General features: G+C 41.9%; 2 protein-coding genes and 2 long non-coding RNA genes across 9 annotated transcripts; 2 read left to right on the forward strand and 2 right to left on the reverse strand.

The window, feature by feature from the left end:
- The first annotated feature begins 28807 nt into the window (after positions 1–28807).
- LOC131496097 (uncharacterized) lies at positions 28808–32125 on the forward strand. The gene is made up of 3 exons (XR_009254312.1): positions 28808–28945; positions 29592–29738; positions 31583–32125. It is a non-coding gene; the product is annotated as an uncharacterized LOC131496097 (long non-coding RNA).
- Positions 32126–34406: 2281 nt separating this feature from the next.
- Positions 34407–36432, forward strand: LOC131496081 (uncharacterized). The gene is made up of 3 exons (XR_009254301.1): positions 34407–35178; positions 35540–35672; positions 36119–36432. It is a non-coding gene; the product is annotated as an uncharacterized LOC131496081 (long non-coding RNA).
- An 86503-nt stretch (positions 36433–122935) lies between these two features.
- On the reverse strand, positions 122936–168155 carry SLC30A10 (solute carrier family 30 member 10). 4 transcript variants are annotated; one of them, XM_058701762.1, is made up of 5 exons: positions 166285–168155; positions 161287–161488; positions 134845–134922; positions 130355–130594; positions 122936–127270 (listed from the first exon to the last, which is right to left on the reverse strand). In XM_058701762.1, the coding sequence occupies exons 3-5, from the start codon at positions 134882–134884 to the stop codon at positions 126771–126773; spliced, it is 780 nt and encodes a 259-aa protein (XP_058557745.1). In that variant the 5' UTR covers positions 134885–134922; positions 161287–161488; positions 166285–168155; the 3' UTR covers positions 122936–126770. The 4 variants fall into 4 exon arrangements, with proteins under 4 accessions (XP_058557745.1, XP_058557744.1, XP_058557743.1 ...); XM_058701761.1 differs by lacking the exons at positions 161287–161488; positions 166285–168155 and adding an exon at positions 160669–161239; XM_058701760.1 differs by lacking the exons at positions 161287–161488; positions 166285–168155 and adding an exon at positions 135629–136336.
- Positions 168156–169734: 1579 nt separating this feature from the next.
- On the reverse strand, positions 169735–242393 carry EPRS1 (glutamyl-prolyl-tRNA synthetase 1). Of its 3 annotated transcripts, XM_058701757.1 has the most exons (33): positions 242215–242393; positions 238201–238285; positions 234014–234113; positions 232975–233131; positions 231318–231457; positions 229924–230018; positions 225758–225884; positions 224864–225056; positions 222928–223099; positions 220953–221186; positions 219579–219663; positions 219106–219165; positions 218785–218805; positions 212833–212943; positions 210673–210809; positions 209720–209927; positions 209029–209141; positions 205129–205246; positions 199551–199907; positions 191681–191914; positions 190378–190640; positions 188254–188305; positions 187137–187346; positions 186685–186757; positions 185095–185174; positions 184760–184861; positions 183570–183725; positions 182888–183085; positions 182225–182398; positions 177434–177594; positions 174983–175061; positions 170196–170260; positions 169735–170098 (listed from the first exon to the last, which is right to left on the reverse strand). In XM_058701757.1, the coding sequence occupies exons 1-33, from the start codon at positions 242258–242260 to the stop codon at positions 169948–169950; spliced, it is 4557 nt and encodes a 1518-aa protein (XP_058557740.1). In that variant the 5' UTR covers positions 242261–242393; the 3' UTR covers positions 169735–169947. The 3 variants fall into 3 exon arrangements, with proteins under 3 accessions (XP_058557740.1, XP_058557741.1, XP_058557742.1); XM_058701758.1 differs by lacking the exon at positions 218785–218805; XM_058701759.1 differs by lacking the exons at positions 225758–225884; positions 231318–231457; positions 232975–233131; ... (1 more) ...; positions 238201–238285; positions 242215–242393.
- Positions 242394–243793: the final 1400 nt, after the last annotated feature.

The raw sequence follows: 243793 nt of genomic DNA on the forward strand, positions 1-243793 counted from the left end.
ATAAAGTACTTCGGAAGATCACAAATTATGTGCAAGACTTGAAATAAACACTGAAGAGAAATTAAATCACATTTAAACCAGCGATGAGATACAATACGTTCATGGGTTGAAAGGCTCAATATCGTTAAAATGTCGGTCCTCCCTCAATTGGTCCGTAGATTCAATACAACGCCAATCAAAATCCCAACAGGTGTTTTTTTATTTATGGAAACCAGCAACCTGATTTTAAAGGTTATCTAGAAAAATGATCTATAACACCCAAAACAATTTTGAACAAAATAAAAGAACAAATTTGAGAACTAACACTATCTGATTTCAAGCCCTGTTATAAAGCTGCAGTAATCAAGACAATGTGATATTGGCCTCAACAGAGGCAAACAGCAATGGAACAAAGGTAAGGCCCATACATGTCTCAGATATATGGACAACTGATTTGACAAAAGGAAAAACAAAACAATTCAATCAGCAAAGAACAGTATTTTTAACAAATGGTGCAGGAACAATTGGCTACTCGTATATAGAAAAATAAAATTTCACCCAGACCTTATACCAAAAATTAACTCAAATTATAGGCCCACATGCAAACCCAAAGCCATAAAACGTAGAAAAAAATCCTCGGGACTTTGGGTTAGGCAAAGATTCCTTTGACTTCTTCGACACAACACCAAAAGCATGATCCATAAAAGAAAAACAAATAATTTGGACCTTATCAAAATGTGAAAGTTTTTGAAAAACTACTTAGAAAATGCAAAACAAATCACAGAGTTGGACAAAATATTTTCAGATCATGTGTCTGATAAAGGACTTGCATCCAAAATATACAAAGAACCCTCAAAACTAAATACCAGATTTTTTAAGTAGGCAAAAGATCTGAAGAGACACTTCACCGAAGTTATACAGAAGGCAAATGAGCGTATGAATACATTCAACATCATTACATCATTAGATAAATCCCACTTACAACCACAATAAAATATGACTACATGCATATTAAAACGGCTGAATTTAAAAGGACTAACTATAGCAAGTGTCGGTGAGGATGTGGAGGAACTGGTAGGACTATAAAATGATTCAACCATTCTGGAAAACACTTTGGCAGTTTCTTTAAAAAGCATTCAGTTTCTTAAAAGGTTAAGTCTTTCACTATGATCCAGCCACTCCACGCCCGAGTACTGACCTACGAGAAGTAAAACCATATGTCCATGGATAGGAATGTTCACAGCACTTAGTATGTTCATAACAGAATGCAATGACCCAAATCTGGAAACAACCCAAACACCTATCAACAGGTGAACAGATGAACACATTGGGGCATATTGCTATAATAAAAATGAATGAAATATTGATATATGCATAACATGAATGAATGTCAAAATAGCTATTCTGAGTGAAAGAAGCCAGGCAGAAAAAAAAAAAAAAAAGTATCCATACAAAATGTTAGAACATGCACACTAAAAGCTATAGTGACAGAACATAGATCGGTGTAATGGTGGGGGGATTCAGAGAGGGGTGGGAGGGAGAGATTACAAAGGGACATGAGGAAATTTAGGGGGCTGATAGGTCCATTATTTTTATCATGGTGATGGTTTCCCAGGCATATACATATGTCAAGGCTGATCAAATTGTACACTTCAAATATGTGTAAGTTACTGTATATAAATTATATCTCCATAAATCTGGGGGAGGGGAGGGTATTTCAAGCAAATATTTCTTAAAAAAGAATGTTCTCAAAAGATGCCAAATATCCCTAAGCCTTAAGATGTGATCTCTTTTATTAGCTAGTACCTTAGAGGGGGAAAGACAATGAGTGATTATCAAGGACAAAACTCCTAACTTTTCTAAGAACTTACCCTAAGGACACTTACTAGGTAACCCGAAATTCTGACAAAAGTTTTAATGGTGACGCGTCATACTGAATCCACTCAGGGACACTCAAAGGTGCCGTTCCACTCATGCCACATACTGTCTCTCCTCTCTCCACCCAGATCCCCAAAGAATCAGTCAATTAAAAAACAGAAGAGGAATTTCCTGGATCCAAATTAGTCATCTTAACCTCGAAATGCTTCCCCAAGGCCAGGAGAGGGGAAACTTACATCGTTAGGACCTCCGCACGCCATGTGGACGTGGTCTCATCTTTATAATATCACCCTCAGCTTATTGAGCTACAAAGAGGACATTTGGTCCCCCCTGAAATTCCTGGGCTTGAGAAAGTTCAGCTTTACGGCTCAAGTCAACTAGAGGAAGTACGGCTGCTGCTAAGTGAAGAAAGACTGGGAAAATAGACATGTGTAACGTCCCATAGTATCCCAAATAGTCTTCTAAAGATTCCCCATCCCATGAGCTTCCTAGTACCTGATGCTCATCCCACACGGGTGCCCCGCGCTGGCACCCGGCCAACTCGAGCGTCCCAAACACCAAGCTGAGTGAGGGAAGGGAAGGACACCGAACCTCTGTGCTCTTTTCATTAAAAAGGCGAAGGGTGTCTGGACAGGAATCATCAATTTACCCAGCAGAGACCATTTCAAATCCTGCTTCCTGTCAGAGAGCATCCTAACACACGACGAGATTGAAGGCAAGCTCCGAAGCTACAGTTCCAGTCGGCAACTTGGCCGCCGGTGACGAAGGGGCAGCCCTCAGCAACTTTGACCTCCTTGCACTGAAATGAGAGGAAACTGTGATCCGGGGCTGACATTTCCGCAGAGCATCGCCCAACTTTCCCAAGAGGGGGACAACAACTCACTGATAATGGGGCTTTGAAGTGTCTGGCCCGGGGCCAGGAAACATTGGAAGTGTCCTCTGGAGAGTATCTGTTTTAGATTACTCCCAGTTTATAGGAAGCCACACATGCTAACTTTAGCCTTTCTCCTGCCTTCAGAAGGCAGGGGCTTTAGAAGATTGATCGCAAGCCTCCTCTTTTGGCTCCGACTTAAATGGCAGGCCTACTGGGTTTGGGTGGTTTTGTTTGGATTTTTCCCCCCTCCTGTGCTGCTTTCTAACCCTACATACAGTTCCTGTCTTCAGTTCTTCCTTCCAATTGTCTGCATTCTCACATCATGGGGGACTTTCTATTTCTCCTTGTGAGACATTCATTCAAAAGGTGGTTCCACAACAGAAACCTAGATCTCCCCAACAATTAAATGCTATCTTAAAGTGTCTTCTAATCCTACTTCGGTTGTGGGATGCTTCCAATGATGTGCCCCAAAATGTGAAGCAGCTCTCTCATTATAACTTAAAAAGCCTGATCCACATTATAATGGGATTCTGCCACTCAGGGAAAACCATCAGAAATTGTTTCTGCTAAAAATGCATGCTGTTAATTCTACCAACACACCCAAACTGATTTGGCCTGGATTACTTCCCTCTGTAGCAATTCCTTCTGATAAATAAATATAAGTTCTAATCTAAACCCTTATCCCCCAGAAGTGTGGTCTTTGAGCTGGTAACAATGCCATCACCCCAGGAGCTGTGAGAAACTCCCACTGCTCTGTTCTACCTGAGCAAATTAGAATTTGCTCCTAGTCTATGCTAATCTCCGGACCTTAAACTAATTCTCTTATCTGCCCATCAGGAAAACAGCCTTCCCATTAGGTTAACACTTCTAAACCCAGCCCAGCCCCTTCCCAGATTCCTTACTAGCTTTACTGCCCATGCCACTGAAATCCCAGTAAACTTTTAGTCAAGCCTCGCTGTTATAAGGGAGGTTGCCAGGGGCTATGGTCCTGGCCACCCATTGGCTTAGCCAACTCCTGGTGCATTACACACAATATGTGGCATGAAAATTAGTACATAAATGTAGGAGACTAAGGGCCAGAGTCCCTCTCTTGGAGCCCGGACACTGGTCCCTGCTAGATCATTATGCACTCACCCCGACAGCGGTGGGCAACAGAGCACCCGCATTTGTTCGTTCATAGATTCAACAAATGTTTACTTAAAATGCGAATACCCAACGCTTATATGTGCTATTGTATGCCAGGTACTATTCGAAGGGTTTTACCTTAATTGCCGTATATGATCCTCACAGCCGCACTGCAAGGTAGGTATTAATACTCTTGTCGCCCACATGAGGAAACCGAAGCATGGCTCCAGAACCTGTGCTCCTTACCAGTATTACCTTATTCCTTCTACCAAGGAGGATGGTAAAGGCCTGAACTGGCAAAAGAGGAAGGGAAAGACAGAGGGGATAAGAAAGTCAAGTGAGGAGAGCCAGAAGACTAATTGCATATGGCACCAGGAGGAGGGGAGGAAAAGGGTTGGGTCTCAGGTGTCTGGCCTGAGGCAGCACATGGCAAATGAATCCCCAGGTAGGATTCAATGGTGGCAATGAAACGTATTAACCCAAAATAAAGAGCTAAAGATTGCGTGATTTTATTAGTGACTTATTTATAATAAAAACTCCAAAGTCTAAAGTAAGTGGGGGAACTGGAGGCATATTGCAGTAAAAACTCCAAACACGTTCAGCAAAGTGTTACCAGCAGAAGTCAGAAAGATGAAAAATAATCTAAGATAAAAGGAGAGATGTAATTCAATAAGAGCTATAAAGACCGTTGATTCCTGCTGTGAACATGAGAGGAGACTACAGCACATTGGCAGCTGAGGCAAGAGAGGGAAAGCCAGAGGGTTCTGTAACAGACAGCTGGCGGGTCCAACCTGGTAGAGAACACACAGGCTTTGGAGTCTGAGGGACCGGAGTTTGAATCCCAAATTAACTGTACGCTGCATGACCTAAGATTCCTGGCTTATGTATTCCGGGCCTCCCTTCCCTCTTATGAAAAAGAAAGACAATCTTCTCTGTACTGAAGATGGAAAGCATCTTGCCCACCACAGGCCCTCAAGAGACTACCCTTGTTGTTATTTGTCCTCAGAAAACAAGCCTTTTGCTGGCATACATTCTCAGAGGAACTGATGCTTGCTCAGCACAGAGACAGAGAGATGCACATTTCTGCAAACGTTAGGTCAGCCAAGCAAATGACAGAATAGACAGAGCCTGAGGAGGCCAAGAACAGGAAGCTCCCTAAACCTTGGAAATCTTTCTTCTTTCAGGGAGGTCTCAGTTGGATGGAACCAAACGTTTGCAAACCTCCTGTTAGACAGAAGATGGAGAAATCTCAGCGACGTATCCTCCAGGCTGAGAAGGCACTTTCAGACTGAAAACGAAGCAAGCCATTGCATACAGTTTACAGCACCACCCAAAGTAACTTCCGGGCAGGGAGAAACGAGCCACGACCCAAGCTACACAACCATCCTCCACGAAGTCTGAGCCTTAATCCCCAGCTTTTATAGCCTGAGGGGTATTGCGGGAAGGTCAAAGGTTAGTCGCCTAAAGTGGCACCAGCTGTTCATCGGTCAACTCTACTAGTTACATAAAGTGGCACCTTCTGAGTGCCTGCCATCTCTAATTATCTAAAGTGGGGCCTTCTTTGCCCATGCTCTCTACTAGTTAGCTAAAGTGGCGCCTTCTGTGTATCTCTTTAGGCAGGATCAGAACAAGCCTTCCCTCATTCAGTCACGCCATACATTAAGCTCAAGAGGCCTGCAACGAGCGGCCCAGAGGGAGGTCATCGCACTGGCTCGAGTAAGACGGAGGACCAAAGATGGAGTCGGTGTTGTCTGCACTCTAACACCCGCTTACAGACGACCCATGCGTTTTTCTCGGTTTAGGGTCCCGCGGGTAACGTCAGTGCAACAGTGGGAAAGTGTCTGGCAGGCGAATGCGTCCACCCCAGAAGCCTTCCTGGGGCTTCACTGATGCATGCAGCCCGCATGTCAACCCCAGCAGAACTAGGAAAGGTAGAAGTTTCTCACTCAAACCCCTTCCTAAGTTAGAAAACCCTCTCCTCTTGGGGTGCCTGGGTGACTCAGTCGGTTAAGCGTCCAACTTTGGCTCAGGTCATCATCTCACGGTTTGTGAGTTGGAGCCCCACATCGGGCTCTGTGCTGACAGCTGGGAGCCTGGAGCCTGCTTCAGATTGTGTCTCCCTCTCTCTCTGCCCCTCCCCTGCTCATATTCTGTCTGTCTCTCTCTCAAAAATAAGTAAACATTTAAAAAAAAAAAATTGAAAACCCTCTCCTCCAGTAGAACTTTGGTCCAGGAGAGTTTTCAGGAAGACGTGCCAATACTGATCTTGAAGTCATCCTGCCTCCTCACCGACCTTTACTGCTTCTCCTGTTACCAGATCACCTTACAGACACACAGACATGTGTCTCCCTAGAGACAGAGCTATGTGTCTCTAAAGGGAAGAGGGCCATGCTCTACCCTCTCTCTTCAGAAAGGAAAGTGTGGCTAGAAAAGGAAGCCATGGTTTTAGAGGAAGTTGGAGACCCGGGGGAAGTGAGAAAATTAAATATGGCCTTTTAGTCAGAAGCTGAAACACACCGCACCCGGGCTCCACAACCAGCTCCCCAATATAATCGTTACCACCGTGGAGTAGCAGGCCCAAAAAACCCTTGCAAACCCTAAGTCTGTTGGGAATAAAAAAATAAAAAAATTTTTTTAATTAAAAAAGAAAATGGAAGGATGAGAAGGAGAGAGGGAGGTAAGAGATGCCGAGTGAAAAAGGAGAACAATAATTAAAATTTGAGTTCAGAATGAGTGTGCCAACAATTCAAGAACAGATTGGAGACATGCCCTGCTGAGAAAGACAACAAACAAAATCAGTAAACAGAACGTGAATTAAGTCCAAATGATATTAATTAGGCAAAAGTCTGAAAAAAATTCATGTGTGAGGGTTTGAAGGAGATCAAAAGAGCATAGTATTCACTTTGTTTTAATTTTTTTAACACTAATTTATTTAATTATCATGCTCAGCATGCAGCCTGCCTAAGATTCTCTCTCTCCCTCTTCCCCTCTCCCCTGCTCATGCACTCTCTCTCTCTTTAAAAAATTACAAATAAATAAATAAATAAATAGGAATAAAATAATGTAAATAATAAGCACCCAACTCACAAAGCTAGAAAAAAAGAGAATAAATCTAAAAACCAAAACAATAGAAGAAAAGAAACTCTGAAATAATAAATGATGAAGTAGAACATAAGTAATAAATGAGTAAACATGAAAAGTAAAAATTTGAAAGTAATAAATAAAACAAAGAAAAGAAGTGCAAAACTAAAGCTCACACTTCCGAATAGACAATAAAAGAGATGTGATTTAGCACAGTGGAGCAAAAACAGTAGATAAAAATTATAATTAAACATTATTAAGAGGAAAAAAAGGATATATCCATACATAGAGCAGAGATTTCAAAACTCAAGGGAATTTATGCATAGCTTTATGCCAGTATATTTTTAAAATTTAGCTTAAATATAAGTGTATAAATACATAATATGATAAATACGTATAAGTGACGTATCATATATAATAAATAATCTATATTATCTCCAAAATGTGCTTAATAGAAAACCTGAATAAGCCAAAAAACACATGAAAGAGATGGAACTGGTCTCTGAAGTACTTCCCTTCAGTAGACACGTTCAAGGGTTTTTATGAGATAAAGCTACTGAAGCTACGAGGAAGGGAAGGTTTTATATGTTGGGTTTTACAAAATAAACGGAGGTCTAAAATATCACCTTCCTTTGTGATGAAGCCCATTAGTGGCTTTGATCTGCTCCTACAATGTTTTCATGAAGCCAACCTCCCACATTTAAACTCACCCACTAATTATGGGCACAGCTGAACAACTTCAGAGAGTCGAAAATGTGTTCAGTTAGCAGGAGAGAGGTGTTCGAGATGTCTCAGCAGATAAGTGTCATGACCGGTAAGATTAACTTGGCACCAACGTACAGGACGAGCTCGAAGTCGTAAATACCAACGGCAGGAAAAACTCTTTAACGAGAGATAAGGGCATAAGTAAAAGCAATAAAAACGCAAGGGATTAAACGCAAGAGACTTCACGGAGAGAAGCAACAGAATTTAGCAATTGGTACAGTGTTTTTCAACAGAGGAAGGGCGCCTGGGTGGCTCAGTCGCTTAAGATCCCACTTTGGCTCACGTCATGATCTGGCGTCTTGTGAGTTCGAGGCCCGCATCGGACTCTGTGCTGACAGCTCAGAGCCTGGAGCCTGCATTTGTCTCCCTCTCTGTCTGCCGCACCCCCCCCCACCCCCCACCCATGCTCTTTCTCTCTCTCTCTCTCTCAAATGGTAAACAAACATTTTTTTTTAATTTTTAATAAAATAAATAAAAAGGGAAAGAAAAGAGGATGGAGAGGAAAAGGATTTCACTATAAGGCAGTGGTTCTCAACTGGGGGTGCTTTTGTCCCCTCGGGAATATTTTTCAATGTCTGCAATTATTTTAGATTTTCACAACTGGATTGGTCGAGGTGCTTCTGGTATCTAGTGGGTGGGGGCCAGGGATGCTGCTCAACATCCTCCAATGGGCAGGACAGCCCCCTTCAACGAGGTATCCAGCCCCAAACGCCAACGGTACCCGGGTTGAGAAACCCCGCCTTAGAGGGATAGGAAGAAAAGTCGTACCTTTGACCAAATTAGGAAAGTGAAAAGGAGAGAAAGAATTTTTGAAAGAATGGGATGAGCTCTGTGTTCTACACATTGCGTTCCAGGAGTTCAGAATACATATAGGCTGGAATGTGCAACGACCAGTAATGCAAAAAGTATGTAAACATGAGCTTCTCGACTTGGCTGGCTACGGCACTGTATTTTGGTGCTACGGCACCTCGGATTTCGAAACCTTAACTGAACGCCAAGCGCGGCTCAAAACTTGGCTCTGCTGGTGGAGGTATTTCCGGAAAACACTGCAGATCCTCTGATCCTTGCCCTCCTCAGCACATTAAAATTCTTCTCATGTAGTTCTAGTGAGGAGTAGATGAAACATACACGCAGCCTTCAACACAATGTTGGGCACAAACTTGCTGTTCAATAAATATTATTTTTCATTACTGTTTTTGAAATTAGTGTGACATATTTGTTTCACAGTATATATTTATTGAGTGCCTAGTATGTGCCAGACAGACTAGGTTCCTATTAGAAAAGAAAGGAAAAGACTATAGAAGGAGTTCTGCTAATTAGCTAAAGACCGAGCAGATTCAACATTCAAGCTGGGAACGTTAAGCGAAAAGCACTTCCCGGACAACCACTCCAACATACTTTTCCAGTCTAGGTCAGCTCTGGAGATACCGCCCCAAATCGATACCAGATCAGCAAGTGGGGGGCAGCGGGGTGAGGTCAGAAAGACACCAAAGGGATTCCTGAGGGGGCAGAGCTCCCCATGCCTTTCACTCTCCTGAACTGGAGCTAGAGCCGTCAGAAAGCCGGTTTTGCACGATCCTAGACCCAGAGCAATCCAGAGGTGGGGAGTGTCCTGAAATGCGGACAATAACACCGAGGGGCCTTATACTTACAACTGCTGTTATCAAGAGAAAATGAGTAGTCAGGGTATCCCTCATTAGAAAATGAATCACCAAATTTAGGGGAAAGAGAAAGGCAATAATGATTAACTGTATATTCTTCAATTTCAGGTCTTGCTTTATGGCCTTCCTGGGCAATTGCGAACCCTTGGGTATCCGGCAGCTGCTAGACATGGCCCTGGGAATAAAAAGAGGAGACGAGGTCCCTGCCGCCGAGAAGCTGAGAACAGATTCAGGGAGCTGTGACGTCAGAAAAGCAAAAGACGCACAAAACCACGTAGGTCATACGAAGTGTTGGGTAGTACGTATGTCCTTCCCCTTCCACCCACCCTCATGCCCCAGCCAGCTTTCCCTGCGTCACCACCGCCTTCAGCCTCTGCTGTGACCTTGGGGCCTCTACCCCGCAAGCCCCTCGTTCATCAAACCCACCAAGCACTGGGTTCTCTCTGCACAAAAATGGTTGAGGAAGAAAGACTAGAGATGATCTCCTGGGCACAGAGAGTTTTCAATGTTGGGACTAAAAAAGATAGAAGACCATGCACAGAGAAACACACGACGGTCGTGACTTGGCTGAGCTCCGCGAGCGAACACATGGGCAGCAGAACAAAAGCCTCTGTGCCTTCTTCATGCTCTGCCTAATTGATTCTTCCCCCAATAATCAAGGAGCTTCTTTGATATCATGTTGGATTCACGGCCGAGCAATTCAAAATCACTAAGTAAAAACGGTAGCAAAAACAGCCGCTTCCAAGGCACATAAACAGGGCTTTTCTAGCAAATATATCCTCCGATTCTATGTATTTCATCCCATGAACTAAGTGCAAGCATGTCTCCTGCCTACTGGTCCAAGAAAGAAGAGTCTTCTTGGAGGATTTGGACTCACCTCCAAGTAAGGCTCTGCGTGTTGGCCAGCCTCATCTTTTTTTTTTTTTTTTTTTTTCCCCGAGACTTTTCTATTTTTATTGATTTTTTTTCTTTTTCTTTTTTTGCGAATATAATGTATTGCCAAACTGGCTTACGTACAACACCCAGAGCTCATCCCAAGTGCCCTCCTCAATGCCCATCACCCATTTTCCCCTCTCCCCCACGCCCCCATCCACCCTCAGTTTGTTCTCTGTATTTAAGACTCTCTTGTGGTTTGCCTCCCTCCCTCTCTGTTTGTAACTATTTTTTTTCCCTGTCCCCATGGTCTTCTGTTAATCTTCTCAAGATCCACATATGAGTGAAAACATATGATATCTGTCCTTCTCTGACTTATTTCACTCTTTAATGAAGAGCGTGACTGCCCTGGCAGGCACCCCCTCGAGACTCCCTCACCAAGAAACTGTTTGGCTTGGCTGATCCTCACCAGTGGCTTAGCCACTGCAAATCACCCACTGTTCGTGTCAGCACTGGGCTAGGCTAACTGTTTTACATGCTGAGTCATTTGGGGCAGCCAACTCATTGTCTCCCGTACCTGCCATGGACATCTACAAGGCGACTCTCCCACATCTGCTTCTTATTCCTGGCCGATGCTAAGTGTGCTGTGTGATGTTTTGCCAACCTAGAACCTCCCCGAACTTCTACATTATCACCAATTAAAGGGTAAAAGTATTTCCCTCTTCGTAATGTCAGGGTCTAGCACTTCCTTAGTGATAAAGATTACCATTTGACTAAGGATTTTCAGACTGGTGGCAAAGATCTCTATGACGAGATAATCTATCAGTTGTGGTATGAAGTGCTTTCAAATCAAGCCGGCCCAGCAGTCTGTCCTGACATGGTATGCACCTGGTTTAGTCGCTTTACGGTTCCTATCAGTTAGAAGGTTCCTATGCTTTCAAGCACCAGTCCTAAATCATGAAGTGACTTAGGTGTTGGACTTTGAGTTACTGTTCTCCACTGGTTTGTTGCTTTCATCAGTTTTTTTTCTCTTTTGCATGTTTTTTTTGTATATGTCTCAGTTAAAAATGCCTTTTATTGCTTGTTTATATTACACAGGAGGATTAGAGATTCAGTCAGTGTTTCATTGGGTCAAGTGACTGAAACAAGACCAGAACAAGACCTAGGAAAAAAGGAAGTCATTGGAGAAGATTACAGAGTTGAGCCAGAACCACTTCTGTGCATGTATTTCTGAATTTGAAATCAAGTTTGTCTTTATGTGAGTTTAAATTTCGGATTTTAAATCACTTGACCCGGACAACGTAAAAAGAGAGATACTAGTAGTCATGCGTCTGTCCCTTTGTCCAGTCTTTTCTGGAATGGTTCCTTCCATTAGTTCCCAAGAAACTTGCTACGTGTTTTTATAAATGCAGAGCACATATTCCAATGAAGAAGGGTCCAATGGCACCTGCTTCCCATCAACACAACGGGGAGTGGATGGCCAAAATTTTCTTGGAGACAGTTCAGTTGGGGGTCCAGGAAAGCCTCGGATGTCAAGGATTGTCTGGCCTGCCTATTTCTCCAGCCTCATCTCACACCACTTGCCCGCACGTCCTTTTCTCTCCAGCCACACTGCCCTGTCTCCAGTTTCAGCCATCGGCTGTTCTTTCATATCCCTGAACCACTCTACCCATACCACTGTCCAAAATGCCTTCCCCAGAGTCCCTTTCTCTGCCTGGTTAAGTCCTACTTGTCTCTTATCTGTAATGATGGAGATAATATTCACACATACTTCAGAGAAATGTTGTGAGAATCCAAAGAAACCATCCATGATCCTCATAATGGTATCTGGCCTATTGTGAGGATTAGGTGCACTTTCGCCGTTATCATTACTGTTCTTTCTAGACTCAGTTCGGGTGCCACCACTTATGGGACAACTTCCATGAATCCTTTCCTGCCTATTCCTGTGTGTGCTCCCTGTGCACCGAACGTGCCTCTATTACAATGAAACAATAACAAGAATAAGGAGTGCTATTAGACACCACCCGAAGTTCTTACAACATTAATCGCCACCATAACACTCTGAGGGGGTTGTACTATTAGTCTCATTTTAGCAAACAGCAAATAGGTTGAGCTATTTTTTCCAAGGACTAACAGCCAGAAGATGACTGAGTCAAAACCTTGAATTCCCTGGCTTGGCAGCCCTCTTCTACTTTATCGCACCGAATTTTATGGGCTATTTTTTTGTCGTGCTGTCATTTCTCCCCATCAGATGGTAAGTTCTTCAAGGACAGAGATTTGTTTGTCGTTACTGTTGTTTTTGCCAGACCCTGGCTTTCTGCCTAGTGCAAAGCACTTGTTCAATAAACGTTTGATAAATTAATACGTATCCAAATTCCCACCATACAAAGAAGAAATGAAGAGTAGAGAGTCTTATCAAATTAAGCTGAGCCAGGAGAGCCGGGAACTTGTAGTTCTCACTTCCTGCCTATACTTTATGGTTAAGACCAAGCTCTGGTCAGAGATTCTGTCTGACTAAACTTCAGCTGCACACACAGCCTTATCCCCCCATAAACAAGGTACCGTGTGGTCCACTGCTGCATAAATCCAACAGAGGAAAGTAGTTGGATGGGAGATGGCTCTTCCCTGTGAAAAATCTACTTAGCAAGGAAACCAACCAGAGCATGACTCATGCCTGGATTGCCTTCCCTCTCCCTGCTGCCAATATGTGTATACTACTCCCCTCAACTCCAAGCGGCCCTCCAGGTTGCCCCCTGACACCCCACACCCACATGAGAACACAACATGTTCTGCCTCCGTGTTCCCGCAATTCTCAGGTGGACTATTTAGACTATGTTACTGTGTTCCTCTTCATACATTAGTTGCAATCTTCCCTCTCTGTTTCGTGGTTGTAGTTTGTCTCCCAGATTAGATTTAAAACCACAAAAACCCAGTTCCCTAGCCCAGACACATGATGGACCCTCAGCAGATCCTGGATGATTGATTGACTGGGTAAGTGGATGACTGAATGAGAACAAAAGAATAGAACTAATTCAACAAAACTCTCTCGTTCTGTTTCCATCCTACCCAGATGCTGGCCCATCAGGAGCCTGCCAATAAATCCTGGGATCTACACCCATCCTAGCACAGTTACATCCACTGTAACTATTCAGTATCTTGTAATATAAACATAATTGTGTCTTAGTCTTCATTTTGTCCACCACAACTAACATAGAGCTGGGTACACAGAGATTCTGAATGAAGGGTAAGTGAAATCAATCATTCAACAAATATTGATTGTTCCAAGCTTTGTGCTAGAATACTGCAAGACCTACAATGACATTTTTGATCTCTCTAAACCCCCCAAAGTCTTAGCTATGAGTTCCCCTTCTGCTCCCCCGCCCCAGAAGGAAAGGCTCCCCACCTTCTAGGTCCTCTAGCTGGACCAGCTGCATTCTACCTAGTCCTCAACTGAATTGGTTTCACCTTCCTGCCAGCCCACAAAGTATTCAAGCAAGCCAGTCCCACATCCTCCGGGGGAAAACAAGGGTCACTTCACCTGCTTGTCTCTACAAAGCCTGCCTCCCGTAGACCCTGCTGGTTCCCCTTCCTGAGTGTAATCCCCACATGGCCCTGCGCAGCATGCAGTGTCCTGTCCCCCCACAGTGTGAATACGTGTAACTAATAAGCTGCCGTCAATCTCACCTGAACAGTGTCAGGGGTTGAGTGTATGACTATCTCATACTATTTACAGCAGGCGATCACTCCTTTCCCAGTTGAGGTGAATGAGATGTGATGAAAATGATTTTAGCCATGATCTAGAGAACCGAGTCCCTGCCTCACTGAAAACTAGGATTCCTATTCCAACCAGAGGCCAAATGTACTGGCTCCTTCTCCTGAGATGAACCCTGAATTCCTAAGAGGGAAGCTATCGGCGTGAGTGAGGAAGGTGAATAAACCTTTGGAGAAAGAGGGCTCTGGGGAGTGGGCAAGGCCTGCAGGGGAGGGAGGTACCGCTAGCCTGGAGAGTCAGCCAGGCAGACTTCTAGGCATTAATGATGGAGTTCCTGCTCCCAAGGTGACGGTGTTCTCACAGAGGAAAACAAAGGAACAAATAAGATCATTGCCAGCACTGTGAAGTTGAAGGATGGAAATATACTAGAGCTGCAGTTAGCTCATTACAGCCATCGGGCCAAGACCTATTTGGGTGCAGCCCACAAATAACCTTTTAAACGATCGCAAAAAATCAAAAGAAGATTAATATTCCACGACATGTAAAAATTGTACAAAAGTCCAATTTTGGCATCCATAAATAAAGCTTTATTGGAACAGAGCCATGCACATTCACGTATGAATTGTCTATGACTTCTTCCACGATATCACAGCAGCGGTGGGTGGACAGACGCTGCAGGGATTACAAAGATGTAGATAGCTACTATCTGACACTGTACAGAGAAGGTTTGCCTCCCTCTGTGTTAGAGCCACGGGTGGGGACAGGGAGCGGAAGACTGGCAGGAACAGGCCACTCTGAGGAAGTGGCTCGAATTAAAGCTGAAGGATGATAAAGGGTGGCCAAGTGGAGGTCTGGAGGAAGAACATTCCAAATAGAAGAGAAGCAAACACAAGGATCGCGATATGGAAGCTAGGCTGGTGAGCCCATTCATTCGACAAAGCAGTTCTGAGGCCAACATCATGCCCGGCACTGTTCTAGCTATGGAGGATAAAACAGAGACTAAATAGAAGTTCCCGGCCCCCGTGGCCTAAATTCTAGAGGAAATGAATGAATGTATAATTAATTTCAGGGAGTGATAAGAGTTCATAAGAAAAGGAGACAACCGGTTATAGAGTGAAAGGAAGAGGTATCTGTTTATTGACAAAGGCCTGTTAAAAGCAGTGCGCTTGACATGAGGTGGAGGTAAAGAGGTGGGGAAAGACACGTCATGATCCACCGAAGTGTCCCAGGCAGTAGCCACAACAAAGTTCAGGGGTCCAGAGGCAGGGATGGGTTTGGCATGCTTGAGGAACAGCATGATCGGGGGCACCCGTGTGACAACAGCAGTGGGGAGAGGGCACCATAAGAAGCCGGAGAGAAACAAAAGCCAGACCTAGATGTTCTGTGCATCACAGTCATGTAATCTGATTTACATGTCTAAAAGAATGTGGGAAACTGGTGAGTGAGCCGTGGGAGGGCAAGAGTGGGGGTCGAGAGATCAGAGAGGAGGCTGGTGAGTCTGTGAAGAAATGACGCCATTTACTGGAGTGAGAACATGGCGGCAGTGGTGAGTAGTGGGTGGATTGTTCCAACGTAGAACCAACAGGGCCTGATGCGAGACCAAGTTTTAGTCTTCAGTTGCTGCATAACAAATGGTCATACACCCAGCAGCCTACGAGCAACATACATATTTATGATCTCACAGTTTCTATAGGTCAGGAGTTCAAGCACAGCTGAGCTCGGTCCTGTGCTTAGGTTGTCACAGACCTGCAAAGTACCAAACTGGCGTTCTCTTTTCTGGAGTTCAGAGTCCTCTTCTAAGCTCCTGTGACTGTTGACAGAATTCACTGCCTTGCAGGCGTAGGCTTGAGACCCCTGATTTCCTGCTGGCTGTCCAGCACTTACCACCCTAAACTCATAGCGGTTTTTGCAGTTCCATCACATGGCCCTCTCGCAATACCACAGTTGACTTACTCAAGACCAGCAGGAGAATCTCTAGCTTCCGTCTGGTAAGTCAGAGAGAGATACATAAAATGTAAAGAGATCACAGGCATGACTATCACCTTTGCTGGATTTCTTTGGCTAGAAGTAAGCCATAGGCTCCACCAGCACTCACGGAGGAGGGGATTACAGAAGGATGTGTTTCACTGGGACTCATCTTACAATTCCTCCTACCACAGATTCCACCTAGAGGGTGACTCCAAGGTCTCATATGCTGGAGCATTTGGGTGGAAAGCGAGTTCATTTATGGAAGTGAAATAGGCTTAAGTATGGGAGAACAGATTTGGTGGGGATAGGGAACGGCAGGGTAAATAGGTTGTTCAGTTTGGATATATTAAGTTTAAGGTGCTTACTGGACACCCATTAAATATGTCAGCTAGGCTTTTGGATATATAAACCGGAGCTCAGACAGGAGATCATCCTGGATATTTCAGTTTGAGGATGATCAGCAAACGTAGATGGCATTCAGAGCCACACCCACACACATAAACTGGATCGTCCTGGTGATTAGGGGATGATAGGTGGATAAATAGAGAAGAGAAACAGAATAAGCAAGACCCCAAGAATCTCCAATTCAATAAAGATCTCCTTTTAATAAAAGGTCAGAAAGAAGAAGAGTGTTTTAAGGGCACCAGGGATTTATTTTAGTCAAGTATGATAAGACATATAGACATGGTAATGACTGTCAGGAAGAAAGAGGTTTGTTACACTCACAGATCCCTAGAAACAGGAGGTGTGGTGCACCATGCAGGACCACACAAGGAAGTACCAGTGTCAGTCAGAGGCAGAGGAAGTGAGAAGGAAAATGTAGATAGGCAAGAGTTTTCCTATGGTTTCCATGGGAAAGAATGGGCAAGGCAGAGTAAACCGGTTTAGGATTGGCTAGTTTGAATAGGTTCAGTAGGCTCTGGGGTATACGAGGGGTCCCTAGTGGTCTGGCACATGGCCCTAGGTGATTACATCAGGGGAACATTGCCCTGAAGTGTAAGAGCTCTGTGAGACCCCAGTAAAGAAGTTGATTGGGGGTTATGGGCTTTGGATTGGTTGGTTTACATTTGAAAGGTACACTCAGGGCTGAGTTGTTTATTATCTAACCCCAGAAGGAAGAGTCCCTTCATTCTCAGCAAAACCCTGAATGTCAAAGCATCAATATAAAAAGACATGGTTAATACACGGGATCATCCAAGGAGATGAGAAGTAACCAACAATGTGGGAGGAAGAGGGGAAGTGTGTGATGCCTAGAAGACTAAGGAAGAACATGTTTTCAAGAGAAAGTAAACAACTACACTCTAAGCGAGGGATAAGCAAAGTAAGGTCAAAACAGAAAATCAACTACTGGATTTAGCCAGATGGAGTCATTTGTGGCTTTACCCAGTATCATGCATGGTGGGAGATAGAATCTATTTAGAATGGGTCGAGGGGAGAATAGGCAGATGGCAAGACAATGGTTTCAAGAGGAGCTCTTAAGAGTAGCAAAGACATGAGGCGGTAATAAGAGGTGGGTGCTGGGAAATGGGAAGGCTTCTAAAAGATGGATCTTATTAAGACCAGCTTATGTGCTGATTGGAATGACACAGAAGAGAGACACAACGGATGGTGTAGAGGAAGAAGGGGTAAAGGAGAAGCCAAGTCTTTCAGAAGGCAAGAGACAATGGGATCCCAGAGGGAATGGAGGGAATATTACCTGTAATAAGAGACCCATTCTTATGCAATGATCTGCATCACTGTGTAAATACAGACGCAGGTACACAGGGGGAATTGAAGTAATTCTCACCTGGTTCCCCCTATACTGTCTGTGAAGTGTGAGATGAGATAACCACAAGAATGGGAAAAAGAACTTACCAGATGTTTGGTAGGATGATCAAGCAGAAAGAAGTGCCCTTCAGAGATTTGTCATCATCACAGGTTAGAAGTATAATGGGTAGACTACGACCCAGCAATTGAACTACTAGGCATTTATCCAAGCGATACAAGTGTGCTGTTTCCAAGGGATGCATGCACCCCCATGTTTATAGCAGCACTATCAACAATAGCCAAAGTATGGAAAGAGCCCAAATGTCCATCGATGGATGAATGGATAAAGAAGATGTGGTATATAAATACCATGAAATATTACTCAGCCATGAAAAAGAATGAAATCTTGCCATTTGCAACTATGTGGATGGAACTGGAGGGTCTTATGCTAAGTGAAATTAGTCAGTCAGAGAAAGACAAAAATCATATGACTTCACTCATGTGAGGACTTTAAGAGACAAAACAGAGGAACATAAGGGAAGGGAAACAAAAATAATATAAAAACAGGGAAGGGGACAAAACAGAAGAGACTCATAAATATGGAGAACAAACTGAGGGTTGCTGGAGGGGTTGTGGGAGGGGGGATGGGCTAAATGGGTAAGGGGCACTAAGGAATCTACTCCTGAAATCATTGTTGCGCTATATGCTAGCTAACTTGGATGTAAATTTTAAAAAAAGATAAAAAATAAAATAAGTTAAAAAAAAGAAGTATAACGGGTAGAAATTTTTTTTTTAAAAAAAGGAGCTTTGGCTTCAAATTTTATAGCAAATCATTTTAAAAAACGAACAGACGACATCTTCTAGCATCTGGTTTAGGGGTCTGTGAACTTTGTGTCTCAAGGGCCAGATAGTAAATATTTAAGGCTTTGCAGGTCGCATAGTCTCTGTTCCAAGCGCTCATCTCTGCCACTGCAACGTGAAAGCAGGCTTGGGGGGGTATAGAAGTGAATGAGTGTGATTATACCCTGATAAAACTTAATGCATCCACACTAGAGTTTCAATTTCGTGGCATTTTCATATGTCATGAAATGTTTGTCTTCTTTTGATTTTTATTCAACAATTTTAAAAATGTGAAACACATTCTCAGCCTGCAAGCTGTAGAAAAGCTGGTGGAGGGGCGCCTGGGTGGCTCAGTCGGTTAAGCGTCCGACTTCGGCTCAGGTCGTGATCTCGCAATCTGTGGGTTCGAGCCCCGCGTCGGGCTCGGTGCTGACTGCTCAGAGCCTGGAGCCTGTTTCATATTCTGTGTCTCCCTCTCTCTCTGACCCTCCCCCGTTCATGTTCTGTCTCTCTCTGTCTCAAAAATAAATAAACATTAAAAAATATTTTAAAAAATTATTAAAAAAAAAAAAAGAAAGAAAAGAAAGAAAAGCTGGTGGCAAGCTGGATTTGGTCCGTGGGCTAATCAGGTACTCAGAGCTGGAGGGGAAACTTATAGCCAAACGAAAACAAGCATGTTCAGTTCACGTCAGCTCAGCAATTATTGAGCACCTGATATGTACACAGGCAGTACGCCCAAGGATTCTAAGTTATTTGGAGCTCATGTGAATTCACCGGATAAGAGCGGAAAAGGCAACGCAACTGGATTCCCGTGTGACTTATAAAATGATCTCACATTTGCATCAGTTGAGTATATGCTATTAAATTCTCCCACCCATGAAAGTTACCAGCTTCACAATATAGAGCGTGTTTTCAAAGGCAAAGGAAAATAACACACAGTGTCTGCTCAGTGCAGTGTTTTTAAACATCCATGACTTTGTTATTTCAAAACCAAATTTCTTCAAACAAGGCAAAGCACACGTCCCTTACTCAGGGTTATGCACCAGAGATGCCAAGTTTGAAATTTCCAAACAAAGCTGCTTTTGAGTAATCCAAAGACAAAAAAGTATTTGAAAAATCTCTGAACTGCTGGACAAATAGCATTTTTTTCACCTTTCGGTAATTCTGAAATGGGTAAATGGACTTTCATTTACTTTCCAAAGTAAATCCATTTGGGAATGAAACTGAGAAAGAAAAGCCAGAGAAATCTTCCATGGATTCCATTAATTGCTATTGATGCCCAGGGCTTTAGAGGAGGAAGAAAAAAAAAAAAGTACTAGGAATCAAAAGATTTGGATTTCTAACTCTTAGTTGGCTGCAGCCCCTTCTCAATATCACACATTCCCTATAAAAATGGGCTCCCAAAAGATTCCTGGTAGGATATAGGAACATCGCCATGAAATATCTTTAATAATGCAATGTCCCCATCAACCTAGGGTGGGAAGTCGGAGCTTAAGCAGTGAGGAAGGTGATTTGGCATCTGTTGGAGGCCAAGCAGAGTGGGGAGATTACCCACATGGGAAGGGGTGTGAGATAGGACTGATGAGCCAAGTAAATATATTGGGATGAGAGCCAGTGCTCTAGTGCAAGAGAGAGGATTTATAAATACAGAAAGAGAGAAAGCAACATATACTCTGTGGTGTTGAATTGGAATTGGAGATACCAAAGTAAACTCATAGTTTTCTGTGTACATAATAGACACAGATACAAATAAAGACATGTGTGTCTGTGTATGTGTACATTCACACATGCATCCTGTAGCTCTGACCACCGAGAGGGTTTGGGAGCAGCCACACACCCAAAGCAAACAGCACACCAAGTACTCTAGCCTTCTAAATACCATTCTCCACTAAGAACAGTTAGGGTCCCTTGGAGAACTGGTGGATTCTATGGCTAGAGCGGGAACAAGGAAAGCTTAAGATGAGCCTTGAGCCAGAGGCAAGGAAATACTCAAAGAATGCCAGGGACATGGTAAACAGACATGGAAGCCAGATCGAGGGGGTTGCCACTGGTCAAATCTGGGACAATTTGAGTGTCAAAATAATTATAACAATGAATGATAACTCATTGGATAAATAGAAAACCATGAGTTGCTTCAGATCTTAATTAATTACAAGTCTAATGAAGAATGGGATGTTTACATAGTTTCAAAGTAACTCCCTACAATATATCTATCAATTACAAAGCGGGGGAGAAGTTGACAGTGGAGAAGTCTGGCCGATGCCAAGATGTTCATCAAGTTGTCAAAATGACTGCCATCAGTAAAGGACAAAATGAAATTGTGCCCCACCTGATAGGGTGCAGTGAAAAGAACAAATAGTCTTCCTCCTTCCCAGCACACAGTACGATTGTTCTTCCTCAGTTTCTTGGTTAGGCATGACCCTACGACTTGGCCAATGAAATGGGAGCTGAAGGTACATGAAGCATTTCTAGACAGAAGATTTAGGAGCCAGATTCATTATTCCCACCCTCCCCCCCTCCTTTTTTTTTGAACTCGGTCTTGGTAGGTGGGAGCATGTGTTAAGATAGAACCTCTATTGGCCTCAGTCCACCGATTACAATGAGAAGAGCTCTGTGCTTCCCCCAATCTACCCCACCCTGTCTGCTTCAGACATGTAACAGGACAGAAAAAATAAATCCTTGCTGTATTAAAACACTGTTGTGGTGGTTGTTTGTCAGCTCAGCATAATTTACTGACCAGTACATGCTTGGTTGATAAAGTGGTTTGATTTGCGTGTTGGTCTCCTCAGTAAAGTATAAATTTCATTAAGGGTAGGGATGATACCATTTAATTTGCGCCCCCCAAAATCTGTTTTCTCGTGTCTTACTCCCAAAATCAATGGCAACAGCATCCACCCAGTTCTTGAAGTCAGAAAACTGACCCCACGCGTCCATGTCCTTCTAGATCTTTCACCTGTCCACCTGATCCTGTCCATTGTACCTTCTTAATACCTCTGGAATCTCACCATTCATTTCCAACCTACTGCACTATCTAAAAGCAGAATAACACCTTTTCTTGCACCAACCTCTCTAGTCTCTTGGCTCCTGGACTACCCTGCCCCCAGACATTCTCCACACTGCTCTCTGAGCTGCGATTTCTAAAATGCAAATCCAGCAATGTCACTTCCCAACTTTGACCACTTCAAAGGCTCCCATAGTCTTTAGATAAATAAAGTCCAAGCCTTTTATATTATGATAAACGAGGCATATTCTGACCAGGTCCATGCTAAAGTACATGTTCCCTGGGGGCAGAGGTTTTTATCTGTCTTGCTCACTGCTGTATCCCTGGCATAGCACAGAGCCTGGTCCATCAAAGGGATTGTATAAGTTGTCGTTAAGCCAATGGTCTTTGCTTATCTCCAGCCTCACTCAAACTGTTCTCCCTCTCCCTCTCTACCTGGGGCTGTGTGAGCCCCAGTCACAGTCAGTCCTCTTTAAGATACACCTCCTGCTCCCTTGGGCTGGAATGTACTTCCTCTGGCAGCACCCAGGACTGACATCTCAAGTTCCAAGTCTCAGCTCGAAGTCACTTCCTTTCAGAGGGAGGAAGTGACTTATTCCTTATCCATCTTATCTAAAGTAGCCCCCACCCCCACCTCATCCCTCACGTACAATGTCTTCCTTTTATATCCTTCTTAGCACATTTCACAATGTATTATTACCTATTTGTTTATTTTCAAGTACTGTTTATCTTCCCCCTCTAGGAGGTAAGACCTTGAGGACAGTATGTCTTGTTTTTGCCTGACATGTAAGAGGCACTCAGCAGATAAATGAATGAATGCCGATTTGGCCCCCATATCTCTCTTCCTAGCTAATGTGGGGCTGCACATCCTTTTCTACGAAGCGATCCATGTGAAACCTCAGATTTTAAGATTCTTAGTGGCTTTTCTCACCACTACCAATTACCACGCAATATAGGTGTGAATGAGATTTCTTTATTAAGTATCACTTTTAGCTACCTCAAAATTTCTCCTGACACTGACCTTTCCTCATTACCAAGCCCTTCTCCAACACATAAAACAAAGCTTTTGCTATAAACACCACATGCTGTAATGGAATTAAAATGTCACCAACATAAAAAAAAAAAAAAGGCAATATTTTAATGAACTATAAAATTTTCTGACAAAATTTTGAAACGGTTAACCATTGATAAATCCAAAACTCTACTTAGAAGTGTGCTGGGGGTGGTGGGAATGCCTGGATGGCTCAGTCAGTTAAGCATCCAACTCTTTGATTTCAGCATAGGCCATGATCTTATGGTTCATGCGATCCAGCCCTGCGGCAGGTTCTGTGCTGACAGCACAGAGCCTGCTTGGGATTCTCTCTCTCCTTCTCTCTCCTCTGCCTTTCTCTCTCTCTCTCTCTCTCTCTCTCTCTCTCTCTCAAAATAAATAAATAAACATTAAAAAAAAATAAGTGTGCTGGGAAGCATTTTTTGTCCACAACTATGGCTTGAGGCAGTCAGGTTCCCCCCTTATTTCCTGAGGACTCACCCCACCCTGCCATGTTTGCGTTTGACTCTTTTGATCACAAAGAACAGAGAGCTACTCCAGTTGCCTCAGGACATGAAAGCTTATTGTAAGAATGTACCTGGTAATAAAGAAAATGGGAATGTCTGCCAGGAAGCTGGCCTTCAGTGCCATTCAAGAGAAGATGACAACCAGACCCCTTGGGGAAAATGGAAGTGGGGAGACAAACTTAAGGACTGTTCTAGATCCAAAGCAATTCTGTAGATCTCAGCAGAGAGATTTCTAGATTTTCACTCTAAGGCTCTGCCCTCAATTCCACTCAACTCCTCAGTTTCTGTTTCTTTGGGCATTCGTCTGCCTGTCTTCCCACTACAAGTGATTCATCACCTCTCTTCTCTCTCTTAATAGATTCTTAGATTCAGCTTCCTCACCTCAGCTTGCTCCAGACATCTCATGACTATAGGACTAACTCAGAGTCTACTCTTTGCATTTCTTTGCCTTTCGTTCCCAGCCATACCTGAAATCTGTCCTGCCTTCCAACCGAACTTACCTAAGAATGACCTGCTGGCTGACACAGCTCTTTTGGTCAGAGCATCTCAGTCATTCAAGATGGAACAGCGGCCTCCAGGTCAGCGCTTCCCTATCTTTGCTCAGCTATGCCTGGGAGGAGGACCAAGACGTGTGGCTCAAAGCATGGCTGGCTAGAACCACCCCAGCAGCAGGAGCTGAGATTGGCACAGCGACCCTGAGGAGGAGCTGTGAACACACAAGGACCATGGTTACATGTCCAATACTTAGCACTTAGCACGGATGTATTTGTTTAATATTTTGACAACTGTATTGTATTATAACTGGCTTTGTCTGTAATCTCATGTGCTTATTCTATGCATCTAAAGCTATTATTCTGAGAAGGCTTCCATAGACTTCACAAGACTGCCAAGAGAGTCCACGTGATGGGGTTTTGGAGGGGTGGGGGTCCAGAGCCCAGCCGACGGCCAAGAAAGAATTCTTGAAGATGTCTTTGGTGCAAAAAGGTGATTTTATTAAAGTGTGGGGGACAGGACCCGTGGGCAGAAAGAGCTGGGCTGGGGCTGTGACTGCTTATATACTGTGGAGCTGGGGGAGGGAAAGTCAAGAGGAAGTTTCTTAAAGAGACTTCCATATGCTAAAGAGGATTTACAGATTACTGGAGGCCAAGCTAAAGCAAGCATTGTCTTTAAAATAGTAGGGAGTTCCTGGAGATTAGGCTATTGATAAGATTGCCTTTTCTTGTAATATTACTAAGATGTTTGTAAACTGCTGGAAACTCTATCAGTTTATCGGTTTGTCTTCCGCCCTTTCCTTTGTTCTTGGGTGGCCAGGACCTCCTGAGGAATATTGCACAAATCCCACCTGGGGGTGGGGGAGAGTTGTGCTAGTCTGTGCTTGGCCCTCAGCTTGCCTTATGGTCCCTCATCACGTGGCAAAGGTTAAGATCCCCTGCCCTAAACCTAGATCGCCTTGAGAGCACACTGTCTCCTTCTCTGCTGTGCCCTTAAGGGTCCAATATAATGCCTAGCATGGAATAGGCATTAAAAACATGCGTGGAAATAAGGAATACTTACATTCCCAGTATCCCTACTATCAAAAACTGTGCCTGGCCCATGGGAGGCACGCGAAGGAAGTTTTTAAATGAATGACTCACCATCTGAAGCTCCAGCTTGCTGGCCCTTGGCCTCCCCACTCCAGTCTCACGCAGCTGCCTCTGCATTCCAGCATACTGAAGCAAGGAATCATTTATCAAGTAGGCTGGTACACTATCAACAATCAACTTTTACCACAATGCAAAATCCTCAGTCGCTCGTAAATTACTTCAGGATAAACACCAGGCCTTGAAGTGAAGTGCAGCCATATTAATGAACAATTCCAGAATCTAATGAGTGGTTTCTAACGTCTGGAGGGCCTCCTCCAGGGAGAATTCTCCAGGACTAAGGATAGGCCTGTTACTCAGCCATCCGTGTTCCAGGCCCCACAGAGTACAGTTTTTCAAGCCAGCTGGTGAGAGTCAGTGAGGCAATCTGAGGACTTGGATGGATTTCTCTGTCTGCAGAGTTAATTGCCTCATATGGAGACTGAACCTGTGACCTTGATTTCCTTAGCCCCAGAGCCTAACCAGCTGAGCTCAACATCTTGACCACCTGAATGGATTCAGAGCCTCACAGAAAGGAGCATAGCCCAGAAGAGATACACAGGAAGCCAGAGTGATACAGAATTAAGCGGAGAGAGAACTCTTGAATGACATCCTTGATATTTCACTTCCTGCTCATAGTAATGGCAAAGGGCTTCAACATTACCACCCCCTTTCTACACCACCCAAACCCTGACCCTTGAGTGCATGGCAGCAAAGAACAATGAAGGTCATGTCCTCAAGTATCTTGCAACATGGCTGGCAGTGATACCAAGAAGAACTAATCCAGATTTTTTGCTACGATATATTTTGAGTTTTCTTTTGCCAACTTTTTATGAGCGTTGCTTTTGATCCACCCAGAAGAATATAGGAAGACCAGGGTTCACATCCTGCCCTCCCTCCCCAGGAAAGCCCTTCCTGACTCCATGCAGGGACTTCCCAGGGCTGTGATGTGCTCCAGGGGATAGGAGTTTACCATTGGCTTTGGATGCACCAGAAATAGTACTGGGAATTTTACATCTATTACTTAATTCAACTCAGAGGGAATTATTTTAAACACCTTCCTTCTAACCTGCCTTTAGAATTAGTCCTTAAAAGTTAAAGAGTAGGGGCGCCTGGGTGGCGCAGTCGGTTAAGCGTCCGACTTCAGCCAGGTCACGATCTCGCGGTCCGTGAGTTCGAGCCCCGCGTCAGGCTCTGGGCTGATGGCTCGGAGCCTGGAGCCTGTTTCCGATTCTGTGTCTCCCTCTCTCTCTGCCCCTCCCCCGTTCATGCTCTGTCTCTCTCTGTCCCAAAAATAAATAAAAAACGTTGAAAAAAAAAAAAAGTTAAAGAGTAGATGAGTTGGATACATTCATAAGTGAGGAGAAGCAAGAAGCTAATAGAATGACACATGTGCTACTTAATTCTTACTAGGGATCGATTTATCAGGCTACCCATTGTCATTCTGGCCATGCAGGAAAAAAACTGTCAATGAGATGCTGAGATTTTAGGGTTTTCTTTATTGAGATATTTCTGCCAGGAATGTAGTTAACGCTATTAGAAGCATAATAAATTTTGAAGTGGACAGGAGGAGACGAGAGTTCTGGGAACCATACCACCAACAGGATGTCATCACGTGGGCTGACGAGAGGGCACACGAGAGGATGCCTGTACATCCCGGAACAGTCTGGGCTTGTGCTGGCTGTCCTTGAATAATTTTTGCAGCCTCCTTTCCACTCTCACATGTGTCCCAGTTTGCATGATCGTGGGCCAAAAGACTCAATAGTCTTAAGATGTCAATTCTCCTGAAATTGATGTATAGAATCCACAAAATTCCAATCAAAAGCTCAGCAGGCTTTTTTGTAGAAACCATCAGACTGATTGTAAAAGTCATATAACCACACAAAGGGCCTAGGAGAACCAAAATGGCTTTGAAAAAGAAGAACAAAATTGGAGGACTAACAGTACATTGGTTCAAGCTTCTTATAAACCTACAGCACAGGGTGATATTGATATAAATGTAAACAACAAAACAGCAACAACAAAAACAATGAAAATAATAGATAGTCCGGAAGACGCATTCACGTGGACAACTGATTTTTTAAAAAGTACAAAAGCAATCTAGTGGAGAAGAAATAGTCTTTTCAACAAATAGTGCTGGAACAGTTGGCTGTTCATATGCCAAAAAAATTGCACTTTAATCCACACCCCACACATCGTACACAAAAATGTACTCAAAGTGGATCATAAGCTTAAAGTTCAATCTAAAACTATAGAACTTCTAGAAGAAAAAAGCAAGAGGAAACCCTGACTTTGGATTAGGCCTAAAAGAACAAATCAATAAATCAGATTTCATCAAAATTTAAAACTTCTGCTCTGGGAAAGACACTGCCATAGAATGAAGAGGTAAATCACACGAACGGGGAAAACATTTACAATTGTGTATCCAGTAAGGGCGTTGTTATCTAGCACATATAAAGAACTCTCAAAACAGAAGAAAACAAACCAGTGTCTTTTTAACGGGCAAAAGGATTTCACAGACACTGGATCTGAGGAGATACAGGATGGCAAATATTCACGTAAAAAGATGCTCATCATCATTCATCATGAGTAAAAAAATTAAAACCACAATGAGATACTCCCACACACCTATTTAAAATAATGACCATACCAAAATAAAATGAAATAATAAAATAAAATAAAGCCCATAACATGCATTGAATGGGATGGGGGGAGCTAAAATCTTTGTCCTATATGCTGCTGGTGGAAATGTAAACTTTACTTTAAAATTTAGAATGTAAAAGTACTTCAGAAAACGATGTAGCCGTTTCTTGAAATGTTAACGTCGATACCTACCTTAGGAGCCTACCATTCTACTCCTATTTATCCAAGAGAAAAGAAAGCACGTATCAATGCAACGAATTATGCATAAATGTTCACGGAGCTTTATTTGCAATATCCAAAAATTCACAAACAACCCAAATGTCCAGCAACAGGTGGACAAATAAGCTGAGACGTATCCATGCTATGGAACACCAGTCGGCAACAGCCAGGAATGAACTATTGATACAAAACACAATGAATCTCAAAATGGTGATGCAGGGTAAAAGTGGTCAAGCCATAAAGAAAATCTACTGCATGATTTCATTTATGTGAATCTCTAGAAAATGCAAACTAATGTATAGTGACGGAGAAATCAGTGGTCGCCGGGGGTGGGGTGGGGGTGGGGGGCGGGATGGGGAGGCGACTATTTGGAGGGGACACGCAGAAACTTTGCCAGGGGGGTGACGTACAGGTGCATCGTCTTGATTGCAGTCGGAGTTTCATGGTTTCATGGGCATATTCGTATATCAAAACTTAAAAATTGTACATGCTGAATACGTACGGTTTATGATGTGGCATTTGTGCCATAGTAACACTGCCAAGAAAATGTATGAGTAATTTGGCCAGATCGCCTGTGAGTAAGTGATAGAGTTGGGATTTGAACCCAGGTTTCTGGCTTCAGAGTCCACGCTCTTAAGTCTAAGCCACTAAACACATCAAGTGTGGCTACTACTACCACGATCATTCTCACTCTCCAGCCCTAAGCCTCTCTTCCGTAGATTCTGACCCCTGGCCCCAGAGAAACAAAATGACTTGCCAAATTTCCCCTACGAGTGAGCAACAGACCTGAGTCTGTTCCTGCATTTCCTGATTCCCACCCCGGAGACGGGGCCCTTCTTCTCTGTGATGAAACCCCTTGCCACAGCCAATGCGGGACACAGGGTGCTACATGCAGCGAGGAAGCACCCCCTTAAATCCCGGTGCCGCCACCGGCTGAGTAAGTATGGATGGCTCATGTGATGTCTTACTGGGAGTTGAGAACAAAAAAGGCCTGGTTTGGATGACAAATTATAAGCTCACTTCAGCAATATATGACCCTGGGACACAGGAGATCGCCAAAAAGGAGCAGAGGACATTAAAAGGAGAGGTGAAAAACTGAAGACCATTGTCACCACTTCAGGACTTTGCCCAGCCTGGACTCTGAGAACAGTGTCGCGGGTCGGAGGGCCCATCACCCCGTCAGCCTGTCCAAAGGCGCTTCCGGAACCCCACCAACAGGTGCTGAGAAACACAAAACTCCAGTTACCATGGCTTTCGTGTTGACAGGCAGGGAAGTGTCCACCTTAGAAAGCCTTCGAGAACTTTTCTCCCCAGGACTTCAGGGAGCCCATACTGTAATAACAAGATCCAGGTTTTATGTTTTTAACAACACGGTGACAGGAAAAAGTCTTTCTGGCATCTCAGGTATTCTCCTTCCTGCCCTTGTATTCTGTTCACTTCCTTCATTCCAACCACCAAACAGCTCCTCAGATGGAGACAGTGAGGAGACCTCCCTTATGCCCTTCCCAAATCCGTATGATCAATCTCCCCCCCCCCCACCGCCCCGCTCATACATGCACACACACACACACACACACACACAGACATACACACACACACACACACACACACACACACACACACAAGGAGAACTATGTAGGCAACTTTCTATTTTAGTTTGGAGCTCCTCCTTAAGAAGATCCTAAAACACAAAATCAAATGTAATAGTTTATTTGAGAGGAAATCCCAAGAAACACTGTCAGGGGAATGAGGAAGTGAGATGGGGAGGGGAAGACAGCCAGTTATAGGTTTGTTATCAAGTAAGTCATCGCTGCGGACAATTAGGGCTTAACCCCCCTGCCGTCTCTGGGAGCCAGTGCAGAAAATGCACCTCCCGGTCATGCCACCAGCTGAGTAGTGATGGGGTTGAGCTATTTATACACTAAAGCCCAGCAGTCATCGATTGAGTCGATGCCGCCTTTAACAAGCTGAGTCTAGTGAGGGAGACAGAAACATAAACAGTATAAACTCCTCGAAGGCTGCTCTGTGTCTTATTCAGCCTTAATCTCAGCCTGACATAGGGTGGCTTCCTGACACCCAGAGCCTCTTATGCTGAAAGCAAAGCAGGAGCCCAAAGCGAGATCCAGCGACCCAAGAGAGACTTCAGGCAAAGATACGCAGATACGCTTTGGGAAGCTGGCCGTCATGCACCGAAGCGGTAAGACTAAGGGTGGGACACAAAGAGTCGCTTTCCTAAGGTATTACAGCATCACTTAGCAAGCACTGACTAACATATTTAGTGGAGCATGCCCACCAGATACTCATGGGCTCACCCACGTTTCCCAGCCATGTAGCCAAAAGACTGTGAACAGAAGTGACATGCATCATTTCCAGGCAAAAGCATTTATGAGTCAGTGTGCAACCCTTTCACCCTCCCTTCCCCTAGAAGAGCAAGCCCAAAGCTATACATTCCAGGGTAGCTACAGGATGCGGTCATACTGGATCCTGGTGTTACCACTGGGAAAGGAGCTGATCTAGAAGGCAGCGGGATCCCCAGCCAGCTCTGTGGAAAAGAGAAACAAACCTATATGTGTTCAGCCTCTGAGATTTCCAGGGTTATTTGTTACTGCCACATAGCTTAACTGAACCTGTCTAATATGTCAAGATCTTTTGTCCTGATTTCAATTTTATGTATTCGTTCAACAACTAATTACAAAGACATGAACTGACATGTGATTACTTTGTCCCAGGCAATATTTTTGGTGCTGGGGAAATAGCAGTGAACAAAAGGACAAAAAAAAATGTCTGCCTTTATGGATGATCATAGATACTAGTGAGAAGTCCCTCTTGCCATAAAGGAAAAAAGTTTGTTTCTCTTCACAGTAGTTGTAAGAGGTGCAATAGGAAATAAGCATCTAGAGGGAAAGATGTTCTGGTATTTTGATAGGAGGAAATCCGTCAGTTGATATGCGGGAGGCAAGGCTGTTAGAGAACAAGAAAGGAAAATCTCAAGGCGAACTGCTTTTTGCATACTGTTTCAACATTTGTTAAATACCCATCATGGACCAGGCTTGATGCTGGATGGCAGAGATCAGAAGATAACTGAGAATAACACCGTGCTTCCCAAGCTGAGTCTAGTGAAGGGAGAGAAATATACACCACGTATAAATTCCTCAATGGCTGCTTTGTGTATTATTAAACTTTGAATCTCGGCCTGACATATGGTGATGCCCAATAAACGTTTATGAAATCTACTAATGATGACATACTATTGTTTCACTTGACCTGAAAAAAAAAAAAAACGGCATTAAAAGAACAAACCAACCCACATCTCTGCATATCCTTGCCCTCAGCTTTGCAGAGCAGTCCTAACGAGACCAGGGCTGTGACTTCCTACGTCAGTCCCGGAGTTCATGGCACATGGCTCTGCAGTCAGCTGAAAGCAGTCAGCTGAAAGATTGGGCTCTGGGGATATGAGCATCAAAGGCCTAACAGCTGTTCAGAGCTCAACATGAACTTGAAAGCTGGACACAATAATCCATAAGATGGAATGTTAGCCCCCGGGACTAAAACTCAATCAGCAACGTTCCATTTGAGGCATGTCCCGTCTACATACATCACTGCAAATCCCAGCACTGCGTTGCAAGGACTTGCGAACATTTCAAGAAACTAATACCTCTAGCATTGCCCCAGTTTTAGAGAGAAGTAGAGGTGCTGTGTGCATCCAGAAAAGAAGTCAGACTGGCGCGTTTGTTATGTCTCGGGATCCCTTGTTGCCATATTCTCACCTCCAGAGATATTCTCTGCCATCCACACGCCTCTGTCCTGCCGGGACTCTCTTGGTTTCTGTAATAGGTAAGCAGATCCCGGGGAGAGTCTCTGGCAGATTGTGCTTTGGGGGAACTGCCAAGCTCCAGAGCTACAACATCTTTTATGAATTACCACAATCAAAATAAATCAAAGTTGTAGAAACGTGTAAACATTTACCATTGAACAACACAACTTACAGCAAAGTTGTTCTTCCCCCTGAAAACAGGGCACCCTCAACCTCTTCTTTTCCAGGAAACGTGACAGGTTCAGGAAATCTCCGACCTAGGAGTCACCGCTCATCCAGGGGTCTGTGAAGAAGGTGAGCACTAACGCCCCCTGATGGACCCCGTCCATTACCCAGATGGTCTGCGGTGTATCCCCTCTGGCCATCCTTGTACTCACTGGCCCCCATTTCTTGATGACTGTTTCACTGCTGGCAGATGAGCTCTATTCAAGATACAGAATACCTGTAGGGGCCTGCTCCGGGTCACCAGCCCCTTTTACCCTCAGGTGAATTCCTCTTACTTAGCTAACAGCGCTGTCTAGCCAGTAAAAAGCTCTGTGAAATCGAATCCAACGCACTGTAAAGCTTAAGCCACCTCTTTCTGCTGGATATACAGCCTACCCTGTATCTTACCCCAACAATTGGAAATCATCTTCCCTGACCCACTCATAAAGCATCAGAAACCAGTTGCTTCTCACCACTAGTCGTCTATTTTTGGAAATAACTGCAAAGCGAGCATATGGTCAGTCACAGTTCTGACTCTTTAAAACAACGCCTGTTGAGTTTTCATCTTCTCCCCTCCTCCCCTCACCCCTCCCCCACCCCCGCACCCAATGACCTGATGCTCTTTCTTGGCCACCCACCCCCTCCCGTGACTTTAGCCCTAAGGGTTGTTTTTCCTTCCTTCGTTCCCTCCCCACCCCAGATCCTTACCCTGGTACCACAGCAAACCACATCTTACCTATGTGGAATGCAGAAGAAACGTTTGCCTTTGGAGATTAAAAAGTCCTCCCGCCAATTAAGTAAACACTGGCCACACCACAGAGCTGGTATGTTATTGCAGAGTGCCGGAGAGCACAGAGCCAGAGTTTTGGGCAGAGTTGTGTCGAAAGGAACCTCAGGCTTTGGCCTGGACCCAGGGAAGAGACGAAAACGCACTATGCACACGTCAGAATGCCAACTACACCTGTATGCGTGCATGGCTACGGGGTCAGAGGACGTGATCAAACCACAGGATCTTCTTAACGAATAGCTTGTGGGATGCCCTCGCCTCCTCCCAGAGGGGATCCAGGCTGAGATCAAACACGGCGCCTTTGGAGGCTCCTCTCCAGCAACAGCAGGCCAACTCTGGGACAATGTTGTCAGTCGGGCATCTTCACAGTCCGGTGCTCCGGGAATTGCTGCACAAAAGGCCGCGAGCCAGACGGTGCCACAGGGATCAGCCAAGAGCACATCTTTCCCGAATTCTTAGGGTTGTGGCATTCTTTTTTTTTTTTTTTAACGTTTTATTTATTTTTGAGACAGAGAGAGACAGAGCATGAACAGGGGAGGGGCAGAGAGAGAGGGAGACACAGAATCGGAAACAGGCTCCAGGCTCTGAGCTGTCAGCACAGAGCCCGACGCGGGGCTCGAACTCACGGACCCCGAGATCGTGACCTGAGCCGAAGCCGGCCGCCTAACCGACTGAGCCACCCAGGCGCCCCGGGTTGTGGCATTCTTAACCACGACTGTACAACAGGACGGTGGGACCGGGGAAGGGTTACATGAGTATTTTCAGTGCACCTGCGTTTCGGTATGGACAACTGGCGACTGTCTAAGATGAAGTGTTAAGTTCAGATATGCATCGTTGAGCTAAGGCAGGCCGTTCGGAGAGGGAATGCGGCACGCCGCTCCCATTCTGTGCTGGATTTGCCTAATGGTAACAAGAAGGTCATTTCAACTCCCCTTCTCCATTTCCCCATCCTTCAATTCTTCAATAGAGCACCTGAGAGGACCAAGAAATAAGAAGGTTCCCCTGTGAAAAGTCCCCCCAGTATACCCATGGAAATTTACTCAATTATTAATATTTTTAAAAAAACACCCCACTACAAGTTTCCATTTTTCCCTGGGTTCTTAATATGGGGTTACTTTTGCCCACGGCATCCAAAGGTGAGTTAATTTTATTAAGAACATTTTGAGACAGCTAGAATGTCAGAAGTTGACACTCCCCTCCCTCCAGTCCTCCATTCCTGGTCACACTGTTAAATGGCAGCTGGCCCCAAAAGCCAACCGTGCCCTTTTTCAATATCTCAGCCATTCTGTGGATAGCATTTGTTTCCCATGGCTGCCAAGGAGACAATCTGGCTCTCATTTCCTTTGAAGAAGAGCCCGTTCTGATGAGTCAGGTCTACACTGGGAATAATTAGGTCAAATAAATGAGGCCTTCCAGCTGCCTGTGGCATCACTCAACACCCCCATGTTGCAGATAAAGGAGACAATGCTGGAACAAAAGCAGAGGTTATCTATTGTGAGTTATACCTACCTCTTGCCCAAGGGATGTTATCAAACTGTATGCAAGGTAACCATGTCTCCTCTCTTTGCGTCTGGAAAAGTGAACACTGATCCACATTGATCGTGTGCTGGTCCCACTGCCTTCCCAGCCTACGAGAGAAGGCTCCTGTCCCGTGGGGCACTGCCAACCAACTGGAAGTTCTCAAGATGCCTTATGTCACATTTGCCCTTGTGGTCTCCCCGTCACCTTATCCTGGGCTGCCACGACCACTGGCAGGAGAAAGAGGAAATTCAGTGAGGTTGGAGTCATACGCCAGCTCTTGTCAGTTAGTGTCAGTTCATCATTCAGGCAAGACTCTCGGGTAGTTTACCAGTTTGCTCAACAACCCGTACACACAGCGGATTAACCCGGGCTCAGATTAGAAATGCCAACCTGCTACCCGGATTCAGGAGCTCCCCCCTCTCCCCCAGATCTGGGTGGCAGTAAGTAGGGAACGGAGAGAAAAAACCATTATAAAATAAGCTAGCCTTTCATCCAAGAGTCTCATTACTTAGGGGGGTGAGGGGAGGAATCTTTGTTTCTCTTTCTCTCTCATCTCTCTCTTTTTCTTTAACTTTATTCAACTATTGAGCAATTATTATAATGGAAGGGCTCGCAAAGGTTGCACCATGAAATCCCACCAACCTGGGATTTCGTACCCAATGTTGATGTAGGTCACGGTCCTCCTGCAAGGGCTGATGATACATCCTACCCTACATCAGGCTGACCAGATCACGTGCTCTTTCCAAGCAGCCTGGTCTCGCAACGATCCCACCCCTGTTTAAATCGAAAGCACCATCGGAAGCAAGTAGATTATCTTGAGAGGTGCTTGGCATGTCTCCCCACGGGTTCCATTATTTTGGGTTACACCAGCTCTACAAAAAATGAGAAACTTTCTATCTCTTAAAAAGTAAAACGAGGAATTCAGCTTACATCGAAGTAGCAGGAACAAAAGTACTGCCTCCCAGCCCATCCTTCCCAGCTGGCTATGGGACTTAAGGCATCTCATGCTCACCAGATGCTACACGGTGCCTGAGGAGAAGCCCAGGGAGGACAGAACAGCTGTGAGCCTCAAAAATGAGCCCGTTTTCAACTCCGCTGGGGCAATGGACTGTCAAAGAGTGGCTCATAAAATAGCTTTTTCATTCAGTCACTCAATAACTAATTACAGAGTGACTGCTGGGTACAAGGCATTTTTCTGTCCCTGCTCCCCCGCCCCAGGTGTGAACACCAGCCCTGCAGTCCCTCCGATGTACAGCAGACGCTAAATCCAGGAGGCGGCTCAGGCACCAGAGTAATCCGCAGTTGTGGGAGGTGAGGAAGGCTGGCCCCAGGAGGCTCCGTTGAAAGCGGCAAAGTTGCTCACGATCCATAATCCAGCTCCTACACAGTCCTCCCCCATCCCCCCCACCCCCACTCCCACTCATCCTCACTTCCTCTGACATGAAATCTCCAGGTCTAGGCTGAGAGCCCTAACCCCACACTGCCTGCAGATTCACCCAAGAGAGAGAACATCACAACCCTAACTGAGGAGGAATTGCTTTTTTTTTTTTTCTAATCTCCTTGCAGCCTTTAAACAATCTCATTCACTTGCCTTGCCCTAATCTAACTTCCTCTCCCGGGATATGCCTGCAAGACTCATTACTAAGAAATGCTGGCCTCGGCCACATCATAGGCTTAAGACTCCAGCCCCTCTGCTGCCATGAGCAAACCACCTCAGCTGTTCCAAAGCGAAGCCGTATTTCACCTCTCCCAAGAGGCCAGATGGAAGCCACACTACAGATTCCAGAAGGATGGGCAGATGCGGGGTAAGAAGGGAGACTCCCTCACTGGGCCAAGGGAGCAGCCTCGGGTCCTCTGTCCTCCAAGAGTACACGGCTAGCTTTGTTCCCCTATCCCAAACGGGGTGCAGCATGGTTCATGCACGCACCAAGTTCGGTGTACCCTTCAGGTCAAGGGCGGGAGTGATGTGTGCTCCTATGTGCAGCCACTGTAGACTGGGGCTGGGCTCAGTGAGGTGAGTAGAGGGAGGCGAGGTCCAGCAAGGCCCATTAATTCATATGAGCGTTGTCTTAGCTGGCTGGACTGGAAATGAATTCATAGCCGGGCAGCCTCGGGGCCCTGCTGCTACAATCTGGGGTGGGGACCACAAAGAGTTTTCACTGCTGGTCATACAAATGGAACAAAACTTTCAAACGCAATTTCCTCCTGTTTTTTCCCCCACCCTGTGTCATCTTTAATCTGTGTTGGGGAGGATGTGAAGATCTTGGGTGGATCAACAGCACAGAGGAGAAGGAAAATCCTGTGATGTGAAATATTCTCCGCAAGAAAAGCAATTGGAGAAGTGACCACGAAGCCACTTCAGCTGTTTGTGTGCTCTCTCTCTCTCTCTCTCTCTCTCTCTCTCTCTCTCTCTCAGAATCCCTCCAGTAAATAGTTAAAGAAAAAAAAAAAAAGATGATGGCTTTGGATCGCATGTTTTTACTGGAATTGGAAGGGGTTTTATCAAGAGAAGTCCAGAACACTCCCTTCTCACCTGAAGGAGGACAACACCATCCCCCCCGCTTCGCCCCCATTACAGCACCAGCTTGGGGAAGAGAGGGGTCCTGCTCATGAGCTCTTAGCAATTCCCCTATTTGCAGACTGAAGCTCCTTTGCTCAAAAACTGATGAATACGTTTTCTTTTGTGGCATGAGAATAGGTGACCTTTTCCCCCTGAATTCCCATCCTGGGGGCCAGGGAAGAGAGCCCAGGATCCCTTCTCTTGGCCCTTGCACCGTGGGAAAGAGTATCCAGAGTTGAAAAGCCTGAGAAATGCCCTGGAACAGCTTTGAAAGTCACTCAGCGTGAGCGCTTGCCCTCTGAAAAATCATCCCCGTTGTATCGCGACAGGCACGCCTCGGGGTCTGTGACCCGGTCCCAGACACAGAGCTGATTCCCTGTGTCAGCAGATTCACACCACTTGTCTCACTTCTGAAAACAGTTTCTAAAGAATTATGTGGTGAAGTCAGTTTCCTAGGAGAATCCATCACATCTCCCCAGCAGATATTTCCACCCTTGCAAACCATTAGATAAACTTAAAGAACAAATTAGTCCTCACTGTCGGCCCCCCCAGCCCTCTCCAGGCCACCACTTAAATCATGCTACTTTCTCAGTGGATTTGAAGCAAGCTTTCAGATCGGAGCCCTCCAACCAAGAGCCCAAGGACATAACTCATAAGAACAATCGCCCAACAACTGTCTCTTCAACTTCTCCCATCTGGTATCTGCTCCCTTGTGAATGGGGCACCCACCAGCAGGAAGGGTTAGGGCTGGGGTGAGTTAAGTCTTGAAAAGAAAGGGGTGACAGAAAAGGAGCGAGATCAAAACGGTCCCAGGAGGCAAGTGTCGGTCAAGGGCTTTGAAACCCTTCAAATAGCTACTTCTGCTCTGTCTTGATTTTGTCCCACTCTCCAGTGTTACATACCTGCCACCCTAGAAACCATGAGCTCTGCGTGGCCACTGGCAATCAGCTGCTGGTAACTTTGCAAAAGAGTCTGCTCCTCACCAGAATCAGAACAAAATCTACGTTGATTCACTTGGTATCCGTAAACTGAATTAAGCATCAGAGCGGCACAGTAGGCTGGGAGAAGGACAGATTTCGACGTCAGGTAAGCCCGAGTTCCACGTTTTGCCTCTGACACTGGTGGTGGTCAAGGCAGGCAAGGTGGTCAAGGCAGGTTAGTCACAGAGTCTCTGCTGTCTGCTCTGTAAAACCAAAGTGGTTACACTTGCCTTGTATGACTCAAACAAGAATAAAATGGGGGGGGGGGGGGATGAAGTGACAGTAGCTATTTAACACACTTGATGGAGTGTCCTAATGAATAGCACCTAGTTCCCTGTGTCTTTGATGTACATACAGCCATAACTGGGATCCCATCATTAAACTGGTTCCGACATTTTGACTTTGTCTCGGTTTCCTTTATAAGTTAACAAAAAACGCCAATAGCCAGCCCAGGTACCCATAATCGTTGTAACATTTATGCACCAAGAGCATAACAAGGTAAATTATAAAGGCAAGTTATTTCACACAAAAAAGGTAAAGGGAAGGCTGCAAAGAGACGAGAAATAAATTCATAACTTTGGCTGCACATTCTCTCAGAGAAAGAGGTCTTACTGTATTTTAATATGTCATTTTAACATATTTTTATACAGTATAGAATATAATATTACAGAGAACATTTATTGAATTGTAGAATTTCAGGGTCATTTAAGTCCAAATTCTTCACTGATACCTGCATACCATGTGAAATACTCTTTACTTTTAATAAGTATTTTTATGTTTATTTATTTTGAGAGAAAGAGAGAGAGAGCAGGGAAGGGGCAGAGAGAGAGAGTCGGAGACAGAGAATCTCCAGCAGGCTCTGCACTGTCAGCACAGAGCCCAAAGCAGGGCTCGAACTCACAAAGCATGAGATCACGACCTGAGCTGAAATCAAGAGTTGAATGCTCAACCGACATGAGCCACCCAGGTGCCCCAAAATACTCTTTACATTTAATTTACCCTTTAGAATGTTTTTTTAAAAGGCTATCTGAAGTTTCCCTGAGGTAAACAAGATAGTCACAACCCAAGAATAAGAGGTTAAAAGCGATGAGGGCAGGTAACTTGAGAGAATCCTCTCGGTTCATAGGTACTGAGCTGTAACTGGATATATGCTCTATAATTTCTCTTCAGAAGAGATGGGTTAGAAAGAACTTACAGATCTAAATGTAGTGGTTGTTCCCTCGTGAGCCATGGCCACTGCCGACTGACCGTGCGGTGAAAGGCGATGCTCAGTTAGTTGGCCCACTCCTGTGTTTCCCAGAGTGTGGTCCATTGCGTCCAAGTCCCCTAGGGAAGATGCGGTGGGGGGGGTGGATATTGAAAATGGGACTCCAGCCCTGAACTCCTGAACAGAATCTTTGAAGATGGTTCTGAAATTAGCGTTTTGCACCAAAATTTGCATTTTTAATAAATTCTGTGAAACCCTATCTGTCATGTGAAAAAAAGGGATGAGACAAAACATCATAGTCACTATTGGAAAGAGGCAAAAGCAGCTTACGTATTAATGGAGAGAAAGAGGAAAAACAGAAAGCCAGTCATCTTCTTAATGTGTGGATGTGTCATAATGTGTCATTTAAAAAGCACCCCTGTAACTCATTCCCATTTCAACTGCCTCTGGGAGAATCCAACTAGAAATATTGCCCTACGCTTTTGAAATGACTCTCAAAGTTTAGTCACATTTAAAATAAAAGGGTAGACACAGAAAATATTCATTTGCCTCAATGTATTACTCAAACACTCAATATTGCATTTTTCTAAAGAGTCCAAACACGAAGTTCTTTAGAGAAAGAAAAGACTACTGGGGGAAAAATATTGTTTTGTTGGGTCTGAATGCATCTTTCTAGAAAACCAATTATGCTGCATTCAGGCACAGGAGGATAAATTCTTCAGAAAGATTCTTAGGAGATAATAGTAGTGAATTGTTGAACGTAAAATCACAAGCAGAATTTTTTTTTTTAATTTCCAGGAAGAAGAATCAGCACCCTCTTCCAGTTCATGGAGAGATGTGGAAAGCGTGAGTAATATTTGCCAAAGGATAAGTGCCTCCTATTCATTCTATTCTAACGTAATCTCCTGAGAACCAAACTGTAAAACTCTGTCACAAGTGAAAATAAAAAGAGTAAAAACATGATAGAAATCCAAATCCACACCACCCATGAAATGAAGGTTGCAATTTCACCTTGGTCATTAGACCACATAACCTTATACTTACCAACAGTCCTTTTCACTTTCCTCGTTCCTATGCCTCTGTCACACCCTTAACCACATGCCATCTGCCTAAAAGCAGACTGAGGAGATTGTCATGCTAAGATAATGAGATAAAAGTCAAGATATACAAAGTACTACAGAATCCTTAGAAATTAGAGGTAATATCCATCTGGGGTGATAAAGAAAGTTCATAAAAATGATATTTTCAGAGATAAGAAGAGTGAAGTTCAACAAACAGAGATGAGATGACTGAGAAAGGATATTATAGAAAGAGAGAATATGAGTAAAAACGTGAAGGTCAAAAATGAGGGACACAAGTAAGAAAGGCTATGGCTTTCTTCCGCTTTCCCTCCACGTATTTCATCAACCTTTAATCGTCTCTATTAGACTCTTTCAATATCTCTCCAACCCGCTTAACATTCAATTCTCTGTATCATTATTCTCATTTATACCCTCAGTACCTTTCTCCACCTAGACTATTGTGACAATATTCTACCCATTTCCTCATTTTTGGATAAATCTACTCACTGCTCAGTTTCACATAGATTAAAAGCAGGATTGGATCGCCCAATGCCTACTGAATAAAGCCCCAAACCCCTACTCTAGTATTTAAATGTTCCACTCTGTCATTCTAGTTTTTGGTCTCAAAGTTTCCCTTCACACAGGTACACAGAGGTCAGATAATAAGTGAAGAAGATAACAAGAGGACTGACTCTCAATTAAATAGCTATGGATGACCTTTGAGAGCCCAGTCTCAACAGAGTGGTGGAAATAAGCCACAATGGATATGGAAAAAAAAAAAAAATGAGGCATAACAGTGAGCTAAAGAGGTGTAAGTAGCTAGCTAGTATAGATAATTTGGGGCAGGGGGGAATTTGACAATAAAAATAATATGAATAATAGGATGTTATGCTGGGAGAGTTCAGAGTGCCAAGGAATGGCTTCTTGGTGCTGATGGTAGTAATAAATGGTGATGGGAATAGTAGATAGTGCTGGTGGTGTCCCTGTTTGTGCTGGGTAGGAACTGGAGAGAGGAGACTGAGTCCCCAGGTTTCCCTCTCCAAAATCACAGCAAAAATAAGAGGTGTTCACCCACAACCACAGAAAAGTGGGGAACAAGTCAAAAGCCCTTACCAAGCCAACAATCTACAGAAAAATCTTAAAAACATTTATCAGAACCATGACTTTGAGTGGCAAATTTATTTCAGCATATTTGGGGAGAGGAAGAGGCAATGTCAATTAAATATAAACTTATTTATGTATTTGCTTATTCCCCAAACTTGTTCCAGAAAGAATCTAAGGCAGCCACAAAGTGCTAGGTGCTGGATAAAAGCCACCACAGCCTGGAATATGAGCTAAACTCCCTTGGCCACCAGGGCTATAAGACCCAAGCAAATAGATCGTAAACAAAGAGCTCAAAGCACCAAGCTCTTAAACAGAAGGAATAAAACTGAAGGACCATGATGAGAGGGGGCAGGTCCCCCAGGTGTACCTGAGAGCTGAACTGCTTCCCACCACATCAAAAGCAATGGCACAACCCCTAATTCCAATTGCTGAAACATTTTAACAGCTGGGAATTAAAATAAGCTGTCAGCCAGCTCAAAAAGATTTTTTAATTCAAAATAAATCAGGCTAACAACCTGCAGATGTTTGGAAAGAAAATGTTTGGGTGACTCATTTTCAAAACCCAGTTCCCTAACTTTGCCATTTCAGGGCTTCTCAATGACTGCTACCTGCCCTTGGTGTCTAATCATGAGGCAAACTTATGCTGGCGTTCTCAGACTCAACACTGGTCTAACATGTAGATGATCATGGATTCCAACTGGTAAACTCAGCTGAAATCAGGACCCAAGAGCAGAGTCGGTCAGATTACTGAACGTGTTACCAAGTCTCTGGATCTCCAGGGATCCTTCAGCCTCTAATGATAGACGGAAATACTCAAAAGTTCTGCCCCAAAGTCTTTGTACTCAGGTTTGCATTCACCTTTGTGCCACATTTCTTAGAAGAAATTGGGGATAATATCAGTATGGGTTGAACAACAGAATAGAAACAGGGAGAGAATAAAAGGGAAGAAGAGACTGTGGGAGCAATGAACAATATTGTGGACTCAAGATAAATGACCCAAGACAAATCAGCTCCTCAGAGCCCGGCCTGAGGACAACATGGGAGGTGCACACATCAGCGAGCTGCCCTTGGAGGAAGAAGAGAGTTTCAGCTTCTCCACCTGAGGACCATCTAGGTCAATTCCATTTGGCCTCTTTCAGCTGGTAAATATAAAACAAACCGTAATAATACAGTGATAAATCTGGTTCTAAAATCTGGGAGCTGTTGGTCATCAAAGTGATGAGGTGGGAGGTATTAGATTGCTGCCAGGGAGCTGGGGGACCCTTCACCCGTTCATACCCAGCAGGTGAACTTGCCCCTCCAGGAAGACCTTCCCTTCTCCTTTACCTTCCCTGTCTTAGTTCAAGTGGCTATAATGTAGTGACACAGACCGGGTGGCTTGTCAACAACAGAAATTTACTTCTTATAGTTCTGGAGGCTGAGAAGTCCAAGATCAGGGTGCCGTCACGGTCAAGTTCTAGTGAAGACCCCCTTCTGGTTGTAGACTACTGACTTCCCATGTGTATTCTTACCTGGGTGAAAGGGTAGGAGAGCCCTTTCGGGTCTCTTTTATAAGGGCATTACTCCCATGCAGGAGGGCTCTGCTCTTATCATAACCTAGTCAGCTACCAAAGTTCCCACTTCCTAATTCCGTTACATTAGACATTAGGATCTCAACGTATGAACTCTGAGGACAAATTCAGTCTCTAGCACTCTCCTGGCCTCAAGTCACCAGTGGTGGGAAGTTATCTGTGGCCTCTGTTCTCACCTCTTTTGTAACCCATAGGCGTTTGCATGTTCCCCGCTGCCCCACTGAGGGTCTTGCACACGGCAAGTACAACAATGATCTGCCTCCGATTCTATTTCCACGTCATCCTTGAAAGCAAGAGCTGTGTCTTGGCATCTTTGCACCCCCAGCACCCAACACAGGACCTCACATATAGTAAGCAATCAATAACTGTTTGCTGAATTATTCAATCAAGTCCATTAGGAAGAAAATTATTATTTTTAAAAAGAGTAAACTGAAAAGTCCCAAAAAATGTTCTTTCGATAGGTACATTTTCCCAAAATTCTTGATGACCTGGCCTCAATTAAAATTACTTCCAAGGCCAACAGCTGAAAAAATAATAGAACATCTTCAGCTAGAGGCTGTTTGGTCAAACTAAGAATGAAAAGAAAGATTTCTTAGAAACATGATACATGTATTTCTACCTTTGGAGCTTCTTCATGTCTCACTGCTACAGCAAATATTAGTCTCCCTGAATCCTATGGAGCCAGAATCCAACACAAATGAAAGGTAAAAGGTCACAGAGACTTAGCTATAAGAGAAGAAAAGGGAAGCAGGAATGATGTGTTTCACATTTCATCCTATTTGCTTTTCTCATCACATCCATGTCAGTGAGAAAGGGGTAAAGAGTCTTGACTGTCTTACATACCACTGAAGACTGTCTCACCAAAGACTCAACCTCCTTGAGAAATGAAAATGAAATTATTACCAAGAGCATATTCCTTTCTAGAAAGGGTCTTTGGCCAAAAAGACATATGTTGAGCTTGATTCTCTTCTACACTATAGAAAATAGACTTTCTCCAGCCATGATTATATCAAATCTAAGTTGTCAAAATCAAGTACCTTTGTGTTGACCCCACCACTTACTAGTGATACCACCCTGGGCAAGTCATTTCATTTAGTTAATTAGATGTCACTTAAATTCCTGCTGTGTACCAGGCACCATGCCAGATGCTAGAGATATAATGGATAGATGGATTAGAGGTCTTCTTTGACCAGGGCGCATGGGTGGCTCAGTTGGTGAAGCGTCCGAGTTGGGCTCAGGTCAGGATCTCGCAGTTTGTGAGTTCGAGCCCCACATTGGGCTCTTTGCTGACAGCTCAGAGCCTGGAGCCTATTTCAGATTCTGTGTCTCCCTCTTTCTCTGTCCCTCCCCTGCTCACACCCTGTCTCTCTCTCACTCTCTCTCTCTCTCAAAAATTAAAAGAAAAAATTTAATGTTCTTCAACCTCACAGAGCTTAATCTGCTTCTCCCCATCTTGGCACCCCTTAGTGGTAAACTTGGGTCCCTGATACAAAGCGTTCTAATTAGGAATAAATAAAGCACCCTGTGTCAGGTGCCAGATGCAGTACCTAGAAAGTAGTATGGGCTCATTACATGGAAGGAACTATTATTATGATTAACCACTAAGTTAATGTCAAAAGTATTATAAACTAAAATATAGTACAAGTATACAAAATATAATGTTCCTGCTATCATTCCTATTATAGAGAATTCTTAGAGCAAATTGTTAAAATAAAACCAGTATTCTGTTTCCATCAATTAAAGATACAGCATTTTACACACATTTAAACTTCCAACGTGGCTGTTCTGATAGACGAGGCACACCCAGACCTAGAAAACATTTTGAGGGAACCCCATCTCCTACCACTCCCCATAAGTCCTCTCAGTACCAGCTACCCCAAATGGCTTGCAATTCCCTGATAAAACAAACACATTCACCCTGTACTCCAATGGGATCCTGTACAGACCCCAATTTTGTGGCACCATTTTACAGTGTGTGGCCTCCCCCAGAGCTCAGGTGTTTGAGGACAGGAATCATGTTCTATCTTAGCTTTCTGTGCCTCGTGGATTCTCACTCAGTTCCTGGTACGCAGGAAGGATTTGGTCCCTATATGCCCATTATTTTAAAAGTAATGATTAAATGAATTACCAAGAGGGAAAAAATAGAATGTGTTATTTATGCCTTACTCATCTTCTTACATGTAAAATCAATCACATTAGAAGAGTCTATTTCCTATTCATCTAGAATTCAAAAGGCATTTACTAAGGACACAATTAACTGTTGTGTGTGCGACCATATGTGACACCACATGAGTGACATAAAAATGACATAAATGCTGCACACAGAGTACACAAATTTTCAACTTTGGGGGCTATGAAACACTTTGGAAGTCATATTATTCAAAGCTATCATTTTATTGGTTTTGAAACTGAGGTTCCCAGAATTTGATTTGCCCCAGATCAAAAAATCAATGTCAACTGACATATACACTTCCCACAAACACTTCACAGGTATTATTTCCTTTAATTCTCAAAACCACACTATGAAATAAGGACTAGTATCCTCCCCATTTCGTTGGTGACGGAACTTAGTATTAAGGTGACTCAGTGACTTGCCCGACACAAAGCCAAGTCTAGGAAGGAGGCTGTGTGACCCACTGTCCATTTCTCGGGCCACCTCTCCACATTGACTGAATAACCTGAAATGATCCGAAAGCAATATGTGAGCAGAATTCCAAGCAGGAACGCTGCTAACCTGGCACCTGTCAACACTGTGGAGAGTTACATCGGCACACGACAGAGACCGCTGGTTCATCCCAGGAAGGCTCCCGACTTCTCACCTCTCTTGTTATTTATTAAATGAGATGTTGGTTATTTTCATAAAAGGAATAAAGAAGGTGCTCTTTCTCTCTCTTTGCCCCCACCTCCCTCCTTCTCTCTCTCCCAACATCCTCTTTCTCTCCCTTTCTTTCTCTCTCACTCTCTCTCTCTCTTTCCCTCCCCCCTCTCCTTTCCTCCCTCCGTCTCTTTCTCTATCTCTCCGTCTCTCTCTGGCACAAAAATGGAGGCAGAAAGAACATGTGTGGGGCCACACGCTTAGAATCAGACCATCTCCCAAGCCACGCATTCACTCGCTTCAGCAGAGTAGGACACGCCAGAATCCACTGTAAATAACTGCCCTTTCGCCGCCCCCCCCCCCCCCCCCGCCTGCCTCCCCAGATGCGATCAAAGTTCTTGGTTAGGGAATTAAACTCCTCTACGAGCCACTCCTGCCACCTAGTGTGAAGAGCTCCAGAAAAAATAATTTGGGTTGATAGCAGAAGAAACACACTATAACCTCCAAATTGCAAAACATTTTCAAATAAATACCATTTAATTTTTATATGCTACAAAACCAATGAGCATCTATAAGTCAGCTGCAGTAAGTTGAGGCCATGATTTTAAACCCGCTGAAGGATTTTTGACAAAATATTGCAAAAGAATGCATCATGAGCATAAGTTCCAAGATACGCCACGGTCACTTTGACATCAAAATCACGTGTACAAGCTACAAAAAATTTCCAGCCAGCAGGGCTCAGTCCAATGAGATTGTACTTATACCTACTATGAAATTGTTCTTCCTAAGAAACCCCAGCTCAGGAGAAGCACATTTTCCCTAATGCTGAGACATCAGAGAATCATCTCTACACTTGTTTGCTGCGTTGCTGTTATCCAGATAGAAAGGGCAATGTATGACGTAAGATAACATTTTCCAAAACTTCTTACAAGAAATAAAATGTGTTTCGCATGGCTTTCCCAGTATCACCTGTCAGTATAGGCTGGAGACAACCTCTTGGTGAAATTCAGTGACAGCATCTTTTGCAAGAGGCCAAAACACATCCCAAGCACACAGCTTTCTCGTAGTGTGGTTTTACACAAAGGTAAAGTGAGATCGTGGAAAGCCTGATTCTGTCTTTCAGAAAATCCTCAGTAAAAAACTTTTCCTCACAACTGGCCACGGAAAAAGACGGGACAAGAGAGAGTTCAGGTTTATAACTTCTGGAGACAGCCTGGAGTGCAGATAGTTCATGATACTGATGAATGAAATACTGATTTCCTTCAACAATCAACCAGGAAAAGGGTAGGGCTACTGTCCCCCGTGGAAACTAAAGAGCCAAACAAGTCTCATGACTGTGTGGATACACAAACCCCCTCCAAGAAAAAAAAAAAAAAGAGCTAGTACAGTCACTCCGAAATCAGAGTGAAATTCAGCAGCTGAAACTCACAGCACTTGGCCCCACCTCAGCACCTCCCCCCTCAACCACACAAGCACCCACGTACAAGCGGCGTGCACTGTCCTCTGCGTCTCTCCGGTTATCTAGAGTAGGAAATATAGACCTCGGGGGGGAATCGCCGGACACCAGAGGGACAGTCGGATCCGGTTCACGGGCAGGCAAACCATCGGTGACTAGTGTGGGCACAAGGGAGCATGAGAAAGAAAGATCCTCTTCAGTGGATCCGGTTACATCACAGAGGGTGAAACCACTTCAAAGCCCAGATATTGGCAGCCCGAAACCCACTAAGGATTGAAATGAAATACTACCTATTTCACCAGGCCTGGAGCAACGAATCAAACAACTTAATTCCTCCGCGGAGCCTCGGTTAATGATCAAGAGGCTCGTCTCTCTCTGGCCCGCTCGGCATATTGACTGTAGTTTGTCTTTATGTGCGTGTTTCATTTTTTGGAAAGCTGCACGAGATGATGGAAAGTCATAAATTAAGGAGGTATTTTATGGGGGAGAAAGGCTATTTTTTTTTTTTTTTTTTTAGTCCTGCCACCTGCAAAGTCCTTTTAGAGCCACAGCCGACAGAAGCTGAAATGTCAGAAAGGGATGGAGGCAAGAAGCGAGAGTCCGTGCTCTAGGAATGTGGCTCTAGGCCCAGGAATCCAAACGGGTTATCGCGGACAATAATTCTTTAAAAATATTTTCCAAGAACGGAGGCTCGTATCCCTAATCTGAGATTGTGTCGGGGAGCTCCTAAAACTCTATTCCAGCATCTTGCCTTGGAAGGGTCTAGAAATATCAAGGAAAGATGAATTTGAAAGCGCACAGAAGTCCTCTTAGACAGCTATCCAGCATTTCATCTACTTTTCTTTACCTCCTGCCGTCCGTTGGGGCTGTTCCCGCTTCCACGTCACTCCCGTGTCCAGATTAGAGTGCTATTCCTCTTTCCTAACAGTTCCTGAAAGCCCAATTCTGCACCCAACACCCACAAGAAAATTTCTCTTGCAAGTCACTTAGATTTGGAAAGCTTGTTCCTAAAGCCCCATCAGGATTATAAGCCACCTATCATGTATGTTAGTTTCCTCATTGTTCATGTGTTGCCTCTATTTCCAAAAAGATGATTCATTCTTTAAAAGTGTTATGTTCAGGATTCCCCTAGCACCTTTTTAGCCCAACAACATAGTAGCCACTAAGTAAACAGCTGAGAGTTGACTTTAAGTTCTAGATAAACTATAAAATTTAGCTTGAACTGGGGCGCCTGGGTGGCTCAGTCAGTTGAGGGTCTGACTTCGGCTCAGATCATGATTTCACAGTTCGTGGGTTCGAGCCCCACATGGGGCTCTGCGCTGACAGCTCAGGGCCTGCAGCCTGCTTCAGATTCTGTGTCTCCCTCTCTCTCTTCACTTCCCCCACCCATGCTCTGCCTCTCTCTCCCTCAAAAATAAATAAACATAAATTAAAAAATTTTAAATTTAGCTTGAATTGGACCTCATACCTCTACTCGGGATGTGACCAGGCAGGGATGTGCCCAGCAAAATAATTGCTTCCTCTGACACAGAAGTGAGTTTGCATGGTTTTTATCATTTACCATGGCCCAAGCTAGAGATTTTTCTTGTCTTTGTGCTCAAAAATGACAAATTGCACCTTATATATTTAGAAAGAAAACAACAGCTGCTTAAAGAAAGGACACAAGAAATCGTAATAAAGGACTTCCCACCCGTTTTCATCAAGTCCTCAAAATTGGAGCCACCAGCCAAGGTCAGTACAAACAGCATGTGTATGAGAAGGGCTGGCAGGATCGGGGCAGTTTTTAGAAATTGGTGCCTAAGGAGAGAGAGAAGGCTTTTCAAGGCATGAGTCTGTGTTTTTAAGATGACACCTGCCCCTCGCTATGGGACCAAGAACTTAGCTGCAAGAAGAGAATAAGCTCAGGAGAAAAACTGACAGGGCTAAGAAACCAGACTCAAATTGAGGCAAAGCCAGCCCGAGGCACAATTTGCAAGCAGGCAAAGTTGGCTGAGAGCACTCTTGTGATCCCCCTTTCTGCACCTGTCTTTCCTCCTTCCACCAACTATCCTCCAGGTAGGTCCTCAGACAAACTGCTGGATTCCAGGACGCTCGGCTCTGGAATCCAGCCCTCCTTTTGTAAGGATCCCTCACACTCTGGGATTCTCATTCCATGTATCAAGTACCTGGTTTGGAAAGCAATCTAATCAACTCACAGAACTACAAAATTTCTAATCGAAAAGCTTACTTAGAGATGGTTTCATGTGACCCCCTTACACCAAATGGAGGCCACAGGGCTGGAGCGATTAACCCAGTCTCCCATAGCTAACTAGTAGCACAACTGATACCACCCCGAAACAGTCCTTTGTTCTTCCTGCCGGAAGTCCTTTGTTGGCAATCCTTTGTTCTTCCTGCCACACCGTTCAGTAACTTATCCAATAAATATTCACTGAGCACCAAGCATGTTCCACACCCTGTGTTAAACGCCAAATTGAGATCACCAAAATGTTATAGACGAAAGCTCAGTATCATTGTTTAAATCATTTACTCATTCAATAATAATTCGTTGCAACTTCTAGAAGAAAACAGAGGCAGGAATTTCCTTTACATTGGTCTTGGCAATGGTTTTTTGGATTTGACACCAAAAGGAAAGCCAACAAAAGAGAAAATAAGAGAAACTACATCAAACTAAAAAGCTTCTGCACAGCGAAGAAAACCATTGAGAAAATGAAGAGGCAACCTACTGAATGGGAGGAAATATTTGCAAATCACATATTTGATAAGGGGTTAATATCCAAAATATATAAAGAACTCATACAATCCAATAGCAAAAAAAAAAAAAAATCTGATTTTAAAATGGTCAGAGGAGGGGCGCCTGGGTGGCTCAGTCAGTTAAGTGTCCGACTTCAGCTCAAGTCATGATGGCATGGTTTGTAGGTCGAAGCCCCGCGTCGGGCTCTGTGCTGACAGCTCAGAGCCTGGAGCCAGCTTCAGATTCTGTCTCTCTCTGTCTCTGCCACTCCCCTGCTCACACTCTGTCTCTCTCTCTCTCTCTCCAAAATAAATAAACGTTAGAAAAAATAATTTTTAATGGGCAGAGGATCTGAACAGATGCTTTTTCCAAAGAAGGCATACACATAGCCAACAGGTACATAAAGTGGTATATACACATCATTATATACACCTATCTAGATATGCCATCATATAGATAGATAGATATATCACTAGATAAATAGATACACATACACACAATGGAATATTATTCAATCATAAAGAAAATGAAATAGGGGCACCAGGGTGGCTCAGTCAATGAAGCATCTGACCCTTGATTTTGGCTCAAGTCATGATCTCGTGGTTCATGAGTGCGATCCCCACATTGGATTCCACACTGACAGTACAGAGCCTGCATGGGATTCTCTCTCTCTCTCTCTCTCTCTCTCTCAAAATAAATAAATAAACTTTTAAAAAATGAATACAAAATTGTTATTTGTGACAACAAGGATGAAACTCGAGGGTGTTACGCTAAGTGAAATAAATCAGACAGAGAAAGATAAATACCATATGGTCTCATTATATGTGGAATCTGGGGTGGGGGTGGGGGGTAGCTAATAGATACAGAGAACAGATTGGTGGTTACCAGGGGTGGGGGTGTGGGAGGATGGGCAAAATGGGTGAAGGGGGTCAAAAGGTACAAACTTCCAGTTATAAAATAAGTAAGTCATGCGGGTGTAATGCACAGCACAGTGACTATAATTAATAATACTGCATTGCATATTTGAAAGTTGCTACCAGAATAGATCTTAAAAGGTCTCATCATCAGAAAAAAATTCTGTTAAGTATGTATGGTGATGAATGTTGACTGGACTTGCCATCATTTTGTAACATATGCAAATATCAAACCATTATGTTGCACACCTGAAACGAATATGATGTTGCGTGTCAATCATACCTCAATTTCGGAGGGGGCGCCTGGGTGACTCAGTCGGTTGAGCATCTGACTCTTGATGTAGGCTCAGGCTACATCAAGACCCCAGAGTCTACGATCCCGGGGTCTTGGAATCAAGCACCGAGTCAGGCGGAGCATGGAGCCTGCTTGAGATTCTCTCTCTCCCTCTGCCCCTCCCTGCTCCTGCTTGCTGTCTCTCTCTCTCTCTCACGCAAATATATATCTATATCTATATCTACCTCAATTTTAAAAATGATTTTAAGACAATAATAATAACTTACCAAATATACACCAGGTGGTAGATTCTACTTCCAAGTTCATTCCAAGAACGTCTGAAACTTAATTATTGTGATGACTTTGTACTGTATCGACTCAGCTAGTCTGGAACTAAGTTTCCCAGAATTCCCCCCTCACTATGGTGCAGGTTAGGGTGGATCTCTCAAGGGAAATTTGCCTGGGATTCAGAAGGCAGAGGTAAATTCTTGGCCGTGATGTTCTGAAAGTTGGTGTAGGTGCCGGGCACGGCTGTAGGGAGCTACGGGCTCATCCTACAGGCCGGGGGGTGGGGGGGTGAGGGCCACACCTGCAGGTCTTCTAGCTTCCACCAGATCTGCAGCTTGAGTTTCCTCCCACCCCGTATGCAACTCTGGGGTGAAGCGTCCGGCTCATTCCACAGGTCACGCTGGTTTGTTCAAGTTTGCAGGGGATAGGAAACAGCCGTGAGTTCAAGGTGTTCCTTGCCAGCTGCAGTGGCCCTTGTTCCACTGTGCTATTTCTTGGCCAGCTGCTTTCCCCCCGCTTCCAGCTCTGTAGAACTATAGGTTTGCCGTCAGACCAGACACAGAGACGACAGCGGTCCATAGACCCCTTCGCCAGCTCCCACAGGCGTGCAAGGTCCCTTCAAATCCCTTCAAAAAGTAAAATAAAAGGCTGCTTCATCTCACGCATGGGGGTGGTGGTTCTCCCTCCCTATCTGAATCCTGATGCAGAAAAGCATCCTTCAATCTCCTTTAATCCTGTGTTGGTGACACACTAGTAATATACAAACTCCTAAAAACAAACTTGTAGTTTCCTAGTGTTGACAAATTATTTGTATTATACAAAAATAAATATAAATATATATTTATATGTAACTATATATAAATACTGATATATAACTACAAACTAAAATAAACCTTAAACTTTAAATATAAATAAAACTACAAAAATAACCACGAAATTCAAATCAGTTTCACTGATTTGTGCCTCGCAATGTCATTTTGCTGAAATGACGTCATGAGTGAACCTTCAGCACAGGTTATTTTAATATCTTGGGACTGCACCACCAGGTGCCATGTGATGATTGAATACTTGTGACCCTTTCTTCTATTCAGATCATCACAAAGGTTTCTTTGTATACAGTTTTCTGAGTTGTCACATGCCTGTCATTTGGTGCAAATGCATCATTCGGTGATAAATTTAAACTCGAGATTCAGGAGTAAATAAGAAGTTAACTTTGCCACTGTCTGGGTCTCCCTCCTGGATCCCTCCCTCTCCCTGCAGTTCCTCCCTGGGGACACAATCTTGTCCAGGCTTAGCTGGATTCCTCGTTCTGGCTCCTCAGAATCTGACTAAATCAGTTTTCCCCAAGAGAACAAGGCTTTTAGCCTCCTCCATGCAAGACCTCTGGCCAAGGGAAAGCTGATTCTTTATTGAAGACGAGAGTAACACACCCAGTTTCGCCATATGTTGGAAAATTCCAATGAAAGCCTCAAGGATGTTTTCTCTACTTCTTCAGAATAACTCGTGTTATTAGCCACTGACACACAACTTCCAGTCGTCTGGAAATTTCATCCTGGAAGGCCTCACCCTAGTCCACAATCACACTAAGAAGCCTGCAAGGAGTATGAAAACGTCAGCCCCCCTCCCCTGTCCCCTCTCCTGCCTGGAAAGCTACTATGCACCTAAGGGCGTGTCAGCCACACAGAAGAGTGTGACAGCACAACTCTGAAGCTGGACTTAACCTCCAGGCACCACTGAATCCATATGATTCTGGCAGAGACTCTTGCAAAGACTCAGACACACAGTATATTTGCGATAATGGTTATTTCTAAACGCTGGCTTCTTTGTTGAGGTTCTACATGTGAAGCGTGATGAAAATCTGTGTTTAAACCTAAAAATTGTTTCTTCCTTTGCTTCCCTGGGTCCAACTGATCATCAGTGAACCAGTAAAACAGCTTATGGTCTCACCTCCCTAGATAAAATTTTAAGCAAGAGCTAATCTATTCAGATGACGTCATGGATGACAGACTCATAAGGAACTTTTAACAAAAATTGGAATGGCGCCCAACCTTGGTGGCAACTAGGCCACCCCCACCCCCATCCTCTAGTCTCACCCCCAGACACAGGGAGGCACAGCTGGGCTAGGACTCCCAGAGCTGCCTTGTTAGGTGCCCAGACCAAACAAGCATAGCTGTTTCCCTGGAGAATTTCCGGAACATCCAGGCACCTCTTCCAAGACTTGTCCTCACTGTGGGAAGTTATTGAACTTGAACAAGATGAAATCAAACACAACAAAGAAGGATGATTACAATCATTGTGACAGCCGCTATTCCCTGAGCCTTCTCCTGGGCCAGGTATGGCCCTCAACCTTTGGCCAACAGTTCCCTATTTAATATTCACAGAAACCCTTTGTTTTTCAAATAGGAAGCTAGAGCTTAGAAAGGTGAAGTACCTCCTAGCCTGCCCTCCCACATAGGTCAATGAAGAAGCTGGCCCCGTCTGACCCCAAAGCTCAGCCCTTGCCCATTATTGCCCCCTCCTTCACTTAGCATGGCTGGGATAGTATGATTCCACTCTTCTCTGGGCTTTCTGAATTTTATTATAACTTTGATAATTTATTTTTATTTTTTTAATGTTTATTTATTTTTGAGAGAGAGAAAGACACAGAGTATGGGCAGGAGAAGGGCAGAGAGAGAGAGAGGGAGACACAGAATCCGAAGCAGGCTCCAGGCTCTGAACTGTCAGCACAGAGCCTGATGCGGGGCTCAAACCCACGATCCGTGAGATCATGACCTGAGCCAAAGTCAGACGCTCAACAGACCAAGCCACCCAGGCACCCCTATTATAACTTTGGAACCTCTTTCACCTGCCCATTCCCAATCGAATGATTAACAAAACGCCCTGCGTATACTTTCTATATTTCTTCTTAAATGTCTTCTTAATGCTGACAGCCAAGAATTGTTTGAACCCCAACATGTGCCAAACAAGGTACATCTTCCCTTGTCCTTTAGCATCAGACTAGCATTTCCTAGTTTGACAGGTGTGATGGTTAATCTCACGGCTGTTAAGCAGACACTTTCATTTGCTAATAACCAAAACCTTATTTAATTTGTGAACCCAGGTCAGCAGGGACTGTGTGCTCCCTAATGCCTTGCCTGGTGCTTGGCTCAATAAACTGCATAAATGAATGAAGAAAGGCAGGGAGGGGAAGAAGAGAAGAGACAGATGCTTAAAACTCCTCCACTCCCGAGGTGGCTCAGTCGGTTAGGCGACCGACTTCCGCCCAGGTCATGATCTCACGGTTCGGGAGTTCGAGCCCCATGTTGGGCTCTGTGCTGCCAGCTCCGAGCCTGAAGCCTGCTTCCGAATCTGTGTCTCGCTTTCTCTGCGCCTCCCCTGCTCATGCTCTGTCTCTCTCTGTCTCTCAAAAAATAAATAAATGTTAAAAAAAAATCTTTTTAACCTCTCCCCTCCTGGAGTGCCAGCTATAGAAATACACGGTAGCCGCCCAGGATCGGGGAAATCTGGAAGTCTTCTCGGAGGAGTGGGATCTGGCATTGAAGAACACGGAGCATCGGCCATCGAGGACCAAGGGCTGAGGGAAGCTGGCAGGGAGCCGGGACACGTGCTTTTCCGTGCTCTTTGATGCAAGCCCCCCAGTAAGCCCGGGCGATGGGCAATCTCAGTGAGCCCGTTTTTTACAGAGGAGAAAACCGAGACCCTTTAGAAGGGTTAACTGACTTGCCAAAGATCACAGCTTGTAAACCATGAGCCCCAAAGTCCTCTGTTTTTACTGCGGATGGTCAAGCTAGCAGGCTGGCCACTTAATGCATAACACTCCTCTATCGTTCTTAAAAGTTGCCAGGTTTTGCAGATCCTTGGACGATTTGGCCTCTGTGTGAACAAAGAGGAGTTTGTTTTCAGGTGCATTTTCTTTTCATTCTTTAGGCTCTCCTGCCCTCCTGTGGTTACACTGAGTTACAGCCACCTGGGCTTTCTTCACATATCGCAGGGAACACTGATCTAATAATGAGCAGGAGGAGGGGGAAGAGGAGGAAGCATGGGTATATTAAATTATATTTATATACAAAGAGGCAGTGCACGCATGTTTAGAAAGCCCCGCTCAAGGGGAACTGAATGTCGATGTAATTCATGGAAAGTAAGAAACAGTGCAGTGGGAGAAAGCACTGGTCTAGACAAAGCTGCTATTTCAAGTTTTGGACCCCGCTGACTTGCCTACCTCGCTACAGTTTTGCCGGTTAGAAACAATGTCTCCAGTCAGTTATGAAACAGACAACAGTCTGTCCCCAGAGAGAGGACATCTGCATGAGCCCTACCGGCATGTGAGAACCAGACCTCGTCCTTGGTCTCGAGCAAGTGTTTGAGAAATGCCTGCAAACAGCAGTCAGCACCGGTTTTGCCTTTTGTTCCTCAGAGTTCTTTCTAATTTCAGAGGAGTGCCCGTGTGAAATGGACGTGGCCCCGTCCCAGCAGAGGAGACTATGGCATACGGCTAACTGAGAGCATTCCATTGTCTAAGACGAAGGACCTTTCATTGCCAGGAAGAAAGGCCAACACTCATTTTGCTCTTAGTAGAGACGGTAGGAAACTAGAATTAGAGCACACAGTGAAAAATTTAAATCAGATGCAAGGAGGAGACTTCCAGAGGGAATGTGAACGGTAGGGTAGTAATGATGCAAAGCAAACTGAACTCAGTATCTAGGGGGCTGGAGGCTAGTTCCCACTCTGCCACAAGCCAGCAGGGTGACCTTGAGAGGGTCATGCCACTGTTCTCAGTCCCCTGCTCTGTGAGCAGAGTCACACTCGGTGATCTCTCACTGTCCACTTAATTCTAAATGTTCATAAGCCTAAGATCCTATGACGCTCCTCTTAGGAGGCTGCCAAAGGGAGGCAGAGGGGAGTGGCAGCGGGGAGAGAAATATTTTAAATTGTCTCCATTGGTTTGGACACAGATGCACTTGCAATCAAGGGCATGACTACAATGACCTCTTCAGATGACCTTCTATTCCAAAATCGAGGGAATTTGGGGATGCTTCTCACAACAGAAGCATTTTGCCTGATGAATAAAATCCCAGCATCTCAAGATTTTTAAACCTTAATGGTCACCTACTGCAACCTTCGGACTGATATTTAAATCCTACCACTGGCATTCACGCTCCTTCTTAAATACTTCCAATACCAAGGAACTGGTTCTTTTCAAGCAGTCTTTGAAAAGCTGGTCTCTAGAGGGAAGTGACTTCCGCATCCTTAGCTAACGTCTGCCTCACTCTAGCTGCCAACCATCGGTCCGAGTTTTGTCCTTGGAGTCAGAGAGAAAAAAATCTAATTCTTCTTTGTCTTAATAGTTATTCAAATATTTAAAGGTATTTATCAGTTTCCTGTAAGTCTCCTCATCTAGCATCCACAATACGTTCAACAACTAATCCCCGTCTAGCTTGGTTTAAAGTCCTTCTGCTGGGGGCGCCTGGGTGGCGCAGTCGGTTAAGCGTCCGACTTCAGCCAGGTCACGATCTCGCGGTCCGTGAGTTCGAGCCCCGCGTCGGGCTCTGGGCTGATGGCTCGGAGCCTGGAGCCTGTTTCCGATTCTGTGTCTCCCTCTCTCTCTGCCCCTCCCCCGTTCATGCTCTGTCTCTCTCTGTCCCAAAAATAAATTTAAAAACGTTGGGAAAAAAAAAATTAAAAAAAAAAATAATAAAGTCCTTCCGCTGTCTGGAGTGTTTTCTTCTGACCATATTTCAAGAGTCTGATATGACAGTTCGGGAGTTCGTGCAGCATGGTGGTCAAGGGCATCGATTCTGGAGCCGTACTACTGGTGTTCAAAATCTAACTCTAGTTAGAATTTGCTGGACGTCAGATAAGTTACTATCAGTATAAACCTGGGCAAGAACTTAGACTTTCCTGTGTCTTCTTTTCCACACATTAAATAAGTTAATATGTATGAAGCACTTAAAATTATGCCAAGCACAATGAAAGTGCTCAAAAAATTATAGCCGGTATTATTATTATTACAAAAATATGGCTTCACTCATCACCTCCCTCACTGTAAATATATCACTTTATTAATAAGCACTTAAGAATTCATTAGGTTTTTGGGTAGTTGGGTGGCTCAGTCTGTTAAGTGTCCAACTTCAGCTCAGGTCATGAGTTTTGAGTCCCACATCGGGCTCTCTGCTGTCAGCCCAGAGCCCTCCTTGAATCCTCTGTCTCCCTCTCTGTGCCCCTCCCCTGTTTGCACTCTCTCACACACAAAAATAAATAAGCATTTAAAAAAAAAAAAGACAAAAAAAAAAGAATTCATTAGGTTTTTTAGTGCTCACCTGTACTCTAAAGGAGGTACAACCAACTTCCTATCGATTAAATAAATCACCTATCACCTAAAACCTCTAAACTATTTTTATAGACCAGACTTCTAAACTACACTTTTCCCATATTGTACTCGGTCAGAAGGGGCTCTAAGAGAGATGTTTTCAACCAGGTGAATACAAAAGAATACCTTCTGTATTTCAACATACTGAGAGATTTTGACAATTGGGGTAAATCACTGGGGTTGAATTGGTGATATGTAGATAAAAACCTAAGCAAACCAAAAATAGAATTTTACCAAGCCTAGGAAAAATAAAACATCGTGCAAGAAAAATACTTGTATTTGCCACCATTATAGGACCACTCTGTTTTGCATTTATTTTGTGACCAGTGTATGGAAGAATTGGAATTTCAAATGAGTGGGAAACAAACAAAATTTTTTACATCACATTTTATTCACACCCTGTCAAATCTTTTCTTCCCTGCTTAATAATAAATCCTTTAATACGTCGAACAGGTCCCATAACTTTCCAGCTGCTCGCAGTCATTAAAACTCAGGCCCATCCTGTAACAAGTCTGGGCTCATATCTGATTCAGAACTTTCCCTCTCCCTCACTGCAAGTCAGGCCTATAACATGAGGGATTGGAGTGTGAAGGGAGCTATGCTTTTATTGCCACGCCACCTCCATGCTCAGACTCCAAATCCTTTGGGGAAGGGAGGAGGGGAGTATTGGTGAAGGACAAACATTTCTTTACTTAACAGGAGTCATGGAAATCCTCTCTCTGGCCAACCCTGACTGGCCAGCAAGGCTAGGCATGTTGGGAAGTGCCCAAAGTTGACTCTCCTGTGGGGTTCACGAGTGTATTGACTAGAGGATACCAGAAGTTCCTCCCCACAATATGGCTCACGCTACATGGATCCCCTGATGTGGGGGTCCTACTCTGGCTCCGTCTCTTCTGTCCTCGAAAATCCCGTCATAAGAGGTCCATCCAACAGCCCTGGCCAATGGGGTCCCCGTATCGTGTGGGTGGCCCACGTATGTGGAGTTTCAGCAAAAGGGCTCGGAACCAGCCACCTCCCGTGGAGTACCTTCAACCCACTAGAGACTCAAGTGCACCTCCCAGGCCAGTCGGTGCTTGGAAGGCCAAGGCCTCCTCCTCAGCTCTGCGGGCTCCTTCCAATCCCTCCTCCTTTCAGTAAGTCTGAGGCCCAGGGTGTGAGATGCCAATCTCCCCGCCTTGCAGGGAGCTGCACACCCAGCTTCACAAATGATTGTCCAAGGGGTCCTTTCATTTGATGTGAGGGAAGGAAAAGCACCCTCGTGCTCCCTCGGGGGAGGTAGCAATCCCCTTGTACCGTGAGCACCGCACTCCCGACAAGGCCAATGACCAAAACCTCCCCATCTCTTGGCACTTTACGGAAACTGACAGCATCCCCCTTTCAGTGCTTTCATCCTGTGTTGATGTGGTAGCAGCAGTGGCCAGGAAGTCTACCCCCTCCTCACAGGCCCCGGAGTGAGGTGCCTGGCTTCCCTCGGCCCCTTCTTAAAAGGTAGTAGGGCTTGTAGTCACAATTCTGGGACAGCATCTGCTCCTGTGCCTGTCTCCCCAGCTAAACTGTGTGCTCCTTAAAGACAGAGACTATGTCTAATTCCTCAGTGTATCCCAGTCCCTAGCACAGCCCCAGATGTATGACAGGTCCTCCATAAGTAGAGACTGCTTGAAGTGGGATTGAAAGAATAATTAATGGATGGATGGATAAATGGACAAGTGATGATTGATAGATAGATAGATAGATAGATAGATAGATAGATAGATATAATTGATAGATATGAGATGGATGGATGGATGGATGGATATAATTGATAGATATGAGATGGATGGATGGATGGATGGATGGATGGATGGATGGAGATAATTGATAGATATGAGATAGATAGATGGATAGATAGATACATATAATTGATGGTATGAGATGGATGGATGGATGGATGGATGGATGGATGGATGGATGGATAGATATAATTGATAGATATGAGATGGATGGATAGATAGATAGATAGATATAATTGATAGATATGAGATGGATGGATGGATGGATGGATGGATGGATAGATAGAGATAATTGATACATATGAGATGGATGGATGGATGGATGGATGGATGGATGGAGATAATTGATAGATATGAGATGGATAGATAGATAGATAGATAGATAGATAGATAGATAGATATAATTGATAGATATGAGATGGATGGATGGATAGATACATATAATTGATAGATATGAGATAGATGGATGGATGGATGGATAGATAGAGATAATTGATAGATATGAGATGGATAGATGGATAGATAGATAGATAGATAGATAGATATAATTGATAGATATGAGATGGATGGATGAATAGATAGATACATATAATTGATGGTATGAGATGGATGGATGGATGGATGGATGGATGGATGGATAGATAGATACAATTGATAGATATGAGATGGATGGATGGATGGATGGATAGATGGATAGATGATAGATAGATAGATAGATAGATAGATAGATAGATATAATTGATAGATATGAGATGGAAGGATGGATGGACAGATGGATAGATAGATAGATAGATAGATAGATAATAGGACCTCTTTCCAGCTCCCATTAAAATTCACAAAATAAACCACTGCTGGTCTTGTGCGTTGATCTCAGCCTGAGACAACACAGGCCACCACGGTGAGAACTTCATTTAAGAGCTACCCTAGAATTGATAGTTTCCGCCTCTTATCGGCCTTTTGTATTCCTTTTCCTTCTCATTCTCTCAGGCTTTATTAACCTCAGATACAAGGATGTTTACATTATACAAAAAGAAGAAAAAACGAAATACTCTCTTTTTCCATCTAAAATATCTGAATGAGGGGCGCCTGGGTGGCGCAGTCGGTTGAGCGTCCGACTTCAGCCAGGTCATGATCTCGCGGTCCGTGAGTTCGAGCCCCGCGTCGGGCTCTGGGCTGATGGCTCGGAGCCTGGAGCCTGTTTCCGATTCTGTGTCTCCCTCTTTCTCTGCCCCTCCCCCGTTCATGCTCTGTCTCTCTCTGTCCCAAAAATAAATTGAAAACGTTGAAAAAAAATAAATAAATAAAATAAAAAAATAAAATAAAATATCTGAATGATGGGGCACCTGGGTGGCTCAGTTGGTTGAGCGTCCAACTTCAGCTCAGGTCATGATCTCACACTTCGTGAGTTCAAGCCCCACAAAGGGTTCGCTGCTGTCAGCGCAGAGCCCACTTTGGATCCTCTGTCCCCGTCTCTCTCTGCCCCTCCCCTGCTGTGCTCTCTCAAAAATAAAATCAAAAACATTTTTAAAGATGTCACCATTCTGGGATGGTATAAAATAACCCTTAAATAACTGTCAGAATTCCACCTTAGAAGTGCTTTCTAGAAGTCAGATCTGGAGGGGGACGAGGACATGAAACCTGGCCTGCCCATTGCCAAGGCTTTTCATTTACTTCTTCCTAAAGATCCACCTTCCCAGGAACATAATCCATCCTGAGCCATGAAGAAGGACCAGAAATCAAGAAACAGGATGCACTCCTGATCCTCCCACCGCCTCCTGTGAGACTAAACAAGTAATTCTATTTGGTTTCCTCGTCTGTAAAATGAAGAACTTGAACCCTATGAATCTTAAAAGGTATCCACTTCTAAAATTCTATAATTTTAAACTCTAGCTACTTATGACAAGTCTGACAACAATAGAAGCTCGTCTCGAAAGAGAAAGTAATTTCCAAGCCAAGTGTGGTAGGCTGAATAATACCACCCCCCAAAGAGGCCCATTGTCCTACTCCCTGGATTCTATGAATATGTTACAGTACATGATAAAATAGACTTCGCAGATATAATTAAGGTTACGGACCTTAAGGTAGGGAGATTAGCCTGAATTGTCCAGGTGGGCCCAATCTAATTAATTAATCTAATTAATTCTCTGTGCCCTGAAAAACAGAGAAATTTCCTCAGCTGAGATGTGGCAGAAAGGGAAGTCAGGGATATTTAACAGGTGAGAGGGACTCCGCCCGCCGCTGAGCCACACGGAAAGCATGAGAAGCATGACGGCAGCCTCTAAGAGCATAGCGGACAGCCAGCAAGAAAACCGGGGCCTCAGTCCTACAACCACAGGAAACCGAAGTAGGTCAGCAAACCTGAAAGAGCTTGGAGGTAGATTCATCCTAAAAGTCTCCGAAAGAGAAATGCAGCCCTGCCCACATGTTGGATCTTTTATCATACTGGCAACCTTCCTACTACTCCCTTTGAGAAACTTTTAGCATTCTGGGGCACCTGGGTGGCTCGGTCAGTCAGCTGAGCGTCCAACTTCAGCCGAAGTCATTATCTCACAGTCTGTGAGTTCCAGCCCCACATCGGGCTCTCTGCTGTCAGTGCAGAACCTGCTTCAGATCCTCTGTCCTCCTCTCTCCCTGCCCCTTCCCCGCTCGCACGTGCATGCACATGTTCTCTCTTGAAACTAAATAAAACATTAAAAAAAAATTTTTTTTTAAGAAACTTTAAGCATTTTATGACAGCTTCCTCTGACCAAAGAATTAGGACTCAATTACCTATTGCATGACCCTATTCCTTCCCCAGTACAATGCTTGTTCCTTATAGAGTGATAACTGTGTGCCAGTCACTATGCTGTGCTAGGTCTGTGTTTTTCAAACCGTGGATCATGACCCACTGATGGGTTTTTAAATTAATTTAGTGGGTCATGACCAAAATTTTTAGTAATATGAAATAGCATAAAACAGAAAATAGCAGTGCATTGCACATAGGAAGGATAACTATTGTTTCATGAAAGTCTTGGTAAAGTGATGTGTGTCCATCCCTCTCTGTGTATATTGAGGAATGCCAGCCAATAAAGTAAAAAAAGGTATTTCCTACTACAGACTATGGTTGAAAAAATTCCAAGTGCTTTCGATTCATCCTATCACTTAATCCTGACAACTACATATAAGGTAGGTACTGTTATCGCCGTCAGTTTGAAGATAAGAAAACAGGCTGGGGAAAAAAAAAGGTTGAGCAACATACTTAGGATCAAGCAGCCAATAAATAGTAGATTTTGGATTCAAATCTAGATCTGGTGATTCAAGTCCATGTTCTTAACCATATGCTGTCTCTCTTTAACAGGATTAAGAAACAAAACAAGAGGTCTTGTCCAAAGCTATGTTCACACCTGTTGGCAAATGGCTTATTTCGAAGGGAAGACACATAAATATCCTAGACTAAGGTCCCGCCTGCAGAGATCAGCTCTTGAAACCCTTCCGCGTAAATCATATTTAGGATGAAGACTGGTTCGTAATATTTACGGAAATTGGACGTGCAGAAATGATGGCAATGCCAATGAAGTAGCAGCAATATTTTCCCCCATTGTTGCATTCAGCACTTGGCAGGGAATTAGCGTCTCTCTCGAAGGTGTTCGGGCTCCTCTATCACTATTCATTTCATCTTTCCATGACACATTGATTCTCCCAAACCAAACCCTACCCCCCTCTCCAACTCCCTACTCCTACCCATCTGGGCAGGCAGCGGGCATGCTGAGCCATGCAGTCTTTCCAGCGGCCAGCCACTGCGCCATGAGTGAGCGCACTCAAGCTGTGCGCTCACGACCTCCCCGAACCCACCCACACACGCAGCAGTGGAAACGGAGACGTTCACTCCAAAAGCCTTCACGGTGTCTTTCGTAAATTGTGCACATCCTTAGAAATAGAATGTGAGCATTCTCTAACGTTGCTCTTTCTGTCCTACACTTCCATGTCTGTCCCCCCACAGTTTGCTTCTGGCAATATGACTTCATGAGAGCATCATGGAACAAATCAAACACATAAAGCCATCAAGCCATACTTGGATTTCTTCCTCATGATTTCTTTCTTTCTTTTTTTTTTTTTTTTGAAAGAGAGAGAGAGAGGGTGCAAGTGAGTGAGGGTCAGAGAGAGAGGGAGAGAGAGAATCCCATGAGGGGCAGAGAGAGAGAGAGAGAGGAAGAGAGAGAAAGAGAAGTGGGGCTTCACCCGAAGCAGGGCTTGTGTTTACCTGATGTGGGACTCAAACTCACAAACTGTAAGATCATGACCTGAGCAAAGTCAGATGCTTAATGACTGAGCCACCCAGGCACGCTCTTCCTCATAATTTCTAGTATTGGCATTAGAAACATAGGTAGAAAAATATTTTAAAGAAATGTGATTTATTTTTCCTGATGTCATCTTCTTATCTTTCCTACTTTTTTGTGGAAAGAAGTATATTACGGAGGGACATATCACAAAGAAACTCCTGAGAATCATTAGAAATTATCCAGTCTCAAGTGGCCAAGTGATACAGATTGCTATAGAAGTTAAAACCAATTCTTTTCCCTGTGCCATGTGGCAGGTTGAATGGCCTGTCGGCTTTTCGAGTGGTTTTGCAGATCAGACCCAGGCAGGTAAGAATGACTATAAGTATGATCCCCTTTACACTCCAACATGAGTTCTGCCACTTTGCAAGGATGGAAGAAAAAAGGAAAAGCTTAACTGTGCAGCCAAGGCTTGGATCACAGTGACCAGCCAGACGACCTCACCCCTACAATTACACCCTGTGAAAATCTGCACAGGAATAAAACCAGATGGACCCAAAGCACAGCATTTGGCACCTGAGTGCCGTGCATGTAAAAGGAGTAGAGTGTGTTCCTTTAAATTACATTATGGTAAGTAAGGCCCTGATTCCTTCAATCCTTCCCATGGAGGTTTGCAGGGGACAAGTGAGTCCCTTTTATATAAACTGAGGAAGTCTTCATTCACGGCCAGAGACAAAATGCAGCCCCTCTGTGGAGCCGAAGAGCCTCGCTGACTACAGGGACGCCAGTCTGGAGGCCAGAGTTCACCACCTCCCCCATCCCCGAAGACCCTTAGAACTGCAGTTAATGAGGTGGCCATAAAAAGCATCCAAAAGTCATTACAAGCCCTCATGGGTTTCTCCCCTGAGTAAAGGGAATCTAGTCCTCGAGCAGAATGCCTGAAGAATGCCGGGTTGAGAGAACAGGATTCTTTCTGGGCCTCCGAGCTTTCAATCACAATCCCTGGGTGGCCGGGTAATGATTTGGAGTTACCTTCAAGCAACCAGTTCAATCATTTTGACCGACGCAAGGTAGATTATGTGGCCAAGCATAAATCAATCAAATCTGATGTTCACATTGATCGGCGAGTTCCAGCACCTCAGCGCGAGCCAGTTGAAAACAGAGGCACATCCTTGGTGGAATTCAGAAGGATAACAAATTTCTCAGATAGGGGACAAAACCAGTTTCTGACACAAAGACTAATGTTTCGTTTCTGGCAGCCAGACAGCCGGCAACCACAAGCCTCAAGACCCAGCAATTGCCCTGGGTGCTGCTTCTGGGGATTCCTCGGGCCTGTGCATTTTCGGGAGCTCTCCCCGCTCCCCCTCCCACCCCCCCACCCCCGCCCTAACGTACTGACTGTACTCTGACCTCACCCTGGGGCAGCCTGGACCACTTCATTTGTTAAAAATACCCCAGAACCGTCCTAATTTCAGAAAAAGTGGCACAGTTGTAGCCAATGGTGATGTTGTCGAGGAAGCCAGCAAATCAGGCAGCACAGATTCTGGTCCAGCAACACAATTAACTGGAAGAGCCTTCTGCCCCCGGAAAGGCTTTCTGAGCTTCTAGGCATAAGGGACATAAGGAAATATGGCCTAGGGGCCTTCGTGGGGACCATCTAATCTCTTTGTGGCAACAGAGCCCACAAGAGAAAAAGCAAAAGGTAGATACATAGAGGGCTCATCCCGCCGATTCCGCCTTCTTTTGTCAACCATCCTCCCCACCACACGCCGATGAAAACGAGAAACATAGGCTTTCTTAGAAAAAGAGCTAAAACTCCAGTCTTACCCATCACCTATCATCTTAGCACTACCCTAATTCTTCCAGAAATGAAGCATGACAGTTGAATCTGCCAGCAACTTTACCCTCCCTTGACCTTGGCAACCCCAAAAGAACACCACTTTCCCACTGATCCGAGAGTAACTATTTGAATAATTCCTCTAGATAATCACTACAAATAAACTTTCCCTCTCTAATAGTAGCGGTTCCATTTCTGGATTTAATGTTATTCACCTTCTTCCAAATAAACATCATTTCCCAATGCCTGGAAAGTTCCAATCTTGTTCCAAATTTACATATTACTTTTCCATTATCTCAGGGCAGCAATAATAATAATAATAACAGTTACAACATCTTCCTTCTCCTAGAAGAGTCCTGGCCACTTCTTGCACTTTTCTGGTTTGGAATTCTCTTATGGGCTTATTTTTTTTCTTTCTCCTCCTCCTCCTTAGTGGAAAATGTTACTTCTAGCTGCTGGATTTAATTTAATTTAATTTAATTACAGCATTTTCCACACATGCCCACAGGCTCTTGGTAATAGTTGCATTTTTAATAAATCTAATATATAATAATGACTTTGTTTTTAATTTTCCACTGAGAGTTGGATCCTAGGTTGAATACAGAGCTCCAGACAGGGGCGTCTGGTTCACTCCATGTGATTGAGTTTCAGGGAACCGAGGGGCTCCTAATTGGAAAATGGCTGTGCCTTCAACCTCTATCCACACACACCTGTGTTTAATGTCCTCAGCAAACATCCCATAGGATGTGAAATGACCAGTCTTGAGACAAAATGATCAAATAGGTTGTGCAGGCATTCCTCAGGCTGGACTATGAAAGGAAAATGGAGACGTGTAGACGTTCCCCGGCCAAGACCATTATAAAAAATGATTTTGTGAACAGCACTCCTCGATGAAGGCCTTTACTCAGGGACCTGCTGCTCTCCACCTGTAGCCACATCATTGGGCCTGTTCAGAGAGGTAATTGAATATAATCCAACCAAAAGATGAATTCCTATGACCTTTACAAAGACCATTCCGTAAGCACTGTCAATGTTCATTGCTTGGCTGCTTGATGACTGCTGGTCCATGCTCAGTTAATCCAGCTATATGGTAAATAACAAAGCTTAGGGTTTTTCTTTCCTTGTCTTCCTCCCCTATCCCAGGTGCTCGGTAGAGAGCCCAAGACCACAATAGGCTCTCGATACTATAGAAGGTTACTTTTATTGGGTGCTTGCCACGCATCAGACCCCATTCTAAGCATGTCACCTGTATTACTTCACACAAGCTTCTCACTCTACAGATGGAGAAATGGAGACCTACAGAGCCTAGACGACTTGCTCAAGTTCGCCCTGCTGGTCAATGTCAGAATCTTCCAACTGCAGAGTCTAAGCTGTTAACCACCGGGCTGCGCCTACCAACTAAAGCCCAGCAGAGCAAAATCTGTAGCAAAACACTCAGAAAGTCCTCCACTGTCTTAATAGACGGGCGCCCTCTTGGGGCCAAGCATAACAGACCCATACTCTCCTAGCCAGTAATTGAGATCTGCTCATCGAAAACTTCGCTATGGATTCCAAGCAGCTCTTAGAAAACTGAACAAGCGAGACAAGCCAGAGCTTCCAAATGAAGCTAAAGAGGCTGTCGCAGCCTTTCTCACTTACCTACCACAGGGGAGCAGTTTTCAACAAGATGGCGTAAGGGAGCAGTTCCCCCACGGTACCCTGGCGACCTTCTGTGGATCCACTAGACCATGCAGCTAAAGGCTTGAAGCACAGGTCGTCTGAGTCATCTTAAAGCGTCTCACGATCTTCCCAGAACACAAGAGCACGGGAGGCCCGTGAGGAGCTGCTACCAGGCCATTGCCCACTCACCTCCCTGCCTCCCCTGGGAGGCTGTCACGAGACAGCTCATCATGGCCTCCCAGGGTCTGATGAGGTATGGGGTCTTTGGGAGTGCCTCCCTCAACGCGGAAATGTAGAATATAAATCTACGTGGCTGCACTCTAGGGTTGGCCCTTGGGCAATGGGGGATCCATAACTCGCGTTGCCCTTCCTTGTGTGAGCGATGAGGAGCTTCATACCTATTGTCCCTTTTGTTGTATGTGTAAGTAGCAAATGGTCTGAATGGGAACATGGCTTGTTTTATCTGTAGCAGCCTAATCAGTCAGGCCTTGGCCTTACATTGTGTCTGGTGTGTGTCTGACAAACCGTCCCATCCAATGTGTCACCTGCTCAGACAATATAATGGAAATAAACCAAAAAGAATGTGTAAATAAGTGCTCTCGTTTCAACTGACAGTGAAAACTAATACCCCCTCCCCCAGAAAATTTATATATATGTATTAAAGACGCACACACACACTTCTCCTAAAAATATCCCTGAGAGAAATAAAAAAGCTGCTAACCTAGGGGCATTTGCCTCTGTCTGTCCTTTGTTGAGCAAGCTAGCAGTAATTTGGGAAAATAAATGCAAATGCATTCAGCTCAACAAAATTAATATTTATTTTCTATAAACAAACTCAGTAGAATTCTCAGTGGGCACTTATTTCCACATCAGAATTTAAAATTAATTATCAATTCTGGATTTCAGAATCTGTGTGAATCCAAATGCTAAGATGGGTCTAAGGACAGATCCCATTTACTCATCAGGTCTCACATGGGCCATAACAATAAAAAGAATGCAGGGAACTCCCTGTTATATGGCAGGATTTGAGAATGAACTGTTCTGGTTAATAAATACAAAGATTGCCAATTTTCAAACAGTTATGTTCAAAGAATATGTGGAAAAAGGATTAACATTGAAAGTGCCATGAACTTATTTTGAACTACTTTTGATGATTCAAGAGTCACTTACAAGACAAAGGAAATGAATAATTATTAAGTGACCTAATTACCAAAGAATAGAGAGGAAAAAACAGTAAGGGAGACCATTCTTGTCCTAAAGACCCAGACAATCTGTTGGAGACAAGGCTTTCATTAATCGCACTAGGAAACAAAGTAGCAGCAGCAAGAGCCTCAGAATTACCTCTGGGAAAACCAATTCTCATCCATCAGATAGGCTAGGGGCGGTTGAAGATTATCTGATGAAAGAATGGCCACATTTTCGCTTTTTAATTTTTTCAAGGGCCTTTCCAGTTCGCCACATTGATCAGCTGTTATAAATCCCAGGTATAATTGGCCTCATGGACAGCGTATACAAAGGAAAGTTAAATCACTCCCTTCTGCAAAATATAAATGTGTCTGACACACCTAATCTCACTGGGATACTCACCCACAAAAAAAGTTACTACGAAGTCATCAACCTTTCCAGTTGGACTCCTTAACTTTGTTTTATTAAGAATGATGTCATGCACTACTCCTTAGTTTCTTAAAAAAAAAAAACAAAACTGCATTTCTTTCCCCATAGAAACATCTAACCATAAAGATAGTCTTCAGGCTGCAGCCATTTGAAATTTATCCAGTAGTATTCACACATGAGGGAGAAGGCCAGAGAGGGGAGAAGGGGTGGGGAAGAGGAAGATAAATAAACAGATGCTAGAAACAGGAGTTCTCCTTATGAAGCCCTTCAGAGGGAAGCCACTCTGGTAAATACTTAACAAACACCTCATTTCATCTCATTTCACAAGTTCAAGTCATAGAGTTTATTGTCTCTATTTAGTGATTGGGAAGCTAGCTTTGAAGGGTGTGAGTAAATGAGCCAAGATCAAAATGGCTCACACCTTGGCCTAAGTCTCATGCCCTGCCTGGCCCCAGCCGCTGTGCACTGGTACCCAGAACCGAGTGAGCAATTTGCAGACTGCGTATAATGCCCAGGGTCTTCAGCCAAGACGTCAACACCTCTGAGCTCCTGACTCTCGTGGCAGGACAAGGGGGCCTGAAATGAGGACAAAACAACAACAGAGAGACCGGGAAGAGCCAGGCTGCTACAATGGACCAACCTGTTTCTCCTTCCCGCTAAACTCCTAACAGTTTAAGGACAGATGTCCTTTCTGCTTAAGTTTCATCCCCTAAGTTCCTAGGTTGCTGCTTTGGGCACAGGGGGCTTAGAAAAGCTTCGTCAAACTGACCTTCACAATTCTTTCTGCTCCTAGAACAGGTTTATCCAGTGAATGGGAACACAATCGGACGTAACCAAAGCACACCTTTCTCCATTTCCCTAATGCCTCCCAAACCCACCCTGTAACCAAGTCCTTTCTCTGTCCCCAGATGTCACCTTGGGCAGATCCCACGCCTTTTCCCAAGCACTCTTAGAAGACATAACATGTAATTGATAAGCACCCAACACCAGTCCAGGTTAACATTACATCCAAATTTCTAGGTAGTTGGAAATTGTCCCCCTCATCTCTGCCTGCCCCCCCCCACACACACACACACTGGCCCAATCACTGAGGCCATGGGGGAGGGGAAGGTGGTTCCCATTGCTGATCTACTTTCTCTCCAATCTGGTACCTGCTGTTCCTCCAGTATCAGGCCCAGGAAGAAATAATAAGAGGATTGGAGCAAGAAAGTCACATTTGAACAGTTTCATATTTGGCATCCAGCATACTCTCTTTTCCATAGATCTTTGTGGGTTCTTTAGAGACCTCTCTGTTGGGACACCGGGGTTCAGCCAGTTAAGCATCTGACTCTTGATTTCAGCCCAGGTCATGATCTCATGGTTCATGAGTTTGAGCCCCGAATTCTCTCTCTCTCACACTCTCTTTGCCCCTCCCCCACTCACACTATCTCGGTCTCTCTCAAATAAATAAGAACCTTTAAGCAAATAGTTTAAAAAAAAAAAAAAAAAGACCTCTGTCTCCTTAACAAGGGCCATGCTTCGCCTCCTGCTGTTCCCCTACGACAGGTCCCTAGACATGGGGTTGCGAGCATTCAACCCCTCTGTGCAGTTCCTATGCCTCTCCAGCAGGTTCTACCAGGAGGGATACCTATAAAAACAGTCCCTTGCATTGGCTCCCCACTGGGTTCCCAGAAAACCTGCCCGTTTCCCACTGTTTGTGTAGATAGAAACTATTCCCAGAACCTCTTCTCTCTCCTACCAGCCAGGTGCAGGCCCAGCCTCAACCTGCTGACTTCACACTTCCCCCGAAGGGGTCCTAACCATGTCTTTTATTTTCTGTTTTCTGATGCTTGAGCATCTGAGGACTTGCTGACCCCTGAGAGACTGAGCCTCGTAGCGTTAGCCAGTTCCTAGAGATGGCAAATAATTTACCTGTGGGGGCAACTTTCACATGCAAACCAACCAATAGAGCCCACATCTCCACACACCTCCTCCATCAGACCCTTATCCACCAGACCACGATTTACCTGCCCTAATCACACCAGACTCAGGCACCAATCAAGTAGAGACAGCCTCTAGGCCCAGAGCCCACTAAAATTATTCATACTGGCTAATTCTAAATCTGCTTACTCTGTGTCACCGTTCCTTCCTGCAGAAACCATGAAAAAGCCTCTTACCCATAGTTTGTCCTTGTGCCTGTTGACTAATCTGGTGCCTCCCTGTGTGTGCCCACCCCCATGGTGTAGCATGCCCTGTCCTCTTGGGAACTCTGAGTAACAGCCTATCTTTTCAATGACAAGAGTCTCCTGATCTGCTAGCCTTATTATACCTCACATTTTCTATTAATACACTATATTTTACACAGAAAGCCATCAAACACCAGACCCTCTGTTTCCCAAGCTCCTGGGAACATTTACTCAATTCTCGGATGCCCCGTGCTTGGCTTAAGTTGCAGGGACTCATGCTCAACCCACTCCCCTGGGGAGGAGTAAGGACAGGCTACAACCCTCACCAAAGGAATTCATACTCTCCAGTCTCTCTTTGAACAACCTCCAACATCTTTCATAACCTTGAGGTAAGTGATAAGTGAAAGGTAACAGAATCATCATTATCAGCTCCGGGCATTGGCTGACATGAACACGAAGGGGTCTCATTTTAATATCCCCTCACACAGGCCTCTTGGCCCCATGGGTCTCTCCATTTTGGAGCCTTTGGAGAGTCAAAGTTCTCAAAGTTATGTCTAGAAGGAGCTTCAGTCATCAGCTACGAACTCACTCTCGTTTTACACATGGGGAAACTGAAGCCTTTCTTTAGCGCAGTTTTTGTTCCAAAGTCTCACAGGAAATTAGAAGAAAGCATAAAGAAGGAAACAGATAAATAAACCAAAGCAAAGCAAAATAATCCAAGGGCAGCAATAATAAAAACCCCACCTAAAAGCTGGCCTTGGATTAATGTACCAAGGTAGACATCAGCTTCCCTGAGTAGGGGCTCGGTCTCTGTGTTCCAACGGGCCCCTGTGCACATGTCACTGTGACCCCTTGTTGTCGCTGTTGTCTTGCCCCTTGTCTCCTTCCTAGGCCCTGAGCTGCTTGAGGACAGGATCCAACTTGGCTTCAAAAATCCATCAAAAATTATGGGGCACCTGGGTGATTCAGCGAGTTAAGCCTCCGACTCTTGATTTCAACTCAGGTCATGATTCCAGGTCATGAAATCGAGCCCCATGTCAGGCTCTGTGCTGACAAACCAGAGCCTGCTTGGAATTCTCTCTCTCCCTCTCTCTCTGACCCTTCCCCACTCATACTCCCAGGCACACATGTGCTCGCTCGCTCCCTCCCTCCCTCTCTCTCAAAATAAATAAATAAACATTCTTTTTAAAAAGATCCTGGAATAAAAAAATATGAACAAGATGTGGTTCCTGCCCTCAAAGAGCTTGCAATCTAATTTCAGCAGGTAGAGGATGAGGGGGATGAAAATAAACAGATAATGTCAATATAAAGCAGTGAAAGTAATCACTGCAGGATGTCCAAGATCATATGCGAGCGTAAGAGGATAGCCAATCAGGCGAAGGAGGTCTTCCTGCAGAATGACAGCTTTGTCTTAAAGGATGATTAACATGTAACACTTGGAAAAGGAAGGGACGTCAGAAGGGTGCTTGGGGCAGGAGGCAGGGCCTGAGACTAATGTCACACTACGTGCCCAGAACCACCAGTTACTTGATCTCCTGGAGAGTCGAGTTCAAGGCCAGGAGCAATGGCAAGTAGGTGACGAGGCAGCCTGGGTAGAGGAAGGGAGCAGTGGGCCACATGAAAGAAAGTGCAGTTCCAACACAACTGCACACGTGTAGACTCCTGACAAGCTATGCTTTTCTAAATGTATCAAGTCAAATTCCCATTCTTGGTCCCACTTCATTTAGCTCCGTGGATTCCAGAACCTGCAAAACGGATTTGATCTGGTTTAAATTAAGACAACCTCCGATGACTCAGGCCAATTGGTTCCCCTAATTGCTCATGTCGCCATTATTCCGGCCTAGTGTTGTATGTGGGCCTCCTGAAGGCACCAGAACAGAACCAGGAAGAACTCTTTACCGAGTTGAGATCTTGGCAAATCCTTTCTGTGCTACGTTTTATGTGGCGAAAAATACAATGGTTTTAATTATTTGCTAACTGTGGTGCCTCCTCCTCTAAAACGTAATGCGGATTTAATCCGGGAAGTTCAAACTGGCATACATTTATTTCATCACATTCCGTAGGGATTGATTTAGGGAATAATTTTATTCAGTGGTGGAAACAAAAAAAGTACGCAGGCCTGAAAATTCAAACTCCACCGGCCAACAGGCAACTGGTTTACAGTATGCAAATGACTTAGCAGGCATCCCCATGGAAATCATTTTCCCTTCTCCACTTTGAATTAGTCCTTTGGAGCTTTAAAACTTAAAATCAGAAGTTTCCTTTTACCAAGGGTCAGCCCTGGAAAATTGTTCCCTACCCCACAAAACATACTCCCTTTTGGGATTCCCAAGCTGAAGTTGATTTCCTGAATTTACCACATGCTTATTCTCATTACTGTTTTACGTCCTCTAATTGAGGAAATTCTCTCTTTCCAAAGGCGTAACTATTTCCAACAAGATCCCACTGTTTCTCTGCAAGAAGCATGCCAGGAGAATTACGGCTATACATTTCAATACTTTCTTATTTCTGCCAGCCAAAGGAAGGAACTTCACCAACATCATCCCCTCCCTCAATCAAGATTTACTTATTTCCACATCGACACAGGAACCAACAGAGAATAACCTGATGATTCCCTTGAAGCAAGAGGCTTGCAGGCCAAAGTTTTAAATTACTGTTATTTATTCCTTCTTCCATCTATTATAAGACATCTCCACAATTATCTCTATCTCCTCACCCACCCAAGTGAAAAAATTGACTCAGGGCCAAAGGTTGGGGGTGGAGGTTGTGGGAGGGGTGGGGTAAGCCATTTTAAAGGAATGCCAAATAACCAAAGCAGTGTATCTAAAGTCAGCAGGATGCTTCTAGAATGGTGTCATAATTACAGCTATTATCTCATTAGGTTTGTATAGAAAGCATCATGCTTGAGGAAAAGAAAAGCTCAGAGTTAAAAGGACTCTCTTCACGGTTATAAAACTAGAAAATGGCAAATTATGGAGCTAGAGTCTTGCAGTCTTTAGGCTGCCTGACTCCACACACAGCTCCACAAGGCACAACGTTCTTGCCAGTGTGCCTGCCATACTAAAGAGGAAGTGAACATTTCCCATGCTAAGATCCGATGGGAGCCATGGTTGCATTTCAACGACATGTGTCCTTCAAGACATAACAACTGCTGGCCTGGATGGAGAAAAAAGGGAACACCTGGGCACCGTTGTTGGGTTGTAAATTTGGGGAAATTGTGTTGGGGAAACAGTACGGAGGATCCTCAAGAAATTAAAAATAGAACTGCCATATGATCCAGCAATTGCACTTCTGGAAATGTATCCATAGGAAATCAACACACTAACTCGAAAAGATGTCCGCATCCCCACGTTCACGGTGGCATTATTTACAATAGTTAAGACCTGGAAACAACCCAAGTGTCCATCGATAGATGAATGGGTAAAGAAATTGTGGTGTATGTACACGAGGGAATATTATTCAGCTGTAAAAAATGAGGAGATCCTACCATCTGCAACAACATGAATGGACCTTGAGGGCATGCTGCTAAGTGAAATAAGTCAGAGAGAGAAAGACAAATACTATACGATCTCACTTACATGTGGAATCTAAAAAAGCAAGACAAAGCTCATAGAAAAAGAAATCAGACTTGTGGATACCAGAGGGAAGGGCTGCGGAGGGAGAATTGAAAGGAAGATCATCAAAAGTTACAAACTTTCAGTTAAAAGATAAATAAGCACTCAGGGCGCCTGGGTGGCTCAGTCAGTTGAGCGTCCGACTTCAGCTCAGGTCATGATCTCACAGTCCGTGAGTTCGAGCCCCGCATCGGGCTCTGTGCTGACAGCTCGGAGCCTGGAGCCTGCTTCAGATTCTGTGTCTCCCTCTCTCTGACCCTCCCCCGTTCATGCTCTGTCTTTCTCTGTCTCAAAAATAAAGAAAGATTTAAAAATAAATAAATAAATAAATAAATAAATAAATAAGCACTAGACACGGAATGTACAGCATGAAGACTAGAGCTAACACTGCCGTATGGTATCTGGGAAGCTGTGAAGAGAGTAAATCCTAAGAGTTCTCATCACGAGGAGAATAATTATTTTTAATTTTCTCCTTTCTTCTTTTGTATTATGCCCATATGAGATGATGGATGTTAATCAAACATCAAACCGGCTGCAACAATCATTTCACAATATATATAAATCAAACAATCACGCTATATGCCTTAAACTTATACAGTGGTATACATCAATTATTTCTCCACAAAACTGAAAAAATAAATTGGGTCCTTAATAATCAGCACTATTAAAATTATATAGGGGCGCCTGGGTGGCTCAGTCGGTTAAGCGTCCGACTTCGGCTCAGGTCACGATCTCTCGGTCCGTGAGTTCGAGCCCCGCGTCAGGCTCTGGGCTGATGGCTCAGAGCCTGGAGTCTGTTTCCGATTCTGTGTCTCCCTCTCTCTCTGCCCCTCCCCCGTTCATGCTCTGTCTCTCTCTGTCTCAAAAATAAATAAACGTTAAAAAAAAAAAATTTTTTTTTAAATAAAATTATATAAACCCCACATTTGTAAAAATCAGCTCAGCCGTTATACCTTATGATACTTTATGACTTGCTAAATAAATTCTTCCTGAACTGAAATGCAGCCCTTCTGTAGCACTCTTTCCCTATTCAAATAATTGCACTGACATCCCATTAGCAGATGATGAAGTACAAATGCTTTAGCAAGTATCAAAGCCCTTCATTTTCAAACAGGGACTCAAGGCACTGAACCCGATGGGTCGTTCTACTTCCCTAAGCTGGAGTAGATTGTGGTGGACCAAAGGGCAGATCTAAGCAGTCTGCTCTATAATGGTTGGAGCTCAAGGATAGTTCCCTTCTGTCTACCGTTGGCATGTTTGGAATGTTACCGTAATAAAAAGTATTGTTTTAAATTATAGTCTCATAGTACACTGTCTCCCAAACTTCATAATTTTGGCCTAATTGTATATGTATAATAATACATATTAATATTACATATAATCTTTTTCTTTATATTGACTCTAAACCGACCCACTGTTTTAACAAAACTCGTGCTAATAATAATATTCATGAAATCCTAGGTTTAATGTGCTAGCGATATCATCTTCTAATATACAGTAAAATCTAGATGTTGACTATCAAAATCAAAATATCTCTACATATGACATCAACAGTAATCATTCATACTAACAACGGTATACCAATCCTACTTCAGGAAATGCCAAGAGGAGAAAAGTATTGAACCTTGGCCCTTCCTTATTAAGAACATCGAGTTCTTGGGGCACCTGTCTGGCTCCGTTGGTAGAGCGTGTGACTCTTGATCTCGGGGTTGTGAGTTCAAGCCCCATGTTGGGTGTAGAGATTATTTTAAAATAAAATCTTTAAAAAAAAAAAAAAAAAAAAAAGAACATCAAGCAGTTCAGTTACATTGAAACGAAAGGGGAGTTGTTGAGGAGAAAAGTAAATACTGCCTTTGTAAAGGCTGACTGGGCCCAAGCTGAGAAAGATCTTGAATGAAACTCCACTTTGGCAATTTCCCGGTTATTCTGTGTTTTTTCGTGACCTCAATAGTTTTGAGAAGTACTGGTCAGGTAATTTTTAGAATATACCTCAATATGGGATCACTGGGTGTTTTAATCCTAATTAGACATGGGTTATGGGGTTTGGGGAATCCACAGAGATAAAGTCCCTTTGTCATTACATAGCTGGGTATGTGACAGCAACAAGAAATCACCAGGGGTATTCACCTTGATCATTTTGGTTAAGATTTATTTACTATAAAGTTACTGTTTTTTCCCTTTCTATATTCTATGGCTTGTAGATGAGTCACTAAGTCCAGCCCACACTTGATTGGGGGTGAAAGGGGGCAGGAGAAATAAGTTCCATCTCCCAAGGGGTAGAATAGCTACATATATTTGGAATTCTTCTGTAAGGAAGGTTTCTCTCTTTTATATTTATTTATTTATTTATTTATCCAATTATTTCCAGCACTATGGGCTCACGCATATTCATTTCATACTTCAGATTACAATTTAGTACTCCATGTATTTTTTTTACTTATGCGAATTGTTCCAGCTCTGGCCATCAGGAGCTCTTTCAGGCCTGTGCTCTCGTCCCTTCATCACGCCTCTATCCTTTTGTGGGGTTTTTTTTGAGCACTTCTTTGCCTGCCACTACAGGGTTCTCCAGGTAAATCTTGCGTTTTTCCTGCTCTATCCCTAGAATCAGCCATTTCTCCAAGGAAGCCTGGTCCATTTTATTGGAAAACGGTACTTAGAAAACAAGATCGGGATGCTTGGTGTGCTCATGCTCGTGCAGTATCACTGCTTCTAGATCAAGACGCTTCCTTCTAAAATATAAATAAGAAAGAGCGATGGGGGTCGGGGAGGAGATCAGACCAATGGTCTCTGGGTTTTTGTTGTGTTGATCCCAGTAACGAGCTGAGCAGTGATTTACATTCTGGCTTCTCTTGGAAAACAAAATAAATCCCCAGTTTAGTTAGTTGGGTGGGACAATGAAGGTAGGTGACCCAGAGGATGCCAGAATTGGAGTGAAATAGAATAGGGGGCAAGGGGGCAAGCCACGGATGACAGTTCACCCTTCACATGGAGGACAGGCCGGCTCTATGCCCATTGTTCCAGTATAATTATTAATAGCACCCTTTTCACTTACAAAAGTGTCCCAATTTGGACAATTACTAATCTGGTCACCCTAGAAACTGCCTTTGTGATGGCTAAATCGCTGACAGAAAATTGAGGGCGTTTTACTACGTCAGACAACATAACCATTCTTTTGTACCTCTTATAGACATTTCCATGAAGATTTAAACCATTTTTTCAATATTCCTTGGATTTCAAACGTGTTTCTGTTAAACTTTCTGGCACCCAACTGGCCTCCCTGGGCAGTGGCCTCCAAAGAGGTGAAGAGTGTCCATCTGAAAAGCCCATTGTTTTCCAGGGCACCTGGGTGGCTCAGTCGGTTAAGCGTCTGACTCTTGATTTCGGCTCAGGTCATGATCTCACTATTTGTGAGTGAAAAGTCCCACAATGGGCTCTGTGCTGTCAGATCCTCTGTCCCCTTCTCTCTCTGCCCCTTCCCTGCTGGTTCTCTACCTCAAAAATAATAAACAAATTAAAAAAATGAAAAGTCCATTGTTTTCTGAATTAATTAACCCCAGCAACTTTGCTAGATTTATAATCTCTGAGCTGCTTCAATCAAAGGCCCATTTGGTGCCCTAAAGAGCAAATATGACAAATGGGAAGGAAACAATGTACTTTCTAATGATCTTTTCTTACTCTCGCTCTCCTTGTCAGCCAGCTGTGTGGATTACACGTTCACCTTCTGGCCACGCCTTCCTCCATGATGTGTCCTTGCCATCCTCCGAGGTGCCATCTTGAAGGACAGATAGAGTGGGGGGTAAGCTGAACTCCATCCTCTACGATTCAGATTTTCAGATTTGGAATTGACGTTTCTATAGCAAAAACTGTTTTCCTCTTACATAAAAAAAAGGCAGAGAAAATCGTACAATGTAATCTGAACACTCTACTTGTCCACCCAACAAGTAAAAACTTCCGGTATTTCCTGGCAACGGCAGAATGCAGGGAAAATGCAACGTGCCAAATTTGGAATCTAGACGAACACTCACTTTTAAATAGGTTTTATAAAGCAATACTAGCTCCAGGAATTGTGGTCCCAGAAAATTTAATCAACTGCAAAAGAGCCATAATCATTTGGGCAAGTTTGAGAATTAAATGGTTTGAAATATTTGGACTAGAAGGGTCTCCTGGTTTCTTTCAAACTAAGTTGCTCCAGCCAGGGTTACCTAAGTGCAAGCTAGCCTAGGTGACATTTTTATATTTCCAGGAAGCTCTTGTGCCAAGATTCAGCCCACAGAGAATGATCAGGTCTTCATTAAAACTCCCAGAAGTAGGATTTGAGACCAGGAAATAAGACATTCTCACTGCACCAACGTGTTTAGCACCAGGGCTCAAATTATAAGAGCTGCTCAGGAACTAGGTCTCAGTCCTGGCAGAGGGTATGTTATAAAACCCGAAGCTCCTACTGCGGCTTCCCTACTTCCTGCAGTAAGGAGACAGGGTCGGCCTGGAGGTCAGAAGGCATGTGTGAAACAGCCTTGCTGGAGTGGCTCCCTCGGCCTGGCCTCCTGAGGAACTGAGAATGAATGCGGGCCAGAGCCAAACCCGGGAATATCTGGGGAGCCGACCTGAGGTTCCCAAGTGGTGACCCTCCACCCCACTCCCACCCCCACCTCTTTCTTCCGCCTCAAGGTCAGGCATCGCCCTGGGCTGATCTTGCTCAGGGTGGGTATCAGAATCACCTGCAAAGCCTTTCACACTTCACATGGCCGTGTTCACAACTCAGATCAGTAATTCCAGCAAGAGTTGCATCAGCCACGCGCATCACTGATGCCGTCCTCGCTGGGTTTTGAGCAAAGCGAGAGAAGATAGGGTGTCAGTGCTGGGCTGTAGGTCAAGGAGGCTGGCGCTCTTGTTCTGATATAGCTCTTAACCTACCACGTGATTTGAGATACATTGCTTAGCCTCATTGGGATCCAGTTTTCTCAAGTGCAGAATGAGAGTTTAGAGTAGGTAAGTACGGTGTAATGGGAAGTACACAGGACCAGGAGTCACAAGTCCTGATTTTAAAACCAGAGCACATAACTTAACCTCCCTCTGTCTCAGTCTCCTTTCCTTTGAAATGCGGGTGATGGATGACAATGTCTTTATTCCAAGGCTATTTTGAAGGTCAGATAAGATGATGGGAGAGGTCTTTAAAAACTACTGGGGCACCTGGGTGGCTCAGTCACTTAAGCATCCGACTTCAGCTCAGGTCATGATCTCGCAGTCCGTGAGTTCGAGCCCCGCATCGGGCTCTGTGCTGACATGTCAGAGCCTGGAGCCTGCTTCGGATTCTGTGTCTCCCTCTCTCTCTGCCTCTCTCTCTCTTTCTCTCTCTCTCTCTGTCTCCCTCTCTCAAAATAATAAACATTAAAAAAATTGTAAGTAAAAAATTTAAAAAAACTATTAAGAAATCCATAAACATACAGCTTGACTCCCTTGTCGCTGCTATTATCATCTAAGCTCTCTGCATTCTGAACTCATGATTCCAAAGGTTTTCAAAAGGGAACAATAGTTACTGTCCATGACACTTCCATGGCTTGTCCACGGTCTTGTAGCTATTCTTCCTTGAGATGGGATCTTAGAATAAAAGAATGAACCAAAGACTAGTGCCAATAGCCACCCCTGCTTTGCTTTAAAAAAGTCCCACCTGTCCACCAGCGGCTGGGTATTTCAAAGCTATTTTTCTCATAGTAACCCTCATGGGATGCAGAGAGGACACAGAAAATACTTATGTACTCTGCAAGTGTAAGGAATGGAATTTGGGGTTGGGAATATTCTGCACGTGCTTTTCTTTTTGTTTGGGGGTTTGTTTTTCCTTTGTTGTGTTTGTTTTTAAATATTTATTTATTTTGAGAGAGAGAGAGAGAGAGAGTATGTGTGAGTGAGTTGGAAAGGGGCAGAGAAAGAGGGAAAGAGAGAATCCCAAGCAGGCTCCACACTGTCAGCGCAGAGCCCCACGTGGGGCTCCATCCCACAAGCTGTGAGATCGTGACCTGAGCCGAAATCAAGAGTCGGTCGCTTAACCGACTGAGCTCCCAGGCACCCCACCCCCACCCTGTGTTGTTCTTAACCCCACCGAAAGTGTCAGATGTTCCACCCTTGTAGAGCCAGAGGTTCCAAGTTGGTGTTCCTGCTTTTAAACTTTTGGGGATGGGAGATGGTTCGTGTGGCAAAGGTGTCACAGGTATGGACATTTGTCAAAACCTATCAAATTGTGCATTTTAAATATGTGTTGTTTATTTCGTGCCAGTTTTATCTCAGTAAAGGTATTTTTGAAAGAGGATGTACGGTGTTCGACACAGACAAAACATCGTAAAAGTTGCATTCCAACTGTTAACCGTGGCTGTGGGACTAGAGGGTCTGGCTGGGCACAAGGGGAGCAAAAAAGAAAGAAGCTTTGCTTTTGACTTTCAGACGCTTCTGTGTTGATTGATTCTGTTATATTAATCGTGGATTCCAAATTCTATAAATTAATTTCAAACTTTGCCATTTAAAGTTGAGAACTTTTTTTTTCAAATTGCTTATTTTAACATCTTACTTTCCAACTGTATAGATTTCTGAAAGGGAACGAGGCGTAGAGAAAGCCATGTTGCTACAGGGTACGGAACGGACAGGGAAATTGTCCTGCAGAGAGCCAGGGCGGTGAGGGGCAGGGCCAGGTGGAAGGCTCCAGAAGGAGGCCGTGAACACCCAGGAATAGCCTGAAGCACGGCTTCCGAGCAGCTTCAGGAAGAATGGAGAGGCCACACTTCCACATAGATTCTAAATGCTGATCTGATTCCCAGGTGGGCCCGGGGTAGGGCCCAGGAATCGCCATTATGGCCCTCAAAGTGATTCTCATGTGTGGCTGGGATGGGGAACCACGGCCTACCATGGTATCTAATGATGCTTTAAGTTCCCAAAATCTAGACGGGTGATGCTCAGTTTTATTTAGAGTAAAAATGGTCCAGTAGATGGTGCTGCTGTCTCTGAAACTGAACTCAGAGACCATCCAAAGTGCGTGCGTCTTTCCCATACAATGAGAGCTCGGCACAAACACGGAGGCCAGGCTGTGGAGAGATCTGACTAGCAATCAAAGAGGTTTGAGTTCATTGTCTATTCACTGTGTGGTCAGTCCTGCTGTGAGCAGGAGAAAGGGACAATGAAAGGCATCTATCAGAAAAGTTCATTTGAGGGACACCTGGGTGGCCCAGTTGGTTTCGACTTGGGCTCAGGTCATGATCTCAGGGTTCGAGAGTTTGAGTTCCACTTTGGGCTTGCTGCTGTCAGTGCTGAGCTCACTTCGGATCCTCTCTGCCCCTCCCCCACTCATGCTCGCTCTCTCTCTCTCTCTCAAAAATAAATAAAAACATTTAAAAAAAAAAAAAGAAAAGTTGGGAATGCCAGCTGGTGCAGCCACTCTGAAAAACAGTATGGAGGTTCCTCAAAAAACTAAAAATAGATCTACCCTACGAGCCAGCAATTGCACTACTAGGCATTTATCCAAGGGATACAGGTGTGCTCTTTTGAAGGGATGCATGCACCCCCATGTTTATAGCAGCACTATCAACAATAGCCAAAGTATGGAAAGAGCCCAAATGTCCATCGATGGATGAATGGATAAAGAAGATGTGGTATATAAATACCATGAAATATTACTCAGCCATGAAAACGAATGAAATCTTGCCATTTGCAACTACGTGGATGGAACTGGAGAGTCTTATGCTAAGTAAAATTAGTCAGTCAGAGAAAGACAAAAATCATATGACTTCACTCATACGAGGACTTTAAGAGACAAAACAGAGGAACATAAGGGAAGGGAAACAAAAATAATATAAAAACAGGGAGGGGGACAAAACAGAAGAGACTCATAAATATGGAGAACAAACTGAGGGTTACTGGAGGCGTTGTGGGAGGGGGGATGGGCTAAATGGGGAAGGAGCATTAAGGAATCTACTCCTGAAATCACTGTTGCACTATATGCTAACTAATTTGGATGTAAATTTTAAAAAATAAAAAAGAAAAGAGAAATAAAGAAAAATAAGTTAATTCGATAGAAGACTGAAGGATGGGTTGTAGAGGACAGTGATTTTTCAAGAGTGAAAAACTCAGGACCTTGAGCTTGTAGAGTTTACAGAAAAGTAATAAAACTAATAAATATTGTGTCGAGTAACTATCATTGTGTATTATTGTAGATAATACTCAGTAAATTATTCATATAATGTAGTGTTACTTGTTTATTATTACTATAACTACAAGCACTCTGGGACAGGACTTTTTTCTTTTTTTAAGTAGGTTTCACACCCAGTGCACAGCACAATGTGGGGCTTGAACTCACAACCCTGAGATCAAGACTTGAGCTGAGATCAAGAGTCCAATGTTTGACGGCTTCACGGACTGAGCCACCCAGGCATCCCCTGTGCCAGGACACTAAAGCACTCTACATGATGTTAACTGTGTAGCCCCCACAAGAAAGCTATGAAGTAGGACTTCTTAGCGTCCCAGTTTTACAGATGAATAAGCAGGTTGAGTAACTTGCCCAGAGTCACCCGGCTGATATATACGTGGTGGAGGTGAGGCTCAACCCCACGTGGTCTGGGTCCACAGTGTGCTGTGATCACCTCCGCCACATGGCTTTATGTTGTCCAGTCTCGGCGGTAAATAACAGCCACGATGACAATAATAATACCATGGCACAACGAGAAGGAATTCACGTAATGAGTCGGGCCTTCCTTTCATGGAATTGAAGGAGAGCACAGGGCACATGGCATTTGAACTGCCGAGGTCATGTGGGCCATTCTTATTCAACACAGGACCCCTTTTATAACTTTCGTGAATGACCTTCTCCAAAGATCCCACCTCTTCCTCATAAGCACGTCTTCCTCATTTGTCAGAATTTACGACAATGTAAAAGTTTCCTCTCCGTGTCCTCCAAGTAGGAGAAACAGAGTGTTCCTCCATCTCTGCCCTCCCACCTGCCCTCTTTCAACACGGCCACATCCTGACTTCCCACAGAGACAGGGACAAATCGGAGGTAGAGGAGCGTGGTATTTATTCTTGAGATAAGAGTGCATTTGTCATCGTTCATTTGTATTTGCATTTCATTGAGAAGTGTGCAAGTCACTTTTTCCTGAAGGCTAGACTCTCTAGCTGACCGTAATTCGGTAAAGTACAAAGGTGTAGTGAATGGCAGAAATTTGACAGTAAGAGAAAAGAGAGAGAGGAACCGCACGTGAACGGAACTGTCACTAAGTGGACCAAATAACAAGATACAAACAGGAAGTTTGTGGAACTTTCCAAATCCCAAGGGCTGTTCCTTCAGAACCATCATCAAACAACATGCTGATTAGTGGTAAGCTCCTAAATGAAGATCAAAGGGATCACTAGACTTCCCAATCTATTTAACTTGAGACTTTTCTGTTGAAAAATTACACACACACACACACACACACACACACACAAAACGCATTGTCATTCCGTTTAAGTCCTTGCTAGCCATACGACCTTGGGCAAGACACTTAAAGTTTCTTTGCCTTAGTTTCCTTATAAAGAGTATTGCCCACCTTGTAGGAAAGTTGACAACAATAAATGAACGAACACATGTAAAGTGGTTAGAACCATGTCTGACACATGATCAATGCTCCATACATCTTAGCTCTTATGTTTATGTTACTTATAACCTCATTTGAGTCACACAACAACCTCATAGGGAGGTGGGTACAGAGCAGTATTTCCACTAACAACTAGATTTCACAAAGGTTATGAGGCTTTCCCAGTCACACAGCTAGCGATCTGCAAGAGAGGAAGAAAAGCAATCGATGTCTGGTAGACAGTAAGTCAATGTTCACAGCTGCTGTCGCTGTCATGGGACAGTTCTGGGTTCAGTCACAGATTTTCTGACTCGAATCCCAAGTTGCTGTTCCTGCTTTCTTTCCTTTGTGTTTTTTTTTCTGCAGTCAAGCTTCCCATCCAAGTACTAACCAGGCCCGACCCTGCTTAGCTTCCGAGATCAGACGAGATCGGGCGCGTTCAGGGTGGTATGGCCGTAGACACCGCAGTCAAGTTTCTATGGTGCATAGGAACATAGTTTAAATCTAGAGTCCTAGCCAGATAGCATACGTGACTCCTTTATTTATAAAGGAATTTAAATGCCCAGATTATCCAAGTATTAATAAGGCAAAGTAAACTTAATGCCTCCAGTTAAAATGAAGGCTTAAAAATTCCGCTCACACCAAATTCATACTCACACCCTTGATCAGCTTCATTTTTTAAAATTTTTTATTTAGAGGCAATGCGTTGTTGTTGGGTTTCTTTCTCTACGCTTTCAGAAGCAGACCCAAAATGTTCATACTGATAAATAATGCATTGTTAATTTTTTAATTAGATTCCTTTAGGATGTCCACAGGATGGAAAGAAATAAGATTGAGGGGTGTGGAAGAAAGAAGCAATGGAAACAAAGCCAAGTAAGTGAAAGTGGGGTTCAAGACATCATCACTCCTTTCCATAATTTTCAGAAGACACACTAGTCTCTACATTATGCTATACTCTGGGACTCTCATGTTACAATTATGTATGTGTTTGAAAGCTGGATTCTCTGGGTTTCAGTAAGAATCAAAGGGGGAGGGGTGCCTGGGTGGCTGAGTCGATTGAGTGGCCGACTTCGGCTCAGGTCATGATCTCGCAGTCTGTGAGTTCGAGCCCCGCGTCGGGCTCTGTGCTGACAGCTTAGAGGCTGGAGCCTGTTTCAGATTCTGTGTCTCCCTCTCTCTGACTCTCCCCTGTTCATGCTCTGTCTCTCTCTGTCTCAAAAATAAACAAACGTTAAAAAAAAGAATCAAAGGGGGATATGTATTTATATAAATCTTGATGTTTTAACTTCAAATCATTAGAAGCATAAAGAACTTCCTAAAATAATAATTACGATAAACACTTAAGTCCTTTGGTAGGCTTCTTAAAAATAAATGCAAAGTAAAAGATAACCAATATCATCTGTATTAGGCATTCCATGTAACAGGGATAAATATCATAATGTACTAGGTACCCAGGGAATACGATTTGACTCAGATCTCTGAGTTTCTTTGTATTAATACTTCAATGTATTTTTAAGTCAGTGAAGAATTTGGTCCTTTAAAAAAAAGTACAAATTGAATTTAGGATGAATCTTAAGCAATATACACTTTTTCCTCTGGTGACAATTTTTGTAGAAAAATAGATCTACATCCTCCATTTTCTATCATTTTAAAATGCTAGATTATGGGTTTTAATCTATGCACAAGAATCCAGATGCAGGACAGGTGGGTGCTCTTGGGACAGACGTCCCAAGATAGATGGTATCTGAAGACTAGGATTATGGAGGGTTCAGAGAAATCCATCTTCTTTCGAGGTTGGTGATGAAGGTGGAGGAAATCAAGGCAAACAGCCCAAAGTGCATGAGCTGGGACAGTGGGTCCCAACCCCACCTCTGATGTGACAAAAACCTGACCACTGTGCCGTCTGCCACTTGGCTACAATTCTCCCCCAAAAATCAGCCGTGCGTGCTCAACACTGACCTAAATGTCTCCAGATAGGAAAACACAGGCTCATTCCTTTCCCCTTTGTGGAGGGAAGAGGGATGTGTTTGTTTGTTCATTTGTTTGTTTGGAATTTTCACAATTCAGCCAAGAAATGAATCTAAACATGCCACTGTAATGAAGTAGCCACTATTTGTATTCTTGCATTCAGCAAAAATAAATGAGAATATTCTTCCCCTTGTTTCTAGGTAACCTCGGAAGCCAGCCTTGGGAGCAAAGGAAGCCTCCCGTCCTATGGTGCCCGCATTCCCTTTCGCTGGCCACAGGACGCCTCCAGGCAATCGAGAGGTTTCCTCTGCTGACAAGGGTCTCAAGGGAAATGGCTGCAGAAACAACGAGTTGTGTGAAATCAACAAAGGCTGGTGTGTAGACCGCGTTCCTCCAATTGCCAACAAAGATGAGAGAAAGCTTGGACGCTTAAAATGACCCTCTTCAAATAGGTTCAGCTATGACACAGGTGTTTGTGTATGAGGCTGTCCGTTCATAGGCTTCTCTTTGAAAATATTTGAGAGTCACCAGACAAAAGGAAAAGCCTGAGAATTGTCCTACTTACCTGTCCCTTCTACCTGAGTATCCCAGGCTTACTCCTCCTTCCCCAGAGAATTGCTTTCAGAGAACACCCTTAAGCTGAGGAAACTGACCGCCAGACTCTCTCTCCAGGGTAACTCCAATTCAGCAGCTTTTCTGGGGCTGTTATCACACTGGGGTCTCATACCTAAGGGTCACCAAGTTTGTCTTTTATTACCTCAAGTGTTTGCTTTGGCAAACCTTGGTTGTGAGGTTAATTTAGCTACACATAATCACAGTATAAGGGGCCTGTGTGTGTGTGTGTGTGTGTGTGTGTGGCAAGCAAAGAGGAATTCACTCTTCACAGTTAAAGATCATAATCACAGTAATGGGGCGCCTGGGTGGCTCGGTCGGTTAAGTGTCCGACTTCGGCTCAGGTCATGATCTCATGGTCTGTGAGTTCGAGCCCCGCGTCAGGCTCTGTGCTGACAGCTCAGAGCCTGGAGCCTGCTTCCGATTCTGTGTCTCCCTCTCTCTCTGCCCCTCCCCTGTTCATGCTCTGTCTCTCTCTGTCTCAAAAATAAATAAACGTTAAAAAAAATTTTAAAGGATCTTAACCACGGTAATATCCCAGAAGACAAGACCCAGGGCCCGTATGTCCTCACAACGCCCACACCTCACCACCATCTCCAGCGTGCGACGGCATTTTTCACACAGGAGGCGCTCAATCCATATGCAGAGAAGGGTTGAAGAAGTGAGTCTGTTTTTATAATTAAAAGAAAGTACTCATTTTCTATTTCCATTTCATTTGGTTGCTAAACAGATAAAACTGCCGAGGAAATCACGTTTTGTGGTGACTCATGCATAATCCTGCCCTACGATTTTTTTCGAAACCTGTATCCATAGTTGGAGAGGAGGAGCTGTGGTTGAGTCGCAGTAGCACCAACGAGCCAACGACTACTAGGAGGAAGCACGGGAACCAACGTTGAGTGAGGAGGAAGAAGAGCCCAAGATGTGTGGAAGGCAGAGAACGTGCTGCCTTTGGCAGCAAAACCACCGAGAGCTGGATTCCAACTCGAGCTGTTCTTTGGACAGGGTGATCTCACTAAGCCTTAGTTTCGACATGTGTTAAATGGGGAGTCATGATGCCTGGTCTACAGACATGTCGTGAGGATTCAGTGAGAAAACTTGGGAAGGCACGTGACCTATTTCCTGCGAGCAAATCTTCGGAAAGTTTGGATTCCTTCATAGCAGAAAGCTTGTGTGAGGGGCAGAGTGCCACGTGAAAACATGAAGGTTCATTTGCTTTAAAAATAGGTTTCAATTGAATGCAGCACATTTCCTTTTGGCCAAAAACATTCAGTTTTTGCTACTTTATGCACCCAGTCCCAGAATTCGAAGGCTCCTCCAATCTGCAGTCTTGGCCATCTCGTAATACGCCCACTTTCCTTTCTTCCAGCAGTAGACCCTCCACCCAGGAGACAAACCTTCTGCGGCCACAACCCATACAGCACCCCGAGGATTAAATTCAGTGTGTTCTGTGCATTTTGGCCCACCCAAAGCCAACCTTCCAGAGTTTTCCATCTACTGCAGCCATGCTCACTGCTCTGGGCGCCCCTTGGAGCCCTGCTAGGCTGTGCCATCCCAGGACTAGATCTCTTGCTCCCCTCCCCAGCATGCTATGGAAGCCGTGTCTGAGTAATCAAACCACCTTATGCATACTCTACTTTTTCTTCCTGGTCCCTTTATTTCCAGCGACGCGGTCTATTGCCCATCTTAGGTTGATGTGATATCAAAATCCCAAAAGTAACGTCACTGGATCCTCACTAGAGCTCATAGAAATGTCGTCCCAGTTTATCGTGGCTCAGGAAACAGAGATGAGTGTCTTGCTATCTTTGTGGTTAGCGGTCCCCAACTTGAACTTTACAGTCTAACAAGAGCTATTGCTTTAGCCGTTCTCAAAATTATGGGATTCGAGCCAAGTCCACATGTCAGTCCGGCAAGTGGAATCTCTGTTAATCTGGTTGACCGTAACATCAATTTATCCAGAAAGTACTTATTATCATGTATGAAATGGAACTGCCCATTTATCTCATTCTACAGTTTGTGTGAAGGAGATGTCTAAACACACAGGTTCCGGTTTCAGGCTGCCTGGTTTTGAATTCTGGTTCAGCAAGAACTGGGTGACCTCGGGGAAATTTCTTAACCTCTCTGCCTTAATCTCCTAATTTGAATTTAGCCCATGCCTCATGCATAATAAGTGCTCAATAAACATTAGCATCCGTATCATATTCATGTCAATATTGCTTTCCTTCGTATTCTCCTTCCCCTGGTTAATGGGAATAATGGTTTGAAAACATCTTTAAATTCTCCCACTCTCCCTCTCTGCCTGTCTCTCTCTCTCCCTCTCTCTCAAAATAAATAAACAAACTTAAAAAAAAAATCTCCTTTAAGTAAATATTGGTCTCTCTAGGGAAAACTGGCCAGTCACTTAGATTTCTTAGTCTTTCACGCCCTCACCCCCTCTCCTCTCGGAGGCAGCCTCATGAAGAGGTGTGGGCTGCAGAGCCTGTGACAGAAGGGTCCTAAGCCATGGGGTCCTTTACCTCCTCTGGCCTCCCAGGAGATTTGTCTTCCGTGCAGGGGCGAGAAGCCCTTACTGGGCGCATTGCTGCGTGTCCTACAATTTGCAACCGGTAAACTCAGAGTCATTTTGTCTTGGTTCAGAGACAGGCCCCGCTCCCCGGGAGCCAGGACCACCCTTCCTTCCTGATTCTAGCTCCTCTCCATGCCCCCTCACACGACAGACCCCCTCGAGGTCCAGGTGTGACTTCTATCTTCAGCCCCAGCCTGGATCACCTGCCCTTCATGTTGACGCCAGGGCAACCTGGAGACTTTCCTATTTCAGACAGTGAGGACAGCCCCCCGCGGTCATTGGTATTCTCTTCGATTTAGCGAACACATCTCTTCTTTCCAAGGCAAAACCCAGAGAGGGCAAATAAAAACCACCCATCCACCACTGTCCTCACTCTCTCCCCTTCCGTCCCTGCTTAATCCTCTGAACTTTGATGTCGTCTTTATGGCAAAGCAAGACCAGTGGCCCCGGTGGGTAGTGTCTCGTAAAGGGACAACAAAAGAATCTAGGAATCTCACTTGGATGTCAGAAGCTGAATATTCTTTCTCCTACAGACAGAAAGAAGCCCCAGGCCAGTCAGGGAGGACAAGAATTCTGAACAACAAGGCAGAAAAATGCCTAAATATATGCCAAGATACGCTTTCATTTTCTGTGTAGGCACAATGTTGGAAGAAGGAGTCCACACGAAGATAGATAAAGAATGTTTCTTGCTAAGATTCTGATCACCAATTACAATTCTGGTCACCAATTTCAGTGCTGGAGTTGGGGGGGGGGGCGTTTCCCACCACCAATAAGTAATTCCAGCTGTGTGTCCTACAATTTAACTCAGTTCTGACACTATCTACCTGGAGCTGGCGTCAGATCCCACAGGTTAAGGGCTCAGTCCTACAAGACACCCCCTGCCCCTCCATTTCAGATGCCCCCAGGTTGTCACCTGTGCTTCTGACAGGCTGTAGACTGGAGTTTCCAGTGACTCCTTCCGTGGGTTCAATTTATCTGCTAAAGCAGCTCACAGAACTCAGAAACATTTTACTCACTAGATCACTGGTTTCTTATAAAAGGATGTAACTCAGGCGCAGTCAGATGGAAGAGATGTGTGGGGAAACGGTGAAGAGGTTCCACGCTCTCAGAGAATGCCACTCTCCTGCACCCCCGCCAGTTCGCCAACCAGGAAGCTCTCCAACAGGTCCTTTTAGGTTTCGTGGAGGCTCCATCCCAGACGCATAATTGATGAAATCGTTGCGCCTGTCCCCTCCCCAGATCAGGGGAATGAGAAAGAAAGTTCCAATCCTCCTCGGGAGCCTGGGTGACTCAGTCATTAAGCATCTGACTTCGGCTCAGGTCATGATCTCACCGTTCATGAGTTCAAGTCCTGCTTCAAGTAAAACACAAGCCCTGGGTGAGCCCCGCTTCTCTCTTTCTCTCTCGCTCTTTCTCTCAAAAAAAAAAAAAAGTTCCAATCCTCTAATCTCCTGGTTGGTTTCCCTGGCAACCAGCCCCCAGGCTTAGGTGAGAGCCAAAAGTCACCTCATTAACATAACAAAAAACACCTGCATCTCATCTCTCCAGAAATTCCAAGGGTTTTTAAAGCTCTGTGTCAGAATGGAGGAAAAAGACCAAACATATATTTCTCCATATAAGCCACAATATCACACTTGCCCTCAAAAGTCTCCCAATAGAGTCAAGTCACCTGGTCGACTCACAGCTGACCTTAGGTGTTTGAGCCCTGCCGAACCCACCGCGGGCAGCAGAACCAGCAGACCCACAGAGCTGGAAGCAAACATAAATGTTCCTTGAAGTATGCCCTTGGGGTGGGGGATGGGATGGTTGTTTATTGGCAATAGATCACCGGTTCGGAAAGTGATACCAGAGGGCAGAGCCGCCACAACAGAAACCTAAAATATGTGACATTGGCTTTGGGGCCTGGAGAAGAGCAGGAAGAAAATAGAAAGGCCAGTGGGGAAACCGCAATGAACAGACCTTGAAAATAGAACCCCATGCTGCGTGGTGCAAAAAGCAATGGGTAAAACGGTCACTTTTGGCAATTTGGAAAATAGGAAAAACCTCTGCATTTGAGCACGATGATTTCCAGGACAAAATGCTCAGAGTGACCGCTGGTCACTCCCGGGTGCGTAAAGTATTGAAAGAAAGAGATGAGCCGAAGAAAAACTAGCCTGGTTGCAAGAACAATTAAAAGGAACTATAGAGGGGCGCCTGGGTGGCGCAGTCGGTTGAGCGTCCGACTTCAGCCAGGTCACGATCTCGCGGTCCGTGAGTTCGAGCCCCGCGTCAGGCTCTGGGCTGATGGCTCGGAGCCTGGAGCCTGTTTCCGATTCTGTGTCTCCCTCTCTCTCTGCCCCTCCCCCGTTCATGCTCTGTCTCTCTCTGTCCCAAAAAAAAAATAAAATAAAATAAAAAAAAAAGGAACTATAGAGAGGTCAGAACTTGCTGACTTGGAAAGTAAGTTTCTCATCTCTGTCCTCCCCAGCTCGCTAAGATTCTCACAGTAAAAGAAGCCCTGATAACAAAGATCAAAATAAGGCCGTGACTCTAAGCTCCCTTATTAAAACCCACTGTAAGAGTTAAGACAGTGCCTAGGGAACCCTCTCACCCAGACAAAATGAGTTATACAAATCTTAAGGCTATTAGTCCCATAGATGCCGAATCCCTAAATAACAATAAAGAATTATTCAGAGGCCCATCTCAAAAATAATTGTGAATATGGCCTTTATTCTATGGAGTGATCTTGAATATTCACAAGAAGGCTACGCTATTTTTAAGGGAATTGTAACAGGTAAAATGTCACCAGCCTGAGCTAAAAGTGAATGAATTTGCTCAAAATGCAAAAAGGTCTCAGGGACCTAACATTCTTGGGTCGGGGTGAAAAAACTGCTGAAATGGCATTTTTTCCACTGCCCTCTTTAGAGGTGGCAAGTAGGATACAAAAGAAAGTATGTCTCAGAGGGCAGAGCTTAAGGGCCAAGAGACATACAGGATGGTGTTCCCTGCAGAGCCCCAAAGAGCCCAAGCAGGGCCTATCAAGGCACACTCCTCACTCTGAGAGGATCTGTAAGCATCTTCCCAAGGAGATTTCAGAACCGCCATGAACCATTGGCTGCCATGTGTCTCCGCTTTTTGAATGAGTGTTTATTCCCATTATCCCGTCCCCTATTCCACTGTTGAATTTGGGGGGTGGGGCAGAAGGGACAACGTTATCTTTTCATTCATAGATCTTCAGATCAAAAGGAGATACACCTAAGAAAACAATAAATAGCTATGATGTAGACAATAAATGGCCCAAGTCCATTTCACAGTGGGTCCAGGGAAACCATGGACTTACAGCTGGTAGAAACTTCACACTGGTTCCCCAATTTATGGAGCAAGGGCATTGTGGCGGGAAGAACAAAGCGAAAGCTTCTGGCAGTGAAGGACAATAAATCAGTAGAAATTCCTCAGGGCATCAGAGATTATCGCCACCATCAAAAACCTGAAGGGCACCTGGGCGGCTCAGTTGAGGATCCAACTCTTGATGTTGGCTCAGGTCATGATCCCAGGGTTGTGGGATCAAGCCCCACATCAGGCTCTGCACTGAGTGTGGATCCTGTGCGGGATTCTCTCTCTCTCTCTCCCTCTGCTCCTCTCCCCCACTTACTCATGCTCTCTCTCCCTAAAAACAAAACAAACAAACCGAAAACCTGAAGGATACGGGAGCATAGAGCCTCATCATATCCTCCACCAATTTGCCTGTCTGACCTCTGTAAAAATGAGATAGACAGTGGCAGATAATGATGAACTACCACACACTTACTGGATGATAGCCCAAACCACAGCTGCTAGGTTAATACTAGGTTAATACAGAGCCCGAGGCGGGGCTCGAACTCACAAACCATGAGATCAGACCCGAGCCGAAGTTGGACGCTTAACCGACTGAGCCACCAGGCACCCCAGTGAATGCTTCTTATCAACAGTAATCTGTAGCAAGGATCGAAAGCAGTTTGCCCTTACATAGAGCAAACACACTGTCTTGCATCAAGGTACAGATAATTCTCGTACTCTTCATCATGGCACGTTCTGTAGGAATCCCAATCATCTTGACATTTTACGGAACTTCATTCTACTCCAGTACATGTATAAAACCCTGGTTGGCAGGAAGTGTCACCACACTAGATGCTTTCGTACAGATCCAACATTTCTGATCTCAGAGCTCTCTTTACACTCTTAAAAACAATTGTAGATGCCAAAGAGTTTATGTAGGTTATATCTTCAACAGTCCCCATATTAGATATTAAAATTTAAGATATCTTTACAATATTTATTAATTCCTTGAGAGATAATAAACTCAATACATATTAACATAAAAACACATTTTTTAAACGTTTCTATTTATTTATTTTGAGAGAGAGAGAGAGCATGAGCAGGGGGAAGGGCAGAGAGAAGGAGAGAGAGAATCTCAAGCAGGCTCCGTGCTCTCAGCAAGGAACCCAACATGGGGCTCGATCTCACGATTCGTGACCTAAGCCGAAATCAAGGGTCAGATGCTCAGCTGACTGAGCCCCACCCAGGCGTCCCTAGAAGCCATATTTTTATTAACAATAACCGTGTTCTCTAAATAACAACAAAAAAGGGAGAAGAGGGGCATTTACAGTTTTGCAAACATCTGGCTTGATAGAAAACAGCTGCTTCTTCATTCAATAGATTGTTTGGGTTGAAGTCTAAAGTCTATGAAGAATTGTAGTTGGAAAAAGGAGTATTTTGATAGACATTTCAAATAATCATGTATAAGGGCGCCTGGGTGGCACAGTCGGTTAAGCGTCCGACTTCAGCCAGGTCACGATCTCGCGGTCCGTGAGTTCGAGCCCCGCGTCGGGCTCTGGGCTGATGGCTCGGAGCCTGGAGCCTGTTTCCGATTCTGTGTCTCCCTCTCTCTCTGCCCCTCCCCCGTTCATGCTCTGTCTCTCTCTGTCCCAAAAATAAATAAAAAACGTTGAAAAAAAAATAAAAAAAAAAATAATAATCATGTATATTCTTCTTTTTTAATTTTTTTTAAGTAATCCCTACATCCAATGTGAGGCTCGAACTCACGACTCCAAGATAAAGTATTGCATGCTACCAATGAAGCCAGTCAGGCACCCTGGATATTCATTCTTCTTTGATACTATACCAAAACACAAGAAATGACCATTTCTTTAAAGTTAGTTGCATTGAAGAATATGAAACCATATCAATGAGCTTTTACTCTGTAACATTAAAACTCATTGGTCTGTCTCACATTTTATTTTTTTTTATTTTTTTATTTTAAAAAATTTTTTTTAACGTTTATTTATTTTTGAGACAGAGAGAGACAGAGCACGAACGGGGGAGGGTCAGAGAGAGGGAGACACAGAATCTGAAACAGGCTTCAGGCTCTGAGCTGGCAGCACAGAGCCCGACGCGGGGCTCGAACTCACGGACTGCAAGATCATGACCTGAGCTGAAGTCGGCCGCTTAACTGACTGAGCCACCCAGGCACCCCATGTCTCACATTTTAAATTAGTCTTTCACTTACTGTGATTTTATGGTATCATTGATCATTTGGAAAATATTGATTCTTTGAGTTATGCAGGTATTCAAATATTGAATACTGTATTTCATTATACAATATCAACAAATTGAATTCATTAACATTACCACCACTCTAATCAGGAAAATACTGAAGTATTGGGAAACTTTCACCCCTGGGTAAAGTGGTCTTAAACTGAGCTCATTTTGATATCCTGGGGTCCATGATTCTCTATAAGGATAAATCACAAGAATCCGCTCATTTGAACATAAGCCAAAGGCTGTGGGCAGAGCCGGTAGCTGGGGCCGGGAATATGTAATAAAAAGAATAAAACATTGTTATTATGATACCAGCATTTAACTATACTGAGGAAGATAAATTCAATTCATAAATATTACCTATTCATCTTAAGTGTCAGTGTTGATTAATGGAAAGTTTTATTACAGAAAAATAAGACAAATGGGGGGCTTTTGTAGAAATACTTTTGTTACCTTCTAGACACTTGCAATTACATTATTATTATGCATGTTAACTCTAAGAGTTTGACTTTGCTTTTCCTAGGTGGAGGTGTTGTCTAATGGAGATGCTTAATTGACACATTTTAATGATACATTCTGATCATTACTTACGGTCATTATGAGCCTGTTTGTGTGGCAGCTAAGACTCTTTAAACCAAACTGTTCTCTCAACTTTAAAACACTTATTCAGGGGTGCCTGGGTGGCTTAGTCAGTTAAGCGTCTGACTTCAGCTCAGGGTTCAAGCCTCGCATCGGGTTCTGTGCTGACAGCTCAGAGCCTGGAGCCTGCTTTGGATTCTGGGTCTCCCTCTCTCTCTGCCCCTCCCCTGCTCATTCTCTCTCTCTCTCTCTCTCTCTCTCTCTCTCTCTCTCTCAAAAATAAATAAACATTTAAAAAAATTTTTAAACACTAATTCAAAAGTCTTGTTAAATAAAGTACAGAGATTTTTAGCCAAGTTCCTATCCAATTACAATATAGATGATTCAAGCTTAGAAAGATGAAATTAATTAAACCCGTATTTAAACCATGTGTATCCAAAAAGAACCCTTTAAAACACACAAATGTTTCCTGTGAAAAGGGTATAAAGAAAAGCAATATCTATTACAGTCTAGCCTCTCATATATGATAATGCTTTTTATAAAAATGACAGGAAGTTATTTCCTAATATAATGCTAAATTATTTCTTTCCTCTGGCTCCTGTAGAAGTAGAAAATAAGGAACATGCCTGACTGCCAACACTGGTGTTAATTAAGCCTGTGTCAACTATGAGACTGGTTGGAAAAAAAAAAAAACAAAAAAAAACTATGACTGGTTTATTATTTATAGCCAGATCTCTTCCACCATGAGTTCAAGGCAGCTTTTAAATACATTTATTAGGCCCTGACCCTCGAGATTTTAACTCCTGGTAAACACCGTGATGAAGATGTCCCAGTCATGTTGAAATGAACATCTATATTAGGTGGAGATCTATTTTCAGGTATAAACGCAAAGACCTAGGTGAATTTAAAACTCTCGGTTTTTATCAAGATCATCCTCTCTCTAGCCCTGTCGTCTTGCCCAGCTGCAATTAAAATTCCTTATTTTGTTCACACCAGGAAAATTTGATCTGTGTAAAAAAAACAAACTCCACCAAAACATATTATGTGTTCAACTCAAGAAAAGACCACCTCTGGATCCTGAGGGCTGCTGAACGCGGCTCAACCATTTTTCCCTGTCATCAGCCTCCAAAGTGCTCAGAGTACATTTCAAAAGTTTCAGACGCTGACCTTGGAAGGCTGTGCTGAGCCTTGGCAACCACGGGAAGCCCTCCTTTGCGCTCTTGAGGAAGTTAATATTAAACCTTATGGTTTTAGGAGATGCCTTTGCTAATCTGGTTACATCTATTTAATCCTACCAGAAAATGCCAGGCATTTGAAATGTTAAGAATAATGACTACTGAAAACTTGGCCACACAAAGCGAAAGATCGTTCCAGGACCTTAGATAACACCGTAATACGGCAGGTTCTTTCTTTTTTTTATTAGAGTAGCACAAATGTCATACGACTTTATTATTTTATGATCCTTTGAACTCAAGGACCTCCTCCTCCCTTCTTGCATGAACCCATTAAACCCTTCTGATATCACTGGATTGGTGGCAAGGTTTTGATTCAATTTCCTTACACTGTACTTCTGATAGACACAGCGAAACTGCTCATTCACTGTGGTCATCAAGTTCAATGGGAAGGTGGAGTGCCTGGCAGGCCCTGTAGACCACTCCCTACTGAGTGGTTCAGAACCAGGGTGAGGCAAATAAAGCACTGGGGCGGCGGGGAGCAGAACTGATGTAAAAAAAACTTAGTAATCAAGATAAATTATATTTCTTGTGAAATATTTTTGAAAACAAAAATTGATGCAAAAAATCCATGAAGAGCAAGCTGTCAACATTTTAAATAAAGACAGAATTGGACACGTCCTTGCCTAATTTGGCCTCATTCACCTCACCCCAGTTCAGTCCCTTCTGCACCTTCTGGCCTTTTGATTCACTCAGTGGTCCCCCAAATTCCACACTTCAGAACCCCCCCTTTTTGTAATATTGTTTGCAATTAAAATGTAAATCTCCCAGAGGGAGCAACATATTAAATCTCAGCAAATTATATCCTAGCGTCAATCAGTGTACCAAATGCCTTCCAAAAAACAGATTTGGGGAAGGCTGGAAAGAAAACAAGAGATTATTCGATCTGGGTATTTGGGGACAGCAAGTAGGACCCAGCAAGTTAAAACCATTTTTGCTGCTGATAGTCAAAAGATTGAAGCATCATTTGTTGTATATCCTAGATCCTGGACATAAGGGGGCGCTACCAGGCCATTGGTGAAGTTCTGCCTATAACTTCCAAAACTCTCTAGAATCTGTTGTAACCCTGGGAAGAAAAAGCACAGAATTTTTCTCAGCAGTTACACTCAGCACTTACCGACCTTTTGGCAGCTGCTGTGATTATATCTAACTACAGAGGCTTTGTAAAAACTCATAACAATTCAAGAGGACCTATAAGAACTTTCTTTGGGCCACAGGGTGAGTAATATGCAAAGCCAGTATAAAAATGCATAATAATAATAACAATAACAATAAGGCTACCAGTTTTCTTCCTTCATAGTCATCAGTTGCAAACAAGGTCATTTTTAAGATTGGTTGCAGTATTTTACATGAATCTGAACTCCCTTAAAATTTCAAAGATGTTTATTTTTAGTTAGGTGTTCAATAGGTTACTTTCTCAAGCAATGGTAGACAGTATCTCAAGCCACCGATGCCAAAAAAATATGCAACAAATAAGAATTTACTCAAAACATCCCTGTAGCTTCAGTAGGATTCCCCCTCTATCTGTAGATACATATTCTCTGTCCTCCAAACAAAAAGTGATTGTTTCTTTTGCTTTTAACTAAATGCAGCAAGTATATCAAATTTACACGAAAAAAGTGCTTTTTTTTACCAAAAAAGCAAATAGTCTCTTCATTGCATTTGTGGTGATTCTTCTCCTTTTCAAAGTGTCTGGTGATGGATGACCATGGTGTTCATTCCTCAACCTTTCCTGTTTTCATTGTTCCTGGTCCTACCAAAAAAAAAAAAAAAAAAAAAATGCAAATGTACACAGAACACATAAAATACAGACCTTCTGAAACTAAAAGCTAATTTTCAGGGTTGATGCTTACATGAGGGGGAGTCCCTTTCCTGGAAGACAGAAAAATGGTTAAATCAATGCCAGAAAACTCATAGACTATCTCCAAAGTAAGTGAAATAGACAAACTCAGGTAGGGCCATTAGGAATACAACCACCAATGGCTGTATATCAAGGAAGCAGAGAACTCGGCAGATCAATTATCTTCTTACAAAACTAAACTTTTAGAGACAATGTGATTGGTGTACAACATTAAGTTTCATAGCAGAAAGTTGCAAATAATATAGAGCAAAATAGGGTATAAATTCAGAGGGAAAGAGGAAGGAATGGTGAGTGTCTTCTGGAGTGAGAGAAATGAACTTAAATGTCTATATTTTATCTTTAGTCTTAAGGAAACTAGAGATAAAATATGGGCATAATATACATGTTTCTTACAATGTGAATTGGGTGAAATTCACAGGATGTTTCAAGTTGATGAAGATGAAAATAGGTATTTAACAAATATCAATAAGTGTAATATACAGAGAAGTAAACTTTTTTTTTTAATTTTTTTTTTTAACGTTTATTTTTATTTTTGAGACAGAGAGACAGAGCATGAACGGGGGAGGGGCAGAGAGAGAGGGAGACACAGAATCGGAAGCAGGCTCCAGGCTCTGAGCCATCAGCCCAGAGCCCGACGCGGGGCTCGAACTCACGGACCGTGAGATCGTGACCTGAGCTGAAGTCGGACACTTAACCGACTGAGCCACCCAGGCACCCTCAGAGAAGTAAACTTTTAAAACAATAGGTTAGCAAACCTCCAGAAAAATGATTTCTTAGAAAATAATTTAGTGGAGGTGGGGGAAGTCTTATTCAATTTAAAATCTGAGAAGATCTTGGACAGTTTTTAATACTGATTTTCAAATCACCTCTGGTGTGTTTTCTTTATTCTAGAAACTTAGCTCGTTGTAAACTGCTGCATACTAAATTTATCCATATCAAAAAATTATTAAGCTAATTGCTAATTAGTTATTTTTCCAAATTTTCTCTTTCTTTGTTTTTACACGCAGGCATTGATAAACATGAATGGCTGTTTGGACAAATTAGAGCTCTATTTAGACATGCATTAAACACAGCCTATTCCTCTGAAAGTCGACTTTGGAAATCCTGATTTTGCTTGGGTAAAAATCTTGACATACCTGTAAAAGAGAAAGCATGACCTTAGCTCACACACAGGACCTAATCCTATGCTGGGTTTAATTAAAGAATAAGCTCTTCAAAATTGTCTGCTCAGCCAATTTGGCGGGGGGGGGGGGGGGGGGATTTTTCTTTGTAGCTCAAGGAATTACAAGTTTCTAAATATTTAGAATATTTAAAATACAGAAATATTTTATTTACTAAAGGCTAACGTTTGAAAAGTTAGCATTTGATAATAAAGAGTCTTTTTTTCTTGACAATTTGAAAAGCATTAACTCTTCATTGGGTGGATAAATTAATATACTCAAGTATCATGTTACAAATATGTCTTCATTAAAGGTTACAAACAAAACTATAATCATATCAGAAAGATTATTTTTTTTGTCAAATTACTAAATAGCTTTTCAGATGCGCTTTTTTCCAAGATCAAAAAATAGTCAAGAAATAAGAATATTTCATTGCACTCTAACCACCTAGGTAAGCTGGTGAGAGATGTTCACAGTTCAAAATGTTGAGCTGTTCAGCCATAACTGGAAAGTCATTTAATTTCGACTAAGCCATTTTCAGAATAAAAGCAAGTACAGCCTCATTACACAACTCAAAAACATTAAATGAAAAAAGTCAGAATGTGCTAAAAAAAATTTTAAAGGGTCCCATTCAAGTTTGTAGGGTATATAAATTTAATACCTCAGGAATAAACAAATAGAGAATTACCCTGAAGGGGAAATGGAGAGGTGTTGATACCTTTGTTTCACCAAACTTATTACAACTGATCATTCCTGAATTAAGGGAGAGGTGATTTTAAGGATTAAAAATTTTTAGCCTTTAAGATCATGCTAACTTCTTCTGGATAACATGAGATCCCTAACAGGAGGTAATAGATTCCCAAGAAAATAAACAGGATTTTAGAAGGTTTAGGAAAAAGACACTGAATTTTATATTCTTCAACTTGTTTCTATTCCATTTTATACATATAGGAAAAAGTACTGAACTCTTAAAGTTTATGTCATCTAAATGCTAGTTTGATGTAAAGTTATCGTGGTGCAGATATAATAATTGATATTGAGAAAATAAATAAATGCGCACAAGTTAAATAATATTTAACCTGTAATCTTATTGTGACCAAATGTGTTCTTGATTTTACAAGAGAAAATTAAGTCACTAAGTACATTGTAAGTTTGGCAATCAAATGAATGTTTCATTTTAAAAACATTTCAAGTTGCACACTTATTAGTGAGTGCCATATTTATAACTACATATTGAAAACTGTCTTCTTAAAATCCTTAGCTTCCAGGCAACCCCGTATACACTAAAGGTTTTAAGAAATGTAACAAGATTATTGTCAGCAGGAAATTTGGAAGCAAAAAGTTCATCTGTTAAATGTAATCCTCCCACAAGCCCTTGCTACTATCAGGGATTTCTTTTCCCTTAGCCGCTGTATCAAAATGTTTGGTTGATGTTCTTGGCCATTTTGCAAATCAAAAGTAAATATCTAGGGGCGCCTGGGGTGCCTCAGTCGGTTGAACATCCGACCTTTGATTTCAGCTCAGGTCATGATCTCACGGTTCATAGGACTGCGTCCCGTATGGGGTTCCACGCTGAGTGTACAACCTGCTTGGGATTCTCTCTTTCCCTCTCTCTGTCTCTCTGTTTCTCTGTCTCTCTGTCTCTCTCAAAATAAACATTTTTTTTTTAAAGTAAATATCTAAATAACATTGCATTGGTATCAGTTATCTTACTGTGTAACCAGTTACCATATATAATATATTCATTTTCTCTAATATTCTAAAATAATGAAATGTCTGCCTTATTTATAATATTTGTTATTTTGGGGTAACTTTTTAATGGCATCTGTATCCTTACTATTTTATGAGTGAATTAAATTATGAAATATAAAAAAAAAATTAAATGTGTCCAGGAACTAGTTAAAGCTAAATGGAAATTGTCTGTATTCTGAAACATTAGGTAATCTAATAACCAAGACTTCCGTCTATCACTTGAAGCCTTTTTGTAGTTTTTTTGGAATAAAACTAACATAAAATTATTTGTATTGCATCTGATAATTCTTCATAACCATTACTCTAGCTGATCTTTGACAGAAAAAAAAAAATCAAACAGCATAGCCTAATTAATAATGTAGCAAAAAGTGCATGCCCATGAAATTTGTGCCCTTTGTATGGGTTTTTTTGGTGGCAGAAGGGGTTTGGTTCTCTCTGTGTCTGATACCGGTTTTTTATTGGACTTTTTACACGCACCTTTCTGTGTGTATTTACAGTATAGACTAGCTGCTAAAACTCATCAATAATAATGGTCTCTCTGTGTTTAAACTATAACAAGCTAAAAGTATTTTACTGGCATTATTTCCTGAATCCTCTCTGCCTCTAGAAATAAGGATAATAAGAAAGACTCTTTCGGCAATGACAACAGTGTTGTGATTTTTTTTTTCAAAGCATAACTGTGAAAGCTGGGCTTCATTTGATATTTGAGGGTAAACAGCATTTGATATCCTTTCTTGCCATCTCTGGGGAGGCACTGTAGCATCACGGTCAAGAGCAGGGCTACCAACGGGGCGCCTGGGTGGCGCAGTCGGTTAAGCGTCCGACTTCAGCCAGGTCACGATCTCGCGGTCTGTGAGTTCGAGCCCCGCGTCAGGCTCTGGGCTGATGGCTCGGAGCCTGGAGCCTGTTTCCGATTCTGTGTCTCCCTCTCTCTCTGCCCCTCCCCCGTTCATGCTCAGTCTCTCTCTGTCCCAAAAATAAATAAAAAAACGTTGAAAAAAAAAATTAAAAAAAAAAAAAAAGAGCAGGGCTACCAATTGTTCTCATCTGTCAAACGAGAATGAATATGTGCTTATTATTTTTTACACGATTACATCCTTTTCATGAATTTGCATTTAATCTCATCAAAGTGGTAGTTTTATTCTCCCAATTTGGTTGATGCTGGGTATCCCAGCTCTCCTTCTGTGGTCATCCATCTTTAATGCCCTATTGTGGCAGAAGGCAACAACTTGGAACTCCAACTTTCATTTCAAATCTCTCTTTTTTCCCTTTGCAACTGATTTACCTGTGTAAGTCGTATCATGGCAAGCTGTCAAGTACTAACTCATTTGTATTTGTGTTTTTTATGTGACCAGCCACTGCAATGGAGATAGGATGACTATTAATTTGTGATCAAAAATAAAGATGCCTGGGGCGCCTGGGTGGCGCAGTCGGTTAAGCATCTGACTTCAGCCAGGTCACGATCTCGCGGTCCGTGAGTTCGAGCCCCGCGTCAGGCTCTGGGCCGATGGCTCGGAGCCTGGAGCCTGTTTCCGATTCTGTGTCTCCCTCTCTCTCTGCCCCTCCCCCGTTCATGCTCTGTCTCTCTCTGTCCCAAAAATAAATAAAAAATGTTAAAAAAAATAAAAAATAAAAAAAAAAAAATAAAGATGCCTGATTCTAACATCTTAGTAACAAATTGTGCTTGTTGTTAAAGAATGTAAATTTTTTGTGTTATCTTATTCACCCATTATGGGGAAAAAAAATCCAAATTAGGGTTTTTCAAGGCATGAGGTATCTGCCAATAAATGGTCAAAATGGAAAAGTATATTCCCCTGTCAGATAATAGGCTGAAATAATGTTTATTTGAAAAGTATCACATGAGAATAGAAGGTCATTCATTAATTTATTTAAAAAATATGTAGTGATTATCTCTTATTTGCTGGAATAAACTAGAATTCAAAGCAGGTCCTATAATAGTGGTGAAAATTTATTATAGTATCCAGGAGCAATTTTATGAACCCAGATTAAACCTTTTCTTTCTCACCAAGGAGTCATTCTAAAAGTCTATGAAAGTGACATTCAGTTTTTGTGCAACCCTTATAGAGTTGTCGTAGGGTTATAATAACAGCTAACTCCCTGCACCAAAAAGTCGGGTCCACACCCTTGCTAAGTAAACCAAGAATAGGAACAGATACATTAGGAGGCAATAAAAAGATCCCTGGCCAACTTCATGCAGTCTGTATCATTTGGTTGCTTTTGTTTTTAATGTCTCCTGCCATCTCGAGTGAAAACAGATCACTGTGTCTACTCATCTTTTTTCCTCTAAGGAAATACACGTGGCAAAGAGACGGGTGTCTTGCAAATCTGTAATCATGAATCGAAAATGCACCAAGTTTCTTTAAGAATCACAATGCATTCCCTCTCTTCCTGAACTAAAAAAAGCCTGCCCTGGGAAGTGATTGAAAACGGAGATTCTGCTCCTGCATTTCTCAGTTACCCAGGCAGCTGGAGCTTTTTCAGCCAAGTCTCTGAGAGTCCCTCCAATGAAGTCTTTTTAGCCAGGATGAGAATAATTCTTTTGAGTCATACTATTAACTGCTCTATACAAGCAGAAGACTGGTTAATGCTCAAGGGACTGAGGAGAGAGACAAAGATCCTCTTTCTTCCGGTAAAGAAAAAGAGGTTAAAAAAACCAAAACTACACCCATATGTTTTATATTCGAGTAATAGATAATGAGAATATCTCAAGAGGAATTTTTGAAGACGAGAGGAAAAAGAAAAGGAAAAAAAGTTTGTCTTCAAAAGAGTAGAACAACAGCTGATATTTCAACAGAAACAGCAAAAGACAAACGACAAAGGAATAATATATTTAAATTCTAAAAGAAACTGACTGCTGACCTAGAATTCTGTAGCTGATATACAGACTTATTATAAAACTATAGCAATTAAGACAGTGTGGCACCACTACACGGATAAAAGGAGAGACCAATATAAAAGGACAGAGTAATGAAACAGACCTACGTGTACATGAACACTTGATCTATGACAAAGGTGACCGGTGCAGAGCACTGGGGTATCTGATGTCCAATAAATGGTACAGAGTCAATTGATTAGCCATGTTGGAAAATGAATAACACTTAACCCCAGCATCACCACATATACCTATACTAATTCCAGAAGAACTGCATACCTAAATGTGAATTGTAAAGCAGTCTTTTGAAAATAGCAGAAGAGAGTCTTTGAGATCTTGAGGTGGGAAAAGGCTACTTGAATAGCAACTGTATAAAAGAGGGAAAACTGACAAATTGAATAACATTGAAATTAAGAACATCTTTTTAGCAAAAGACCTCATTAAGAGAGTGAAAAGGTGGGGCGCCTGGGTGGCTCAGTCGGTTAAGCGTCCGACTTCGGCTCAGGTCATGATCTCGGGGTCCGTGAGTTCGAGCCCCGCGTCGGGCTCTGTGCTGACAGCTCAGAGCCTGGAGCCTGCTTCGGATTCTGTGTCTCCCTCTCTCTGACCCTCCCCCGTTCATGCTCTGTCTCTCTCTGTCTCAAAAATAAATAAAACGTTAAAAAAAAAAAATTTAAAAAAAAAAAAAAAAAAAAAAAAAGAGAGTGAAAAGGTAAGCCCCAAGTGGGAAAAGAGGCTCTTAGCACATACAATTAGACTAGAACGGCCACATTTCTTTACCCCCTTCCTCTGTTCCACTGCATCGACATGCCAGCCAGCCAGAAGGAAGGGGGAAGGATTTGCACACCCTACTTCGATATACATTACATTTTCCAGACCCGTCACAAGGCCACGCCAAGTTGCGAGGAAGAATAGGGATGTAGACTTTATTCTGAGTATCCGTGTGGCCAGCTAACCCTCCGGGTTCTAGTAGTGAGGAGAGAAAGGAGAATGGATGCTGAGAGGTAACTGGAAATCTCTGCCATGTTCTTGATTGGACAGATACTTTCTGGTGAAATTTAAGTTAACAGTCTTAAATTCCAGGCAACTGACTTGAATTCCCTAAGACTTTGAAAACCTTAAATTCGTGTTTCCTTTCCTATTTTTTTACATGTTCCTTTACCAAATACAAGAGCTTTATGAACAATCTTAGGAAAAATCTATTTTCACAGCTGATAATTGGATCATCGATGTGGAAGATTATAAACCAATTGTTACATAGTACTGAGTCGGACAAATTTTGATTTCTAGTTTGGGAAATGCCCCTAAGAGAAGGAAATTGGTGCTTAGATCACAATCTGCTTCAGCAGGCAGATTAGATTCTTGAACTGATTTATTTCATCTTTAGGTGCTAATTTCAAGAGCAAGGGAATGGAGCTGAATGTCGGATGTCTTGAGAGCCTTCTGGGACTTTAGAAAAATCAGATATATGATATAAAAGATAAGCTGTGGAGTCTCCAGCAACACCACACAAGAAGAACTTTAGTCTCCGGGTAGGTAGCCAAAGCAAAACCTTTACACAAAGCAAAACCAAACACAAAATTCACATAAATTTTTCTCAAAACAAATACAAGCCTTCCATTCAGGAGATTATAAGCCCGGAGTTAAGACAAGTTCAAACATCTGATAAAATGCACAAAACCATGATTTGGCTGACTTAATCCCTGCTAAATTTCACCACGCAATTAAAATGACAAGAAATTGGGGCGCCTGGGTGGCTCAGTCGGTTGGGCATCCGACTTTGGCTCAGGTCATGATCTCGCAGTCCGTGAGTTCAGGCCCTGCATCGGGCTCTGTGCTGACAGCTCGGAGCCTGGAGCCTGCTTCGGATTCTGTCTCCCTCTCTCTCTGACTCTCCCCCCTTCATGCTCTGTCTCTCTCTGTCTCAAAAATAAATTAAAAAAGTAAAAAAAAAAATTGTTTTTTAATAAAATGACAAGAAATTAAGGCCATCTAAATACCCACAAAGCAAGCAGAAAACACATCCATTTTAAGAATGACATTGTTTTGATTTAGAAATATACATAATTTGTGTATATCTGTTCTGTACCAGTTCATCCAGGTTATATACTTATGAGTAGGCTTTGGTGCCTGAATGCCTGGGTCTATTTCCTGCTCTGCCATTTAACACTTGTTTGGGGCAAATTACTTACCTCACTGGTTTTTAGTTTTCGCAACTAAAGGTAGGACTAAAGGGGATACGTAATAAGAATACCAACTTCACGTGATCATTTGGAGGACTCAATGACAGTACTATTCTTGTAAATTGCTTGGAACAATAACCCTCGAGAAGTATGATTATTGTTATACATACAGAGAGCATACCCAGGCCCCACTTAAGACCAAATAAATACGAATCTTTAAGGATGAGGCCCAGACATAAAAGCTCCCCAAATGACTCCAATTGGTAGCCAGGGATTGAGGTGATATGACCGTAAACGGCTCGTATTATAATGTAAGCCTTCAATTGGAAGCTCGCATATTAATATGTGAGCAGTCTTATCTCTAAACGCTATAAGGACTAAGGATTTTTATTTCTTTTCTGTGTGTCTGTGTGAGAAGATGTGCTTTTCGGTGGTTTCCAAGTTTTCTATAATGAACGCATTCATAAAAATGCTATTTTACAAATAAATTATACACAGCTATCATATTGCCAAACGCCAACAAATGGCCTTGCACTCAAAAATGGTGCACCATTGAGATCAGTTGCACGAAGCAGACATTGTAAAACAAGACACATGTCACAGAGGCCAGAAGGGAGGTTGAAATAAGGCACTACAGGAGTCCAGGGAGAAACAGCACCTCCGGCTGGGGGATCCGTGTGTCAGCTTCGTACAGCATCTGGCGGAAAGGGAAGCCAGGTCATTCCGGTGGAGAGACAACGGGAGCAGATAAGTGCACAGAGGCAAGAAAGAGATGTAGACCACGGAAACAACCTGACGGGTGCTGAGGCAGAGAACGGCATGATCAGATGTGTTCTTTGTAGAGACAGCTCTGGATGCTTTGTGCGGGACAAACATCTGGAAGAACAGAGGCAGAACAGGCAGCTGAGCATCCTCAGGCTTCAGGAATGCCACCTTCTCATCGTCTCCCAGAGACTCTGCCCTCACCATTGTTGTTGTTTTTTTTTTAACTTTGCCACCTGTTCACCTTCTAATCTTGCCATCATCCCGGTAGATTCCACTATACAAGCGGATTACCCAGCCGACAGGCTGTGCTCCAGTTCTTTGACCCCAAAGACTTTCACCTGTGTTCCACAACAGCCACCCACGCTTGGGACCACTTTTCACCAGGAACTGTCCCACTTCTGCAGCCGTAAACTTCCATTTCCCACTCCTAGACATTCATCTCTCATTCCCTGTGCACACTGGTCCTCCTCTTTGACCTCTTTGAGTCTTCCCTCTGGGATCACTCCCAGCCGCTTCGTCCTTCAGAGCAGTTGAGTAAATGTTCGCTACCTTCCTCTGGCCCCACCTCATAGCTACACCTTCTCAAAAGCATCCCGCTTCTGAGAGAAAGAGACCACCGTAAGGGGACACTTTCAATGTACTTTCCCTGTGCTACCAATTCACCTGCTCTTTACTCCTTTCTGACCTCAAGATGTTTTTCCTCCTAAGCAAATGGATATTCTTATGCCCATTTTACATACCAGGAAAACTGAGATAAAGTCACCTTCCCAAGGTCCCCACAATTAATCTGTTGAGGAGCTGTTATTGGGAGCCAGGCCTGTGTGACACCAATCGTCAACTAGGAATGCAGAAAAGGAGGAGCAGTGAAATCAAACACCCTACTTTGCACGTTCGGCTAAGATTATGGAAACAACATAAGTAAAGCAACCTGAAGTTCTCATGACATGAGACCTTGTGTTATTGTGGTGCCTAGGTGAGTTGGGGGTGGTGACGTTATCGACAGAGTTACGGAGATCGGGAAGAAGAGATGATTTGGCACAAGGGATAATGAGTTTGTTTTTAACATGTTGAGTTTGAGGTGCTGATAGGGTCTCCACATGGGAATGTTCAGCAGGCAGTTAAGAGCAGATCTCTTGAGCTTAGGAAAATAGTGAAGTGTGTGGAGATAAGATTTGGAGCCATCCATGGAGTGAAAACCACTGCACAACCAAGTGAAAGCATAAACTGAAAAACAAGAAGTGGGTGTCTAGCTGGCTCAGTCGGAAAAGCATGTGACGCTTGGTCTTGGGTCATGAGTTTGAGCCCCACATTGGGTGTAGAGACTGAGGAAAGAGTCTAACTCATCAATGACCTTCAGTCAGGTCATTGAATTTCTCTGTAACTTTTTGCCTATCTACAAAAAGGTGAATAGTGATTTCTGACCCTCTACTATAGGTCATACTTTGTCTTGTATACATGGTAGCTTATGCCAATAATTTATACTTTGTTCAAGAGTATTTTGCACACTATAACGTTCTATTCAGATTTACTATTATCATCAAATTGTTAACCCCACAATGTTGTCTTTTTTTAAGTTTCCTTATTTTGAGAAAGAGACTGGGTGAAGAGGGGCAGAGAGACAGGGAGAGAAAAAGGAAGAGAAAAAATCCCAAGCAGTCTCTGCACTGACAACACAGAGGCACAGCACAGCCCCTACTCGGGATTCAAACCCATGAACTCTGAGATCATGACCTGAGCCGAAATCAAGAGTCCGATGCTTAACCAACTGAGCCACCCAGGCCCCCCAAAATTGTCTTAAAAGATTTTGGTGGGCGCCTGGGTGGCTCAGTCAGTTAAGCGGCCGACTTCGGCTGGGGTCATGATCTCACAGTCCGTGAGTTCGAGCCCCGCGTCAGGCTCTGTGCTGACAGCTCAGAGCCTGGAGCCTGTTTCAGATTCTGTGTCTCCCTCTCTCTGACCTCCCCCGTTCATGCTCTGTCTCTCTCTGTCTCAAAAATAAATAAACGTAAAAAAAAAAAAAGATTTTGGTAATGGCTCAGTGTCTTGCATAGATAATTCTCTAAATGGGAATATTTTCATTATGTTAATGTCTTTTTTTAAGAGAAAGGGGAAAAATCCATCACTGATTAATTAATACCAATTTAGAATGTATAATCATTTGACTTGGGCTAAGCTGGTGACCACCTCTGCATTAGCTTTGGAGAGTTCGTTTCACACACACTTTAAAATAATAATACTCTCCAACTTTAGAAAATGAGATTACTCCATTTACCATGCCAGTCCTGCCCTATAGTCAACACTTGGCTAAAGTCACCCCTCCAGGGAGCCTCCACTCACTATTATAGCCTCAAACTATCCCCTCTGTCTCTAAAATGGCAGGAACATTTGAGTCACTTATTTGATAACAAGACATTCCCACTCTAGAATCTGCAGACTCAGTAGACTTAGATTAATTGCCAATTAGACTAGCCAAAAATGAGATTAAATATTTTCAACAGGTGAAGGAAGAAACCAAATTCCCACTGTCTTCAGGAGGTGGGGGTTCTAAGTCTAAGTTTGATTAAGGGATTTCCCCAGTGTCTCCCAAGGATAAAGTTTCACAGGTGGGATTTGAACCCTGCATGGAAGGAGGGCTTCCTGACCTCTTTCCTGCTCCCTTTGCCTCCTGATTCCCCAGTCAGATAAGTACATGATGAGTGACAACTTTTAAATTCTATGCATGGAACCATCTACAGAATAGGGACTCAACAAACGTGTTTGCTGAGGCAGCAGTTGAGAATGTGGAATCCATAGAAAAAGACCTTAGTTAAACAGTGAATTGACAGAAAGGAGGAAAAGGGATCACGTGACCAAAGATTCCACTAACGCCATTTTCACATTTACTCCTTTTTTTTTCCTTCCCCCTAATGATGTAAGTTTGATTGTACTTCACATTTTATTCAGGGAACTTTCAAAATGTATTGAAACTGAAGCCTGATTACTAGATCAAACAGTTAAATTAGGAGTTATGACTATTGTGATTTTCTAAAGCTTTTGCAACTAGTGGAGTACCAGATGTTAGAACTTTTTAGTATAATGGTTTGCTATACTTAATACATTAATCTTATCTACCCATATGAGCAGACCCAGCAGAAACTTGTCTTAGCTTAGGGCCTGATACAGTCATTCTTTTTCTTTTTTTTTTTTTAATGTTTATTTATTTATTTTTGAGAGAGAGAGAGAGAGAGAGAGAGAGAGAGCAAGGGAGTGGCAGAGAGAGAGGGACACAAAATACCAAGCAGGCTCCTGACTGTCAGCCCAGAGCCCGATGCAGGGCTCGAACCTATGAACCGTGAGATCATGACCTGAGCCAAAACCAAGAGCCAGATCATGACCTGAGCTGAAACCGAGTCAGATGCTTAACCGACTGAGCCACCCAGGCACTCCTCAGTCATTTCTTTTGAAAAGTCTTTTCCAAGTTCACATAATGATCCACCTGCCATGAATTTTTATTTCAGTCTATCTGCATTGTAGCTGTGTTCTCTGTCTCAGTTCAAAAGACTGATTGATTGATTGATTGATTGATATCACAGATCATTTGAAGCCCTAATGAAAGCTTTGGGCACTCACTACAGAAAGTTGACACATGCACATATGTCCAAAGCTTGACATGTGATTCCAAGGACCCTCTGACAACCCATCTGTAGACCTCTGAAGAAGCTGTGAACCCCCAGGTAAGAGTGCCTTTCCTTATGCATTTGGAGCATCACAAACCCAGACGCATGCTGAACTAAAGATCCATCAAAAGCTTCCTTGATATCTCTTCTAATATCTACATGAGCACACACGGTAGGCACTTAAAATTCTTACTTTCATGGAGAAACATAATAAAATAGTCTTGGTATTTTTAATTACTCCTTGTTTCCCCCCCCCCCCCCATTTTCACTAGCTTTCCCCCAAATGAATGAGATTTCATTTTGTGTTTGCAAAACAAAACAAAAACGAGCAAACAAATGACTGTTCTTCAGTGGCCATCAAGGCTTAAATTGGACAAGCAGGGTCTCACAGTGTCCCACTTTTGTACTGTTTTGGAGTTAAGCTTTAGGGAGGAGATAGGAAAGGCACATGGAGCTTGGAAGGGGAAAATGATCCGGGGTCTGATTAGAAGACAGGGGATAATAGAATACCTTGCATTTTATGGTATTTCATAGTTTTCAAAACACTTTCACATCTATTCTCCATCTATCGTCTTACACGACAACACCCACCGTAACCCCATAAGGCAAGTGGGGCAGGCATCGTTACCCTCCCCTCACTTTACTGATAAGAAACTCAGGTCCAGACGGTTTCATGAATTACCCAGGATCTTAAATGAAAGAACAGGGATTTGAATGTAGAGTTTTAGACCCAGACTCTGCTTTTCCCTACAGTACAGAGGAAGAAAAGAAGAATGAGATATTGTAATTTTTTTTTAAGTAGGGGCGCCTGGGTGGCTTAGTCGGTCAAGCCGACTTTGGCTCAGGTCATGATTTCATGGTCCGTGAGTTCGAGCCCACGTCAGGCTGTGTGCTGACAACTCAGAGCCTGGAGCCCACTTCGGTTTCTCTGTCTCCCTCTCTCTCTGCCCCTTCCCCGCTCGTGCTCTATCTCTGTCTCTCAAAAATAAATAAACGTTAAAAAAAAATTAAAATATATACATTCATGAAGGGAGAGGGAGGACTTAAAAAACCCTTTCAACCGAGAGGCATAAAACTTCATTTCCAGTTATGATATCAGGGCATCTATTTTCTAAATGCTTAGCAAATCAATATTTTCCCTTAAAATGCAATTGCCCTTGTATTAGTCACAGAGGTTTAATCATTTGTGAAGGATAAAGTGGCCCTATCTTTACCAAACGCCATTGTAATCACTTGGGTAAACAGTCTGGAGCCATTACAATTCCTTACGGGATAATGGGTTCAAAGTTGTAAAACCTGGAAATATTTTACCACACGAATGCTGCTACAGGCATTTCCCATTTTGAACCAAAGTTGGCCCTCCCGCAGTTACATCTTGCAGGTCAAGAACCTCACCTGATGAAACATACTGACTGAGTCACCCAGGTGCCCCAGGAAGGCATGTAGTTTTTTACAGACACCTACTGTGCCTTGATAACCGTTCATTTTTCTAAAACTCTCAATATTCCCTGATCCTGATGTTTTGCAAATGAGAGAGCTGAGAATCACTGAGAGGGGAGAGAATTAATATGCGCTAAAACTTACAGTATGATGGACCTTTTACATTTTCTCTATCATTTTGATAAAGGTTTAGTGATGTGTCCAGAAATATGTAAATGATCAATAACGAATCTCGCATTTGAGTTTTGTCTGACTCCAAACCCTTTACGTTTTCCATCACATGACTACCTCCTGAACTTCAGTCATTCAAATGCCATCTCCATGAGTTTTTGCCAAAATCTTATACCATATACTCTATTATTTCTTTAGAGGCAGTACAGTTCAGTGGTTAGGACACAGTCCTGACGGCAGTGTACCTAAGTTTCAATCCTGGTGCTGCCTCTTACCAGCTTTGTGACTTTAGGTAACTGACGTGACCTATGGATGTTTCCTCATATTTAAAATGGGGGGGGGGTGAGTAATAGCACCCACCTCATAGGGCTGTTTTAAGGATTAAATGAACTAATACATGTTAAAGTACTAGAGCCAGTCCTTAATCAAAGTTAGCTAGTATTATTTCAGAATTTCCTTTATTTTAAAAAAAAAGTTTATTTATTTTGAGAGAGAACACACGCATGAGCAGGGGAGGGGCAGAGAGAGAGGGAGAGAGAGAATCCCAAGCAGGCTCCACGCTGTCAGTACAGAGCCCAACGTGGGGCTCAGTCCCACAACCATGAGATCATGACCTGAGCTGAAATCAAGAGTCGGACATTTAACCAACTGAGCCACCTAGGTGCCCCTCAGAATTTTCTTTAAATCGGGCTTTTGCTACTTAGGCAAATGTATTAAAGGAGAGATTTCATAGCACAACTGTGATATTATAAGTTTCATGTGATAGTTATACTTCAATGAACATTAAAATTAATACATAATAGTCAAAGAAAAGGGGCGCCTGGGTGGCTCAGTCGGTTAAGTGTCCGACTTCAGCTCAGGTCACGATCTCGCGGTCCGTGAGTTTGAGCCCCGCGTTGGGCTCTGGGCTGATGGCTCAGAGCCTGGAGTCTGCTTCTAATTCTGTGTCTCCCTCTCTCTCTGCCCCTCCCCCATTCATGCTCTGTCTCTCTCTATCTCAAAAATAAATAAACGTTAAAAAAAAAATTTTTTTAAACAAAGAAAAGATGTTTGTCCATGTATCACCTAAAATCATTTCCATACCTAGGTCCTACTTTAGGAATATGTCCCCACCCCACACTGTTTCCTATCTATAAAGAAAAGAAAAGAAAGAAAAAGAAAGAGAGTGAGAGAAGGAATGGGGGAAGAAGGGAGGGAGGGAGGGAGGGAGGGAGAGAAAGAAAGAAAGGAAGAAAGAAAGGGAACGAGACAGAAGGAGAGAGGAGGAAGAGAGGAATAAGGGAAGGAAGAACATAGAACTATATGATAAAAGATGTGTTGAATAGATTAAATATGTGCATTTCTGTAGACCTACCCATCCACATTTCAAGGTATTTTACAAACCCCAGAAAAATAAGTCTAGAACTTCTAGGTCCTGTTAAGAACTTAAAAGATTAAGGAATGCTTGAGGGATCCTAATACAATGCAAGATTTCTACTATTCCCCAAAGTCTGATGCTGTGAAATTTTATGTAAGAGCTTTTACTATTTCAGTCCGTTTTTCCACCTATAAACTGGATAGAACTCCAGCCTCCCACCTTACATCAGAGTTTTAGGATGAAATGGGGATTTATACTAAGATTGTTTAGCCTCAAGTTTGTTTTGTTTTGTTTTGTTTTGTTTTGTTTTGCTTTGCTTTGCTTTGTTTTCTTTTTAACAAGAGAACTGAGATTGAGGGCCAAAGAACAAACAGAATGTAATTTAACATTTCTTCAAAAAATACTGGATGTTTGAGGTCCTTTACCAGATTGGGAAATGATATTTTCCAGAATAAATTCCATCTTCTTTGTATATGCTTTCATAGTCTGACCACCCATGCCACAAACCACTTTTATGACTGAACTACATTAAGTTCGGGGGAAAATGTTTATATTGTAATGTGATTGCAAAGTTATTTTTCTTTTTTCTTTTTTTTTTCCAAATTTTAATTTAAATCCTAGTTAGTTAACATATAGTGTAATATTGGTTTCAGGAGTAGAAACTTACATACAAGCCATTGCAATATCAATAACCAAGTCTCCATAGTAGTCATTTGTTCTGATCTACTGAGCTACACTCTCTGTCTTACAGCAAATGTTCTTGTTTCCAAAAGCCACTATACCCTTTCCCCAGTTGCCTCTTCTCCTTCCATGTCGCGATATCTCAAGTCTAACGTGCTGAAGAGAATTGAGTCGCTAATGCCGTAATGAAAGGAATTCTTAGTGGAGATGTGGTCAGGTCCTGTTGTATAGACTTGGCCTTTGAGGAGACCATGGCGGCTGGGGTATATCTTTAGAGGAAGTATTGTCTTCCACATTTGTAAGCCAACAAGTTGTAATTACGCGCATATTGTGTGCCTATCCTTGCGCCAAATGCTGCAGGGGATTCTGAAGTAGGAAACAGCTCAAGATAGTGAAAACAGCCAGGCACTGGAGTCAAAGAGACCTTGGTTCGAAACCCACCCCCACCACAGCTGAAATAAGTGTATCATTTCAACTCTCCGAGTTTGATTTTCCTCACTACTAAAAGAGTGAACTGACTTTGCAGGAGTTTTATGAAGATTACATGAGACCATATATGGAAGTCAAGTACCTGGCACATAGAAATGTTGAGTCAATGTTGTTGTTAATAAGATGTAATCCAGGGGCACCTGGGTGGCTCAGTCGGTTGGGCGTCTGACTTAGGCTCAGGTCATGATCTCGAGGTTTCTGAGTTCGAGCCCCGCGTGGGGCTCTGTGCTGACAGCTCAGAGCCTGGAGCCAGCTTGGGATTCTGTGTCTCTGTCCCTCCCCCACTCATGCTCTGTGTGTGTCTCTCTCTCAAACGTAAATAAACACTAAAAAAAAATTTTTTTTAACTTTAAAAAAGATGTAATCCATGTACTCAAGGAACATACTATCTATTTGAAGAGATGAGACACGTAATCAAATATTAGATGGCGTAGCATTAACAATAGGTTCCACTGAAATTCAGAACTAAGCAAAATACTTTTGAAACAAATGACTACTTTAAATAACTTTTCTCTGATGTTATATAAGTATCACACACTCGTTATAAAAAAATTATCAGGGGTGAAAAAAGTAGAAACATTGTAGTGACATTAATTCCAAATTCACACACATGTAATACCCATACGGTGGCAGAGTAATGCCAATGGAACTTAGGTTAAAGTCCGTATGATTTTCTAAAGGAAGTAAAATTCATCAATAAGAGAGTAGATATTTAAGTTGCTATGGTCTATGGTCATGATAGAATACTATCTAGCTATTAATAAAAGTACAGTGAATCTTTTATGTCTTGACTTGGAAAGCCAGCCAGAATATATTGCTAATTTAAAAGAGGAAGTTGAAGAACAAAACATAGGGTGTGAAGACATATTTTATTAAGCATGCTTTCTTTGGAGGTTTGAAATTATCTCAAATACTTTACGTGTATCTGTATTTTTTGTTTGTTTGTTTTAGTACCATTCAGTAATTTTTCACAGTGTTCTAAAGCAAAAAGAATAAAGTCAGTCTTCACAATGGAGAACTCTTGGCCAAAAGTTTGGGCGGGGGGGAAGAAGCTGGTTGTGGTCTAAGTTAACACTAGATGGTGCCCCTCATCAGTGTCTTTTTGAAAAACACCTACTGTGGTCTGATGAGATAGCAACTGTACAAAGTGGCTAAAATAGATTTTAGAATCATACATTATGTATCTTGGTTCATTTCAAAATCAACTGATTTTCAAAACTAGTGGTTTTTAATCAGAGCTGGCTGTACAAGAGGAGTATAATGGATGCACGCTGTTTTAAATCGGTTAGCGTGTGTACGTGTTTTTGTCTGATTCAGCCCGTTCATCATAAATCTAAATTCATTAGGATTGATGTACCCGGGCAGAGTAGCTAAATGGTATGTAGATGTGATCTCTGTTGTAAATAGAAAAATCTGATTCCATAAGCCCTGTATTACTCCTCAAAACAACACAAAACAAAAAAAGGGAGGCAAGGGATAAGGAGGAACAAGAGACATCAAGAACCCCAAAGTAGCAAAGGACCCTATCTTATCAAATGAGCAATGGGTCTCAAAACATCTGTTTCAGCTGAAATGACCGGCAGAGGATGTGGGTGGGACAGCCCTACCCCCAGGCACTGGACACAGGAGATAGGAGATCTGCTCCCCCAAACCTGTTGACTCTTGGAAACCACAGATATCTCGCCAGTGCATTCTTTTCACGGAAGACTGGAGGGAGAATTCTAATCTGTACAACGGAGCCTCGTTTGAATGTTTGTGTCAAAGGACAGATAATACCTGCGTGATAGACCATGAGGTGAAACGACATTTCACCGTTTATTTTCATTCATTCATTCATTCGTTCATTCATTCAACAAATATCTATTGATGGTTGACAGACACCCAGGTATTTGGATAATAGTCTGGCCACTCACAAGTCAGGTGACCTCACGCACATTAGCCAGACTCTCTCTAGTACTTATTATTTGAGACTGTCGTGGCGGTCATTTGTACCTTTTGACCCCTTTTACCTATTTTGTCCATCCTCAAACCTCTGCCTCTGGTGGCTATAGTGACATGAGAGTTTTCCTGTGAATGCCTACAAAGAAGAAATAAACGTAGGCATCTGCATGTCTCCTAATTATGATATTTAAAGGATTTTTTTTAATAGTCCCGTGATGCAAGCAGATAAAATGAAGCAAAATGAGAGAGTGAGTGCATTTGATTCATGTCCTCAGATGGACAGTCACGGAGGCAGACATTCACAGAGGGACTCAACAAAAACAGACGACATTCTGAAATCACAGACTCTTTGCCAGGAACGTGCATGATCTCGTGTAATTTTCCCAACACCCCAACAGGAGATATCATGCCTCCTGTAGAAGATATGAAGGATACTGATGTTCCAAGAGGCGGTAACTGGCTCAGGGTCACACAGCTTCAAAGTAGCCTTTTAATGGGGATTTAAATGCTCACTGCCTGCTTCATTAAAGCACACAAATACATTAAGTATCAAAAATATAAGAGACAGGAGGCCCCTTGATATCTAGAAAACGGCACCTAGAGTTCAGCCGTGGTGTTGCCAAGGACTGCGTTGGAACTCAACGCAAAGCCAGAATGTTCTTCTGGTGAGCACAGTCTCTCAGAAAACCAGCACCAGATGCACTGGCCTTGCTGCGGTGGGCACCGAATAACGTGCAGGCTGTCGAATCACCATGCGGTACCCCCGAAACCTCAGGACACTTATGCCAACTAAACTCCAGAAATGACAAAAAATAAAGATGGGAAAACAAACAAACAGAGAAGAGTCCACTCTGTGCTCTTGTCTGAGCACAGATGAGAGGGAAAAAAGCACTCTGCTAAGCACAAAAATACCAGTCTTGGATACTATGAGTGACTGCTGCTTTTGTTGTTGTTGTTGTTGTTTTTACCAATTAAAGCGTGAGCCTTGCTTTATTCCTGCCACCTTATAGGTAGGATTTATTAAAATACCCAGTCACACAGGGAACAGATTGGTGGTTGCCAGAGGCAGAGGTCTAGGGATGGGCGAAACAGGTAAAAGGGGTCAGAAGGTACAAATGTCCGGTTGTAAAATACGTGAGTCCTGGGGATGTCATGTACTGCAGGGTGACTGGGGTTAATAATGCTATAGTGCATATTTGGAGGTTGTTGAGAGAGCAGATCATAAAAGTTCCCATCGCAAGAGCAAAAGATTTTGTAACGATGTGGGGTGAGCGATGATACCTAGATTTGAGGTGATCATTTTGCAACACACACAAATATTGAATTGTTACGTTGTACGCCTGAAACTAATATGTAGTTGTAGTGCAATTATACTTCAATTAAAAAAAAAAAAAAAAAAAAAAAAGGACCCCGTCGCAGAATTATCCCCATTGGGATAATGCTGTCAGCATCCTATCCCGGATGAGGCCCCATTTCCTTGAATCTTCCTCCAAATCACCTGACACAAGCCCAGATGCGATACTAAGTCCTGGGGGACACCCTCTTGCTGAAATGCTACACAGCTCCCCCAGGGCATACAGTCCTCTCCTCATCGAGCATGGAGCCCACTGGTGAAACCACAGGTGAGTCCCTGGTGGCCTCGGGCTGGAAGTCAGGGACAGAAATGGACATTCAGCCAGATTCACACGAAGCCCTCACTGCTTCTGCCCAGAACCCTGGACCCAGTAAACCTGCAGCAGTAATATGCTGTTGAAGGTGCCACCCTGCCTGAGAGTTGAGGTCCTTTGGGACTGGACCCTGGTGTTAGGATGAAGTCCTTCGACACTGGGTCTATTTTATTTTCCTGGGAATAAGATGTCCCAGGATTTGGGGTCATGTGATCAGGTCTGTGTTGTTCTCTAGTGACGTCATAAAATACGGCCTCTGCCCTCCAGGAATTTTTTTTTAAGTGTTTTTATTTATTTTGAGAGAGAGAGAGAGAGAGAGCATGAGCAGGGGAGGGAGAGAGAAGGAGATTGAGAGAGAGAGAGAATCCCAAGCAGACTCTGCGGGGTCAGTACAGAGCCCAATGTGGGGCTCGAACTCATGAAACTCTGAGATCGTGAGCTAAGCCAAAATTAAGAGTTGAAAGTTTAATGACAGAACCACCCAGGCAGGCCCTCAAGGAATTTTAAATCTGAGTACTGACTCTCAGGTTGGTCTACCCTATACATTCCTGGCATTTCTTTTGTGAGTCGTGAGTTAAAATAAGAGTGAATCAACTTGAAATCTTACCTCTTAAAGTTGGCATTTTAAAGATCTATCATTCTTCCAGTATTTTATGGAGCTAGGCCCTGTGCTGAGCCCCACGTGGGCCACCTCCGTTGCCCTCACAACAATCTCAAGAGGCAGGAACGATCATTTTCTCCACTTCTATAGATGGCAAAACTGAGGCCTAGAGAACTTTTTCTTATTCACGGACAACATTCTTCCTGAGGTCAAGCAGCTCATCGGTGATAGAGCCAGGGTTTAACAAGCAGGCCACTCCCAAAGCCACCATGCCCAAACGTTAAGCTACACTTCATAGTATATGTTAATTTATATAATAAAATCTCTCCGTAAAGCACTTTTCTATGACGCAGGCTTAGCGGTACCATGGGCCAAAACATGTCTCCCCCCTTAGGAAGTACCGTGCGGTCCAAGAGTCAACGGTAGAAAGCAAAAGCTATAAAGCAAGCATTAAGCATCACTCCTTCCAAAAGCGTCATAGTTGTTTTTTTTCTGAATACCTTGGGACATCGGAACATGGCCACAAACTCACAGCAGGCAGAGGAAATCAAGGAAAAGAATTAATCCAACATTTTTAAATGTCATTGAATTTTTCCATGATGTGTTGATTCTGCAGCGCAGAAACTGGAACTTCTTGAGCCCCCTGGTTCTTTTGAACTTGAGTGTTTCAATCTCTTTTGTTAATTGAAAACAAAAAATGCTTGCTTTTTTCCAGGGATGGGGGGGGTGGGTGGTATAGATATTTCCTATGTCCTCTGTTGGAAGAGGGTAATAGTGAAATGTCCCAAAGAAGGACACATGAAAAGAAAAGCCCAAAACAACACAAAATTAGGCAAATTCAGTCATGAAGAAAGAAGGAACGGAGGTTCTTAATCTGGGACCCAGGGATGCAGGTCAGAATCCCTGCAGGTGTGGGCAGGGCATATGCATGTATGCATCTGTGAGAAAAGAATCTGTAGCTTTTATCAGATCCCAAAGGGTCTGTGGCCCAATGAATACTACTCTACAGGACTTAAAAATGAAAATCAATGAAATTATGAGGCAAACAAAGCCATCTGTTTACACAACAAATATCTTAAGACACCCATGACTCTCCTTAAGCCCAGTACAGCGGACAGGGTCCAGCTCCTTGGGGCAGATAGGAGACCTGGTTATCATCGTCCCCACTACAAGCCTGTATCAACACGGCCACTCTGAGAATTTGCTCCCCGCCCCCCATCCCCTCCCTCCCCTGAAACGATGCAGGCAACAATACCACCAGCCAATTTCCTCCTGCATCTCCAAGCCTAAAAGAACCGGTGTGATGTGCCCGATATTTTTTTTTTTTTAAGGTTTTATTTATTTTTGAGATAGAGACAGAGCATGAGCAGGGTAGGGGCAGAGAGAAAGGGAGACACAGAATCTGAAGCAGGCTCCAGGCTCCGAGCTGTCAGCACAGAGCCCGATGCGGGGCTCAAACTCACGGACTGTGAGCTCATGACCTGGGCTGAAGTCGGACGCCTAACCGACTGAGCCACCCAGGCGCCCCAATCAGATATTTTTACTCCATATTGGAGCTCAGTGTTATGGCACAGCCGTATTTGTGACCATGTGGTTGAAACTATGAGGCAACAGAGAGTGTGTTCTCCTTTTGCTTCACAAAAAGATGAGAAAATCACGGTTGTGCTTCCAGGCACAGGACACGTCTATTTCCGAGTGTGCTCCTGAATCAGGACCCCAGGCACATAAGGGTTGTAGTCTGTCATCCACAGGAAATCACCCTGTGTGGCAAAGTGAGACACTAACACAGAAAAGGAAGACATTGGCAATAAAACAGAGAGAGAGAGAGAGAGAGAGAGACCAGAAAGGAAGTAACTTAGTGAATGCAAGTTAAAACTCGAAAAAGTAAAATGTCTTTTGAGCATGAAAGGAATAGGTATGATGATATTCACCCCCCGACTCCCACAACCCTCTATTTACTAGTCTACACAGCCACCGTCCTCACACCCTCTGCTCGTCTAACTTCCATGGGTTTCCTTGTGCTGGAGAAGATAAGGTTTGAGGGCCAGGCGGGTGAAGGAGCTTCAGTGACAGGCTGACTCTGTCCTTCCTCCCGGAGCAGAGGGAAGCAGGAGGGTTGACAAGAAGTTTGCAAGTGCGGAGGGGCTGGTGGACAGGCCTCTGCTACAGCACAGACGTGAGGTGATCCAGCCGAACCCGAGAGATGGGGACAGGAACAGAGAAGCGGGGACTGACATCGAGTCCTTGAAGGAAACGTTCACTGAGCACGACGGCTAGTTAGACCCAGGATGAGTGAGAGGAAGGCAGCACTAAACACGGCAGCCAGGTCCGAGCAGAAACGCAGCGAGCAAAGCTGAGTGGAGAAGTGGGAGAAACTCCCTGGGAACTGGGAGCATCTGCAGACCCGGAGGACGTGCACAGCTAGTGGAGCTCAGGACTCCCGGCAGGACAGGAGATGAGAAGGCAGAAGCTCCAAACACAGAACAACAAAGCAACACAAAGTTTGGGGGGGAGGGCGTTTGGATAAAACCGGTCCCCGTGAATATTCTAATCCCGGTGTTCCCCAATCGCCCCACCACCACCACCCCCCGCCACGCACACATACAGAAGCTTTGGGGCCAACTGCCTAAAGAATGAAATCAAAGCTTTCAGGGCGGATTGTCCTTTCCCTCTTTCTCCACCCATGGCACTACTCCAAGGCCAATTTCAGTGCCAAGTCTCCTGTGAAGCCTTTCCTCTTCACCCTCACCCAGGTTGATTGTACCTAGTTAGCTTTAAGGCTAGTTAGCTTTAACCGGTGGCTAACTGACAAAATGGAATTACAGAGATGGGAGGAGGCAGGAGAAGAACAGGAAGAGTGTGAATGCCCGCTGGAAAGTGTAAGAGAACAAAATCAATTGACGTTTAGCTCTGCTCTCCTGTTTCCTAAGGATTCCTACAACAAACCCCCAAGAAGGGGAACACAGACCATCATTAAAAAAAAAAAAAAAAAAAAAAAAGTGCAATGGAGTTAAATGATCTGTCCAAATCCTGTAACTGGTAACACCAAGAGTTGAACCTCTTCGTTCATTCATGTGTTTATTCATTTATTCATTCATTCAATAAATATTTATTGGTGCCAGGTCCCGTGGCACTGTTTCAAGCACGGGATAGGGGCTGAAGAACACAGCTGTGGATCATACACAGCCTTATTCTAGTGGGACAGACAGGAAATAAAGAAGTAAATGTATAATAGAATGTTACAAAGTGACAGTGCTACGGAGAAAAAGGGAGCAGCGGGAGACACCGAGGAGGCAGGGTTCCCCACTAGATGGAGTAGTCAGACATTCTGTACTCTGAGCCCTGAGCTCAGCCCTCTGTCCCTACTGCAGACTCTTCGTGCTGACAGAGTTGATGGTCACGAAACGTATACCTCCGTCTCATTTCAAATGCTGCCCAGGGCTTGGCATGTGCACCCCTGAGCACCAGAACCATTCAGCACAAGATCCCCCCCACCCACACCAGGCTGTAAGTAGGTCTCCTTAACCTCCCCCAAAGTTGTACTGCCTTACTTAGCTTCCAGTGTAGACTACAAACCCCCTGGAGGCAAGAACCCCTCACACAGTTTCCAGTAAGGGTATGCTGGTTATCAGCTTATCAGATTAAATAAAAAGCAACTGGAAGAACTGGAAGACTGTTTCCCTCACTCAATATTCATAAAGGTGACAGTCAGCTCTTTGGAGAGTTCCCCACATCTATAGGACTTCTCCAAAACAAGCCCAGCCTCTCCACCATTCCCTAACCCCCAGGAGCTCCCCTCCTGCACAAGCCCTATTGGGTAGCCCCGCCCCCAGGAAGCCCCCCTAGAAAACCAGATCAGTCCAGGCTGCAGTAAGTAGGCAGCTGGGTCAGTTTGGGTCATTTTTGCCAACATGGGCCAGGTGACATTGCAGGTGGTGGACAGTGGCAGAGGGGTATGAAGAAACCACAAAATAAGGATGCAGAAGTAGTCCCACTTTACTAAAACCCATCTGAAGTGTTACTGAGTGATAAACCAACTAGACTCAGGGACAAAAACAAATGAGTTCAACCACTCTGAGCTTTCCATTTGATTTCCACAAACATCTCAGTCATGTGTTGTTGTTGTTTATTTATTTACAGCACCATTGAACATCTTTTGCTTTTACAGATATGTGTATGTGCATGCATTGCTGGGGGAGTTCACGTGCAATTAGTAATGCGCTATTTAAACTTGACATCTTCAAGTCTGAATAGTTCCCAAAATGTGACAATTACACTTTGGCAAAATCGCCTGTGAGGACAGAAGGAAGACTTCAAGCAACAAAGCTCCATAATACTGTAACATAACTTCGGACCTCCTGGAAGGGTCACTCTCCCTCGAAAACCATCATCCTTCCTGGATTATCCCCACTAGACAACAGGTTCATCGCCTCTGACCTGGCTTTGTACCAAGAGGAGACATCCAGCAATATTGATCCATTCAGCGATATTCAAAAACGTTCCATGTAAACAAAAAGGTCCAGAATAAAACACCTGAGAAGAGACGCTCCTGAACATGACACATAATGCATTAGCTAATCTCCAAATTCATAAGAACATTTAGATTACGGTGAGGATTAGGGTCTGATGCAATTTCCATTTGCGCCACGGTTTCCCGATTCAGTAACTTCATTCCTACCTGCGACGACTCACGTGCAAATACACTCAGAAGCACAAATAAGTAACAAACGATCAGGTGAACAGCAGAGTTACAAAACAGGCATAATCATTATTCAGTCTAAATTCAAAACCCAAATCAGGTCATGTTTCCTCATTATTTTTCTGGCACAGTCTTTTTTTGTAGTCTTTAACTGTAACGGTGTAAAGATACATTTAAAAGCAGGAAACATATTTTGTCCTCCTGGGAAAAAATGCGGTAGGATTTGGCAAAGGATTCAGTTAACCACAAATAATACAGATTTTTTTTTTAACATCTGAACTTGTCCTTAGCACCAAGATGAACTGCTTGTCCTAGAACCAATAAAAGACACATCATCAAGTTTAAAACTGATAGAGAATTAAACACCTTAGCCCCAAGAATCAATCATACCAGTATTTTCTGGCCTCCTTTTGTAGTCCCATCTTCAAACTGAAGACATTCATGAGTTGAAGAGGTCATGACAGTATAGTGACAGCAAATGCTTTTTTCTTCATTTCATTCACTGTTATATTGACTGATCTGTATAATCAGATTTGTAAGCTATATCTTTTTAAATATCCCCAAGCTATATCTTTTTAAATGTTCAAAATTTCTATGTAGAGATAACTGTAATTTTGATGAGCAGTTTGATCTCACCTTGAAAAATATATTTTTAAGTTTATTTATTTTGAGAGAGAGAGATAGCATGAACAGGGGAGGGGCAGGGAGAGAGAGAGGGAGAGAGAATCCTAAGCAGGCCCCACACTGTCAGCACAGAGCCCAGTGCAGGGCTCGAACTCAAGAACCATGAGATCATGACCTGAGCTGAAATCAAGAGTTGGACGCTTAACCAACTGAGACACCCAGCCTAAAATTCATTTTTTAAAGAATGAATTCTGCAGAACTGATACTATTAAAATGAATACAGGGCTCTCGAAGGACTTTTGTCAGCAATAACTCTCACCTACCCTTAGTTTAAGTCAGTAACTCAGAAATAGAGACAAATTTGCCCCCAGGGGATGTAGCAATGCCTGGAGACCCACAGAGGACGCCCTAGACTTTTAAAAAATTATTTTCATTTCAAAAAAAAAAAAAAGAAGGAAAGATTTCTGGAATGAACCTAAGCACACAGGAACACTAGAAAGTGAAATGACAGCATTTTTCTAATCCCAGAGGAAAACAGTGTTGGGTAAAGCCACTGTTCAGCAGGCCCTAGAGTCACCAGGCAAGACTGACTCAACGAGAAGAAAGTTCCTGCATTTCCTTGGGAGACTTGAAATGCAGGACAACTAAAGAGAGAGTAAAACTCAAGTAAAAATATCATACTGCAGGCATCACGATGACAGAGGATGTCACGATGACTGCCTGAGATGACAGAGGAAACCACTTAACCCGTACAAAAATATTGCACTGAATGAGCTTGTTTGAACTCATTAAATGTACTCTAGCTGTCTTAAAAAGGATTATTTCACAATGACTCTACTCCATAATGCGGTATGTGATTAAGTGGTCGTCAAGCTACCTCTGTGGTAAATTTGTTACATTTAAATTTAGTGCCTTTTCCTTTCCTAAAAAATACTTTAGAGAGTAGAGAACATTATCTGGATGTAAACTAGTCTGCATTTCTTTAGCCAGGGGCACAGAAACTAGAAAATTATAATCTTTTCCTTCTAATAAAAAGCAGAATGATGGGAACCAATTGGAAGTGAGGGACAGACTTCCTCTTTGGCTCCAGTCAAGGCATCTCAACCAACATCTGTCTAGATTTTGGTCCACTTAACACCGTGGTGAGTTTCAAAGAGAATCCCCTGGTTTTTTTGTGAGTGCATGCCATACTTTTAAGATTAAAGATTAAAATGTTGTCTTATATTTTACCCCTCTTTTGGCTATACACTGTCTATAGACTAGTCCAACAAACTCCTAGGGACAAAAACGTATTCGACTAATTCATGGCCAATTTAAACTCAGATAATAAATTTTCAAGGAATGAAAAAAATTCTTATCCTACTGATCACAGATGCTTACTTATTTCAGCCTAAGAACGAACACTAAGACATTTGTTTAAACGGCATTAATGCTGAAAAACGTGGGTGCTTTTCGCGTTACCAACCCAGGATTTCTGTTTGAGTACCGCACAGATTTACAACAGGACTCTGTGTCTAGAGCCTAAGAGATGATCGCTGTCAGTCAATTTTGCAACCCATCGGGGTCTCTCTACACATAGACTTTTCCATGAAGTTACTAGTTGGCAACTATACTAAATACTTAAAAATATGTCTAATGGAAGAAAAGTCAATCCAGCTTATTTTTGGCAGGTAGGAATACTCAGTGTCATATATTATTCTCTCCCAGAAATATCCATTTTCTCCTGATAAATGCTACATATATCCACATGATCATATAAAAGAAGACTCAAAGGAAATTTGGACAAATAAGTCCAATAGAGAATAAATGAAAACAATCCCAACTGGACTGATTCTACAAGACAGAAGGTAAGTATTGTGTCATACTTCAGGAAGTAGAAATATTCCCACACTTCCAAGTGAAAAAAAAAAAAAGCATTTGTGTATTAAACATTTGAAGCACCCTATAGTTGTAGTTCAGTTCACAGCAGAAAGTAAACACTAGTTTTCTCTCCACCCTGCAAAATGAAGAGGTAGTCAGGAGGCATTTTCTTCCTGTCTTCCCCCAATAATCTCTCCTTCCTTTGATGTTCTGAGACTATTTTCTACTTTAATAGGTATTCATTTTGCATTTATTTGAAAACAAGTCAAAGAACAAAAATTCTGCAGTGACAGGACTACCCAACCTTCCTCTTTTATGATCTTATAATGGAATGAAAAAAACATTAACTAACATGGTTCTTTAGTTTTTTCGATGTACTTGGCTATGAGCTCACCTGAGAGTCAGCCACAAAATCGAATCACTTTAAAACAAAAACTACTCTGAATCCTGTGTCCACAGCCATTGAGTCCCAGCCTTCAATGTCCCTGATACGTATGCTGGCATGGTTTGCTTTTTGAAATAAATGTTCAAACTAAAACAGTGAGTTTGTTGAAGAGCAGCATGAGATACCCAGGACGACGTAAAGGAGTTCACAGTCACATAAAAATTAACAGACACATGCAATTAACATCCCAAACAACCAGCCCGTTGATGAACACACAGCGTGCACACCATGAATTTGACCAGTGCCTACAGCCCACAGAGGTCCTTCCACAAGCCCGAACACCTCATCTATACTGTCTGTGTACGTCAGGACAAGATTAAAAATGTGTGCTGTTGACATAATGTTGGTCCTCCTGAGTGTTGCTCAGAGCTTGTCCGTGGTCACTCAGACAGCTGTCCAAAGATACTTCAATAGCCACTTCTCTTGTTACTTGTCCACGGAGACCGTCACTTGGGTACATGTCCAGAGGGGGACAGCCATTGTGCTCTGCACAGCCATTGACATGGGCCAGAGGCAGGGCCCCGGGCGGGCAGCACAGCTGTTTCTCACAGCCCTTGGAGATGCAGGGTGAACTACAGAGCAACAGCAGATCCTTCTGCTCCATGGTCTCCTTCAAGTCCACATGCTCAAACTGGATGGTCACATTGTGGATTCCCGCATGGTGGAAGATTTCTCGAATTTTCATACTGGCGTCCTGATAGCCCCTGTCCTTCCGATACTTGATGTGCAGGGTGGCGATGATCTTTCCGCTTATAAGTTCCCAGATGTGCACTTCATGTACACTGCTAATCCCGGGCACGGCCGAGAGTTTACTCACTAGAACAGAGGACAGCAGACAAACACTAAGGCGCGTGCTGTAGTGGAAACATGCATGGCACCCACCACAGGAGGGACGTGGGCCCTGGAAGCATTCTCACCACCCCGATGTAGTTCAAAAACACGAAGAAAAAGAGGTGTACCTGTACGGGTACGTTTTCTAGCAATCTTCTTTCTCCATTCAGAATCCCTGTACCATCCCTCATCAGCCCATAAGAGGTAATTCAAGAAAGTAAGTTTAACAACAACCCCCCAAATCCCCAAGGTTGTTGAGTTTACAAGGGAATAGACACCCACAGGGGCTGTGTGGGGAGCGTGAAGCAGGATGCCTTTCTGAAAGGGGAGAACTTGGCAATAGGGACCAAAAGCTTTTACCAGCATCCCTGGTGCCAGGAACTTAACCTAAAGGGAAATACCCAAATGTTCACGCACAAAAATGAGTTGAGCGATGCTCTTTGCATTAATGAAGAAATGGAAACAAGGGAAGAGTTAAATCGATTATATAAAATATGATACAGCCATTAACAAGTAAGTTGCATATTTAAGGATATGAGAAAAGGCATATAAGCTATCTGTAAGTGAAAAAAACAAATAGTTTTACTGTGCATATGGCATGATATTTCTTCTTTCTTTCTTTCTTTCTTTCTTTCTTTCTTTCTTTCTTTCTTTCTTTCTTTCACAAACATCAGTGTGTATACACACACACACACACACACACACACAATTTTTTTAAACAGGAAGTAAGCTTCACACCTAGCACAGAACCCAGTGCGGGGCTTGAACTAATGACCCAGAGATCAAGACCCAAGCTGAAATCAAGAATCGAACGCTTAACTGAGCCACCCAGGTGACCCCCCACACACAAAAATCTTATGCAGATAAAGGCTTGTTTTATTGAATGATTGATACAAGATATTAAAAGTGGTAATTTCTGGGTAGCAGGATTACGAGAGATTTCTAGTTTCATACTTAGGCTCTTCCATATTTTCCATGCTTTCTCAAATGAGCACGTATATAGAGAAATGGTTTTGAAGACGGATTATGAGCAAAGACCCTGTAGCCAGCTAGGGTTTGAATCCCAGTGTAGTCATGACCTTGGGTAATTTACCTAGCCCCCAGTACCTCAATGTCCTTATCTATAAATTAGGAATAATAATGATAGAACCGCATAGGTTTACTTTAAGAATTAAAATGGGGGCGCCTGGGTGGCTCAGTCGGTTAAGCGCCCGACTTTGGCTCGGGTCATGATCTCACAGTCTGTGAGTTCGAGCCCCGTGTCGGGCTCTGTGCTGACAGCTCAGAGCCTGGAGCCTGCTTCAGATTCTGTGTCTCCCTCTCTCTCTGACCCTTCCCCGTTCATGCTCTGTCTCTCTCTGTCTCAAAAATAAATAAACATTAAAAAAAAAAGAAGAATTAAAATGAGTGAATATAAAGCACTTAGAACATTACCTAACATGTAATAAGTGCCTTACAAGTGTGTTATTGTTATTACTATATTTTTTAATTTTTTTTAAGTATGTTATTTATTTTTGAGAGAGAGGGCATGAGCAGGGGAAGTGCCAAGAAGGGAAGAGACAGAGATCCGAAGCATGCCCTGTCCTGACAGCAGAGAGCCCAATGCAGGGGTCAAACTCACGAACTGTGAGATCATGACCTGAGCTGAAATCAGATGCTCAATTGATTGAGCCACCCAGGCATCCCATTACTATCTAATTTTTAAAAATGTGTTTTAAAAAAAAATATATATATATATATCATTATATCTATATCTATATCTATATATATCTATATCTATATATCTATATATTATATATCTATATATCACAAATATCACTAGATATCACAAAAGATGTGTATCTTTTTCTTCAACTGGAAAACAAGCTTCTAGAAAGTAGAGATGATGCTGTGTATCTGTGCCTGGGTATCTCCTTCCCCATCTCCTACCTCCTCTGCCTGCGGCATCGGGCAAATAGTAGGTTGCAGGAATTGAAGCCTGACTATTTTAATTCTGCAGTAAAGCAGCCAGAGAGTTGACCGCACCTACCAACTCTGAGACTCTAAACCAACAATGGTGCCAAAGAGGCCCCCAAAGGCAGAAAGAACATCCAGGAGAAAAGACTGCAGGAGAAGCTCCAGCTATTAGCAATGGCACAACCAACTGGTCCCAACACACGCTATTAGACGTGGGTTTGGCAGGGCTATGGCCCTCATCAGACAGTCACACTGTAAATCACACCTTCCTTCATAGAGGAAAGCCTAGCCATGGCCATAAAATGTATTAAGACCCATTCAAACCTCATTTCAGGAGCTTCTCATGAAGTAAGGTCTTCTAAGAGGCCTGGGCTCTATCTCAAGTTTACGGGCTCACTGGTGGGGCAGTGAGTGTATAACACAAATATGCATGAAAAACGTTTTTTTACAAAAACATAACCTCCGTTTAGAAACACTAGAGATGAAGTTGCAAACTCGGTTTCTCACCAACATCTGGATAGTTCCCATTTAGAAATTCTGCCAAGTCTTTAAAATACGTATCCTCAGATACACATAACTAAGAGGAGAGCTTGACCTTCTGTTTGAGCAAAGCAAAGAAACAGAGTTCATTACTGAACGAGGTCATGAATTCAGGTTAAAACACGAGCTACGATCCTTTTTACAGTGTTATAAGAGACCCGGTGACTTGCATGCCCATAAAAATCAGTTAAACAGAATGCAAGATCTAGAATATAAAGGAATGATTTATGTTTTCAGAATAAGGAGAGGAAAAATCAAGCTCTTGGCAGGGTAGCCTTCTTTGCATTAAATCTTTGACATGAAGGTAAAAGCTGAGGAACAGTTACTGCCCAAGCACCATATTCTCAAAAACTTGCAGCTGAGTCAGAGCGCCATGAGTCGTAAAGGACCTTTGGTTCTTGGAGCTGTGAGTCATCTTACTAGGCTACAAAACATATGATGGATGTCTCTATTGCTTGGTGATTTGAAGTATTTCAGGATACATAAATCAAACACTGCTCTGAAATAATGCTGGCCCTTTGGCCTGAAGAACATCAAATGGGCATGGTTCTAGATAAGAATCATCTGACTTACTCAGCTCCTCCATGTTGACTCCTTTGGGGACCATCTGCAGCAGAATGGCAGCAGTCTCCTTGATGAGTGGGAAGGCAGATGACAAAATGATGGCGACCATGATGACGGTCAGGCTGGGGTCTATGTAGCACTGCCAGTTACATGGGTCCTCGCCTTTCAGGGGACGCACGTAGAATATGATGGCCGTGACCACCACAACCACTGACCCCAGGGCATCGCCCATCACATGCAAAAGGACACCTGCCAGGAAGAAAGAAAGACCAATGAAGCACAGATCCAAATTTGGGGGCCATGTGACACGCAGGGACCTGGGTTCCCAAGTCTATGAATACCAGTTGCTATTTGTTTTCTTTTTGGTTAGAACAGCAGGATGGGTTTGAATGGAAAAAAAAAAGAAAGGAAGGGCAACTACTTCACAGAAAACAAAACCCTAGGCCACCATCCCAGGACCCAGAGAACCTGGAACAGCCTAGGAAGATTCTGAGCCGCACACACATCTGGGGAGAGGGGGAGAGGGACTGTGCTTGTTCATAGTGCTACATCATGGCCATCTGTCACCCATCAGAAGGCACCGAGCTGGCAAACAGAGGCTGTGCAAATGGTTTCTTGTTCTTTCAGACAAGTATCTGTGATTTAAATTGTTTTAAACATTTTTAAGAGGAAAGGGAACAAAGATATATCACGAAAATGGTTCCTTTTATTCCTTGTCTTGCCTCTCCCTTCATCCATTTTCTCCCTTCCCTACATGACTTTGCCTACTGCTCACTTAGCCAGGGTCATTCAAACTGGATCTGGTTCAGGAGATCCTTAGGAAGACACTGCAGCAAGGGCACCTGGGTGGCTCAGTCGGTTAAGCACCAGACTCTTGGATTCACCTCAGGTCATGATCTCTTAGCTTCATGGTTCAACACCTGCATCGGGCTCTGTGCTGACAGCATGGTTCCTGCTTGGGATTCTCTCCCTTCCTCTCTTTCTGCCCCTTCCCCACGCGTGCTGTCTCTGTCTCTGTCTCTCTCAAAATAAACTTAAAAAAAATTTTTTTTAAAAAGGGGCATCTAAAAAAATAAAAAATAAAAAAAATTAAAGTAAAAAATAAAAAAGGGGCACCTGGATGACTCAGTCAGTTGAGCAACTGACTTCAGCTCAAGTCAAGTTCTCGTGGTTCGTGGATTCGAGCCCTAGAGGCATACCATGTACGCACTCAATGAAACACTATTTTCTGGTTGGTCAGTCATAACTCCCGTGACATAGAGTAACTTCTGTCTTTTACTTAATAATAATTGTGATGCTGGCTAACATGTATGCATCAGATGCTATTGTAAGTATATTACACATCTTTACATATTAAGTCCATTTAAGGACTCTCTTAAGTGGTTATTCTCTCCATTTTACAAATGAGGAAACTGAGGCATGGAGTAGCTACATAACTTAGCCAAAATCACACAACTAGAAAGTGTTAGAGTGGGGATAGAAGTCTGGGTAGTCTGACGAGAGAACCAGTATGCATCCTGTCTCATATAACTCTTGCATTTCAATGCCAGGTTTTCCTTCTAAGAAATTTCACTATCGGCTCCTAAAAATTATACAAAATAGCTTTCAAACTTGTCTTTCCCATAATCCATGGTCGGATGCTTAACCGACAGCCACCCAGGAGCCCCCTCCTCTACCCCTGAGGTCTTTCTTACTGGAAAAACAATTAGAAAGAAACATCTCATCAAAGGAGACTTATTTTCAAATGATGTTAGGATTGCTGTTCATCTATTCATATTTACACTGAAATACAAAAGCTAACAATCTTCCTGACACTCTGTTACAACATTTTTTAACGTATCACGTTTGATCCCATTAAATAAAATCAACCACTACGACTGATGAGAATTTTTAAAGGATCGTGCTTTCACTGTGCTTTGCAGAAGCTGGAGCATGCTTCTCAGAAGACATTTGTTTTACTCCATTTAAATAAGAGAAACAGTCATGAAAATCTAGAAATGATTTTTGTTCACAAGAATCCTCATCAGTTGGTGTTCCCCTGCAGATCTGGGGTGGGAGGGGTTTCTAAAGAAGTGGTTTAAATGTCAAAAATGTGGGATGCCTGCATGGCTCAGTGGGTTAGGTGTCCAACTTCAGCTCAGTCATGATCTTGCAGTTTGTGAGTTCGAGCCCTGCGTCAGGCTCTGTGCTGACAGCTCAGAGCCTGGAGCCTGCTTCAGATTCTGTGTCTCCTTCGCTCTCTGCCCCTTCCCTATTCGTGTTCTGTCTCTCTTTTCTCTCTCAAAAATAAATAAGCATTAAAAAATCTTTTTAAATAAATAAATGTGAAAAATGTAACCACTCAGTGGACCGTCTACGGTGGTGAAGCAAGCCACTGGGCGTGGGGGTGTACAGGCAGTGTGGGGCACGTGGAAGGGGCAGAAATGTGAAGTAGGAGCCCAGGAAGCCAGGCTTGCCTCTGCTTCGAGCCTGGGTGACTTGGGAAGTCACCAGACTCTCTGGATCCTGTTTCCTTATCTATAAAATGCGCGGATAGAGTCCATTCCTACTGAGGCCTTTCCAGCTGTCACATTCTGTCTGCCTTCTCCGAATCATGGCTCCAGATGGTTCAGACACAGGCCCGAGGGGAGGCCAGCCTTCCTCATGGCCTGAAGGATGGAAAGTCTCCCGCCAGCCACAGCACGGGCACTGACGGGCACTCACCCTCACCCAAGAGGTGCAGGGGTGAGCCTGGCAACTCCACCCACTGCCTGAACGACAACAGCTCCCACCTGGTGGGATTCTTACAAGTGTCAAGTGACTCCTTCAAGAACGGGGCCTGGCACAAAGCATGCACTCCACAAACATGGTGGCTGCTGTTCCTCCCGCGTCGTCACCCAAGCACTTCACGTGCTTTATCTCACAACAGCCTCCTGAAGTAGATATTACTATCCTCATTTTAAAGATGAGGGAATTAGAGGCTTCGAGAAGTCCAAACACTTGCCTAACATCAGAGTCTTAATTAGGAGTCAAGACCCCAAACTGAAGCATCTTAAGCCCAAATCCCAATCCTTCAGCCACTGCATCATTCACCCCTGTCAGAGGCTAGAGGCTCACAGTCCTTGTGGACCACAGGGCTCAGCCACGTACAGCAAGGTACGTCACCTCTGACATCTTTGCACCCAGGATCTCCAACAGCTCTAGACCGAAGATCAGCCACATTCTACAAGTTTCCCATACATTATGCTTCCCAAACAAGGTTATGATATCTATCAGTCCTGCTCGTAATTCTTCGGCATCTTTCCACCTACCTGTTCTCTTTCTCTGCAACATAAGCATGAATAATTAACACAATGCGCTTTGAAAAGTTAACGTGCTGTGAAAAACCTACGATATATAATATATAGCATATATTTGATGGATATTATATATATGTGTGTATATATACATACATACATACATATAAATATATATATTTTTTAAACCGAACCTAAAGAAAGATAAAGGATAGTGATTTTTCATTACAGATTCTCTCTTTCCAAAAAGACTGACCACCAAGCACTTTAGAAATTCCCCTGTTGCGGTTCAATTTTTTAAAACTGACTCATTTAGAAATGTTTAGGAGCTCATGTGTGGTTGTTACTATTGTTTGGGGGTTTGGGGTGCTTTTTTTCTGATTTTCCTTATAGATCCATTCTGGGTACCACTTTGTAAAATAGATGGGAGCCTCTCAAAAATGAAAGTGTCTCCTGGATGATTACTTTTTCTGTATATTATTTCCAACCAAGTCCCATCACAGGCTTCCCCAAATCATCTGAAAGTAAAGGGTTGCATAATCTTCGTGGAAATACTCAAAGTCAAGATCGGGGCTTCTCGAATCACTCTGGAGCCAATTCTCCGCCCAAGAAGGTGAAAGAGAGAAATTCTGGATACAGTGTTGGCGTCTGGGTGAGAAATGCACCCCTGAACTCCCTGACTAACCTTTGCCCAGCAGTACCTGTGACCTTGAGCACATGGTACTGGGAAGACTAGTAACGTGCCTTCCACATGCCTCACCAGAACCTCCACTTTGGGCCTGGAAGTAGAGATTCAACTGAGCCAACAAACCCGTCCCAGACACGGATTTCTGGCAGAAATAAATGAGGTCTGAGGGTCACTCAGCAATGCCACCTTGGATGCAAGCCACCCACTCTCCTCTCACCTTTGTCAAAATATGTTCAACTGGAATAGGTCGCATTTGACATTAACAATAGCCGGGGGTGGGCAAAATCAAGCACAGTAATAGCATGCCGCTGATCTGCGAGGCTCTGGAGCAGGTGGCATTAGCGTGGCTCTAAGTGGAGCAAAGATAAATCATTAGCGACCAGTGTGTCCCTCAGAATCAATGCAGTGATTAGGCAAGAGACGAGGGTCATAGTCTATTCATGCAACTGGCCTACTTTCTAACGCACCTTCTTAAAAGGCAAACAGAAAAGAAGGGCACAGCACTACACACTCCTTTGACCCAAAAGTAATCCTACCTCTGATATTCAGGGCTTCTGACTTTTTCTCCTTTTTCATAGTCTCTTCTGGCTCATTCTGGGTGTTCAGAGAATCACCTGCATTCAAAGAAGAAACCTTGTGTTGTGTATAAGTTCTACAAACAAAAAGAACCAATGGACTCAAAAAACAGTTTTTGTTATTTTAAACTCCCACTAGCTCATCAGACCCCCTACCTCTCCTCCCCTCCCCATCCCCCCCCCCCCACACACACACACGCACACACATATACCAAAATGGTACATTTTGGCCTTGACATCAGCCTTCATTCACACTCCTATTCAAGTTAAAAAAAAAAAAAAAAAAAGGCAAGTGGGAGCCTACCCCCATCCCCAAACCCGGTAACCCCCAGGGGGACAGAAGGATGGGCAAAAGGGGAGGGAGAAAACAAAGTGCAGACAGCATCTAAGGAAGGGGCAGGGTTTGGGGAGTGTTATCGGTTGCCCAATGATAACGGATTTTCAAGACAATCAATACTCCAAAGCAGATAGAATAAGGGGAAGGGGAAAGAGGCCAAAAAAGAGAAAAAGAAAAAAGAAAAAGAAACTGGAGAATACAATAAGTTAGAGGCAGAGAATTAAAGCCGGGCTGCAGAGGAAGGGAATTAAAAAAAAAAAAAAAACACACAAAAAAAACCCAAAAAACAAACCATGGAAGCAGCATCCGCAGCCAAGCCAGAAGAAGAGGACGTGAATGCGGAGGGAGGAAGGGACGCGCGGGAGGAGGGAAAGGCAGAGAGGTGCGGAGGATGGAACCGAAAGGCACCTGCTACGTTGGAGAACACCGTCGCCCCCCGCTCCTCCTTCCGGTCCGGCGAGGCCGCGCCGCGCGGGGACTGGCCGGGGCCGGGGGCGCCCCGCGGGGCCCCGATCGCGCGCGGGGTGCGGCCCTCGGCCGGCGGCGGCGGGCGGCGGCGGCGGCGGCGGGGGCCCCAGCAGGCGAGCCAGGCGGCGCAGTCCTGGAAGATGAGCAGCCCCAGCACGTTGACGGCCAGCCCCAGCGCGCCCACGATGAGCACCAGCTCGGGGTCGTCGATGCGCTCGGGCCGCGCCAGGCGCAGCACGGCCTCCACGGAGATGGTGAAGCAGAGCGCCGTGAGGAAGACGGCGTTGCTCAGCGCGCCCAGCACCTCGGCGCGCGCGTAGCCGTAGGTGGCCCCCAGGTCCCCGCGGGGTCGCCGCGCCACGTAGCCGGCGCCCAGCCCCACGCACAGCGAGATCAGGTCGGACAGCATGTTGAAGGAGTCGGACAGCAGCGCGATGGAGTTGCCCAGGTAGCCCGAGACCAGCTCGGCCACGAAGAAGGCGACGGTGAGCACCAGCATGAAGAGCAGCCGGCACGTCTTGCCCGAGTAGCGGCCCATGTCGCCGGGCCCGCCGCCGGTGGGGGCGCCCCTGCGCGGCCCAGCCCGGTGCCCGCCTCTGGCCTCGCTGCCCGCCCGGCGCCGGGCTTCTTATAAGGCGGAGGCAGAGCGCCCCCGGTCCCGGCACGTCCAGAGTCTAAGGGAGTGGCCGCGGCGGCAGTCTCTGAGGGCCTTCGGGCCGCCTGCGGGGCCCCTTCCCCCTTCCCGCGTCCCGGCCCCACTTGGCAGGTGGCCACGGGCCAATGTCTGGCCTTCTAGGACAGCGCGGGGCAGAGACGGAGCTGCTGGGGAGAGGGGGCGTGTCTGCAGCGCCCTCCTCCCCGACCCCCTGAGGCCTGGGTGGGATTCACCCACCGACCCCGCTTCCCCAGTCCCTCCCATCCCAGTGCGCCGACTGTTGACTCTGGGCGATAAGGACCTTGAGCTGCGGGGTGTGTGCTCTGCGGTGAACGTGGACACCTTCGCGTAGGTGCCCAGACGGGGCTGGCTGGCATTGTAGATTCCACATTAACCCGGGGAGGCCCCGGCCAACCCTGCCCAACCTTTAGGGCGCGTCCTGCTTTGCCTGTCGTAAAGCTGGAGCTGAGCCCTCACGTAGCATCCCCACTCCACTACAGCCCGTGGGCTATTTTATTCTCTCGCCTTGCGCATCGCCTTCGCGCCAAGAGCGGGTTATCGGTGCTGTCAGCCCCTCACGGCACAGTGTCGTCCCTGTCCCCCACCCCCACCCCCACCCCCACCAGCACCTTCACTCACAAGGCCTCCCACCAGGTGAACTGCGGGTGGCCCTGGAGGAGAGCACGGATCATACTTTTGTACGTTTTGTTAAAAAAAAAAAAAAAAAAAAAGTCTTGAGGATCCAGGAGAAAACAAAAGAAACTGGAGAATACGTTAAGGTAGAGGCAGAGAATTAAAGCCGGGCTGCAGAGGAAGGGAATTTAAAAAAACAAACAAACAAGCATCGCACCCTACAGCGCTCAGAAATGCGCTTGCTTTCCCCGTGGTAGGCACAAGTCCCTTGACCACTGAAGAAGCGAGGCCAGGCCTCCTCTGTGTACTTGCCTCATTTTCCATTGCAGAGAATATTCTACTCACCCCCATGTGTCCCTCAGAGAATGACCTGGTACTCAAAGTTCAATCGCCTGCCCTCCATGAAGGTTTATTCCAAATAAAGCCTTTCCTGTTGACCACAGGCTCAGTTCCAAGTAAAAGTTATCCAGAAGAGAGCTGTCCCCAGGACTCTGGGAGAGGCCGAGCACCAGAATCCTTGACGAAGGGTGTTTGCTGTTGGGTGTTCAGGGAGGGGTGGTGGGAGAGCCCATGATTTTCTTTCTTGGTTTGTTTTTGTTTTATGTTCTTTTCTCATTCCCAAAAGGATCTGAATGTGAAGTCTGGTGATCTCTATTCCCCCTCTCCTGTTCCTAACCCCTGAACTTTAACCATTCCTGAAACACATCTGGTTTGGGCTTGGAAAGAAATGTGTCCGTTTAGCAGCACGCTCTGATTCTAGCCCCAGTCATTGCCTTAGCCTTATGAAACATGATCTTGTCTTTTAACATTCTCTAAGGGTCTCTAACAAGCATCCTTGATCCGAGGGTGCCACCTTACACAAGATGAGCACCCAAACTCAAGACGCCCATTAAGCATTCCCTCCTCGCCTCCAGGAAAATATCTCTACGCGAGAACTTGCAGAAACTGATCATTTAAAGTATCTCTAAAAATTAGTATTAAAATGGTCAATAATTTAAAAGAAGCAAAGAGATACAGATAGGTTGATGAAAGTTTTGAAGCTGTCTGGCCTTGGACAAGATCCTTAATTGTTTGGGCTGGTTTTCTCTACTGTAAAAAGGGAATAATAATAGGGTCTTCTCATATGTTTGCGAGGATTAAATGGGTTAATAAGTATAAAGTGATTATAACAGTGCCTGGCACAGAGTAAGCACTCCATAAATTGCTAGCTGCTTATTAAAAAGAAAAAAACAACAGGAAGAAAAAGAAGGTGTGGCGTGAGGGGGAGGAGACTGGGCAGGAGGAGGACGGAAGGGCAAGGTGGTTCAGGGGGCCACGTTTCATCGTTAGCATGTTAGTATGGACATTAGCATCACGGCAGACGTGTAGCAGACTGTTGAACTACAGATGTCTTACTCTGATACGAAGAAAGATATCCCAGTTTCTGGCTTATACTGTCTTCAAACTATGAAGCCTTTGACACCCGTAAGGCAGGACAGCAAGCAAAGCAGTCAGAACAAGACAGAAGCCTTGTGCAAATCCCTTGACAGTTCTCCCACAGTCCCTGCTGATTGCATTTGTCATTCACAACTGAAAGAAAAACCCGAGGTCAGCAGAAATATATCACTTGTGCCTGTTACCCAGTCGTTCTCCTAACTGAAGGCAGATAAGAAGAATCATGTCGCTGCCCCAGGAGGTCAGTTGATGGAACTAGAAAGCCAACAGGCAACTGAGGAAGCCTTGGGCTTGGAAAGCTGTGTCTGAGGGCCCCTGCCCAGGGCTGGGCCTTCGAGACAGGCTGAAGGTGTCAATAAAATGCACTTAAGAAAAATGTTTTGACTAGCTAACTGTGATTAGATGGATGGATAGGTAGGTAGGTAGGTAGATAGATGGGTAGACAGATAGATATAGTTTATATACAGGGAGAATATATATAATCTAAGTTAATTGACAAAAATTTAGGCTGTGTCTTACACTTTCCTATATATGATGAGGTTTCGAAAGGTTTGTTTAATGGGCTTTGACTGTCCGGCCCTGTGCTGAGCACTTTATAGGCATTACCTCATTTCATCCTCACAACTGACTCATCAAATAAGCACTTATTTTATTGGTGAAGAACCCAGAAGCCAGAGATTTTAAGTCACTTGTCCAAGATCACACAATATGTAACCGATAGAATGGAGATCTGATCTAGGCATCAGACTCTAGGGCTTACAGTCTTCACCCCCACATTATCGTGATTTGATAATTTTCAACACTCCTTTCGTTCTTTTTAAGTTTTACTTTTATTTGCATTGAACTTGATGCACTACAATTTACAAAGTCAGAGACTGTAACACTGAACGTTCTTCCTATACTGGTATTGACTCAGAAATTAACAAACTTTTCAGGAAATTGAAAAAGCAGCTGTTTTGTTTTCGTTTTTTTCTTTTTTCTTTGAATTTTTTTAATGTTTATTTATTTTTGAGACAGAGAGAGACAGAATATGAGCAGAGGAGGGGCAGAGAGAGGGAAACACAGAATCCGAAGCACACTCCAGGCTCTGAGCTGTCAGCACAGAGCCCGATGCGGGGCTTAAACTCACAAACCTTGAGTTCATGCCCTGAGCCAAACTTGGACGCTTAACTGACTGAGCCACCCAGGAGCCCGTTTTCATTTTTTTTCTAGTTGACAAGAGATGATGCTAGCTTCGAGGAGGAGAACAGACATCTGGTCCAAGGCACCAAACTCCTGCTCTTATAAAAGAGGTAGCTCCTTTGCCCCCTAGCTCCTGCCTCCAGATTTTAAATACATCATCAGAAGCTGGATGCTCCTCACCCTTAGCCCAGCTCCAAACCCGCAGAGCATGATATATCTGATGACTTCCCTGAAGAAAATTGCCTCTGTCTCTCAAACACAACAAAAAGGGGTGGGGGAGGCACCTGGGTAGCTCAGTCCATCGAGTGTCCGACTAGATTTTGATTTTGCCCCAGGTCATGACCCCAGGGTCATGAGATGGAGCCCTGGGCATGGAGCCTGCTTGAGATTCTCTCTCTCTCTCCTTCTGTCTCTCCCCCACTCGCACTCTCTCTCAAAAAAGAAAAAAAAAAAAAAAAAAGGAAATTACTTCTCCAGGCAGCTGAGAGATCTTGTGTACACATCAGCTCCTTGTTGGCAAATTTATATAACATGCATATTTGTAGCACTTCGTGACACAGATACTTTTTATACCCCAAAATGCACATTTTGCATAATGCACATGTCTCTCGAAGTGTCTTAGAATACAATTCCATTTACAAGATTCTGTACTTGAGGTGACCGCATTGTTTTTGATGATAGAGGCATGCGGTGTGAAAGAGGTAACAAGTAGGTGAGTGGTCAGCTCCACTGTGCCCGGGGCCGTTGGGGAAGGGATTCTCGGCAGCACCGTGAGCTGTGGCCCACTCAGAAGGGGCAGCTCCAACGTGACTTTGGAGCGTGCCCATCAGCCAGCCGTGGTCTCTCCAAAATGCTGCTTTCTTGCAGCAGAGTGATGTGTCTGCTCCTAGCACTGGGCCCGGAAGTGGTAAGAATGCAAGCCCTATCATAACATCAATGATACAGTGCTCGCTTCGGCAGCACATATAATAACATCAATGATACAACCTGCTTATTGAACGAACAAACAAGCTCTAGATAATTTTAAGTTTGTATTCACTTTAAGAAACCTTGAAAGAGAGAGTAGCATCGCAGTTACGACTTGACCTTTGGAGTCAGACTTGGAACCAAATCCCAGCTCTGATGCTCGCTCGGGTGACCCGGGGCAAGTTCCTGACAACCTCCTCTTTCCTCGTGTGTGAACTAAGGGTAGTAATAGTATGCATCTCACGGGGTTGCCATGAGGCTTAAGTGACCAAACATCTCAATTGCTTAGTGCAGTGCCCAGTTCATAAGAAAGGCTCACTCAATAAGTGTTAATAAAAAATAACTACCACTTTGATTTGTAAATCCAAGTGTAGGGAGGGAGAAACATTTCCTTTCTCCAAAGGATCCACACAGAGTTACTGTTAGAGAAAAATGTGTTTAAGGAATGGTTTGCAACTTAATCTAAGGAGCAGTGAAACTTATGCAGATGTAAGATAAACTATTTTTGAGTTCCTACAGCTGGAAGGGGAGTGCCATGTTCCAAATGTTTGTGCTCCCACCCCAAATTCTTACGTTGAAATCCTAAACCCCATAGATGATGGTATTAGGAGGTGGGACATTTGAGAAATGATTAGGTTATAAGGTGGAAACCTCAAGAATGGGATTTGTGCTCTTATAAAAGAGACCCGACAGAGCTTTCTAGCACCTTCCGCCATATGCAGACACAGCACAAATGCTCTGGCTATGAACCCAGGAAAGAGTCCACACCTGACCGTACTGGTATCCTAATTCCGGACTTTCATCCTCCACAAAGGTGAGAAATAAATTTCCGTTTGTCGTGAACTACCCAATCTGTGGTATTTTGGTAGCAGCCCAAATGGACTAAGACCTAGTGTAAGAACCCAAGTTACCAACTGTTGAGTGCACGGGTATAAACGAATGACTTTGATTTCTATATCCCAGGGATGATGGGGTTGAGCTGTTTGACACATTTGGCCGGGACAATGCCATGTCGGTTGGGGTCGGCTTGTCTTTGTGGGCACGGCGGCTCTGGTCTGTGTGCTTCCTACTCTGCAGATATCAAGGGCTCACCCAGGTACTCGTGGGGACGTGCTGCGCGTGAGGTTTGAAGAGGGAAGGGAAGGGAAGTGAGAACAATCACAAGAAAGGGGATCTGGCTATTGGGACGAGGGGGAAAAGGATCAGAGGCAGAACTGGGGATTCAAGAAGCACATCATCCAAAACGCATCACTCACTGACAGTATTTGGGTGTGATTCCTTCTACTTGATGAACACGAGGAAAAAAAAAATTTTTTTGAATTCAAATGGAAGCAAAACCAAAAAAGCCCTCAAAGTTGCAAGAAACAGGGAGAAACTCTCCCTCGGTGTTGATTTCAAACCCAGTAATAGTTTTAGCTCTAAGTTACGCCCGCTGTCACTTAATAATTTACGGAAAGCCTTTACGTGTGTTATTTAATTCCATCTGAAATATTCTCACACACACAGACTTCTTCACTGCTAGATTCACCTTAACTTTTAGACCATAGTCGTTCCACTTTCTACAGACTTGGTCACCTGCGGTCAGCTGTGCTCTGGGAGGTGAGCCTCCTGACGTGAAGGTCAACGGCAGCCTGCCACTACGTCTTGATGCCTACGTCATTTACCTGCCTTCATCTCATCGCCCAGGCATTTTATCATCTCATATCATCACAAGAAGAGAGAGTACAGTACAGTGAGATATTTTGAGAGAGAAAGAGACCACATTCACATAATTTTTATTAGTTCATTTCTATAATCTATTTTATTATCAGTTATTATTGTTCATCTCTTACGGTGCCTAATTTATAAATTAAACTTTACCACAGATACGTATGTAGAGGAAAAAACACAGTTGATATAGGATTCGGGACTATCTGTGGTTTCAGGTATCCACTGGGGGTCTGAGAACCATATCCCACATGACTACTGTACATGAAAATGAGAAAGTCCATTTGCCCGAGAAGTCATAGGAATAATTGTGGGGGTTTAAATAAAACCTATAAATAATACCTTCGCCTTTATCTGCCAAATGGGGTGGTCCAATATTCAGGGTTCTGTAGTGGAGAAGTGTGGGTTTTGGAGCCACTCAAACCTGGGATACAATCTTGGCTCCATCAGTTGTTGGCAACTGGGCAAGTCACCTAACTTTTCTGAGGTCTATGTTCTCCTCTATAATCTGGAGGTAGAGATATCCTCTCACACAGTGTCTGTGAGAATTAAAAGGAGATAGCATAGAGGAGACGCTGCATGATGCTCTCATGGTAGACAGCTGACAAAGAGCAGATCCTTTCCTTACCTTCTGGCTGTCATCATTCCCAGGACTACTGTTGACTTCTGACAGGTGCCAATGTGGAACCCCCTTCCCAGTTATTTAGATCACTATTTTTTATAAGATCGTCTATTTCCCTTTGGTTCCAATAATCCATTTAGCTTACAACTAATTAGCTATTGATTAATAAAAGGTATTATGAATGTAAAATTGATTAAATATGATTAAATAAAATATTTTAAGACTATAAACATACTCAAAACAAAATGTTTCATAAACCTAAAATTCCAAACTTCGCAGCTATCATTGTTACTACACTTCTTTGTCCATCATGGTTCTATCATCTCTTATCATGTGGCAGAAGGTCAGAGAGAATCAGCATGATGGAGAGACATAACTTTATGACTATCAAAAAATCAGAAGCTATGTTAAATATTACAATGAGGTCTGGAGGAGAACTAAGATTCTTGACCTCTGACACTAAATTACCGTACAACTTAGTCAGCAACTAAACTTCGGAGCCTTAGTTTCCTAATCTGTCAAATGCAGATAAGAACCTCATACTACTTAGGGCATGTACATGTTTTGAACATCAAATAAGACAATGAAGATACAAACATGAAGACAAAGAGAAGGCATAGCTGTTGTTACAATTGTGGAGCCACAATCACCATGAGTTCTAGAAAGCGAGCACTGTTTTATCTGTAACCACCAGTAATGTACAAGGGTTAGCCAAGGTTTTAGGTTGCCTGACCCCCCCCCCCCCCCCCCCACCGCTTCCTTCTGGTAAGAAGTTCTGTCCTTTTGGACACAGACATAGGCATATAACCGACGCTGAGCCAAACATAGTTCCTCATTCCCTGGCCACCATGCGTGATTCAAAGGATGGGCGCTTGATCCAAGGTGGACGGACCACAGTTCTTCTCTTGAGGTTTTCAAAATATATCAGAGACAGAGAGAAAGAGAGAGAGAGAGAGAGAGAGAGGTTCCTTTTCTTGACTGGTTACTAAGCAGTGAGGAGGTGACTCAGAGCCCCTAATAATCATGTCTCCCCCATGCTGGGCTCTGCGCTGACAGAGCTTGGGATTCTCTCTCCCTCTCCTTCTGCCCCTCCCCCACTCGTTCTCTCTCTCCTTCTCTCTCTCTCTCTCTCTAAGTAAACATGTTTACACAAATAAATAAATGGCAGACTAAGTAGGATTTCTCCCCAATGTTGGAAATTATTCCCACTCCATTTTTCTGTTCCCTCCAAAGGAAAAACTCCTGAAAACACTGTCACAGTCTTTACTTCCTCACATTCCATTCTCTCTGTCACCCATGCAATGCCACCTCCATCTCCATGACACCACTGGAAAGGCTTTGTGAAAGCCTGACTCACGACTTTCTCATGCCTGAATCCACTGGTTTTCTGTGCTCCTCTCGGAATTCTCTGCACCAATTGTTACTGAAGACCTTGCTTTCCTTTTTGAAGACTTCCTCCATTTGATGGCTGAACAATGCAGCCTCCTGGTTTCCCTTCTATCTCATGGGTAGTTCCTCCTCCTCCTCTAAGTCTCGAAATGTTGGTGTGTCCCAGGATTCAGTCTTAGGCTCACTAATCCTGTCTGTCTATGCTCATTCCTTTGGTTATCTCGCCCAGTCCATTCTCCAGGACTTGGCTCATGCTATTCCCACCTCCTGGAACAGTCTCTGCCCTTCTTCTCCTCATGCCTTAAGCTTCAAAAGCCACTTCTTCAGGGGGTCTCCCCTGGTATCCACTCTGTCTGTGGCCCACAGGATGACAGGAAATAAAATAAAGAATAGATTAAATAATAAAAGAAAAAGGGAGGGAGGAAGAGCACGAATGAAGGAACATGGTTCACACTGGAGCTCACAGCTTCTTGTGTTAAGGAGACTCTCCATTCCCCAAGCTTTGCATCTCCACAGAGGCACCTCTACAGGAGTAACACTCCTGGTCTCCTTCTGTCGCTTACCCAGCTTTTCTTGGAAGCAGGGTAACTACTCCAGATTACTAAGTGTGGGAGAAAGACTGGAGCACGCTTGGCTGACCTTTTCTGGCCTTTCTTTTTCAGATTCGCCTTCCCGCAGAGACCTGCAATCCTCCTCTGCAGGTCCGGGAAGGAAACTGCCTGGGACAGTCTCTGCCCCGTGGAGGGAGGTCTGGGACGGGGTGGGTGAGTTTAGTTCTGGGATGAACTATTAAGCCTTTTGCTGCTATACGTCAAAGCCATAGTCAAAGCCAAAGCCATACCTCTAATAAAGTTGGTATTATGCTCAATTGTCACCTATATCTTACGTAACAATTGTTTCCACACCTAGGAGAATAAGAAAGGGGTATTATTTATTACTCCCTAAAGCCTTAACATACTGGTGAGTGGGCAGGAGCCTGGAGAAGGATTAAGCTAAGAATGTACAGGCCAAAGTAACACAGGGTGACTGAAGCGTCTGGAGGGACAGAGCGGGCGCTGTAAGGTTTTAAGGCTCCAGTAAGTGTGAGCCTGGCAGCATTTGACCGTGGCAATCACAGGAGCCTATTGCCTACAGGAAAAAAATGGCTGCTGTTACAGCTGCAGGGCTGTTTTAACAGGTCCTCGTGAGCATGAGTTTTCAAGACTGGTTTTACTCTATGCTTCAGACTTAATGTACAGTGAGTGAGAGGGAGAGCATAGTTTGCTCTCACAAACAATACGGCTGCACCAGAGGAAGGGAGTTTTCCTGAAGTGAGACAGATGCAAAAAAGAAAGGGAAATGCACACACATCTAAATATTCTTAAAGAGGGGATTAGATCAGATCAGACTGGGGTTCTTTAAATATTCTTAAAGAGGGGATTAGATCAGATCAGGTTCTTTGGTTCCCAAAGAAATCCTTCAGTTCAGAAGCAGAAAGGCAAGATTTCAGACAGCTGACTGGGCTCTGGAATGCTTCCATCACCACCAGAGAGAACCAGATCCAGGGAACTACTAAAAGTCCTCCTCTTAAAGCTGTCAATACTGTCTGAAATAAAAGCAACTGGGGAATATAGGATCTATGTGATGTTCCTCGCCCACCCCCATTGTGTGCTGGGTGTGCGGAGAACAGGTCTTTTGTATCTCTAGTTCACAGATTTTCAGATGGAGGGGAAGACACTCAAGGAACTTCACCCGAGGAACCCCATTCACCCGGGCCTTGAGTAAGATGGAAGGAGCCAGGGCCTAAAGCTGATGCCCCATGAGATGAGACTTCAGGGGTCCTGGGGAGTGGATTTTGTACATGGGAAGTGATATGAACTGTTGACCTGAGGGTAGTCTGTGCAGGTTGCTTCTTCCAAAGATGGGCACAACCATATCTTCTATTCTACATGTTTTCCCACAGGGTGACCTTGATGCTCCTTCCATCAGAAGTGGGTCCACGGGCTTGACCTCCTTCTATGTTATCACTTGCACGTAATCTATAGAATCTGAGGTTGGACCAGAAAAGGCATTGAAGCGTCTACCTTGTTTGATGGGACACTCGTGTTTGAGACCCTGAGATGCCACATACAATGTCCTGAGGCCACCCCAGCGTGAGGAAGCCAAGACATTGAGACCTTCCAGCCCACGAGCCAGACAGATGATGGTGCCACCACCTGCCACCAAGTCACTACCTCACTTCGTAGTCTTCCCAGCTGAGGCCCCAGACATCATGAGGCAGAAAGGCTGTTCCCATTGGCTCCTTTCCAAGTGCCAGGCCACAGAATCCCAAATATCATAAAATGATTGTTATTGTATGCCACTAAATTTGTGGTGGCTCATTACACAGCAACAAGAACAAGGAACCACTGGGTAAAGATTGGCACAGACTTACAAAGCTTCCACAAAATTCGGAACTATTTGAGAGGAGAAGCCTAGGAAGATTAGAATAGAATATTTAAGGCATTGTTAGATGAGCTTCAAATAAAAACGGTTACTGTGGATGCAATGGTTTGCTTGTGTCCTGTGGGAACAGGTCAAGAGATAGACAGTTAGGACTCCAGGACAGGCACATGGAGGATGAGACACACTGAAGGGGACTGAGGAAAGATAGGATAGTTTGACCCAGGTCTGGGTTACATTTTTTTAAGTGGAAAATGCTTTTCAAATGAGGTGATCCAACTCAGAGAGGTGAGAGTTGACAAGATTTATTTGGACAACAGTTGCTTTTGGCAGACCCAGAAAACAGTGACTTCACTTTCTCACTGTGCTAAGAAAAAAAAAAAAAAATCTATGTGGGAAAAACAAATGCCTGACCCAAAAAACAATGGCAAAGTAAAAAGAAAAAAGGTCAACAAAAATGCCAGCCTCACATGTGGTAGAGAAGGAAAGGGAACAATTTTAAGCAATTGATTAAACCACTTAATCACTGACAACTGAGCTTTTTTGAGGAAAGAACACAAAAAGGAAGCAAAACCCCAGAAGCACCTCCCAAACTTCAGAACAGAAGATTCAGCGGGATGATATGGCACTCAAGGCCTGAAACAACCCACAGCTGTGGAAAGACAGTATCTGCAGGAGCCTGAAGTAGGAGCGGGAGCAATGGGTCGATCCTCAAACCTCCAAAATAGCTTCAGCTCAGAGACCCGCTAAGACTGACACTCAGGCTGAATCACATGTGGAATGAGGGAGAAGCTTCCTCAGGGAGCAGCATTCGCAGGTCTAAGTGGTTCTGAAGCTAGAGGCAGCGGTGATGGTCCCTGAGGTACAGGATGGGAAAAAGCCCACTCACAGGAGACCGAGTGTAAACAGAGCCAGAAACAGGAGGTCAAGATGGAAATGGAATTCAAAATCTTCTTCCCACCCTTCCTTCTTCCTTTTCTTTCTTTCTTTCTCTCTTTCTTTCTTTCTTTCTTTCTTTCTTTCTTTCTTTCTTTCTTTCTTTCTCTTTCTTTCTTTCTTTCTCTTTCTTTCTTTCTTTCTTTCTTTCTTTCTTTCTTTCTTTCTTTCTTTCTTTCTTTCTTTTCCTTCTCTTCCTTCCTTCCTTCCTTCCTTCCTTCCTCCCTCCCTCCCTCCCTCTTCCTCCACTCCTCTCTTCCTCTCTCCCCTCTCTGTCTTTCTCTCTCTTACACACACACACACGCATGCACACACACACACACGCACACACACACACACACACACACACACACACACAAGGATTAGGAAAAAAAAGTGCCACAAATAAAATATGGAGCCTAGGATGTCATTGCTGCAAATTTCTAAATTCTGTGAGTAGGCAGTAATATTTTAAATGTCACTCTCTGGGAAAGGATGCAGTGTGTTTACCAGATATGGAAATTTTAGTACATAATTAACCTCTTGTTGTGAGGTCTCTATTAGTGGAGTTAAGTATGCAGGTCTGGGTCGTGGCCAGTCTGGCACCATCTCTTCGGCATCGTGGAGACACAGAAAACAGGAGGGCGCCCTCTGTCTGCCGTCCTTTCATCTGACAGCCTTGAGTCTCTGCTATGGTCCTTACGTCGTAATAAGGGCCTGGTTTATCCTAAGTGTTGAGTTCTGAGAACCTGAATCTATCTATATTAAGGGCTCTAGGTTTGGGTTCTGTAGTTCTGTAGTTCCATTATGTAGTTCTGTCAGACTTCTTTGAACTCTTCAAAAAGTGTGGCAGGAAATTAAGAAAATACTCAGAAGCCAAAAATGTAGTAAAAACCAAAATCCAACCAGAAGAGTTGAAGCCAGAATCTGACTTAAAGATATCTTTCTGATAAGAACAAGTGATTTTGATAGCCATATAGACACAGATGGCATAAGAGACAGAACTTACATCCATGCAAATGGGAGAGTTGGATCAGAGATCCCCTCAAAGATCAATCACTTGGTGAAAGGTTGAAGTGAAACAAAACCATCAGACAAACAAAACTCACCCCTTGCAAAGAAGACAACAAAGAAAGGGCATGTTTCAGACTTGGTTATGGGTGAAGAGGAAAAGTGGAAACCACACCGTGGCCTTCATGTGAGAATGCAGTCTGAGTTTACATTACCTATGTTGATAACAATATCTCAAGCAAAGAATTTTTTATGTTCTCTCAAGTTGGTAATACCCTTAGGCACCCGACAGAAACAAATGCATATTTGTGTGGAAGAATGTGCGTCATCTATTCCTCAACTCCCTCAGAGAAAGTTCCATTGAACATGAGTGAGTTCACACTAAAAAATAATGAAACACTTAAAACACAAGAAAGGAAGCCACCTTGAGAGAAGCAGCAAAAATAATAAACAGGAAAATCAGACATGTAAAAGTTGCCAATGTTGAAATATCAGATACAGAATATAAACCAAGTATATTTAATACACAGGAATAAAGGAAGATATGGAAAATGCGAGTAAAGATAAAAGCACTATAAATGAAAAATAGCTAAAATTAAGAACTCAGTAGAAGGTGCCCTTCTCCTCCCAGCCAGAGTGTTATCAGTCAAAGTCTAATGGTGATCCTGGACTCTCACCCCTGCCCAGTGTCAACAGAGACCAGGTGGGAATGTGGATTTCTATTCCCATCTTATAATGACAAACCCCTTCTTCTACGAGCACAGTGTCAGAGGACTGCTCAAACAGAAATTTTATTTATTTTTTTACTGTTTGCTTTTGAGACAGAGAGAAACAGAGCATGAGCTGGGGAGAGGCAGAGAGAGACACACATAGAATCCGAAGCAGGCTCCAGGCTCTGAGCTGTCAGCACAGAGCCCAACACAGGGCTCAAACTCGTCAACCACAAGATCATGACCTGAGCCGAAGTCAGACAGCTCAACCGACTGAGCCACCCAGGCGCCCCACAAACAGAAATTTTAAATAAGATCCACAGTCTCCTACTACCCCAATGTTCAGGACTCAACTGAGAATATTTCATTATACCAACACCAGGGAAATTTGTGCTTGAATGAAAAATAATATCAATGCTTGGATAACACAGATGTTAGTATGAGCTGACAAGGATTTTAAAGCAGCCATCATAAAAATACTTCAACAAGCAATTACAAATATACTTGAAATAAATGGGGGCGGGGGGAAAAAGGAGTCTCAACAAATAAAGAACTAAAAGGAAATTTTAAAGCTGAAAAATACAATAACCAGGGGCGCCTAGGTGGCTCAGTCAGTTAAGCATCCAACTCTTGATTTCAACTCCAGTCATGATCTCATGGCTCAAGCGATTGAGCCCCATGTCAGGATCTGTGCTGACAGCATGGAGCTTGCTTTGGGTCCTCTCTCTCCCTCTCTCTCTGCCTCCCCCCTGCTCATGCACTCTCTCTCTCTCTCCCTCTCTCTCTCAAAATAAATAAGTAAACATAAAGAAAAAGAAAAATACAATAACCAAAATTAAAAATTCAGTGGATGGGCTTGACAGCAGAGTGGAAAAGACAAAGGAAAAACTCAGCAAACTTGAAGACAGAATAACAGCAATTACCCTACAACAGAGAGAAAGTAGGGGGAAACTGAAAAGGAGCTTCTGGGTTGGTGAACACATCAAGATGCTGGCAAAATGGTGCACCCCAAGAGGGCATGGAAGTTCTGCACACCTTCCCCCATACCTTGCCCTGGGCATTTCTTCTCTTTGGCTGTTCCTACGTTGTATCCTTTATAATGAATGGGTAATAGACCAAAAAAACAAAAGACAAATCTCAATGACTCCTGTCTGTTTGCATCTGCTGAAGAGTTTGGCCACCTACTGGATGAAAATGTGGAATCAAAGTGTGATGACAATGGTGTGAATGCCATGGCTAACAAAAATAATGCAAGTCTCAAACAGCTCAGAAGAGAAGCTGAATGTAAATACTGGCCACACAACAGAGATGTGGGGGGGGGGGGGGGGGCGGGGCGGGGCGGGGAGAAAGACACTTCAAAAAGAGGAGACTGAAAACCACTCAAAAAACTAAAAAGCAAAGAAAATAAATGTTTTCAAAATAAGTCATGGATTAAAATTCTATTCACTCCTAAAAAAAAAAAAGAGTGAACAAGGTCTCAGGAACTAGAGTAACTATATCAATTATAAATGGGGGATGATAAAGAGAGGTTAGATTTGTACACTTCACTCGAACTGGTAAAATGCTGACACCAGTACTGACACACTGTGACTAATTAGGTATGTGTAATGTAATGATGAGTATTAGGTATGTGTAATGCAACCACATTAAGTATGTGTAATGCAACCATGAACAAAGCTATGCCAAGATACCCTCAAAAACTCAAAACAATAGGAAAATCAAAATTGAGTTCTAAAAAATGTTTAAGGAAGATAGGAAAAGGAAAACAGAAATGAAAGACAGAAAGAACAAACAGAAAATAAAGATGAAATGGTTAAGCCCTAACCTCTAATAATTGCATTGAACATAAATGGTATAGATATAACAATTACAAGGCATCAAATTGGCAGAATGGCTTTAAAAAAATCCAACTACATCCATGCCATGGAATACTACTCAGCAATACAAAGAAACCAACTACTGATATGCACAACTTGGATGATCTTAAGGGCATTATCCTGAAAGAAAAAGGCCATTTTTAAAGGTCACGTACGTATGATTCTATTTACACAACATTTTTGAAATTATAATATTATGAAAATGGAAAACAGATTAGTGTTTTTGAGGGCATAGAGATAGGGACTCAGAGTAGGAATAAAAAATAAAATAAAATAAAATAAAATAAAATAAAAGGCAAGAGGGGTATCTTCATGGTGATGTAATCATTCTGTATCTTGATTTTGGCGGTCACACAAATCTACACATGTGGCAAAATGGCAAAGAAGCACACACACATGTTGTACCAGTATCAGTTTCAGAAAAAGTGAAGACAAATCTTAAGAATTACCTAGAATCTAAGAATGCAACACAGAACAACAAGAAGTGGGAAATATGACAAAGCGTATACAAAATAACGGAGGACAGAGTAAGAAGATCTGATATTACGTAATTAGTGTCGCAGAAGGAGAAAATAGAAGGAACAGGGGAGGGACAAAACAGAAGAGATGGTATCTGAATGTATAAGAGATTAAAATGCTTAGATTTGGGAAGCACAGTGACTCTCAGGTGGGATAAATAAAAAGAAATTCACAGAGGGAAATATTGTAGCAAAACTGAAGAAAACCAACGATGGAGACCTTTAAAAGGTGGAGCACATGGAAGTCTTGGTGCCAAACTTACCCACCTTGGATGTCCTGAAGGAATGACATCCACCCCAGTGGAAAACAATTCAGGCTGAAACTACTGGAGGAGGCCCTGTGTCTACCAGGCAGGACTACACTCGAACAGAGACCGAGCTCAAAGTGAAGAAGATTTGGGGTTTTATGGTTTCATTGTTTTAAAATTTTTTTAATGTTTATTTTTGAGAGAGAGAGAGAGAGAGAGAGAGAGAGAGAGCATGAACAGGGGAGCGGCAGCGAGAGAGGGAGACACAGAATCCAAAGCAGCCTCCAGGCTCTGAGCTGTCAGCACAGAGCCCGACACAGGGCTCGAACCCACGAACCATGTGATCATGACCTGAGCCGAAGTCGGACGCTCAACCGACTGAGCCACCCAAGCGCCCCAATTACGGTTGCATTTTGACTTGCCTTTGGTCTGTCCTTTAAATTAATAATCACAAGCTTTGATTTCTCTGAATAGTAACTCAGAAGGTCAAACATACCTAATTTGGAATTTTAATTTTTCTCTCATAATTTGATATTGTGAGGAGAATCATGTTTAAATTGGGGGCATTTTTACATTGTTGACATTGAATTCTTAAAATATCTCGATGCTATAATTTCATGTCACAATGTAATTTCTGAACACCTGTGGAGGCTCAGAGTTGATTTCACTAATATGCTTATTCTTCTAATCCGCTTCAGTCATTGGGGGCGGGTGGGATCAAAATTGCCAAGCCTTTGTCCCAAGAAGAATACCCAAAGAAAACACGGTTGGTATTGGGAGCACACAGCTTAAGAAAGTGGGCCACACAGACCTGTTCATCTAGTCCTTCAAGGAGAGTCATGAGTGAGGAGAACACATAGCAGCTGAGAGTAGGGGGAGACCTCCATTCCTCTTGTCTCATGTTTCCATGAGGGACACTCTCGGGTGGTCTCTGTCTGACCCCCTTCATTCCCTCTCCAACCTTCAGGTAAGAAGTCACTCCTGGAGTGGGAAGTTCTTCTCTCAGTGGTAGGTTTAGTTGAAAGAATGGAAGAAGCCTGGCCCAGCCCCTCTTGGGCTTTACCCTTCCAACTGTTTGCCTTCAGAGAATGTACATTCTCTGTGTGTAGGGACCCACCTCTGCTCCCCAAGTTGTTGAGCTCTGCTTGCAAGAGGAAGGGTATGTTTACTACTGAGATGAGCGCTAGGAAGGCTATTACGATACTGAAAGTACCTTCTCCCATCCGGCTTTTATCAAGAACTGAACTACTCTTTTTATTGCTATCTGACCATCTTTGATTCCTTCATCCTCACCTAGCTCAAGCCTCAAGGTGGAAGTTATTTATTGGCTCTATAATGTCCAATCTCCTCAATTGACTCTAGTCACCAGCTATAGAGCTGGATGTTGGTTCCGTTCTTACTCTGTCCTACAAAATCTCAAGGCAGTTTCTTCAGGTAAAGAATCCTACAGAAAACAAGTGGACCCTCCAGACAGTACCTCCTTCAAACCTGACTTCTCTGCCGCTCCCCCGTAAGGAACAAATCTCTAGTTCTCATTGGTCTGAGTTAGGATCATCTTTTTCCTATTGTCTTTTGGGTTGATACATTTTTAGTGTTGTCACTGCAGATAAAGAGCAAGAGCATAGATAGGCTTCATCAAAAATTACTTCCGGGGCGCCTGGGTGGCTCAGTCAGCTAGGCGTCCGACTTCGGCTCAGGTCATGATCCCACGGCTCGTGGGTTCAAGCCCCGCATCGGGCTCTGTGCTGACAGCTCAGAGCCTGGAGCCTGCTTCGGATCCTGTATCTCCCTCTCTCTCTTTGCCCCTGCCCTGCTCATGCTCGCTCTCTCTCTCTCTCTCTCTCTCTCAAAAATAAGTATTTTTAAAAATTAAAAAAAATTACTTTCCTCAAAATTCTCTCAAGACACCTTCTCAAAGGTAAACAATAAATATCAGGATGTGGACTTTGGAAAACATTCTAAGAAAAAGGAGTCACTAGATTTATGGCCACTTATAAAAAATGATGGCACGTCATAGTCATCAGAGACAGCTACACATAATGTTTTCTAAAAACTGTGTTGACTACTGTCTCTGTCAAAAGACCAAGACAAAGGAGAAAAATAACAAATATGTCCTTTACATCCTGTAAGCATCTGGCAAAAGAAAACCAAAAGAGTAAGTTTACTCTCACCCCACCTTCTTGGAAAATTAGGCCTATGAGCAAGGTGAATGGGGATGTCATTATTCACTAGTCAGAACTGTAGGGAAATGTTTAAAAGGCAAATCACCTTATGGCAGGATAGAGGTATGGAAATGCAAAGTCCTGGTTCCAGCATCAACTGTGAGCTAACATCAAAACATTTGGTGCCTCGGCTTCTTCATTTGCAACTTGGAAATATGAACTACACTTTCATTATTTTCATGAATGTGATAGTCTGATGTTAATACCATTACAAAGGTTTAAAATATATTGGGGCGCCTGGGTGGCTTGGTCGGTTAAGCGTCCGACTTCGGCTCAGGTCATGATCTCACGGTCCATGAGTTCGAGCCCCGCGTCGGGCTCTGTGCTGACAGCTCAGAGCCTGGGGCCTGTTTTGGATTCTGTGTCTCCCTCTCTCTCTGACCCTCCCCCGTTCATGCTCTGTCTCTCTCTGTCTCAAAAAATAAATAAACGTTAAAAAAAAATTTTTTTTAATAAAATATACAATTTTTTGGAGCACCTGGGTGGCTCAGTCAGTTAAGCATCTGACTTTGGCTCAGGTCACAAGTTTGTGAGTTCGAGTCCTGCCTTGGGCTCTGTGCTGACAGCTCAGAGCCTGGAGCCCATTTCAGATTCTGTGTCTCCTTCTCTCTCTGCCCCTCCCCAGCTCATGCTTGCTCTCTCTCTCTCTCTCTCTCTCAAAAATAAACATATTAAAAATATATTTAAAAAATAATATAATTTTTAACAGTTGAAAAATATAACCAATGCCCTTCTACAAAGTGTTATCTTGAACACGGAAAACGAGGAAAGTAACATTTACAAGAACCCTTTGAAAAATCGTGCATCATGAAGGTATTACTTAACAAAAGAAAAGCATATTGATTCTTTAAAGTCGGTGTAATGATACATGAGATGAAGCTCAAAATGGTTAAGTATCTTCTCCATTATCAGACCCAGTACATGAGGGAAGAAGGGCTAGAACACGTGTTTTCCAGTGACTGGTCCATGTTCCCTTTGGTTCATCCTAGTAAGGATGCTACTAACTTGTCATCAGTAAGATACATGTTTTGTGTGGTTTTCCAGGAGTAGTGATGGGTCTGTATTGGTCAAATGCATAACTAACAGCAAACAGTTATGAGTGTTGGTCCAGGATAAGGTGGGCTCTGTGTCATGGCTGTGAAGTAAAGCAAGGGACTTGTCCCCAGAGGGGTGTTACTGATATTTCATTCATTCTTTGCCCTTCAGTCCTTGGACAATCACTACCATCCACTACCACCAAGCACTATGTCGACAAGTTCACACACACAATATAATTTCATCCTTGCAACATCTTAAAAGATAGACACTACCCACTTTACAGACAGAGAAACTGAGGTTTAGAAAGTTTGAGTATCTTTCTAGAGGTCAGTCAGCTACTGGGATTCAATTTTTAGTGTATTAATTGGCACTTTTTGACATGTTATTTTGTGATTATTGCTGAGCAAATTTTCAGTGTTTTTTTTTTGTTTTGTTTTTTTTGTTTTGTTTTTGTTTTGTTTGTTTGTTTTGGTGAAGCAGAGTAGGTCTTTAATTAAGGGCCTAGACTCAACCTTGTAATTTCTTTGTGCCCTACCATGAACTACCTATATGACCATGGACCTGACTCTACCTCTGTTTTCTTGTCTGTAAAATGTAAATAGCAAATATTCTGTCACAATACATACAATTCTGCAAATCAATGCAATACGTTCTAATTATTTCATAAGACATGCAGCTCTCCAAATGTATGCCACACAGTGCTGTGACTATTGTCTGTACACTTCCCGAGTGCCTGACAACCCATGGATGTCAGTAAACACTTGGTTTTCATTAACATTTAACTCAGATATCAGAATAGCCTCTGCATGTTAGAAGAAAATGGCTGAGAACAAGGAACTGGTTTATCCTTTTTTTTTTCCCCCTTCAGTTGAATTTGACTTCACAAATGTGTAATAGCACCTATTTTTCAATCTTTTGTTAATCTTTCTTATTCACTCCCTAGAACTGACCCAGAATGCTGTAATTGGGCAAAAAGAGAGAGGAGGGGCTCACCAAGCTGTCATGAACACATGGAAAGAGATGTAAGGGAATATAAGGAGCATCTAGCATGGGAGAGACACTGTAATCTACGATAGGTGTGTGTGTGTGTGTGTGTGTGTGTGTGTGTGTGTGTGTGTACACTTACCACTGAACCCTCACATGGAAGTTAATTGTTCAAAATCCAACACAGTGCTTGGAAAACAACAGTGTCAGATATGGACAAGTGGCAAAGTAACAGGTTGGGGAATTAAGCATGATTCTTAAAATGATGTAATAATATTGTAAACTCCCAGTCATTCCTGTGAACTAGACAGAGAACTCAGGGAAGCTCTGCCCAGAAAACTTTCCCTTTCCAGTTTGAAAAGCTGTGTTCCATGGTGCAGTTTCTGACCTCTTATTCGCTCCCTGGTATTTGCTACTGGGAGACAGGAAGCCGATTCCCCCTTGCCTCTCCTAAAACTCTCAGTGCCTTGCTTATTTTGCTGGTTTCTGGATCATATTTGCTCTACAAGGAAAGGAAACCAGATTTGCTTTCAGGGTCTACAGGACTGTTCATGTGAAAGGCTCCCATCAGGCTATGGTATTGAGTCTTAACTAGTACTGAATCTAAATTAGAAGGTTGTGAGAACAACCAATCAGCAGTGTGTTACCACCTTCCACAACAGTGTGTCTGGTTGATTACTGTGCTGTCACTGCCTCCAGCGATTTGGTTGGAGAAACATAACGCCAGAAAGGTGGCTAAAGGGACAGGGACGGGGAGGGTGGGAGGAGGAGGCTGGGGGGTGGGGGGGAGAGGAGAGAGACAGAGAGAGAGAGAGAGAGAGAGAGAATGAGCACAATTTGGACTCAAAATGAAAACAATTTAAATAAATTCAAAGGAGAGGCATTTTGTAAAAAAAATAAAATAAAATAAAAGTAATAAGCAGATATTTCAGATATAAATTGTTCACCTATAAATTATATAAATGGCAAGCCTAATATATCCCAGACAGATCTACACAAAATTGTCTTTGGTTTAAAATAAGGCCAATGTATATAAAGGTATCTGTTCAATATAGGGTGAGTGCATAGAGTTACAGTAGTTATATTTTAAAGAAAACTCAATTTTTAAAAACAAAACAAAACATAAAAGACAATGTGAAAGTCAAGGAAAGTCAAGGAAACAAGGAGTAGGAAAAACTGTAAGCACAGCAGATTTAGTCCTTAAGTCTAGAGAAAGAAAGCTGGTGTCACATATTTCTTGGGATCTGAATCTACATGTTGTTTTAACCTCTTGCTCTTTCCCCAAACACACACGTAACCATCTACATTTCAGACTTTCCCCCTTGTTTGTTTTTTCTTCCATGCTTGTGATTTTTACTTTTTTCATTTTTTCCTTTTACTTTAGCCAAAAATACCTACTCCCCTATCACTTTTCATGTCAGGGATGGACTCACGCCAGCGAGGGATTGACCCAGGGTTTCCGGGGTCCTTCAGCTGAATCTTCTACATTCTTTTCTCCCAGGGTTTTTTGTTTTGTTTTGTTTTGTTTTATTGTTTAATTTCTGGCTCCATCTGTCTGATTTTCCAACCTTTCTTACTCCTTGAAACTCACGGATATTTTAAAGTCTTAACAGTTTAGACAGTCTATTCTATTAATATTTAGAGTTAGTGATCTTATGTTTTACTTTCCTATGACCTCAGACAGCAGATGTAACTGATGCAATTCCCACATCAGACGGATCCAGCAGAACCAGTTAAAGATCCACAGAACCAAAAGAGACTGAAGACTTGCTAAGTAAAAACTCTTTCTGGCCACAGATCCCACAGAAGCAGTGATAGATTATCCTGACTCTGATCACTAACCCAGGAGGGACCACAGCACTGCAAGCTAGGGTTCTAGGCATACAGAAATTCTTTATCCTAAATGGATGTCAAACCTTCTGAAGTCAAGAGTCATTGTTCTCTCATATTGTATACCTCCTGGTATCAATTAATGTGTATGGATTAATCAATTTCTCCTTGAAATGGAAGACAATTAAAATGGGGTAATGTCAGTTTCTGAGATTCATTCAAATGTTTACTTTAAACTTTTTTAGGTGATGGGAAAGATACCAAAATGTATGTTTTACTAAAAGTGCTAAGTACATAACTCAATAAATGCAAAACAAAGTAGCTATCCTAAAATTACTTGGAGGGTTTACACATTCTAAAATTTCTACCAGAAGAATGCAATACCAAAAGCTATCAAAAGAAAGTGAACACAGAATGTGGGTCTTAAATCATTAGCTCTATGTGTATACCTATCACTGTACTTAGTTATATAAAGTAGAATATTGTGTAGCATCCAACGCTTCAAAAGAAGATAGATATTCTGGAATTTAGGCAATAGAAACTGATATGATCAGGGTGAAATATTTGTCTTAAGCCTCTTTTTGTTGTCTTAGCATGGACATAAACATTAGAAAGCAGCACTTCCCAAACAAGAGCTAATCTAAGACCTATATGACAATAATTCAATTTATAAAAATAAAAGTATACTTGTCTATCAATTCTCACATTGGTCAGAGTCAAACCTTTTGCCTAAAATTTTTTTATTGTATGTATATTTTTGCCTAAAATATATCATATGTCTGAAACACAATGGTAAGTTTAGTGATGATGACACTTCCAAAGCTGAAACTAACCATTTGTTTGAAATCCACTTCCTTGCCTTAAGATTATACTTAGCAATAAGAAATTATATTTTTCTTACATCAGATATGTGAATTTTATAATCTGGAGTCTCAAGTAATAATTTCTACATGATGACTGATGTAAACAAGGCTTAGGGTCTCAAATTAACTAATTGTCTTTTTAAAAGGATAAGGTTTTAACTGATTCATTAAATTGAATAAAGATATAGGTTCTATTTTCTTCTTTGTTCCCTTTTATCCTTAATACATACTATAGGTGCTCTCATAACATACATTCTACTAATCGGGAAATTTAGACAGAGATAGCATAAAAGACTGGACCTAGTGGACATAATTTACACTGGGAGCAAAGGCAGAAGGAATAAAATGAAAAATGCAAACCCAGAGAAAACTGATCAGCATCAAATAAGGAAAATCTTAAAATTTCTTCAAATCCAGATGAGCAATTAGAATTCAATAATACTGGATTATTACATAATTAAAAAGCTTACATTGTGATTTTTTTTCTAAGTTTATTTATCTTGAGTGAGAGAGAGTGGAAGAAGGGCAGAGAGAAAGAAAGAGAGAGAGAGAGGGAGAGAAAGAGAGAGAGAGAGAGAGAGAGAGAGAGAGAGAGAGAGAGAGAGATTCCCAAGCAGGTTCCACACTGTCTGCACGGAGCCCAACACAGGGCTTGATCTCACAAACCATGACCTGAGCCAAAACTGAGAGTTTAACCGACTGAGACGCCCAGGCGCCCCATGCATTGTGATTTTTTTAAAAAACAAGTTACTCTTTACCAAGTGCCTGTTAAGTGCTAAACACTCAGCATCACTTGGTGCTTCCTACTTTCATATTACCTGTGGGCAGACAGGCTAGCTGAGCTAACTCGAATGCTGCCCTGTGGTAAAGCCATGATTTGAACCTGGTCTGTTCATGCTATGGGACTCTTTTAAAAAGCACTGGAAATTTCTCTCTTCTGCAAGAAGCTCTTTATATATATGTTTAATTCCTACTGTAGGAATAAAGAAACATTTTCATCTAATGATTTATCATTTGGATTCATTGCTTTAGAGTCAACTGCTCTCTCCCAAGATTTAACTCCATTTTTTGGCAGATGGCCCAATGAGTGGTACCCGCTCTTAAGCCCTTCCAAAAGTTTCATGTGTAAATAGTTTTTCTTTTTGTCAAATAGAATGGATGCATACAATAAATCCAAATATTTCCATCTTAAAAAGAACTAAGTTCACTAGATCATCTCCTTTATTTTTTCTCTCCCCATTTTCTGTAAATTCTTCCAGTATATAGTCCTATGAATTTGTCAGTCAAGACACTTGTTTGACCCTTTGCTTGATATCAGCTGGTTAGAGGGCCCAGTATTTTCTTAAACATATTTTATGGGGACTCTAAAATATTATTTTTAAATTCAAACACAGCCGTGCCGCATCTGGCCACTTATTAAAGGAGACTGTTTTCAATGCCACATCCACTTTCTTTCAAATTGCTCCCTTCATGGCCCTGCTCAGTACCTTTACTCCCTGTCTACCTCTCTGAACACTTTTCATTCCTGGTGAGTAAAAATTAAAACCCCCAAGATGAAAGCGGCTTGTGGCCACCCAGCTCACCAGCAAATTTGGCCTGGAAGCAACTCCTTTGAGAAAGATCTTTTGTGAAGTCATGGACACGAAGCCGACCAAACGAGCTGGGCCTGTCTCAAAAGCACCGTCAGAGGCCCCCGCAGACGGCACCAGCCACGAGGCCGACCACATCTGCTATAACATCTAAGGAGCTATTTACCTGTTTCAGTGTCTCCCTGGGGCCTGTGTGCCGTGCAGTAACAGCAGTCCAAGGTGACATAGTTAAGGACACTGAAGAAGAGGCCAATAACTCCAGCACTGAGAACCAGCAGTGGCTCCTCTGTCTTCTGGGGATCGATATACCTTTTGACAGCTTCCACCAGGATGCTGAACATCAGAGCCACGGCAAAAATGGAGTTGCCAAACGCTCCCACCACATCTGCCCGGAGAAAGCCGAAAGTGCTCTTCCTGTGCCGTTTTATCCTGCTGGCCCTCACGCCAAGCCAGGCGATGATCATGGAAACAAAGTGGGAGAGGACGGCGAAGGCATCGGAGGCCAGGGAGAGGGAGTTGCCTATGTTGGCGATCACCAGCTCCATCACGAACAGGAGGACGCTCACCGCGCACAGGAGGACTAACCGGAAGCTTCTTCCCGAGTATCTCCCCATGGCACCCCGCTCTCGGGCAGCTCCTCACCCCTCTCTTGGGAAGGGTAACTCTCCCCTTCAGCCTTGCAGCACTTGTCATATTTGGAAATCACCTTTTATAGGCTGCTATAAAGCCATAAAACAGTTTAAAGGGCGATTAAGCAAGAGATGTCACGTGAGCTGGGACTTACGGAAAGTGAAGGCACGGGCGTCCGATGCAGACTTGAGGGGCTTCTTTCATTCATTGTGTGTTTATGCACAAAAGCCAGGAGCCTCCGGATCTTTGAATCGGGCAGAAGTTCATCTGTGGTTTTGGCCTTTCCAGCCTCGGTGTGTGCAATAGCTACTGTGGTGGGTCAAGCCTTTTGTCATAAACAATCGGGTCTTGTCTGCCTGGTGGGTAAAAAATATGAATTCTGTTAACCACATGGAACAAGGAACATTCTAGGGGTCTCTAATCCACAGATCAGAGCTACAAGAAGTCAAAGCCAAAGAGGCTAGGGTGATTTTCCTACTGTCGTGTCCACTAATCCGGAATAACAAGCACCCTACTTCCAAGCATTCTCCACAAATAAGACAAGAAAAACATTCCTCATGTTCAGAAAAGATAAAACACCGTTAAGCCGAAGGAGCTAAAGCCATGATCCCAGTTAGCTTCAGGAAGAAAGCTAAATTAGAATAACTCAATTTAGCTGATGCAAGCAAATTTTTTTGTTTTTAATCTTATCAATGTGTCACTTATAAATCATAACGATTTTCCAGGTCCCGAATATCTAAAACAGTAGCGGCCTCTATTGTTTTGAGTAGACTCCCTACAGTCAATCCTATAGAGGAACGCAGATTAAAATTACTATACCCAATCTTTTCTGAATTAAAAAAGTCTGACTGCGATGGTTAATTTTATGTGTCCGTTTGACTGGGCCACCAGGTGCTCAGACATTTGGTCAGACATCATTCCGGCATGAGATTGGTATTCCAATTGGTAGACTGAGTGCCACAGATCGCCCTTCTCTGATGTAGAAGAGCCTCATGCATTCACTGGAAGGAATCAACAGAACTTCCCCCTACAAGTAAGAGAGAATTGGTCCTGCGACTGCCTTCAAGTGGGAACACTTGGCTTTCTCCTGCCTTCAGGCTTAAACCCCTACATCAGCTCATCCTCAGTCTCGAGCCTGTGGTCTTTCACTGGACCTGCTCCAGTGAGTCCCCTGGTCCTCGGGCTTGCCGACTCACCTTGCAGATCTTGGGACTTCTCAGCCTCCGCCATCGCATGAGCCAATTCCTTTTAATGCATCTTTCTATTTATATACACACCATATTGGTTTTTTTTCATCTGGAAAACACTGACAACTTAGATGCAGCCCTAGTAATTTCCTCAGCATCTCAGAAATAATCTCCTGGTCAGCTGATACTCTAACATTGGGACTTTGAATGAGATTATGAAAATTACTGCACTAAGACTACCTCACTCGTCCATTCATGCAACAGATACTAAGTTCCTACATGTCACACATGGTTCTAGACTCTGGGGAGATGGCAGTGAATAAAACAGAGGAAAGTCTCTGCCCTCATGAAGCTTACATTCTAGTGGGGGAGGGAGATTAACAAATTAATCATAAAATCTACTGAATGTCAGATGGTAATAAGGATAATGGAGACAAATGAAGCAGAGAAGAGGGATACAGTGTTGATATAGGGGTGGGGGTGTTATTTTAAATAAAGTGGTCAGGGAAGAATTGACTGAGATGTTCTTGAGTAAGATCTGAACGGGGGACGTGGGTGGGCTGTAAAAAAAAAAAAAAAAAGAAAGAAAGGAAGGAAGAGACTGAGCCATGAAGATGCCTGAAAGCAGTTCTTTCTTAGGCAGAGGAAGCAGAGAGCATGGGAAGTTCAAGGAGCAGGGAAGGAGCTCAGTGTGGTTGGAGAGGAGTGACTGAGGGAGACAAACGGGATGTGGGGTCTGAGAAGCAATGGTGGGGGGCGGGGGGAGGATCATGTAGTATCCTGAGATGGGAGAGCTGAACAATGACAAGACCGAATTCACGTTTTAAAAGAATCTTTGGATCCTGGGTTGAGATGACATGAAAGCCGAGGAACCTGTTAGGAGACTGTGGCAATAATCTAAACAAAAGGCCGGTGACTTGGACCACGTGGGAAGTGGGAAGACCCAGGCAGAACCGGTAATCCACGGGCTTGGGTACCAAATGAAAGCACAAGGCCCTTTGTTGAAAAATTACTAGGAAATTTTAAACGGTGTGGTCACTATGAGAAATAGTATGCCAGTTCCTCAAAAAATGAAAAATAGAATTGCTGTTTGATCCAGTAAGTCTACTTCCTGGTTATAAAACCGAAGGAATTGAAAGCAGCGTCTGTGCATCATAACAGCACTACTCCCAGCAGCCAAGAGACGGAAGCAGGCTACGTGTCCATTGACAGATGAAAGGATAAAACGTGGTGTGGGTGTGTGTGTGTGCACATATGTATACATACAATGGAATATTATTCCACCTTAAAAATGAAGGGAATTCTAACACGTTACTATATAGACGGGCCTTGCGGACACCAAGCTACGTGAAATAAGTCAGGCACAAAAAGACAAATATTGAAGGATTCCGCTTTTATGAGCTATCGAAGGCAGTCAAATTCATAGAAACAAAAAGTTAGAATGGTGGTTGCAGGGGCTGGGGGGAGGGGGACAGGAGGGAGTTGTTTAATGAATATAGCTTCAATTCTGTGAGATGGAAAAGTTCTGCTAATTGGCTACCCCAAAATGCAAATATACTTAACACTGAAGCATACACTTAAAAATGGTTAGGATGGGGGTGCCTGGGTGGTTCAAGTCTATTAAGGATCCGACTCTCGATTTCGGCTCAGGTCTCGATCTCAGGGTCGTTAGAGCCAATAGCATTTGCTGGGCAATTGGATGAGAGGTATGAAAGAGAACAGTCAAGGTGACATTAGGGCTGTGGCCTGAAGTTGCAAGTGAGATGGAAGTAGGACAAAGGTGACAGCTATAGGATTGGGGGTGCAGGGGAGCTTGTAAAGAGAAGACAATGCTAAGAGATGAGAGAGAAGGACCAGAGAGGTGGAAGGGAAAATGGGAGGGTATAGTATTCTCAAGGCCAAGGAAGAATGTGTTTCAAAGAAGAGGAGGAATCAGCCGGGGCCAAACGCTGAGAGTAAACGGGAGGAGGACTGGAAGTGATGGCTCGTATTTCACATTACAGACGCCACTGGTGGCCTGAACAAGAGGGCAAATGAAGTGGGTTCAGAACAGACAAGGGAAACAGGAGCTGGCAAGTACAGATAGCTTTATTTTAAGGCTAAAGGGATAAGGGAATCGACAAGTTGGGGAAGATGACAGCATGTACCCACACAAGAGGGTAGATGCAGTGGCGGGAGGTCCTGGTGGGTCCATTTTTTTTTTTTATTATTAAAAAAAAAATTTTAACATTTATTTTTGAGAGACAGAGCATGAGTGGGGGAGGAACAGAGAGAGAGGGAGACACAGAATCCAAAGCAGGCTCTAGGCTCTGAGCTGTCAGCACAGAGCCCAATGCGGGGCTCGAACCCACAAACTGTGAGATCATGACCTGAGCCAAATTCTAACACTTATCCAACTGAGCCCCCCAGGCGCCCCTGGTGGGTCTATTCTTATTGTCTCTATCTTCTTGATGAAATCGAAATCGAGATGACCAACTCGAAGTCAGAAAGGGGTAATCTGGAAAAATTGAGGGGAAAAATAAAGGAAGGAAGGAAGGAAGGAAGGAAGGAAGGAAGGAAGGAAGGAAGGAAGGAAGGAAGGAAGGAAGGAAATAATTGTCCAGGAGAGTGAGAGAATGAATAAATGAGGGAAATACAGTATAATGACATTTTTACCACATAATTCTGTTGTTAGCACCGTCACCAGCCTGTATATCCCCCAAGCTCCTCGCTCATTCAACACATTCTTCCCAGTCACAAAGTTTGCTTTCGGGAACATAACTAAAATATATTGTGAGATATCCCCATTACATGAGACTCCTTTAAAACAGTTTTATATCATTTCAGCACTACGGATGTTTCAAACTCTTGAATCCTCCAGTAAAGTGAAACGGAGGCACCGTTTTCACATCGCCTGCTGAGCCAGGGGAATGTGTTTGTCTCTGTGATTTCAAGCCTGAGGTGTGGCAGGATCGGGTGGACCTCATTCTCCAGCTATTATCATCTTGAGTACAGGGGTTGTTGTCAGCACGCTGCTGTGGGCAGGGATGATCCTGCCATGTCTCCGTGAGGGTCACCGAGGCAATGGCCCCCTCTTCACAGTGCTCAGCCCCAGTTCCCTGCTCCACCTCCCTGTCCACTCCATTGCCTGCTTTTGCAGCCGAACTAGATAACTTCAAGGAGATAGAGCCAAGAAGAGGAAAACTCATGTTTGGCTCTACTCGCTGCTGTCTGCTTAGGCACTTTGCACAAAGCAGGCGCTCAAATTTATTAAATAAATGGCTGGAGTTTTCTAGACGCGGCGAAAGTAACAAGCAAAAGGCCGAAGATTTGGTAGCGGTAGCTGCCTCCCCAAACTTCTGATGCTCCTGACAACCCCTGAAAACCACAGCTTTATGACAGATGACTAATATTTATAACTACAATCAGATACCAAGTAGGGGGACAGGCACAGACTCTCCAGTCAAAATGCCTTCTCTCTGCTTGTTGCTGATCTCAAGCCTCAAAGCCTCCCCAGCAGCAGGCCAGAGAAGTTGCTGTTACTAATTTTCATGAAGGTGTCAAATGATTTACTGGCATTAGGAACTATTTTGAACAGCCATGGATGAACCTAGAAACTGCTATCCTACAATATATACTAGCAGGTCCTAGTGAGCACAGCCAGCAATAATATACCTTGACCGATTTGTTTTCTTCTTGTTGGAACAAACACAAGGCACACAATCACTTTTGTGACTGTTGGTCATGTATCTAATTAATGGCTGTCATCTGCAAGTAAAATACTGATCATTTCTTAAAGGATATCACTTGGATTCAGGTTTAGCACCCTCTTGAAAAGCACCACCACTCTTCAGATGTTTGAAAAAGTTTTGGTATTTTAGTTGAACCTCAGTTTGAGAAAGAAAGCAATTTATCACAAGCAGATTTTGGATGAAGGATTCCTTCCTCAACATAATTATTTGGAGGTTCCTTTAAATAGTGAATACCTTTAAAGCAGCAAACTCCAAGCTTTTCTGTGATTAGTTCTACTCATCTGAAGCTTCAAAAAATAGCCTGGGGTTTGTCTTTGCTCCGATGATTGCCACTTCCTCCAAAATGGCCTTGGGCTATGGGACAAAATGTGGTTATTAGTTTCTGATCTACTTTTCAGGCTTTTGTCATGGATCCACTAAAAAAAACCTTGTGTTTTAAAGCATTTATGTTTGCAGGACAAAAAAATCAGAGGCTAAAGTAATTATTGTTAATTAAAGCTACAAATTAGGACCAACTTCCAGTTGACTCTGTAAGGTCATTAACTAACATTAGCTATTATTTTTTAGTGTGTGTTAGGCATTGTTCTAAGTACTTTATAAGGTAGAGTAACTCTGGTGAAGCTATTAGACGTCTCTCCATTTTATAAATGAATAGGTGGTTTACACAGCTACTAAAGGTAGAAAAACAAGACAAAGCATTCTGTATTGCCATAGCTTAATAAGAAATGGATTCTGACAGAAATGTGGCTTATGTATTTATCTCATTCATCTATATGAATACATACTCAAAACATCAGTCTTGAAGATATGCTATATTTAATCTGCTTTGATAATTTCCTACCAACTTAATAACAGTTTTGCTGTGTTCTCACACATAGCATATACCAAAACCATGAGGTTTTGCATATGCTGTTCCCTCTGCCTGGAATGTCCTTCCTTTTCTATGTATTAAAATTCTACTTATCCTTGGCACAAGAACAGACACTCAGATCAATGGAACAGAATAGAGAACCCAGAAATGGAGTCACAAACGTATGGCCAACTAATCTTTGACAAAGCAGGAAAGAATATCCAATAAAACAAAGACAGTCTCTTCAGCAAGTGGTGCCGGGAAAACTGGAGAGCGACATGCAGAAAAATGAAACCGGATCACTTTCTTACATCATACACAAAAATACACTCAAAATGGATTTAAGACCTGAATGTAAGACAGGAAGCCATCAAGATACTCGAGAAGAAAGCAGGCAAAAACCTCTTTGATCTTGGCCGCAGCAACTTCTAACTCAACGTGTCTCCGGAGGCAAGAGAAACAAAAGCAAAAATGAACTATGGGGACCTCATCAAAATAAAAAGCTTCTGCACAGCGAAGGAAACAATCAACAAACTAAAAGGCAACCGACAGAATGGGAGAAGATGTTTGCAAATGACATATTAAAAATAGAACCTACGACCCTACAATTGCACTACTAGGTATTTATCCAAGGGATACAGGTGTGCTGTTTCGAAGGGGCACAAGCACCCCAATGTTTATAGCAGCACTATCAACAATAGCCAAAGTATGGAAAGAGCCCAAATGTCCATCGATGGATGAATGGATAAAGATGTGGTGTATATATACAATGGAGTATTACTCGGCAATCAAAAAGAATGAAATCTTGCCATTTGCAACTACATGGATGGAACTAGAGGGTATTATGTTAAGCGAAATTAGTCAGAGAAAGACAAGTATCATAGGACTTCACTCATATGAGGACTTCAAGATACAAAACAGATGGATGTAAGGGAAGGGAAGCAAAAATAATACAAAAACAGGGAGGGGGACAAAAACGTAAGAGACTCTTAAATGGAGAACAAACAGGGTTAATGGAGGGGTTGAGGGAGGGGGGACGGGCTAAATGGGTAAGGGGCACTAAGGCATCTACTCCTGAAATCATTGTTGCACTATAAGCTAACTTGGATGTGAATTTAAAAAATAAAATTAGAATTAAAAAAAAAAAAAACATTATAAATGGTATGCCTAGTAATCTTAGACATGTAAATATGCAATACTCAAATAGTAATTTATCTGGGTTTTAGAATTACCAATTGACTTTTACGGTCTTATTTTAATTTATATTTTCTTTTTTAGCAATGAGTATGTATGACTTTTCAATAAGCAAAATTATTTCTTTGAAAAAATAAAACAAGTTCACCCAGAAAAAAAATAGTAAAATTCTACTTATCCTTCAAAACATGATTCAAAATTCAAGTACTTTTGAAGCTTATTCCTTATATTGGTGTATTTATTACTACAACGTGGGAAAGTGTTCTGGAATGGAGCCCCAAAGAGATTTACCTAGTTGACTAGAAATGAGTAAAAGGCATTCCAGGCAAAGGGACAGAGACAGAGATGGGAAATGGCGCATTGTTCACAAGAAACCCCAAACGGTTAGGTTGCAAAGGACTTTGCTGGATTGGTTAAAGAGGAGAGACTGGTCAGATAGGCTGAACCAGACTTGGCTATAGCATTAATATTTTATTCCGTTACTGATGGTGAGCCCTGAAAAGCCTTTTAAGGGGAAGAGAGACATCTTGGTACGTTGTACATTAAGGAAGAAAACACCTGTGGCAATGTGGGGCCCGCCTGAGACAAAACTCCGGAGGCCAGTGTAAGTAACTGACGTCAGAGGTTAACAGACATGAGGCAGTAGAGGCATCTGTGAAAGGGGAGACCCAGGAGACACGAGTGGGAATGGCGGGATGTTGTGCTGGCCAAATGAACACAGCAGACGGTGTGTTGGAGAGGCTAAGATGACTCCGGTTCTGGTTTAGGTTACCAGGTACATTTTGGAAATGTGAAGCCCTTTAGCAGGAAATACTGTAGGAAGAGCAGGTCTGGGAGTGGACGGTGAAACGAGGGTTTTGGGACAAATAGCCTGAGAATATGATGGGAACATTCGAGAGGCCTGAGGATGCAGTTGGAATAAGGTCTAGAGCTCAGACCTAGAGAAAGAATGTTGGCTGGAGTCATCCTGTTCGTGTTCTCTGAAACCATGGGATTAGAGGAGGTAGACTAGGCAGCACCAGAAAAGGGCCAGGTACAGAAGTTTGGCCTAGGAATTGCCTAGGGAAGAACGAAGAAGAAGAATCAGAGTGGGAGGGCAAGTCATAGGAGTGATTTTAGTAAAAAAAAAGAAATGTTTTATAGCAGCAGAAACGCAGCAGAGTGATATGGGAAGACAAGAGACTGAGACGTTAGCTTGGGTCAGAAGTGGCATTAGGGGTCGCAGGGAAAATGGCGGTGGGGCGGAGGCAGGGCGGGCGCAGACAGGTGCAAAACAAGCAGCGGAAGTGAGGGGGTTATGCCTCCTTCAGAAACCATGGCCTGTTGGTGAAGACCCCACCGAAACCAGCAGTAACGAGAGGGAGGAAGAAGCTCACGGGAAAGGTATGGGGTTTCTTTGTTTCTCGGTCCATTTGTGGTTTTGTTTTGTCTTCTAAACAGAAAGATTTAGGATAATTTTAGATTCAGGAGAAGGAGTGTAGGAAGAGAAGGACTTCAACATACAAGAAACGAGAGGACTGCTTGTTCGAGGTCTGAAACATGAGGGAGACTGGGTTCTCAATTTTCTTCATCTCTTTGTAAGGACGTCCTGTGGTACATAAATCATGTATTTCAGAAATAAATGAATACATAAAACAGTATTAATTCATGATATTTATTACTGGGGTTGTTTACAGAAAAGCCTTTTTCCCACTGTTAATTTAGGCCTAAGAAGAAGGGGTCTGTGTCTCATGTGACCTCCTATTAGAACTTTTATTTTAAAAAATCATAAAACTGTCTATATCTGGGAAGATATTAATATCAATTTTTTTAAAAAGTGGGGAGGGTTGGAGATAGGAGTTTTGCTTTATCCCTTAGTAACTACGACCAAACAAGGTATAGAACTTGGCAGGGTTCTTGCCACAGACGCATCTGGCTCCCGGCTGCAGCTCACAGAGCGGTGTGAAGGGGATGCAAAGGCTTTTAGCTCCCATGGATGGAGCCCCAGGTTCAAGATCTTGATCTCTGAAATTAAAAACAAATTAAGAATTCCACTCATTTATGCTCTAAATTCCCATTCTTTTTCACTGCAATACTCACAAGTTCTGTTAACTACATTTACCTAGCAGTGGTCTTTTTGATCCAGTCTTCACAGTCAATTTCCCCACAGAATGGAATCTGAGCAATCTAATAGAAAAGAAAAAACATTCTGGGTTTAGAATTCCATTCCGTAAAAGGAATACCTGAGTTGAAGCAAAAAGGACACGTCTCCCATGGTAGCTGTTTCAGGCCACGGTACCTTTCCAAACCTGCAAGAAACTCTGCTCAGAGGTGTAAGGGATGGGAAAATGTTTTTGTCCCTCTATCCAAAACCCATACACTGTAAAGCAACACGACAAAACATCTTTGCCATACACGTCAATGTCCAAATAAACTGGCTACAACACAGTGCCTGAAGAGAGGAAAGAAAGGATCGGTAGATCTGAGTCCAGCCTCTCACTGTACTGCTCTCATTTCAGATCCGGACACTACCTGCTCTGCCTAGGTGACCAGTTGCAAGTAGGACAGAGGAGAGATGACGAATAATAAACTGATTTTTAAACTGCCGTTAACGATAACAATGAACAATCAGGTAAACCTCGCTTTATGCCATAATGCGATAGGCAAGTGAATCACTTTAAAAGTCCAAGGGTACTCAAAGTCAAAAATAATTTGTATCAGAAAAAAATAACTTCTCAAATTTTCTTTTACAGATCATACAGAATAGCGGGCAGAATCAAGAGAGCTGGGATTTTACCCTAATTTTGAAATTCATTGCATATTTGAAGCTCTCTAGCTCTGAATCTTCTTTTGTAAAATGCGTGTTGGACTAGACAAGAATTAAGAGTTCTCTCAGCTGTAAACCCTAAACTTTTCATAGCATGTCTACTTCAAAGTGAGGTTTGTATGCAAGAACAATTATGTAACAATCCTGCAGAAAGTTCCTGGAGATCAAGATTAGCAGCGGGGAGATCAAAGATGGGGACAATCCCCAGACATTAGTTTAAAAACAGAAAGTTATCCAGCTCCCTCATCAATTTTTTTTTTAATGTTTATTTTTGAGACAGAGACAGAGACAGAGAGAGAGACAGAGGGAGTGTGTGTGTGTGTGACCAGGGGAGGGGCAGAGAGAGAGTAGGGGACAGAGGATCTGAAGAGGGCTCTGCAATAACAGCAATGAGCCCAAGCTCAATGCAGGGCTTGAACTCACGAACCGCGAGATTATGACCTGAGCCGAAGTCGGACACTCAACCAACCGAGCCACCGAGGCGCACCCCCTCATCAATTTCTGATCAACTACTTTGAGCCACACATTCCATACTCAAATCATGACCCTCTTGCAAACCCCTTATAAGGCACTGGGAATTTAGTTAAACATACTTTAAAAGGTTTCTCTAAGAAGTAAAGTGAAAGTAACAGTAGGAAATTATAAAAAGAACAAGTAATTCATCAGGTGAACATTCTGCAGGATAAGGAATAGTCAGTTATCTGTCTCTTATTCAACAAAGTGTGTTAGCCTAATTCCCAAAATTGATCAACTGTTATTTTGATAATCTGCCTTAAGACAATAAAGAAGTGATAACTTGCTAGGAAAATCCCGGCAGGGTAGTGGGGGGGTGGGAGGGAATGAGTGGGTGAAGAGAAGGTGTAAGGAATGGTATTAGTAAGAATTTTGAAACATTTTAATAAAAATTGTTTATGCGATGAAAGTGGAAGCAAAATAAACTTAGATATATAAGGGCTGAAAGAACCCAAAGTTACCCCCCTGTATTGAAATTTGGTAAATCATTAGCATTTGTACAAACAGAAAGCATGAAAAGAATGTACATTCATAAAAGTATTGTTTAAAATTCATTACAAAAAACAGAATGGGAGGAAAACTTGGAACCACTGTCACTGTGCAATGATAAAAATATTAAGACTTAATTACTTAAAGAGGGTCTTTGGATTATAAATTTAAATTTGGTCTCTTAGAAAATTTTGCTTTTATTTTTAACCCACAACACAACTATATTTTCATTACTTTAACAAATTCTACAGTAAGTGGTCTTATTTTCTTTTTCCCTAAGAAAAAATTACTGAGCCTTGAGAAGGGATTTCTAAAATAATTTTTAAAATTTAAAAATGCCATAGTATGGAAAAATTCAACTGAAGTTATTTATACTCATAAATGGTAATTTTGTAAAAATGCATGTTTTAATTCTTTGTAGCTTCAAAGTAAAGTGTAGGTGGTAAGACGTGAAATTTCTATTTATGCATATAATTCATTAATATGAAAGGAAAATATATATTTTTAGCCTATTTATTCAACCACAGAAAAGTTTTTAACTTTTATTTTTTATTATTTCTATATGCTTTAAAAAGATACAATTTTCCACAATGTATAATATCTTGAATTCTGAAGCAGAAAATGTTAATGACGAGAAATAGCAATACTCAAAAATCATAGTGATCAACAGATTAGTAACATACATCAAGACTAAAAAAATTATACATAAATAACATTTGTTTTTCATTTAATTATACTTTTGAAAAAATTTACTGAAGTTCTATAAATCAGATCTAATTTTTTTTTTCATTTATACCAACAAAGAGTAGAAAATCAAACTTTCACCTACATGCAAGTTCCAAAGATCCCTTTCTCCTTCTCCCCACCTAGTAAATACAGTTTTATTTACAAGAGCCTCAAAGGTTGCTTGACGGTCAGTCAACACACAGAAGGTGACCAACATGAGGGGAGGTGGGGGACAGAACTGGCTACTGATACAAGAAACAAAATCTAATCTCTACGTGCTCTTTGGACACACAACTAACATCCCACTTTGTGCTTTAGAATAGATGTTGAAATCTCTAATCTGATATTAGAATAAAAGATATGACTCTACTGATATCTGCTGAGATTCCTTTCTTTGAAAGCAATGGATTAACTGATAAGTTACTCTATTGATTTATTAACTCTTACATAATGTCTTTACCAGACTGGACTGCAAAAGTGACTACTATATTTCCATAATAAATGAAACATTATTTTTTTTTTTTTAAGTTTATTTTAAGAGAAACAGAGAGAGAGAGAAAGCAAGCAGGAGAGGGACAGAGAGAATCCCAAGCAGGTCCTGTACTCTCAGAGCAGAGCCCGACGCTGGGCTCGATCTCACAAACTGTAAGATCATGACCTGATCTGAAACCAAGAGTCAGATGCTTAACCAACTGAGCCACCCACCCATGCACCCCAATAAAGGAAATTTTAAAAATTCAGTAATTAATGGAATAAAAATAAAATCATAAATAAATTACAGTGAAAGAAAAAATAAACATTGAATCTTTAGCCTTCTATCGGAAGTATGTAGTCTGAGGGGCTCCTGGGTGGCTCAGTTGGTTAAGCGTCCGACTTCGGCTCAGGTCATGATCTCACAGCTTATGAGTTCGAGCCCCGCGTCGGGCTCTGTGCTGGCAGCTCGGAGCCTAGAGCCTGCTTTGGATTCTGTGTTTCCCTCTCTCTGCCCCTTCCCCAGCTCTCTTTCTCTCAAAAATAAACAAACATTAAAAAAAAAATTTTTTTTAATTAAAAAAAAGAAGTACATAATCTGAATCAAGTGACAACTTCCAGAAACCAGAAAGGTGGAAGATCACAAAGGCAATAAACCAAGAATAATAGAAACCTACTGAAGAATTATGGATCTGAAGGGGATTTTAAGATTATCTATCTTGTACTCATTTACAGATTAGTAAACTGAGAGCCAGAGAGATTAACACATTGTCCCAGCTCATGCAATAAAAGACATATTAAGAGGTTATGACCTGGGGCGCCTGGGTGACTCAGTTGGTTAAGTGTCCCACTCGATTTTGGCTCAGGGCATGACCTCACCATTTGTGAGTTCGAGCCCTGCATCAGGGTCTGCGCTGACAGCGCAAAGACTGCTTGGGTTTCTCTCTCACCCTGTCTCTCTGTCCCTCCCCCGCTCTTGCTCTCTCTAAAAATAAATAAACTTAAAAAAAAAATAATACGTAAGAACAAAAATATACAGAAGAAAGTGCATTAAACTTAGTCAAAATGACATCTAAATTTTAGGACCAAGTTTGCCTCTGTAGAGCTCGGGGTAATTCATTTAGACTCTGGCCCCTGGTTTTCTCATTTATAACCTGAGAACACAGGATTGGTTGTAAAATCAAGCATGAATACCAGAATATTAAAGTTCACAAGTGATTCATTGCAATAATTAATCATTGTGCAAATCAGGACACCTCTTTTCTTTGAAAATTAGAGAAGTTTCAGCTAGGAACATCTGCATACTCACAACACATAAAACTGATAAAATTCGAAAGAACCACTATGTACCCACCTGATTAGAAAGACCTAGGTTTTTTAAAGGAGCGTGAAGTACCCATTCATTTTGAAAAACAGGCTTAGACATGAGCAATATTTTCCCCCTTATTATTCAGAAAAGCTCAATCAATTAAGATCAGGGAATTGAAAATTTTGACATGGATTTTTAACCTTATTTTAGGAATATGCACATTATATTTCAATATTACATTATGTTAACGCTTACTTCAGGAACTTAATTCAAGATGAAAAACACCTTCAGCAATTAAAACATTAAGGGTCATACAGAATGAATGCTGTTTAGCCAGTATTTAAAGTGAGAGAAAAAGTTTTTACATAATCAGTGCACAGTGTTATCCAGAAATGATATAATGCTGTAATGCTTTAGGAAAGCCAATGGAAAACAGGATAAAATGTGGAGGAATATATAATCCTGTTGTGTGACTGGCCTTATAAAAGGGATTAATATCATGCATAAATTCAGTGAGTCTTAAAATACCATTACTGAGATATTTTATATTCAAAACTTTCCAGAAGTCTCTTACCTTCCCAGAATCTAGCATCTTCTGAAAGTCTTCCATTGTATTAGCCACGACCATATGAGTCTTAAGGTCTTCAGAAGCCCTATCAAAACATAATTGAAAAAGAATGTATTTTTTCTTACTAATATGACAAAGTTTTCTTTAAAAAATAAGCACAATCTAACAAAAGAGCAATTACCTGGAAGTGAGAACTTCTCAATTTGAATCTCCACTTTGTCACTAACAGCAACACGCAGTAAGTCTCAGTCAACTCATCATTGTATTACCATTAACACTAAATGAAAGGGGAATTTCCCAAGCATACAACAGGTAATACTTTTTTTTTTTTTTTAAGTTTGATTTATTTAAGTCACTTCAACATGGGGCTTGAACTCATGACCCTGAGATCAAGTCACAGGCTCTCCCACTGAGCCAGCCAGGTGCTCTAATTACTTTTGTTACTGCCATTAAATCTCTACTAACCAACATTCTATTCCTGTCTATGCCACTACCATCTATGAGAGTCTGTATCATTTTTTAAACCTCTTTGGTCTTAAGTTTTTCCCTTCCACAAAACTGGAAAAACACTCGAGTAATCTAACTACCATATAGGATTATTGTAAGAATCGAACACAAAGGCATGAGCATGTTTTAAAAAAGGAAAAACAATAAATACACAATATTCGAGCGGTTATCGTATACTACATAACTCCCTTATAAGAACTTCTAAACTACATTTAGAAATGGAAATAAGTATTTATTCTCTTCCACATTCAAAGCCACACAACACATGAGGACCACTCATGGGTGGTGACAAAGAAAGAGAAAGCATATGCTTCTTTTCTGACTCTCAGGTCTAAGACCATGTGAATTCTGTGCCAGTGCCTGCTAGCTCTCCACCAGATCCCCTCCTGTGGACTTCTTCATATTGAGATAAGCTTATGTGAGTACATTACAGCCAATGAGATCGAGAAAAACGAATACACGCTTCCCAGGCTTAAGACTTAGGTGGGAAAAAAGTGCACCTTTATGCAACCTACACTGTTAACAACTTTACTGAATAAAAATGCCAATGAAAAAAACTGCTTTTTAGCCACTAAAGCAGTTTTGCAACCAGGTGTGTGCATCTGAAATCACACAGAGAACACTTTAATACTACAGATAACCAGAATCTATCTTAAAACCTGTCAGGCTCAGGTATCTTTCTGTTCCCAAAGTTCCCAGGTGACTCTGAAGAGAATCCCTAGGAAAGAACCACTGTCCTAAATACATTACTTACTTACTTACTTTTTAATGTTTTATTTATTTTTGAGTGAGAGTGCGTGCGCTCAAGTGGACGGGCAGAGAGAGACTGGGACAGAGGATCTGAGGCGGGCTCTGCACCGACATCAGAGAGTCCTATGCGGGGCTCGAACTCACAAACCGTGAGATCATAACCCAAGTCAAAGTCAGACATTTAACCGAGTCCCCCAGGCACCCCCAAATGCACAGCAGCATTAAATGGCAGCAACAGAGACGGGCAGCGTTCTGATCTTTCACCTCTGACAGTATTACCTGTTCTGAGTTCAGATGGACTTCAAATGCACTATTCATTAGCTGGTTAAGTAAATCCTTGAAGTCAAGAGACTCATTATCATTCCATTTTAGGGCAAGCAAGCCCAGAGAAATGAAACCATTTGCCCAAAAACGTAAGCAAGCACCAATGCCACAGCTAAAATTAGTTCTTTCCTTAAATGCATGATTTATGGGAGCCTAATGAGTCCGGCACAAGGCATCAGAAGATACAGGAATAAACACGATGCAGGCACTACCTTCCCCCAAACTGAACCTCCATCCCCAGGGGCAGTGGGCCTTTCTCTCTGCCTCGGGTGGGTAGGAGAGAAAATATGGTGCCACACACACACACCAATCTTCTAGTGCCTCTGACTTGGAACCCCTGATTCTAGAAGACCCCTCTCCACAGGTCAGGGCAGCCCTGAAGCTTCCTCTCATCCCGGACCTACAATCTCAACCGAAAGGTTCTTAGCCTTGGCCACAGGTCATCACCACGTGGGGAGCTTTTAATACTACAGCTGCCAGGCTCACTCTAGACCTACTAAATTAATATTTCTAGGGAGGGTTCTAGGCACTGGTATTTTTTAAAGCTCCCTGGCTGCTGCTAATGTCTACCCACACAGATGACAATCAGTGCCTTAATCCCCCAAATTCGTATGTCATAAAAGCCTGCATCTAAAGTTAACCCCAATTAGTCCATGGGACAGAGAGGTCACTTGCTGCAAACCTATTAAGCAGAAAGCTCTTGGAAAAATCGTCATGCTACCAGTCAAAAACACAAAGAGAAACGTAAATGAAGAACCATGGGAGCTCAGAGGGAAAGATGGCTTCCAGTTGGGGTGCTCAAAAAATCCCTCAGTAAGTTCTCAAAAGCTGAACAGGATTTCAAGATCAGAGACAAAAGCAATTCTAAGGACTAACTTTGTAAAAAGGTTCACATGGATGTCTTCCAAAACAGCTTGAAGTTTAGTCTCAGCCTCATTATCAGCAAATGTCAGCTTTTCTCCAGTATCTCGTCTGACAGCTACAAACTGACGGCTCTTCATATCACGTGGCCCAACTTCAAGTCTGATTGGAACTCCCTAGAAAACAAAAAAGACAGTTAAAATGATACATGCATGTCTCCACTCGAAGATAAAGAATTATTTCATGGCTTTATCTACCATAAATCATAAAAACCCCGAAATCAAAGGCATTAACAAATAAAGATAGCAGGCAATATTCCTAAGATACTAAGGTGATCTCCAATAAGAACGTATGAACCTAAGAAAAGATGTAGTGCCCAAGTGGTTTTGAGCTAATAAAGTATTTAATGGAGAAACAGGAGGGTAGTGCTGTCTAGATCAGTATTCTTGACTCTTCTCAAATGACAGCACGCGCAGAAAGTTACATTTGTGTGGCACGAGCTGGTAAACAGAGGCGGCTTCTTGAAACTAAGGCCACCAAACCATTGATTAGCATACCTTGGCACATCTGGGACTCTTATGGGGCACGATGGTATACTCTGGTTGGTCTCAGGTCTGGACACTCTACTGTGCAGCAGAATCTCTGAAGGCTTGTTAAAGCAGAGACTGCAAATTCTCTGCCCCCCAGAATTTCTTATTACACTAGGCCCAGGAATGGGGCCTAAAGATTGATATTTCTCACAAGTTCTCAAGTGATGCTGGCACTGCTGGTCCTGGGGCTACACTCTGGGAACTACTCCCCTATTCAATACCTTTGGATTTTACAAAGACGCTTAAGGACTAAATGGAACTTTAAGCCTGTGAATGTTCAACCCTCATGAATGCTCCAGGAGGGGATTAAGGCTCAGGGAAACCTTATTTTTAGGGTAGAGTACCTTACCTGATAAACAAACTGGTTTTGTTTTTTTTTTTTTTTTTTTTTTGAGTAAATGAGCTCTAAAACTAATTTGGGGTTTTCAAATTTAAGTTAGGCAACCTCTACATATACGGTTTTGCTGATAGTAGTCCTCCAAATCAAAGCCACAGGAAAATTTTAAATGTTATTCTAGAAAAAATGATTTACCTTTAGAGAAGCCTTGTTTTATAAAATAATGAACACCATCAAATTGTTGTATACTAAGTATGACATTATTTCATTGTTTTCCTTTATTTACCCAATGTACATGCATGTGTAACAGTGTTGAGTGTAATGAGATTTACAAGAGGGATAAAAAACAGATCCTGTCCTCCAGGAGCTTCCCATTTGCCAGGCAAATAAGGCACGCATACAGACAGTAAGTACAGAAAATCAGAAGTGGGAGACCACCCTCAGCTGGAAGAGAGAAGAACGTTACTACAGAAGGCAAAAATTAATGAGGGATTTCATCAAAACTGAGGAACATTCTATGAAATAACTGACCTATATTTACAAAAATGCCCATTTCATGAATGGCAAAGAAAGGCTGATGAACTACTCCTGATGAAAGGAAACTAAAATGACACTGACAACTAACAGCAATAGATGGATCCTATACTGGACAAGGAGAGCCATGGCAGCCCAGGGCAGGGCGTCAGAGCCTGAGTGGGGCGAGAGGGCCTGAGAAGAGCCTGGCATGGAGTGACACCACCCTTGTGGGATGGGAAGGGCATTCATGTGGGGAGTGGGCGGCAAAGGCAGAGAGAGACTGGTTGTATACAGAGGGGCTGATCAAATAAATCAAGGTATTAAGGATAACTGGAGCTAGGTGTTTCACTGTCAGAGAAGGGAGTGAAAACCTGGAATGGGAGAAAACTAGAATGAGTCCTGTTTTTTTACTGGAATTGAAAGTATTAATGTGAACTCCCGGTTATCAAATTACATAGATATAGAAACACAGACGTAAATTTGTGTGTGTGTGTGTGTGTGTGTGTGTGTGTGTGTGCGCGTGCGTGCGTGCACATCCCCAGTCTGCAGCCCCGTCTACTGAGAAGGTCTGGAAAGAGGGACAGCTCAAAAGTGATGAAGGCGTCCAGCACAAAATACCATCTCTGCTCAGAGAACCAGGGTTTCTGTGAGATACGACTAATTCTAGTACCAGACAGCAAGGAAATGCTCAAAAGTCAGCTTTAAGGGATTTTATGAGTCGTATCAAAGATACTTTGAGCCTCAAAATAATGATTGTACTAGATTATAATCCACTGAATGACATGAGAAACCATGGCTCCACAAAAATATTTTTTTAAAAACAAAAATATGTATTATTTAATTGATTAAAAGGTGAATGTGGAATGTGCTGTGTCAAGATCGTGATAATCAAAGAAAAGCCTAAGGAATTATTCCAGAGTAAAAAAGACTAACAAGATGTGATAACTACATGTAGCTCAGTTTTGAACCAGATCCTTCTGCTATGAAAGACACTAGGGGACAACTCAGAAAATTCGATGGGGTTCAAAAACTCACTGGTAATGGATCAATGTTAACTCTCCAATTTTGTGTTCATAGAGTGAAGAGGCATCAGGCTAGAATCTTACTTTCAACTGGTTCAGGAAGGAAAAATTAATTTTTTGTACTATACATGCTTGTCACAAAATTGAGACTGTCTGGGGTGCCTGGGTGGCTCAGTTGGTTAAGCGTCTGACTTCAGCTCAGGGCATGATCTCACGGTTCGTAGGTTTGAGCCCCGCGGCGTCGAGCTCTGTGCTGACAGCTCAGAACCTAGAGCCTGCTTCGGATTCTGTGTCTCCCTCTCTCTCTGGCCCTCCCCTGCCCGTGCTCTGTTGTTCTCTCTCTCTCTCTCTCTCAAAAATAAATTAAAACATTACAAAACACATTAAAAAAATTTATGATTGTTTCATGATAGCAAATTTTACAACCGAGGTGGAAGAAATAGCACAAGCAAAGACATAGAGGTGGAAAAGAGACTGTCTGAGAACAGAGACAAGGATGTATGAAAGGAGGTTAACAAAAAATAACAGCTAGAAAGATAATCTGAGGCCAAACCATAGCAGAGGCATAGATTTTGTTGATAGTTTTTTTCTAAGTAACAAGTTACGAATTTACTCATAAAAGGCTGTTTGCTTGTTTTTCTTTTCAATAGCAACACAACATGATCCAACATAGTAAAAGGAAAAGTACTGAATTCACTCACATTATTTTCCCCCTTTCTATTTTCCTACTACAGGAAGAGTAAGTATTAAGGAAGTTGTGGGGGGTCGCAGGGTCTGGTCTCACCACCAAACCGTACCCCCAGTTATTCAACTGAGTCTCACAGTACATATCCCGCACCACCCCCACCGCCTCTCTATATAAAATTAATTACTACCAAATGAGTATGAATCTAGATCTTTCAAAATACTTTCTTTCCTCAGGAATCCTAGGACTAAATGGAGATTAAAATGGCATTAAAAAGTGCCATCAATACTTTTCACTAACTGGAGAACTCTCTTGGTGTTCCTTAGTTTTCAGAATCATGTTTGGAACACAGGGGCTTTGTTTTCTTTCCTGAGAACTGTAGACAAGGAAGCTGTGGGAGAGCCAACTCCTACTAAGAGGTCCCCTTCACGGTACAGGTTCAGCAGGATATGAAAAAGAAGAGTGACGGGGACAAAGTCAAGTCGGTTCTAAGAGAAGAAGGGAGACGAAAGGGGAACAACACAGAAGGGAGAAGTGAATACGGATGCCTTTTTTCGCCTTTCAATCCAGCCAGCAGCAGAGTACGTTTCTCCTCTAAGTACTCATGGGCTCAGACGAGCTGCCACCAGAATCACACAACAGTTACTTCTAAGTAAGCAAAAAACACTGCAGTTAAAGGCAAGTTATGCAGAGAAAACGTTTATCTTTAAAGTCTTCATTAAACGTAGGAGAGTAAGTAAAGGAAAAAGCATTTTACACAGAAGGGAAGCAGAATGAATATAACTACTAATTTTTAGCACAGAAGATTTACCTTAGGGGCCAGTTAAAATAAACTGGGCCATTAATAGCAATTTGGGGAACCCTATGTGTGTTCACACCGAATAATCTCCCTCCTGCTGAGCTTCCACACTTGGGACCAGCTTGCAGCTGCAGTGTCACTACCTCTTCTCGCATGTTTCCCGGATTGTAAGTTTATAAATTCTCGACTCCTCACTGCTAAATCTAATATGATTCCCTTGTTAAATAAAGCATATGAAATCAAGTTAAATCCGAGAAGTTTACAAAATGGAATTAACAATATAGATTATTCTACTAATGACAATGTGCAATAAATGAAATTCGTCTTAAAACATTAAGCCAGAATTTAGCCTTGAATATACAAAATAAAAACCAACAAATTGGTGTTGAAAAACAATGTGGTGTGAAAAACCAAATACGATGATCATCTCTGATGTTTTACAATGTCAGCTAGGTGATAACCATGCACCGTTATTCTGACAGTCTTACTGTTTAAATAGCTTAAATATTTAAATAGCTTATTATTATATGAATTCTTGGTGTAAACATTTTTGTATTAACAGTCTTAAGTTTATTAATCATATAGAAGGTCTTTAAGATCATTTTTATTCTAACAATAAAAATAAGCTTCCACAGAAAAGATTTTAAATTTAGAAAATATGTAAGCTTTAGGTATCCCTCTCTGTAACAAAGATCTGGACTTTGTCTAAGTGAAGTTTAAGTGAAGAAGAAAAAAAAACAACTATCCAAACAGAGAAATGTAATGAGAAGCCTTATGTCTCACAAAAGCATATGCATAAAGAAGCTCTAACTCCAAACTGGGAGTGTGGAAGGGAAAGATACAACTGAAGAATTTACCTTGAGCTCCCAGTGGTTGAACTTCCAACCTGGAGAATAGTTATCTCGCAAATCAACTCTAACTCGAATATTAACACTCAGTAACCGCCTTCGATAATCATTGCATTTCGCAAGCAGAGCATCTCGGTCTTCTTCAGAAAGTGCATTTGTAATGCCACAAGGAATAACCACCACCTAGAACCAGCACAATGTCACAAATTTATACAAAGAAACAGTGTACAAAGGTAATGAAGTCTTACCGCTGCAGGACACCCAGATGTCAACTGGGTGTCAAAACCAACTAGGGACTATAAATTTTAACACGGATCAACTTATGTGATTTCTCATCTCCACTGAACGTGTAGCACTCAGCTGCATTACTTTTCGATGCTAAATGCATTTTTACTTGACCTACTATATTTCATTAAGCCTATTGTAAGTCATTTCAAAAAATGATTTCTAAAAGAGTTTTACCTAAAAAGCAGCTAAAAATTACGAGCAAAGAAAACAATAACAGAAATGATACATGTAGTTACACAATACTAACAGATCATACTCTATGTTGTTTCTATATTAGCAAAATCTACCTGAATGATACTCAGAAAAATCACCCTTTCAAATTTCCTTTAGTAAACAGGGCTTGTATTTTATAAAAGGAATGATAAGCAGAAATATTTTCCTTACCTGAACACAAGCTACACGGGGTGGTAATACTAAGCCCATGTTGTCCCCATGAACCATGGTCATAACACCAATAGTGCGAGTTGTCAGGCCCCAGGAGTTCTGATAGGCAAATTGCTTCTCTCCTGGTGTCTTTGGATCTTCAAAAATAATTTCAAACATTTTGGAAAAATTCTGCCCTAAATGATGTGATGTTGCTCCCTAAAAATAGAAACATAAGCTTTAATTTTAATAACCCCAATCATGCCTCTGAAAATGATTTCTATAAGATCACACACCCAAAATGACACTAGATATATAAACTTAGCTTCTTTGATTTTTTTATATTAAGTAAATTCTTAAAGCATAAATGATACAACAAAGAGACTAGGGTTAGTCAAAAAAAACACTACAGAAGTGTATTTGCTGGGAGCAGTCCCTTTCATAGGATTAATTTCAACTACAAAGGCTAAAAAAGAATCCGTGTTTTGGTAATTCAGGATACAAGCCTTTGCTTAACTAAGTGACCTCAGAGATTTAGAGAAGAATGGGACAGAGAAGCCTGAAATTATATGGTCTAGGAGGCACATGAAATGTACTGATTTGTTTGAAAATGGTCTACTTCTCTGACGACCTGCAGTCTGTTGGATGTGCCCAGAGGCTATGCTCATAGTCCCTATGAACCGCTTGTGCACTTTGCTGATACCTGGATGGCTCTTCCACTAGCAGATATAAATGCTTCTACGGTAGTTGTATAGTCTCCTCCTGCAAATTTTTCTTTTTCAGTCTTTCTGCCTTTTACAACAGGAATTGCCAGGAGCTCTTCGTACACCTGAGCATATAAGTCAAGTATCTGCAAGACCTGTAACAACATTTTAAATGTGAAAGCGATCAAAATTCATGGTGTATTTATTTCTTAAAGGTCTATAAAACTGTACTATTTAAAACTAAATGTGGTGGAACAAGCATCTCAAACAATAAATACCTTTTTTTTATGGGAAGGCTAAAGCAGCTAGTGTGTATTTATTATGGAAAAACATTCAACCAAGTAGGGTAAAAGAAACTGAATAATTTTTTTAAACGTTCATAAGTTTAGAATACAAGAAAAATAGGGGCACTGGGTGGCTTAAGCTTCCAACTTCAGCTCAGGTCATGATCTCACAGTTCGTGGGTTCGAGCCCCGCGTCGGGCTCTGTGCTGACAGCTCAGACCCTGGAGCCTGCTTCAGATTTGGGTCTCCGTCTCTCTCTCTCTGACCCTCTCCTGTTCATGCTCTGTCTGTCTCTCTCTCAAAAATAAACATAAATTTTTAAAAATTAAAAAAAAATAAAAAGAAACATTTATGAAAGATATAAAAATATATAGTAACCAGGGTGAAAATCTTCTGAAGAATAATTAATTTCACCCCTGGGATTATAATTTCCTCTATACATGGAAGTCCAAAAATACTTTCATTTGAAAATATAAGGGCTGCCTGAGTGGCTAGCTGGTCAAGCATCTGACTCTTGATTTCCACTGAGGTCATGATCTTGCAGATCGTGAGATCAAGCCCCACGTTGGGCTCCATGGGACAGCACCGACCCTCCTTGGGATTCTCTCTCTCTCCCTCTCTCTTTGGCCCTCCCCCACTCGTGTTCTCTAAATAAATAAGTAAATAACTCGCTTTTTTTTTTCTTTTAACAAGTAATACATAAATTTTAAGTAACAAAACAATTATACCAGGAAATTATCTTTTAAAGTTATTTTGAGATCAGATTATATTTCAACTTGTATTTATTTGTTGAATGATTTCTATACAAATAGACAGCACTGTATTACTTACAGCTGGGGGAAAATAAAAGCACAGCCTAGACAAAGAAATGGAACATAATTAAGATGGAAGATAACTTCTTATACCTCTTCTGCTGCTTCTTCAAATGTAGCAAATGCACTGTGCCCTTCCTGCCAAAGGAATTCGCGAGTACGTAGGAAAGGTTGAGGATGTTTGAACTCCCAACGCTGGAAGAGGCAGGAATATAATTTCATCATTATGGAGAGCATTTCAATTTTTATTAACAATTTCATGTGGTAAGTAATCAGAAATCATAATTGTAATCCATAACTGTAATAAAAAAATACTTCCATTCTCCCAATCCCTTGAATATAAAAATCAGGAGAAACAAAATGTGCTTTAAAAAAAAATGAGTAAGAAGAAGAATGAAAGAACAGAAGAAGAAAGAGTGTGTACCTACCACGACATTACACCACTGATTGAGCCTGATGGGCAGGTCTCTGTGTGACTGCACCCATTTTGCATACGCAGGATACATTACTGAAAAGATACAGGCAAATACAGGCAGAGTTCATCACTGAAGATTTTGTTTCTCTTTGAAGGCTGCTAACAGTTACACCAACAACATAATTACCAGAAATTAAAATGATGTTTGTGTAAATGTGTATCTGACGTATGTAATGGTAAGTAAAAGGTATTGTTATATTTTGCATAAAGCGGATTAGTCAAGAAAATCTATCTAAACTTGACCTTATTTTATGTTCTTTTTACATTGGGATTTACATTTGACATTAAATTTGACTGCTTTTTAGCTGTTTTATTTTCAAAAACACTAAGTGAAGATCTTAGAGTATAGATCATGTTCTATGTCATGTTCTTTGCATCATTATACTGTTCAATTCTCATTCAATCCACAAAGTAGATACTTGAATCTCATCATTAAAGATGCAGAATCTGAGCATAGAGAAGTTAAATAACTTGCTGAATCCTGCAAGTTAGATTTTATCTATTTAGAGTAAACCTATTCAATGCATCTATCCAAAGTATGGAAGCTCTTATCATGAACTGCTAATTTAAGGGAAGGTGTCGGTCTTATTATAGGTACTCACGACTACCTAGAATTACTAAAATAAAACTCTGCCTATCTGAAAACAGTTGGGGTCATAATTTCAATAATGCATCCTTATATTATACAAGAGTTATCCCTAGGAGTATGAAATAAAGAGCAAACAATCCCTCATTCTAAAGATGGATAATCACTTTGCAAAACACTGACAAGCCCCAAAACTCAAAACCTCCAAGTGGCACTCCTACTCACTACATGTAACTTTAGAAAAACCACTCAACCTCAGAGACCTCTTTTTACCTCCACAACTGAGACAACAGCTGCCTCCACCTCTCCCACTCACTACTTTAAGAATAACACGCCATGGAAATGAAGTCACTTAGGAACCTATAAAAACCTATACAAATATGAATGTCGTGTTAAAATGACTAAAAATTCCTAAGAAAATATGGCATAAAACATTAGTGCTTGCAAATTTATTATCAATTTCAAGGGAGGCGCATGGGTGGCTCCGTCAGTTAAGTGTCGGACTCTTGATTTTGGCTCAGGTCATGGCCTCATGGTTCGTGGGTTCGGGTCCCATGTCGGGCTCCGGACTGACAGTGAGGACCCTGCTTGGGATTCTCTCTCTCCCTCTCTCTCTGCCCCTCCCCTGCTCGTACTCTCTCTCAAAATAAATAAATAAATAAGCATTAAAAAAATATTCCAAGAATCAAATTCTTGGCAAGTTCTGAAAAGCTACAGCATCAAATCAAAAATGATTAGTGTTTTTTATTTTTAAAAAACCACCTTCATCCTAATGACTACCGCACACAGAATAAAATTCTACGCAACTTCAGTATACATTCACCTTTATCAACATTCATTCGACTCTGTACCGTCAACAAGAATTCTAAATATCACAGAACAGACACTGAGACTCGACTCTAGAAGCCACCTCTAGTGTCCCAGTGAGTGTCCTCCTGCTCCAAGGCCCGTCCTCACCTGTTTCACTAGTAGGACGAACGGCAATTGGTTCTGCCAACTCTGTTTTGCCAGATCGTGTAACCCAAGCAACCTAAGAAGAGAAAATCATTTTCCGCACATTTTTTAAACAGCAGTTTAGAAAAACAGCACTAATGCAGGCAAATCTCTACTTCAATTTTTGCTAGAGAAATTAAGGCAAGTTAAAATAATTGCCGCTGTTCATGGTAAGAAAAGTAGACACTTACTGTCCGTATAAATGTTTAGCCAAAAGTAAGAGCCAGTTAATGTAACAAACAGAACTGTAACTTGCCCTGAAGACAGAAATATATATATACTTTTAAAAGTGGCTGTATATTTATCTAAACTGGTTGTTGTAACTTGCCATTTAAATTACCATTCAAGTGTGAACTGAGAATACACTTTCGAGTTGATGAGAAAACTGTAAAAATAAATAAAGCAAGCTGACTTACCTCAGGGGCAAAGTCAGCAACATGAGTCTTCTCTTTCTCTAATGCACCTTGAGACACAAACATGGGGAAATAGCAGTTTTCAACACCCAGTTTCTTGATCTCAGCATCAAAAAAGTCCTTGATGGATTCCCAAATGGAATATGCCCAGGGACGGAGAATATAGCAGCCACTTACATCATAGTATTCAATCATTTCTGACTTTGTGATGACCTTTTTAAAAGAAAAATATAGTCTGTGAAGCCTAAATTAAACCAAAATTACACTACAAGTGCCAAGTGAATGATAACCAAGCTTCAAATCTGAAGGCTTCCACTGTTACTGTGCCCGTAAAATGGACTTTCCTCGGCTGAGAAACACCAAGCCCTAAACTCTTAAGATCTGAATTCCAATCTTGCTTCTCCTGTTTACTATCTTTGTGACTTTGGATTAATCCCTTTACCTCACCATTAAAAAATAACAACAGGGGCGCCTGGGTGGCTCCGTCGGTTAGGCATCCCACTTCGGTTCGGGTTATAATCTCACGGTTCGTGAGTTCGACCCCCGCGTCGGGTCTTGTGCTGACTGATCGGAGCCTGGAGCCTGCTTCTGCTTCTGTGTCTCCCTCTCTCTCTCTGCCCCTAACCCACTCGCATTCTGTCTCTGTCCCTCTCAAAAATAAATAACATTAAAAAAAATTTTTTTTAAAGCCTAAGTGGCCCATGGGGCGCCTGGGTGGCTCAGTCGGTTAAGCATCCAACCTCAGCTTAGGTCATGATCTCACGGTTTGTGAGTTCAAGCCCTGCCTCGGGCTCTGTGCTGACAGCTCAGAGTCTAGAGCCTGCTTCGGAACCTGTGTCTCCCTCTCTCTCTGTTCCTCCCCCACTCACACTCTGTCTCTCAAAAATGAATAAACGTTAAAAAAAAAACAAACAACCTTGAATAATGACTATCTCATAGGGCTACTTCTCAATTCGATGCTTTATGTGAACATGCTTTGAAAACTGGGACACGTTAAAGGACTATACTATATATTACTAACAACATTACACATTATTACTTTGTCTGAACGTTAGAACCTAAATACAACGTAGTCTTTGAGAAATTGAAAACATAAAAATCAACTGAATAAAATACTCACTTGAGAATACCAATCTGCAAGATTTTCTTCTTTTTTTGCCTCAAGGCCCAACCTGCAGGCATGAAAAATAAAATATGAATCCCTTCGTTCACCAATTGCTTGTAGGTTGAATGAAAATAAGCCTCAAAACAGATTAGTTTCTCTTCAGTATGAGTTATTTCCATATGTATCTCTCTTGTATATTCATTCCCAAAATAAAGTTTTTAACCTAGAAAACAATTTCACCATCTCTTAAAGGTGGTAAGGTACTGTCCACAAAGAACTAGGAAAGTCAAGCCCAAGAACAGCTATGATTTTAATGCAGACATCTCTTTTACAGAGTCCTTTATAATTTATAAGGCAATGTATCTGTAATAAAGAATCTACTTACATGGGATTCTCTCACTAAAAAGAAGAATCTTTGACCAACCTCAATCCAGAAAAAAATTATAATTAGCAAGATCAGTGTCCCACTGAAAGTAACATACAAAAAGTATAAAAACCAATAGCTGTCTGTGTATAAATAAGCTTTACATGGTCTACAATTTTTTTTTTTTTTTAAGAGACCGAGCGCATGAGCGGGGGAGAGAGGCAGAGGGAGACAGACTCTTAAGCAGGCTCCCAGCTCAGCACGGAGCCTGACACGAGGCTCAATCCCAAGGCCCTGGGATCATGACGTAGCAGAAATCAAAGAGTCGGACACTCAACGGACTGAGCCACCCAGGTGTCCCTACAAATTTTTCTTTTAATTGCAGTAAATAAAAGTTGCAGGGGTGCCTGAGTGGCTCAGTTGGTTAAGCATCTGACTTCAGCTCAGGTCATGATCTCGCAGTTTATGGGTTTGAGCCCCGAGTCAGGCTCTGTGCTGACAGCTCAGAGCCTGGAGCCTGCTTTGGATTCTGTGTCTGCCTCTCTCTCTACCCCTCCCCTGCTCATGCTGTCTCTGTCTCTCAAAAATAAATCAATGTTTAAAAAAAAAAAAACAAGTTGCACAGACAGATGCTTCTAAAATAAGTTAGATCTGCGATTTAAAAAAAAAAAAAAAAAACTATTCCAGATGAGAATCCTTTTCTTGGAACATCAGTAATAATTCAAGCACTGTGGCTTATGATCCACATAGGAAAATTCACCCATTAGTTACGTTTTAGAGTTACCAACAAAGCTTACCGGCTTAAAATCTTAATGTATTTATATCTGACTTCTCTGCCGTTTCACTTTTGACACAGCTCAACAAGATGCCTACATGAAACCTGACCCTTTCACAAAGAGGTAAAAGGTGAGAGATTCTGTTCTCTCTTCTATTATTTTATAATCTATAAATCTGACCACCCAGTCAAAAGGCAAGAAAAACCACCGTTATATTCTGTTTAAGGAGATACTGCATGTATGATGTGAGAACTAAGAGGCAGAATTTTAAAATCAGCTAAACAAATGTAAAACCAAAAGATCGCACAACAGCAGTTGCTAGTGGCAGCTTTCTCCTTTTATTAAGCCATGAAAGGAAGCTGGCACAAAGTTCACTCTAATTTTGCCATGGGGATTACAGACAGGGGCATCACATTATTCCTACGAACTGGAACATACTGAAACAACATCTATGCCACTGTTTTGTCTTTAAAACACCTTCGTTTTGTATTTAACCAACCAAATTTAAAATCCTATTGAGAATGATGTTGTCATTCCATAAAAGATTTTCATTCAAAAAATTTGCTTAAGGTAAAAAGCAATGACTACTGTCAGGCTACCAGTTGTGTTAAAAGGGAGGAAAAAAGGATTGTTTACGTATATTTGTTTTTACTGTGTGACCAAACGAACACCTGTCACTGGTTACAGAAGAGACTAGCTGTGGTTACCAACTCGTTATGGCGGTAGGAGAAACTGGGAAGAAAGGACAAAAAAGTGTAAGAGTGAGACTTCACTGAGCTTTTTATATTCTGAGATTCCTGAACCAAGCAAACGAATCTGTTACCTATTTAAATAAACAGAAGATTGACAATAGCTATCTGCTGGCACTATACTTCCAGCGTTCTCCAACCTCATGTGACAGTTAAACTAAGCAAAATTTGTTTTTTAAAAAAGCCATTTAAGAGCTGAATTCATTCAGAGCTTTGCTTCACTCCTACTGAAGCTTCCACGCTTTATTACCTGGTCTGTTTCTTAGGCCCTTGCCCTTCTCCTGCTCCACTTGATGACAGTCCACTTCCTTGGTTTTTTAAGGAGTCTTTCTTTGGGCCCTCACTTTGTTTCTGAGGTTTATTCTGCTTTTCAGATTTATTTTCTTTTTCTTTCTTTCTCTTATCTTTGTCCTCGACCCCAGTGGCAGAGACAGGCTTATACTCCACTCCTGTCAGAGATCTGTACTGTGCCTTCAGCTGAAGGAGTTCTTGGACAGCCGTATCTACCTGCTCCTTCAGTTTAACAAAAGAGGAAGAGAGAAGATAATATTTAATTCAAATCACTGACTAAGCACCCATCTCCGAAGCTTCATAAGCAGATTTGAAAACACAAGTAAAGGTAGAGGGGAATAGGGTAGGGGTGGCGAACATTAAATACGCTAACTACTGAGAACAAAAAAATACGATAAACAGGAACAGAATTATGCAAAAGAGGGACTGAAAAACAGTATTATAACTGCACTATCCGAACGGCAGTCACCAGCCACACGCGGCTATTTAAATGTGAAGTAAATAAAATTTGAAACTCAGTTCTTCAGTCACAACAGCCGTATTTCAAGTCTTCAATGGAGACACACGGCCAGTGACTGCTGTACTGGACAGAGCTGCTACACAACACGCCCGCCATCAGAGAGAAAGTTCTGTAAGAAAGCACTAGTATGTAACAAGCACTCCACTGCAATTTAAGTTGGGAGCCATTAAACTATACATGTTGAGCATTTCACAATCATAAAAATAACAGTAATCAAGTTTCTGTACTACTGGTTAAACTTCAAAACCTGTAATGACTTACTCTTTCCCACTCACAAATCTGTACCCAAAAAAATCCTACTCCTAGGAAGTGAATAGAATTAGCACAAACTACACCAGAGCTCAAAATAAATAAAACCTGCCATTTGAGACTGATTCAGCTTTAGGAGAATGAGTAAAACAAAGAGCAGACATCAAGGGCCTACAATGAGCCAGGCACTGCTAGAGTCTAGGGCCCCATTCTCCAGGATCTCACAACCTAGAGAGAAACGGACAATTGAACCAACAGCTAAAATACACAGGGTTTAAGTACTATGCCAGACAAAGGCAGAGTCTTATATAAGAGACTGTCCAGTCAAATCTAGTTGGGGAGAGAAATGGTCAGCGAAGGCTTCTCTACTACACAGAATTGAGAACTGAAATACGTGAGCAGAACTTAGATTTGATGGGCCAGAAAGTGTTCTGGGCAAAGAATATAGCCTGAAATGTAAAAAACAAAAATACAAACTAAATATCCCACGAACCTTAGAAGCTTTTTCAGCTTTAAGTTTTCGAACTACTTCTCCTTGAGAAGCTACTTTGTCAAAAAGAACTTTGGCTTCTGGTGTTTCTGGACCCCTAGGCTCGGAGCTGTTGGTCGCACTTGAGTCTGAACTTTGAGATAATGGGGGCTGACCAGGAATGTACTCCTTCCCAGTTTTTTCCTTGTACTGAGCTTTCAGGGAGAGTAAGCATTCTACAGCTTCATTTACTTTAGCCTGAAATGAAAGACAAAAAACAATTATTTGAAACTTTGTGAAATATCTGAAAATTTCAATGATTATTAAAAATCATTTGTTCTGTCAAAGTATTCCTATAAATAATCACGGAGAAACCCAAGCAACAAAGGAGCTCAATCATAAAATAACAGATCAAAGCTAAAAAAAATGTTGAAAACATAAATCAAATTATAATCCTCTATACAAGTCATAAAAGTAAACACACATACACATATAGTACCATAATTTCTCATTTTACATATGTAAACAGACAAATAAATAATAGAATATCCAAGCAAACTGGCAGTGTCCAAGCCCTGGGTCTATAAGTAGTGGAGTCAGCATTTACAAAATCAGAACAAAGATCAGCTCAACGGCTTTGCTATACAAACCTTATTTTCATTAGCCTAGTAAACAAACACTAAATACAGCATTAAGACAAACAAACCGGTTCGGGCCCAAGTAAAGAACAGTTACATTATTCTTTTAAAAATTTATAATACAATGGGCAGGTGTGCTGAGGTTTTAATTAGACATTAACCTATATACATCATCCTCTGATACTTCAACATAATCAGAATGAAAAAGAATGAAACACTCAGCCCAACTGAGACACTTGTGATGCCGGCAGAGGACAACACAGGCAAAGGGCCCAAGCTGGACGCCTTACCTGAACGGTAGTACTGTCTAAACACAGACCAAGATACCGCTGAAAAGGCAAGGCATCAATCAGTCAGAGAGAAAAAGGGCTTCTAAATTACCCTATCCAAGCTTCACGGCTACATTATGACAATGCTCCAGACAGCTAAAAGCAACACAACAGAAACCAGGAAGATTACCACAACTGGGGTCAAAGGCGTACAGGAAGCACCGGGATACCTTTAAAGAATTTGCATCTATGAATCAACAAGTGACATTTCCTCGTCACTTATGATACAACGTTTTGGTACTGAAGTAGAGTCTGTCACACCAGGTACCACACAGAAGGAGTAAACAGAAGAGGAGAAATCACACAAAGAGAAGCTGGCAGCTTGCCTGATTTGTACCCCTGACCTGTCTCTTGTTTACATTCTGTCTTTAGAATTAAAAGCATTTTGGGGGCACCTGGGTGGCTCGGTCAGTTAAGCGTCTGACTTTTGGTTTGGGCTCAGGTCATGATCTGACAGTTCATGAGTTCGTGCCCCATCTTGGGCTCCACACTGGTGATGCAGAGCCCGCTTGGGATTCTCCTTCTTTCCCTCTCTCTCTGCTCATGATCTCTCTCAAAATAAATAAATAAACTTAAAACTAAAAAAAAAAAAGAGTTAAAAGCATTTTCACAGCAGAATCTACCTGTCCATAAGAAATAAGACACACTTAGTGATAAAAGAAGCAAGAAAAAGAAACTTCCATCAGCTAAAAGAAAGAAAATGGGAAAAAAGTTAAGGGACTTTCCTGCAACCACTTCTACAAAAACAGGCCTTTGAAAGAAGTTCCAATCTACACCATAAGCAAGTATTGACCAGAGTCTGAAGTCAAATGGCACACACTTCATGAAGGAAAAAAAAAAACCTTGTTGGGCAAGATTACAATTCAAAATATTATAAAGAAGAAAATTCTAACGTGTCCATCACTTCATTATTATATGATATTCTAAAAATAGACTAAATTATATATACTTATATCCCCTCCAACTGAGAAATGGAATACTGTGGGTAACCAAGTTTTCTATTCAGGTTATTTTTCAAAACAATGAAATTATACTACTCCCTATACAGTTTTATCTGATGACTTAGAAGGTATCTAAAGATTCTTGAATTAGAATTATCAATATAAAAAAATCAGCACTATCATTTGATGGCCTATTTATTTACTGCGTACTAGACGTTATGCTTAGTGCTTTACGTGGATCGTTTTATTTCTCAAAATAACCCTGACTCATTTTATACAAGAAGTAAAGCTTAGAAAGACTAAGCACCTTACCCAAAGTTACACACTAAGTGGCAGTGGAGCCGGGATTTCATCTAGGGTTTATTCTAGAGTCTGTGATCTTGACCCTCACAGTTTGCCAAGCATCACAGAAGGTATGAAACAATGATCTAAGTGTCCCGTTCGCTCCTGCCATGCCACGAAAATGGCATTTTCAAAAGATATCTTTGATTCTACTTGATGATGACTCCTACAATGAGGAAAAAATGTCTTTTAATATTCCAGTTTTCTGGAATAAGAGGCATTTACAAAGGGAAATTGGATGGTACTACTCCATACAAGAGTAAACAACAGAACCCTACAAAGCGTATGCTGATAAATTTTAAGTTCTTAGTAGACAAAGATCATTTTAAATGTTTTTTTTTAACGTTTATTTATTCTTGAGACAGAGAGAGACAGAGCATGAACGGGGGAGGGGCAGAGAGAGAGGGAGACACAGAATCGGAAACAGGCTCCAGGCTCTGAGCCATCAGCCCAGAGCCCGACACAGGGCTCGAACTCATGGACCGGGAGATCGTGACCTGAGCTGAAGTCGGACGCCTAACCGACTGAGCCACCCAGGCGCCCCGACAGAGACCATTTTAAACTTATCTAACGTGTGCCAAATCAAACACGAAAAGTTTTCAGTAAATAATTGTTGATGCAGATGAATGAGAAAGGAACAGCCTACACACGAACACTTCTGTGGAAAGTTTAAGATGGGAATTGGAGGAAGTAAACACGATCTGCAGATGAGAGCTGACTCATAGGGCTGTGTGCAGATTGAGAAGTACCCAAACAGCCATGTGGGCAGCAGCCACTAGATGGAACCTTTCTAGAAAGTTCTAGAAAGAACTTTAGTAAGAAAAACCTAGAACTTTACCAATTTAAAATTCTAAGAACAGAACCTTTCGAAAGGGCCTGAGCACTTTAATTATCAGCGAAAACAGTTTTTTAAAAAAATGTTTTCCAATTCTATAACAAACGTTCTCCCACTTTTTGTTCCTTTCTAACATAATTTGAGAGAACTACACCTGCACACATCAGTGATAATGACTCCAGAAGCAGATTCTCACTTGGTGGGGGAGGACGGATGACAATCCAAAGCAGGAATCCTCCCAAGTTGAGGAGAGAAAGAAATGAAGCCGGTCTCATACAAAAAAGTCTGCTAGGAGATTTAGCGAACTAAAAGTTCACAGGTTTTCAAAGAAGGGTCTTTTTTTTCCTAAGTCAACTAATTAGAAACCTGTATTTACCTTATATAAATTTTATTTAAATCTACTTAAATTTATTTAAATCCCAACCTTGTAAGGAAATCCCAACCAGCCCAATTATGGAACCCCAATCCCAGGAGCCAATCCAGCACAACAGAGGACCCAGACTAGAGTCAGGTTGGAACACCTGTTCTGCTGTTTCTCAGCTAATAGTTCATTTACCTAAATCACAATGTATCTGCTACTTTTCTCTGACACAAATCAATCAATACAAACTCCTCAGATTTTCCTAGAAGATCCCTAAGCTGTAGTCAGTCTTGTGAAGTGTCCGGTCTCACAGACAAGATGGATGGTTTTATACTTGTTTAGAGCAAAAGCAAGTTTGCATCAAGTACCAAATACAGATATAGCAGAAACCCACCACATACAAATCCTAAACAAGAAGCTCAAACTCTGTCAAGAAAAAGGATGGGTTTGTTTCTTCTTATATTCTCCCCCTTCAATCTTTATTTTTTGGCCTTAGAATTCTTAAGGCTATTTGGGGTAGGGGTGAGGGGCAGTGGTTTCCTAGAATAGCCTGTTTACCAGACAAAGGGGTAGAACGATGGGGTTTCCTTTCCTTAAGCTAAATACAGATAAGCTATGATTTGGGTTTTAAAACCACAAACACTGGTATAAAATATAAAAGAGCACAGATGGGTGGGATATTGAAGATGAATTACTGGGGGCATAAATAACGTGCCATGAAGCGAAATGCTGTAAGTGCAGAAGTAAAAGATGATCAACATCTGTCCACTGGGACGGGATCGGACAAAAAGAGGCTGTCAATGACAACATGAAACAACTGTGAATTGTTTTTGTTTTTTTAAGTTTTTCTTTTATTTTTGAGAGAGAGAGAATGGGCAGGGGAGGGGTAGAGAGAGAGGAGGACAAAGGATCCAAGACAGGTCTGTGCTGACAGCAGCCAGCCCAATGTGGGCTTGAACCCACAAACTGTGAGATCATAACCTAAGATAAAGTCAGACATTTAACCAACTGAGTCACCCAGGTCCCCCTAAATTGTTTTTATTTAACATAATCATTTGATTTTGCTGCCATTTATTATTTCAATTAAAAAAGTCATTACCATAAAGCTTCTCAAAACTCTGTCCTCTAAAGAGATGGGTCAGCTGACTTTCCAGTAAAGGGCCAGGTCAATAAAAAATACTATAGGTTTTTGAGAGTCTGTTATAACCACTCAACTCTGCAATTATAGCCCATAAACAGCCTTAGACAATATGTAAACTAAAACGCATGGTTGTGTCCCAGTAAAATTTCACTTACAAAACACAGGTGCAGACTACAGTTTGCCAAACCCGGTCCCAGAGTTTAAAGTGTTGTTAAGTATTCCATAAAGCCCTTAATTTTCTGACTCTCATTTCAAGCAACACTGTAATTTCATGTTCAAACTGCATTCATTTAGATTTCAAATTAGAGAAATGTGTTTTATTATTTATCAAAGTTTTATTTTTTGAAGCTATAACTTTAGAGCTTTAAAAGTTAGTATTTCAAATCTGAAGAGTGACTTCCATTTTTAAATAACTCAGCATGCAGAATTATTTTATCTTTGGTGTATTCTCAGACATGCAACTCACACTGTATCTGCCTGATCCACTGTTTTGTAACAACCTACTGAGCACGAGAAAAAGGAAAAGAGGAGCAGAAGGTGGACTTGAAGGAGAAACTGAAGGTAGGTTCTTCCAGGTTTTCATTCCTTGCCTACCCGTTGCTTATACTCTGCCTTTATGCTTACAAGTTCCTACACAGAATCCCGTATCTGATCCTCAAGTGGGGGGAGGGAGGCGGGGGAGGAGAACAGATGGATGGACAAACAGAAAAAGAAAAGTCTAATTGAAGCTTGTAACTATCGCTTACTTAGCCACTGAACGTGACTTAACAGAAGCTACTTTTGTAGGAAATGGAATTAAGAGGCTTAGACAAGTTATTAATGCAAAATGTGTACGGACTTGCTTAAGAAATTAATAGACTGGTAAAACCAGAACTCTCTAGTGTTCCTAATGCAATACACCACTCCCATCACCTCTGAAGGGAAGTAACGTGGAATTTGACTGCAAAATTAGAATCCAGGCTTTGTAAACTTCAGGAAGTTACTTTCAGATCCAGTTTCTTCCTGGTTACTAAAACGAGCCAATAAAAAGGGGAGCATTATCTGGACACTCTTGAACAAAGCTGTGGGGAGGAGTCAATGCAAGAACAGCGCCGGTGTGTAGTCCACAGTGCCAGATGTGGTCTAAATAACACTGTCCGTTCCTAGCAATTGGGCTGCTTCTCTGGAACAGGAAAGAGCACTATGTGCCACCGTTAGCATTTAGAGAAGAAAAAATACAAGCAGTATTTTAAAACACTGCTATGGTGCATTTTAAGCATTCAATTAAAACAAGGTTAAACTAAAGTCAGCTTAATTTCAGTATCACATTCACCATGATCAAAAAGCACCTAGTAAAAGTATCTGACTAATTACCAAAGATACAGATTTTTTTACCCATAGGCGGACTTTTCATAAGCTTGACAATGCTGTGTCAGGAAAGTATGCCATAATCCATTACTCAACGAGATGGGAGGTGTAGCTGGCTGTTGCCCTACATGTAACGGTTACTGCTGTTACTACCCCACACATAATTAGCTGTCCAATAGTCAGCACAGAATCTCAATATACTCTACTCAGAATGAAGGAATTTAATTTTTTTTTAACCTTTATTTATTATTGAGAGACACAGCATGAGCAGGGGAGGGGCAAAGAGGGGGGAGACACAGAATCGGAAGCGGGCTCCAGGCTCTGAGCTGTCAGCACAGAGCCCGATGCGGGCCTTGAACTCACAAACCGCGAGATCATGACCTGAGCCGAAGTCGGACACTTAACCGACCGAGCCGCCCAGGAGCCCCTCAGAATGAAGGAATTTAAAGACCAACGCTCTTCCCCTCAAATGACATCTAGAGAGGGGTCCATAGCTTGTGTCTGACCTATAGAGTGGATCATGTACAGAGTGGAAATACTCCTAACCTTGCCAGAGGGTGGGAGATATCAAGGATTTATGTCCTAAGCTCCAGGATATATTCCTAGGAGCAGAGCTATTTTAAGATCGTCATGGCTCTGCAGGACTTCCAACAGGCTCACTAAAGAGAAAAAAGAGATTTATCACACTTCACAATAGAGAGAAAAACATTAACTTCTGGACCAAAACCTTAAGACTTCCCTAAAGCATTTTCTCTCTTCAGCAGAGCTCAAATGTCCATGAAAGAAAGAATCTTAGGGGGACAGTTTCCAGTCAGAGGCCTAGCAACTGTTAATGAGGTGAGGAACCTCCTATTCCATTCTTCTCCAACCAAAGCCCAGGACACTGATGGGACAACAAATCCCCTCCAGTACCAGAAGTCAAGTCCAAGAGTTCCCCATACCTCTGTGTTCTTGTCACAGCCCAGAGTCTATAATTTTGGAAGTTTACGAGGGACTGAATTATAATATCCAGTTACAGCACTACTCGTTGGGTCATGTTTTAGAACTACACTACTGTTTGAACAGAACTGTACATCTTGATTATTAAATATGGCCCTTTTCTACCACAGATGCCATTCCTTTCATCTCTCACAGCAAACAATCCTGTTCCATACTCAGTGCTACCATCCATTTGGCTAAATGTTTTGCCTAAAGATATCATTAAAACAAGAATAATATGTATACTTTAGTCAAAACTTAGTATCACTTTAGGGTTCCCCTGAGAAGAATGAGAAATAGTCACTGGTCCAAAACCTCTTGACAACCCATTACTCCCTGAATACACCTTGAACCTTCATACCTCTCTGCCTCGCCAGTGTGTGTCTTCCACACCCGGCCCCAGGCCAGCAGCACAAGCATCCCCTGGACAACTGTTTACAAGTGCACACTCTCTGCATACTGTGAACTTACTGAGGCAGAAGTTCAAGAGGTGGGACCCTGCAATCGGTGTTTTAGCAAGCTCTCTAGTAATTCTGATGTACAATGAAGCTTGAGAAGCACGGATCTACACTTAAAGAGTACCTTCCCTGAACTTTGTTCATCCATAAAGGGCTTCCTCTACCTCAGGACTATTTTAAATATCCTTTATGAACTGCTTCCTCCTTCCCTGCCACTTAACAACCACAAACACTTGGGAGAACAGTTTACACGTCATACAGGACTACAGTCGCGTCACATGGGATACGGCGTGTATGTTTCTTCCCTGACACCTCTCCCAACTAGATGGTGAGCTGCTGCTTGCTAGTTATCTCGAGCTTGGCACACAGCAGGCATCAGTAGGTGTTAACTGTTCCGCCAAAATATTCAAGCAGACAGTCTATACACAGTATGTCTTCACAGAAGATGAGACGCGACCATCCTAGACCATCTGAATTCATGAGCTTCCTCACAATGCTGTCTCGACTCATTCCAGCATACTGACCTTGGGGGCTTTTTCAGCTTTCAGTTTACGAACCACCTCTCCTTGGGCAGCAACTTCATCATACAGAGATTTACTCTCCAGAGGACGTGCTACTGATACAGAAGAAACATTCTGTACCAGTGCGGCAGGATTTCCAGGCTTGTAGTCCTGGCCAGTTTTCTCCTTATATTCAGCTTTCAAAGCCAAAAGTTGTTTTACAGCCGCATCTATATCTTCCTTGGCTGCTTTCTTGGCTTTTAATTCACGAACCACATCCCCTTGAGCAGCCACTCTGTTGTAAAGGACCAAGGAATCCTCAGATGTAGCACAAGTATTATCCAAAGAAGGACCTGGTCTTTCCTTAAAAGGAATAGTTGGCTACAGAGACAGAAAACCAAAAGTGAATGAAATAGTTAATTCATGTTAAATGTCTTCCCACAAAATTATACACATTGTCTTATAACATTCCATGCTAAAAAAATTTTAAGTTTTAATCCCTTAAAAAGTTTAAGTAAATAACCTCACTCCTAACAATTTATCTTAATGAAAAATGACAGAAATAAAAACAGACGTAGGTAGATATTTCACTGGAGCATTTTTATCACAGTAAAAAACTGAAAATGATCTAAATCTTAACCATTAGAGGATTAAAGAAATTATGACACATCCAATATATCTGAGAATAAATCATTGTTCCACCACATACTGCGACCCTGAATTACTTACAAAAGCTGTTTCTGGTTTTAACTAAAAGACAGGAATAACTGTATTGAACCCAACAGTGTGATGAGAAAATAAAGGTAATAAATATGTGTAAAGCTTTTAGTTACAAAGCCTGAGAAAAAGTATCACGGAGTTTTAGGTATTATTAATTTTGTAAAAGAGGAGACAATATCTCGATTACTGACAAGGAAGACTTCCACGAAACACTGATACAAATTTAACTCAGTACTGTGGAACAACTCCATTTGTATAAAATTACATACTTATGGGCAAATGGTTATATAAAGGTGTATGCAATAAACCTAGAGATATGTTCTGGATAGTGAATAACTGTGCTATTTTTATTCTCAATGTCATACTTTCCTTCTGCCTAGGATGCTTTCTACCCTACTGAAACCCTTCCAAATTTAAAACCCAGCTCACATCATACCTTCCCCATGACTTTTTTCTTCAATGGTCTTCCACTTAACTTTTCAAAATCTCATCCATATTCATGAGTCACATGCATTACCTCTAAAATGTTTCATCTCTAGGCCAGGACTCTGTCCTGACCCCAGACCCAGCATTCTGAATGGTCTTTAAGACATCTTTACCTGGATAGCTAAGAAGCACCTTAAGCTACATCAGAGTTGCATTTTACATGGGGGCTAAGTTCTGAAGTTAGCATGTAAGTCAAAAACCACATACACGTGGAGCACCTGGCTGGCTCAATGGGTACAGCATGTGACTCTTAATCTCGGGGTCACACACTGGGTGCAGAGGTTACTTAAAAAAATAATAAAATCTTAAAGAAAAACCCTACATACACTCAAAACTACTCCTTCAAAATACACAACCACGAATGTTAATATACACATATAAATGCCTATTATACAGTAAAGGAAAATACACAAAGGGAGCCACTCTGTGCCAAAAATGCATACATTCTGTTCTGTTATACTTATTTTTGATAACATGAACTGACTCAATCATGCCTGGTAAAGAACGAAATAATATTAGGGTAACACTGAAAAATCACACCACCTGGTGGTGATTTCTCCCAGTGTGTTCGTTCATGTACATGAGACAAAGAAGCATTCAGGGAAAAGCTTTCTCACTATTAAAAGAGAAAGCTTTAGAAGTGGCTTGAGTGCAGGTGGTACTTTAAAAACACTGTTTACCATAACATTAAGCCATCAAATGAAGGTGCAAGTGTAAATGAAGAAATTTCAAAACTATCCTCCGGGGCTTTTAAAAAAAAAAAAAAAGAAAAGAACAGAAAAGATGAAGCAGGGTCCATGATGAGTCAGACTTTATTTTTGATGACACTGATCTCTACTAGAGGCAAATACCCTCAAACCTACATATCAAAGGACCGGGCATTAGCCTTAAGATTTAAGGCTGCAAACAATGGCTGACTGCAGTGTTGGACACCAATGCCAGTCAACTGTTCTCGAGTTTCTAGGAGGGTCTGTGCAGGTTCCAAAGCATATCCACAAACGTTCTGACACTCCTTCCATCAAGAGGTGGAGTCTATGTCCCCTCCCCTCAAAATGTGGGCAAGCTTATGAGTGCTCGGTACGACAGACAACAGCAGAAATGACACTGTGTGAGATTTTCAAAGTTAAATCATAAAAGGCAATGGTGTTCCCACCGTGTCTACTGGACATTCACTTCTGAAGCCTCAAGCTGTCATATACAAAGTCTCACTACCCGGACACTACCAGACTAAAGAGGTTTCTTGCAGCTGTTCCATTCGATACTTTCTGAGTGAGCCACTGTGATATCCAGCCTAGCTGAGCCTTCCATGACTGCTAACCAGCCACCACTTGACTGAAACTACATGAGATGTACAGGTTCTTATTCTTAGTGTTTTGCCCCAACTCTATTTTCCCTAATAAAGCAGCCCTGTTATTTTTAGTATGCCATTTTGCAAAACATAAAGTTTTTCAGGAATACACAAATTTCTGAAACCAATATTACACTATATGCTAGTTAACTAAAATGTATATAAAATTTTGAAAATAAAAAAGGAATACATAAACTTATAGCATAACACTAGCATCGTTATAGGATACGTAAAAGGTGAGAGGTACAGGTGGAAACTGGGACCAATGAGGGAATGGGTAGCCACATTTCCCAGTTCATGTTTATTTCATTACAAATACTAGTGGTTCTCAAAGTGTGGTCTACAGAACCCAGAGGATTTCTTCCTTTCTTTCTTTTTTTTTTTTTTTAATTTTTTTTTTTTCAACATTTTTTATTTATTTTTGGGACAGAGAGAGACAGAGCATGAACGGGGGAGGGGCAGAGAGAGAGGGAGACACAGAATCGGAAACAGGCTCCAGGCTCCGAGCCATCAGCCCAGAGCCCGACGCGGGGCTCGAACTCACGGACCGCGAGATCGTGACCTGGCTGAAGTCGGACGCTTAACCGACTGCGCCACCCAGGCGCCCCTCTTTTTTTTTTTTTTTAATGTTTACTTTTGAGAGATTGAGCACGAGCTGGGAAGGAGCAGAGAGAGAGGGAGAGATAGAATCCCAAACAGGCTCCACACTGTCAGTGTGGAGCATCGCGGGGCTTGAACCCACAAACCATGAGATCATGGCCTGAGCCAAAGTTGAAGACTTAATTGACTGAGCCACCCAGGCACCCTGAACCCAGAAGAGTTCTGAGATCCTTTTGAAGGAGGGCTGCGAACCCACAGTTATTTAATAATAATACTAACACGTAGTCTGTCGTTTTGAGTCAGTCCTTCATGAGGGTACAATGCAATGTCTTGGAGGCTGTTAAGTCAGACACTAAAGAGAGATTTAAAAGTGCTGGAGCGCCTGGGTGGTTCAGTGGGTTAAGCACCTGACACTTGACTTTTAGCTCAGGTCATGATCTCACGGTCATGGGATTGAGCCCTGCATCAGGCTCTGTGCTGACAGCGCGGAGCCTGCTTAAGATTCTCCCTCTCCCTCTATCTCTGCCCCTCCCCCGCATGTGCGCACTCTCTCTCAAAAATAAACAAACATTTAAAAACAAGTAAGTAAAATAAAAGTGCAAAAACCACACCATTCTAATTCACAAATCTGTTTTGGAAAACATATTTTTCATAAAAAGTGTTATTTATATAAACATATAATTGAGTTTATAATTGTCATTTTACAATGAATATGTTCTTTAAAAACTTGTCAATTTTATTTTTAGTGTAGCCAATACTAATAAACATAACTCACACAAAACAAAAGGGGTCCAGTTTTAAGAACTCTGTAAGGGTCTTGAGACTAAATAGTTTGAGAGCTGCTGGTATATACTTATAAAAAACAGAACGTAGATACTGCCCCATTAAAATTCTTATTTTTCGGGGTGCCTGGGTGGCTCAGTCCATTAAGTGCCTGACTTTGGCTCAGGTCATGATCTCACGTTCCTGAGTTCGGGCCCCGCGTCGGGCTCTGTGCTGACAGCTCACAGTCTGGAGCCTGCTTTGGATTCTCTGTCTCCCTCTCTCTGCCCCTCCCCCGCTTGCACTCTGTCTCTCTTTCTCAAAAATAAATAAACGTTAAAAAAATTTTTTTAAAAACCTCTTGTTTTTCTTCCTTTAATTTTCTTTTGGCTGAGATCCCACAATATTTGTGTAAATTAAAAGCTCAAGCCACGACATCATCACTGTAAACAGTTCCAAACTCACATCTAATAAACTTACGTGTTTCTGTCTTCCCTAGCTCAGGTTATTTATCTTTATTTACCTAGTCAACCCAACAGAATTAGAAATTACTGTCTCAACAATTCTACTTCCCAAATTCATGTCTTCCTTTACATCCTCCATGCTCTCACGCTCTGGCTTCCTTACCACTCATAACATCTTCTAATCCTACTTCCAGTCCACCCTCCAAAGTATCTTCTACTCTGATACCAAATCATCAGTGTTTACCCAATTGCCAACATCTATGGATCCCAAACCAGGTATCAAGGTGCTCCAGGGTGCCACAACATATTTTATGTATTTGAGGTAAACAGAGCAATATACCCAACATCTCTCAAACATTACATGTTTGTAGTTTGCATGTACTACAAGCTCAAAGTGGTTCAGTCTTAACATTACAGTATGCTACATTTCTTTCAATGATGTCATATCTTTGCAAAACTAAATTTTCCACAACTGCTGTGTTAAAATCAAGTACTACAGGAAAATCATTGTGGAACAGTAAATTAGCATGGCAGTGTCCAATCTGAGCCCAAGATTCAAGAAAGAAACCTATCGCCCACAACATGGCAACTCCTATCCATGTTCTCTTTCCTGAACCTCGGTCTATCAGGAGCTCTTCTCTCAGAGGCACTGGAGTCTGACAGAAAAGTACAGATAGGGAACCATAAAACCGCTTCAATGTCCTAACTCTGTCAGTAACAACTTTTGTTTTCTTGGGCAAGGGATTTTTCCTTTTCTTTCCATGTGTAAATGAGTAGCTAAGAACAGGTGGTCCTCTAAGTACTCTTTACCTCTACACAACGATCCTAAAGTAGACAGGTTATTAAAAAAAAAAAACAAAGGGGGGCACCTGGGTGGCTCAGCTGGTTGAGTGTCCAACTCTTGATTTCAGCTCAGGTCGTGATCTCATGGTTATGAGATAGAGCCCCATGTCAGGCTCCAAGCTGGGGGTGGGCCCTACGCGATTCTCTTTCTGCCCCTTCCCAACTGGTATGTGAGCTCTCTCCAAAAAAAGAAAGAAGAAGAAAAGAAAAGGATTTGGGGCACCTGGCTGGCTCAATTGGTGGAGCATGTTCTGGATCCTGGGGTTGTGAGTTCGAGCCCCACATTGAATGCAGAGATTACTTAAGGTAAAGAAAGAGTGTAAACCCTGGGGCAAAAATATCATCGACTAGAGCCATATCCATAAAAGTCAATATTTACCTCATTTTTTGTTGTTTCTACCTTGGTCTTTTCCTTTGACCCAGATGTTGGCATTTCCTTAGTATGTCCATCTGGAATGTATATCAAAACACATGGGGCTTCTTTGCAGCTATAGGGGCTAAAGAGAAAATAGAGGGTCAAAAAAAGTTTATTTGAACAAAATTATCTGACATCAATTAAAACTGAATTCCTAGATTAATTCAATGGTACCGTCTACGTTAATGTTTTTCAAAGTATAAACAGTCCATTGTCTTATTATTCAAATCAGAAGCTCTTCAGAGTAGTTTAAAACCAATAAATACACAAATAAAAATTTGCAGTTCTAAGTGCATGCTTCCAATTTAAGAACTTTTTATAGATATAAACATGCTAACTCCTGGACAAAAGCTACTCTGTCACCAGAAATGGCACTAGTGGCTGCTAATGGTCTCATTCTTGATTTAGAGCAAGTGCATCTACATACCACACCTAATCTGCTTATAAACAGAAGAATTTCTGTAAAACATTTATAAGAATTTCTCAATTCTAAAAGTAATTAGCAAGATCCACTGTCCCGGAGACTATTCATAAGCAAATGATTTCTTCAAATTTTGTAGGAAAAACAAAAAGAATTCAGTAACAATAGGGTCCTGTATCTCTGCAATGTTTTTAAATAGTCTTATTGAGATATTATTATAAATCAGCCTTCGAAAGTACACAATTCAATTATTATATGAAACTGTGCAACATCACCACCCTCTAACTTTAAAACATCTACATCACCCCAAAAAGAAATTCTGTGCCCTTTATCTACCACTTCCTGGTCCCCCATGCCTCTAGCATCTGGCAGCGACTAATTTGTTTCTATGGATTTGTCTATTCTTGTATTTTGTTTAAATGGAGTCACACAATACGTGGTCGGCTGTGACCAGCTTCTTTCACTTAGCGTATGTTTAAAGGTTCGTGCACGCTACTGCATGAAGGGTACCTCATTATTGTTTAGGACTGAATGATGCTCCCTTGTATGAACATACCACATTTTGTTTATCCATTCATCAGCTGAGGAACATCTGGGTTATTTGTAACTTAGCTATTACAAATGAGGCTACTCAGCGTTCCTGTCAAAATTTCTTATGAACACGTTATTATTTTTCTGGAGTACACAGGTAGGAGGAAATTGCTGGCTCAAATGCTAACTCTATGTTTAACTTTTTGAGGAATTGCCACAGTTTCCAAAGTGACCAGATCATCTTAAAATTCATAATCCTATCAGCAGTGTATGAGGGTTCCAATTTTTCCACATCCTCCACCACTTGTTATTGTCGGTCTTTTTGACTATAGTCATCCCAGTGGGTGTGGAGTGACGCCTCATTATGGTATTGATTTGCATTTACCTAATGACTAATGATACTGAGCATCTTTTTGTATGCTGACTGATCATTTGAATATCCACTTTGGAGAAATATCTATTCAAATCCTTTGCCCATTTTTAATCTGTTTTTATGAGTTGTAAGAATTCTTCATTTATTCTGTACACAAGCCCCTTATCAGACACACGTGTAAACATTTTTCTCCCATTCTGTGGGTTTTTTCACTTCCTTGGTGGTATCCCTCGAAGCACAAAATTTTTTAATTTTGATGTAGTCCAATTTATGTGTATTTTCTTCGGTTGCTTGTGCTTTAAGAAAGCAATGCTAAGGTACAAAGACTTACACTTAATGTTTCTCCTAAGTGGTTTATAGTTTTAGCTCTGATATTTAGTTCTTCGATTCATACTTAATTTTTGTAGATGGAGTGAGGTCCAACTTCACTCTTTTGCATGTGACCATCCAACTGATCCGGCACATTTGTTTAAATTCGACAATTTTTTAGACTAAGTTAAGAACCTACTCTGTTCGGGGCATTACTCTAATTGTGGTACCGTCACCACCCACACCACTACCACCATCATCACTAAATGTGTGACAAGGGTTACTAGGTACCAGGCACTGTACCACACTGTTTACATGTATGATGTTATATGACTGAACGCAATGTGGCATTAAGGGAAAAAAAAAAAAAAGTATCTGTCCCTGACGAATGAATTCCAGTAGCGGAAACAAGACAGATTCAATAGCGTGTGATAAACACTCTAAAGAGGAAAAGTGCTAGATACTACGGACATACATAGGTTGGGTGCCTATCCAGACCAGAGCTCTGGGAGAAGTAACATCTGAAAGGTTACCCAGCTGAAGAAAAAGCAGGGCCATTCCAGCAAAAGGCAGGACAGGAGGTTCAAAAGCATTTGATGCCTTTGGAAAGCTCCAAGCTATCCAGTATCTTGAACAGGACGGATACGTGAGAGGGTAATTACAAAAGATATGGCTCAGGGGGGTGGAGAGGCCACAACATAAAAAAATCCTACAAGTCACACTAAGAAGTTTAGATTTTACCCTGAAATCAAGAAGAGTTTTTAAGCAGGGGGGAAATGTGGTAAAATTGTTATTTTGAAATTTTTAGAGTTGGTCCCGTGTGAAAAGTGGATTAGATATGGACAGAACTGGAGGCAGGGACGCTACTTTAGAAGCTGTTTTGGTAATCAAGAAGAAATGCCAGGGGAGGGGCGGGCAGGGGCGGAGGGGCTAACACAGCAGAGCAGGGGCCACACAGAGATAGCCTAGACTGGCAGTTAAAGCACTAGAGTTTACCAACTGGAACGAGGGGATGAAGGAGCAAAGCAGAGATGGTACTAAGGATCTCAGGATTTTGAAGATACTGGGTTTGACATATCTATTCAAGGATGTCTAAAAGGCATCAGATTCCCAAGTGTAGCGCTCAAGAGAAAGGTCTGATCACGCAAGAGATGACAATGAAAAAACAGCAGAGACAAAAAAGAAAACCAAAAGGAACACGGACAAAAATTTAGAAACTAAAAGTTTTCCTAATAATCCCATTAGCTCACAGTTTAAAAAGCAACAGAGGGAGGGGCACCTGGGTGGCTCAGTGGGTTGAGCATCATACTTCTGTGCTCACTGCTCAGAGCCTGGAGCCTGCTTCGGATTCTGTGTCTCTCTCTCTCTGCCCTTCCCCCACTTGCGCTCTGTGTCTCTCTCAAAAATAAATAAACATCAAAAAAAAATTTTTTTTTAATAAAAAAATAAAATAAAGAGAAACACAGGGGCGCCTGGGTGGCTCAGTCGGTTAAGCATCTGACTCTTGATTTCAGCTCAGGTCATGATCTCATGTTTTGTGAGTTCAAGCCTGGATGGGGCTTCACTGTAACAGCACAGAGCCTGCTTGGGCCTCTCTCTCTCTCTGCCCCTTCCTCAGTTCATGCTTTTTCTCTCAAAATAAATATTTTTTAAAAATTTAAAAAAAGAAAATACACTATGAAAAAAGAGGTAAGAGTGATAATTTTCACCCAAAGGTAAGATATGATGAAACTTTTTTGTTTATACTTGGACTCCATGAAGATGAATTATAAGATGGTTTAATTTTAGAAATGAATAATTTGTTATTAGTAATTACTGTTTCAAACTTACCCCTTATTACTACAAAGCCTGAAATACTAAATATAAAACAAACAAATCGGACCAAATAGAGAATTATCAGGGACGGTACTTAAGTAGAAACTTAATTTTTAAAATATTATTTACTGTAAGAACTTTAAGCATTTTCATTTAAACGCTCAAAGACAGGCGTGCCTAGGTAGCTCAGTCAGTTGAGCATCTGACTCTTGATTTTGGCTCAGGTCATGATCCCAGGGTTGTGGGATTGAGCCCACCATTGGGCTCCATGCTGAGCAGGTAGCCTGCTTAAGATTCTCTTTCTCTCTGCCTCTACCCCTTTTCCCTGCTCACATGCTCTAAAATAAAAAAATTTATAAAAAATTTTTTAATTAAAAACTTAAAAATAAATGAACGCTTAACTACATTTACTTACCTAACAGGTTCATATGGTTGATCACAAATAAAGAACCCTCTTCTTTGGAGTTGTATAATGTCTCCTTTTTTCAAATCCTTCAGGCAGGGATCCCCCAGCATTAGTTCCTCATGCTGTAAAGAGGACAGAAGATGAAAATACACCTTCTCAGAAATCAGAGCACTCAAGAGAACTCTACAGTACAAGCTGTTTTTCCAGAGGCTATTTTCAACAAATATGTTAAAAGCTTTACTACTTAAGCAGACACCGTGAAACAGTGAAGAATTAAACAATTACATTTATTGTATTTTCAAAAGTCAAAATCTATAAATTGACGAATTTCAGAAAACCTCTCAACTAACTTGATTGGTGTCCCTGAAGATATATAAATAAGTTTCCCACCACAGGTAGGAGCCACAGTGCAAAAAGCACACTCAGACCTGGCTGAAACTCACGGCAGCCCTCAGCACTTAGGCACAAGGGCTCTGCCTGTCCTCAGGCAACTTACTGACCTTCAGTGTGCTTCAGCTTCTATCTTCCGTAAAATGGAAACATCACCCTTTTACATCTTTTCATTTTAATAAAATTTTACAGATCTTTTCTCCATTTTGTTTGAAAACCAAGTACTTAAAAGTAATTTTTAAAAATTCTTAAAAAAAAAAAAGCTTATATGACAGGGAAAAAAGAAATACGATTTCTTTCAGGGGTCTACCTTACTGTTCTTGTTGACATACTGCTTAAAGTCTTCATCTTTTCCTAGCACGGGCTTTGTGATCAAGTGCTCATAAGTGACACAGACTGCCGGGATGGGAAGAGCTTGCGCGGTCTCTGCAAGCCAAGTGATCTTAGTGGTTTTCTTGTAGTCTTTGTTCTCCAAATTCAATTTTGCATCAAGAGACACAATTTTTCCATCTGCATTTCTAGATATAAGATTGAAAAGTGTTTAGAGAAAACAAACCATAATTACTATGAATGCATTATTTTGTTCTGTGATCTGTAATAAATGGCTAGAAATTTTCTTTGGAAGAGTGTCAAACATGTATTTGAATGTCTAATATTTGATGAAAAACAAGAATATATTTACAGATTTTAAAGTCACCAGCACGAAGTATTAAAAAATGTAAAGAATTTTAAAGCATGTAACAATTACCTGAAATCATATGCAATGACTGGACAATTAAGATTTCTGAGTTCACATAAACTAATTTTACTAGCATGCTATGTTCCATTTACATAACCTTAAGAACTGACAAGTGTAGCACACTGTAATAACTGGACAGTAGCATACTCATCACAAAATAATTTTAAAGCAGATTTTAGGATAAAGATTATGTTACATATACAAATTCTGTCCAAAGGGTCCCTCCCGCAAACTGTATAATGAGAATTAATGACAAAAAGGGATCCCATAAGCATTAGAACTTTTTTTATATTCAGATGTAGTAATTTTCAACATCACAAGCAAAACATATCCCAATATCCAATTAATAAATTGGAACACATATGGAAAAGAAATCTGTTATGTGTCCAGAATTGAGAGTTTCTACACCTGAGCAAGTTAACCAGTTGGGAAAATGAATGAGTCTAAATTAGGTAATTTTTAATAATGAATAAACTTAAGAATTTCCTTTCACACTTATTAGAAAATAGATGAAAAGTTCTTACTTGTTTATTTTAATAATGTTGATGTTGCCCCAATTTATGAAGGTAACCATCTCACCCTCTGATAATGTCTCTGCATCAGCACCTTCAATGAAAACTTTAGGACTATACCACACTGGCTTTAAGCCAACATCAGGATTCTGATTTAAAAAAAAAAAAAGAGTGTTGATTGAAACAACTTATTGAACCCAGCATGCAGATTTATATATTCATTCATTTTATTCTTTAACCAAATGTATTACCTGTGTTGGTCTGAATCCCAGCTCTATGACAATGAGTAAGCCATCTGACCAATAATGCTAACGGGAGTCAGAGGAAGTGACCTGTCCCTCTAAACTTACTTCCAGCCTAAAATTCTTTGTTTTTCAGAGCTAAGCCCATATTATTTGTCCTTGGTGTCCCTCCAAACAGAATCTGCTTTGCTATCCTCAGAATCTCACTAAAGGTTTTTCAGCAAAGGAGAAAATAAAGTCAGTCCTGATCAGTGACTACAGAATATTACAGGACAACAGATGTCCCCACAGCAGGAAATTGTGGACCTTTCATATTTTAAAATACAAATTTTAACAAGTATTATATTTGCATACAGATAAATTTTCTGCCTTGTCAGAAAATGTGTTATATAAAGAAGAAAAAAGACCTAAGGAATAAAAAGAATGCTGTGTTAACTTTCAGTTGTTTCACTTCAAGAGAAAAAAGTATAAGAAGATCCTTTGAAATAAATCTTACATACCATGTATTTAGTAACTGTTCAATGAAAGTACCAATACATCTGAGAAAAATTAGTATATTGTATCAAGCTATATTCTGCTGGGCTCAGAACAGAATGCTAACAGGCTAAATCTGTAACACATTGTGAGGGTAATAATAATGAAAATTCCACATATCAAATTGAGTAATCCAGTCATCATCTAAAGTGTATTTCCAAATCAATTAGTTCCTAACTTACTACTTTCCTTTATCACTTAGTCTATTAACTAAGCTATCTGAATACATTTAACCATCATTTTAAAAGCAGCAGCACCCTTAAAAAGTTTTATCCTCACCATTCAAATTTCAAAACATTCAGTTAGCTTCACAATTAAACTAACAGTAGGTGATAGATCAGATACTACCACTCACCAGGCTGAACCAATCAGATGTAAGATAAAGGCAAAGCCAAATCAATAACAGACACACACACTTTCCACATCTTATCAGGAATCTCCTTAAAATAACTCAAATCTTTAAAGTTAAAAATAGCCAATGTCATATAGAAAGGCAATCATATTAAGGCTGCATCTTAGAAAATCCATAGCTCTTCGTGATGCATATTGTTATACGTGAGTTAGTCTGTGAACGTAACGTAATTATGAGTAAGGCTATGAGGGTAGTGAATCGGTCTATGAATCTCCATCACACAATGAAGGTATTTATAGACAACCCCCAAAGCTGGAATACATGGACCTATTTTTGCTTCATGACTGTCAACCAAGCAGTCATAACTATCTAAGACAACAACCATGCTTTAACTTAAGAGGAATTCGCCACTATCTACATTTAAGATTTATATTCTCACTTTGCTGATACTTTCTACAACAGAGTAAATGATACTGTGATAGATCCTGGACTAAAATCGTGATTCAAAGGGCGCTTGGCTGACTCAGTTGGTAAAGCATGTGACTCTTCATCTCAGGGTCATGGCTGAAGCCCCTCGTTGGGTGTGGAGTCACTGGGTGTAGAGACTACTTTAAAAAAAATGTGATTAATATTACTAGGTCTAATGTTTGGCTTCAGGACAAAGAAAGGTAATGATGAATAACCTCATTAACAGCGAATGCACCTCATCTTCCCTATAAAGATAAGAGCATGAATTGTAATACCTCATCTTTCAAAATGACTCCAGAAAGATAAATCTTATTTATATACTTCCACACTATCTCTACAGAATAAGAAAAAGAGGCACAGAGGGTAGTAGTTCTCTGAGAGGTGTTGTGGATTATTACTAGAATAATTTTCTTCAGCAGGAAACCCACAAAAATATTTACTTCAATTAGTATCAACCCCTAACAAATAAGGTTGAATAGAAAATGATCCCCAAACCACACTATTACCACTGAACCACACTGTCCCCTCTTTAATCCTGCTCCTTCTGAGAATAACATTGGTGGAAGTGAAGGTGACCTTTGGGTGTTTGGCTACTTCCTTCATCTCCTCCTGAGCCTCAGGGACATTCACCGGAATCACTTCTTTCTTCAGTAATGCAACATATCGCGGAGCCACCGGGTCAATAACCTGCAACAGATGCACCCTCGTTTTAAAACATTCAGACATTTTAAAAACTTCATAAATAAATAATAGCACAGGAATACTAACTGGCTTTCTTTGTTACTGCATTTACTAATTTTTTGGTTTACCTGCTAAAGTCTTCTAATATTTAACTGTCAAGTCGAAAGAAAGAAAAAAAACAATCATGAAATTTAGAGTTCCTTTCCAAGAATTAACTACTAACAGGTAAAAAGAAACCAATTAGTTAAAGCAAAATACTTCTTTTGAAAGTCATGTTTTACTCTGGTATAAGAAGGTGAGGAAAAATTATCCTGTGGGGTTATGTATCAATCCTACAGGTAAATGTGTTACGTAATTTTGTATTGTTGGAAAGTCCACTTTGAAAGAATATAGATATATGTGTTTTAGTACCATTTTTAGCATTTGGCAACACAACACCATCAAAAGCAAAATAGCATTAGGTCACTATAATAAGGCAATTCTATAAATCTTAGTATAAACAAGACATTTCTACTGGTCTGCAAGCCATATATACAGGGAACGCTGTGTTCCCAGTACTCAGCAAGGGCCTGGCACACACAGGTAATGAACAAGCATTTGCGGGCTAACTGAACAAATGGTCGTGCTCCCGAGGCTCTAAACTAACTCCACCTCCAAAACATGAGTAGGCTGCCCTTCTAGGTCTGATGTCTTTTCTTCACTTCACTGTTCAAAATGTAAAATGATCCATGATGACCACATATAACAGCAGTGTTTAGACACTAAATAAAGCGTATGGAAGAAAATGTAGATAGAGGCATGTGTAGAGTCACACAGCTAAGTAGAAGGATGCAGGAAATAGTGGTATGGCTAATTAAACTTGGCTGTTTGGTTTGTTTTGTATTAACTTTGTCGTTGCCACTGTTGGGTTGGTTTTTGTTTGTTTGCTTTGAGACTATCTTTCGGCTTCTGAAAATTACGAGTGACTCGAAACATCCTTAGAGAGTCCCTCAAAGAAACTAGAAAAGCTACTGAACTTCCCCATGTCTGCTACTCCTAATGGCTTATATTCCACGTCGATAGTAGATCAACACCAGCCTCTCTGTTTATTATTTCATTCTTTGCTCCCCTGAGTTAGCTTACAGGTCATTCTTACTCGTTTGGGATTTCTTCATTCAGCTACAACTGGGCTAGAATGATCCAAGATTTAATTAGTGACTACTCAGTTCAGTATTTAAGCCAGGAAGACAGATGAAATTTCTTTAAAGTTACAACCAGACAAGCCAACCTGACAAGTCAGCTTCCTCAACTGATGAAAGGAGGAGAAGACGGCCTCCCACAGCTGACTACCTGAGACGCTCACTCAGGGCACTGGCCGGCACTGTACTCGGGCCACTCGACACTAAAAGATTATCAAGGTAATGGTCTGAAGTAAAGTCTAGGAATGTATATATTTTTTAAGTTTATTTATTTTGAGAGACAGCGTGAGCAGGGGAGGGACACAGAGAATCCCAAGCAGGCTCTGAACCATCAGCACAGAGCCTGACACAGGACTCGAACTCACGAGCCGTGAGACCATGACCTGAGCCGAAGTCAAGAGTCAGACACTCGACCGACTGAGCCACCCAGGCACCTCTAGAAATCTATTTTTAATAAGCATTCCATAGATGGTCAGGATCAGACAAGTTTGGGAAATCTTGGATTAAAAGATTTAAGTCTTTTACAGCTCTAAAATTATAGTTTTATTTATCTAAAGGTTTGTAATTCTAAAACTTTCTGGATCAAATTACTCTAAAGGGTCCCAGGAATTTCAAGGAGTTGCTCTAGCAGACACCACCGAGTGGGGGAAGGACAGGCCTCGTACTGGGCAGAAGAGGACTCCAGAACCCTCGACACACTTCAACCAGGACACCCTTTCACTGACTGGGGTTTACTTGAAAGTTGTTCATTTCAAGGAAGACTTTGCTTGTTTGGGGTTGAAGAGGGAAGTCTCTACATAAATTTTCTAGCTAGGAGCGCACATGAGGGTAAAGATGAGATTTGGGGAAAAAAACTATTATATTATCATACCACTGAAATACTAACACAGACTATAAAATTAAAGCACTAAATAAAATTTGATGGAAGTAAATACTATTCTGAAATGAACACCTTAATAAAGCTTGTGACTCTTCTGCCTTGACTGAAGACTTCAAATCTTAACATGTAAAACCAAGAAGGAAGTTAGAGAGGAGCTGGTGAAATGTCTATCAGTAATAAGGTAGATCATTTAATGGAAATGGATTCTATTTAGTTATTCTGTATTAGTTTCCTTCTGAGATGAAAAGTCAGGCTAAGAAAATACAGATTATAGTAGTTGCAGAGGGATACTAAGATTATTACCACCCCACATGTCACTGTCTCCTTCATCCATTTCTCCCCTCTTCTCTTTACTATATATACCACACTCTGTAAATAAAGCTCTTTCCCCAAAGGAGAATGTATTTAAAGAGTTCCAGCTAATCCAGAGTTAATCCACTTGTCTTTTAGCAGGAGATGCTTTAACAGAAATGCTAAGTTACCAAGAGTGGGAGAGTGTCCAAAGAATGACATTTTCTCTGTCCTTAATAACTGCTTCACAATGCCAGAGCATTAAATTTAGTTCACTGATGCTTCACTTACATTTTATTTGCAGAACTTGGAAAAAAAGAACAAGCCACAAAAAAACAAAGCAGTGATCAGACTGAATGTGACATGAGCCCTAAATAAGAGATCTGTACCACAAGGGTCAGAGAGAATGGCAAAGTGAAGGACACGTGGGAAGATGTCAGGAAGGCCAGCAGTAGAAACAAAAAGGTACATATCAGAACAACTTCATTTTTACTACCAATAAAAAATTTCAGCTGTGCTATGTGTTTAACATGGTGCTTGATGATTAGGGATCCCACAGATGTATGGATAAACAAAGTAGACTGAAAAATACTCACCTACCTTCACTTCCTCCCACATCCCCACTAAAAAGACATAAAGGATTTTTTTTGTTTGTTTAAAGGTACAAACCCAGAAAAATTAGTGTAATTGGAGAGGAGATAACAACAACAAAATGCTGGAATCTGGAGACCATGTGGAAACATCCCCTCTCTGCAACTGCCTCTCCCCCAGCCCCACTGAAGAACGGAAGATTACTCTAGAAGGAGCGTGTCCAGATCCTTCTTGATACCAGATACCAGAAAGAGCTGAAGGGGAGGGTTCTGCACGAGGGGATTAAGTGAACGTATGACACCACACAGGCCGCACCAGTCTGCTCAGTTCAGCTCCAAAGCCGAGAGCAGCCAAGCCTTCACACTTCAGGAACATAACTGAAAGAAACCCTCTGGAAAAACTGCCTAATCCAAGAAGTGAGATATAAAGTTACTGACACAGAAGCTGTCCAACTAACTGACTCAGCCAGGTCATCCTACAGTGAGTCTCAGCTGAAGGCCCAACTCTTCCCTTCAGGGCTTCTAACTGCTCCCTTAGTCCTCCATGTTACACGTGCAGATGACCAAGACTAACCAGACATCAGAGATGCCTCTGATATGCCTTTCACAGGAAAGAATAAGCCTAAAGAAACAATCTGCAGGAAAGAGATGTCATGAGAAAAATACTCCTAGTGATGTTAGCATTCTAAGCAGGAACAGAACAAGAAGCAGAGAATAAAAAAGAAATCTTAGAAATAAGATACATAAATGAAAACCTCAACAGAAGGGTAGGAAGACAGAGTCAAGTAGATCTAGTGGAAAGCAAAGGCAAAAGAGAGAAAATAAAATTAGAGGACCAGTCCATGAGGCCCAACATTTGCTCAAGAAGAGTTCCAGAGAGAAGAAAACATAGTAGAGAAAAAATAAAGCATTCAAGAAAATTTCCCAGAACTGAAGGAATGAGTTTCCAAACTAGGAGCCACATGTTCTTCTGATGGATAGGGATGAAAACAGACCCCCAGCACAGCACATAATCATGAAATTTTTTAAGTGAAAAAAAAGTCAGGGGGCGCCTGGGTGGCTTGGTCGGTTAAGCGTCTGACTTCGGCTCAGGTCATGGTCTCACGGTCCGTGAGTTCGAGCCCCGCGTCAGGCTCTGTGCTGACAGCTCAGAGCCTGGAGCCTGTTTCAGATTCTGTGCCTCCCTCTCTGTCTGGTCCTCCCCTGTTCATGCTCTGTCTCTGTCTCAAAAATAAATAAACGTTATAAAAAAAAGAAAAATTAAAAAAAAAAAAGTCAGGCGCCTGGATGGTTCAGCGGGTTAAGCATCCAACTTCAGCTCCGTTGATGATCTCACAGTTCATGGGTTCAAGCCCTGCACCGGGGCTAAGAACACAGAGCCTGCTTCAGATACTCTTTCTCCCTCTCTCTCTGCCCCTCCCTCACTTGCACTCTCTCTCTCTCTCTCTCTCAAAAATAAACAAACATTAGAAAAATAATAATTAAAAAAAAAAGGCCATATACAAGGTCTCAAAAATCTTCATCCCTTGCCCCCTTCTCAGGGAGCTACCAAAGGACAGAGTACAGCAAAGCAAGAGAGTAATAAAAAGAGAAGGGAGATCCAAGAACCAGAGGATCCATCACAGAACAAACACAAGGGGATTCCGGGACGATGATGACTGACCTCAGAAGACTGCTTGCTGTGCTTCAGAAGCTAATGGGCCCTAATCTAGATCAGAAGGGAGTAACGCAGAAGGCTCTGGAAGAGATGTCTCCACAATGAAACTGAAAGTATACTGAGGCATAAGAACATCTTGTTAGGAAATTTAGATAACTTGCAGAAAGCTGCAGACAGAATTAGAAAACTAAACAAATGAGGAGGAAAACAAAACAATCAGCTACAAGAAAGCCAACAAGATATAAGAAAAAGTAAGAGACCCACATCCCTGCTTTCCACTGTAGGAAGTCAAATAAGGATGCCTGAAATTAAAAAAAAAAAAAAAAAAAAATCAAGAAGTAAGAACACACATCTTATTTAGAGATACAGGCAAGAAAAATACCAAAAGAATTACCCAAAAGTGCTGAAAGTGATTTCTCTAGAGGGAGAAAATGTAAGAACAGAAGACAGGAAAATCTGCTGTTCACTTTAACAGACCCTACAGAACTCTCTAACCATAATGAAATATACAGTTCATACAATTGAACTAAGTGCACATGTATGATTTTATTAGAACTGAAAACCTGTAAAATTTGGTTTATTAATGAAAAGTACTCCAAATTAACTTTACCTATAAATTCTACTTGTACTTATTATTAGTAACTGCAGCAACAGAAAGAACCAATTAGTTCCGTTATGTATCAAAAAACACACAAGACTAAATAAAACAAATTCAAGACACATGCGAGACAAGCAAGTATTTCTTGAGGCAAGGCATCAGCACAATCAAGCAGCAATAAGAAAAAAAAAATTACAGAACACAATCACAGAGACTATAGTTCAAAACATGGCATTTTAATGATTTGCCTTATTATAGTGTCTAAGCATCTGCTTCCAATTAGAAATTAATAATGTCCATATGCAGTATTCCTTGACTTTCATTTAAGAAATAGTTAAAAAAATAAAAGCTACATTCAGTTAAGACACAGTGAACCTTCAATACAACTCAATGAAACATACAACTTTAAAACTCTGTCCTCTCAGTACACAAGGGAACAGGAGAATGGAGTTAGCCCAATCTTCCCTTTGCCACTAAGAAAACTAGAGGACATGTGTTTTTGAAACTAGGAATAATGCATTTTCAATGGATTTGTATAAGCAAGTCTTTTATATAAATGTGATTGTGCTTCAAGGCTGTATAACATCTCAGGTTATAACATGTATGCTAAAAGCTATGTGCTAAGTAAGGCAGATAAAAGCATTAGGTAATACCTTCTTACAGAGAGCTCGCAGCTTGAAAGCAGAAAAATGAAATGCAGTGTTCATAAAAGATTGAACGAAAAAACTGTTACCGTTCCCCACTAACTCCAAGTTTGTTTGTTTTAATCATGGTTACTTGCTTGGTATAGCTAATAGGCTTAATGCTCTTTTTATGTTTAAGAAAGGAAAACATTCCATTTTCCTGAAGGTCTGCAAAATGACAACATCCTTCACAAAATTTTCTCTACAATGAACACATTAATGAATTCCACACATATTACATTATTCAGGAGTTAGGCATGAGAAAGGAGGACCAAGAGTGAAAACATGTACCTTTTTATTAAATGCCCAAATTTTGTCCCATTCCATGTTCACAACTGAACGTGAAGAGCCCTAGAAAAACAATAAATAAAACGATTTAAAGGTCAAGAAGTGTCCATTAGAATATTTAATGAAAGCTACGCATGTTAGAAAAGAATACACCCAATAAATACTGTTGAGTTCCACTGGGATATAAAACTGAGTGTGCACAAACCAATCCAGTTGCCCTGAACAGCCACAGTCAAGAGCACATATTTCAACAGGTAAGCATACCATGGCTGCCTCTGTCCCACTCCAACTTAAGGGTTTAGGACATTCTCAATTTTCCACTATTAGAAACATACTCCTTAAAAAAAAAAAAAAAAATCCTACCCTTACATTAGAAGGAACAAATAAGGAACAGAATGGACAGAAATAACAGACTAAAGGGGTATTAATGAGACACGTAAAAACACCGAGAAGCCGGAAAACAAAGCGTAGGTTACCTGAGCAGCAATAAACTGTTTCAGCCCTTCGACAGTCATCCCTCTTCTGAGCACACCACGAACTGTGGGAAATCGGGGGTCATCCCTGGGAAAGAAGGAAATGTTCAGTTACCAAGGAGAACTCTTTAATGTATAATCACAAAGAGTACAAAATGCTTTAATGAATAATAAACTATAAACAGCTTGTGAAAAGACTTGTGACTAACAGTTGCTTATAAGAACTGGGTTCCCATGAGCCCTCGTTCATGGAAGAGCAAAACCGCTCTCTGGTCAAATACTGCTCAGTAAAATAAATGTACTAGAAAGAGTAAAGTACATTTCAAAAAGACACAAAGGTGACATCTTCAAATACAGAAAATCCATGCATTAAGACATTCTTATTTGCTTTTTATTTTACAATATTCATGGTCTCTATTCTATACATGACCATGAAAATCAGAGAAGAGATGGTCTCATGTCATCCACGTATGAATGTACTTCACAAAGCCCTTTGGGTTATAAAAAAATATACACATTTGGGTTATAAAAAATATACGCACTGCTTATTAATATTCTGCAGAAATTTGCACACTTTAGTAAGTTTGCAATAAAACCCTTTGCCTGGAGCCCAACATTTGCCTTTTGTCAAATATAGCTTCACAATAAACCAGTATAAAATACATCTTATTCAACATATAATACTTAATACATACTGTCACTATTATGTGATGCCAACAGAAACTACTGTATACATTCTTATTTAGATAAAAAATATTCTTGACTTATCAGCATGGTAACCCATCTGAACAGGTTTTGTTTACACAGATACATGGCTACAAGGTGACTTTAATTTTCATACTCTTCTTCCTCATAGAAATCCCATATAGGTTATTAATATGCTACCGAGATTTGCAAACTTTTCCTAGGTGCTGAATCCTCTGGGCAACCAACTGCTCCACAAGGTGGATCTTCACCACCAAGGCAGAGACCATTTATGTCTTTGCTTCAACTCAGGGCATCCTGGTCTTCATGGGACCCAGCTGAAAAGAAAAGCCTCAGAGCCTCAGCAGTGTGGAGAGTGGTAACTAGATCTACAAAGGACCAGAGTCACAACTATTTTTCTAAACAATGCTGAGATTTGCAGAGGCTGTGCCCTTGTGTGTTTCATTCCCATGCACCAGGGTCCACAATGGGCACTCCGTGTTTGTAGCATTAAAATAAAGGGGAGGGGAAGGGGACCCAATGCACTGGATGAAATAAAGACAAGGACCAAAAACCCTAGAGACCCACCCATTCCACCTCTTCCCATTCATCCTCCCCACCACTCAAAAGTTTTAAAATCACTGATAGACCACGTTCTTACTTCCTCTCAATTCTAAGTAACAGTAAACATACCATCCGTCTACCAATCCTTCATTGACAAACCATGTGAGTTTTCTCTTGGATAGCACTGTGTTGTTGAGATTTAATCGACTATATTCCCAAATATACGGCTTTCTTATGCCTAAGGCTTCAATAATCCAATAAAACTGTTCATCTCTGTCATGGTATTCTGTTGTTCTCAGGGCATGTGTAACACCTTCAATACTGTCTACTATGGGGCAGGCAAAATCGTATGTCGGATACACACTGGAAAAAAAGAATATTTTCAAAAGCAAAATAAAGCATTTTACCCTTTCCATATTAGATCATGCATTATAAGCAGCAACAGTAATTTGAAATAATTCCTTACAAGTTAGGAATTTCTTAAAAATAATAGGTTTTACAACCCATAATATTATCAAAGCATATCAAAACATCAGTCTTTGAGGAAAATAAATCAGTTAACCCACTCAATATTCAAACCAATTCACAGCAAATTCCACAATCACATTTCTGTAATGGCCAATGTATACCATGGTAGAAAACAAAAGCAATATACATACAGTTGACCTTGAACAACACAAATTGGAACTATATGGGTCCACTTACACATGAATTTTTATAAATACAACACGACACTATAAATGTATTCTCTCTTCCTTACGATTTTCTTAACATTTTCTTTTCTCTGGCTTATTTAAGAGCACAATATATATTACATATAACAAACAAAATATGTGTTAATTGTGTTATCGGTAAGGCTTCTGGTCAATAGGAGGCTATTAATAGTCAAGTTTTTGGGGAATCCAAAGTTATATACAGATTTTTGACTGCACAACCCCCTGCATTGCTCAAGAGTCAACTGTACTTAATAATTCAAGGGAAATTTTAGCTTTCCAATATCTTAATTAATCCCACACTCAAGTAAATTCCTATGCTTAATCTCCTGTAATTAAATGAATTCAAGAACAAAGCATTTCCTTCTCTGACAAGTAAAAGGGAAGAAAACTAGGTTAATTAAAATTCTATTTAAGATGGAATAGTCTTAAAAACAATTCCTGATTAATATAATGTACATAATGCACAAGTACTTTTAATTTGAATTTTAAAAATATGCCGTATTATGCCTTCTAATTTTTAGGCTACAACTTCATTAAACTTCTACTTCATTATGCTTAGCAATTATTTCATACTGAAAATGCACATCCAGATTAACTTTTCCAATGTATTCAAAGTGTTTGCCTAGTAAAATGAGTAAGCACCCTGTTAAAAATGAGACTTATTAAAAAAAAACAACAACGAAAGATTTGTGTATACATGTGTAACCACACCCATAATGTGTTTGCCTACATACGGACACACAGATCTATACCCACAAGTTTAAAGTCACGTTAGCTAAACAGGTTATCATTTACATTCACTAATCTCTTCAGAAGTTATGATTCAGCATTTATCTATAGTGGGTTTCTTCAAAGTATAAAAAAATACATTCTATGGTTGCTTTATATGGTAAATTAATGGAGAAGGGGAACCCATTTAAAGAAAAAGAATCTTTTAACTGAAAACCCACTTAGAAAACTAATCGAAACTAGAAAAAAAGAACCCACATATTTTCTTATAATGCTCACATTTCTGTAAAGTTTCAAGTCTATCACTTTTTTGTGTGTGTGAATCAACTTATGCCCAGCAGAATCCAAGTTTATAAGAGGAAGAAAAAGATCTTCTAAAGATACACACCACAATACACCTAATCAATACGTAAAAAGCAACTTTAGGCAGACTGAAGGACCTTAAGGAAGTACCTTAGAAACAACCTAGTATAACCTTAATCAATAGGTGAGTAAACAGCCCAAGAGATTAGGTTACATGCTTTGCCAAAAGCAGTTATTAATCCATGAGTGAACAAAGATCCAGGTCTCTTGACTATTCTGCATCTACTCTTGTGTGTAGAGGCAATCAAAGTGAAATCACAGTAGGCTGCCTAGCATAATGAAAGAGATACACCTACTTGTATTTATTTCCAGTTCTTGGATGTGGCTGAATTTTACAGCGATAAAGCGTTGGGTCTCTCATACATCCATTGTTACTACTCATGTCGATTTTTGCTCTCAGACAACAGGACTGACCAAACTGGCTCCCTTTTTTCATTTCTTCCCACATTTGTAGATTCTTCTCAATAGCTGTAAGATTAATTATATTACAGTTTATCTAATATATTACTAACCTAGTTGAACTGAAATTATTTTAATAGTTTACTTTTATATTATAAGCACACTCCCCTAGTTTAAAAATACCATCATAACTGTATGTATGTAGAGAATGAGTTGTCAATAGAAACGAACGTGGCCTCTTAAAAATAAATAAATATACAAATTAAAAAAAATAAAATAAAAAATAAATTAAAATACCATCATAGTTCCAATACCTGGTACGAAGAGTAAATGCATCATTTTTTATGAAGAAGTCTCGCAAAAAACACTTAGGAAAAGTACTCTATGAATATGTTTTTAGAAGTCAAAGCAATATATTTCACTGATATAGTACTCATTAAGGGTAAGAGACCTGGGGCACCTGGGTGGCTCAGTCAGTTAATTATCCTACTTCAGCTCAGGTCATGACTCTTGGTTCACGAGTTTGAGCCCCGCATCGGGCTCTGTGCTAATAGAGTCTGGAGCCTGCTTCAGATTTTGTGTCTCCCTCTGTCTCTGCCCCTCCCCTGCTCGTACTCTGTCTCTCTTTCAAAACTAAATAAAAAATTTTTTTCACTGAGATAAATAAATAAAAGGGTAAGAGACAAAACATGAGACTTGAAGGTTTTTCTCGCCCTGTGTTTCCCACTTGCCGATCAAGGCACAGCTAGCCAGCCCCTGAGCGTCTCAAATTTAATTCTGCTTTTGAAGCAGAAGCATTCTGTTCCTCTGCCTCCTCATGCTCAGGGGACAGACCAGACTGGCCTGATCCACAGGGCCTGCAGGCATCAGTGCTACAGCCTGTGCCCATGTAAAGAACATGACTTGGGCTATGAGCCTGAGTCCATGGGCTACCAGAAAGCCCTGTCAGTCATTCCAGTAGAAAACAGGACTCTCTTGGATAAAAAAAAAAAAAAAAAAAAAAAAAAGGAGAGAGATCACAGAAAACAATGATACAAATTTCATCCCAGAAAATTCTGTCCCAAGTAGCTATGGTTCTATCTTGTGAAAATACTGAAAACCTGCCCCATGCAGGTAAGAAAGAACTATTAAACAATGACTCTCTGTGGAACCTCCTGAAGATATGATGGACACTTTGTCCTCAAAAAAAATCAAATGAGTCTAAAAATACAGTGGTTAACTATTTTTGAAAATGTTAGGGAAACCTCAAAAAGAGGGGAAAAAAAAGACTTTTTAACAATTTGACAACAATTCACTATACACTTCCCAAATGTGACATCATGGCAACATAAATGCAGAATAAAAACAGCCCCAATCAGTAGCTCAGGAGACAAGTAACGAATAAGAAATATGCTTTTTCGTCAAGCGATATCTCAGAGGTATAGAGTTGTACTAACTAAGCTTACATATTACATTCACATGCTGAAAAGAAGACTCGGGTACTAATAACATGATCACTGAACCTCTTAGAAAGGCTAAGTATTTAAATTGGGAGAACTACAAAGAATTGCAGAAGTACTCACTGCAGTGGAATGAACGCGATGCAAAGGACCAAGTGCAGTGAGACACTATGGGCACAACTACGGGCACACACACTTCGCATGTAGTTGTGACACCAACAAAGTAGTAACGATGTAAAGATGATAACGAAAGAAAAAAAGAAACCTGTGATGAACGTATGGATCACATTCCCAAATGGGTCTCAAACCAGCATCTTTCACAGAAATCTTGTTCTACTAAAGAAGTAGAACACAAGACCGCCAATTAAAATATAAGACATTAAATGAGCCTTACAGTTTTTTCTATGCTTGGATTCTATCCTCTGCTCACGTTCTGCTTTCATCTGCTCAGCAGGAGTATCATCCACATAAGCCTTCCCTTCCTGAATTAGCTTCTCTGCGTATTTCATTATAGTTTCAAAATGATCCGAGGTATAAGTAAACTGATCCGGTTTGATATGCAACATTGCAACATCCTCCAAGATAACCTGCAAAGAGAATCCAAAATAACCATCAACTTATCTTTTGCATTTTCTTGTGTATTTTCAATCCTTGATACTGCATTTGGGCAAATGTAATAATACACCATCAGTCAAAAAAAGAAAAAAAGCCTGAAAATGGTTGTACAAGTTGTATATTAGGTCAGAAAAGAAAAAAAAAAAAAAGATAATCATTATACTAGTCTCCAAATTTTCAGCTGAGAAAGCTGATTTCATGATGGAGCTTTCCATTTACTCTGGAAAACTGGTTCTTATTGGTCATACCGACAATCATTTGCCCTCTCTTTGAACATATTGCAGTGCTTCTGAACAAAGAGGATAGAAGAGGCCAAGAAACCTCCCCATTTTCCGATACCTACTTGGTGTTTGTTTCATTCACACACTTACAATTATATGACAGAAAGGAAACCTGTCTCTAGTGACCAATTCATTTAAGAAATTGGTACTTATAGGAAAACATAGCACTTTGGTAAAATTGTACAATTGAGGAAGAAAACAGTAAGTGGAAGTTTTTTGCTATACGAGCTCAATATTGCTTGCCTTAGGTCTCAGACACAGAATAGACAGATGAGGGAAAAAGGCAGCTATGAGAACAAACTTCATTTATTTTCTTACCATGAAGGTATCCAGTCACCCTCTAATTTTAATTAACTTTTCTGACAAAGGGTCATCACTACACCTTTAATTACCTTCTCAAAATCTTCCTTTTCTTTTTCGGGATTTGTGTCATCAAATCTCATGATCAGTTTCCCTTTAAAGTTAACCTGGTAGTGCTGGTTCAGAAGAGCAGCTTTTGCATGCCCAATGTGTAAGTAACTAAAACAAAAACATTTCACAAAGAAACTCATTAACATGTTTTACCTAAATACTTGAACTTAACCTTCCTGAGGAGATGAGAACTAAACAAAAATCCTTCTAGTTGGTACTCCCGTCATAGTTTATTTTCTAACAAGAAAGTACTCTGATAGAAAAGCTGACCCTCACAGGAAGAAAAAGACACTACAACATTTATAAAGTCATCACAAGAAACAATTTCACATGGAACATCTCACAAAGAGACAAGTGATTTAGTCACGTTACCACCTTAAGGAGAATCTTTTTCTTTTTTACAGAGGAAATGAGTGGTCGTTTCGTTAGGGGAAACCTGCTTCCTGGAAAACGGTGTCCAGGGCTACACAGGAGGCTACATGGTGTCCAGGGCTACTCTGCACAGAGACCTGACTCTGCGGTGGACGGAGCACCCACCTCGTGCACGCCGGCGAGAGGCGCCTCTGAGATCGCCACTGCCACATGCTAACTCGTGGACGGACACGCGGGAATCGGGAAGCTGCAGAAGAGCCACTTATTCTCAAGGCTTCGATTCTCTCAAAAGCCAAAATACAAGGATTTCAACTAAAGGACTTGACAGGTCTCATCCAGGACCAACGCTCCATGAATCGCAATCTGTGAAAATACTATTCTGTTCCTATGGGCAGTTGGCAATTACAAGTAAAATATATCAGAGGCCCTGTTGATATAATATGTCACCATTTCCCTTGATCAGTGAAGTGGGTAAAAAGCAGTATCTTGTACCACTAACAATGAAAATACACTTTCCTGGGCAGCAAGCAGGGCATGAAGTGAGGAAGTTTAATAATCCGCTCACACGAACTTTTATTAGTTGCCACTGACAATGGTAGCCACCGTCCCCCTGTGCTAGTCTCCTAGTTTCTCGCCCACCTCTGATCTCAGCTGGGGTCAACAGGGGAGAGGGAAATACAACTCCTTGCATGTCTTCACACCAGTTTTTAAATCAATCCATGTTTTAGAAATTCACGCAGCATTCTAGATCAATGATTCAATGTTAAGAAGGATTTATATGCACCAGTTAATGCAGACAAGTACAAAGCAATGCATTTACGGCTATTCAAAACTTTCTATATAAAATAAAAGGCTGTCACTGGTATCCCAGATGAGATTCTAAAACAGAAAAAGGACATTAGTCAAAAACTAATGAAATCAAAAAAAGGTATGGAGTTTAGGTGTTAATAGTAATATACTGATATTGGTTCACCACTTGTGACAATGGTACCTTAGAGTAATGTTAAGATGTTAAGATCATGGACAACTGGGTACGGTATATGTGGGAACTTTCTGTACTATCTTTGCCACATTTCGGTAAATCTAAAACTATGCTAAAATAAAAGGTTTACCGAAAGTAAAATAAAACAAAGGACCGTGAGTTCCAAGAAAGAAACAGAAACACCTACTGCAGTTTTCATGGAAAGTGTTATACTTGTATCATGTTATACCTATCATTAAAAACAGGAAAAAAAAAGACAACTACTCATCACTGACTACCCATACTATATGATAGTTAATGTGCTAGGCTTTACACAAAAGAATTAATTTAAGAGGAATGAGGAAATCAAACCATTATCTTACACTTAAAGATATTATTTCTGGGGGCACCTCGGTGGCTCAGTAGGTTAAGCGTCCGACTTCGGCTCAGGTCATGATCTCACGGTTCGTGAGTTCCAGCCTTGCGTCAGGCTTTGTGCTGATTCAGATTCTGTGTTTCCCTCTGTCTCTGCCCCTCCCCCACTCGCACTCGGTCTCTCTCTCTCTCTCTCTCAAAAATAAAGATTAAAAAAACAAAATTAAAAAAAAAGTTTTAAAGATATTATTCTGAACCTGAAATAATGTGTGCAGTTCTAACAAGTCTAAATGTCAAGAAAGCTAACAAGACTATGAAATATTCACAAGGTAACTAAAATAGTAATCAGCTCAAGAAACAACCTAATTGGAATAGCTAAAAAAGTGAGATTCGCGCTATGTCACAGTTAGCACTTATGCTGAATAGGGCTTCTGCCACCCATAACAAACACAGGCAATAGAACTTTAAGTCAAATGGATTCTAGAACCAGATAGCACAGGTTTGAGTTTGGCAAATTACTAAAATGTTGAATGAATCAGTTTCCGAAACCATCTGTAAAATGGAGATGTTAACAGTGCTTTCTTCACAGGGCTGTGAGGATTAAAACGCTGTGTGTATAGTGTTTGATAGTACCTGTACATAACAGCTTCTATATATGTTAGCTAGGAATAAGAAAAAGGGCTGGGGTGCCTGGGTGGCTCAGGTGGTTAAGTGTCCAATTCTCAATTTCGGCTAAGGTCACGATCTTACTGTTTGTGAGTTTGAGCCCTGCATGGGGCTCTGTGCTGACAGTGCGGAGCCTGGATTCTCTCTCTCCGTCCACCCCTCCCCAGCTTGTGCCCTCTCTCTCTCTCTCAAAAATAAACCTTAAAAAAAAACAACAACAGAAAGAAACAGGGCTGAAGCCGTGCCTTCTGGCCCTTCATGAAAGACATAGAAAAAGAAAAAAGAAAAATTAAAGAATTCTTTAGCAGTATACGGGGATAGGACAAAAATTATGAATAAGAAAACAAAACAAAAACCCACCAAACAAAAAAGAAGATTCCCAAAATACCTGAACATTAATTTATATTCCAAATCCCAAAATTGTATTTGGCCAAGACTATGGTCTCTGAAATTGACATGACTTATGGCAGACAAATGTGTTTTACAGAGTAAATTATAAATGTGAGGCACTCACTATTCCAAGAAATGATGGTGACAAAAATATAAGAAGATTCTAAAAGGACAAATGTCCAAATGCTGTAGCTATAAACAGCCACTGCTTAGAAAGTGGCTTTTTATCAAACCATTAAAGTCACTCACTCCCAATGGGAAAGCATGACCTGTCGCAGTAAGCACACAGGAACAGAACACAGGGCCGCATGGACCCAAGATGTCAGTAGGAATTAAGTGTGTATGAGAAGTCTTATCTATGAGATTCCACTTAGTCAACTACCCATCGATCACTTAATGATTTAGTCTGTGAATTTTCCAAAATCCTTATTTCTCTTTCATCCCCTTCCATCAATCCTTTATTTTGACACCAAAATCAGCAAACTTAGAAAAGCAGAGAGAAAATGTAGAATTCTAAAACAGATTTTCTTGTCAGTGGTGCTTCTGAAAACTTTGTGGAGAACTCTTAAGAACAGCTAAAATAAAATGGATTTTTCCTTATCTGCCACTTTCTGTTATCTACACATTCCACTTACCACAAATGGGTAAGAAAATCTGAAATTAAGCAAAATTCTGGCATTAATAAGAGGTATTTTACTGTATTACTCACTATCACGGGAAAGGGGCTATCACAAAGCTTGTCCAGTATGCTCACAGAGGCTGGTGCAAAGGTGGACTCCCCCTGGCCTTGGGTAATGCTGGGCAAGGCCTGAGACAGCCCCAGGCTGGTGACCACCAGCCAGAACAGTCTTCTTCTCTACTGCACCCTTCAAATATTATTTTCTATTGGTGCCAAAAGTGAAAGGGGTTGGGAAACATGCTAACAACAGAAAGAATTCAATAAGAATAGGCTTCTCAGGATGCCATTTTCTTTATTTCGGAAAAAAGTAACTTAAAAATAATTCTACCATAACTTCTGCTCACCAAACGGACTGCTCAGGATACAAAACAAATCCCTATTAAATGAGAACCTAAAAATCTCAAAATGTAAATAAAACTTAAGGGTTTCTATTTATGGAAAGTTTCCTATTTATAATTAAAATTCCATCTGGGGTAAAATAACAATGTTGTCTAATTGCTTTAAAAAGCTAAAACTACAAATTCAATACATTAACATTAATTATAATAGACTTAAATGTTCAGAAATTTGACCCCCCCCCCCACAATTAAAACCTTACTTATTTTCTTCCATATTAGTAATCTAGTAATATTAAAAGCATTTAATGGTCTTTAAGCTTTTCCATTAAATATATTTCATTGTAATTACAAGTTACATTTTCTTACCCACTAGCCTCTGGAGGAAATCTGACAGTAACCTTTCCCATCTCAGCACCTGGAAGCTCAACAAATTTCCCAACATCTTGCTTTTTCTCAGATGTCTGAAAAGCAGAAGAAAAACAACATATAAAATAGTTACATCGTTAAATGTTTAAGAATACACTCATTCAACAAATACTCAATACCCACTATGTGCCAGGCATGGTTACAAGACAAATGATGACTAGAACGTCATCCTTGCACTTAAGGACCCCAAATCTTGTGAAGGACATAAATAAAACTAAACACTGGCAACAGACCATACATATGTATGTATAGAATGCGTTACAGCAGTGAGTTGAAGTTAACCAACAACATCTAGGGTCATCAGGAAAAGCTTAAAAGGAGGTAAGAACCAAGCTGGACCTTAAAAAGTACGTGGAGATACATCAGATGCAGAATGTAGAAGGTATTCATTCTAAGAAAAGGGGGAACAGCACACAAAGGTAAGGTAAGACACAAAGACAATGCAATGTCTATGAAAAGTTAGAAATACATGGGGTGGGTAAATAAGCAAAGAAGCTGAAGCTGTTGACAAGGTCCAAAACACAAAGCCTCTTATGAACTTGCTTTTAGGTTTTAGGCAATGAGGAAATCTCAGGGGGTAATGGGACCATTTATTTGTACTTTCTAAAATGATACCCAGCCCAGTGCAGAAGCTGAACTAGAAAAGAGACCTTTGATGAGATTATGGTATTAAATCAACAGGGGGTAATGAGGCCTCAATAAAAATCAAAAGCAGTGGAGACAGAAAACATAGATATGAGAACACAACTCGTTGATTGATTTCATGGGAAAAAAATGGTGAAGGATGAATGAAGATTTTTAGCCAAAACAGCTGAGTGGACTGTGGTGTCTTTACCCAAGCAGACAGTAGTTTTCAAATTTTACTGTGCCAGAAAATCTTTAAACTTTACTATACATGCCTAATATGTTAAACAGATGACAGTACAGAGACCTTGGGAAGAGAATCTTTTCTACTGTACTCTACGTCACACATCCTAGAGAATCAACAAAAAGGCTCTGCAGAAGCCTAGGACTCAATGGTTAAAAATCAACAAACAGGAGAGAGTCAGGAGGAAGAAAATACGGTACAGCTATAAAAAGGAGGTTTTAGTTACTTGGAGTTTGGATTTCCTAAGGGACATACACCAGATGACCATAATATTTTAGACATATAATTACAAAGATTAGGCTTTATGTAGTTAAATAATTAAAGGTAAGTCAAAACTTTATAATAGCCTTGGCAGATTTTTCCAAGAAGATCCTTTTTCATGGATGGAAAGGGGAAAAAAAAACAAACTATTAGTAGGAATAATTTTCTTTTCAGATCTACAGTCTCAGCATTAAAAATGGCTCACCACTTTAGCTTTGGTCGTTGAAACGTTCCACTTGGTACCTACGGACTGGAAGGCCTGGTGGGCTTCAAGGAAGCCAAACCAGCGTTTGACATGCACTGGAGTTTTGCTCTGTTTCAACTGTTCCTGCCACGCCGGATTTCCTGTTAGCAAACATAATTTTAAAACCATTCAATAAATCTGCGACTTTGAAAGCAAAGTTCTAGATGTAGTTAATTTAAATAAACAAGATGGCTTAAAGTTGTTCTTCTATAGGGGCGCCTGGCTGGCTCAGTCGGTGGAGCATGTGACTCTTAACCTCAGGGTCTTGAGTTCAAGCCCCCTGTTGAGTGTGGAGTCTACTTACTAAAAAAAAAAAAAAAAAAAAAAAAAAAGGTACACTTCCAAAATGAAACATTTTAAATCTAGACACACATTGCAATGTTTTCATGTAATTCTTTAACATACTTTACAGAATTCACAAAAGGTAATTAAAACTATTTCTGCAGTTCAACTCAATGAAATGAATACTAAATCCTGCTCTCACCACCACCACACACCCACTGTAAGGCCAATGCCACACTTTTTTTTTTTTTTTTTAAAGTTTATTTGAGGGGAGGGAGAGAGAAAATCCCAAGCAGGCTCTGCCCTGTCAGGGCACAGCCTGACGACACAGGGCTCAATCTCAAGAACTGTGAGATCATGACCACAGCCCAAACCAAGAGTGGGTCACTTAACTGACTGAACCACCCAGGCACCCCAACCAATGCTACATTTCGTAGATAAGGAAAAACTTTAAGTAGATCCACTAGAAAACAAAATAGAAATCAAGATCAAGAAGTAGCTCATCTCTTCAGATGTAACATCAAAAGTAGGCACTGAAGGAAAATTTAATTAACATCACAAAGCTACATCCTTAAGATATTATCTTCCTTTTCACACATATTAAGTCAGAAATAAAAAAAAGACAACAATGTCAAACCTATACATGAAAACATTTAATTAGAAAAGGACTTCATTTTATGTTGGTTATTTTAATAACAATTTAATTGAATTTGGAGGCAAGTTTTAGCCACAAAAATATTACACATAATGTAAAAAATGCCACATAATGCAGAATTAAAGAATGATAAAACCTTCTGGCGTATTTGCTTCTATTTTTTTTTTTTTAAAGAAAATAACAAAATTCAAGTCCCCTTTATACCTCTCATCAATCCCATAATCTTACCCTGTTACAAACTAGTCACAGAAGAGCAGATCAGTGACCCCCCAAGAGAAACAACTCCAGATTACCCCCCAAACACATATACACCCATAATCAGAGACAACAATGCCTGGAGTAAAGGAATGGCTGAGACAGGAGAGGTGCTGACATAAATGGGATGAGGGCTTCTTTAGCAGGGCCAAGGTCAGCTTCATAGGCAGCAGGGAGATGGATTAGTAAGAAAGATGACCTCTAGGGACAGCAAAGGATAGGGAATCCCTGTGACTTGACCAGCATAAAATAGCAGGTGGTCATTCCTTTGCAAGGAAGTCCTAAGTGACTCTTTCTATGTGGGTATGTTTCTGTGTATGCACATGTATATGTATGTATATATTCACATATGCAGAAATATGTACACTTCTTACCCATCAAAATATCAATTAAAATAGAACAACCTTCAGGAAGAATAATTGATACCTTTTAGGGTAGCCCAAACACATAAATCTGCTAAGCTCAAGGAATTTCCAACTAAGTATGTTCTCAGAGACAGGCAATGATTGAGCTCGTTGATTGCAGAAGTAAACAAATTACATGAAGACAATTTTGTGGCACTAAACTCCAGCCAGTGATCAATCTGTGAACATAAAAGATGGAAAATAAATGCACACCACGGTTTAGATTTAAACAAACAAATGGCCTTAGTTAGAAACATGCCTATCTTATCTCCAATTACAGAATCTGCCATTATGTGGATTTAATTCTGGTTGCCTGGGATCTAAATTGGCATTAAAATAAACAAATTTCATTCATTCATTTTTCATTTTAATTTCATTCACTTTTCTGTTTTTTCTTTTTGCAGGGGTGTGGAGGGGCACTTCAAGGAAGAAAAAGATTTGAAAACTGGCAGCAGCAGGAAGGAATAACCAACTTGATCAAAACCGGCAGGTGATTATCCACCTGCAAAATTTAAAAGTAAATTCTTAGGAAACTATTCTTTGTATTTCAAATTTTGCAAACTTAGGAAAATTAGAGCTGACTACAAACAAAGAGAAAAGCATCTAAACAACTGTACAGGAAGTTAATCTACTGTTGCTATAATTAATCAAAGTATATACCTAGAAAGGAAAAGAGAATCCAAACTATGTGTGTGACCCTGGGAAAACCTCGTAATTTTCTAGCCCTGCTGCCTCATCTGTAACGTTAAGGGAGTTGCAGGAGATGATCTATACAGTTACATCCAGGTATGAAATTTTGGGACTCTATGAAGAAGACCGCACTCACTAACCCAACAGGACTGCTGGTGGGGATTAAAAGTTGAAATTTAGGAGCTAGGAAGTTTTTTCCTGAAAATAAAAATAAGATGAGAATTCCTTAGCTAGGTCTGTAACTAAAACTCCATCAATAACCTTAAATAGAATAATCATACATAAGTCAACAATAAAATGAAGTTCTCAAAAGAATAGAAGTATAAATCAAAACAAAAGAAAACAAACCCAAGGAAGTGTTCCTTCCTTACCTCAGTATGTTCCAGCAGGTTCGAGCCATAGAGCCTAGCTGTAGTTGCAACTCGAGCCAAGTAGCGAAGTATGGAATTTATGTCTGTGAATACCACATTTCTAGAATACAAGCAGGAGATAAAATATTATCATAGCTCTAGCAAATCAGTAGGAGTCATGAGACTTACGAAGAACTGTAAAAATAGAACCCTTACATTTACCATGTATTTTCTACTACAGTTTAAAAAAAATCTGCCTAAAAAAAAACAATCTGCCTAATTCATTCTTTACTGTTTCTATCAAATTCCAATATGTTCTGAATGTTCAGTTAAATCTGACAATTCAGGGGCGCCTGGGTGGCTCAGTCGGCTAAGCGTCCGACTTCAGCTCAGGTCACGATCTCACCATCCGTGAGTTCGAGCCCCGCGTCGGGCTCTGGGCTGATGGCTCAGAGCCTGGAGCCTGCTTCTGATTCTGTGTCTCCCTCTCTCTCTGCCCCTCCCCTGTTCATGCTCTGTCTCTCTCTGTCTCAAAAATAAATAAACGTTAAAAAAAAATTTTTAAAAATCTGACAATTCAGTTAAGAGTGGACTATCTACACTGCTTTGTCCTTCTAACTATTGTCTATTCAGTGGTGAAAATATGAAAATATAATTGGGGTATCAAGAGTAACTGATGTAAAATAAATCAAGGCAGAGAAGTCAAGGATATACAGTCATAAAGATGCTAGTTGTATCAACTTCCAAGTAAAGATGACAGATCAAACCATATAAAAACTGTTCTGTAAAAATTATTTTTTAAAAAGACACACACCCATGGGAAAAAGAGACTAAGGAAAAGAATAACAAAAACTCAGAACCTAGAGAGATGAATTTAACAGGTCTGAAAAAACCAAATCTTAAGCAGACAGTGGACAAAGCTGAAAACCAACCTAACTTCAATTTTAGAATCCACAAAAGACTTAGGAATGGAAATAAGAATGAACTGGGGCTAAAATTAGGAGGGCTGGTAAAAAGTCTATTTAAGAATCACTTGGAGGACACACGGGTGGCTCAGTTAAGTGTCCAATTCTTGATTTTGGCTCAGGTCATGATCTCATGGTTCATGGGGTCAAGCTCCAATTCAGGCCCTGCACGGACAGCCCAGAGCCTGCTTGGGATTCTCTCTCTCCCTCTCCCTCTGCCCCTCCCCCACTTGCGCGCGCACGCGCGCGCGCGCGCGCACACACACACACACACTCTCTCACAATAAATAAATAAACATTAAAAAAAGAGAATCAGCTGGAAATAGATACCATCAAACCCTATTCTGCACAGCTGGGCTGCTTCTCTTATTCAATCTTGGCAAAAACTGGAGGTTTATTCTCTAAGCACTAAAACAGAGGGTCTCTCAACTGGCGGAAATTGGTCACTGCTGAGTTGGTTTATGCAAGTAACTGGGTAAATGAATATACATATACTAGATGCTGAGATCTTTAGCCTTCTTCCCTCTCTCAGCTCCCAAAATATTCTGGTATGAACTCTTTACCTTCTAAACAAGAGACTGAAAGTCTTCATTGAATAATCTGATCAGCTTAAGAAGAAATAACTAAGGATACTAACATCAGAAGTTTCCACTAAATAAACTGCTCAATCAGACCAAAGTATGCTCAGAGCTGACAAGCCCACCCTTGAGGTCAGAATTTGCAAACAGCTTTAAATTCCTACCAAAATCTAAGAAGGTCATCAGGAATTACCAAATATTTGAAGAAATAAGCACACAGTAAAATGCAACCTGGACAAATTAGGAAAAAGAAAACGAAACAATATATTGCAATCATAAAATAACAAGATACTGTTAAGAGAAGTACCCAAAAAATAAAAAACAGCTCTTAGATACTAAAAATATAGTAGCAAAAATAGAAAAAACTCAATAGAAAAAATGGGATGATAAAGTTGAAGAACACTCCAGAAAGTAAAAAGAAAAAAATAGATGGAAAGTGAAGGTGATACTTAATCCTAATATCCATATAAAGAACAGAAAATGGAGGAGAAAATCATCAAAAATTTTTAAACATTTTCCAAAACAGAAGGATTTCCATTCCACATTTAAAAGAGACCAAGCACCCAGTGGAAGAGATTTTTTAAAAGGCCCACACGGGGCACGTGGCTGGCTCAGTCGGTAGAACATGTGACTTAATCTCATGGTTGTGAGTTCGAGCCCCAGGTTGGGGGTAGTGATTACTTTAACATCTTAACAAAAAAAACCAGACCCACACTAAAGCATATCACTGTGAAATTTCAGAATACTGAATCACCAGAAAATATTCCTGCAAATTCCTAAAGTCACACAGAACAGATCAGGAATCAGACAGGCTTCAAAAGAGAACAAAGCAAACAATTATTCCATGGAAAAGTAAAAGTTGTACACAAAAAGTAATCATAGTATGTGGCTCAGCAGTAAGTAAAACTTACTAGGTCATTACAGTGAAAGGTGACCTAATGAAAATTACGATACAACTACACTGGGAGGAAGGACGAGAGGGGAGTGGAAGAGTGTGTTTGAGTATGTGTTTTTGTGTATCTTGCCCCTTTCCCAAAATAAGTCTTTCTGTCAGTTTATTATGAACCTTTCAACACTTTTCAAATCTGCACCTTGCTGGAGAATATCCTTGAAATTTTCTTTCAATTTGGTCTAGATTCTACTATCTGGTGAAATACTGTTAAAAGAATCTGAAACCAGGTTGTGTCCATTTCTTAGTTTCATTAAACAAAAATTAAAGAGAATAATATCTCCCTTTCCAGTTCTTTTTATTCTTTCCAGTGGGTTCCAAAAGAAAGATGTTTAATCTTCCATATATCCCAGGATGCAAATGATTCACTTTAATCAAGAACATACAGTATATGCTCATTGTAGAAAACTTGGAAAACAGAGAAGGAAAAAAAAAAACCCAAACACCCATCATTCCATCACCCAGAAACAGACACCACTAAAAGTGCTGCACACTTCTCAAACATATTTTTCTATGCAAATATGTGATTTTATCTTTACGTTCTGTTTTTTTAATAAACATTATATTGTAAATATAACCCATCACTAAAAGTTTTTCATAAGCTTTTTCACAGATGCCTAACATTCCATGCTGTGGATTTACCGTATTTATTTATTTGCTATTACTACTAATTTTGAATATTTCCAATTTTCTACCAGAATAAATCACAGTAGAATTAAAAACCCTTATGTATAGGGGCACCTGGGTGGCTCAGTCAGTTAAGCATCTGACTTTGGCTCAGGTCGTGATCTCACGGCTCATGGGTTCAATCCCCGCATTGTCATGTCAGCTGTGCTGACAGCTCAGAGCCTGGAGCCTGCTTCGGAATTCTCTCTGCCCCTCCCCCACTCCCCCACTCTGTCTCTCAAAAATAGACAATCATTAAAAATTCTTCACTCTTGGGGCGCCTGGGTGCCGCAGTCGGTTAAGCGTCCGACTTCAGCCAGGTCACGATCTCGCGGTCCGTGAGTTCGAGCCCCGCGTCAGGCTCTAGGCTGATGGCTCAGAGCCTGGAGCCTGTTTCTGATTCTGTGTCTCCCTCTCTCTCTGACCCTCCCCCGTTCATGCTCTGTCTCTCTCTGTCCCAAAAATAAATAAATAAATAAATAAATAAATAAATAAATAAATAAATAAATAAATAAAATATTCTTCACTCTTAAAAAAAACCTCATGTGGGGCGCCTGGGTGGCGCAGTCGGTTAAGCGTCCGACTTCAGCCAGGTCACGATCTCGCGGTCCGTGAGTTCGAGCCCCGCGTCAGGCTCTGGGCTGATGGCTCGGAGCCTGGAGCCTGTTTCCGATTCTGTGTCTCCCTCTCTCTCTGCCCCTCCCCCGTTCATGCTCTGTCTCTCTCTGTCCCAAAAATAAAAAATAAAAAACATTAAAAAAAAAAAAAAAAAAAATTAAAAAAAAAAAAAAAAAAAAAAAAAAAACAAAAAAACACCTCATGTATAAATCTTTCTGTACATTTCTACTTTCTTTTAGATTACAAGTGGGATCAGATACCTTACTGACAAATATGTGTCTCTGGATATACTTCTTTTAAGAATGAAGAATAGCAGACTTCTTTCTAGGGACAATCTACCAACTAGCAAGTAAAACAAGCACACAACATTGAATTCTGAATATTTCAAAAAATGCTGTTCAGTACTGAAAACAGAGATATAAAAGTACTTACTCAGACACATGAAGAATATTCTCTTTCCCTTCTTCAACAGAAATGCTGACATTGTCTTTCACATGTTCTACAGCCAACAAAGCTCCTAAAAATAATGACATGAAAAGATTTTTCTTTATAAACTTGAATCATAAAGCAGTAAGAATGACTCAACAAACCAGTGTTAAGTCCTACAAGGAGTAAACTTTTTTCCTAATGGTCTATAAACAGAAAGTATGGTCTTCTGGTCTTGGGGAAATATTACATCAGAAATTATTCATTGGCACAGTCCAACTGCTTTTGAATATGTTCAGCTTCCAGTTAAGGACACTGAAATTAATCTTTTCCTACCTCAGAAGACAAGAAGAAATGAGAATAGCGCCTTCTATAAAAACTATTGTTAATAACATTTCAGTGATTACTATGTGGTGGACACTGCGCTAAATGCTTTACAGTCATCGGAATTTTCAATCTTTATGGTAACCTTAAGAGGTGGTCACCTTTATCTCCATTTTACAGAGGAGGAAACTGGGCTCGGAAGGATTAAATAATGAACCCAAGTTCTTGACTAAATATGTGCCACTCGGGAATTGAATGCAGGTCTAAGGCAGTCCAGAATTCAAACTCTAAAACACGGTGTAATCTGCCTCTCAATACCTATTAAATATCCTAAATTGACTCATTTAGTCCTATAAGTTTGGATAACATGGGCCACCAACACCCAGATACTGATTTCTAAATATCATGCTCTACTGGAAACAGGGCTGCGGCAGGGAAGGTACGAGATAACCCTGGAAAATCCTGTGCTAGAAAGCAAGTACACAAATAGATATGCCAAAAGGACACAGAGGCCAGCTTGGAGGGGCTCCCACTGGCAAACAGTAGCAATGTAACCACTAAAGTAAATAATACAAGTTTTACTGTATTCATACAATGAAATCCTAAATGGCAAATAAAAAGCATGAAGTACTGTTACAGGCGGCAGGATAGATGAATCCCAAAGCATTATCCTATGTACAAAAGAATATATATGATATAGTTCAGTGTATATGTAATTCTAGAAAAAGACAACAGTGATAGAAAACAGATCAGTGACTATCAGGGACGAGAGATAGGGAAGGGAAACTCACTGCAAAGGGGCATAAAGGTACTTTCCGAAATCAGAGAAATATTCTCTATCATTATTGTGGTGGTTACTGTATGTTACTTGTCAATTTTAAATTGGCAAAGTTTAGTATATGCATGTTGTAAGTCAATAAAATGGATTTCAAAAAATAAAAATTTTAAATTAAAAGAATAAAAGTAAATAACACAGATTATAAGTTTTGAGTACATTTTGTTATGAATTTTTTTTAATGGGAAAGAAAAATATCTTCTGACACAAAAATGCCAACTAATACATGTAGAAAGAACAGCAGAATTGGAAGGTCACCTTTGGCACCTTCTTCATCATAATCAAGTTGGGAAGGAAGCATCAATGGATGATGAAACCAGTAAGTGAAGGTTTGAGCAGGATGTTTACATGGTCCCAAAGCATTCAAAATGCCTTTTAAATGCAAAGGGAAAACTTTCCAGTGCGAAAAGCTGGCTGACACCATCTTAAGTAACTGAGATCAGATCACTGGTAATGGGAAAAATCAACTTCATGCACCAATTAATGGGTGGAAATGAAGAACACTGAATCACTTCTGTGCTACTCTTGCCAAAGATGTGTAGCTGAATCTAGCCACAAGGAAACATCAAACAATCTGATCAGGGGACATTCTTCAAGTAATTGGTCTTCAGCCTTCACAGAGGTCAAAGCTAAGAAAGTCAAGGAAAGACTAAGACTATATATTCCAGATTGAAAGAAACCGCAGAGACATGACAACTAGGTGCAAAGCATGATTCTGGATTTTGATTCCTGCACTATGGAGAGTACTGCTGGAACAACTGGTGTTGGAATATGAATGAACAGGGTCTGTGCATTAAATGGAAGAATGATATCAATGTGTACTTCCTGATTTTGATGTTCCTGTCAGGTCACAAAGTTTTTCCTCACTTGAGAGAGCACTACACTGGCATATTCTGGATGCTGAAGCATCATTATCTGCAGTGTGCTCTCCAGTGGTACAAGGGGAAAAGCATTTTGTTCTATTCTTGTACCTTGAAGTTTGAAGTTATCTTAACATTAAAACTTCACATGCTGAACGCATATAAAATAGGGAAATAACAATAATGCAATCTGTTTTCTAAATGTTTCATCTAATTTTACTGATTTAAAGGTAAGATGTATTTTAATTAAGCAATGTGAAGAATTAAAAACAAAAAAGGAGAGAAGCAAATATATATTCGATAACTGGTCTACCGTTCAAAATGACAATAATTTTTTTTAAGATTCTCTTCCAGAATTAAGTCAGAATGTGATTCTGAGTTCTACAATTCACTAAGGAAACAGGTCTATCACCTTCAAGGTGATTTTCTAAGTAACATTAGTAAAAACTACAGCTAGAAAATACATAAATTGTGTTAGGAATTTTACCTACAGTCTCATGTAATTCTGGCAACCAACCCTATGTGGAAGATACTATTCCTCTTAATCAAGGAAACTGTAGGAGAAGCCAAACAAGGAACTTGCCAATGTTCCACAACTAGTAAGTGGCAGCCAGGATTGGACCTAAGTCTCCAGGAAGCAAATGTCTTTGCTCTTAACCATGAGACCACACTGTCTAGTGCTTTCCAGCCCAAAAAGCAAAACCCATTTCTTCCGGAGTTCATGGATTAGGGTGAGGTTAGCCCATAATTACTGGAACCAATAGGTTCAAACACCAGCATTTTTAAAGTACTTAAAATGGCAATTGTGGGTTTTGTTCCAAAAGACTCAGAATGCCACCAAAGCTGAAAATGTAGCGAATAATTCTGTCAACTGTATGTGGTCAACTGCATCTAAAGATCGGCACTTCTCCCACATTAGTAAAGTATCTGTGAGTCTAGACTATATAAACACATTACCAAATAGGAGATTAATAAACCACTTAAATTCTTTTGTGTAATTTTCCAAAGTAATAAAAAAGCAGAAATTCCAAGCTGTCTATCTACAATAACCTCAGCCACAAAAAAAAAAGCAATTCCAAATAGAACTTAAGATGTATTAGGTGTACGGAAACCAATATGACAATAAATTTCATATAGTGAGAAAAAAATCCCTATCTAAAATAAGTGCCTATGAATAAGAAAAGTATTTACAACTGAATTCAAATAATATACTTCCTTTGATAATATTTAAAATGACTTCACAATATATCACATACTATGTTAAATGCAAAAAATAATTCTGTAAATAAAACTCTAGGCAGTTAAAAAAAAAAAAAAAGATGTATTGGGAAGGTGACAGATCCGATGTTTATTCTGGCCTTGACTACATCCATAGGGATGTGTGTGGTAAAGCAACCCGATCAGTCCGCAGTATACTTGAGTGTTCCAGCAATTACCATGCCACCATTAATTAAAAACAAGTGCAACCTCAGTTTTAATACAACCTCAGCTACTACGATCGTCTGCCTGGTTCCCTTTGAATCCAATAAAACATAAAGTAGTGAAGTGGCCTGAAGATCTTTTCTGAGACGAGGGAGGAAAGGAGACGGAAGGGGGATATGCTACAAGAGAGGCGAAGATAATGGGATTTTAACTTTCAAAATGATATTTCTACGAGCAGTTCTAGGTCTCTAGGGAAAGCCACTTCAAAAAGGGAGAGGGGAGCTGGCTGAGAGTCATCCCTCTTAGAGAAAAGGACCGAGGCTGAGCGAGTGTCGCCCTGCCCGGGCTCACACCACGCCTCCCTCCACGCCCGAGTAAACCGTCTCCGGGAGCAGATCCACACGCCAAGGACGGAAAACGTGGGCCGCGCTGCTTACTCCGTGTACAGTTTCGGGGAGACGGCAGGCCTAATCCCACACCGCGACCGCCACTGCGCAACGCCGGGCGCGGCGACCTTCCCTGCCCCGCACCCTCCCCGGCTGATGCAACCCACTTAGGTCGGCGGCCTCGGTCCCTTACCCAGCGGAGGGTCTCCTGCATTTACGGTCAGACAGAGCGTCGCCATCCCCGCCGGTCTGCGGCTCTACCTGTCAGTGCGCCTGCCTGGCCGTCAGAACCACCCCGAACCCCACGAAAGCGAGAAGCTGCAACGTGTGCACGCGCCTGACGCTGCCGCAGCCTTCGCCCCTCCCCTGCGTCGTGGCTGCCGCCGTCTCCGCGCACACCGTGATGCGTCATCGCCGCGCGCCGTCTCCGCCCCGCCGCGGGCCCCGTGGTCTTCGACCCCGCCCCTCTGCTTCAGAGGGAAGGAGGGCCTAGAGGCGTTTCGCGCGGCCAACGGAGGGTGCTGAGGCGAACGAGTCTTTATGACCCTTCGCAAAGCGAGGAGAGCAGGTGTGAGAGCGTTTCCGAGGTGTGAGGGCTTGCACGTGAGCCACAAAACGGAACACGCCAGGGGAGCGGTGTGTTGTTGATGGGCACTGTGTGTTTAGAAACACTGACAAGTCGTGGAACCACGCACCCTGCACATCAAACCATGGTTACACTGGGGATGGGGGGAGCTTTTCTGATTTTCCGCATTTTTCAAAAGAAGAATGCATTTCCAAGAGTTACTTTCATATTTGAAAATAATGCTTAAAAAGAAAGGATTTATTTGTAAAAGGCGTTACTAAAAGCCAGTGCCCGCGTTTGTCTTGGCTTTGTTTGCCTGGACGCGGATTTCTCCTCTACACCCCGTGGGAAGGGGTGGGGGTAGAGGTAGGGGCATGTGTGTGCGTGTGTGTACTCCCAGGGCTGGTATTCGAGCCAAGGGGTCAAGAATTGATTCCAAAAAAATATCTCAACCTCATCACCCCACCAGTACCACCACCAATACATGCCTCCACGTGTTCTCAAGTGGGGGTGGCATTAAGTGGGGCCACTTGGTGCTATTCAACTGGAGCCTGGGGTGGTCAAAGGTGCAGAAGGGCTTCACTCACCTGATGCCTGAGGTGGGAAGTCTGGAAGCCTAGGCTCAGCTGGACCCCACCCGTCTCCATAGGTCCTCTCCATGTGAAGCCTCCAGCAGGGGAGTAAGACTTCTTACAGGGTATCTCAGTATCAGGAAAGTGAAGGTTCCCAAAGACCAAGATGAAAACTGCTAGGGTCCTCCTGATCTAGCTTTGGAAGTCACATAGCGTCACTTTTGGGCCACTTGATTGGTGACCAGTGAATCACAGGGCCCACCTGGATACAAAAGAAGGGACTACACAAAAGCATCAATACGAGGAGGTATGGTTCACTGGGGTCTGTAGTAGATTTCTTGTGTCTCCCAAGAAAAGGCCAAGTCCTGGCCCTCAGTCCCTCTAAATGTGACTATTTGGAAACAGAGTCTTTGCATATGTAATGAAGTTAAGGATATTAAGATGACATCATCTTAGAAGGAGAGGGAAATTTGACACACTTTAATGAAGTCACAGAGACACAAAAGGAAGGGCTCCAATGGGTCAGGTTGAAAGTCAGGATGTCTGCATCACCAATTTCAAAATCTTCTTACTGAATCAGAGAAACCCACTGATGCATAATGAACTGAACATCACCACCAATAGGCTCTATGGAA

The sequence above is a fragment of the Neofelis nebulosa genome, chromosome 15 (genome assembly GCF_028018385.1).
Source record: "Neofelis nebulosa isolate mNeoNeb1 chromosome 15, mNeoNeb1.pri, whole genome shotgun sequence".
Lineage (NCBI taxonomy): Eukaryota > Metazoa > Chordata > Mammalia > Carnivora > Felidae > Neofelis > Neofelis nebulosa.

Coding starts and splice junctions, on each gene's coding strand:
- SLC30A10 (XM_058701760.1), bottom strand. CDS start 136,226: ATGGGCCGCTACTCGGGCAAGACGTGCCGGCTGCTCTTCATGCTGGTG. Junction 134,923..135,628: donor GGTGTTCTCCAACGTAGCAG/GTGCCTTTCGGT, acceptor CTTTGAATGCAG/GTGATTCTCTGAACACCCAG. Junction 130,595..134,844: donor AGAAGCCCTGAATATCAGAG/GTAGGATTACTT, acceptor TCTTCCTGGCAG/GTGTCCTTTTGCATGTGATG.
- EPRS1 (XM_058701757.1), bottom strand. CDS start 242,260: ATGGCGACGCTCTGTCTGACCGTAAATGCAGGAGACCCTCCGCTGG. Junction 219,664..220,952: donor GAAGGATTGGTAGACGGATG/GTATGTTTACTG, acceptor CTTCTTTCCCAG/GGATGACCCCCGATTTCCCA. Junction 184,862..185,094: donor ATCAGTGGTGTAATGTCGTG/GTAGGTACACAC, acceptor TGCCTCTTCCAG/CGTTGGGAGTTCAAACATCC.